The following is a 257,395-nucleotide window of genomic DNA, read 5'->3' as shown; positions in this document are numbered from 1 at the left end:
TTTCAGCCACGGTTCTTGAGAGCTCCCCAAGTAGCTCTGGCCGTGTTCTGCAGGGAGAGGGGGGAATGAGAGAGCGGGAGAGAGAGAGAGAGAGAAAGAGGCGGGCGGGGGTGACGGTGTCTCCCCAAGAAGCAGGGAGCGAGCGGCCGGGCGTGGCGCAACGGCTTCGGCCTGAAGGAGGAGGGGGAGTAGAGGGGGGGGGTTGGTGCCGTCTGGAAGCGTTTAGGAGCTGTATACGAGTGGCGCCGCACAACGAGAATTAATCGCCGCTACGGCAGCCAACGTTTCGAATAAAATGTAGCAAATAAAGAGGAAGAAAAAAAGGTTGAAGTAAATAAATACATATCTGAGTTTGTATCATTCGTCCTTGGGGAGTGGGTGGAGCGGTGACACCGCGGTTAGCACACTGCGCTATGAGCTTTGCGACCCGAATTTGATTCCTGGCCACGGCTAAACATCAGTCGCGATGAATAGCTGAACTGGTCCTGCCCCCTCCTCTCTTCCCCTTCCCTCCCCCGTGAACCCACACCGAGCAGCACAAAGTCCCCGCGGCCGCCGTGATGTGGGGAGGCACTTTTCGTCCAGCAGTGGACAGACAAACGCGGCTGTCCGTCCTCGGCGGACGTGTGCACATTTTTCGGCCGAACGCTCGCGAGTCGTTGGCTCCAAGGGTAGGAGAACATGCTCTGAGCGTATAAGCCATCACCTCGAGTTTCTGCGAGCCCTCTGTCTCTAAGACGTTGCTCCATGCTGAACGTTCCTGCCCAAAGCATTACCGCGTCACGTCGCGACTGCGCGTGTGTAACGCAATACGCGCAAGGCTGAGGTTTTATTTGGAGTAGTCTAAGTGTTTATTTGTAAAATTGCCGATGTCATTTTTTTTTTTAAACTTTACTTTTGACGTTAACCACGAAAACGTCCTTTTGAGAATACCGTGCGCGCAGCGCGGCGTTGCCTGTTTCATGCGATCAAGTCTTTAAAATTACACCCCGAGAGCGACGACGGCTCGCGTGAGTGCGTGAGTGAGGAGGGTTCTGTGCTGCAGCCCTGAGCCACGTGGCTCCTCGGGCCCAGCAGTCGTGGGACGAGACTGTGAAGGCCCAGGAAGAAAAACAACAATCAGAAGCTAATCGGCCACAGAGGCACGCACCCATTTACACGTACGCCTAAAGATGGGATGCCATATTCAACTATTTCAATATATTTTGTTCTACCAAGTAAGGCCCACAGAGCTATGTAGCTGTTTTTCAAAAGCGACCTGGGCTGCAACGTATGGTTGGGGTGCTTTTTATTTCCAAAATTTAATCGCTAATCACTCACCAGACTCTGACGACTCACCACATTCGCCACGCACCACTCACCAGCGTATGCTCTTATATTATTCAGTCAAAATATATTAAAATGTCATGGTGTTGTGTTTGAGCTAAAATAGTGGCAACGTAAATTGTTCACGAAAAATGTAATGCATGCAGATTTCTAATATTTTAAAATACCCGATGCCATCTGAGACAAACACACGTCTTGCGTTACGTGACTTTTTTTTAGTTTTAAGAAGTTTAAAGGACCCGCACGTGACGCAATCACCCTTGTGCGTAATTTTTATTTGACAGCTGAAATATACCAACAAATAAAAGTCTTTTTGTAAATTGCGCAAAGATTGATGGTGCGTGGGTGCTTGGGTAATCCGAGCCCATGAATGGCTCCGCTTGTACTCACAAGGACTCCGTTTGCATCAAGACGCCCACAACATTGGCACCTCAAATGCTGCCTGCCACTCTGAGACAAGCCTTTTTAACGCATTAGCTGTCACACATCACCACGTGAGTATGAACACTTCTTCCACGATGAAAGAAAAATAAGGAGGACGGGAGGAAAGAAACATAAAATAAAATAAAAACCGAACCTCGGATAATCGCGGTGATCTCAACAAATTCAACAGAGTGACCTGAAATCCACACCGCGTGCTTTGCTCAACATTTTAGCCCCCGACTTGCATCGGGGTCCGTTTTCAATGTGAAACGCGAGACGGACTTTCAGTCGATTGCTGTGGAGCAATTTCCCACCACGCGAAAAGCACAGACGGGGGGGGGGGGGGGATGGTGGTGGGGGCGGTTCTGTGGCCAAGAGCTGAGTTTCACACCTTGAGCGTTCGACTGACCTGCATCTACCCTCTCCTCCCCTCCCAGGCCATCCCCTGCGCTCCTGGCGTCAAAAACCACGCACACAATCAATGGTCAAAGCTTCGCCTGCCTGAGAATGCGGTCACCCCCAAGTTTGTTGTTGTCGTTGAAGAGTGGATGATGTCCCGAAACAGCAGAGGAACACCTGAATGTTGTGGATTTTATGGTGTTTCAAGAAATAAAGATGATATTTTTTTTATTATCGTGCTTTAACTTAGCTGTCAGTGTGAATTTGGTAAAAAAAAGGCTTAGTATATGAATTGAATAATTTTAGTTACGTGCAATATTTATATATTTTTTTCCCATATGATAGATGTGACACGTTATCAAAGATGGCTGTGCCTTTGTACAAAAGTCACCACAAAGATGACTTGACCATTGCACCCATTTATAAACGTTGCCAAGATGCATTTAATGTTGCTCCATGTCAGCTTCAACTTTCAATAACAGTCACTCCTCTTTACAACCCAAGAGGACAAACAAAACAATAAATAACAGCTCACTGCTTTGCTAATGTGCAGTTGTGCAAGAGCACTCCCATCTTTGATCACGTAATACGTGTGCCATATAAAAAGTAAGATACATTTTGGAGAGAGAAAACATTTCATATGTGTGCCAAGGGTCTATTCACTCATTTTTCTTTTACCAAAATCACACAAAATAATCCCAATACAGTACTGAAAAAAATACCTGAAAATAACTCAATTGGGGAATTACACATCGCAACCCCGACTGGAAAATCTTGTAAGGATCCTCCTGAAACAGACCTTCCCAGCTACACAAGCACGCTAGGATTGTGTGCCAAGACTGCCGAATTAAAATCTATTCCAGCGCGCTCCAAAGCCAGCGTCGACCCAGCTTGTTCTGGGAACATACTCTGGCCACGTGTGCCAAGCACGTGTTGTGGAGGCTCCGTTTTCGGAAGGCGGGTACCGGTCCCAAAATATTGAAGATGTAACACCCACTAGAAGAGAGGTCAATGTAAATACCAATGCTGTACCCAGATTGCGCAGAGGTGAAGTATTTCATCACTTAGTCTTGATTTGAAGCTTTCGTGACTGCATGAATCCATACTCTTTGGTTCTTTCGGTAAAGTCACGTAGGAATGAGTCGAACAACTAACGGTGGAGTTCCATACACATGTATGATATGTCCTATGCCTGTTCGCCATGTCAGGATTATTAACAATTACGGTATAGCCCTCAGTCCTTTGTTTTGTGTGATTGCATTTTTAACTTCTTTCTCGCCGTACGTAGCCAATAGTACTAATCAGAGGTGCGGCAAAATCCACGCAACGACGGGGAGAACACGCACACTCGAAATATACAGCAGCAGGCGCCACGGGCGGGTTCGAACCCACGACCTCCTGTATACCAGGCGAGGAAGTTAGCATCTCGCCACACAGCTATTGTTCATTAGTAAAAACACAGCAATTGTGCATTGCTGTGTTGTTCATTGCTGTGTTTTTAACCGTGAGTTTTAGAGGAAATAGGTGCAGGTATGGGGTGCGTAGGGCCAATGGGGTGGGGGGGGGGGTCGTAGGAAAATAAGCGAGTTTATGAACTGATGAGTCAAAAACGAATGTAATGGCTGTGTCTTAGATCTCATGCCAAACGAGAGGCAGTGGCCAAAAAAATGTTTTTCGTCTCGACAGATTAAGCATCTTTTTTTTTTCCTTCGTTATTAAATTACTAACAGTTATAGGCTACCACAGCTGCACTATGCATGCAATTTGGACTTCCATGCGAAGTGTATGGTGACTTATCCTCGTGTTTAATACTATTCATTCTCTGCGCTCCAAGTTGAATTTCCCCGGAATATGACACTTATGGATGTGCCAAATCCAGTGTGTTTTTTCGTACTCTGTTAAAGTATAACATTGCATTGCACTATACCACTATAATTACAATTAACGTTTCATTGGTAATTTTGGCAATGTGGCAAAAAATCTACGCGAGAGCGGTGGCACGATGGTTGTCACAAAGGGGTCCATAATTAACTTCAACATTTCGATTTAAAGCTTTCGTGACTGCAGGGATTCATCTTCTTGGTTCTTTCGGTAAAGTCACGTAGAAGGGAAGTAATAAAATAATAAAAATAAAACATAATAAAATTTCGATTTAAAGCTTTCGTGACTGCAGGGATTCATCTTCTTGGTTCTTTCGGTAAAGTCACGTAGAAGGGAAGTAATAAAATAATAAAAAATAAAACATAATAAAATTTTGATTTAAAGCTTTCGTGACTGCAGGGATTCATCTTCTTGGTTCTTTCGGTAAAGTCACGTAGAAGGGAGGTAATAAAATAATAAAAATAAAACATAATAAAATTTCGATTTAAAGCTTTCGTGACTGCAGGGATTCATCTTCTTGGTTCTTTCGGTAAAGTCGCGTAGAAGGGAAGTAATAAAATAATAAAAATAAAACATAATAAAATTTCGATTTAAAGCTTTCGTGACTGCAGGGATTCATCTTCTTGGTTCTTTCGGTAAAGTCACGTAGAAGGGAGGTAATAAAATAATAAAAATAAAACATAATAAAATTTCGATTTAAAGCTTTCGTGACTGCAGGGATTCATCTTCTTGGTTCTTTCGGTAAAGTCACGTAGAAGGGAAGTAATAAAATAATCAAAATAAAACATAATAAAATTTCGATTTAAAGCTTTCGTGACTGCAGGGATTCATCTTCTTGGTTCTTTCGGTAAAGTCACGTAGAAGGGAAATAATAAAATAATAAAAATTAAACAGACGCTGTCTTTCCGACAGACCTGTTCTTCACCTGAGGACGGATGCTTGCGTTGTGGCCTAAACGTCGTGAGAATTGTATTTATTATGTTTAATTTTTATTATTTTATTATTTCCCTTCTGCGTGACTTTACCGAAAGAACCAAGAAGATAAGTGCACATATTGTTCTCTTTTAGCCCCGCTCACCCCCCCCCCAACACGTTCCATTCATTGGCTACCACATTCAGATAAGCCCCTCCCCCCTCCCCTCCTTAACTTGTATTTAAGAGCTTGTCTCTTGGAATTTTGCCTCACTTGATACAGTAAATCTAGCTGTGACGGTTCCACCTGATGACGGAGACTTGTGTTGCCTCCGAAACGTTGTGATTTATCATTTTATATCTATTATTTTTATTTTTATTATTTATTCTTACCTACGTGATTTTACCTAAAAAACGTAAGAGTACTGTATAAGCAATTCACTATTAGTTGCAACGTGACCACATTCCTGTACAACGTGGGGAGGTTAAACATCGTCCTAGCATTTTGGGCATTGAAGCAATGCCTGTTAGCTATGAACCTCGGCAGAGAAAACACACAGCACGTTATTATCGTGCCCCAAAAAAACCCCAGATGTTTATTCAATGTTAAATCTTGAAGCGTTACTGCAAAAATTAACAACAAAGACACAGGCGACTAATTTGGGTGTTGTGTTCAATATCGATTGTCTTGCCAAACCACATTCGCTTGTGACAATGAGTATTGTCCAAACATGTTCTCATTTGAAAGGCAAAATGCCATGCTTGTGGATATGCGACCTCGTAAATACACTGCACTACGATCCCGGTAACCTGGGTTCGATTCCCGGCCAAGGGCAACAGTATTGGCAAGTGGCAACTGAACTTGGCCTTGACCTGGACACGTTAACTGCATTAATTGAGTAGTTAATCCCGTGTATAAGCATCTACATTTGAGAGACAGAGGCAGCTGGATATTATCCTGGCCATTCTCTTTCTTAATAGATGCTCGCTAACAGCACTTACCCCAACGGTCTATAGGACGATATGGGGAATCTTTGAGTGCGTATAGCACAGAAAATGTAAAAAAAAACACTTAACGATCTCAGAAGCTAAGCAGGTCTGAGGCTGGCTATTACTTTACAGCAGCCCATGCAAAATAGGTCATAGGGCTGCAGAAACACATGTTGGACAGCACATAAATATTAATTATTGTGCTATACTTCTATGCTCCCAATCTATACTCCCCCACCTTCACAAACCTTCTCTGACCAGTGCAGTGCAGCGTGACGGTCAAATAACCCCCACGATACGCACGGCACGGGGAGGCCCTCATCCAGCAGTGGATGTATCTCAAGGGGCCGTACATGCACCCGCGATTCTGTTTTGTTCAATGCGCTCGCGTCTCAGCGTAAAACGCCGAGACGCTCTTCGTCCAGACTTCTCGCACTTTCAAATCACAATGACCATTGCAAGACCTGAAGCTGTTTTATTATTAAGGCAAAGGGAAGCGACGACGCGTGGCTCTACTGGAATCCACACGACTCCCCATGGGGAGGCCGGGATCGCAGGTCGCATCTTGGCGAACGCGCCGCGCCAAACGGAGGGCGTCTTAGCGCAACGCCCCCAGCTGCTGTAACTCACCGCGAAGATTGAGTGGCACTTCCCCGTCCTCAGCTGTTGCCGCTGTTGCCAAGAGCTGCCAGCTCATCCGTATCGATGCTACGGCAGGGGGGATAGCGAGCCTCACGTTTGCCGGCTTGCCAAGGAGAGGCTTCATTTGACGCGGAGAGTGTGGGGGGGGGTCTGTTCTGGGTCAGCGATCCCGGGGAAATATTTCCACACATCTGGCACAGCGCATCCGGTATTCCTCTCTCACTATCACCGTCTTCATCATCATCACGATCCATGGGCAGATTACCCTTCGAGGTGTCCACTGCACATTTCATACTTTGTTTACACTTTGCCCCGCCTTGTGCCCATATAATCAAGTCTTGCCTGTCTCACCTATGCCTGTGGGTTTCTAGTCACGTGCCACCCACTCCAGTCTGACAGCGACCCAGAGAAAGTGTTCAGTGAGAAGGTGAGCCCCTCTGCCCGCGGGGCCTTCGGACACCCCCCCCGCCCCTCGCTTTGCGCGCTCGTAATTTTCCCGAGGAGCACGTCAACTTGAAGGATGGAACAATCTCGTCGGATCTTGATCGGATAGACAGCGCTTGAAACGGATACGCGGCTGATGTCCGGCACACTTACCATTGAATGTTAAGCGTTAAACTCGAAGAATTTGAACATTTTCTCATTAAATCCACACACCCCCCCACCCTCCCAAAATACGACCCATCAAGTAGGTTCAGCCCATACTTCTAAACTGCTTTAAGTCTCAGACTCAACACTGAGTAGAGATCAGTGGTTCTTCTTAACTTGGGGTGCACGCACCCCATGGGAGTTTTAGATGAACCTTTTTGGAGGTGCGAGACATTGCCAGATTCTAGATTTGAAGCTTTCGTGACTGCAAGGATTCATACTCTTAGGTTTTTTCGGTAAAGTCACGTAGGTAAAATTTTAAATAAAAAAATTACTAAGTAATAATATAAATAAAATAAAATAATAAATCACGACGTTTCGGGGGCAACACAAGTCTCCGTCATCAGGTGGGACCGTCACAGCTAAATTTGCTGTATCAAGTGAGGCAGAAATTCCAAGATACAAGTTCTTAAATACAAGTTAAGGGGGGAGGAGGGAGGGAGGGGCTTATCTGAATGTGGTTTATTATTATTTTTATTTCTATAATTACTTTTAGTAATTTTTTATTTTATTTTTTACCTATGTGACTTTACCGAAAAAACCTAAGAGTATTGCCAGATTGTTTTCGTCGAAGGTAAATAATCGAAAACACAAATTAAGCACGGACACGTAAGTACAACTAATTTGTTTCATAAATCCGATATATTAATTAACATTACACATTTTCTTGGTTCTTTCGGTAAAGAGATCTCATAGTGTAAATGCTTGCCCCGAGCTCTCAATACTCTGATATTGCACTGTGTTTGAGTTGTACGCCTTCTGGTGTCATCTGGTCTAACACCAATGGGGGCTAGGCTCTAAAGAAAGCCGTCTCGGGTGTGGACCAATCAACTTCAAGGACAGTACATATTATTATCATTATCAGAGTTGCTTCTTTTTGTTTGCTTTTTTTGACTACTTGTGTTGTGGTTATTGCAAACATGATGCCTTGAATAAAGGTGTCAGTTTTGTACCAGTTTAAAAGGGTAAAAACCTACTACTATATTTCGGTAAAGTCACGTAGAAGGGAAGCAATAAAATAATAAAAATATAAAACAATAAAATTATCACGACGTTTCGATTGTTTTATATTTTTATTATTTTATTGTTTCCCTTCTACGTGACTTTACCGAAAGAACCAAGAATATGAATCCCTGCAGTCACGAAATCTTTAAATCAAAATTACACATTTTGTTTTACGATTGAGAACCAAAGGGCTGCAGTTACGGTTAAGAACCACTGCGAGAGTTGGTCCCTATCTTTAGCGAACCGAGTCTTTAGCCTCCCAGAGAGTTTGACAATAAATGCAAAAACTACGTGAAGCCCCATGACAGTCACTGTGTAAAATGCGACCTTGTCTCAACCCCAGCTTGGCTAAAAAAAAAAGGTGCAGTTTTTTCTAAGGAAAACTGCTGAAATAGTAAAAAAAAGGAAAATAACATTAAAATATTCAAGTTATAAAACTGTTAATGTAAAAACTACTTGATGAACACCAGTCTGATCCAGCGTTCTCAGAAACACTGTTTCTGATTAGCACAGTGGGCTACGTAAGGTTCTAAAGCAGCTCAACATACAGACATACGTACTGTGATATATAGTTTCCAATCTCGCTGCGCTTATTTGGACCCAGATGCCCATTAGATAAACGTACTTCTGGTCTCAATGGGCTCTTGTACATTTATAGCCCTCGCTCATTCCACTGCTGGATGAGATTTTGGATGTTAGTTGTCCAAATAAATGTTTTTATTTCTCTGCATTAGCCTCTATATCCCAATTGCTGATAAGATCTGTTCTGCATGGTGGTTGCCCATCCAGGCACTATCCAGTCTCAAGCCCAGCTTAGCTTTAGATCTGACAAGATATATGCATTGTAGGTGATAAGGCAATGGACTCTAACCCAGTCATAAATCAAGGTAATCTGTCTCCCAAATATGTATATATATTAAATAACTTGTTGGAGGGATACAGCTGGAAAACACAGCATAGCACGTGTATATATATCGCTTGCAGTTATTGAAAGCAGACCAGCCTCAAAACGATTTAATAAAGAGGTGAATGAGAGCATGATGGAGTGCTTTGGGAGAAATTGAATTTGATAACGAAAAGCAGCTTCACCATTGTGCCCGAAGATATATATATATTTATTGGATGTTTTTTCTGTCCACAAGAAGATTGAAGTTGTATAATCAGCGCCCAATGCCGGCCACGATGCCAGGAGTCAGAAAGAAAACGACGTGGCTGTGAATTTTTTTTTACGTGTAATTCTTATTGTGGTCTCATATTATGTACGTGCTATGACGAAGAGCCTTTGTGCAAAAAACGTCACCTGTTACAGATTTATTTTTCCCATTGAAGACCACGGTGTCATCGACGAATGTGTTAAGCTTTTATTTTATTTGTGCTTGTACCACCACTTCCAACCCAGCAGCAGCAGCAGGATCACCAAACCATTTTGCTTAATTGTTAGAAGAAGAAAAAAATAATCGGGCGTTTGCAGAAATATGACTCACCTCCGCTGTTGGAGCGACAACTCTAATTGTGTCTAGGCTGGCGACCAGGGAAAATATGTCTGAACCCAGCACACCGCATCCAGTATACATTTCGCGATGGCTGCGGTTACTCGTCACGCTTTGGCTACTAATCCCGGTTATAACAGCGACCCAGACAAATACTCTTTGTGAGATATTAAGACCTAGGAATGCAACATACAAGACACACACACACACACGTACAGAAAGAAGGACACGTGGACGTTGTAAACAAACGCGAGGAAGAGACACCGTTCAAACGGTTGATAACAAGCACGTTGGCATCGGCAGGACAGATCATGTGGCTCGAGTAGACGATGATCCGAGAGAGATAGGACATTCGCCGAGGAGATGGAGCGACGAAAGAAAATCGTTGGCAGGTGCTTGGCGGATCGTTACATTTGTCATAATACAGGGTTTTTTTCTGGTTAGATCGCGTCAATATAAATGTGTCCTAGATTTTAAGCTTTCGTGACTGCAAGGAATCATATTCTTAGGTTTTTTCGGTAAAGTCACGTAGGTAAAACATCAAAATTAATGAAAATAAAATAAAATAAAAACAAAAATCATTAATTTTGATGTTTTACCTACGTGACTTTACCGGAAAAAACCTAAGAATATAAATGTGTCGTTAAACCCGCCACCACCCTACACACTACACAGCCAATTAGTAAGGGTTGTCACGTCAACAGAACATCCCAATTCATTACGAGTACAGCACTAACCGGTGTGTTGGAGAGCCAAGCCACAACATTTACAATCTGAATACGACGTTTCGCCAGTAATTACAACTAGCTTCATCAGGCGACAGCCATATTCGGCGGGTTTAACGACAAATGGGTGCATTTACGCGATTTAACCCAAAACAAAAAACCGGTATTATGGATGATATTGGTCGCGAAAGTCCTACGCGTTACATTTTTGATTGCAGTATTATGACGGCTTGCGTAGAGGGAGGCCTTCATCCATCTAGCAGTGGATTGAACCGTTCGCCGTGGTCGACGGCGATGGCGTGACAGCGAGCAGAGACCAAATCAACGCGCACTGCATTACCAGCTTTGCGCGTCCGGCAGTGCGACGAGACCTTAAACACACAACGTTTTTCCCAGCACAAAGACAAAGATCCCCCGTATAGCCTTAACAGACTCTAGGGGCAAGTGCAGTTAACGAGCACCTATAAAGGCCGGAACGGTACACGAGGGGGTTGGGTGGCCAGCACCACGCCCGACCACCTTTGTCTCTCCAGTGGCGATGTTTACACACCGCACCAGGTACTCGTTTGAGGCTGAGTCGCCCTAGGGGAGGCCCACGACCGGTTCAGATAATCGTCACTGGTGCTGGCCGTGAGCGGGAATCGAACCCAGGTCGCCGGGTTCATAGCGCAGCGCGCTAACCGCTAAACCACCGCTCCCCATGCCCACATACAAACACACGCACACAAAAAGCCACAGGGTATAACAACGCCGCCCGCAAGTGTGCTCGCAGCAGCAGCGGCAGCAGAAATAACGTCATGGGAAGAGAACGCGGAATGTGGGGAGAGCGCCGCATTGAATGCGCTGGGCACAATTAATGCTTAATGGATATAACTTTCCGAGCAGCGTCGCCCGGCTTGGCATTCGACACACGCAGGGTGCCATTGGCGCTTGCCAAGTGGTAATTACATTAATGCTCAGGTTTGGTAATGAGCCAGGTGCATACAACCCGAGAAGGCGTAGTGTGGTGTTGGTGGTGGTAGTGGTGGTACGCAATGTGCGTTCCGCGGTGTGTGCGCGCTCGCCCGCTGGCTGGCTGGGAAAAATGTCACTCGAGCTGACGAGGGTGCTCAGGGTCGAGGCGCTGATGTCACACGCGCGGGCTTATTGCGGCAAGACAGCTCATCGTAGTTTACCGCCGCTTAATTGGCCGAAAACCGTCAAAATGTAGAGGACCGCAGAGCTTGGGAAATTGTTGACGCCTGCTCATCGCGCGGCTGTCTCCCTGCCTGTGGGTGATCCTCACCCCTCTCAGGCAGTTCGAGAGCGAACGAGTGCTGTGCGGTCCGTTATAAGTTGAAATGATCAGCGGCATCAGCATCGTGAACTTTGTTAGCAGTTGTATAATCATCATCATCAGTAACAGCAGCGTTATCATCATAATCATCTGCTGCACTCTATATGATCATCATCAGCAGTCGCGATGTCATCAGTCAGCATGAGCAACTAGTTTGCCAGCGGCAGCAAAAACACCACCGGTTGGAGATGGTGACGATGATGCAGCTGCTGCTACTGACAACAGCGATGATGATGCCGCTGCTGATGATGATTCAAACTGCAGTGCACCGACGGTAGCAGCATTCTTGGCAAAGTGCCTACAGCGATCACCAGCAGCAGAAGCAACTGCTGACATCACCACCACCATCAGTAGCAAACCAATCTCCCTTAACAGACTTTTGGGGCAAGTGCTCTTCACCCAGAACGCGGCACACGAGGGGATGGGTGGCCAGCACCACGCTGAGCCGCCTTTGTCTCCCTCGTGGTGATGTTTACACCACACCAGATACTCATTTGAGACTGAGTTTACCTCGGGGAGGTGTAGGGGAGGCCCAGACCGATTGGTCGCGAGCGGGTATCGAACCCAGGTAGTCGGGTTCGTAGCGCAGCGCGCGAATCACGACACTATCGCTCCCAACATCAGTACCGCCATCACCACCGGTAACACCATTGCCACTTAATTCTAGATTTGAAGCTTTCGTGACTGCAATGATTCATACTCTTAGTTCTTTCGGTAAAGTCACGTAGGTAAAAAAATGAAATTAATAAAAATAAAATTAAAATAAAACAATAGATTTTTATTTTTATATATTTTTATTTTTATATATTTTTATATAACAATAGATTTTTATTTTTATATTTTATAGATTTTTATTGTTTTATTTTTATTAATTTCATTTTGTACCTACGTGACTTTACCGAAAGAACTAAGAGTATGAACCATTGCCACTACAGCAACCACATAATTCACCCAATTAACATGTAACATTGGGCCAAAGATGACGTGTAGCTGAGACCGCTGGAACAACAATGAACCCGACGTCGACCCAACATTCCATGCTTAGCTTTACTGGGTAGCTGAATCAGAATATGTAAAATTAGTGGGTTGCTGTGGGAGGAGGAGGAGGAGGGGGGGATCTGTGAACAACACGAAATAGTTAAAAGCACGGCGACTCACAACTTAAAAGAAAACAAAAAAACGCTTACGCATCGGAATGCGAAAAAAAAAACCACCCCCAACCCCCATCGAGGATTTCTCCCACCGCGAGCGATGGGGCACAAATCCCACGCGGAATCCTTCCGGGAACATCCGCACTTCTGTGCGAGCAATTCAATGGGGACCTGACCGCAGTAGTCCGGGCGACAGAGAGGAGGTTACACAGCACTGAGCGCCGGTGAGACGCTGGCGAGAAGCGCTTTGGTGGCCATGGCCGACGTGGCGTGGTTTACTCGGCAGGAACACATTTTTTTTGTTTGTATTGTATATATATAATTATGAAGTCACTCAAACACTTCTTCTCTTTTTATGGGCGCGTGGGGCGAATGTTTGAGCGCTCCAACGGATGGGAAATTTGGGGGGGGGGGGGGGGGCGGTGGAGCAAAGGGAGATTTGAAAATTTGCTTCGGTTTTTATTAAACAGCTTTATTTTATATTTAAAAAACCACAAAGAATACTGGGACCACATTTGTGACCGCGACACTGCCTTGTAAAGGAATATATTTAATAGTAGAACCCTTTGCTCACTCCGTCGGTAGGCTGCCGAGTTAAAAAAATATTATTGATCTCACACCGGTTTTAAAAGCAAATATTAGTTGTTGTGTTTCTAATCGGTCTGTTGAGATTGGCATATCCCCTCTGCGGTAGAGTTCGTTTACAAATTGTCAGCCCACCACTCCAAAACAGTAGGGTTAGCAATGATGTAGTACGCTGACGTTTTGGACCATGGCCCTTCTTCAGAGCAGAGCAGAGAGAGAGAGTGAGCTAAGACTTGTATCAAATTACACTTTATACTCTGGGCTCGGGGGAAACTGGGATGGTTCAAGGAGGTTGAACGGTTCACAGCTCACAAATGAGCACCCTCTATGAGTAGACATCAACTACTGCATCACGGACGCCACTAGAGTTCGCTTTTTTTCCCCGATGATGCAGTTGAACAATCGCATTGTACTTGATATGTTAATTGAACTTCATATGTTAATCTCGCTTTCGTAAGGGTTTCTTTGTCAATCAATGTAGGGCGATATAAACGTGCTCGTATGTCCTTTCATCATGTAAGCAGCTTCATTTGGCCCAGTTGTATTTTCTTAGGATATCCGCAATGTGAAGAAGTGCAAATCTAAAAAAAAGATCCCCCACAATCCTCTCTGCCCTCTCCGCTCATAAGTAGAGGCCATAGCCCGAAACGTTTACCATATACCATATGTGCTGTCCATTGTAAGGCAGCGTTCATGACAAATTAATGTTTATTTTGAGTTGTGAATGTGCACCACCTATGGTTCGATGTTACAGGTTGCCGTAGCGCAGAGCTTGCTTTGCATCCTTGCCAACTGGAATCGGGACGTTTTTTATTGTCATGTATTTTTTTAAACGTTTGTATTTGTTAATGGGCAAGAAAAACCCGTTCTGTGTTTTGTTTTGCCTTCTCCGCGTGAAAGCGCAATTGAAAGAAAGAAAATCCATACTGGGGATAGACACACGAAAAAACTACAGAGGGAAGAGAGAGAGAAAGAACATCACTTTAGAATCATGTGGCTTGAGTTTGCGATGTTAAAACGCGGAGGTGGTGTCCCCTCGGATTTAAACGCTTTTTTATCAGCAGCTGCGCGTCATCCCCTTCCCATCCATCCCTTCCATCCCTCCCATCCACACCTCCTCCCGGACATCTCATCCATCTCAGTGAAGACCCAACACCCCTCACACAACCTCCCCGCCTATCCTCCTTCTTCCCCCACCCCCGCCGCCCCACAACAACCAACATTAAACAAAAAAATCCTCCCCACCCCTCTGAAACACGGCCACTCCAGTTCTGCCCAGTGTAGGGATTAAGGGCTCCGAACGGAGCCGCGGTTTGAAATTCACCATGAAGCCAAGGGTAACAGAGCAGCACTCCAGACACACGAACGAGGAGGCTGCGCTCTCTGTGATGTGGGGGTGGTGGGGGTGGGAGGCTCAGGAACGTCCGTGGAGAGAAGAGGACGGATCGTCTGTGTTCTAGCCGAGACCTGGCTGGGGTTCTGCGTCCACAGCCGAAGCGAGACTGTCCGAGTAGTACTGCTGTGGTTTGTTTTTATCACGTACTACGGTACAGTGTAGAGCCTATTCTCATCCGGATTATAAGGCGCTCTGGGAAGTGGGACGCACTCCACATGCGTGCCCGGTGTCGAATAGGTTGTGCAGATCTTGTCACACACACACACACAGAGACACACACACACACAGAGACAAACACACACAGACACACACAGAAACACACACACAGACACACACGCACCTACCTATGGGATTATACAACGCATCAACAAACGTTGCTTTAAAAGACAGGGAAACGTGCGCTTTATGATGCAGAGAATACGGTAAATGACATGATACGTTCTATTGCGATTTTAATATCCGTTTGATCATGAACAAATATCATGCTATACATCATATATACTACACTGCGTTCTAATTGTACTTTCACTGCAAATGATGGTTCATGAATGGCATGCAATCCCAACTCTATCTCTTTGCCTTGGGCAAACGCGTGCTGCCTCTTAAGTTATGACCTATGTCTATTGCTTTGCCCCTCGCAGACGGCAGTGAGGCGGTGGTAGCTGAGATATTTTCTCCACGATAAATGTGTGACCGCTCTTCAGCTCAGGCCACGTGGCCGGGGGAGCGTGTAAAACTTTTTTTTATTTATCGTCTCAACTTAAACAATCCTGGAATTATAATGAAAACGACAACATGTGTTTTTTTACCACCTAATAATTCGTAAAATTGAGATTCCGTGCATCAAAAATGTTACAACGCATTTTTTAAAAGTTTATATCACCCTTAATTACAGAATGCAAAACTTTAAATTTTGTGTGACAATTAAATGTTTAATATTCACTCTACTTTGTAGACTCTCTCTCTCTAGTAATAGGGTTTAACCCTTTCAACTGGTACAAAAACTGACACCTTTATACAAGGCATCATGTTTGCAATAACCACAACACAAGCAGTCAAAATGCAAACAAAAAGAAACAACTCTGATAATGATATGCACTGCCTTTTGACGTAATCTGGTCCAACACCAATGGAGACTAGGCTCGAAGAAAAGCTGTCTCGGGTGTGGACCAATCAACTTCAAGGAAAATGCATATCATTATCAGAGTTGTTTCTTTTTGTTTGCATTTTGACTGCATGTGTTGTGGTTATTGCAAACATGATGCCTTGTATAAAGGTGTCAGTTTTTGTACCAGTTGAAAGGGTAAAAACCCATTACTATATTTTGCCACTGGTAAAGGAGATGTCTCATAGCCTCTCTCTCTATCTATTCCTCCACCACTCTAGGGCTACGTTGGCAGGCGTGGGCAGTGCAGCACAATTCCCCGTTTGTGCCCCCTCACCTTTTGACCAACCCGCACTGTGACCCGCGCGATGACTGTTGGGTCACGTAACCCACGTGGCGCAATGAGGCACTCATACATCCAGCAGTGGATTGCCCGCTAAGTGCCGGGCGCGTTGTCACCGGCCCGGGTGGAACGGACGTGGAGACTTAGCGCCCCCGTGTGGACTCAGGTGGGAACGATCGTGAGCCGGTGGGTGACCTCCATCTTTAATTTTGACTTAAAACTTTCGTGGCTGCAGGAATTCATGTTCTGTGGGGTTTTTTTTGGTAAAGTCACGTAGATAGAATAAAGAATAACTATTAAAAATGAAAATAAAAGTGAATAAAAAAATATCATGACGTTTCGATCGCAACACAAGCAATCGTCATCAGAAAAAAAAATTATCCTGATGACGATTGCTTGTGTTGCGATCGAAACGTGGTGATATTTAAAAATATTTTCTATCTACGCGGCTTTATCGAAAGACGCAAAGAATACAATACAGTGTTCTTCATACATTTTCAAAGGGGGGCCACTTTCACCGACAACACATCATCAGTGGGAGGGTCGCCACACCGTTTGAAACCATTGGGGGTTTAACAGCAGCACGATGGTGATGATGATGGGGGTGTTGTCACGTGTAGTCTATTGTCGGGGTCCCGCACGTCAAAGGCCCCACTAAAGGCCACCAGGGGCCCGCCATTGGGCCGCGGGCCTTGCAAGAAAGAACGCTGTGCTCATAATATAAACCCAGTCTCGATGGTGAGCTTCTCACAGCTGTAGTAAGACATCCTGAGTCTAAGGCAATCGCTAACATCAGTAGCGAGTGATTTCCGAAAAGGTTATGCCCCCTTTCCACCTTTCCCCAAACCGCACTCACCAGCGCAGTAAAGTATACGCAGGAAACCACCGTGGCCGACACGGAGTGGAGAGGCATTCGGCCAGCCATAAGCCTTACCAAGAGCGAACACAAATATGTTTTCAAAGAAGTTCAATGATGGAGGAAGTTTCTCTTCAAATGCGTGCGGTGTCTTAGTAACACTGGCATTTTTTTTCTCCGTGGGGGAGAGTGGGAATCTAAATTTAGTGGATTGTTGAAACAATATGCAATTATTTTAAATTGCCCGTCTGAGTGGAAAGTATTTATTGGATGAGAAAACAGCAAAACGTACAAATCAAGGAAGGGGATTGCATTGGAAGCGGTATTCGTGCACAGATGATTGCATGTACTTGTAGGGCCTGCTTAGCGTGCTGGCAACTGTCACCTATCGTCCTAATTTTTGGTGAAAAGCGATACCTCCATCATTGGGGAAAATCGCCAAAGCGATGCTGCGCTTTGGCCGTTTTCATGAACACGTCAACACGGTTCATTGAGTGAACGCGTCGTACATTATCGCGGCTGCCTACGCGATTGCTTGCAATATAACTCCTGTTATCCGATCTTAATTAATCCTGTTATCCGCTTTTATGTGGAGGGACGAACATTGCGGATCTTGTTATCAGATGACGCAATCGTCAAATTGACTCCGCCCACAGATAAAAAATATAGCTTTAAACGCAAATCATCGGATTCATTTGCTGGTGAACTATTATCTGTGAAGAAATGTGCACGTCAGAGGAGTTATGGTGTAAATTCCCAGGGTGCATGCCAGAACAAAGGGTCGGTCAAAACTCGAGGATAATTCACGAATAATAGGATTCATATGCCACGTGACTCCACTTATCCTTGAAGATGTTTTGTGTCGACCCTACAACTCCCGCTGATAATATGAGTCACCTAAAAGAGGAGTTGTACTAGAAATGCAGCCTTGGAACAAATCGCAACTCAAAACACTTTAGGTGTATGCTTAAAAAAAAAATCTGCTAATACACGGTCATTCAAATTGACATTTAAAAAGTAGGGCTCCAATGGAAACAGTTATGAAAATGTAGTGTCCATGTCCTTTTTGGATTGTCCCACCATGTGTTTGTTATCCGCCTCTGCGTATCATCGGGGAAGTTTAAAACTTGTTCTCCGAAGCAACAGCAATGCCGTTCTTCTGCCCATGTGGCTTTCAAATGTAAGCACTTTCTGATCTCCTCTAATGCACTTCAGATGCCAAGGGGCCTGGTCCTTCTGAACAAAACCACGGCGCAGTTTTATTTGCGTACATCTTAATTATAGCCTTCGAGTGCGGTATATTATCCCAATAAAAAACCCCATTACGGTTAATATGTTGTGATACCGGGATGATCTTGCTCTGTTTCTCCTTGCACGCGTACGCATATGTGCATGTATCATCACCCCTTGTCAAATCCGCTGTTGAATGAAGGGCCTCCCCGTGCTGTGTGGGGTCGTGGAGGTTATTCGCACATACTTTACCACGCTTGTCACTGTGGGTTGGTTGAGGCAGGAGGCGGAGACACATTAAAGTGGTGATTATGTTTTGGTTATAATGTCTGATACAGAAGCTGTGCATTTATTGAAGCGATGTCATTGTCATGTTCGTCATTTCCGCGGCTTTATTACAGTCGTGCTCTCGGCATCCTGTCCTGAGACCAGGTGTCCGATCGGAATTCTCAGTGAGCAGTGCATCACCCTGTGGTAGCTTTTTGTGTGTTAGTTTTCTATCCTTCCTCCGCACCTCCGATTAGCGCGGTTGGCTACGTACGGTGCGAAAGAAGTTCAACATACTTACAGTACATACATACACAAAGGGATGTTAATAATTATTATTATTTGTTATTACAATAAAATGTATAAGGTTGTGGTACACATTTCAAAAAGTGACACTGCACTCGATCGATTTTGGGTTGCTTTAGACATTCCACGTTTGTATAATCATCAGCAGCAGCCATGGTCAATCCACTGCTGAATGAAGAACTCCCAAAGCCACCTCCATCCCTCACAGTCATCCTGCATTGCAACAATCCACTCAGGGCCCACGCCTGAGCCAACATTTGGACATTTGTATCGAGTTAAAGAGATCGGTTAAAGAATGCATTAAGAAAGAAAAAGAACAGAGTGCACTGACGTTATTGAAGCAATATAAATATTTTAGAAACGGGCAGGAATCGTCTTGAGAACAACTGATGAAAGGCGGATACCATTCACTCCAGAATACCGAGAAGGCAAAAACAAACAACAACAAAAAAACACAGAGAAAGACAGCGGAAGAGATGGCGAGATGAAATCAAAGATTTCGGAGGCCACTACCTACTTGAACCAGGAGGAACTTAGGGCAAGAAAAGGTGGCCTTTGCTCGGTCGTGGGAAGTCACCGGCTGACGGGAGGAGGCCATACTAATAATAATAAAAGCAGGACTAAATTTCGATTTAAAGCTTTCGTGACTGCAGGGATTCATCTTCTTGGTATTTTCGGTAAAGTCACGTAGAAGGGAAATAGTAAAATAATAAAAATAAAACATAATAAAATAATTCTCACGACGTTTCGGCCACAACGCAAGCAGCCGTCCTCAGGTGAAGAACAGGTCTGTCGGAAAGACAGTGTCAGACAGTGTCAGACACTGTCTTTCCGACAGACCTGTTCTTCACCTGAGGACGGCTGCTTGCGTTGTGGCCGAAACGTCGTGAGAATTATTTGATAATGTTTTATTTTTATTATTTTATTATTTCCCTTCTACGTGACTTTACCGAAAGAACCAAGAAGAAAAAGGCAGGACTCACAATGCCAGCAGTGCACATAACAAGACGATAACTCTCCCCGCGCAAACACGACGTGGTCTCCACGGGGCCGGTGTGGAACGGGGTCTCGCTGCCCCTCGGGCGGCGGGGGGTGGGGGGGGGGAATCCCACTCGGCCCCTCACCCCTGCTCCCCCCCGCCGATACAGCGGGGAGATTGACTCCAGATTTCTTATCACATTGGCGTTGGCCTCTCGGGGCGAAGCCACATTGAAGTCAGATGTGCGAGCATGTTTTATGAACGTTTGTAAAAAAAAACGTCTACAAAATTAGCCCATAATTATGGCTTTCATATTTGGTGGGGTCAATACACACATTAAAAAAAGAATGTTGCTGTTAATCGCTTCATGGTAAACATTTAGAAAGCGTGGGCTTTTTCGCGGTCGAAGAATGAACAAAGAGCTCCAAGTTTTCACGGAGGATTGCTTAAACTTATTCACGAAGGGTTTTTTTTCCAGCTGAGATGATGAGTGAGTTTTTTCGTGTGTTTTTTCTATCATATAATTAAAAAAAGCAGCTCAGGAAACGAAAATCTGCAGCCTAAATAATAAGAATGGGGGTCAGGAGTGCAAATGACTAGAAGGAAGGAATGTCAGACCTTAGGAGCAGCAGAAGATAAGGAACGACCTCCCACAGATTGAAGGTTGTGTTTTTCACCCAGAGGACTTGGTTCGTTGAAGCGGAATATACGGCTAATGGGGTGTATTAAGTTGACACTGTTCTGGTCTCTGTCATAGGAATGTGGAATGCACATCATTCACTTATGGCCGCCAAACATGTGCGTTGGGAAATCAATAATGGCGAGAATTGTCGAGATTGAAAACTAATTTATTTCGAAGTGCTTGTTGTGCTTAGATGGTTGTCCTTCCCCCGCACCTCCGATTAGCTGTGGTCAGCTACGTACGGTGCGAAAGATGTTCAGCATACTTATGTAGAGAAGTTCCCTGGGACGCACTCGGAGACGGAGGTAAGTTAAGGGCTTCCGCCAGGGTTTATTAAAGCTGTTACAATACTACACACAGCAGGGTACACAACTCCCAGGGGCTAGGGGGGGTCCTACTCTGAGTCCGGGTCCCTGCCGGCTAGCTCCGGTCTCTCTCTCTCGCGTCGGATCGGGGACTCTGCCGACTCCACCGAGCGGAGAGAGAAGCACCTCTACGGCTACCACCGGCTTCTCCCCAGACTCCCTACTCGATCCCTCTCTCTACCCCTGGTTCCCTCTTCACCCTTCTTACTCTACCCGTTCCCACAGTCACCCCGCCTACGTCACGGGGTCTCCCATAAGTACCCTAGGAGACGTGACGTCATCGCACTGAACGGCACACCTGACGTCACGTCCCCATTTTACTCCTCTACACTTACATACGTAAGTCGTCTAGGATTGAAATGGGAGCCAGTGTTAGCATCTGATGATTGGAGACACGTCATCTAATCTTTAGGGGCACGTCTTAATCGCACCAAACGATTGCGTTCACCGTTTTGTCTTTATTCAATAATTTGTTGACTCACATAATGTTGAGGTTTTCGCTGTTTAGTGATTGCACGGTTGCGAAACTTTGTAAGTCGGCAACGGAGCCAAACTGCCACATGTTAGATGCAAGGACCATCTCTTTAAGATACGGATCCTAGTTTAACGCAATATTATACAACACAAAACTCAAAATTACCATCACGATATCAACCGCTGCAAGTATTTCTAGATTTGAAGCTTTCGTGACTGCAAGGATTCATACTCTTAGGTTTTTTCGGTAAAGTCACGTCAGTAAAAAAAATAATAAAAATAAAATAATAATAAATGAAAATAAATCAATTAAATCGCAACGTTTCGGAGGCAACACAAGCTTTCTTCATCAGGTGTAAAAAAGGCACAATAACTGTAGACCTGATGAAGGAATCTTGTGTTGCCTCCGAAACGTCGTGATTTAGTTGATTTATTTTGATTTATTATTATTTTATTTTTATTATTTTTTACCGACGTGACTTTACCGAAAAAACGTAAGAGTACGTTGCAAGTATCTTTGCCGCGCAGCATACATATTTTTTATGTATCGATTGTTGTCCTTCCCCCGCACCTTTGATGAGCACTGTTGGCTGCGTACGGTGCGAAAGAAGTTCAACATACATACCGGACTTGCGATGCATAGGTCGCCAGTTCAATCTCCCGTCTCGCCAGTTGAAGCAGTGGCTAAGTTTCTGAAATCCCTCTGTTGTTCATTCAGCAGGATAAATGGGTACGGCGGTTAGTCTACAGTGGTTAGTGCGGGAAATGCCACCGATTCCAAGCGTGTTGGACGACAGTAGTCAACCAATAGGCACTCGAGGCGTGCTCTAGAGCTGCCTCTACTTTCCACTAGAGGGAGGAATTCCGACAGAAGTGGAGTGAGCAAGTCCAGATAGTCCTCGACTTACGACGGAGATGCGTTACGACGACCCCATCGTAAGTCGGGGACTACCTGTCATTGCAAAGCTGCGCCTTGTGCCTACTACAGGGTTCCTTCGCTTTATGCGTTCCGTAAAACAGGGCGCACAAAGCGAATCCGCCTGAGACAGCTGCCTGCCGAGCATCACACACGGTGCACACAACTAACCAGGAGTATAAGTTGTTCATCGCGCGAAGCAATTTGATTTAAATATCCGATTCGATGCAAATGTCAGAATTTTAATTTGTTTGTTGCGATCTCACGTTTGATTTGTGTCTCGTGTGCGAAGTTTCGTTCGCTTCATCAACCTAACTTTGACATAAGCATATTGTGTTGCGTGCAATATAAAGGAATCGTGGATTATGTAATATTTTTCGCTCAAATCGGATTGCTTATGTTGTGGGACGAATACGAAAAATCAATTTAAATTAATTAATCGATACATCGTCACAAAACCTCGTCTCGTCCACACGCCACGCCTACGTGCAGCTGTCAATGATCGTCATTTTAATGTACATCATACTGGTAGGAACCTCCTGGTTACACCAGCCCACAGGGGATTATTGTGTCCGTCCGTCGTGCAGGGAGGGGCTGGGTGGGGAGGGAGGGGCTGGGTGGGGAGGGGAGGGTGGGGAGGGGCTGAGTGGGGAGGGTGGGGAGGGGCTGGGTGGGGAGGGTGGGGCTGGGTGGGAGGGGTGAGGCTGGGTGGGGAGGGGCTGGTCACCCCGTGGTGCCCTTATAAAACTCAACGTTTAACCTACTCACGCCGGCTTGTGCCCGCCCTCACAGTCGGCCATATTTGCGGAATACACCACGCCGCCGTTGACCCTGGCCATTGACCGAGCAACCCAACGTTCCTACCAGCTCCCTCCGCAGGAATGTGTTTCAGTTAGGGCCGCCAAGAATGTATTTGGGAAGTCAATAATGGCGATAATGATCTCGATTGATATCTCATTTCTTGTGTTTAGTTTGTTGTTCTTCCCCCGCACATCCGATTAGCGGCGGTCGGCTGCGTACGGTGCAAAAGAAGTTCAACATACTTAAATAGGATTGCAATGGGAGCCAGTGGCAGCCTCTGAGAATTGGGCGCACGTGATCTAATTTTCAGGGGCACGTGAGTGTTTTCGTCAATGTGTAATTTTCACCACCTAGGACCACCAACACAGAGTATTGGTCCCCTTTAAAGCTTCGGTGTGTGTTCACCCCAAAGACTCGAATTATCTTCAAAAAACCCCACGTTGTGTTGCTATCGTATTGAAATATTGCCTGTCCGCCAAATGAGTTGTGCATTCGACAAGAAGGTCGGGAAGTCCGTATACCTCTTTATCTGTATGAGCCATTCAGGGTGCTATGGAGACAGGGGTATATGGACTTCCCGCCCACCTCGTACATCCACCGCGAGAGGCCGATGGGCTTGAGAGGAGAAATGATGTTGGGTGATTGCAATTTTCCACACTGGACAGCAGGGGGCAGAAGTGGACCACGTGGATCCGATTTAAGCTGCCCGCGTGGAGAAGCAGGGTTTGTTGTTTTATCATTTTGCTCGATTAAGTTCCATTTAGAAATCGAGGAGCGCCTCGCTGAGGCTCAGTACTCGTATGCAGGAGGGTCCTGCTACATTGAGACCTTTGACCAATGACACTTATTAGTGTGTCATGTATTTGAATGAACGCAAAGTACCCGGAAAATATCCATGAAGCATATGACGTGGGTAATACTCAGCCACACGCCGACATACAACACATGGCAAGCCGTGACCGTCACCAATTCAAGTGCTGTATTGAGGATGATTTGGAACGCTTTCGTTGAATAACTATGATAGATGCTGTCCACTCTGAAGATGGGCTGTTGCCCCAAACGTTAGGCTGCTACACATTTTATATATATATAAAAAAAGCTAATGCTAATGATTAATGGTGTGAGCTGTTTATTGGAAACATTGATGTAAAACATAATCACGCGTCGGTGAAAACTGCCCCATGTGCTCATTGGCATTCGATACTTGTATTGATTTACTGTAACCCATAAACTATAACTCCTAACTCATGCCGTGCCCTCTGCCGTAGTTTAACCAAGGTCACATTCTCATGCAGTGGTACTTCGTAGTGATGAATGCCCATAAGAGGCAATAAAACTTTGGCATGCACTGCTTTTGAGTTGTGGCATAATGGAGGCAGGTACAATCCAGCAGGACTTCATCTTGGAGTCAACATGGGTCACCTTGTGGGTCTTCAACCCACGTGACTTTTGCACTTTACATCATCACACGAGCTGCTACAATCGATCATCATCACCTGCCATTGTCGACTGCTGTTTGAAGGCCTCAATATCTCCATGTGCCATTGCTTGGTGAAGGCCTCGGCGTACCCTCACGATCCTTCACGTAAACTGCGATGCCGCAATCTATCCCACTTTTCCTAACAGTAAATATGTTATCTTTGATTTGCGTCTGTTCCCCTGATTCGTGATGGGTTGCTCTTTCAGTCTCTCATTGCAATTTCCAGCCTGCATATCTCCACGCGTTTCGGCTTGTGTTCTTGTCAGCGTCCATATTCCTGACCCATATGTGATAGCTGGCATTATGCACCGATCGAAACTCTTATTCGGAGGTGCATTGATAATTTCACAAATCCGCGTGCGATCCGCCTACCCGATCGACCAAACCTCACCACCGACGTTCCCGATCACGGGGAAAAATCTGATTGGAAATAGATGATTCATTATTACTTATTTGTAGAAACCTCGTGGGAAAATTATTGGCTCGAACGGATCCAATAATTCACTCTGTGCCATGATCGCGTATCTCGGAAGCTGAGCAGGTTTGAGCCTGATAAGTAGTTGGATGGGTGATCATCAGTGCCTGCCAGGTGTTGTAGGCGTAGCGTTGTGAGGTCTGGCCAGGAGGTGACAGTGTGTAGTATCACCCTGTCATATAGAGCCCATGTAGTAGGGTCAAGTTCTCGCCTGATAAAATAAACCGCATCTTGGGCTTTCTCCATGAGCTCCGATGTCCTCCCCGCACGCACATAAATGGTGCTTCTACATGCAAATCCATTATTGTACACAGCAAAACACAGCACGAATCACAGCATAAGTTGCGTGTCAAGGGGACATCACGAACGTTGCCCACAGTCTTGTGACAGCGACGTCTTAAACCGTCGCCACAGTGGCACTTATCACACCGACCTGCGCGCATTCTCTCCTCTTGCCTCTCAAATTGCCTCCTGATCTGAAGAGTTCTCGAATTAGATTACTCACCAAATGGCGCTGGCCAAACCTCCCAATGCAGGAGGACACTCTCCTGTCAAGCGATTCAGCGAGCATCGAGACTCGGGGCGAGCCTCTCCAGGGCAAATAACTGGAGGCTGGCATCGCCAAATGTGACTCGCAGTGGCAGGCGTGAGACGGGCGGGGTAGCAGCACTGGAGGGATGGCGACCACGTGGCCGGCTTTAATCCAGCAGTGGATAGAGAATGGCTGTACTGCTGATGATGAGTGGAACTAAGTCAGTGGGAGATTTGAAGTTTTCGTGACTGCAAGGATTCATACTCTTTGTTTTTTTCGGTAAAGTCACGTAGGTAAAAAATTTAAATGAATTAAATCACGATGTTTCGGAAGCAACACAAGCCTCCGTTGTCACGTGTAACCGCTATAGTAAAAATGCTTTAGCGTATGAAGCAATTTTATTGGAGCGGTTACACCTGATGACGGAGGCTTGTGTTGCTTCCCAAACGTCGTGATTTAATTCATTGAATTGTTTTACCCAAGTGACTTTACCGAAGAAAAACCAAGGAGTAAGTCAGTGGGAATCAATTGCATTTTGAACGCATGTCACGCTCTGTAACCCCGTAGCGTGACCTCGATTAAAGGAGTTGAGGGGGTGGTGGTGGGTGCGTACAAAAACAAACTCAGGGCGGGCACGACAGTCAACGTGAACGAACTTTAAACAAATATTAAAGCAAAACAGAATTATTTTACCCGCCACGCAATCTTCTCTGGCTCTCGGCCCCTATGCATAAGGTGCAAGACTCCGATGCCCGTTGGTAAATGGTACACTCCTCATTTTTGCACCAACATTTGTTGACTTGCGCTGGGGGAGGAATTCAGTTCACGTGCAGGTCCCGAGGGTGGATTGTTACATCGGTCAACCCACGGCACCTGGGTGTGCTCCGTGACCTCCTGCCAGCGACACTTCACGTGGCCTCAAGGTGTTTCCCGGCTCGGAACAAGCGCCGTGGAGACGTTACCACCATCACCGCCGCCACTGTGGTGGCGAACGGCGGTTCTTGTTGTTTCTGTGCTTCACGTCACAGGATGTAGAGCCATGACGGCGGCTTGGGAAGATCTTCATCCAGCAGTGGATTGACCAAGTGCGCTGATGATGAACAATTTAGGAGGGCCGAGCCTTCGAACGAGGGTTTGGCGGTCGGGGGGGGGGGCGGGCAGCTACGGGACCGACGTTCTGCTAATAGTTGGAACGCATGAATGAAAGATCTCTATGAGTGTGTGGTCTCTCTATGGGTGGTTGGTCTCTCTGTGGGTGTCCGTTCTCTCTAAGAAGACCGAGGAGAGAGAGACACAGAGAGAGAGAGACAAAGCGAGAGAGACAGAGAGAGACAGAGAGACACACAGAGAGACACAGAGAGAGACAGAGACACACAGAGAGAGACAGAGAGAGACACAGAGAGACACAGAGAGACAGAGAGAGACACAGACAGACAGAGACACAGAGAGACACACAGAGAGAGAGACAGAGAGACACACAGAGAGAGACAGAGAGACACACAGAGAGATAGAGACACAAATAGAGACAGAGAGATACACACAGAGAGAGACAAAGCGAGAGAGACAGAGAGACACAGAGAGACACACAGAGAGAGAGACAGAGAGAGACAGAGCGAGAGGGCTTTTCTGAGCGACGTCTCCCTCACGTCTCAGCTCTCCCTCTCGACCCATCATCATCAGCAGCATCAGCGGCATCAGCAGCAGCAGCTCCCTCGCTGCTCCCGCTGCTGCTGCGACTGAACACGAAGCGAGCCACGTCACGTCCGGAGCCTCCTGGCGTGTCGCGCCTCCATCCCACCCCTCAACGTGCTACGTGATGAGAGTGGTGGACCCACGGGGGGGGGGAGCAGTGTCCAAGGGGGCCCCGCTCGTGTGGCGTTTGGGGTGTTTGCTTGGGGGCAGGGTTAGTGGCGGGGAGTTTCGGGGGTAGGCGCGCGCGGTGACTCCCTCCCCACGCCTCGACTTGGCTCGCAGCCCTCTTACTGCGTAGCGAACACGGCCACCTCGCTCGCTCGCTCTCTCTCTCGTTCGCCACTCACTCCTCCGCTCTCACAAACTCCGCTGTCTCCATTCCACCCTCGCCCAAGCATCCTAGCCACGGCTAAAACATCTGCGGCGGCGGCGGCGGAGAAGGAGGAGGAGGAGGCAGTAGCCATATGAGAGCTGAAAGAGTGAGTAAAGAGTTCTCCCCATACCACCCCTGTTCCTCTCCCCTCCCCACCTCCTGTTTCACCCCCCGCGTAAGCCGCAACTTAAAGACGAAACTTTTAATTCATCATCGATGTTGCAATCGCCTCCGTTGCGCTGAGTTTGGGGAGCGGTGGTGCAGCGGTTACGCGCGACGCCGCGCTCCTCCTAATACGGCGACCCGAGTTCGATTCCACGCGACGCGGGCCAAGGCTACGACGGCGCCGGTTATCGGAACCCCTCCCTGGGCCACCACCTCCCCTCGGTCGACTCGGCCTTAAATGAGTTCCAGGCGCGCGGTGGATAGCCAACATCGTCACTGGGAGAGACAAAGGCGGCCGGGCGGCGGTGCTGGCACCTCGTGTGCATCCATAGGCGCTGCTCGCGAACAGCGCTTGCCCCAACAATCTTAAAGTCTACACGGGGGATCTTTACCTTTGTGTTTTAATTCGTTGTTACACGACGGATGTTGTAATTGCTGCTGCTGCTGCTATTGTGTAGTCGTGGTTATGCGGATGCGATGGTGATGATGATGATATGTCGTCGTATGTTGCTTGAATTCGTTGTGGTTACTTTCTTTTCGGCTATTTTCCTCCCCAAGCGAACCCCGGGGCCTGCTGTTTAGCGGCAAACGTTGGTTGCAATGGGTTAGAGACACACGGATGCTTATATACACTTCGACCCGTTCACGCGCCTCTGTGCACAAACCGATGCATATACACAGTCTGTAGATGCGATGATTTAGTTGTGATCCAAGAGGTTTCCCAGGTACAAGTCGATCTCCCCGGCGCGGCAGTTGGAACAACGCCCCCCTTCCCCCCCCCCCCCCTTTCCCCCCCCCCTTCCCCCCCCCTTCCGCCCCCCCTTTCCCCCCCCCCCCTTCCGCCCCCCCCCTTTCCCCCCCCCCTTCCGCCCCCCCCTTCCCCCCCCCTTTCCCCCCCCTTTTTTCCCCCCTTCCCCCCCCCCTTTCCCCCCCCCCTTCCCCCCCCCTTCCGCCCCCCCTTTCCCCCCCCCCTTCCGCCCCCCCCTTTCCCCCCCCCCTTCCGCCCCCCCCTTCCCCCCCCCTTTCCCCCCCCTTTTTTCCCCCCTTCCCCCCCCCCCTTTTTTCCCCCCTTCCCCCCCCCCTTTTTTTCCCCCCCTTCCCCCCCCCTTTTTTTCCCCCTTCCCCCCCCTTTTTTCCCCCCTTCCCCCCCCTTTTTTCCCCCCTTCCCCCCCCCTTTTTTCCCCCCTTCCCCCCCACCTTTCCCCCCCCCTTTCCCCCCCCTTGTTGTATACCGTGGGTGCGTGCAGGCCCTTCTGCCAATCCACTGCTGGATGAATGGCCTGTCGTCTCGTTCCGTGCGGCGGTAGATGGCATTTCAGTGGAGGCGGCGATCATTTTTGACTTGCCTGTTAGCGGACCCTCCACAATGATGGCAACAGATTTACGTTGGTATTTTATTTGGCAATTGAGTGGTGTTAAGCCATTGCCTGCCAGTTATTCGAACGTCTGGACTTGCCATCCAGAGCTTGATTTTGTTTAGAAACTGCCTTTAGTTTTTAGTTTGTTGGCCTTCAACCCGGCACCTCCGATTAGCGCGTTAGGCTACGTACGGTGCGAAAGAAGTTCAACATACATTAACACAATGTGTATGCATTTGAGAGGTGGTGGTATGTGTCCTTCAAAGCACTAGAATAACCGATGAGTTTAATTTGTTAAGTTTTAGAGGTTTATTCCTGTCACTTAAAGGAAAGGAACCTGGCCTTTCTCAGGAAGGCCAGGCAGCCGAAACGCCGAGATCATATTTTCAGTTTTCGTATTAAAAATAACCACTTTTTTAAAATGAGCTTATTATAAATTTAATAATAATGTACACCTACTGTACTTCCGTTTTGTATCTGTACTGCAATCAACCAAACGAAGTATGCAGTACCTCAATTTTAGCCTCGGGGCCTCTTTCACAGTAGAAATCACAATAACCGTCGGCATTTGTTCCAGCAAAATTCTGGGCCGTGTTTTCAACCTTCAGGGCTTGTGACCTGCAGTTACGCTCGCTTAGCACACACTGCTGACTTGTACCGTATATGTCATTGGTGAGAAGACTCCCTCAAGACGTTGAGGGGAAAAATCTGTCGACGCAACAAACATTAACGCTACTGTATTGTGTAAAATAAAACAAACTCATGTTCTGCTATGTAGCATTGTGGCTAACCAAATAAACTAGCTGCCCTATTTAATTAATGACACAGACTGCTGCCCGACACTAAGCAATACGTTTTAAAATTGTATGCAGTTACAGGAAATGCAAGGTATGCCATTATACGCTGCAATAAACACACATTTTGTTGTTGTTACATTGAATTACATTGAAGCAACAGCTTCATATTTGTCACGTTGAGGCTTGGGTGTGAATGTGAACAACCGAGTTGTGTATAAGCCCTCTACCAACACAACATGCCGCTGGTACACGTCGCTGTTCTTGACAACAAGCGGTGGATTCACGTCGTATAAAGTGATCAGCAGACACTCAACAGACTGATGGTGGCATGCGGAGCCACAGTTTTAACACGTGGGCTTTCACAACCAATATCATCCGTAATATAGGTTGTTTTTGTTTAGTTAGATCGCGTAAATATAAATGTGTCGTTAAACCTGCCACCACCTGACACAGCCAATGAGTGAGGGTTGTCACGTAAACAGACCATGCCAATTCGTCACTAGTCCAGCACACCGGTGTGTTTTGTAGAGCAAATCCACAACATTTACAATCTGAGTACGACGTTTCGCCAGTAATTACAAACCTTCATCAGGCGACCGTCAGATTTGTGGAGGGTTTAACGACACATTTATATTTACGCAATCTCACCCCCCCAAAAAATCTTCATTACGTATCACATTTTGTTGTCGAGTTTTCACCACGGAGGGCTCAGTGATTTTTTACAAATGTATTACTACAAGTGTCTCGTGCTTGTTTTACGTGATTTTTTTGTTGTTGAAAGATTTCATGACCGTAGAATTTGTTCCGAGAATCGCATACCGATCTCTGGGCCAGTGAAACTTCCGTTCAGGAATAGAAAACCGTTTTGGGCACCCCTGAGTTCCCTGTTTATCGGCATTGATATCTCAAATCGTCGTGACCATTATCGTATTCAGAGTAATTTGGACATCTAATCTGGAATTGTTCTCGTGTTTTTGCGGCAGCGTTTTGTGATTGTGACAACTCGTCTGCCAAATAGTTCCTCGGCAAAGCTTCACTGAATCTCAACACCCTCTTCAGGAGGTTCCTGTGCGCGCTGGGGATGCACAGGCAACTCCGCCAATGAGTTTTTGTTATCGTTTGTGAAAGGACACCAGCGTACCTGGAGAGAAACTCGCCACGCATGAGAGCAGGTCACACTCAACCCCGCCATCTCCTGCCCCCACTTCTATGGCACAACGCCTGATGTTTGTGATCCACCCATCCAAGTACTAACCAGGCTCAAGTCTGCTTAGCTTGAAAGATCAGACGACAGAGTCGTTTATTGTATTCGGAGTAATTGGATCACAGACAAATCTGAGAGTTCTTATTCTTCGCTTTTACCATAGTTCTTTATTTTACTGTAATTTAGAGAGTAGTCATTGCTATTATCAGCTTTCTGTTTCGCTTAGATTGTATCTTTTGCTTGTGAATTTAGTTTTAGATTTACGTACGGCGCTCTGAGATACTTGAACATGAAATGCGTTTTGTAAAAATAGAGGCTATTACTTTCATGTAAATATGTTTTGTCTGGGAGCAGTTGTGAGGCGTCTCTGGGGGGTGTCTTCAGGTCTTAAGGGCTGGGTGCTCGCTATTGCTCAGCGGTTCCTTCAGCGCTGCCGTCTAACGGGAAGCAATTTGAGGCAGCGGACTTCCTTTGAGTAACTTCACCACCCCCCACCACCCATCCACCTCAGCCTGCCGCAGTCTCGTTTTTTTTTGGCCCTGGCCTACAACGAAATCCACGCGCTCGCTCGCTCTGTCGCGTCGAGGGGGCTGGAGTGACGCCAACCCCCCCCCTCCCCACCTGCTCAGCTCCCCTTTAAAATGCGTCAAGTCAAGTCTACGTGTTGGTATAATAATAGTCTGACAATGAAGCAATAGGCATCACAGCCCTTCCTCATACATGGGGTGAAAGCCAAAGCAGAATGCAGGATAGACAAAAACTCCTAATTCTGGGTTAGATCCCGACCCTGACACCTGCTGCTGTATATTTTGAGCTTCCGTGTCTCTCTTTCCTTGGTCAGGTGGATTATTTGTCCAGGTCCGCCGGGTTTTCCCTCCAAATAATCGATGAATGCGTTTCGCGCATTTGGCTGCTATAAATTTCCACATGATGATAAGTCACTTCGTTGAGCTATCATTAGCTGGTAAAAACAATCTAAAGTTTAGTTTAATAGATATTTTCTTTTCAGTTTAATTGGCTGCAATTGTCAAGTGGGGAGTTGACGAGGGTTAGGGCAAGCACGATCAGTTGGAGGAGCACAATTCTAATTCCAATCATCGGTTGAAGTCACCTCTGCATGGAGAATAATAATAGCATTGCCAATTTGGGGAAACTTTAAAGGGCACATAGGTATGACTGTAATACTGCATCGGCGGTGGGGGGAAATGCCAATAAAATAACTGTGGCTCTTTAGGCCCAATTACCCATTTCTCACAGCCATGAATAAGGTGTGGAGGTTCAACATAAATAAAGGCACCCGATTCTACCGAGCACGCAGCTCGTTAAAAGCCTTCGCTTCACAGCCTGGACCAAATTCCCAGTCGCTTAAACCCATTAATTGTGCTTTTGCTTACTTTAAATTAATTACATTTACCTTTCCCACGAGTGAGACGTAACAAGAAAGACACCCACACACAGACTCACGCGGCCATGTGCTGGGGCTGCAATCAAACTGTGGCAGTTTGTTCACCCCGTACTTTGTTCTGGATAAGAGGAGTTCTGCTGGAGTATAATTTCCATATTCTCTGGATAATAAGATGCACTTGTTCCCATTGTAACTTGATGCAGAAGTTGGAGTTATGTCTTACAATCTGGTGTATGTGTGTGACCAGATTGTATAACTTTATTGACACTGGAGTGAAACTAAATTTGGGATGTATTTTACTTTCTGGAATGTCCTATAGACTGGAAAACATAGTATATTCACTCCGCGCAGCTTCAGGTTACTGACTTAGTACTGAACCTATTGTTGGGCCACTCCTGTGTATTTACAGTTTCCATCATCAGTATAATCGACCATTCAAGTTCAGGTTGTCAAGTTTATTTTGTTTCACGAGGTGAGAACTTGGGAGACTAGAGAGACCTAGGTCACCATACTAATAAAAGCAAAACAAACAAAAGAAAGTTCGGCAATGAAGTAAACAACAGTTAGGAGCTGCGTCACGTAAGACTTTGTGTGTCACATTGTTGAAGGGAGAACAACGAAAACCCGAAAAAAAGCCCCATTTTGTCAAAAGTTTCGATTTAAAGCTTTCGTGACTGCAGGGATTCATCTTCTTGGTTCTTTCGGTAAAGTCACGTAGAATGGAAATAATACAAATAATTATATTATTATACTATTATATTATAAAAAAAAATTATATTAGTGTAATATTTAGTTATATTATTTTATTATGTTGTATTTTTTATTGTTTTATTATTTCCATTCTACGTGACTTTACCGAAAGAACCAAGAAGATTTGTCAAAAGTGTTGTGCGTGCCCTTGAGCGTGCAGAAGACCCACGGTCACCCACAGCGGCAGCGGGCCCCTGTCGTGCCGCACTCCGACGATGAGTTACGTCCGCACACAGCGCAAGAGAGCGCGAGAGCGCGAGCAAGGGTTGGCCACCTTTTTCTGTAGATTTTGGCCGGACAAAAGGAAGCCAGAGGGGGAATCGCTGGGAACAGCTCCACTCCCGACTGCCCCCTTTCATCCGGCGCTCACCCCACGTGCCACTGAGCCAATTCCCCGCGCGACAGATGGCCGCTCGGCCTGCACATGGGGCAGTTGGTGCGGAACCGGAATGAGCGGCTTTGGGATTCCCTCGCGCAAGTTTCGACGTCTGAACGTCATTAGCCTCCACGCCCCCCCCCCTTTCCGATGTGTTTTCGTGTTGTCCTGAGTGTTTATTTGGGCATGATGTCCGACGTTTCACTCCACGCACCGAGGGCTTTTTCAGGAACTGAAAAAGAAATCCACTTCGGTAAACCAAGCATGAATTAATTGTGGGATAGACAAAAGCTCCTAATACTGTTTTGCATGTAAACATGTGATTGATTGCTATGTACTTTTTAAAACATTGTGTCATGGCCCCCTGAGCGTGTGCGTGCATGTCACGTGATCTCTGGTGCAGTAGCATTTGTTTATCATTTGGCGCACATGCTAAGGTGGAGATATGTTAACTACCTCGCCTGGTATATAGGAGGTCGTAGGTTAGATCCCGACCCTGACGCCTGTATATTTTGGGGTTTGCATGTTCTCCCCGTGGTCGTGTGGATTTTCCTCCAGGTCCTCCGGTTTTTCCGGCCAAATGCTCTAAACATGTGGGCATGATGTCCGACGTTTTACTCCGCACGCCGAGGTCTTGCTCAGAAACTGAAAAAAAATACACTTCGGTAAACCAAGTTTTAGTTACTTGCGTCAATTCAATTCTTGGAGCGAAACGTCGGATATTGTGCTGAATAAAACGCAGGTACAACCTGAAGGGCCCATCGGCACAACCGCGAATATCTGCACAGTGGTCTTCATCCTAGCACTGTGTTGTTAACATCTATCCTGCAGGTGTCACGAGACGTGGCTCTCTGTATTTTTTTTTAAACAATCCTGCCTCGTCACAACGCAGAGCTGAATTTAGTTTTTCGCATTTCATTGCAGAGTTCAGAATATTTGCATATGCCGCCTTTGTTTTACGATTACGTGAGGGCCATTCGAGACAGAAGTGCCTTTTGCAAATGAGAACCGCTTGTGCACAACAAAGGACGTACAGGAGAGAAAACACATTCAGCGTAGGAAAATGAACAATGCAATGAGACAAACACTGCCGACGAAAATAAATGCGGCAGATTCTCAACGAAACATGTAAGAACAATCGTACACCAACAACCCATACCACTCGACATTGTACACACATCACATACCACAAACGGCCAAAGGCGATGATATAATTTACGAGGCGATGAAAGTTTGCTTTTGGTGGAGAGGGGGGGGAGTACTTTCGCACATGGTGCGAATAGCTAATTAGGAATAGTTGATTCGGAATATTTAATGAGGAATAGTTAAATTGGCCGCGACTCACATTGGCCAACTCTTGCTAGGGCGGCAGCGGCAGTCGTAGCGGGCACTTTGAGCGTTCACGCTCTGGGCTGTCGAGCTTGAGGGCTGTCTGTTTCGTCGGGAGGCGCGCGCGTGTGTGTGTGATGCCGTGCCAGCCACTTCTCTACCCACACCCGGATTGTGTATGGAAGCGGAGAGCATTGCGGTTAGCGGTAGTGTAGCGGTTAGCGCTACGCTGCGCTAGAAATTTGCCGACCCGAGTTCGATTTCCCGCTCACAGACAAAACCAGTGACGATTATCTGAACTGGTCCTGGGCCTCCCCTAGGTCGACTCAGCCTCAAATGAGTACCTGGTGCGGTGCGTAAACATCGCCGCTAGGGAGAGAAAGGTTGCCGTTGGTGGTTTCTGGCCACCCACCCCCTCGTGTGCCATTCTGGCCTTCATAGGTGCTCGCTAACAGCACTTGCCCCAACAACCTGTTAAGGCTACATGGGGGATCTTTGTCTTTGGGCTTATAATGGTGAGACTGCCGCTTCTGTCTCGCACCCGCATTGTGTATGGAATCAGAGAGCATCGCAGCTTGGGAGCAATGGGCAGTGATATCATCCCCGTACTGTTGGCAGTGTCTGTTATAGTTCCGTAACAATGATGATGACAAAAGGGTCAAGAATAGTGACGGAAAGAGGGCCAAGGAATGCAATGTGTCGAAGAGCACCTCTACCGGGGAGATGGATCGTGGTATGTTGCTGCCTCCTCGAACTGTGAAGGATATCAATGACTTGGGGAGGTGTTCATCCTTGCAGTGGGATGTATCATGGCTGAAGGTACTAATTAGTTGCCAGTAAACATTGTTTGCATGTGAATCAAATTGAGTTCTGCTTCGGTTACTGACGAAAGTGTAAATAAAGTTAGATCTACATCATTAAATTGTTCTCATTTCCCTACATCGCTAAGACTAAACGGCAAAATAGTAATTGTGGGCGGAACTTCAGGAGGTACACGTTTTGTTAACTGCAGACCAAATGCGAGTGGGCCCACCTACATTCATTTGCGAGACAATAATGAGAGGAGTTTTGTACGTTTGTCAGAATATGAGCTTCATAATTACAGTCGTAGGATTATGTACGCACGTGTGCCGAGAGCTGAAATGCTGAGCTTGTGTTTCGAGGTAAAAATTCAGGGTGGCAGCAGCAGCAGTAGTAGTGCTGACCGCCGATGCTGCTGCTGCCTGATCGTGACGTGTTCCTGTGCAGTGCTTTAAATGTGGCTGTCGGGAATGGCCTTGGTTTCCCGTTATCATATTCGCTTTTTGTTGGCCGTGTGGGAAAGCAAGCAATTGAAATACCAAAGAGGAGCGCTTCAAGCAATTGGCTCGGATGGCGTAGTTTTCTCCGTCGCTGGGGAATTAAAAATAAATAAATGATCGAGTGGAGGAATGTGAACAGCGAGTGCTGTATAAAGTGCTTCCTGAGAAAAAGAGATGTCCCTTGGTTTTTTTCCCCTCCCCACCCCAGCCCCAGCCCCCCCCCCGTCCCTCAACAAATTGAGTTAATACGAATAAAAAGCAAAACACATGTGGGTTTTAATCAACAAAGAAAGTCTCCACGTTAAAACTCAAACACGTGTTTCTGCCGTTGGGAATTCAGAGATTGATGTTTCCCAGTAGGCTCTGTTTCACCATCACGATGTGGCTCTCTTGAGCTTGTTAAAATGCTGATATTTTAATTTCTGGCATGTGAGCATTCATGTTTGTGACCAACTGCTCTGAGCTATGGATCAAAAAACAAAAACCACGGGGCATTCGTGAGGAAACTGGAGCAAAAGCCTGTGGAGTCCTCAAAGAAGCGTACAAATGTTTGCGCTGCGAGACAGCAAGGGATCATGGACTAGGCAGTGAAGGTCAGTTCGAGACGTCGTATCGATGTTGGGTAGCCGAGACCAGCGGTGTGAGTGGCAGTCGCAGGAGGGAACAGACCCGAGTGGCCGTCCGCTGCGGAGGTGGAGTGACGAAATCTGCTCGTGTGCAGCGGCTACGTGGATTTTTACATCGCATGAGAGATTGCGATGGATTTTGGTGGGGAGGTGTGGGGGGGTGGAGGCTTTCATCCAGGAGTGGATTGATGAAGGCTGCTGATGATGAGGACATGTAACTGGCCTGGGGTGGAAAGGCCAAAGTGGCAGAGATGGTAAAAGTAAAAAGATAATCGGGAAGTACAGTTATTTTTGAACAAATTCCTTAAAATAACGTTATCTTTGGTGATCGATGAGTGTGTTCGGGTACACGCAGTACACATATCTCTGTTTTTAACCCAGTGAGAGCCCATTGAGTCAAAAGTCTCTCTGACAAGTGGGGGTTGGGGGGGCGGTACAAAGTACGATGCAGATAAACAATTCACGCAGTAAATAAAGTTGGATTTTTTACATATTTCTATTCTTAACAACAAACGTAAAAAAAACCTCTGTATCAATGTGTGCGATGACGATCACGAGAAGAGACGAAAGAAAAGCACCTGAGTTATAAATTTGGCTCGAAGAAATTTGTTTTAGCAAAAAACGGTTCAGGGCCCTGGATGGTAACGCCAGGCGACGACCACGTGACAGCACTCGACGATCACGTGACAGCACTCGACGACCACGTGGCAGCACTCGACGGCCACGTGGATGTTATTATGTTCAGGGTAGGCGATAGGGTTACCCTCGTTATGAATTGCTCAAAAAACGTTTATGCTGCTGATTGCCAATAAAGCGATTCGCTCTGCGGGGTGAAACGTGATGAGAGACTTTTTTTTTACGCATCAGATGAGAAAGTGGGGGGGGGGCATGTGTTGGTTGCAAATTCCGAGCGCTGCGTGCTCGTGGCCACGACTTGCTTGTCTCCAGCAGGGCGAAGATGCGTGCGTTGTTTGCGGTGGGCGTGTACGGTGTCGTGCGTTTTCTCTCCTCATTGAGTTTGATAGTTTGGTATTTTTTTCTTCATGCATTTGGTCTGCTCCTTTGTTATTGTGGCCCGTCGTCGGAGCACACCCTAGAATGTGTACACAGCGGCTGAGAGTTAGAATCTATAGGTGAAACCGAGTCCAGCCGAGACTTCCAATTGCTCGAACTGCATCGGCGCTGATTGAGATTTGCCACGATCAAGAGCGCTCTTTAAATTGCCCGCGAAATTTAAACATCCTCCAGACACTGTCCCTACCTTCTCTTCAGAGAATAATTGCGTGATAACGATACCAATACAACACACGTGTGTGGGAGTGTGTGTGGGAGTGTGTGTGTGTGTGGGAGTGTGTGTGTGTGTGGGAGTGTGTGTGTGGGGAGCGGCGGTGTAGCGGTTAGCGCGCTGCGCCACGAACCTGGTGACGATTATCTGAACCAGTCTGAACCAGTCCTGGGCCTCCCCTAGGTCGACTCAGCCTCAAATGAGTACCTGGTGCGGTGTTTAAACATCGCCACTGGGAATACAAATGCGGCCGGGCGTGGTGCTGTCCATCCACCCCCTCGTGTGCCGTGCCGGTCTTCAAAGTCTGTTAAGGCTATACGGGGGATCTTTGTCTTTGTGTGTGTGTACTGAGAGTGGGAGGGGAAGTAGTTAGGGCGCTGCGAACCCGGTGACCCTAGTTTGCATTCCGCTCACGGCCAACACCAGTGACGATTATCTGAACCAGTCCTGGAGCTCCTCTAGGTCGACTCGGCCTCAAATGAGTACCCAGCTCGTCGGCTTCAAGGCACGGCGCAATCACCGTCAGGCGCCACCGGCTCTCAATCCGTTGACGATTTACACTCGGTACACCCACCGCATCATCATGATATTTGTTATTTCAATGACAAACACCGCATTTTGTTGACTTCCGACCACCCGGGATTACACAAGTCTTGCTTGAGCAGGTAGTCCTTGCAAACACTCCCGCCCCCCCCCCACTCCTAGCTCCCCCGCTTCCCCATGCTCCACCCCTGCACAACGACAAGCCAGTCCTTTCTTTAGCTCGAGGAAGGAATGTCCTTTGAGCATCAGGGATCAAAGGGCTGAGCGTGGGGGGGGAGCAGGCTGGGCACACCCCGCCCTGCTTTGTCACTGCGCTGGCAATTTGATCAGCAGCGCCTTTGTCACCGCAGCCACGCGGCAGGGGCAGGTAGTTCCCTTCAGGAAACCTCCATCCCCTCCCTCCCTCCCTCGCTCGTTCTCCGTACCAGTGATGACAACTCATTCCGCTCCCGCACGTGGTGTGGTCTGCGTTGCTTGCCGTAGTCCGCGCTGTGCGTGTGTGGGGAGCGGTGGTGCAACGGTTAGCGCGCAGCGCTACGAACCTGGCGACCCTGGGTTCGATTCCCGCTCGCGGCCATCACCAGTGACGATTATCTGAACCGGTACTGGGCCTCCCCTAGGTCGACTCAGCATCAAATGAGTACCTGGTGCGGTGTGTAAACATCGCCACTGGGGAGACAAAGGTGGCTGGGCGTGGTTGTTGGCCACCCACCCCCGCGTGTGCCGTGCCGGCTTTTATAGGTGCTCGCTAACAGCACTTGCCCCTACAGTCTGTTAAGGCTATACGGGCGATCTTTGTCTTTTTTTTGCATGCAGCGCTGCGCTACGAACCCGGCGACCCGAGTTCGATTCCCGCTCACGGCCAACACCGGTGACGATATACTGAACCGGTTCCTGGGTCTCCCTTAGGTTGACTTGGCCTCAAATGAGTACCTAGTGCGGTGTGTAAACATCGCCACTGGGGAGACAAAGACGGCCGGGCGTGGTGCTGGCCACCCACCCCGTCGTGTGCCGGACTGGTGCTTGCTAACAGCACTTGCCCCAACGGTTTGTTAAAGGCTATACGGGCGATCTTTGTCTTTGTTTTGCATGAAGCACACAGGTGGTCTGGGGAAACATTGGCATGGGTGGCCAGCAATAATAATAATAAGCACATGTGGTATTCACGCCGTTCTTATAGCAACAGGGGCTATCGACCGAAGGGGGATATGTTTATTATGCCGAGTGAGATGTACAAAACATTTCCAACTTGAGTCAACTGCAGAAGTGGCCGACAGTGACAAATACCGGAGATGGATGGACTGGCGCCACAAATCTGTCTTGGGGAGCAGCGTGAGAGGAGAAGGCCTCCTCCCTCCTGCGTTGTGCACATTGTCAACAGCCAAAAGGTTAAAATATCCTTCACTTTCAGCGGATAATTTCTCCCTTTGTGCGTTAACTATTATGTGCACGTCTTGGCTATCTGTGGGTTATACTTATTTTGTAAACTACACGTTTTAATGGGAGTCATCAGGTTTCAGTGGCAGGCGTGAGTGGCTGGAAGGCTGTTTGGAGGATTGTCGTCAACACCCACGCATTTGTACGTGCGCAGGAATTGAACATTTGTCAAGAGTGGCAATGAGTCAAACACTTTAAACGAGCGGCCGTGGCTGGGGTGACATAGCACAGACCCACGGCCTGGTTGGAGGTTAGAGTTCAAAGGTGGTAGGTCGGCCTGCGCCTAGATTATCTAAACACGACCTGCGATGATTCATCCACTGGCCTAGAATCCGTTCAGTTGCTACAGGAGCGAGGGTAGCATACGTGCCACGCGGCGCGTATGTGGAACCTTTGGGCCATGTGTGCACTCCAGACAATTCTGAAATTAAATTAAGGTCTGTAAATGTTGTCCTGGGAATGAGAGCCAATTGTGTGCTGCGTGGCCCCTCCAGCTCACAGCCGTCTCCGCACGGCCCTGGCTCTCGCTGCATGTCAGATCCCTTCCTGTTTCATTTTCACTCTTGTTTGTCGGCAGGTGTTCATTGAATTAAGAGCCTCCTTAATTAAGCAAGGGATTTGGATAATAAAGTTGTTCAGCTGAAATGTAACACCTTTTCGTATTGTTAGCAATATTTTCATTAAGACACATTTTTTTAAACTTATGGCTTGCACGGTGGTGTGTGCGCTTGCGATCCGGAACATTTGAGTCTTAAGGCTCAGCACGGTTATTTTCTGGATAACCAAAGAGCAACAGTTTTCTGCGGCGAGTACAATGTCTTTAAAACCATCGGCGCTACACCTCTCTAAATAAAATTAACTCTGAACCGCTCGCGCGTTCCGAGATTCAGCGGTGAACGGCGGCCACCCTGCAACTTGCAGACGTCTCGGAACGGGAGAGTGTGAAGTTGCGAAGATGTTATTCAGCGTCGTCATTTTTAGTCGAGCAGAAGTTACCCCAGAGCGCCATAGGCTTTCGCGGTTGCGCCGTACAGCTGTCCGATGTGTTTCCGCGTCGTACGGCGCGCTTATTTGGCTCGACGTCCCGTGGTTTAACTTCAGCGCGCGGAGCGAAACAGTCGGCACGTCGCCCCGAACATCGCGCGGCACAAACCCACAAGTGCATCGTAGAGCTGGGAGCGGCAGTTGCCCTCGAGGGTTGAGGCCCTCTACCCCCGGGCCTGTGTGTGTTCCTTCGTGGCAGCAGGAGCAGCAGGTGTTGATCGGCCTCGTTATGCCTGCACATTCACACCGTTCCTCGAAGTGACTTATTTACCCAAAGCGTTCACAGGTGTTGTCGTTACACAGTGACCTTTCGTCACCACTCAGCCACTGTGGTAAGATGTTAACTCCCTCGCTTGGTATACAGGAGGTCGTGGCGTTGATCCCGACCCTGATGCCTGCTGTATATTTGGAGTTTGCATGTCTCTCTCTCCGTGGCCCTATGGATTTTTCTCCGGGTCATTCGCTTTTCCCTCCGCATTGAGAATCAACGTGCGTTTAGAGTTTTTGCCTGCCATAAATGTCTACGTGATAAGCCACTTCGTTGAGCTATCATTTGTGGCCAGGTCGCTTCTGAAGAAGAGCTACACAGCATAGTGGGCCTTACCCGGTTTAATATATTTTTTTAATTGCTGAGCAGTTAATTTCTTTTTAGTTAAACCTCCGCGTTTTTATCAGGAATATTTCGCCAGGTGGGGGGAGCGAAGGCGCTGGTAGCGGCAACTGCATCGAGAGGAGCGAACGGCGACGTTTCCCACCCTTTCTTCCACGCCGCTTGGCTCGTTGCGAAATTACAAACGAGCAAGTGGAGACTCTTAAGATTGCGAATTCGCGCATTTTGATGGTCCCTGCTCATGGTTGCGGTGGAGTCCATGGGCTGCGCGGAGTCATGGAGTCCTTTGAGTGCGTGAGATTTGTGCGTTTTTTGGCGGAATTGCGAAATAAAAACGATCAGCTAGAGTCTGACATTGCGAGCACGTGCTCGGCGGGTCCGTTTGATTGTGTGACGCACGCGTACATTGTAGTCCCGTGGTGTGGAGCCGTGAGCGCGTGGGATCGGCACTGCTTGGTATGCATCGCTGTGATGCCCCGCTCGAGTGAGCTATGGCCGTGAATGTAGCGACGGCTTGCGGCCAAGTGTAGCCCTTGTCGTGAGACAGTGCCCTGTTCTCTCTGTAAACACTACTGCACTATTTCACAATTCCCCCTGCTGACGCGAGCTCTCATTTACAGTGTCTTGTCACATGTGCGTCGACGAAACTAAATTCTCACCGCATTTTTGTATTTCTTCCCGCCCTCCTCCTCCTCCTCCCATTTTCTCTTTCACTTGCCCACACTGCTGCCTGATTACAGAGCCCAGCACGCTCTTCCCTCCCTGGGGAACCACAGGGTTGTGCTGCTGCTGCTGCTCTTGATAACAATTCGCCCTGCTGCGTCGGCTCTCTTGATCGTGGCGTAGGGCTCTCCGACGTGTTTTTTGGGGTTGTTGCCGGGTGCCATTGGGCACGATGTTCTGACGTTTCACTCCGTGCCGGTACAACCTGATAACACATTATAGGAGGGCAATAATTAGCCCATCCGGTGCGATTGGGAGGAGGTGATTGAACTTTGACCCGAGGTATGGCCTAGGCATGGGGGGAGGGCAGGGAGAGGGTGGACACTTGACCCTTGCCCCTCCCCCCACCCCCTCATGCGTGCCCAGAACACACCTTCAGGAGGAATCGCTGGTGCTCACGGGGAGATAGCGCTTGAAACGTTCCACGCTCAGAGCTGCCTTCCCGACGTGCTCGCCTCCCGCCTTGATTCCATCCGCCGAAGCCGTGGGTCTCTCTGCGAGTCTGCGCGCTGTCGTGTCTCTGCGCGAGTCTCTAAAACGCGACGTGCAGTTGTTGTACAGCTTCTAAACACAAGCGCACGCGAAGACGTCATACGCAAAACTGTGACCTGAGCATCTTGTAGGCGGTGATATCTGCACATGGGATGTACATTCCCGAAGAGAGGCAGTCGGTTACAGGCTAAAGAGAAGGAAAAGGTCTTGAGTCTGGACTTGAACAGGGAGTTGACAGCACAGATGGCTGGGGCGAGATGGGGGGGGGGGGTAGTTTGTGTGTTGTGGGATCGGCAGAAAAGAGAAGGGCGACTTCCCACCAAGTGCAGGGTGCCTGGGGGTTCTGACAGAAGGCCTTGGGAGTAGAGTGAGATGAGGAGGGGGGGGAAGTGCGCAGAGGGGAGTAAGCGTGAGAAGAGAGGGGAGAGGTTTGCGAGTCCGCGGAGCGTCTTGAACAACGGAATCTGATGAATGCTGAGTTCGTTTGGCTGCGGCGCGTGGCAGATGTTGCGGTGGATGAGTGCCAGGAAGAGAGAAAGGGTGGTGGAATTGCAATATGTTAGTGAACAATTAGAAGAGTAGAAATAATGTCACCTCATTAACGGAGGAGAAGCGTCTCGGCAGAGCCTCCAGATTAATATTTCCACGAGGGGTTTGCCTGGGAACTTCTGAAAACAAGGGATGAAGATCGAGGGCCCAAAACATATTCGAGCATATGGGGAGCAAACCTCTCAAGCCGCCGTCTCGAGTTTCAGTCGGAAACCTAACCTTGTTGTACTTCGCACTGCAGGCACAACCTCACTGACCTGCTGGTGGGTCTACAGCAAAGGGAAGGCCCTCCGTATAGCAGAGGTCGCAATCGGGTACCCGATACCCATACTCTACCCGATACCCGGCTACCCGTACCCGGCCGGGTACGGGTACCCGTTTGCGACCTCTGCCGTATAGCCTCTACACAGGCTCGTGGGGAGCACGCGATTCGTAGGCACTTGTGAGGGCCAGCACTGCACGAGGGCGTGGTGGCACCACGCCCGGCCACCTTTGTCTCCCCCACTGGTGATATTTACACGCCACAAAGGTATATTTTTAAGGCCGAGTTGACCTCGGGGAGGCCCAACGCCTGTTCAGACAATCACCACTGATGTTAACCGTTGCGGGGAATCAAACTCGGGACGCGGGTTTCTAGCGCAAGGCGCTACTAAAGCCTCGCACGCACACACGGTGCCCCCATCTCTTTGTGGTCCACCAACTCCCCTCTTCACCGCCACTACATTAAGAGGCACGCACGGCCGCGCAGGAGGGGGGGGGGGCGTGTGGGAATGTGGGCTTGAGCGTCACGAGAGCGGTGTGCGGGGATGGTGGTGGTCTCCGGTGGTGTGGTTGCTTTGTGGCGGCGGTGGTGGCAGTGGTGGTGGGTGGCGTGTGGTGGTAGTTTGTGGCAGTGGTGGTGGTGATGGGTCGTTTCCGGTGGTGGTGGTGGTGATGGGTGGTGGTGGTGGTGATGGGTGGTGGTGGTGGTGATGGGTGGCGTGTGGCGGTGGTGGTGGCGATTGGTGGCTTGTGGCGGTGGTGGGGGTGGTTTGTGGCGGTGGTGACGGGGTGGCTTGTTATGGTGTGGCAGTTCGTGATGGGAACTTTCTCGAGCATCTCCGATGGGAGCCACGTGCTCTGGAGGGCCTGGCGAGGACTTGGCTTTCCCCCCCCCCTCTCTCCCAAACAAGTTGTTTTTGAACCCCCCCCTCCCCCCGTTTGTCACCCAGCACAGATGGGTTGAGGTGTTGGAATTTCCCGCTCGAGGGCTTGTTCACACACCGCATCGAAATGTTATGTCACCCCCCCCCTCTCCTCCGTGTTACCAACGGTGTCTGAATGAGGCTTGTGGACAGCAGCATCACAGCAGCCTCCTTAACAGGCCGATTTTGATAGAGGGGCTTGGAGTCTGTGAGCAACGGCGACATAAAAAAACAAGCCACTTTTTATATACGGCCAATGTTTCTTCTCATCGGCTGGCCGGCGCTGTTGTTTTTGCCTCTCTAGCGATTGTGTTTTTTTTCCGGTTTCTGTTGGAGTTGATTGAGAAAACAACAAACGAGTGAGATGAATGAGATGCCAGAGATGACAAAATGTGGAAAGCATGGACGTCATCTCATGAGTTATGAGGATGGCACAAGGGAGCGAGATAGATTACCCAATAATTGTACTATAACCAGGTGACAGACCATGCATGCAAAACAGTATTAAATATACCAGGGTAACACAGCAAAATTAAGTAAGCAACTTGGAACAATTGAATGCAACTGCGAGCATCCAATTCAAAGTTCTTGAGGAATATGAAGAGCGAGCTAAATGGAAAGCCACGGTCGCCGACGTGTTTGATACATCCATAATACAGATCTTTTTCTTCTTGGTTTTTTCGGTAAAGTCACGTAGAAGGGAAGTAATTAAATAATAAAAATAAAACATGATAAAATAATTCTCACGACGTTTCGGCCACAACGCAAGCAGCCGTCCTCAGGTGAGGACGGCTGCTTGCGTTGTGGCTTGCGTTGTGGCCGAAACGTCGTGATAATTATTTTATTATGTTTTATTTGTATTATTTTATTACTTCCCTTCTACGTGACTTTACCGAAAGAACCAAGAAGATGAATCCCTGCAGTCACGAAATCTTTAAATCGAAATGCAGATCTTGTTTTGGGGGGTTAGATCGTGATCGTGATCTAACCCCAAAATAAATCTGTATCATGGATAATATTGGTCATGGAAGCCCACGTGTTTGAGGAAGCACGCGGCTCACATAGAGAGGGGGAATGTCAGATGATGAAGCTCAATGCTTAGTCAAGTGGGATCCTTGTCGGTTGTGCGCCAGGTTTGTTGTTAATTTACTCCGGGGGGGAAATGGACCCGTTGAGTCTTCCAAAGTGTGTCGGGCAGACCACCACAACCGCTTGGCTGTCTGCCCGCCACATGTCTTCCGCAGCTCGTAAGGCAATTAGCCGTTCGGTTCTTCTTGGTGCTTTCGGTAAAGTCACGTAGAAGGGAAATTATAAAATAATAAAAATAAAATATTATAAAATACAATTCTCACGACGTTTCGGCCACAACGTAAGCAGCCGTCCTCATGTGAAGAACAGGTCTGTCGGAAAGACAGCATCTGAATGAACGATCATTATGTTTTATTTTTATTATTTCCCTTCTACGTGACTTTACCGAAAGAACAAAGAAGATGAATCCCTGCAGTCACGAAAGCTTTAAATCGAAATTTAGCCGTTCGGTTTTACACCTACGCGAGTCATCAGGTACCATCCTGAGAATGTCCACTTTGAAACGGTGAATCCTGTGATTGTACCTCTAAATGTTTCGTGATTAGATAACGGTGAAAAAAACACCCCACAGCTACTCACAGAGGATGTGTTCTCAGAGCATTAAGTGGCTGTCAAGGTCACGGCAGCCGCTCAGTAGAAATATTTTGGTTTAATAATTTATACGGGAGAGGTCTGTTTTCTGCTCGTGAAGTGTTTACCCAAAGCGCGAGGTTGAGCATCTGCAGGACTAGCCTTGCAACTGTCGTAACGTTTTTTTTTAAATGATCGAATCAGGCAATTTCCTATCCCCCGACTGATAGTATGGAAATTACAATGTTGCGTGTATGTTTTTACACTTGATGTTGCATTGGCAGCGGTGCACAAGCGCAAATAATGGCACTGCTCTAAAGAAGACAAAATATATTAAAAATGTGGCGTTCTACGTAGCAGAGCGATGGTTTTGTCACTTTTACTGTGGGCTCTCGCTTCCACTCGAACCAGAGTAAAAAAAATAAATCCATCTCTCCGTACTTTATCAGTAATTTTTTTGTATACAATTGACACGTTTCGTGACAACGGTTTTTTTAAAATCTCTACTCCACTCTGAGCATTTCAAAGGTCAACAAAGGCAGTTACAAAGTTACGTATTAACTGAAACAAAAACGCTGCACCGTTTAACCAGAAATGTGTTTACATAACACAGGAAAGTCTACACACTTCTTACACCCAACCAGCTCACCATCACTGCCCTCACCTGCACATCTGGAAAGGTAGATAAATCAGTTTGTTTTTACATCAGGAACGTGGATAGTGATGAAGTGACATGGAACAGAAACTCCAAATTGCTGACAGAAGCACGAAGAGATGTATGCTTGGCAGGCGGAAGGAGGAATACGTGAATTGATAGCATCAAGAAAAGTAAGCGGGTCTCAGGCAGGACATCGTCACGATGGATGATGGCCAGTGGAGCAAGAATAATAACTGGAGTGGGCAGCACAAAGAGGGAAGGCGCTGAATAGGCCGTCTACCGCAGAGATGGAGCGATGAGATCGGATCGGATTGTGCAGGTGGATTGCTGCGTTGCTGCGAGGGATGACGATGATGACCTGGGGATACCTTCATCCAGCAGTGGATTGATCGTTTGCTAATGATGGTTCTGGTCACGGACAACTGAGACACCCACTCCTGACCCACGGGAACAACCAGGGAATGCCCGCGCTGGTGAGCGCGCAGATGTCAATCAGTGCCCGTCCGCTCTGCACCGCCGCTTTTCACAAATCTCCACCGATGCCAACGAACCTTTGCCTTGAGCAGCAGACCTTGGAGAATTCCGTCCAGACACTTGTTTTTTTTTGTATGTTTTATTTTCATCTGGCCAATAACCTCTCTCTTGCCGCACCGCGCGCATCGCCACAGCATGAGCCCCCCCCTCCCCCATTCATGGCAGCCGGGCCCCCCCCGTGTCATCTTGTGCGGGCCTCGGCGGCACACGTTTTAAAAGGAGGAAGGACGTCTTTATTTATACAGGTGTGAAAGGAACTGACCTTTGGAGCCCAATGGATAATAAACGTGGAATGTGGTGGGTTAAGAGCGGCAAAGTGTGAATTCGCGCAGGTGTTTGCTGCGAGCGAGTTTGCCGGCCTCTTTAACGCGTTGCGCAAACGCGGGTTGACTTGCCGCTCGCCCCGTGGACTCGTTGAGTCGCGTTTTAACGGCGTGCCGTATACCGATGAGTCCGCGACGGCGATGGCCTTGTAAATGTTGCACGGTTGCCCAGGTGAAACCAAAGCGAGTGAGGCAGGAAGTGAAAACAGCCAGGCGCTATGGTGTCCTGGTTATAGCCAGTCGTCGTCGTCGTCATCATCAGAGCCATTGTCCACCCGCTAGCTGGTTGAAGACCATCCCACGCAGTTGCCAGCATTCGTGGCCCAGTGCTGCTACCATCCATCTCGCTCCCTGCACCTGAACTTATTCTCACTGCTCCACATCTGGATTGGCCGTCCTCTTGGAGACATTCCGTCCTTTCGGCTGCCACTCCGTCGCCAGTCTCGTTCTATTGGCTACCATGCGATGTGTCCCCGCCGAAGCCGTTTACTTGACTCGGCTGTCAACACGACGCCTCTTTCTGCTTGTGGTTCCCTTTTTCGCCGTCTCTTTCGGTTGCCACCTCTCCACGCGTCTCTGTGCAACTTTCACATCCTGTGTTCCATCATCTTGTTCAATGTCATGGGGGGGGGGGGAGCGCAAAAATCATTCACTCTATTTACCCAGGTAAGCCTCAATGAGTCTGAACTATTTTTTTGTTTCAGGAGAGTCCTGCAGCATTGAGATGTTTGACCAATGTCCACGCGCGAGTGTTTGGCTTGTGGGAGGAAGCAGGGGAGTTGGATCCTCGTCGATAACAACCAAAGTTCCGCACAGCTAGATTCAAGAATCCATTGCTGCAATGCCGCCATTTCGGACACCGCACAGACGAAGCTTACAAATACCTGGAACTCCCAGGCAGTGTCCCATGCGAGTACGAACCAAACCCGTTCTTTCCGAGCTTCGGGTATCCGACGAATTCGGGCACATTCAGGCCGGCCCTGTCCTAGAATCTCTGTCGCTGTGCTTGCGGAGATTGCTGTGTGTGTGTGAGATAGACAGACGGGGAGTAGAATCTAAAGAGCCTGGCTGTCCTGGTAATTGCCTGTTGTTTTATAAGAGGCTGTTGTTGTCGCTTGCCGATATAAAGCTGTCAAAGTGGGGGCGGGGTGGGGGCTAACGGCGTACTGGTGTCACTAAAACTCAAAACGGGTCCAAAATCCACCCTCAATGCCGATGCTTATCTTCCGTGCATACCGGGCTGCCAGGGCACTCGACACAAAAACAACAAAAGCCACATGTAGGGCCAATTATCGAAGTCCCCGGCGACGCAAACAGCCTTCTCGTCCGTGGGCACCTTCACCGCGGGGTCACGAACCACGGGAACTCATCATCATCATCACCATCACGGTGATCGCGACGGGAATTCAAACGCGCGCTGCCTCGAGGTGTTGCTGCCGCCGCAGTTGTACGAATGGCGGGCGGGGGGGGCAGGTGAGGTTTGAGGGGGGGGGGGCAGGTGAGGTTTTGAGGGGGAGGGATGCGGGAAGAATGAACGAATCGCGAGGGTCACGCCGGAGCACGTTGGCGGGATCGCTCTTGCAGCTCCACCTGTATCAGTGGCGCGAGCCTCCCGCCTCCTCCTCCTCCCACCGCCGCCGCCACCGCCGGAGGGCACCGCTGGTGCTGCCCCACTGGGGCTGCCCCGCATTCCCCCCCCCTCCCCCCCGTTCATTAATCACCCACGGGGTAGGAGCAGCAGCAGCGGTGGGGGCGGTGGCGGCGCCCCCGTACCTCTGCCTCCCCCCCGCTCGACGCCACGGTCGCTCTCAGCCGCTCTAGCCGGGACCCCCCTCTCCCCCCACCATCGCTGCGTTCATTTATATCGGTAAACACTTTTTTTTAATTCCTGGCCGAGGAGTATCCCCTTGCCCGGGCAAGTTTCGGGGGCTACTTTTTTTCTTTAAAACGGCGAAAAGCGAGAGCCGCCAGGGAAGAGAAAACGAGAGCAAAAAAACAAGAGGCAAAGCTTCGATTTAAAGTTTTCGTGACTGCAGGGATTCATCTTCTTTGTTCTTTCGGTAAAGTCACGTAGAAGGGAAATAATAAAATAATAAAAAGAAAACATAATAAAGTAATAAAATATTATTTCATTATGTTTTATTTTAATTATTAAATAATAAAATACTAAAAATATAACATTATAATATCATATAATAAAATATTATGTTACAATGTTTTATTTTTATTATTTAATTATTTCCCTTCTACGTGACTTTACCGAAAGAACCAATAAGCAGAGGCAAAGCGGTGAAATTCCAGAGCCCCCCCTCCCCACCACCACTCGCGTGTGGCTGCTCGTCTCGCGTGAAGCGATCCTCGTTGTTTATCGTGCGGACGACGCAGCGATGCCCCCCCCCCGCCTCCCCCCCACACACTTTTGCCTGCGCCCCGGGACAGCGTGCGTGGCTTCACCGGGAGGTGGGGGAGAGGCACGAGGTGAGCTCCAGTCTGGCGAGCGTGGCGCTCGGTCGGCAGGCGCTGTGACCGCCACGCGGATGATGAATTGCCGTGAGCGACGCTGCGTGAGTTTCGTTGAACGAGTCGTGGGATTTTTTTTGATGTCGTCGTTGTTGTTTTTCCGTTCCACTTCCACCATCCCCTCCTTCCCCCCGACCTGACTTTCCAATCATGGAGTCATGGTGCAGTGCATTTTGTAGATTTCCGTTTGTCACGAGATTTTTGAAGAATGTAAAAACAAATATTATCCGATTTTCGTACTGGTGATGTTTTTGTTTGTTTGTTTTTGAGGAGAGACATTCCACCTCTCTCTCTCAAGCCTCGCTCCCTTGTCAAAGTCACAAAATGATCCTCTCATCTCAGAACGTTTTAACAAGTTTTGTACCATAAATTTCGATTTAAAGCTTTCGTGACTGCAGGGATTCATCTTCTTGGTTCTTTCGGTAAAGTCACGTAGAAGGGAAATAATAAAATAATAAAAATAAACATAATAAAATTCTCACGACGTTTCGGCCACAACGCAATGAGGACGGCTGTTTGCGTTGTGGCCGAAACCTCGTGAGAATTATTTGATAATGTTTTATTTGTATTATTTTATTATTTCCCTTCTTCATGACTTTACCGAAAGAACCAAGAAGAAGTTTTGTACAATTTTTACCTCTTCCGTGCCTCGCTTGTTTGAGGCAGCAGCCTTCATTTTATGTCGATTCAAAGGACGTGGTAAAGTCGCGACTAGCGTGCGCAGGTTCGAGAGCGTATAAAATAATACGAGTGATCAATGTTCCGTAGCTCCGCATTAAAATCACATATTTTTTAGCTCGTTGTTTTATTGACCTTCTAGACTTGCGTATCACAGGCAGCATTTGTTTGACTCTGCGCGGGAAAAATAATTCTGGTCCAGTTTTGAAGAACCTTTTGTGTTTGTGGTTTCTGCAGTGAGGAGGAGCCCCCCACCTCCCATGGACAAACAAGGGAGGGCCCTTGATTTTAAGTGGCCAATCGGTTCAAATTTAATAGGGCCGGGTGAGAGTCGTGTATTGTGCCAGGCAGCTGGGTTACGTGGCTTCAACAAGCATCATGGGCTTTACTCGTGAAGGGCTCAGGGTAAGGACTTGTAGAGAGCAAGGGAGGGAAAAATAAGTCAGACCCAGGTGTAGATGAGTCTTTACCCCCCTCCCCTTCCTTCCTCTCCCACCTCCGTCGCATGCCATGGATTGTTCATCAGATCCTTTTCGCGAGTTTGAGAGAAACTCGACGTTGCTTCCGCCAACGGCGATTCCTCTGCGAGCTGCATCGCAAAGGGCGTCGGGCGTTTTGTCTGTTCAATACATTCTAGATTTGAAGCTTTCGTGACTGCAATGATTCATATTCTTAGGTTTTTTCGGTAAAGCCACGTAGGTAAAAAAATAAAATTTTAATTATCAAGTAAGATACAGCTATCGTGCTGTGACGGTTCCACCTGAAGACAGAAGCTTGTGTTGCCTCCGAAACGTCGTGATTTTTATTTTATTTTTATTTTATTAATTTTAATTTACATTTTTTACCTACGTGACTTTACCGAAAAAACCCTAAGAATATGTCCAATACATTGCCACGATTTTCAAACGTCTTACGTCTCCGCTGGCTTTGGAGGTGGGGAGGTGCGGGCGAAATCCGCCACGACAAAATCTTCCTGTTGATCTCCCACAACGCATCGAGGAGGAGGAGGAGGGAGGGGAGGAGGAGGGAGGGGAGGAGGAGGGAGGGGAGGAGGAGGGAGGGGAGGAGGAGGGAGGGGAGGAGGAGGGAGGGGAGGAGGAGGGAGGGGAGGAGGGAGGGGAGGAGGAGGGAGGGGAGGAGGAGGGAGGGAGGGGAGGAGGAGGGAGGGGAGGAGGAGGGAGGGGAGGAGGAGGGAGGGGAGGAGGAGGGAGGGGAGGAGGAGGGAGCACGCACGCGCGTAGCCCCCCTCCAAAAAAAACATTCCTGATCATTGGATGAAAGACACAGACGAGAGGAATGCAGGCAAACGAGTCCGGAAGGAAGGCCCGTGGCACTTAAACACACGGGGGGAAAAAAAAGCGATCACCTCAGAATAGACAAACTCGCTATTGTTTTTAGTCACGTGGTTTTTTTTTGGTGTGCTTTAGTTGGCTTTGTACGAATGTTTCCCCTCACCCCCCACCCCCCCGCTGTTAAGAAGTTTATATAAAAAAACTCGGAAGATGTCTTTTCCGGAGAACATTAAAATGTCATCCGTTTTGTTCAGCGGTTGCTCCTGATGCGCCGAAGCCGTAATTTGTCAGCGGTAATTGAATTAAATGTTTCGAGGGGAACCGCATTGAATCAATTTGCACCTTTGTATGTGTTTGCCCTCATTCCTCCTACGTGAGAGTTTGGAGCTTAGTACTTCAACGGGAGATATACTCTCTGCAAGCCGGCACTATGTGCGTGCAAGTGATGTAAAACCCAGGCGTCTTGACATGAGCCTATTAACAGATGGTTACTCTGCATTTGTCAACGTTAACCGCCAGATGGTTTTTGCACGTTGTAGAATTAGCTTTCCGCTGATGCCAGCGGTTTCACTTGTAACGCCGCGTGTTAAAAATGTCCTAAAAAACGGATTCGCTTGCAAGGTAATAACGCTAAACCTTTCGCTTGGCGCCATCACATTGAATTGATGGCGCCGTAAGGGGTAAGGGTGTTCGAACGTTGACCCAAAGTGAGCTCGTCGGCGTTTGGTTTCTTCACGAAACGAATTCCCCTTTCCCGAAGAAGAAGATTCCCCCAAACAAACAACACGCGCTCCAACACCGAGAGCACATCGGAGATCTGTACAGCGCACAACCGCGATGATGCTTAAAAATAGACGTGCTTGTGTGCGTGCGCGCGTGGAAGCGTTATCTGCAAACATAACATGTGCAGCCACAATTGTTGACATTGTGTGGGTCTTTGGCAGCTGAAGACAAAAGGTTGGATTGGCAGTAAATATTCTACCTGTGGCCGCACTTGGTCGTAAATAAATCTTGACTGCTCTTGGGGGAGATGAGATTCAATTTGTTTGAGCTATGAGAGGGGGTGTGGGGGGGGAGTTGACGGTTTTATTTATCGCAGTGCTTGACTTCTCCCGTTTATAAATCTGCGTTCACCCTGGCCACTTCTCAATTGCTGACCTTGTTTCAGCGCGAGGACTGGAAGCCACTCGAGTCGGCTTGCGGCGTATATTTTGACCTCGCCGTACATGCGGCCGAGACAAATCATATTCCGTTGCTCAGCTCAGATGTTTGAGTTTATTGCTTCGCGTGTGTGTTCTGTCCATCAAGTCCGTTGCTGTTCCATCGCAACCGTTGCCCATCGGTATGTCACCGTCTACCAGCGACATGTCCCTGCCAAAATTATTATTTAAGAAAAAAAAACTGTTCATGTTTAGTTTGGCATTCAGACGGCTTGCTTAGTCTCCGTTACATGCGCTCATTTTCACGTCCCTCTGAATGATGCACACTCGCAACTACGCGGACCTACATGAGCTGCTCCCTTGTTCGTCGTTGTTGTTGTTTCTGTCTGTCAGCTTCTGTGATTATTTCATTGCCAACGATGGCCGCCGCCAGGTGCTCATACTCTCATCCGGACCGTTTTGTTGCTTTGTTTTTGGCCGAAAAGATGTAACTCTAAATTATTTACAACTCGGAAATAGAACTCCTTAGCTTGCCGCCAGAATCCCTCATTTGGGGCACTGTGTATGCTGCCGGGGGCACTGCATCAACGTTCACTGGCGAGGCTGGATAATACAAGTGGGTCAGAAATGTAGCCAAGTGAAGGGGGGAGCCCGTTGGCAGATGCGCGTGGCCCCACTCACATAGGAACCCATGGGGGAGACTCTCACAACACTGTGATGGAAATGTTGTAGTACAGATAAATAGGTCGGCGCCAAGATCCACTACTGCTCTAGAAACAGAAACTTTTTTTTCTTTGAAAGAAAAATGAAAGCCTGGCAATTTTTTTTTAAACGGATGTGTTCTGCATGTGGGTGACCGTTTGCACTGGATTTATGCGCACGTTTGTGTTTTTCATTCACCATGGGAAAGGATCATGTCAGTAGGCATTACATTTCACCAACATGGAAATGTAGGTTTCAAATGGTCTATTGAACAGGGGATGGGAATGATCCTTCTAATCGTAAATATTCATACGGATTAAAAATTTACGGATATGAAAATACTCTGGTACTTATAGTTGATCTAGCCGGGTCATTCGATGAACTAACTGGCAGGAGGGTGGGAGGGCAGGGTCCATGTACCCAGCACGCCCGTCCGTACCATGCCACCACCAGCTAAAAAGTATTCTCTCACTCGCAACCGGACAAGGGGAGGCGCTAGCAAAATGTGTTCGTCCGGAATTTATTCCAGAGTGGCAAGAAAGCAGTCAGGTGCATGCGGAATAAGTCAGCACCTTTGAAACGCCAAACTCCGAGAGAGAGTTGACTGCCACTCGCACTTGGTGGAGAAGCCAATGGTTGTCCTGGGGAAATACTTGCTGCCATAGAAATGTGGAGTTTACGCAACTGGCTTTGGGCTGTAAACTGGAGATGAACACCCCGCTCCCATGCTCAATAGAGTGGGAAACCACTTTTGAATCGAATTGCCTGCAGCCGATTGCCACATTGGCGATCCTTCTCCATTTGTTTGAAGCCACATACGAAATGTATTCACGCAGATGCGTAACGCCAGTATAGTAACCCAGTGCACACCCTTCGGCCGCGTCTCGTACTCTTGTCATTTGCCACTACACAAAGCACCACTCCCAGCTCACCTCTTGCAAGCTTGAATGCGCCCTACCATTTGTTTGCAGCTCTAAACAATATAAGCACACGCAGGCTCGAGAAAACAGATCGCCATTGGCGGTGTCTGTGTGTGTGCATTGCGGGGACAGAGGTATTCGTTTATGTTGCGAGGCTCGGATTCACAACAGCACCACCGGGCGAGATGGCAGCAGCTGAGTGGCTTTCATCTTCTCCCATCCAGCCTCTTCATGAAGACACCCCGGGATTCATGAATGTCTAGGCAGCAGCAGTCCTCCTTCTCCACTGCTGGCGATCGCCATCATCATCATATCTCATCATCTTTCGCTGCTATTTTCAAGTCCATTGCTCTTCACTCTAGTAGCTCCTCCTCCACTCCGTCGGTCCATCTTGTTCACGTTCGTCGTCTGCCTCCGTCACCTTCCACGAACCGTCGCGTTTGCTTGGTGGCGTTCTTCCGACGTCACCAAATCATAGCGGGCCTGCGTCGCTGCTGTTGTTCGTGACACTCTTCAAAATCTTTCTAACGTCTCCGTTAGACAGAGCGCGCGCTGCACAGGTCTTCGTTTTTTTTTTGGAGGAGGCCGTTGCAGGCGACACTCTTGACCTGCTGGCCCCTGTCTGTTTGAAGTCCCCCCCCAACCGCCCTGTTTGTGCGGTGGCCGTGGCTGTTTGTGTTCTATCGCAGCAGCAGCAGCAGCAGATAAACCTGGATCCAGGGAAACTGTCCGTTGAGAGAGCGAGAGAGAGAGCAAAGGTTGTGTTGCGGCAGGCAGATGAGGGCTCGCTAACACGGCTAGAATTCGGATCAGTTTCCCCCGTTGAAATGTGTATTTAAAATGTCTGGTAAAGTCCAGGCTTATGCTGGGTTGCTGTTAAGAAATACGCACAGGGGAACTCTGATCGTTTACATGGAAATTTTGTTTGAAAAAGATTAACTTACCGGTTTCTGAAACTATTTGGTTTCTCTCCCGGCGGCCACAACCGATGCCGTGCACTTTGGCGAATGCGTTGCAGTAGCGTCCGAATCTTCGATAGAATTTGGCACGATTAGCTGATTTTAACGTAAAACCCATTTACAACTGCTGGTCCTAAATGCATGAATGTGACAAATTAAAAGGCTTTTACATCATTTAGGAGGATGTGTGTTTTTTGGAAGTGCGTATACATTTTTGTCTCTACCACTGATTTGTCCAATATTTTTTCTAATTCAATAAACTTCTGCAATACAAAAGAAAGTGAATGAATTACGGGAACGAGTGTTTGGCTTCACGTGGGAGGAAACCAGAGAAAACCCCTGAATGTGGGGATGGGGGTGTGGTGTTTGTTGGGACTTGTTGTTGTTGTTGTTTTGCTGCCTTGCCCGAGCTTGCGTTTAGTGTTGAAAACTCGGCAGGAATGTTTGTGCTTATGCAGTTTGTACTTATACACTTTTTTTATGTATAGTTATTTTTCGATTTAAAGCTTTCGTGACTGCAGGGATTCTTCTTCTTGGTTCTTTCGGTAAAGTCACGTAGAAGGGAAATAATAAAATAATAAAAATAAAACATAATACAATTTTATTATGTTTTATTATTTTTATTTTATAGTTATTTTCTTTTGTGACTTGCTTACCCTATCAATATTTTAAACTCCTATCGTTGTTTTTTTTCCGGATTGTTTGTTGTTGTGACTTGCTGACCTGCCCCGACTGGACAAATTCATTCTTCTTTGCCTTGTCTAAAAGTATGAGTTGCTGTGGCAGGCCGAACCAGTGAATCTCCTAGTGTCCGATCGGTGTCCTCATCGGCTTTCATGTGCATCAGCCACACACTCGGGTCGCGATGCTCGCGGCTCGTCAATGGTGATCACAGCCATTCTCAGTCCACTGCTGGCTGCAAAGTGCCCCCTGATTTCGCGGTTCCACCTCCTGATTGGTCGTCCCATCGTGGGTGTATTCCCCCTTTTTCCCATCACTCCATGCCTAGCAACGTGGAACGACGTTTAAACACAACGTGTGCACTTGGCCACACCAAATTCCCTATTTGCATAATTGACTGTGCAGGGATATGGTGGGAATGATTAATTAACATAATTGGCTTCATTATAATGGAATATAACGTCCATAATAAACTCTGTAATCCATTCTCTGGGCTCATTTATTGCGCAGTGCATTTCACTGTGGTAATGTGAATACATTACAAATGGCCCAGACGAGAAATTCTAAACGTTATAAAACTCCTCCACCGCGTGGACGCAGTCGATTGGGAAAGATGGCATTAACGACCGGGTTTGTTTTCGCCGTCGTGCTGTCTGGCTCGGTGATGCGCTTGCAGTTTGTGCCGCGCGTCACATCGGCACGACGTCCGACACTTCGCCGTGGGAGCAAAACGTCTCGAGTCCGTGCCGAAGCAACTCGCGGTGCCTCCGATTTGGCGTTGGTTGGCTCCGTGCGTTGCAAACCAAGTTCAACGTACTTACGGTACAAACCCCAAAAAAGTGCGAGAGAGAAAGATGGAATTTGTCGAGCATGTGGCCCACCGGTGATGGGGAATCGGTGGTGGTGGGGGGCGGGGGGGGGGGTTTCACGGTAAATAATTGACGAACCGCTCAAACGTGCACAGATTGTTCCCAATCGCTGCGTCAGCACTGGTAGGGCGGTGAACCCAAGTGCCTCTAGACGGGGCCCCCCATTTGAGGGCGATATTGTTGCGGGCTCGACCACATGCTCGTTATATGTATCTCCCTCTGTGATGTCCGTGCACTGGGTTCTTGAATAACAATAATACTACGACGGGTACAGATTGCGACCGGATACATTTCCCTCTTCTGGGAATTAGAGTAATAGTAAAAATAAGTAATAATGTTTGTTTGCGCGAGGGGTGGGTGCGGGGAGGGGATAAAATCAGACTTGCATTCCTGAAACGTGGCGATAGGGTGCATATTTTTGCGCCACGGTTTTGTTCAAATGAGGTTTTCTATTTCACACAAAAAAAAACAACAACGAGAAATGAGTCCGCCTGTTTTTGTCGAGAATAATGTGAGAAGAAGCTTGTTTAAAAAATAAAAATTCTCTCCCCTTCCACTACAACGAGGCGTCGCTGAGTGAAGCACGGCCACGCGGCGTGCCCTGGGCCCCCCCCCCGCTGTGAAGAGGCGCGCGGTGAGCGTGGCCATGAGGGGAGGCCACCACATTATCATTCGCAGAGTCCTTGAGTCTGTCTTCTCACCCCCCCCACCCCCCCCCCCCTGATGCCTTGCATCTCCGTCCAAGTAGCAAACTCCCACTCTCTCAAGGTCACCGTTTTCTCATGCGCAATCTTGTGAATGTGTGTCGCGTATTTTAGACGAGCATACGTGCTTGTGTTTTTCGCGTGCATGCGTGCGCCTCACCCCCAACGGACTGTGTGGCTGTGTGGCTATCTTTTTTTGTTACGTGTGATTGTGTGTATGTGTATGATTGTGTATGTGTGTGTGTGTGATTGTGTGTATGTGTATGATTGTGTATGTGTGTGTGTGTGATTGTGTCCGTGTGGGTAGCGGGAGCGGTAGCGCAGTGGTTCGTACGCTGCGTGACGAACCCGGTGAGCTGAGTTCGATTCCCTGACCCATGGCCAAACAGCAGTCAGCTGGTCCTGGGCTTCCTCTAGGTCGACTCAGCTTCAAATAAGTGCCTGATATGGTGCGTAAACATCAGAACGAGGGACAAGGGGAGCAGGGCTTGGGGCAGACCATGCCACGTGGGTCACGTGACTCATGCCGGCCTGAATAAGTATAGGTTAACAGTTCGCGCTCCAATAGCCTGAGTCGTGATTTTTGTCATTTGGTCTGCGTGCGTGATTGTCTTTGTTTGTGCGTGGTTCTCTGCCTATGGAACTTGCTAACACCACTTTCCGCCGCCGTCTATTTAGGCCGGGAAAGGTCGATGTTTGTGTGGTTGTTAGTTAAACAATTTCGATCACGTTTTTATTTCCACTCGCATCTCCGGAGTGTGTTTGGTTACTAAAGTGTCCACGAGTAACTCTGTACTCGGTATACAATGGCACATTCATAATGTCGCTGAAATGAGATTGGATTGATGGCCGCGGGAGGCAATAAATGGCATCGTCCTTGATAATTGTTTTTTTACCCTTTTATCTGGCAAAAAAACTGACACCTTTATTTACAAGGAGTCATGTTTGCATAGACCACAATACCTGCAGTCGTATTGCAAACAAAAAACATAACTCTGATAATGTACGCCTTTTGGCGTCATCTGGTCCAACACCATGTGAGACTAGGCTCTAAGGAAAGCTGTCTCGGGTGTGGACCAATCAACTTCAAGGACAGTGCAGACATTATCAGAGTTATGTTTTTTGTTTGCATTACGGCTGCAGGTATTGTGGTCTATGCAAACATGACTCCTTGTAAAAAAGGTGTCAGTTTAGTTGCCAGATAAAAGGGTAAAAACAATTATCATATTTTTCTACTGGTAAATGAGGTTCCAATGGGGCATCGTCCATGTTAATGACAGTCACCTTCATCACGGCCGGTGATGCAACGCAGCGAGAGAACCCTCTGGGTGGTGTCCCCTCTGCACTGGCACCGAGATAAGTGCAATACCCTTATCCCAGTGCCAGGGCTGGCAGAGGGTTTCAAACCCAAAGAGCCGTGGTGCACGTGTGTGTTCCCATAGAAACCCACCGCTGGTTTTCAAACTGCCGAGTTTCTTTGGTATCTCGAGAAGCGTTGAGAGAGAGAGATGTAAACCCAAGGAAATGCCGCTTGAACATAACGTCGCAAAGATTATTTTCGTTGTGAACTCACTGCAATAACACGGTGAAGAATTAGGCAAAAATAAAGAATGATCCAAGCCACGCTGCTAACGCTGGGACCTTTGTTTTGAAGAGAAGATTATGAGATAATACGTGGCAGGACACATTTTTGGGATTCCAGGCTCTGAGTTTACTTTGTGCAGCTTTTGCTTTACTTTAAACATTGTAAATTGTGACACAAACAGATTATAGCCACGTGAGATCGGTATCTTAGTTCGGAGAAAACATATTTGTGATATTCCTACCTCCGCCCCCCCCCCATCTTCTCTTTTGGATGAAAATTTTATATTCAGACTTTTTTTTTTACACACTCCCTGTCAAAAGAGATAAAGCAGCGACGTTATCAGTCCTGGCCCTGTTTAGGTCCAGGTGTTCTCGGCAGCCATGTTTTATTGGTTTGCTCGACGTTGCAAGCAAGCCCAGCCGACGACATCGCGCCAGCAAAGTAATGTTTGCGCAAATGTTATTTAAACAACGCGCGATTTTGTTCCGCGAGGTATGCAGTTATGCACGTCCACAGTGGGGTTTGGTCCAATTTTTTTCTTATTCATGACTCGTGAGAGATGCGTTATCTCCGGCGTACGCAGGACAGACCTGTGAAGCCATGCAGGGAAAGAGACCGTTATATATTTTTATTTATTAAGGTATGGTGTCGGTGCTTTGAGCCTTGGGCTGTGGTGATGACATGCATGCTGTTTATTGTGAGCTTTGCAGAAAATGGTGCATTGTGGGTAGCTAATGCTTCACCCGCCTTCGCCCAGTGTTCCGATGAATCGTCACAATTTATGGTCGCAACTTTATACGATAATTTATTGTTTTTTCTTGTTTTTAGCAAAGAATTTGGAAATGTTGCTTGTTTTTCCCCATCTAGTTGACATATTTTTGTTCACCCTTATCACCAAAATATTACTTCTGTTGTCTAACATACGTATAGTTTGTATTTTTATTGAAATAATAGTTCTCCACATGCACAAGATTCGATGCATGTATTGTGAGCAGAAGTATAGATCTTTATCACCGAATCGATGCATTCTTACCCCCTTAACTGTGAACAGTGTGGCAGAGCTATCGATTGTGCAGGCAGTGCAATTGCACCAAGGCCCCATGGTGCCTGAGGTGCCCATGGGGCATCGGGCTATGAAGAGGACAGGAATTGGACAGGGGCAGCCTCTTTCATTCAGTGCACCAGGGCCCATGCCAAATACGCGATGCCACCGGTTGTGATTGTAACTGCGGGCAAGCCAAAACATTTTATCCATTCAACACCGAATGAAACCACTGACACCCACTGTAGTCTGGTACAGATGAACGGCGATTCATTTACTGGTCGTACATTTACAAGCTTAAACTGAGAGATTTTGGTAACGTGATAATTCAATGACTCGTAGAAAATCTGACTCTCAGCGCCCTTTTTCAAGAGGGGCGTTCATTCGGACGTTTGGCCAAATTCCATTAATAACCATTTGGCTTCGTGTTGAGGAGAGCGGAGAACTCGCAGACGACCCATCATGCATTGGGGGGGGGGGGGGTGACACTTCAACACTGCCATCCCTTGACCGACTAGCTGCACCACGCCTATAACACCTGGGAGGAGACCTGGTGGTCACCCTTCCAAGTGCTAACCAGGTGCAAACCCTTCTTAGCTTCTGTGAGAACTGGCGTGTTCAGGGTTGCTTGATCAAGATTTCTCCTGTTGCTCGTCAGGTTTTAGGTGACTTAGGTAAATTACTTTCGGGTTTTTTGACAACTTGGTGCAATTGTCTTTGCTTGGACGGTTCCCTTTTGCAGCGTTGAATTCGTGCTCAGAGCTGCGAGCCGCAGAACTTGCAGCTTCTCGTGCACTTCCTGCCGAGCAGCGGTGGGGGGTGGGGGGGTGGGGTGGGGAAGTTGGGAGGGAAACATAAAAAAAATATCGACGTCAAAAGTTTGCGAGCGGTCAACATTTGCGAGCGAGCACGGTAACCGGAGGTGGCGTGATGCGTCGGCTGTCAAACGGCGACTTAGATTTCACAAAACGTTCGGCCATTGCGCTTAATGAGCCATTTGGAGGCAGTGACTCGCACATAAACCTGGGCTTAGTCCAACTTTTTTGGCCACGTTGCACGCGCAGCACATTTGACCCCTTTCTACATATCGCTCCACTTGCCCTGTGTTTTTGCCGATGAACCAACGGGGCGAGTTTTTTTTGATAATTCTGCCTGGGCGGGAGTTGCGGTTACTTTTCAGTTCCAGATGTGTGCTCGGTTTTTTTTAGGTGAAGGTGTCAATCAACTACTGGACGAAGGTCTTCCCCATGCCCTGTCTGTCACGGGGATTGTTTGACCATACTTCACCACGCTGGTCAGTTGTAGATTGGTGGAGCACCGGGAACCAGATGTTACTCGCTCATCACCGGTGTTATCCGTGGCTGAGCATCGAACTCGGTTCGTGTGGTTCAGAGTGCAGTGCGCTAACCGCTGCGCCACCGCTCCGACCCCCAGAGGTGGATATGGAAGACTTTCTCGGTATTGATTTGAAGCTTTCGTGACTGCAGGGATCCATACTCGTTGGTTCTTTCGGTAAAGTCACGTGGGTAGAAATAAAATCAAATAAATCACGACGTTTCGATCGCAACACATGCGGTCGTCATCAGGCACGACCGCGTGATTTGATTTGTTTTATTTTACTTCTAACTACGTGACTTTACCGAACGAACCAGCGAGTATACTTTCTCGGTACATTTGCCATTCAGAACTTTTCCATCCCTGTTTCTCTCCCCATCGTACCTGTTTTCCCCACATCTGACCACTGCCTCGTGAGGTGGAGTTCATGACGTAAGGATGGAAAGCACTAAATGGCACCATCCAAGTGATTGTGTTTGTAACTTGAACAGGCTACCTTGTTATTAATAATATAAATATTTTTTTTAATATGAACAAGCGTACGGTGTGTTTCTGCTTGTGCCGCGTGTTGTTTAGCACGGTGTCCGACGTTTCGCTCCATGTGCCGGGAGCTTCTTTCGTAGCGTCTGCTGGGAAAATAACGTCGGGCATCGTGCCGGGCGACACAAAACACATATCGGAAAGGCGTACCGCACAGCCGCGAAAACCTACGCAGTGGTGAAAAAATATATCTGCAGTCATCCTTGCGCGCACGTCCCTTACGTGTATTGTAATCATAAATTATAAGTTAGGTTGACGGCCGCCGAAATATTTGAGTCTAAATCTTTTGACGTGTCTAAACAGCGTGTTTAAAAAAAACAACTACGGCACAAAACCTGGATACTTAGCTCGAGCCTTGAGGTTTTTTGCTGTTTGCTCGCAGCCTAAACACCGGGCGCGCTGTCCAACACCAACATTCTTTCAAATGCCATAATCCGCTCAAAAACCACACGGGAGGCTTCATTTGGCCTTTCAGAGGTGTCTGCCGCTCATCCCGGCAAAGCCCAAGAAGACCGGGGCTGCATTCCGCTCATTCTCCGTGCGGACGCCCTCCCACGGACCAATCCGCGCGCGCGGTCGAGACTCGGTGGGACTCGCTGGAGCCTTAGTGAGGCTGCTCGGTGAGGCTCAGCGAGTCTCTCTGTGGCTCGGTCTGGCTCGGGGGAGAATCACCGAAGCTCAGTGAGTCTCATACGACTCTTCCGAGACGTCGGTAAGTCTTGGCGAGCGTTAGGGAGTCTTAGTCGGTCTCATTGAGGCTCCGGTGATGCTCGGTGAAGAGATGAGATAAGTATCCGCGGTTGAGCTATTTTTTCTAATTGTTGTAATTATTCCATAGAATCGAGGGTATTTGTTAACCTGCCTGCCCTCTCTTCATGCTCAGAGCAAACGTCAGTTATTTTTACATATTCTTAGGTTTTTTCGGTAAAGTCACGTAGGTAAAAAATTTAAATAAAAATTAATAAAAGTAAAATACAAATAAAATAAAAATCACGACGTTTCAGAGGCAACACAAGCTTCCGTCTTCAGGTGGAACCGTCACAGCACGACAGCTGTATCAAGTAAGAAAAATTCCAAGAAAACAGTCCTTGAATATATACCCACCCTCAACCAGTATATATACAAGGACTGTTTTCTTGGAATTTCTCTTACTTGATACAGCTGTCGTGCTGTGACGGTTCCACCTGAAGACGGAAGCTTGTGTTGCCTCTGAAACGTCGTGATTTTTATTTTATTTTTATTTTACTTTTATTAATTTTAATTTTTTACCTACGTGACTTTACCGAAAAAAACCTAAGAATATGAATCCTTGCAGTCACGATAGCTTCAAATCTAGAATTATTTTTACATGTTTAATTAGTCATCCAGCTCCGAGAGTGCGTACAAACATTATACCAAACAAGCTGCCTCGGGGTATTCGTTAGCACACTGGACTTGCAATTCAGAGGTCGCCGGATCGATTCTATATCCCGTACGGCAGTTGAAACAATTGAGCAAGTTTCTTAAATACCCCCCCCACCTCCCAGTGGTGTAAATGGGCACACCAAAGTTAGTCGATCGGCAAGTCGCATACGATGGTGTAAAGTGCGGAGTACTCTTACATCTTCCAAAACGTCTAGCCAGTGTGGAAGAGTAGGCCAAATGCCCTCTAGAGTGGCTCTCTAGAGCATCCTCTAGTGGAGACACCCTTCTTCCAGCAGTGACGAACGCGTTAACAAAGCACTTGACATGACATGCCGTCCTGTGATGCGGTTACAACGCTTTTATATTGCGCACTTATTACTTTTGGAATAAACACCGTTATCCGCCGGCGAATGTGAACGCGTTGATCTATTTTTTTGCCAGAGCGTTTATCGTCTCGGCACCACGGCGCCTCCTTTTCAATTTAGAAATGACGTCACTGCAATGCATCGGCCCGTTGCCAATATCCGACCTCACGATGAACTCCGGCGGCAAAGCCCTTGACAAATCACGTTTACGTAATGCTCGCTGTGCCACCGTGACCACAAATCCTGGAGCCCTCGGCTGCCAAAATTTTCCGGCTGCAAATCCGCCGCGGTGACAGGATTGCAGGCCCCAGGGCGTCACCTTCGTGGCCTGCCGGCACCACCAAGGGGACCTGACCCAAAGGAATCAATTTTAATCTAACCTCCTCCTGACCTCCCGCAGATTGGATCAAAAAATGTTGCACTATAGGTGGGCCATAACGATGGGGGGGTTTAGTTGAACCCCATCACCATGGGGATCATTATTAGCCAGGGATTAATTTCACCTGGGTTCGGTGATCCCACAAATAGTTTTCCCATCCAGCACACCACCTCCGGCACACCACGTGCTACGGTTGTGGCTGGAAGCGACCTGGAAAATAACGCGAGATGGCTTCAGAAGATTCTGCCGAAGCCACTGATCAATGTTTTCAATCGAACTCTTTTCGTGTCTCCACGCTTACCGTTTGTGGTGTGTGACGTTCGCAGCTGGTAGTCCTGAGCCAATGGGGGGGAATTCCACATTTCTCTGCCGTCCATGCCACTACCTCGGCGGAAATTCAAATAAATACAATGGCAGGACCTGGTCTCTGACAATCATTGTTGACACTCACCAGGTGGTGTTCATTTTACGGACTCCCGTTAAACAGCAATGATTGGCTGTTGTGACCTTCTGTCGACCCCAATCACCATCACTAGACTCTCTGCTCTCCCAACTGAGCCGTGAGCTGTCTCTTGTGTTTAGCGGTAGGTCTTGTTGCCGCGAACAGTTTTACCTTTTTCCAGGTAGTCTCAAATCAAGACAGTCGTGGGGTTTTTTTTTTGCAGAAGTAACGCATCCAACAATTCGGTAATCCCTGGTAAATGGGGGCACTCGCACAAGCATTGCTGCAGGAAGACCACGAGGAAATATAAACTGACTTGGAGGTGGCCAGGTGGTTCAGAGGTCGGAGAGCTGAGACGGTAACTGCCTGAAATCCCGGGTTCGAAATTTGGGTTTTCATCGGCTCCTCGTTACGAGTTCTCCGGAGTAGCGTGTCGACGGCCTACTCAGCCCAGTGACAAATGACCGTGCAAGAATACCATTCCGTAAAATTTAGTTTCCCCCCCCCCCCACTTGATTTTGGCTAAATTCTAGCTCTTGGGAGCTAAGAAAAAATATTTGAACAACCTATTTGAACACCCTTAGAAAAAAGAATCCGATTTGAAGGGGATCGTGGGGTGCGCTGTTGGGCTGTGTATAGCTCTTTTTCAAAAGTGACCTGGCCACAAATGATAGCTCAACGAAGTGGCTTTTATCATGTGGAAATTTATAGCAGCCAAATACTAGAAAAGCATGTTTCCAAATGTGAAGGGGAAAGCCGGAGGACCCGAAGAAAAATCCACGCGACTACAGATAGAACATGCAACCTCCAAATATACAGCAGGCGTCAGGGTCTGGATCGAAACCACGACCTTCTGTATGCCAGCCGAGGTAGTTAACATCTTGCCACCGTGGGGCATGGAACATCTAATTTGCAAAAGTGTTAAGGTTATTGTAGGCTGAAAAGCACATGTTAACAGAACTCAGTTGTGTGTCTCCAGTAAAAACTCTGGACCGGTTTAGACATTCAGGGTCTCATAAGCAGAGTCAGACTTGTTAAACAAATGCACTCTGGGTAAAAAATATCCTGTAAAAAGTAGAAACCATTGTCTTGCCAATAACATCTGCTAATCTAGCAGCATATGTTTAACAATCCTGACTCTACTGATGAGACCCAACAAGTTGGAAACTGTTTTAGAGTTTTCCTTCTCACACAAGTCCTGCTGACAATAATATTTGTCTGGAAAGCCAAACAGGCTCACTGACTACAATATGCGTAGAATGTGTAACGTATACGTGGAGACTCGCAACTGAACTGCGTGTCTCCCACATATTGCAGAGTGGAGGTGAGGGGGCGGCCGGGGTGGCGTGGTGGGGTCGAACGGTTGGGATGATGGAGGGGTTGAGACGGTGGATGGTTGAGATGGTGGAGGAGGCTTTGAGACGGTGAAGAGGTCAGAGCGAGCGGTTGGGTGGGGGGCAGGGGAGGGGCCACCTGCCCAGACTTGCACTGTACAAGTTCACCTGTCGTCGTCACGTGCGCGCAGGAATGCGCCGACACATTTCGCTCAGGTGCCGTGTTCTCTCGCCCTGCCGCTCCGCACGCAACCTCCCCTCCACACGAGGGGGGTGGGGGGCTCGGAGCTGGTAGTGTAAATTGTCGGTCCACTCCTGAGATGCAACCAATACAACCCAGCACCTCCCACCCTATTGCCACCACCCTCCAGGAAAGCATCACGCGCTTTTCTTTCCCCCCCTTTATTTTGAATACCGCTGAGCAGAGGCCCAAAGGCCCCCCCCCCCCAAAAAAAAATGCCAAGAGAGTTATTGTGCCCCCACCCCGCTTACGGATGGACAGAGCCGACGCACTAATGCTTTCAACGTGAGCTGGAAAGCGTTGTGAAATGTGCAGGAGGGCGATGCGGGTGAGCTGAGCGTAAAAGCAAAATGATGTTGATGCGGCGATCGTTGGTTTTTCATCGTAGAGCCAGGCCAAGGCCGACTCGTGCTGGAATAAATATTTAATCGAGTGATTTCACAAACCAATTTAATGGTGGTAATTTTGCCGACTGAAAAAGCGTCCGATGAATTGTCAGCTTTAATGAAATGCTTTTTTTTTTACTAACTGCCAGCGTCTTCTGATGCACGAGCGATGAATGCGTCATCCGTGAAATAAGTGAACCTACGAAGAATGAAATGCAAGCTTGTTGCAAAGCTGCTGCCAATTTCTGCTTCTATTGTACTCCTTTTTTATTTTACCAGGTAAGGCCCCACTGAGCTACGTAGCTCTTTTTTTAAAAGTGACCTGGCCACAAATGATAGCTCAACAAAGTGGCTTATCACGTGGGCATTTATGGCAGCCAAAAACTCTTGAACGCATGTTTCTAAATGTGGAGGGAGAATAATCCACTCGACCACGGGGAGAACATGCAAAATTCAAATATACAGCAGGTGTCGGGGGGCGGGTTCGAACCCACGACTTCCTGCATACCAGGCGAGGGAGTTAACATCTCCACCGCAGCATCGACGGCGGGGCTGTCGACTTTGCTTGTTTGCGTTGGCTCCGCATTATTTGTGTGTTGAAACGTTCTGAGTTGCACTTCTGTTTGCACTGCGGTCTTGGCACAGGGCATGCGTGTGGTCACACCATTCACATGCCACTGCGGCGGCGGGGGGAATAGGCAGTACATTAAGATGACACTTGGACTAAATTACAGGTTCTTGTTCCAAGCAGACGCCGTACATACAAACATCCCTTTCTGAAAGGGCATTGGCGGGTCTGGCAGTGGCGCGTTGTGTTTTTGCGGTTTGCTCGGGCCGTGTCGATCTTCGGCACAGCGACGTCGTCCCGGTGTTGTTGCACGAGCCACGGTTTCACCGGCAGATGAATGAGTTTCTGTTTTCTATCGTGAAGGTTTTTGTTGGGTTAGATCGCGTAAATATGAATGTCGTGAATCCCGCCACCAGCCGACGTGTAAACAACACGTGCCAATTAGTGACCAGTTCAGCACACCGGTGTGTTGGAGAGTAAACCCACAACATTTACAATTCGCGTGCGATCTTGTCACCGGAAATTACAACCGGCCTCATCAGACGACAACAGTTTCTATTTTAATGCTGGGGGGGGGGTGGAGGGACGTAGAGGTAAGGAGTTTACAGCAGGGATTTTAATTGCTCTGCAAACTTCTTTACCTCCCCCCCCCCCATTCAAACGAAAACTGATTGTAGAAACGGGTCACTTTTAACGTTGCCATGTCGGCTGGAATGATAATTCATCCGATACAATTTATTTTAAGTCTGTTTTGAAAATCTGGAATGCGTTAGTTGTTTTTTGTCTACTGTCCTCGAAGTTGTTTTTCTCTCTCGCCCCCCACCCCCCCACCCCTGATCTGGCAATGCTGCTGATCAGTCACCGAGCATCTAACAAAGGCTGTCTGGGCGACGGGGTTCGCTCCCATGCTCGCCCGTTCGTCCGCATGTTTAATTAGCAGCTGCTTTTCTCACGAACGTGCCCCGGAGACGCCGTGACAGCTCTTTCTCTCTCTCTCTCTCCCTCCCGTCTCTTTCCCCCCTTTGCCGCATCCTCGAAGATCATTGATGGCGCTGCGACATTCCGCTCGCGCTAAACGCTTCAGATTTAATAATCTCCGGCAGATGCCGCCAGGATGCACTCGTCCGGGGAATGGCTGAGAGAGGCTCGGGCCGAGGTTGGAGGTGGGGCGGGTGGAATTGGTGGGATGTTGAAGACAAAGCCTGATTCTTCCCAATGTTTGCGTTGCGCTAAATCAATCGCCTTCCAGTTAATGGTAAGTTTGTCCTCGCTGACAAAAAAAGTCAAACCCACCATTGTTTCCTGCTGTGGCCTAAAATCTCTCCCTTCTTTCTCCAACAATGACTTTCCCCATGGCTCTTTTTTTTCAATGGGGGGGGAGGGGAATGTGCACTTTTGAAATTTAGAATAACTGAATTACGGTCAGTCGCCACTGAATAAAAGTACTTTTTTGGGAATGTTGTGCAAAAAAAACCCGTACGGGGGAGTGAGTGAACACGACACCCGAGCCAAAAGAGAGACGTTATATCTGAGATTGTCTTCGTCAATGGCTATCATTCCCTCCCCGCTCATTGGGTCGTCCGCTCGCGTGGTGCAGAAGGGAACGGTGGTGGTGGTGGCTGTTTCACGCCCGGCGCACGGTCGTGTTAAACTCGGCGCTGTTTGCCGAGCTGCTCCTCGCGCTCGGCTGGCTGCAATCATAGCGAGGTGCCAACAAACTCCACGTCAGATCTCTCTCCGGGGGAGGAGTTTGGTTGGGGGGGTGGGGCGAGGCACCATTAACTTAATGAACTCCAGGTGATGACACCTGATGATGATGGTCAACTTTGACGCATTCAGCGCGAGCCATCCGTGCCGGAATGTGCGCTCTGGGGCGGTGTGTGAAAAGCAAACGGCAGTTACGGAGTGAGCGAGATTTGATGATTCGACACGTGCAAACGTCCATTGTATTACTGATGGTAATGATTATAGCGGGGATCGACGTCATGTCGCCTGCTTACGAGGAGCACATCAAGACGCTGTTCATGGGGGGCAAGCATATAAACATTAACGGTACATTCGGACAAATTATTTAATAAAATCAACGACGAATCGTAACATTTGCTGCGAAAGACAAAATAGCCCAAAACGTCTCTAGTTTATGCAACCAGGGTAAGAGCCGAAGAGGTGAGGCTATATGAGTAGAGGCAGAGGGACGATTGGATAGAAAACATTGTTGAGAGAATTTCTCCAAAGTAACTCACGAATGGCAGAGGAGAGAATGAAAATGGTTCGTCTTGACTTTTAACAGGGGGGGAGGGCGGGGGGAGGAAAATCGGCCGTGATGCCAACTAGATCACTCCGAGGACGCACGTTTTATATTCATGCACTCGTCAGAGGGCAGCGCAGTAAAAGCCTTCATTGTCATGTATCTGTACATTTCCGTTGCTTTGCTCCCCGCCTTTACCAAACTTGCACCGACCGGTATGGTGAAGTATGGTCATTTTTGCCACTCACGACTTGCATGAGGGGTGGGGGGGCCCTCATCCAGCAGTCGATGTTAGACCACTGTCGGTAGTGGAGTGATTAGCGCGCCGCGCTACGAACCCGGCCACCTGAGTTCGATTCCCGTTCACGGCCAACACCAGTGGCGAGTATCTGAACATGTCCTGGGCCTCCCCAAGGTAAACATCGCCACTGGGGGAGACAAAGGCGGCCGGTCGTGGTCCTGGTCACCCACAACCCCTCCTGTGCCGTGCTGGCCTTCATAGGTGCTACTCGCTAACAGCACTTGCCCCAACAGTCTGTTAAGGCTATACGGGGGGGTGGGTGGGGGTATCTTTGTCTTTGTGTGCCTGGTACGTGGCGTGGTGCATTTTGCATAATTTGTATTCGCGAGCATTGTTTCACCACTTTCAAATGTAAAACGTGCGTGGTTTTTTGGTGTGTGTTGCCCCCCCCCTCACTGTAAGTCACACGCGTCAGTGCTGATGGAGGGTTACACACGAAGGTGATGTAATGCTTTATGTAATTAGCGATGTTAGGCTCGGCAACCACCCCCCCCCCACAAAGAAAATCCTTCGCAAATGTACCAATGGGTCGGTGTGTCTCTCTCTGTCTGTGGGGGGGGGGGACATCTTCCGAGCGAGCCTCAGTGGCGGCAGAGTGGTGCCGTCCTGACGGGGATGACGCGCAGAATTGGGCGCGGCAGGCTCACGGAAACAGCAGCGTGAATGCGTCGCTCGCTCGTCTCGCTCGTCCCGTCTCTCTCGCTCGTCACTCTCTGTGCGGCTGCTGGCCTGGGTGCTGCCTTCATTAAGTGCGGGGTTTTTTTGTTGTTATTGAGGGCGTCCTTGTGCGCAGTTTTGCCTTCTTTTGTGTACAAAACAGGGGGATATCCCAGGGATTATTGGGTAGGACGGGCTCGGAAGAAGGACCCCCACTCACACCAACCGTCCCCTCACTGCACTTCTGCTTCCCCAGTGGCAGTGCTGGTCCACTGTTGGGGCCTGAAGCTAAATTATTCTGGGAGCTCCACCACCACCACCGCGACCCCTTTTCGATGTATAAGCGAGTGAAATGAGAGGGGTGTTTGCACAAGAGACAGAGCTGTGGTCAAACGAGAGTTGGGGAGCTGCTGACAAGTTAGGGACGAGAGAGATTCGTGAGAGTTTGACGTTATTTGGTGACATTTGGTTCACGCATATTTTTGCTCAGGTATTCGGTGCCTCTTAAGCCACGTGGGGGCCCTAAGCTTTTACTTAGTTTGCTTAGGTCTCGCAGTCACCATTACTCATTCTCAGCCATCCTCCTTCAAAGCGCCACTGCCAAGATACGCGTATGACAGGGCCTCTTTTTAATATGAACACGTATGTTTTTTTTTGCATGGTATGAGTTCATGTTTTGGTAAAAAATTTGACTCGCAGGAAGTTTACGCGGTCAAACCGAGCTCGCACAAAAAGAGGCGTAATAAAAAAAACTAAAAACATTCATAAGTTATAAAAAAAAACTACTTCCCAAAGCGGAACGGAGAAAATCGAGATTGCGTAACGAAAGTAAAAAAAATACGTGTTAGGAGGCAACACGCATTTGCGAACATTGGTGTGTTTTCCAAATTTTCCAATGATATACAATTGCAGAAAATAACTGATTACACAAGAAATATTCTTAAATAAATATTATTACATATTCTTGTCTTATAAATGTTCTTATATTTATTGTGCGTGATGGGCTGAATCGATCGTGGACCGGGATACGCCCTCGATATTTACTTCAGCAGGCGAGAGAGAAACCTCTTTTTGAGACCGCGGGCCTCATTTGCGTGGGTGACGTGGGCCTAAAAAGTGACGACACAAACCGCGGACATGACGAACGGCCGCACGTACCGGAGCCGAAAACAAAAAGTAACATAATAAAGAGAGGGGGGGGGGGAGAGTAGAGAGACGAGGGTGGAAGATTCCAGCTGATTATGAGCCGAGTGTTCAAACTTTACGGTCACATCTTCATCATCACCATGCTCTGTTCACTGCTTTGATGAAACCCCATCTCTTTAAAACGGCCTTCCCTCTTTCGTTTGGTCGGTTTGCCCCTGGTTCTGTTTTTGTTTCCCACTTTTCATGCGTTGCGAATTGGGATCCTAGCATGGAATGCGCATTGTACATTTCAATTATTATTATTGCTGCTGGATGCATGAAACCTCCGCAGTGCCTCGAACCGTCTCGCTCTTGCACCCGAGTGGATCTAGTCTCGCGGCGCTAATGAGATAAGCGCGGTGGACCTGGCGGCTATGTACAGGTCCCCGTAACGTTGCCTCTCGGTTCAACCACTGCGGGCGATATTAATTGACCCGTGGAGACGAGCAAGTCCGCTGCGATGAGAGAAGACTGCACAGATGGGTACTTGTCCACCCCCCCCCCTCGTGGCCCCCCATGCGTCCCCAGCGAGAGGGTAATCGGATTAGGTTTCGGCGCAGGTCTTTCTAGGAAATAGGCTAACGGGTCGCAATATTTTGAAATCGTTTCGCTGCAAGACGCGCACTTTGGCGTGGCTTTTGATGACAGGAGGAATGAGGGTCCGCTTCGCTCGTCAAGCTGCATTCTTTGACGTTTGACCTAACCCCATCACTCGGGATGCTTTCGTAATCGACGGTCATTTTTCTCAGTCGAGGCAAGAGGTGGCATGGAAAACTCACTTTTTTGGAGATCGTCCTTTGAGTTTGCAGGGCCCCGGGTGATTGCGTGTATTCTATTGCAATCGGAGAAAAAAAAAATTTCGTGACCAGGCCTAGGCATCCGTTTAATGCCTGGAGGTCCCTGAAGCACTTGAGATATTGTGAGATGCTGAGTGGATCGTCTGTTTTCTGCTATCTTTGTTTAAATGTGAGTGGTGGTATTTAAACTCACTCGGGGTTTCCCTACAGTCAATACAGTGGGAGCCGTCGCTGTAGCGGCAGCAGCCACTGGTGTCATCAGGCACGTGTGTGATGCCTGAAACCAAGTACAGCTCAGTGACTCCATTGCCTCTGGGTGATTGTAACGCGTGAAATGTTTCCTGAGCGCAATAAAGAGTCTGGATTTTAAATTCTCTGCTCTCGTGGGCAAAGTCACATGTCAGTGACGGTCGCTCGGGTCTGGCCGGCGTGGAAGAGTAGGCCAAAATCCCTTCTCGTTGGGAGGCTCTCGTGGAACTGCTGGTGGATAGAGAGACCTATCCACCGGCAGTGGCACGAGAATGAAATTTCAGGGCTGCACCTTTATTCTTTGACTTGTTCTTGTGAGTTGCAATGAGACGCTTCCCATGCAGAAGCGCCCCCTCACACGACCGTGACCAAACACATTTTAACGACCACACAAATCTACCGGACATTTGTGAAAAAAAGAGCTTAATAGCTCATCGGATTCCTCCAGTATTTACAAATATTCGGATTCTGAACGATCTGCAAATTTCTGCATATGTCGCCGCGGGTCTCGTTGACGAGGGAGAGAGAGACTCCCCGTCTCGCCGCACACTCGCCTGCTTTTATAAAGGGCTCATTCATTCCGTGGCTTCAGCACACGTCGTGGGCATTTTGCCACCGACTGACAGATTGATTGGCCACACCTGGGGCTATAAAAGTCTGTATCTGTTGAGCATCCGCCGCGGTGTGCGTGCTGCCTGCGTGCATCTCGTGCCACCACGGCCCGTTCCTCGCGTCGTTTGCCTCCGTAGTGTGCCCCCCCCCCATCGAACGCATCGCTCCCGTGGGGTCGCTGACCCCTCCGACTGAAACCAAGCACGCAGAGTAAACTTACCCCCAATCGCAGGAAGTCATGTACTTAGTTGGTATTTTTTTTTTAAACACCGGAGCTGTGTGTGCGGGAGGGGAGGATTTGTTTTTGGTGGAAGTTCTTCAAACACAGGGTGTAATTAAAAAATACTTTAGGAGGAGACTAAACGGAGAGACTTGGTTTTTTTTGTGCCCATCACAGAGATGAGCGTGTGTGTGTGTGCGTGTGTGAGACGTTCGCGAGCGGAGAGGATTAAAAGTAAAAAAAAAACCCAATTCTCAGAAAGAATGGCCGCACACACCGTTTTCACCATCGTCTTGAGGACCCATTGTCCCAGGCTCGGGTGGAGCCGTGGAGGAGACTCGGCCAAACGTCCCCAAGCTCCCCCCACCGCACCCCCACCAACCCTTATCACCCACCTTGCTCCCTTGTGGAGGGGGGGGGGCACTGAGCCACCCTCAACCTCCCTCTCCTCTTCCCCACGCGCGCGCCTCGCGTCTCGCGCGTGCCATTCACCCTCCGCGCTGGCGATCCTGCCCCGGGGACCGCCTACACTCGCGGACGGTCCCTCGACGGTCCCTCGACGGTGCCTCGCCCGCGCCCCCCTCGAGGCGCGCGTCCTCCTTCTTTGCCGCGCAGGCAGGCGGGCGGGCAGGCAGGCGGGCGGGCAGGCAGGCAGGTGGGCGGGCGGGCAGGCGGGCGGGCAGGCAGGCGGGCGGGCGGGCAGGCAGGCGGGCGGGCAGGCAGGCAGGCGGGCGGTCAGGCAGGCGGGCGCTCCGTCGCCCTTGCTCTGCAACGCGACGGGGAAGCTCTCCCAGGTTGCGTGCCGGCGAGAACGTAATCCTCGCCACAAGCGATGGACGGGTGAGGAAGCGTTACATTTAGTTGGCGCTTTTTCATTAAATTTTAACGGCTGAATGAAATCCGGCAGAAGTTTAACTTACGATTCCGCAGGTTTGATGTCGCGCAGACGAATGCTGAAAGGCTGACACGGATTGCCATTGGTTAGTGGCGGCAATGACTAAAAAAACCAAGCGTAGGAAGAGTGATTGGGAGTTTTGTTTGTTTGTGCCGATGGAATGGATTGAGGCGGTCTTCGCCGTAGGCTATGATAACCCCCCGGCGGCGGTGTCACATCTTGCGAGTGTTGATTACTCACCGGCGTGGTGCCAGAACTTAATTGTTGAGAGGCTACCGGTCGCCAAAGTTGCGCACTAAAAATATACGAAGAGAGCGGGCGGGCCTGTGTGAGCGCTCTTCTTCAGTGTGGTTCATTTCCAGCGTTGTGGTATTTTGTGAACGCTTCGTAGTTCATTGCTCACGGTGGATGGACACGCAGCACTTGGCTGTGTTCCTTCTCGAGACCTTCTGTGTGTTGGGGCACGCAGATGACGATGATGATTACTCAAGATAATATCTTAAGTCACTCGAACCGCGTGCCCCTTCGCCTGCCTCTAGTGCCAGCTTTTATAATGTTGACTTATTATCATATATTCTAGTAACTCTTAAACAGTTCATAGATCAAACAAACAATCTTGAATAACTCTTGCGTGTTTGCGCGCCAAGGTACATTTGCACTTCTCGGGACCAACAAACACAGTCCCGCCTATAAACCCCCGCGTATCCGTTTGCTGTGCCTCTACGCTGTGCAATAGTGGACTTACCCCGCTTCACAGCATGTAAGCATCTCCAAAGAATACTTTGGCGACAAACCGGATACTTTGCTTGCCAAGTTTGAGGGCAGTTTCCTCCGAACGATGTTTCTCCCTCATTGGAAAATGTGACTTGCGTATTCTGTTTTTACGAAAGCGTTGTTATGAGTAATGACATTCGTTGTCCTGATGTGCTTCAACTTGTATGGTTAACGTTTTTCGTGTAACGGCCCGTGCGGTGTGTAGGCACAGCCCTTTATCTATCCACAGGAGGTCGTGGGTTCAATCCTGACCCTGACGCATGCATATTTGGAGTTTGGATGTTCTCCCCGCGGTCGTGTGGATTTTTCTCCAGGTCCTCCAGTTTTTCCCTCCACATTTTAGAAATATGCGTTTCAGAGTATTTGGCTGCTATACATTTCCACGTGATAAGCCACGTTGTTGAGCTATCATTTGTGGCCAGGTCGCTTCTGAAAAAGAGCTATATAGCATAGTGGGCCTCACCTGGTAAAAGAAAAATAGTTCAGTATGGTGTGCCAATGTGTGTGTCTCTCTCTGTGTTATCTCTCTCTGCTTATGTGTCTGTCTATGTGTCTCCGTGTCTGTGTTTTGTCTCTCTCTCAAATTTAGCAATCTTTGGAAGAACGTAATCAACCAGGTAGGGTGTTGACTGTTATGTTAGCCGACTCTCTGTGTTGTATTGCATTATATTTCTAAGTTTACGAGGTTTGTTTTCTCTTTCATTTGTACCTGACGATGATTGCTTGTGTTGCAATCTAAACGTCGTATGCTATTATTTAATTTATTTTTCTTTCTACGTGACTTTACCGAAAGAACCAAAGAGTAGTTCAGTATAATTTTAGTATTAGCTGTCACTTGTTGACCCAGGACATTGAACAAGAGAGAGGTGAATTCTCAATGGATTCTCACCTCGTTTAAACAAAGTCCCTCGACCCAGTCATTCACTATGCAGTGTACACATAGTTGTGCTCGTGCCCAGCATGGATATAACTGGAGCAGTGCGTGATTAACAGCATTGGCACACGCACACACACGCGTGTAAATGTATTTCTGGTCATCGCGCTAACTGCATCGTCCACAAAGGTCCTCCCTCGCACCTCCGCGTCTTAAAAAGGCGTGCGGAGGGAACGGCGCCCGGTAATCGAGCATCTTCCGAGCGTTCTCGGGTGTCGCCGGGGCCGACCGACCGCCTACGCGATGGCGCCGTAAACAAGTCTATGTTGGGACCGCTCTCTGCCATCAGTCGAGATGAAATATCTTATCGGGCAAAGCGGCTAAAATAACTTCCAGCCTTGGGGCAACGGCCAGAGCCAATTTTTTTTTTGTTATCCGGCAAGCAGGATCACATCTCTTGCTTATGACAACAACAAAACTAAGCATGTTCGTCATTAACGACCACCCTGAAAGGAAAACATCAAATATTTGATATTTCTGTCAATGGCCATTCTTCACAGCAAAGGAGTCGTATCAGTGCTCTGAGAATGTGCCGTTGCAAACTGATACAAATAAGGCCCTTTCCGCAATAAAGTCACCCACAATACAATTCTGTTTTATTTTTAGGGGGCAGCGTTATTGACCAACGTGTTCCGTTTTTGTCCGCGCTTCTGCACCACCGCCAATGCACGATCACCTTTTTATTTTAGTCTTCATCATCTAAGTGGACACCCCCCCCCTGTCCTTGTGATGCCCCTCCTCCCCCTGTCTTCTCAAGAGGCGATTGAACTCTGTGAAAGCGATAGCGCCACGTCGCACAGGGCAGAGTGCTGAACGATTGACGTCGTGTTTGCTGTACAATTTCCGTACATTACATGAGTGGTTGTCTATTAATGGATCATCCTATATATACATAGAGGGGCTGTTTAGGAATGGTTTATTTCCAAGCGTGGTAACTGTACTTAATCTTTCTTATCGCCTATTATTAGATTTCTTGGAGGCCTTTTGGTCGGAATGAAAGAGCGGTGTTTGTCGCCAAGTAAGACCTGCGCGTTAAATAGACCTTGCTGAAGCAGCGTTTGACGTCATTTTCTGTTTGCTGATTAAGTTCAAATGCGGCCCCGGTGATTCGGCAGCAGGGTTCCTGGCTCGCAGCTGGGGTCAGTGAAGATGAGTACCACTTCGTGGGAAGGTGTTGTCCTATGGAAGGAGACCCACCCCTGCCATAGGAATGTGGAATTTCCACCACTGGCTTAGTGGCCGTAAACAGGAGATGGGCACAGCACTGCATTAAATTGAGCAGGAATGCACTTGTGATAAGTGAAAAGTATTTTGGCTGTCGCCTGATGAATCTCGCTGTCGCCTGATGAAGCTGTAATTACTGGCGAAACATCATACTCGGATTATAAATGTTGTGGCTTTGCCCTCCTACACACCGGTGTGCTGTACTGGTAACGAATTGCCATGTTCTGTTTACGTGACAAACCTTACTAGTTGGCTGTGTCAGGTGGTGGCAGGTTCTCACGACACATATTTACGCGATCTAACCCAAGAAAACCTGTATTATGGAAAAGTATTTTGTTTCTGTCTGCAACTGTCGATCGCTTGGTGTTGATGTTGAAGGCGTTCTCACAAGCAGGGTGACGGTATGCATGCACCCCTCTTTGTCAGTCCACGTCAGGACGGAGGCCTTCCTCACGCTGTGCACATCCCGTGGGGTATTTGACCATACTTCCCCATGCCATAGGTGTCTTCCAGTTGCGCTCAATAGCTCTCCGCTCTCCGCCGTGAGTGTGCGGGTTGTACAACTCAAAGGCATCTCCACACTGGTCATGCGCTGGTTGGTCAAGGTGGGCAGTGTGCAAAATGACAAACGTTTGTTTAAAAAAAGAAAATTTGGTACGGTCAATTTTCTGCATCGCGTATCACTGCAAGTCATCATCGTCGTCGGATGACTTTTCCGGGCAATTATTGTGTCATAGCCTGCTGCTGATTAGTCCAGCTAAAAAAAAGGTATCAAGTGGCATTTGAGTGGTTATGGATAAATCATGTTTGGAAAACCCCCCTCCTGCCCCCTCCGCACAGCGCAGTTCTGGTATGTGAGGAATTTAATTAGCTGCCGGCTTTAATTGAAGATTTTCTGGCCGGGCAGGCACAGAGGGCCCTCTGGCCTGGCTTTCTCGGTGACCTCTCAATGCCCCCTGATCCCCCCCCCTCTTTCTCTTCTCTCCACCGGGTCACTTCTCATTCCATCCATAGGCCTCCCACCCAGCTAAAAAAAACATGTAAAATAACAACATGATCATCGCTTTCTTCCAAAATAACAACCATTACTGTGGCTTGCCATCAACATTTCCCATTCTGCCACCTCCACCCTACAACACCCCAAATATGCCCCCCCCCAACCCTCCCGCCCCCACCTGCTGATTGGCAGGCAGGCCTGATTGACAGGCACCGCCTTATTAGCGTGTTAAGTATGCACGGGGTCGCGACCTGACCTTGTGATTTACCCAGGGGTCGATACTTCCCGTTCCACGTTGCCGCAGCCTCATTGTTGAGCAGAGCGATCGCTCGAGACGCACGGGGTCACAAACCCGGCCCCCATCGCCTGTAGGGCCACATCGGCACGCCAACAACACACGGCAACCTCCATTACTTACAAATGAATCAACAGAGGCCGCTTCATCGTCAAAACATCATCTAAAATAAATAAAACTCAGGCCCCGTAGACCCTGCCCGTCGGCATTCTGGACTTGAAAACATTCAACGGCGACGCGATGTTGTCTTCTCCGTACGCGTCCACTGTACGTTGTTATTACCCACATTCCAGTTTTGGATACGTCATCGTTAATTACGAAATGGAACAAAAACAACTGAGAACGTCGCAAAGACTCGCGCGCGTGGTAAGAGGGTTCACGCTTGGAAGAATTGTGACCGAGGGACCAAAAGGGGAGCGCTCGGGTTGGAGAACAAAACGTCAGCGAGCAGGCACGAGCCGCGAGAAGGGGATGGTGGCGATGGCTGAGTCTACGGATGGAGTTTGCAAAGTTTGTGTGGGTTTTTTTTGTTGCGAGGGTGTGGACTGACCTCCGGAGAGTTGAAATATAAACGTTTATAGGCGACGACCGCGGTGACCACCGCCTACTTGGCCACCTGTGAGTCACAAAGCAATTGACTTTTGAGCAAACGCCAGAAAGAAGTGAGCAACGGTGCGTGTTTTGAAACAAGGCGAAGATAGCGGGGATTTTAATGCTATTCATCATCATCATCATTGTCGTCATTCCTTTCGGTGAATCGGACAAGAGTCGCGGTAACAGGACCGTGCTGCCAAGGCTGTAGTAGCAGGGCCCCTCCGGTGTGTGTGTGTGTTTTCAGGTTGTTTGGCACGATGTCCCCTATATTTGACTCTGCGCACTTGGGAACAAAATCACGGGACGTCATCCTGAACAGCGTGCGGTACGACCGCCCGCAAACACATCGATGAGCCGGAGAGCGCAGCGTTAAAAAAAATCACCGTGGCGTCAAAAACACAACTGTCGATTGACTGAAGCCGTTATATCTTTAGGACCTTTTTGCCAGTATACAAAATGATGTTTGTTTGCATATTTTTCCACAAGTAGGTGTGGTTAATTCAGACTTTTGATGCCTTGCAAAAGGTCTCTCTTTGGTGTTTGAACATCTTAACACCTCGTGATATATTGACAGAAAGGGTAAAACCTGTTATTATTATTTTGTTCATCATGACCGAAGCAGTTGACTCCTCGTGTTCAAACCTTGCAATAGGCTGCCCTTGACCCCCATATTCGATTTAAACTATTAAACAGTTTTTTATTTTATTTTAACAGGTAAGGCCCACTGGGCTATGTAGCTCTTTTTCAGAAATGACCTGGCCACAAATGATAGCCCAACGAAGTGGCTTTTCATCATCACGTGGAAATTCATAGCAGGGGCCAAATATTCTAAATGCACGTTGATTTTAAATGCGTAGGGAAAAATCGGAGAGCCTGGAGAAAAAAGCCACGCGACCACGGGGAGAGAGAGAGAGACACGCAAACTCCAAATATACAGCAGCAGGCGTCACAGTAGTGTGTGGGGGGGGGCTTGGCATTACCCCCCCCCCTACGGCAGGTGGGGCTGCACAAGAGCCGGGGTCAAGAGGTCACCCCCCCTCGGGGAGCCGGGGCGATCGGCCTTTGAAGCTCGGCCCTCCCCCGAGGATTGCATCGTCGTCGTCGTCGTCGGTTCTCCCGGCAAAAAGGCTGTGCCGGGGAGAAAAGAAACCCTCTCCCCGGCACCGAATGGGGCACTAACAGTGGCGGATTGGAGTGGGGGTACGATGGGGGTACGATGGGGGTGATTGCATACCACTTGAGACCCCCAAATATTCTAGATTTGAAGTTTTCGTGACTGCAGGGATTTTCTACCTACGTGACTTTACCGAAAGAACCAAAGAGTATGGACCCCCAAATATTGTTTTTTTTATCGATTTTTTTTTCACCAGCGGAAATACATTGAATGTTTTTGTTTGTAGTGTTGAACATAGGGCCCTGTTTAAAAAAAGTTTGAACGTTCAGGACTGCTGCGCATCCCCAACCCCCGCCACCCTCCCTTCTGGGAAGTTTCTCGATCTGCCTCTGAGCAACTATTTAGTTGGGCAAAGGTGCTGCCGCCCCGTGTACCCTGCCCGCCGCTCGTTTGTGAACCCCGCGAATACGACCTGGCGCGACGTTTAATTTCGCGACGAGGGCTAGGTTCTGAACGACGGATGAACGTACGTTCGTTGAGCTTCTTTCACACCGTACGTAGCCAGCGATGCGACAGAGGCGTGGGGGCGGGGGGGGGGGAAGAGTGACGGGAGCCTGTGGAGAGAGAGGGCAGTGGGGTGCATCTCCGTGGAGTCGTGGTTTTATAATCCAATCAAGCGTGAAGTGGCAATGAACTCTCCTTTTGAGGTTTTATTTTCTCTAGTGCAGAGGGCCTCGGTGGCTTTGGACAAAACCACGCGGCGCTGACGATCGCCCGTGCGCCCACAGCGCGTTTGCTTATACAGTTGCGCAATAAATGCAACGAACGGCTCTCTCCGCGTGTGTCCGGGTTGCGCCGCGTGTTGTTCGGCACGGTGTCCGACGTTTCGCACGACGCGCCGTGCCGCAATCCGCAAAAGCACATCGGAGAAGCCTGCCGCGGCACAACCGCGACGACCTCGGCGGAGATTGTATCCAACGGCGGTCGGCTGGGGAACTTTCCTGGTGAGCGAGTCCTGCGGCGGAACTCCCCTCGTGCGTCACACAACTTGGATTGTCGGCCGGCTGATAGAAGTTGTGGTCTCTTTCACGCACAGCAGCGTCAGATAGTAATTTAAATTTAAAAGCATAATATAGAAAAATGAAATTTTATCTCCATCATGAGTTACGGTTTCATCATCATCATCAACCACCTATTTGCTGCTTTCTTGCTCCAGCGTTTTAATTTGTGTGTTTTTTTTTTATCAATTTCATTTATTTTACAGAGTTTTTCGATCCGTAGTTCAGCATCTCTTGTTGTACCTCTCTTCCTCCTCAGAATGTCGAATACAATCCGAGGTGTTGCACCACACAACAATATCAACATCATCAGTGCATGGTGAATATAAAAGTAGCAAAATAAAAACAAATAAAAAAACTCAAAGTCACGGAAGGCAGATTGAGCAGTGGAGCGGCACACTGTGCAAAAGCCATTTCGAACCAAGCTAATGCTGAATATTCTGTCGTGCTCAATATGATTATTGTATTAACTAGGTGAAGATATTAGGGACCAGGATAGTGCTCATTTGCAAGAGTGACCGGGGGCATGAGGCTGCCAGTAGCGGCCAATGATTGCCGCTTTGTATAATCCTCGCTGAGTAATGTTGAGTGTGTATGAAGATATTGAAGGAGCAAGCAGCAGGCAAGGGAGGAGAGGGAAGGGCCTGGTGATTATTTGGATGGAGGTGGAAGGGTGGTGCGGTAGGGTAACTGGGGAGAGAGTTCATAGGTCGATCTCGCAGAGAATGAGCCCCGGGTGTCCGGCAGGGCAGCCTCAACCCGGTTTGGACCCAGTGATGTGGCCTGGCCCCTGTGCCCAGGGTTGAAACGAAGTCACCAAGCAACTGCCCATTTCTCCTCCACCCCCTTGCCCCCCCCCCCCTGCGTTGAGCCATTTAACTCGGCTCGGCTTAAATATAAACTCCAATGGGCCAGTAGGTTTTGTATAAACACAGTTCTCTATTTAATCAGAGGTTCCAGGTCTCAATTGGCTCATATTGGACAAAAATAATGATCATATATATCTCTCATTGGGTCTCTATGCAAGTATATGAGTCTGTAAATCTATATAAGTCTCTGGGTCTCTATGTAATCCTAAGGGTATCTTTGTTAAGGCAGTGACTGTCTATACAAATGTATATAATTGCATCGGTCTCTGTTAGTCTATGGGTCTTTTATGTCTATTTAATGTCAGCCTATGTAAGCCATTTCTGGACTCTTATTGCAGTAAGGGGGCAATGCTACTATGTATAATCCCAGTTGAGTTCCTTGCAATTGATTTATCAGCGTTTGGGATGTTTTGGCCAATGCCAGTTACATCTTCTTACGTTTTGCTTCATAGCTGTCGGAGGAAACCGAAGAACCCGGAGGAATTCCGCGCGGAATGGGGGGACGAACATACAAGCTGCACACAGAAAGGTGGCCCGAGTCGGGAATCGAACCCAGGCGTTCTTGCTGTGAAGTGCGAGTGACACCGCCGCGTCCCGCCCCAATTAAGCTCTGGTTCCAGAACGCGTACGCACGCGGTGGCTTGGAGGCTCGTTAATCACGTTCCACCCCAAGGCAGCGGCGAGGTTTGCGCGCGCGGCTGTGGTGTGCGCACCCCACCGCCACCCGCGTGTAATTACGCACCGCTAATCGCCGTTCGAATGAGAATCTTCGTGGTGGAATGAAGCCATAGCCCCGTACATTTTTATTTAGTCTTCCGGCTGGTGGGGGGTGGGGGGAAATATTCGCTGGGGGAATTTTATTTTTTTGCATGACTTCTCTGATTGAGTCCGTACTACACAATCATTTATATTATAAAAGCCTGGCGTTCCGTTTTTTTCCGTTTGTCCAGCAAATAAATTATGAGAGCATTTCAGAAGGCTTGAATGAAAAAGTTGATCCAACAGGTTTTTTAAATTGTCAAACCTCCTCCCCAAAAAAAGAAATGTATTTTGTAGGCATATATACCTACATGCCCTACATACAATTGAGTCGGTAGTATCTGCACACATTGGGGGGGGGGGGGGGGGTGGCAACGGCCAAAATTCTAGTCGGGACAAAACTGCCACCTTTCTTTCTCTTGTATTGTTTTAGTGGACGGGGTGTATTGATGCGTACATGAATTGTCTAACATCAATTCTCATGCTCGCGATACACGGATCGAATTATGCATGTAATAAGCAATGTTTATTGATTTTAATATTTCGTGTGTAATGGGGTGAGGTAACCCCTGCGGCTACCACAGGCTAATAAAATCACCGCAAGTAATGTTTTTTAATTTTAAATTGTGACCCGGAATTGCGATGTCTGCTGTGTAGACATACTTTACTTCTAATTGGGCAAGTGCCCTCGTGATTTAAAAGTCTTCCTCGTGTCAATGTGGATCAGGGGTACTGATCTCTGCTGCCGTACGACGTGGCACGACCGAGCTCCGTTTAATTATGCCTACGGACAGGAAAACCCCCGAGATTGTGCCCAGTCTCAACATATCTTGAAAGCTGAGCGGGGTTGAGCCTGGTTAGAGATCGGATGGGGTGACCACCACGATGACGTGCCGGCTGTTGCGAGCGTGGGGTTGCGTTGTGGCCAGCGTATGGCACTATCGAGCGTCACCCCCTGCTGCGAGTGGCCTGTTGCCTGGCTTCTCCAGGTTCCTGCCATTTGCCAAAAACCCACGAGTGGAATTGGCCAGACATCCCAATGCCCCCCCCCCCCCCTCGTGCCCTTCTGAGAAAGTCGCGAGAGTCCACGGTGCTTTAACGGTGAAACGAAATGGCACGATCGTTCTAATTAGTGGAACATAAAATGAAATCTGAAGAGTAACGTGATGCATCGAACACAGATCCCGATTTGAATGCGGCGAGGGAGCCAAAATGTCAGGTTCAATTGAGCCCGCTCGAATGCCGCTTTGGCCTGCCTTGTAGGCTGGGGCCAGGTGGAGCTGAGACCCATTTGTACCACGTTATTGTGGTCTGGCATGCAGCAAATTGGTTTACTGCCGTACGTTAAGCTCCCCTGCACAAACCTCCTCTCTCTCTTTGTGCTCTGAAGCAACTCTTTCTTCTTTCTTTCATTGCTCAGATGTACTGTAACTCGACACATTTATCAATAACACTGCCCCTAAGACTTAAGATAATGAATATAATAACACTGCCCCTAAGACTAGGATAATGAATATATAGTTCGGTGACATTTCGGGCAACAGCCCTTCTTCATAGCAGGGCCGATGAGGAATTGTCCCCTCTTTTTTCTTCTTTTCCCAATTTTACTCAAAAATCGAGTTAAAGTAGATCTTTTTGACGTTTTAACAATTGGCCTGTTGCTGCTAACTATCTACGAATGGGTGACTATCCACATATATGTATCTATTCATTTAGAAATATAATTTTTTTTTATCAGAGCCCCATGGTGATGCATATTGCAGTCTATTATTATAATTCACTCAAAGTTCTGGTGTGTCCATCTAGTTGGAATTAAGAAGGGCTTCGGCCCATAACGTGCGACAATGTATGTTCGCATCGTACGTAGCTAACCATGCTAATCGGAGGTGCTGGGCGAAGATCAACAAACTAAACATGAAAAGCAGTTGTCAAGAAATGAGTTTGTCAATCGGAAGGAAGAGTGTTCCAGACGGCCGCCGGAGCGCATCTGCAAGTGCGCGGCGATGCAATGACCACATTCGTTGTTCGATGGTCAGCCAAAAGCCTCTGCTGCAAGCGTGGACCGTGTTATCGGCGAACGCGTTGCGCTTTGGTGACTTCGGTGCCCTGTTGCTTGCGCTTTGGCGGCTCGACACCCGCGAGCCCCCCCCCCGCCCCCACCCCCCAATATGCGAGCTGCCCTCGCCAGCGCCGCTGTTTGTGGACCGGCCTCCCGCTGGCACGGGGGGGAGCATTCCTGCCGACTTGTCGCTGCACGCCGTCGGCATTTGTGGGCTTGACACAGTTCAGGGTTTGTCTCAGCACTGACAGCGGCGGCGAGAATTTATGATTCGTAAAAATGCAAACAAAATATGAACGCCCGATTGTTTGGCAGTAATGATGGCAATTATTTTCGTGGGAAAGCCTCGCCGAGTCTTAAGACGCTGGGGGGTGGGGGGGGGGTTACCTGGAGGGTACCCGGAGGATACCCACTATGCACGTGAGGAGGTGAGATCTCCTGGGTACATCATAGCCCTTTAGCTCCGTCGCCCTATTGGCGTCAAGCTGTGAGATCAAGTGCCCGTCGGAAAACGCTCTCGAGGCGGCGCATCTTCCCGTCCTGTAAGATGAGCTGCGGACGCAGATGTCGCGCAACTGATTTGGGGTGGCAGGCAGGGTGGTGGCGCAGTGGTTGTGCTCGTGCCTGTACTCCCCCTGTTTTATGCGTTGGTTATTGGACTCCCTCCCATAGCATACAATGTTGGCCAGACTTCCCAAAGTCTAAAATCTCCACGGCCCATTGCCTCAATTGGGATTACGCGCAGCAATATCGCTCCCCTGCTGCCGAAACTTGGGGGGGACCTTCTTGAAAAAGTCTAGAGTGAGGCTCTCTTGGGTTGTAAAAAAATAAGCGACGTAATAATATAAGATTGCTTTAAGTGACCTTTTACAATCCATGCACCAATCGGAGCCGACGCACTTTCCCACGCGCCCTGCTGCGTAGAAATGTCCGCCGCGTTATGCCGCCCTCGCGTTTTCGAGTTTGTCCGCGCGGTGTTTGGCCGTGCGCCGGTGACGACGCGTGGACAACGGAGAAAGTGAAGGGGCGTCGTGTCGGGCTGCTCAACGGAGCGTCGCTGTTTGTTACCTGCGCTACAGTTGCGTTTACTCTGAAGCTTCACCACAAAAGTGAAGTGTGTTGTGTTAGGGCTGCGTGCAGGGCTTGCGCCGCCCCCCCCCCTCCCTCTCTCGCTCGCGGATGCGAATAATAATAATCCCTGCCAATCTGTACGGGCCGCGTGATGCATGCCACGCTGGGGGGTCGTGTCGCTCAACCCCCGGGGCAGTTTTAGTTCGCCGGCCGTCCCATGGCACCTGCGTGTTTTCCAGGTGTGTCTCCACCACAGGTAAACGCGTGCTTTGCGGGGCGGCGCACCTCGGCAAAATTTGTATTTTTTTTGTTTAACTCGCATTTGATGCCGACGATGTTTTCAACGAAGGTGGACAGTGGCTCTCGTGTTGTCTACGGCTAGGATCGAAGCTGACTGCCACTCGTGACATCTCCACGATATTATTCACACGAACCTAACTGAACAAACGTCTGCTGATCTATTAACGAATGTGGTAAACATCTCCGCTGTTGGTGTGCATGTGTATATAGTAGTGTGTATATGTGTGTGTGTGTGCACGAGGTGTTTAACCACCCATAGAAATGGCAGTTGTCTTCTTGGACACCTGTGACTGCCATTCCATCTACAGACTCGTCCGTCGGGCATTATCCGTCCTCGTGATGTGTTGTGTCCCCATGCTCTCCCATGCGCAACCCTGCTTAGCTGCTGAGATCTGATGAGATCAAGTGCAGTGATATTGGTCGCGAAAGCCTACATGTCAAACATTTAATGCTGTATATATTTCAAGTAGAGGGTGGACAACGTTCCGTTCTGGCTATATGTCTATGTTGAACTTCTTTCGCACCATACGTAGCCAACCGTGCTAATTGGAGCTGTGCGTGGGAAGGACAACAAACTTAAGACCGGCTTCGCATAATTCACCGTGTCTCACGTCCCCGCCCCCAGGTCTCCCGTTTGGCTGTGAGCGAGCGACGAGGTGACTGACGCTCCTCCGCCGTGGACGAACGCGAGGCTCCGGCCCAGGGCGACCGCGACTCCCCCTCACCCCCCCCTACCCCCCCCTATCCCCCCACCCCCCCGTCCCTGCGCCGCCCGCGATGGCTCAGGCACCGCCGATGAACCACGACCTCCCGGGTGAGCACAGGAGCGGCGTTGCCGCGTGACGCAACGTAAGAGGGCCCTACCTGGCATTGGGCAGGGAGGTGTGAAACTGCGGTGCTGCACAGCACGTCGCCGCCGTTGCGACGACGGTCAGGATGTTTGTTGATGTCGTATGGTGGAACGGCCACGTTTTACAGTCCGATGTTAAGTCCTGATATTCGTTCGAGAGCTTCGGGGAGATTTTTTTTCTGGGGAAACGAATAAACGTGGACACTTGCTCACTAGTTGCTCCGTTGATCGTATTCTGAGTAAAAGTACACGTTGTACGTGTGTGTGTGTAAAAGCCGCACGATGGTGGGGTTGGAGAAAGCGTACAGCCCTTGCATTAATCCATTGCTGCTGGAATGGCGGGCCTCACGCAGTGCTAGGTGGTGGGGATTGTTTGACCTTACTTCACTACTACGCTGGTACGTGTGGGTTCGCAAAGACGTGGGAGCAAGAGTGCATTACGGCAGATGTCGCTCCAGGCCTTGCTGAGGCTCCGAGATCCGATGAACTTGGGCGCATTCCGTGCGATTTGGTCACAGGTGATGATAATAATGATCATTATACCGGTCGTGATGCCGGCTGTTGTATTCGGACCCTGATTCAAGAGGGTCCGCCACTGTGTGTCGAGAGTTCAATGTTCATGTGCCATTCTATTGAGGGACTGCTGCCGCGTGGAGTTGTTGTGGTGTGGTCTGGGAATGTTGTTGTTGTTGTTGCTGCTGCCTCGCCCAAACTTGATAAATCAGTCTTATACAATGAGGGCATGCATTAATTATTTATGTTTAGTGACTTTACAACCATTTTCTCTGATTTTTGTATTGTTTGCTGCTGTAATTCGCCGACCCGCTCCTACTTGGACATCAGTGAAAACAAGAGCTTCGTAGATCATCAGATTCCTCGTCCGGTCGAAACAAAGATTCCTATTCTGATCTGTTATGATGGCGACGGTGATGATGACGACGATGAAAGTGATTGAGATGGCAATGATGATAATGGTTGTGATGATGATGGTGACAGTGACGATGTTGACGACGACGACGACGACGATGATAATGATGTTGGTGGTGGTGATGTTTTAGAGGGTGGGGCGACCCTTCCCACCAACGAGCACGAGGAGGAGGAGGCGGAGGAGCAGAGCGGCGGTTACTTCGTGGAGACCCCCTACGGGTTCCAGCTGGACCTCGACTTCCTCAAGTACGTCGACGACATCGAGAAGGGCAACACCATCAGGAAGATCTCCATCCAGAAAAAGGGCTCCAAGGCGCTGAGGAACGCCAGCAGCGCGTCGCTCAGGAGCTGGGGCACGCCGGGCGAGGCGTGGACCTCCTCCGAGTCTCTCTCCTCGTCGACGAGCGAGGAGAGCCGCCTGTCGCTGCGAGTGGGGAGCTTGCCCAAACGGGGCGCGGCGGACGCGGAGGCGGGCGACCGCGCTCCCGAGAGCTCCCCGGGATGCCCGCGGCTCGCCTCTCCCGTTCCGGCTCGGGCCGCCGAGACGACGGTGACGACGATGGCGACGACGATGGCGACGACGATGGCGACGACCGGGCTTCCGGACCCCCCCGCGCTGTCCCCGCGGTCGCTGTCCGGGCGGGACCTGCGTGTGGAGAAGACGCTCATAGAGACGAAGCTGAGGCTGGAGCGCGAACAGAGGATCATTCGCAGCCAGGAGGAGCAGACGGTCACGTTTTGCAGCCACATGATGACGACCGTTGCTCCGCCTGCTCAGCAGCGGCAGGATGAGGACCATCGACAAGCCGCGAAGGTTTCGGGAGAATCGGACTCTCGGCCTGAGCCCTCTGACTTCACCAAACACGAGCTGGAGGAGCCTCAGCCGGAGCAGCTGTACATGGACCGCTCCACGGGCTCGGTGAGCTCCGAGTCGTCGGCGACCGAGGTGAGGTCGCGGAGCCAGGCGTCCTCGCTGGCGAACGGCCTCTCGGCTCACGGCGACGGCAGCGCGTCGCTCAGCCCCTCCGGCACGTCCACGCCGTCGCTGAGCGGCCTCAACCAGGCGCACCTGCAGACGATCCGCGAGCAGATGGTGCTGGCGCTGCGCAGGATGCGGGTGCTCGAGGACCAGGTGAAGGTCATCCCGAGCCTGCGCGACGAGATCGAGCGGCTCCGCGCGGAGAGGGGGCGGCTGATCCGGGGAGCCGGCGAGCGGGCGGGCGACCGCGGGGAGCCCGGCGGGACGTCGCGCGGCCGCTACGAGACGCTCGAGAATTTGGCGGAGAGGAGACAAGATTGCACCGTGAACTTCGTGACCTCGACGCAGTACGACGCGACGCAGTTCGCCGCGGACGCTCGGGGAGTGGCGGAGCCGACGCGGGAACTGCAGGCAGATTTTTCGAGCGAGGGCGAATTCCCCGATCCTCGCTGCGACGGCGGCGAGGTGTGCGGCGAGGCGTCTGCCAGGTCGTCGCGAGTCAACGGGAGTCCGCAACTGACGTCGCCGCATTCTCCGTGGAGCGCTCGCTCGAAGGTGTTGGTGCGAAGCGTAGGGGTCGGGGTCACCGAGGGGCAGCTGCCCGGAGGGGCCGCCCCGTCCGCTTGGGAGCTCGAGTCCCAACAGGAGGCGGTCCGCGGGCTTCGGGAGAAGGTCCTCGTTCTGGAGAAGCAGCTGCGGGAGACGACGCACGAGCTGGACATGACGCGAATCAAGCTCGAGCTGTCGGGCGGTCCCGGGAAGAGCGCGGCCGAGCGAAACGTCCGAGTCCTCGCGGCCCAGACCGCGGGCGCGGCCGCCGGACCACGGACAGAGCCGGTGAGGGCGGAGGCTGCTGCGTCGCGCCAATCTGTGTCGTGCCAAACGGAAGACGTTGAAGGTGGCGGCGATGGAGCTGAGTTCAGCGCGGCAGCAGCAGTGGCTGCAGCGGCGGCTGCAGCGGCGGCAGCAGAGGCCGCGGCGGAGAGCGAGCGAGCGTTGAGGGTGGAACGGAGGAGCGTTGCCTGCGGAGAGTGCTCGGTGGACGTGCTTGTTGTGCCGCTGGGAGAGCGCGCGTCGCGCGGGACGATGACGGACGCCGTCGGCAAGGCGGACGCCGTGACGATGGCCTCCCCGAGCACGGAGAGCCGGGGAGCGGGCAACGAGCACCCGGAGAGGAGCGACCGATGCGTGGGCACCACCGCGCCGTGCCTGGCGGAGGCGTCCACCTCCACCGCCGTCTCCTGCCGCGACGCCCAGAGTGGCACGGTGGCCGTGGAGGTCAGGACGGTGTCTGTGGGGAATTGCGAGCGCTACGAGGACACCCGCCGCTCGGTGGGCGTGAACACGGCCGGCGTCGGTGCCGCGATCCGGCTGAGCCGCAGGGAGGCCGCCGTCGGCTCCGTTGATTTCTCCGAGAACTTTTTGGTCGGCGCGGAGGTGAGGAGCGTTTCCTGCGACACGGAGGAGCTGGAGAACGAGGCGGAGGGAAACGAAGGTAGGTTCACGCAGACTGCGACTCAAAATGAGATTCGGCGCTCCCGAGAGCTTTCCTTTTTTTAAATCCTTTATATTAAGTTCGCTTGCTTGCTTACGACCGTGCAAATTTTTCGGTCGTTTTTTAACCCACTTCCCGTGATCCAATCGAGCTGACATTTTCCACACAGCCTCGTTGTGCGTGACAATTAATGTTCGTGAAATTTTGTAAAAAATTTTTTTACACTTTTTAGGACAAAAATATTATATTTAATTACCAATTGCTTAATGCTGCCATGCAATCATTTGACCCATAGGTGGCAGCCATCTCAAGCCAGAGGACGAGAGGACTCTAGCCGCCACGCATATAAAGGATTTATAGTGAAAAACTTTGTTTTTACGGGTTATACTTGTCTCAAGCTGGGTCTCGAATCGGGGACGGAGACGATTTCTGTCGCGGCTGAAGGCGCGGCGTGTGATTCCACGGGGGCGCGCGCAGGGTCGGAGGTCGCGAGGGGCGCGGAGCTGTCGCGCTACATCGAGCGCGTGCAGCGCCTCCTGCACGAGCAGCAGGCGCTGCTCACCGACAACTACGCCGAGCTGGCGGACGCCTTCGCCGAGCCGGCCACAGAGCTGGGCTCGCTCAGCTCGCGCCTGCTCACGACCGTCACCGCACTCTCCTCGCTGCAGCGGCCCGCCCCGACGCCGCCTGCAACGCAGGCCGCAACGCAGGCCGCGACGCGGCCCGTCGCCCCGGGTATGGGCCGCCCACTCGCATCCATCGCTGACCTCTGCGTAGCCCACGTGGGCCCTCTGTGCCCCCTGTGCCCCCTGTGCCCATGTGTGGTTACTTTCTTGGTTTGTCTCTACTACTACTAATGTTGCCACATCACTGTTGTGTATTGTGAACTGCCGTGGAGCAGTGGTGCATTGGTTGGTGGACTAACCTCCCTCTCTGAGTTTGATTCCTTGCGACTGCTAACATCATTGCCGAGTAAACTATGAACCTTAAAATATTTTCATTTTACCACTGAGCTGTATAGCTCTGTTTCAGAAGCGACCTGGCCACAATTGATGGCTCAACGTAGTGGCCTATCATGTGGAAATGTACAGCAGCCAAATGCTGTAAACGCGTGTTAATTCTAAATGTCAAGGGAAAAACCGGTGGACCCAGAGAAACATCCACGTGACCACTGGGAGAACATACACACTCCAAATATACAGGCAACGTCAGGGTCAGGATCGAACCCACGACCTGTGTACAAGGTGAGTTAGTTATCATCTCGCCACCGTGGCTAGATGATCATCTAGATCTTCCCTGAAGGTGGCACGGTCAGCCTCGATGAGCTCCCTCCTACCGCCTGGTGTATGAATGGAAAAAAAGTAACCGTTAAATGAATTACTATATTTCGATTTAAAGCTTTCGTGATTGCAGGGATTCATCTTCTTGGTTCTTTCGGTAAAGTCACGTAGAAGGGAAATAATAAAATAATACAAATAAAATATAATAAAATAATTCTCACGACGTTTCGGCCACAACGCAAGCAGCCGTCCTCAGACGCTGTCTCCCCGACAGACCTGGTCTTCACCTGAGGACAGCTGCTTGCATTGTGGCCAAAACGTCGTGAGAATTATTTTATGTTTTATTTTTATTATTGTATTATTTCCCTTCTACGTGACTTTACCGAAAGAACCAAGAAGATGAATTACTATATTTTAAATGTGTGACCCCGCGCGTCCGTCTCATTGTGCACCCGCTTATAGACGCAGCTGAAGGTAAGAAAGCGGACCCGGCCGACACGATCCTCCGGGGCCCCTCCGAGTCGGCCAGCGACGACGTGTTCGAGACGGAAGGGCAGGCCGCCCAACTGGCAGCGGAGGAGGAAGCGGAGCAGCGGGGCACGGGTCACGTGAATGCACACTTTCTGTCGCCGGTGCAGGTTGCTTCCGTGTCGGGTACGTCACAATGCTCCACCGTTCACACACCACCCATCGTGTGCCGTGCTGCCCTTAACCGTTTCCCGTTCCAAATGACGTACGTGGACGTCATCAATTTATCTTCCGATGATGTATGTGTATGACATCAGAAGGACGTCTGGCACAGTTTGGCGCCAGCTACCGTAGAGTGTGGTCGTGTCGCTACGGTTCTCTGCAGTGATTACAATGTCTTTAAAAACAAAGGCGCTATGGCTCTTTTTATAAAATTAATGCTAACCGCCTGCGCGTTCCGAGATTTAGCGGGGAATTGGACACCCACCCTGCAACTTGCAGACGTCTTGGAACGGGAAAGGGTTAATACGGGCTCGCTTGCTGCACTATATGTCCCTCCCTCCAGCCATCCATATGCTTCTGACTGCCCGGGCCAATTCCGCTGTAGACTTCTGCCAATGACCGACCCCTTGAATATAAAAATGGGTGCATCTCTCTTTGTTTTTTTCGGTAAAGTCACGTAGGTAAAAAATAAAATAAATAAAAAATTAAAACAACTCATTTAAATCACGACGTTTCGGGCGCAACACAAGCGTCCGTCTTCAGGTGGGGACAACGTAGCAAAAGCACAACCGCTTATTAGCGGTTTCCTGCAACAACGCATGCCCTACTATTAGTGCAGCATCTTGAGATGCTCGTGATCATTAATCTTCATCAGCCATGATCTATCCACTGCTGGACGAAGGCCTGCCCAAGCCGACGCCACCTCTCACAGTCCTGCCATGCAAAAATCCGTGTAGCTCCTGCACACGAGCTCATCTCGTCGCTCCATCTCCACGGTGGACATCCTCCCTCCTCTGGCTTCCGCTCCGCCGTTTGCCTCGACTAACGGCCACCCGTCCCTTCTGGCCACGTGCCCCTGCGATGGTTTTCGTAACTTGCTGAATAAAATGTCGATTTCAATACAAATCATGCCGCACGCCAAAGGGGGTGGGGAGAAGTGCGCCCGAATGCGCTGTGAGCGATCGTGCGTGCGATCGTGCGTGCGTGCGTGTGTGCGAGTGGTGCCGCGTGCCGTGCGCTCACCATGCGCTCGCGTCCCCTGCAGACGCGGGATCTTCGTCCGTGTCACCCACGCTCAAGTCCATCATGAAGAAGAAGGACGGCGCCGGCTCCGCTGGCGGCGATCCCAGCAGCGGCACCAAGAAGAGCCTCCAGTTCGTGGGTGTCAACGGCGGGTGAGGGACACTGCCCAGCATCGTTACTAACGTCTCGCCGTCATTGTCATCTCTCCGTCATTGTCATCTCTCCGTCATTGTCATCTCTACGTCTTTGTCATCTCTCCGTCATTGTCATCTCTCCGTCATTGTCATCTCTTCGTCATTGTCATCTCTCCGTCATTGTCATCTCTCCGTTATTGTCATCTCTTCGTCATTGTCATCTCTCCGTCATTGTCATCTCTCCGTCATTGTCATCTCTCCGTCATTGTCATCTGTCCGTCATTGTCATCTCTCCGTCATTGTCATCTCTCCGTCATTGTCATCTCTTCGTCATTGTCATCTCTCCGTCATTGTCATCTCTCCGTCATTGTCATCTCTTCGTCATTGTCATCTCTCCGTCATTGTCATCTCTCCGTCATTGTCATCTCTCCGTCATTGTCATCTCTCCGTCATTGTCATCTCTCCGTCATTGTCATCTCTCCGTCATTGTCATCTGTCCGTCATTGTCATCTCTCCGTCATTGTCATCTCTCCGTCATTGTCATCTCTTCGTCATTGTCATCTCTCCGTCATTGTCATCTCTCCGTCATTGTCATCTCTTCGTCATTGTCATCTCTCCGTTATTGTCATCTCTTCGTCATTGTCATCTCTCCGTCATTGTCATCTCTCCGTCATTGTCATCTCTCCGTCATTGTCATCTCTCCGTCATTGTCATCTGTCCGTCATTGTCATCTCTCCGTCATTGTCATCTCTCCGTCATTGTCATCTCTCCGTCATTGTCATCTCTCCGTCATTGTCATCTCTCCGTCATTGTCATCTCTCTGTCATTGTCATCTCTCTGTCATTGTCATCTCTCCGTCATGGTCATCTCTCCGTCATTGTCATCTCTCCGTCATTGTCATCTCTCCGTCATTGTCATCTCTCCGGCATTGTCATCTCTCCGTCATTGTCATCTCTCCGTCATTGTCATCTCTCCGTCTTCATTATTATCATCAACTTCAGCCATGGATCTATCCATCCATGGCTGAAGGCCTTTCAAAGCCGTCACCATCTTCCCATGGTCTCGCAAATAACCATTTAGCGCCCCGCACGCGAGCCGATGTCATATCTGTCAACTCATACGGTATTCTTGTACAGGGAAATTGAGTTTTCCGGTCCATACGGCGCACAGCCGTTTCAGTACGGGCTTTGTAGGATGAACGTTGAGATTTATAAGGGCACGGAGTGAACAATAAGGTCTGAATTTGTCTGTAACAAGGTAGGCACTGATAAGGAGTTGACAGGTATGTGATGTCAGCCGTTCCTCGTCTGCGGTGGATTTCCCCGTGGGCGTCTCTTCTCCTTTGGCTGCCACTCCGTCGTCAGCCTCTACCACTGCACATGCCCGACAGCGACGTGATCCACGTGTTCCTCTTCCCCTCCACGCTCGGTGTAATTCCAGGCGGTGCACCTCTTCAGGGTTGATAATAAAAAAAAAACTTGAAGTGGGCCGGGTGGCGCAGGGGTCAGCGATGGCCTCCCGCGTGGAGTTCGGATCTGGGATTCAGCCGCTTGTGGTGAAACTGGAGTTCCAATTGCAGCAAGTTGATGGGAGATATTTTTTGTTGTTTATTTGATTGATTTGCAACCCTCCTCGCAAGGGGTATTAATAAGCGGGCTCCCCTAGCACGTGGGACGAGGTCTACCGACGTGGCCTCGGAAATTGGTTCCACGACGTGATCCTTTAGGACCGTTCTTTGGCACGGTAAAAAAAAACGATTTGAAAACAAAAATGGGCGAACCGCTTTGTCCGCGCTGACACCAAGCGGCGGCCGCCGATGTGACCGCTCGTCGGCTCAGGTACGAGACGACGTCAAGCGAAGAGTCGAGCTCCGAGAGCTCATCCTCTGGATCGGAGGACGAGGACGATGACGATGACGAGGACGAGGAGGAAGAAGAGGAGGAGGACGACGAGGGGCTCGGGGAAGTCATCCACATGCAGCCCAATGGCGGAGCGGCGGGGAGGAGCGAGGTGGAGCGGCAAGACGGAGACGCGCAGGAGGTCGGAAGGGAAGAGCCGGTGGCTGAAGCCAAGCAGGAGGAGCAAGAGGCTCCGACGGAGAGGTGAGTCGAAAAGTCGGCCAAGCCCTGCGCTGCGCTAGAGACAGAGCCAATGACGTGAGAGAGGGACGGTTCCTGTGGGCTGTCGGGAATTCATTACTGGGACAATAAAAATGTACCTCACTTTAGATTGCCACGGTAGAAACCTGACTATCCTGAACTATTTTTATTTTACCAGGTAAGACTCATTGAGCTATATATCGCAAATGATGGCTCAACCAAGTGGCTTGTCGCGTGGGAATTCATAGCAGCCAAGTAGTTATTTCTGAGCAGTACGTAATTGTGACCGCCACTCGAGTTCACATTGCACCCCCTGGTGGCCAGGCTAGGAAAGGCACTGAGAGCGTGGGTCCTGAACCTTGCAGATTTCTGACTTTTTATTTTTGATGCTCCGGTGTCCTTTTTTAAATCCTTTATATTAAGTTCACTTGCGCGCTTGCTTGCGCGCTTACGACCGTGCAAATCTTTCGGTCGTTTTTAAAACCACTTCCCGTGATCCAATCGAGCTGACATTTTGCACACAGACTCGTTGTGCGTGACAATGTATTTTCGTGATTTTTTTTTCCAAAATTTTACACTTTTTAGGAAAAAATAAATTATATTTAATTACCAATTGCTTAATGGTGGCAGCCATTCATCTGACCCATAGGTGGCAGCCATCTCAAACCAGAGGACGAGAGAACTCTAGCCGCCACGCATATAAAGGATTTATAGTGAAAAACTTTGTTTTTACGGGTTAATTTTTCTTTCATTGTATTTCTTTTTAAGAACCAACGGGGGGGGGGGGGGGGGGGTGCAGTAAAGGTGAAGAACCACTGCCTTAAGTGAACCACTTGAAAGTCTGGGAATTCTGTCATTTTCCACGCAGAGCAGATGGCCCACGTAGGTCCATGTCCATCTTGGCTTTTGTGCTCGAGCAACAGCTGGTATCTCCACTGCTCTTTGATAATATCCCTTCTGTTGGTACGGAATTGACTTTCACCTGCTTTTTAATCATCCCATCTCTGTATATATCCACATATCCGGCTCCATGCCTGCAGTAGATTACTGCATGGCAGGACAAACGAGTGATGGCGACGACTTGGGAGGAGGGAGGCTTTCATCCAGCAGTGGATTGATGATGATGTCCGTAGTGTGTCGGAGAGAAGCTTGTGTCTTCCCAGTAAGCCTCGTAGTAGTCGGGGTGGCCCAGCCCCAGGGCTCACCACGAACTCACCTGTGTCATTGCAGGTACGAGATGAGCGAGAGCATGCACACGGCCTGCTCCACGCTGAAGGCTCACCTGGAGGATCACAAGTCCCTCAACACCAAGGAAGTGGTGGGTAGAAGTTTGCCTTCTTTCGTGAAAGTGCAATATGTGTGATGTTGTATAACGACGTAGTGAGGTTTGCCACGTGAACAAAACATGCACATTATTTTGAACAAAACATGGCAATTATTTTTGCCATGTTTTGTTTACGTGACAAACCTTTTACTAATTGGCTGTGTCGGGTGGTGGCGGCATTTATATTTACATGATCTAACCCAAAAACCTCCATTATGATGTGATGTTGTTATTAATGTAAGATAATGATTTCTGTTCGTGTATTACTTGGTTATGTTCACATTGACACTGATGTGTCGGTTTTCACGTGCGCGACACAGTGCGTGTACCCTGTGCCGTCATAAGTTGGTCATCTGCTCAAGCGATGCTCGCATGAATTTTGACACCGCGACGCTTGCTGTATAGCCGCTATATGCGTAACGGCGAGCTTACGCATCCCGCATTGAACGTGCGCGCGTGTCTGCGCGAGAGGGGAGCGGTCGTGTCGTGGTCAGTGCATCGAAGCCGAGTTCGATTCCCGCTCACGGCCAACACCGGTGACGATCATCTGAACCGGTTCTGGGCCTCCCCTAGGTCGACTCAGCCTTAAACGAGTACCTGGTGCGCTTTTGTAAAATTCGCAACTGGGGGGGGATAGCTGGTGCCGGCCGGCCTTCGTAGGTGTTACTTCCTAACAACCACTCGTGCTGCAGCTCCGACAAGCCAAAAAGCTTAATTATGAATAACAGCACTTGCCACAAAAATGTCCCTCGAGGTTATACGGTCGATCTTTGTCTCCGCGTGCGTGCGTGCGTGCAGCGCGCCAGCATGTCGGAGCTGCAGCACGAGTGGTTCCGCGTGTCGAGCCAGAAGGGGAGCGCGGCGACGCTCGTGGGCGGCCTCCTGGCCGAGCTGCGCCGCCTCTCCCCGCCCGTGCTGCGCCTCGTCGCCAACATGGCCGACGGCAACGGCAACACGGCGCTGCACTACAGCGTGTCGCACTCCAACTTCGCCATCGTGCAGATGCTGCTAGACACAGGTGGGCGGGGGGCGGGGGGCGACGGGGGTGGCTTGTGGGAGTGGCTGCCAACTGTTGGCCCGGTTGCCGTTATCTTCTGCTTATTTCGAGGCGAACCCTATTTTCAAACGCGAATTGGCTGAAGAGTGGTTGGAGAATTCACGGCGGTGACTCGCTGTAGGTTGCAGGGTCTCGCTTCAGTTGGTTCTTGTTTCGATGCCGATGCAATGAGCCCACCGTTGCTCGCCACCACAGTCGCGCGGCGTTTCAAAAGGAATTCGTTTAATGTTTAATAGCAGTCAGCTGTGGTTTTTACATCGGTCCTATTTAATTTGAATGTTAACGTTAAACACGGTTTGCAAAGCCTGAAATGTTCGAGAAAGATTGTCCACAGAGTAGGTCACATGACTTACTTGAGTGTGTTTTGTCGTACGCAGTAGAGCCACGGCTCATTCCGACTGGAAGGAACCCGAGAGACCGATGGTATTAGACGATGAGCCAACCTTAACTTGTGACCTTCGAGTTGGGTCAAAACACGTGGCATCAAAATGTTTGCAAGTGCTCATCGCGACGAGCAGTGGCGCCACCTGGCAGACAGAGTGTGCTATTGCACTTCATCTAAACCGTGAATGGGTGGTGGACGTGTGTTTGTTGAACTTCTTTCGCGCACCGTATGTAATCAACCGTGCTAATTGGAGGTGCAAGGAAGAAGCCTATCGAGGCTTCAGGTCAAGTCGCAGAGCTGTCAACCCCCTATCAGTGCCCTACCTTATTACAGACAAATTCAAACCTGATCAGTCACCCGTGCCCTTATAAATCTCAACGTTCACTATAAAGTCCCATCACAAGGAAGAAACACAAATAGACAAAAAAAATGTTGCCTGCATTGAAACGGCTGTACACTGTATGGACCTGAAAACGCAATTTCCCTGGACAAGAATACGGGTAAACCGTATGGGTTGACAGCTTTGCAATCGCACGAATACAGCGTGGTTAAGAAGTTAGCTGTGGCCGAGATTCATCCTCAGGTGTTGTAGCTACACTGTGGAAATGGAGCCGGCGTGTCATGCGGCTCGCCCCTCTCGGTTTGCAGTGTCGGCGAGTTTTATTTATCTTTCTCACTGTTGCTGGGTACAGGCCCAGCCGGTCACAAAAGCCAATCGGGCCGCCACCAAACGCCACTAGCGAGGGCATAACCGACGAGAGCGCATAACGCTTCTTGTACGTATGTCGAATTTCTTTCGCACACCGCACGTAACCGACCGCGCTAGTCGGGGGCGCGGGGCAAGGATGACGAGCTGAACACAAAAAAGCAGCTCGAAAAAGAAACGAGTTCTCAATCCAGGTTTAAAAATAGCACAGCTTCCTAATACTTTGACTGGCGCCTCCCCACGCCCAGGAGAGTGCAACGTGGACGCGCAGAACAAGGCCGGCTACACGGCCATCATGCTGGCGTCGCTCGCCGCCATCAACTCGGAGCGCGAGATGGCCGTCGTGCAGAAGCTGTTGAGCCTGGGCGACGTCAATGCTCGCGCCAGCCAGGTGAGAGTGCGTGCGCCCCCCTCCCCGATCCCGCCAGCGTGTTCGTTCACAGGCCGCGTGGCCGCGTTGTCGTTCGGCAGGTACGTTCGCGACCACGTCGCTCCTTGTGCCTTGGCAGGTAGTTTGTGGGGGCGCCGCGGTGGCGAGATGTTAACTACCTCGCCCTGGTATGCAGGAGTACTTGGGTTTGAGCCCGACCCAGACGCCTGCTGTATAAATGGAGTGTGCGTGTTTTCTCCACGTTGTCACGTGCATTTTTTTCTGGGTCCTCTGGATTTTCTCTCCAGTTAGAAACATGCGTTTAGACTATTTGGCTGCTATACATTTCCGTATAAGCCACTTTGTTGAGCTATCATTTGTGGCCAGGTCGCTTGTGAAAAAAATAGCTATATTGCTCAGCGGGCCTTACCTGGTAAAATAAAAAGTAGCAATAGTAAATAGTAAAATGTGAAGCGTCAAATTGGCTCGCGCGTAAGAACTGCATAGATCGTTGCGTTGTAGGCTCCGCAATTGCATTGACTGCTGGCGGAGGCCCTCCTGTACTCATGAATTGCTCATGGCTGTCTGACGATGATGACGACGTTCGTCGTGACGGCGATTGTGCCGCAGGCGGGCCAGACGGCGCTGATGCTGGCCGTGAGTCACGGTCGCAAGGACATGGTGCGCGCGCTGCTCGCGTGCGGTGCCGACGTCAACGTCCAGGACGACGACGGCTCGACAGCGCTCATGTGCGCCAGCGAGCACGGCCATGTGGACATCGTCCGCCTGCTGCTCGGCCAGGCGGGCTGCAACGCGGCCATCGCCGACAATGTGAGGCTCTCGCGAGGCCGCGGCCGTTTGGGCGGCTCTCTCTCTCTCTCTCCTCCCTCCTCCTCCACTCACTTGGGGGCGAACGTTAATACTCATCGTGAAATACGTGCCGTCTGCTTCACAGTGGATGTCAAAGATCCTATGGCATGTTGTTACAAAGAGTAGTGCCGGCGTCACATCCTCATCGTACGGTGTGTTTATGAAGCATGTTTATTACTCAACTTCTTCCTCCATCTCTGGACTCACCTGGGATGCGTTTGTGCTCAGGATGGAAGCACAGCGCTGTCGATAGCGCTCGAGGCCGGACACAACGACATAGCTGTGCTGCTCTACGCACATGTGAACTACGCGAAGCCACCCTCGCCCGTGAGTACACAAGCGGCTGACGCGCCGGTGCCCTCGCGGGGCACGCGGGTCGATTAGCAGATTTTGTGCAGGCTGTCGAGTGTGCGGGCGGTGCCATTGCACTGGCCGATCACAGGCGAGGCAGGCGGGGCAAAATTGGACTAGGGGGTTCAATTTAATTACTTGCAACCGGGCCCAGTGCCAATTACGTAATGCCACTGGCAGTGAGAGTGAGATGCTCTCCGGCGAAGTCATCGTGTTATGCCTAAACAAGTGCACTAATTTTCAGAGTGGGGGGGGGGGGACACTTTCGCTTATAAGACATCAGTGTGAGGGCCATCAAAGGTTTGAAAGCGGTGGGGGTTTGACAGAATGATGGGGGTGTTATCACTTTTTGTGTATTGTCGGGGGCCACAAGTCAGGAGCCGCACGAAAGGCCACCAGGTGTCGCCAGCGGCCCGCGGACCTTGCAATGAAGAACACTGCCCCAAGCTGATGTCAGAATTGTTTTTTTGTTTTACAGGGAACTCCTGTGCTGGGTCGTAAGATGCCCCAAAGCCCGACTCACAGGATAAAAGCGGAGTAGGCCTCTCCCGAGACGTGCCCTTAAGTTTCCTCCATAAAAATAGGCAGGGAGGCGTCGAGACCAAGATTACGCAAGTCCGCCTTCTCACGCGTCCACTCGTTCAGCAGTGTCCTCACGGCGACAAAACTTTTCGTAAAAGCTCCACGTGCCGGGAAAATCAAGAGGTGTCTCAAATGTGTATTTGAGGGAAGAGTGCCGATGTCTTTAAGCTATAACCCACCTTTTGCCGAGTAACAGGGCAACTAAATCAACAATCAGGTAGTGTTCACATGGATTTACAGCGATATGTTTTAAAAGTGCCTCTTCCCAATTTACTTGTCTTTTTATATCCTCACTTGGCGAATAATTGAACAACGCTGCAGTGCCTTACTCGGCTGCAATGTAAGTAGGTATGGACTTCTTTCGCACTATACGTAGCCAACCGTGCTAATCGGAGGTGTGGGGCATGTGCACAGTATTCCATAAAGGATTCAAGTTTCCAAGTACGAATTGAATTCCTCTTGATTAGTTTTAAAAAATTGATCACCGTAGGTTAGTCATGGTATGGCCGGAAACAGATAAGTTATATATTTTTGCATATCTTAGCAGGGCCCGGTGTCTTGCATTAAATGAGGCATTCTTCCTGACTCAATGCATTAGCATCACGCAAAGCCACAATGTACAAATGAATGAGCTGTGATTCTTCTTTGGGCTCAGGGATTCACGATTAACGTTTAGGAAAACTGGCAGTCGGGCGCTGTACACATACTAACATTCTATACGCTTTTATTCACAACACTAAAAGTATAAGAAATTTTAAACCGAGTCTGTCCAATGCCTCTAAATCCCTTAGTTGTCATTTGTTGTTTTGGTAAATGTTCAGGCTTGAAATTGGTAACTGCTAAAGCTGGATATTTCATGCACATCTGGTACTCAACGCATATGTCAAACACGCAAGCAACGCTTCTCGACAAATTACATTTCCATTACGTTATTGAACCAAAATGTCATTTTTTATTTTAGTGTATATTCACGGTTATAAATCTTTGTTGTACAGTTAAAAGTGTGGAAGGTCGGCGCATAAAAGCAATGTTGGTACCGTCTTTGAAAATGTATTCAAGCATTTGAACATGTACAGAAACCTACCCAAGCATGTTTTTTCCAATGTTAATGGGCTATTTTTACTGGCCCTTGCCCATGGTTACTTGTATTTTAAACCTTGAAGCAACCTTCTATATACGGTATGTAATCATTTATTTACGAGCATGTGATTGTACTGTCCTGCCAGCTTTTAGTGACTTAATATTTAACAAACCTTCAGCAACATTTCCACATTCGAGATGGTAATTACTAGGTATGATCATTAAACTACGGCCAACGGCCTTGTCTTGAAGTTGTAGATATGCCACTGTGAGGTGTTGCCATGTTAATAACTAAAGTGCCTTAGGCTACCAATTAATCCCGTAGCCATTCCTGTACATAAACGTTATTGCCATGGATAGTGGCGACTGTTTTCTGGAAGTGGCCCTCTGTGTAATTGTTCCCTTTTGAGAAGTATTTTATATACAAGTGTTTAAAATGTTTATGCAGATTAGGTGTTTAAATGCTACACTTGGCCATTATTACCACCATACGAAACCCCAGACTGTTGATGTGAAACCCAGCGTCAGTTGAAAACCTCATTCTTGCCAGTTGTATTCAAATAAATAAATTTTAACTTGTATATTGCCAGTTTTAGTAATGACTGTTACGAGTGAAATATCTAATCCATTGTTTTTCATGTACATTTAACTCTCGATTATCCGGGTCGTGGATTAACCGGGTCGAGGATTAACCGTGCTTTCAGACAAAATATATATTTTTACGTGCGCGCTGATTATCTGCTCCTCACACGTGACTCTGTGCCCAAGTGACCGCAAAAGATTACTTTAACAAACAATAAAAACGTATGACAAATTCTATGTCTTCACACCCCCCCCCCCTATTCTGTGGGTAAGTAAACGAAAAATGCAATTATCCTAACTTATGTGTTTTGTATTATCTGTGTGAAAGTTGACGATTAGTTTCAGAAAAACATGTTTGACTGTTTGAAATATCTTGCCACCCGAGGATATTGCAAATTGGTAAACAGCAACTTTAAGTGTGCCGGAGAATTTATTATTCTTATGAAAAAAAATGAAATTGTTCACACCCACACAATGAAGCCTACAAATAACTATAAATGTATTACAAAGACGAATATGTTCATGATAGATTTATTACATGTGCATGTTATACAGCAAGCACGTTTTATAACACATTGTCCAATGTAGGCACCGGAAACTTTAACTGCATTCTAGTACGATGCTTGGACACTTTTTAAAACGAAAACATTGAAACGAATGATTCTGGGTGGCATTGTACGTCACGTGCATTGTCTACAAGTATGGCTGGTCAGTTGATATTTTCCACACCGGTAGCTCTCCGGGTCTCACGGGTTTCTTCTCGACTTTTTCCACTGCCGACTCACCGCTGTAAACAGAGGACAACTCTGATATATAACACGTATGCAAGAGTTAGACGTCCGTGCACAAATGAAGGGCAGCAGGTGGGTATGGACACACTGCACATTTGAATGCCTCTAACAGAATAACACAGTCAAAATCAGCAGTGGTTTTCTACTCAATTGACTAAGGGGATATGCTCACCTCGTTTTCACAGCTCAGAGTGGTGGTGGAACTTCAACACTTCTATTTTCCATAGGACAGCAAATGTCGACTTCCTAATGTTTTCATGGCTGCACATAATAGCACGTTGAGCACTGACGGTACCTCTTAATAATCTGCCCTATTTAGGTATTCTGCAAATCTGAATTTGAAGCCGAATAATAATGTTTATATGTATCTTTTAATAAACTAGCAAATATGTCGCTTGCTGTCGTTGTTTTCCTCCATCTTTTGTCCATCTCCCAGTCTCTTAGGCAATGTGTTTGTCTCACTGTCAAGTCCAACTGGTTGGTCTCCCTCTATATTGTCTCTCCCTGGCCATGTGCTTATGAGGGTGGCTGTTGCCATTGCAGTGGGGGGAGCGGTAGTGTAGCGGTTCGCGTGCTGCCCTACGAAACCGGCGACCTGAGTTCGATGCCTGCTCACGGACAACACCAGTGACAATTATCTGGTGGTGTGTGGAGACAAAGGCAGTCGGGTGTGGTGATGGCCACCCACCCCCTCGAGTACCGTTCCGGCCTTCATAGGCCGGAACAGTACACAACCTAACAGCACTTGCCCCAACAGTCTTTTCAAGGCGAAAGAGGGATATTTGTATTTGTCTTGGTATTGCAGCTCTTGGGCTCCCTCTCTTTTTGTCACACCCCAACCACACATTGTGCTGATCATGTGATTACGCTGGCCTGCAGAGCTCAAAGATAATATCCAACTTGATTGTTGTTGCTCTATTGATGATGTGTAGGTCAAAGATAAAACGTTCCTGGCTACTTTCAACCTTTATCAATATTGCCACCTTGCGGATAACTCAGCAAAAGTGTGATTCGTCACGGACTATCACAAGCTGCTACCGATCTATACACCAAAAATGAAGTGACGAAGGAGTTACAAGCTGGGAATTCGTAGCTACTCTGAAACCCGTAATGTAGGCACGTATAAATTCAACGCTCCAGAAATATAAATGATCACAGTTTTACATCCTCATTCAATCCGACAATAGTTTATTTTTAAATCTTGCTTCTTCCATTTAATGTGTATTCTCAACTGGCCATCTGTTCACTCCATTTTCCTACATATAGAATGTCCAAATAATTTGCAAGAAAAATAAATAATCACTTACTGCACAATTGTGCATATATATGTAGTGAGTAAGCAAATATTTAAATGCGTAAATGCATGCATCGTTACATTCGTAAGTTATTCAACTGAAAATTATGCCTACCCTTTTTTCATCCAGTTCCCTCTTGCCTAAGGAATATCAGATCTCAGCGAGTACTCATCTGAATTATCAATAAGCCAATTGGATATGCCTGATTTGGCAGCCCTATCCTGTCATAGGTCTTCCAAGGGCTGCTTTACCTCTGTAGAGCGGTGCCAGCTTGCAGGGCTTTCTGCGATGACATGAGGACCGTTGGAGGGACGGTCAGTCTCCGGCCATCCCTAAGGCAGTAACTATTGTTGGCGAATTTGTGGCTGGGCCCCACTGGAAGTTTCGGGGGTGGCTGCGTCCTGAAACACAGCAACTTCTTGTAAAATAAACACAGTACCAGGATTCCGTGTAAAAAAATGTTTCCAGCAAAGTACAACATTGTAATGGGCCACTTCAAGGAAAGTTATGTCAAAGGTGCACAGATGAGATGATTTGTAAATTTGGTACAAGAGTAAGGCATGAGAGAGAACATCTACTTGAGTTTGCAAAAGCAGGGACATGAAGATAACGAAAATATAAAAAAAATGGTCTTGAAAATGGATATGGAGTCCAAAAGCAAATAAGAAATGACATTCACTTAATTCGTTAAAAAAAACCCTGATTCACATATTTGTCTTTAGAAAATGCAACATTACCAAAGGGAGAACAAAGCAAATTAAGACCGTTAACAGAAGCAACAAATAGATTACTAAGATTGTAATAATGCACTGAAAGTGGGGGGCAAAACACAATTTAAACAGAATGTTGAATACTGTGCTAGACGGCAATCACTCTGGACCAGTTAACTGATGCTCTGTTGAAATTAACAATCAAACTAAAGGTCTGGATTTTGCACAATTCTGAAAAAAGACTTTAGCCAGTATGTCCTTGTTGGGATTAAATGCGGAATTCACTGGCCCATTAATATTTTGACCAAACAGGCAAAATGGTGATGTGCCAAATTGTTGGTTATGACACATTTACATAAACAAATTCAGACAAAAGCATTCGCCAAAACAAGACAAGTCTCACCTTTTGGCTATTTCTGTATAACGCAGTTGTAACTTGCTTTGAAGGTCTTGCTGCAATGACACGAGCATAAAAACTCAGTTATGCATTTACCTTCATCGCCAAACAAGCCAACCGCGATGTGAATTTTGTGTTGCTAAATGCAATTAAAACGTTAACATGCCTACAACAACCATGTTCGGCTCTGTACCCAAAGTATGATGCAACTAAATACAAACAACTAGGGGGGGGGGGGAGTAGGGGGGTAAAACCCTATTTTGATGGATACATATAGAATTCACTGTGTAACAAAAACAGTTTTGTTCCTGGGTAGTAAGTGTTATTTCCTAATTGCTTATGCCTCAAAAGTACATAAAATGGCTATTATTTCCCACAAACTTTGCTTTTCGTGACCAGGACAGTTATATTTAGAAATGTACCTGTTTTCAATGAGGAAACGTGTGCATTTGTGTCTTTTTTCACATAAAGTCCTGATCACAAAAGCAAAGTTTGAGGGAGTCATTTTCTATACTTTTTAGGCATAAGCAATGGAAAAATAACACTTGGTACCCAGGAACAAAAATTATGTTGCATCGTGTATAATTAAATGCACGAGTTCATTTGGCATTTACGACATCCCTGCACAAAAATATAAAAGGTGAGGTTCACAGTATGGGGAAATGTTGCTATGTGTAACCTATATCGAGTACATTATTTGCCAAGGTAAAATAACAAATTTGGAACACGACCCCAAATGTCTACCTTTTGAAAATGACGTCACTGGATCTTTAATATCTCCAGTAAAGCAGATGTGTATTTTGCTGTTAAATAGACAGCATTAACCAGGCGGCCTGCCATATTCGAATCGCTAGAGAGGAACCACGCTACCCCTGGGCCATGTCATCACTGTGAACATCAAACACCGGCCACCTTCCAAAAACGTAAAAGATCGCAGGTTTCAAAGAGGGGGAAAAGTTCGACGATTGAGCACACTCGCAAAGAGAATGGAGCCTTACCTTGACATTGAGCCAACCAACCACACTCGTGCCAGGCCTCACACTGATCTGAACCAACTAGCTAACCAGCTACGAGTACCAGCAACTACCAATGACCTCAAGCCTTGCGTCTAACAAAACAAAAATCGACCATGGACACTTTGCACGAACCCTTTAAATTTGTTTACTTTTCAGGTATTGTGTTTGCAAGAGTCTCAATGCCGGCTTCATTCGCACTAACAACAATGCGTTCAAGAGTTGTATATTCGTGTGCGTGTCAAAGCGACTCCCTGATCGAACCGACGTGAAGCGGTGTTCATTTCCATTTACGATCCTGAGCCGGTGGTGGAAATCCCACGTTCCTAAGGCAGACGGCCGTAATCAGGCCACCAATGAAGGCCTATCATCCAAACCCTCATCACCTCTCACGATGTAGACATCTGTCGAGTGCTTTCACCGCAAGCTCTTTTCGTCGTTCCATCTACTCGGTGGACGTACTCTCGCACGAGTTTTCTGTTTTGACCGCCACTCTGACGTCTCAACCACCAGATATTGCCCCTTCCGGAGAAGTGCCCTAGCCAAGGCTCCGTATTTTGTTGGTTATCATCAATTATCCTGCGGGCGATTATCCGGCTGCTTCTAACATTATCCGGCGGTCCCAGGAGGATCCGGCGAAACAGGCAAACCGCTCTAAACGGTTGTAACCAGTCCGGCAATCGTCAAAGACATTAAGTTGTTGAAACAAGAGCGTAGTCGATACTACGTACGTACATCACCCATGCAGCCTTTGAGATTGGAGTGGTAAGTACGGTGCAGTAAATATAGTAACTTTTTACAGGATATTTATTTCCATTTGTATGTTTATTTATACCGTTTTCATATAGTAAACAAATGTTAAACACTAAACATGAACATGCACAACACCTTAAAATAATGTTGTGCAAAGAACGTGCCAAAATAAGCTATTTAAAAAAAAATCCCGGCGTTTTTTAAAGTCCAGCGGCCCTTTCTCCCGAAGCTGCCGAATAATCGACTATCTACTGATGATTGTTTAAGTTTCCAAGCGGTATTAAACGCGGTATACTGACACCTTGATGATAAACATGATGCGATAATCAGACGTGGCATTGACAAATCCAATAACGCCAATGTTATAGAACTACCTTGTTCTAACCGCTACCGTTATTACCTGCCATGTAAATTGCCACACGTCCTCGACACCACGTTCAAACACGCGACAGCAAACGTTAACCAACGCAGCTTTAAACAACAACAAAAACCTTCAACAGTAAACCAATAAACAGCGCCTACTCGCAGCAACTAGGTTACGCAGGCTTCGGCCTGGCGTCACCTTGACACCGCGATGGGGCATTGCGAGTTTAGAGCGCTGCGACAGCCCCGCACCGCGGCGTTTTATTGCCGATTTCCCCGTGCTGTGTGCCTGGTGTCTCGGCGAGGGGTTTATTAATTGTCGCTAATTTTGCTTAAATTGTAAATACCCCGCTTAGGAAGTTCCTCAGCCGCTGGATGATTCTGCTGGCGGTCGCCATGACGGTTGTGCGCGTCACGGGAGCGCGTGACGTCACGAGACACAACGATATATCGCGGTGACGTCAGGCGATATAACGATATATCGCGGTGACGTCAGACGATATCACGATATATCGCGGTGACGTCAGACGATATCACGATATATCGCAGTGACGTCAGGTGACATCACGATATATCGCAGATACGTCAGGTGACATCACGATATATCGCAGTGACGTCAGGCGATATCACGATATATCGTAGAATATGAGATTCACTATAATCGTATCGTCCGTTTTGCACAACGCTGTATCGTTATACTGTATCGTGAATGCTGTTGTTCGTTCATACCAAGAATGTTACATTCCTCGCCAAATGTTTATGGGGAACAAACGACGGTACTGTATATAGTAATCAGAGTTCACAATGCCACTTGGGGCGGTGGTGGCCCATACGCACGTGTGCGCTGTGAGTGTTCGTATTGTTGTTGGAAAGTTCTGACCCGGCCCCTCCTGACTGGACGCCTGTGGAAAAAAAAGAGATTTCAAAGCTCGTCGGATTCCTCTCCGTGTGATTACACATTCTGTATAATCCAGCACTGCTCATGTGGAGGCAGCGAGAGATTTGGTGGATCACGGGAATGTTGTGGACCTCCTTCCCCCCTGTTCCCTCGCCCTGGCTTGCCGGCAGAATGCAGCAGAGTCCATGTGGACTCCATCTGTTCCTTCTGTCGTCAATAGAGCAGTTGTAACGTCACTCAGGGGGGTGGGGGGGGGTTGAGGGGCACTTTCGCCGATAAATCATCATCAGTGTGAGGTCCGCCACACATTTGAAACCATTGTTGGGATTTACAGCAGCAGCAGCAGCATGATGATGATGAGGGTTGTTGTCACGTGTTGTCTATTGTCGGGGGGCCGCACGTCACGGGCCGCACTCAAGGCCACCAGGGGGCCTACAGTGGCCCGCTGGGCCTTGCAATGAAGAACGCTGGGATCGAGTGTTGCCCCCTCGCACACGCGGGAGTTTCTCTGGGATGCTCCGGTTTGACTCCTCCGACACGTAAAACAAAAAACCCCGCTCATTTAAATGTCAGAACTAATGGTCTGGTTTATCTATTTCGTTCCTACATTAATCGGTACGGTATTGGGCTGTTCCGGGGCTGGCAGGGCATGCTGCCAAGTGGTCGTGGAAACGAAGTAGCGAATCGTTAACACGGGGACGCGGTGGGGGGGAGGACGCGGTCCAGGTACGCGCTCACGTGAGGCCAGACCCACGTGCTGAGAGGCGAAGTTCGCTCGCGGCCGCGATAAAGCTGTGCGGGGGCTCAGGACGTCTGCTCCTCTGTCTCGTGATGCCGGGGTGCGGTTTGGGGGTCAAGAGGAAGAAAGGGGGGAGTGAGAGACGGGTTTGATAGGGCGGATGAACCAGGTATGGGGGGCACGCCTGTGCTCCAGTGCTTTGGAGGCAAGGGTTGGTGGATCACGTAGGGATTTGTGACAACTCCCGAACCCGCCAGGCAAGGGCATGAGCATCGATATTGATCAATATAATCGTTACATACGATTGAGCGGTGGCGTATTGGTGATCACACCGCGTTATAAAAACGTGGTCACCTTGGTTCTATTCCTGGCCATGACTTATCATGAGTGGCGAGCAGAATCTCAACGCGACTTGGCTCTCACGCCCTTCAGCAACTCTCACCGACCAGCGTCGCAACAATCTATGGTCAAACAAACCGCCGTGACCTACACGGCGTTGGTGGGGGGGGGGGGGGAGTCCGTCATTCAGCAGTGGATTTCCTAAGGTCTGTGGTTACTACATAGTCGTTACGTGCCTACCACAATCCCTCCTGCGCCACTGTAGCAATGGTTCACATTCATAGCCACGCGGCGGGAGGGGCTATTTTGGCCATTAAGGGAGGCTCTCCAAGCTGGAATATTCAGCATCTGTTTGTGTCGTGTTGTCAGGGAGAGATTAAATATCGTCGGTGTGCTGTTGAAAGGAATATAATCACCCCGTTCTCTAGGACCAGATTCACGCCTTGACCAAAGCAGGTGAAACGCATCGCCTTGTTTTTTTTGTTGAGGACAAAAAATCAAAGGGTTCGTTAACAAAACACGCATTCGAAATTTCCATCCTTTGACCGAGTGAGGCTTTCTTTGGTAAATAATTACCATCGTAATATATTTTCGCACACACACGCGCATACGTGCCGGGCTGTGTGCCTGTGTGTTTATTGGGCGTCATTCCCCTCCGGTCGCGTGGCATACGTACGCCGGCGAGACATCAAAGTCTCGTTTCCTTCGCCGTTCCGTCTCATTCTTCCCCATCCTTCTTCCAACCCCTCCTCTTCAATCACCTCCTCCTCCAGCTGCTGCTCCCTCCGTATTTTTTGTTGTTGAGACCCTGTCTCTCGCGCCAGCAAGGAGCGGCTCTCGCTTCGCTCTGCTTCTTCCGTTGAATCTTCCTCGGTTTCGTGGGTCGCCGCAGGAGGTGCTGCCGCTGTTGTTGTTGTTGGAGGCCAGTGACGGGAGAACGGAGGAGGAGGAGGTCACAGCCATGGCCGAGGAGACGCCCGAGATCAAGGACTCCTCTCGAAAGTCTAAAAAGAGAGGTGAAGGTGGTGGGGGGGGGGGCATCTTAGGGACGCTTGGAGCGCGCAGGGCACTGGGCTGAGTAAATTAGTCGTGGGTTCGATCCCGACCCTGACGCCTGTATTTTTGGAGTTTGCGTGTCTCTCTCTCCCTGTGGTCGAGTGGGGTTTTCTCCGGGTCCTCCGGTTTTTTCCCCTCCTCATTTAGAAACAACGTGCGTTTAGGGTATTTGGCTGCGATACATTTCCACATGAAAAGTCACTTCGTCGAGCCATCCATTGTGGCCAGGTCGTTTCTGAAAAAGAGCTATACAGCTCAGTGGGCCTTACCTGGCAAAATAAAAACAAGAGTTTAATTTTTAGTTTATGTTTGCTATGTATCTGAATTTTGCGTGTGTCTGTGTCGATGAACAATCATAATTGCCCTCATTGTAAAGTCTCAGATTCTTGAGCAGACTCATCGTGTGCATGTGCATTCGTGTACACGCGTTTGTTGTATGTATGTTTTTGAAATGTGCGTGGATGGGAGCGGTGGCGTCTGCGATTCGCGTTACGAATTTGTGCAGTTCGATGCCCGGCCGCGGGCAACATCAGTGGCCGATGCCTGAACCGGGTCGTGTCTCTCCGCAGGTAAAGACCGCAGCGAAGATGAGCTCACGCGTCTCTTCTCGGGAGACGGCGTGAGCTACCGAGCCAAGATCATCGGCTCTGACCCAGTGCCTGGTCCCTCCGGACACAAGATCTGCCAGGATGCCATGATGAAGCTCAAGGTACACGACCTCACCTCCCACACGAGCCAGCCAGCTCTTTCTCTCTCCCTCCTCCCTCTGCCCTGTCGACTCTGCCCTCGACCACCATCCATCTCCCCCGTGCATACCCCATTCCCCCTTGAGTGAGGACTCAGTGCGTGTGCAGTCAACGCCAGCACTGCCGTAACGTGGTTGTGGCCTGCACTACTCGTGGTTGTGGCCTGAACTACCCGTGGGTATGGCCTGCACTACCCATGGTTGTGGCCTGCACTACCCATGGTTGTGGCCTGCACTACCCATGGTTGTGGCCTGAACTGCCCGTGGTTGTTGCCCACACTACCCATGGTTGTGGCCTGCACTACCCATGGTTGTGGCCTGCACTACCCGTGGTTGTGGCCCACACTCCCTGCCGCCCCTCGAATGCCGTGTCGACCTTAATAGGTGTTCGCTAACTTGCCTCTACTGTCTGTGAGAAAAGACAGAAGGATGAGAACAGCGATGATATAAAAACTGTTGGTACTAACCCGATCATGAAATGTTGAAGATGATGAGAATTATTCGAATGCCTGTATTGATAACGATGACACTACTTCCGTGACTGAGAACATGTATATGTAAGCTGATGATACATCTTAAGATAACGATGGTAATGATTATGATGGTGTAAGCAATAATAATAATGGTATTGAACCTCCCACTGATGCTGGCGATGATGTACATTCCGATTCTGATATTTATACATATAATGCATATCACGATAATAATTATGTTACTGTTGATTCTGATACGTCTTCGATTTGTCATAAATCTGATAATGGCAATGATGCAATCTTTTACTGATTACGCTTATGACTTCCCAGTACAAAATCATCACGAACACCGTTGTGGAAAAATAAAAGTAAAACACTCAAATAGGCAGACAATAGGCCTTCTGGTCCCGATATCGAACAGTGAGGGGGTCCTTGCCTGTACCGTATATATCTGCCAGTTCACCACCACTGGTTCGAGTAAGCCTGACTGCTGATGAGACACTGAGTGTCGAAACCTGTCCAGTGTTTTCGTGTATTGAAAACCAATGCCTCTGAAATTATTACTATTATTACTATTATTATGATGCGCTCCAAGGAGTCTGTGCGGCCGATGGGAGGCGGATGGATAGGTATGGGAAGGGGGCGCATTGCCGGCTGATTTACTCTTGACGACGGCGGTGGTGATGATGATGATGGCGATACGGCGGTGGTGATGATGATGATGGCGATGACGACGACGCCCCTTGCAGGCAGTGGCGTCGGCCTCGCGTTCCCGGGGCCAGCACAAGCAGCGCGTGCTTCTCAGCGTCTCCTTCAAGGGCATCCGCATCTCTGATGAGAAGAGCGGAGTGCGTGCCTCACCCCCCCCCACACACACCACACAATTCGTCTGCTGCCGAAGCCCTATCCTGTATTCGTAATGCGTCCTGCACGGTATCCATGCCGCATCCTCAACGACCTACGGGGGCAGCTGACAGCCGGCAGTTTAGGGAATGATTAATTTTAAATGTTGTGATGAATGCAGTGGCTTGTATTATCAGCAGGGGTTACATGAACTCATTACATACATGGTACACATATACATTCCACCGTGCTCTCCTCGTCCCCCCACCAACAGCCGTCACGGCTAACATCAGTGCCAAGTTGTAGCATAACTCTTGTTCTGGAACTCCCCCGAGATCGACTCAGCTTTAACAATGAACACGGACACCAGACATAGATGGAGATCGTGTGCGTGTGTGTGTGTACATGCGTGTCGCATGTAACGTGCAGGGGCGGTGCAGCGAGTGTTGGGGCATCGCGCTCCATGCTCGGCCGTCGGAGTTTGATTCTTGGTCACAGCTAACATTAGTGGGCATCTCTGAAGGAGAGCTTTATAGCTCATCGGATTTCTCCATTCTAGATTTGAAGCTTTCGTGACTCTAAGGATTCATATTCTTAGGTTTTTTCGGTAAAGTCACGTAGGTAAAAAATTAAAATTAATAAAAGTAAAATAAAATAAAAATCACGACGTTTCGGAGGCAACACAAGCTTCCGTCTTCAGGTGGAACCGTCACAGCCACGACAGCTGTATCACGTAAATGAGAGATTACAAGAGCTACCACTCCGTATATATAATGGTTGAAGAGGGGAAGGGCCAAGTGCGGCACACTTTTTTTATTAATATGGTAAGGTGAGGCTTAAGACTAAGAATAGACTGTATAACAAAAGAATACGGATTTCTCCAGTATACATAAATATTTCGATTCTGATAGTGGCGAGTAATAGCTGAACCGTTTCGGAGCCCCCTCCCCCTCGATCGATTCAGCCTTAAAATATCGCCTGATGGGCGGTGTGTAAAACATCATTACTGGGGAGACAAAGGCGGACGGTATCGGTGCTGGTCACGCCACATCACCGCGTGGGCCGCGCCGGCTTCAGTGGGCGCTTACCAACAGCGCTCACAACCAGTGCCGGATTCAGCTCGTGCGGGGCCTGTAGCGTATGTTATAAAGGGGCCCTAAATAAAAAAACGTGAAAATTAAAACACGTAAATGTTTAACTTTCATCGTCAAGTTAATGCATTTTTTCATTTGCTATACAGCCAGATAGTACGACAAATCGCTAACCTTCGTTTATAAAAGTTGAAGGCAGTATAGTACTATAGTAATAGAGCAAGTGCAGAATCACTGAACTACATACATGGTACACATATACATTCCAGCTTGAAAGCATTTAGCGCGGGGCCCTTGAAAGTACGGGGCCCGCAGCATATGTAGCTACTTTAGCTACTCGGATAATCCGGCACCGCTCATAACAAACAAACAGTCTGTATGGCTCAACCGGGGACAATTGTCTCCGTGTGCTTGGGTGACCGCCGGCCCCTGGGCTCAGCAAGGAGCTCCCCGTTCCCGACTCCTGGTGGCGGGGTGGGGGGGTGACCACAAATGACCCCTTGACCCCCACAGACCACCGAGTACGAGCACCCAATTGGCTTCATCTCTTACATCGCCCGCGACGTCTCGGATCCGCGCGCCTTCGGCTACGTGTGCGGAGCGTCCGGAGCCCACTGCTTCTACGCCGTCAAAACTGTGCAGCAGGTGAGTGCTGGGGTGTGGGGGGGACCCCCCTACACCCCCCACCGCACCCCTAACCCTACAAAGTTTCCATCAGCTAATTAATGTAATTAATCTATCGTCTTGGTGTCTCGATCAATTTTCATTGATCCTCTGCCATTCACAAGTCAAGCGTCATATATACTCACCCAGTAGCATATCTTGAAAACTAGAGCCAATCAACAATTATAAGCATCATTTTCATTCTCAGTGACCCAGAATTAGTCAAGTTTGGATTACATTTATTTCGGAAGCATTTTGGCTGTAGACCGGTGTTATCGAGAGAGAGAGAGATTGTCAAAGTTGTGAAATTGAAAATCCCATGCGGGCTCGTAGCACAAAAGAGTGTGTGGACCACGTGTCATTATAGCAATTGCTATCGCCGGTAATCGCTAATCATCACCATCGTCATCATCCATTGTGTACCTTCATCAATCGGTGTAATGGGCGATCAGAAGCGATCCTTAATTATCAACATGTTAATAATTAGTTACATATCTTATTTATACATCAACATTGTACAATAGTGACTCATCATCGCTATGACCATCATCTTCAATCGATATTATAATCAGTCATCAAACGTTAATGATTACCACCATCAATTGTTATTCATTACCATCGTACTATTACTATCATTGTTTCTAGATTTGAAGCTTTCGTGACTGCAAGGATTCATACTCTTAGGTTTTTTCGGTAAAGTCACGTAAGTAAAACATAAAATTAAAAGTTAATAAAAGTAATAATGGAGATTTATTATTTTATTATATTATTTTATTTCCATTATTACTTTTATTAACTTTTAATTTTATTTTTTACCTACGTGACTTTACCGAAAAAACGTATCATTGTTACACATCGTGATATATTATAAACATCAGCATCAGCCCCTTCGCTTGCAGTATCACATCCCACGCCATTGCTGGCTCTTGATGGACGGGGCTGACTTGTTCCTTCCCCCTCGCTGCCCCTTGGCTGCCCCCCCCCCTCCCCATGCAGGCCGAGCCCCTGATCATGGACATTCACGACGTCTTCCAGCTGTTGGGCAGCAAGAAAGGGCAGCAGCCCCAGGTAGCCGGGGGAGACACGACCTCGCAACTCGACGAACAGGTGAATGCCCGGGAACATTCTTGGGATGGTGATGGCTCCGTGGGTTTGGGGCAGGGGGTCCCAGCCAAGGTGATGCTTGAACCCCACAATTACCCTCTTAAACCCCCCCCCCCCTATCTACCCACAACTCGCAATATCCTTCAATGCCACCGCTGTAGGCGTATCCGGGTTTACATTTGTAGGGTGCGTACATGCCTCACTGATTCAAAGCGCCGTTTATATCACGTCACAACTCGGCCAGTCTAACCAAGTGGTTAGCTGTCCCTGTGTGGCACAACATGGTATACGCAGCACTCGCCTACAAATGGGCATAATTATATCTGCCAGTTGGGAGGGAAGGGGGGGTTACTCCAAGGAGGTGCTGTGATCGGAATGGTGGCTCTCAAAATTCATTGTACGAGTCATAATTCTCATCGGGAGTCAACTTAGCCAGATAAAGTGGTCGCGCCACGGATAGACTCGATCCTCGGCTCTAATAATATGGAATTGTTACGACTGACTCACGGCTTGTATTGACTCTTGATATAATATCCTCACAGCGCATAGTTGCCTTAAAATACCATACACGTGAAAAGTACGTGTTTATAAATTAGCTTAAGCTTACAGATAACCCCAACCAGCTCCCTTCCCTGCTCATTTGCCATCGCCAAAACAGGAGGCAAACTTAGAACGAACGACAATCACAATGCCAGGGACCGCGCACTTGCTCTGCACATCAAAGTCCGGGGCGATGATCAAACGCGGCCGCGCGAGCACGTGACCTCGGCGTTAATCACTGACGCGTTCACGTGGGACGAGCACTCATATACGGGGGGGGAGGGGGCATACCAACAACGGTGAGCAAAGGAATGAATGCGTTTCTTGCGTTGTGGATACGCACTTCAGCAGTGTTCTTCACGAATTTTCAGAGGGTGGGGGGTGGGGGGGCGGTACTTTCGCCGATAAGACATCATCAGTGTGAGTGCCGGCACACATTTGAAACCGTTGTTGGGTTTGACAGCAGCGCGATGATGATGATGATGATGGGGGTGTTGTCACGTGTTGTCTATTGTCGGGGGCAGCACGCCACGGGCCGCTAGTGGCCCACGGGCCTTGCAATGAAGAACGCTCCACTACAGTCGAGATATGTACAGGCATGAACTTCTCACTGAGTATTTGGTGCGTGACCAGTACCCACACCCGTAGCAAGAGGCATGCTACTGGATGTGCTGAGCCGGGCTCGCAAATGCGTTGCGGGTTGCTGACCGGGTACTTACTCAGCTAAGATTAATCCCTGAGTGCATCTCTCTCTACCTCGTGGCCAAATTACTCGGAACGCGCACGATTTCGTCACGATGCAGAAGCGTAGCAGAGGTGAGCTTGGTTCGTGCTTGGTTGGATGAACAACCACCATGCATGAGAGCTGGTGGGCAACGCACGTGCTATACCACCATCTACAGACATAGCTGGCAGGTGGGGTTATCCATCCCTGCATGATCCACCAAACCCCAAATCGTGTTGTTCGATCACCGGCCACCACTTGAGCTTCTTTTGCGCCGTGCGTAGCCAACCGTGCTAATCGGAGGTGCGGGAACGGACAACGAAAAATTACGACGAGAGGCATTGACATCGGGGCGTCTGGAGAAACCGCCTAGCGTGCAGGGGGAGCCAATTCAAACACAGCTGTACAGAAGTGATAGCCATCAGACCCCATGGGCTGGCGTGTTGAGGCTGCGCTGTGTAATCGCCGTGGCATCTACAGCTGGATCAAAGTTTCAGTGCCATGCCTCGCTGGGCGCCTGTGTCAAAGTGCGTGCGTTGTGTTTTCTTGCAGAATAACTTTGAGCAAGTGGCTTTGTTTGGGGAGATCAGCACCTCCGTTGAGCCCCATTCTCCCATGGTACCACATCACCCTCCCTCCCCCCTCCCAGCCACTGGTTACACCAATTACATTGACAGGAGCCAACACCAGGACCAGGCACAACGCTAAGGGTGTAACGATGCATTGATTCGACAATATCGATTGTTAAGGTCACGGTACAGTCATCACATTGTGTGTAAGAACTGACGCTCTTCAATTTGTACATTTTACTTGTAATGAATTCGTATAACAGTAAAAAAAACGGGGACCGTAATTGAATAACCGTGGGAATCAATTTAACATTGCCTACTTTAATAGGCGCTCACTAAGGACGATCTAAGTTGTCTTGTGGTTGTTGTTGTTTGACTTGCATCCCACTGGGATATTTGCACAGGGTTGGTGTACTGTGATTTTTTCTGCAATATTTTGCTGTATTTTCTTGGATTTTCTGTTTGCACATAGTCATATTCTTAGGTTTTTTCTGTAAAGTCACGTAGGTAAAACATTAAAATTAATGAAAGTAAAATAAAACATATAGTCACTTTATTGATGTTTTCTTGTTCATGTTTTTGTTTTTTGTTTGTTGCGGTTGCACCCGATTCAAGAGCCGAATGGCTCACAGGGCTATACCTAATAAATTAACTTTGAACTTTGATCTCGATATGTCGTTGTGCACTCAGACCCCCGCTGAAGAAGGGTGGTCGAACCCAACCTGGGGGTCGCCGTGCAACATCCCAGTGCTCATCGGAGACCCCGCGAGACTCCGGAGTGAATGCGCCCCCGGGGGCCCTGGCTCAGTGGCTCACGCGGGAGGCAGCACGGCCGGGAATGTCACACTGTTTCTGGACGGGACGTGCGGAGGCGAGACCGACACAGACGACCCCGATCCTGCGTCAGTCCAGGTACAGGATCTCCTGGCTCCATGCGCCTTGAGGGTTCCAAGCAGTGGTAAGCCCGCCGTGGATTCAGGTCGAGGAAGGCTGAAAACTCCGTCTTGTGTGTGTTTCCCAGCCTCGGCTGTTGCGTGCAGAGAAATTAGTTGAGACAGTTGAATATGTGATGGCAGTGGCTATTTCATCAATGCATTCTCCAACAAGATGCAGCTCACGTGGTTTCCCAGGAGAACTGGTCTGGTGGGAGCCCAACACTGCTGAGCTATCATCGTCATCATTATTATCAATTGTAATGGAACATCATCATCATCAACACTATTGCCTGCAGTCTCACATTCAATGTCACTTCTGGCTCCCAGAAGAATGGATCTGGTTGGAGGCCAGCACTGGTGTAGCATCATCATCGCGGGCTGCCTCAGTCTTCCAATCAATTAATCCACCTGAACAAGGGACTTAAGACTGATGCAACCAGAGGCAGAGTTTGTTGTTTCTTCAAACTGAAACGAGGAGTGAACAATGGGTTCGTGTGAGGGTTCCTAGGGTCCCCAGCACCTTGGCCAGATGTCAGGCAAAACCATTGCTTAAATGTGCACATCATGTTTTTTTGCACGCGGTTTCTGGATATAATTATTCTGCATCGTCCACTTGAGATTTCATCTCCATGTAAATATATTCTCTGAGAAACATGCCTCTGTTGTGCGTCGTTGATCCGGATTAAGTGTGCATGGTCAGTGGGCCAGATACACGCCGTGACCAAATGGCCAAAACGCATCACCTTGCACATTTGTAATTGTCGGTGATGTACGGATTGGCGTATTTTTCGCAAACGAATCGGACATAAAGGAACATCAACCATCACCGAGCATTGGAATTATTTAAAAATGCTGCACCATCACAATTTGTTGGATCAATTGGTCTTCTTATGCACGCACCACCTCTGCTTTACAAGGCTGAAGATGACAAGGTAGCAGCTGTCTGCAGCATGCTATTACCTTCCTCTTACGTTCTTCTCAAGCAAATCCTTTACATCACCTTCTGCTGCATCTGATCATCAGATGCGTTCAGCTCAGGCGTATTGCACGTGTACTCGCATGTCCGGATGTTGAACTTCTTTCGCACCGTACACAGATAATCGTGCTAATCGAAGGTAATGTACTGTGTGCATGCGTGCTAGCAGGCCCTGGACAACATGGATATCTACGCAACCATCTCCAAGCCCTCCCAACCACAGGTGCAGCAGGGTGGCGATCCCTTCGCTCTTCCGCCGCTTTCCTTCGACGACAATTTCGCAGCCTCCGTGGGGCATGCATTGCCGGCGGCTTCGACGGGGCCACCCGGCGGTCCCGAGTCGGGCAGGGTCCCACTGAGCATCACGATTCCCGCACCTCGGGGAGCCGGGCTTCCTGTGTCGGCCACGGTGAGCAGCCCAGCTTCTCTGGCTGGAACTCCTCAAGCTGTGCCACCTTCAGGTGTACTAGGATTGCAGCAGCAGCAGCGACAACAGCAGCGGCAGCAGAAGCAGCAGACAGCGCCCTGGATGCCGCAGATGACCCAAGCAGCTGCTGTTCTGGCGAGCATGGCCAGTCAAGCGACCGCGCAGCAACACTCGGCGTCGTCGCAGGCCGCACGAGCCGACGTCTACAGGGAGGCGTTTGCAGGCCTCGAGCAGCCGGCGGCGCCTGTCTCTCAAGCGGCGTGGCCGTCGCCGGGTCAGGCCCCCCAGCCAGCGTGGCCCTCACCGGGTCAAACTGGCCAGCAAGCGTGGCCGTCGCCGGGTCAAACTGGGCAGCAAGCGTGGCCGTCGCCGGGTCAAACTGGGCAGCAAGCGTGGCCGTCGCCGGGTCAAACTGGGCAGCAAGCGTGGCCGTCGCCGGGTCAAACTGGCCAGCAAGCGTGGCCTTCACCGGCTCAAACTGGGCAGCAAGCGTGGCCGTCGCCGGGTCAGGCTGCCCAGCAAGCGTGGCCCTCTCCACACCAAGCATTTCAGCCAGAGTGGCCTCAAGACCAAGCCTTTCGGCCCGTGTGGCCATCCCAAGAGCAGGCCTTTCAGCAGCCCAGCTGGCCGGCCCACCACGTGGGGCCCGGCAGTTGCGGCGGCGGCGGCACCCAGCCATTCGGCGTGGGCACGACGCCGGAGCAGGAGCTGGAGCTGGCCCTGGGCGGGGAGCCCGTGGTAAGCGTCTTCCCTGTGGCCGCCCCCCAGCCGCAAGCCGCCCCCCAAGCCGGGCCCGCGCGGCCCCCCGCAAGTGCGGGGCCGGACCCGTTCAGCGGCCTCATGGGAGGTGTGCAGGCCGCCGCCAAGGTGCTCATCTTCTGAGGCTGTTCTCGTCTACACGTGTGACTCGACTGCCTCTTACTATTAGTTCTTTCGGTAAAGTCACGTAGGTAAAAAATGAAATTAAATTAATAAAAAATAATTCCATTTTTTTACCTACGTGACTTTACCGAAAGAACTAAGAGTACGAATCCTAGCAGTCACGAAAGCTTCAAATCTAGAATCGACTGCCTCTCCCTGTCAAGTGTCTATTGCGTCTTAGCTTCGTCTTTGGGCCTCGACACGCTACGCCCTCTAGCCCTGTTTAAAACAGAATAATTGTTCATATCAGAAACCTCGCCGCTTCATGCTCTGTGGATATGCACGCTTACTTGAATTCGGACAGCACCGTGAAATGTGGTGGTGTGATATGGTGGGCAGTAGAGGATGGTGCTAAATCCATTATTTTACTGTACTTCTATGCTCCCACATGTATGCTCCTTGTCTTCAATAACCCACAGTGACCAGCCCGATGAAGTATGGCCAAATAACCCCCCCCTACCCCACTCACAACCGCCACGACGGGGGAAGGGCCATGATCCAATAGTCGATTGGCAAACGGTGCAATGGGGATCGCGTGGCACCTCCAGCCACTAGAGGTCGCTACGTTAATCACAATTGTAAAAGAAAAAAATCGAATCGGACCACAACTGTCAATGGTGACAATTCACTCACTGGGAGTGGGGGGAGGGGTGAATTGTCACACCCATACGTATTAGATGGGGTGGTTATTACATCTCTGCTTATTAGTTGTGTGTCTATATATGCGAATGCAAATGCGGTAGTGTAGCGGTTAGCGCACTGCGCTACAAACACGGCCACCCGGGTTCGATTCCCGCTCACGGTCAATACCAATGACGATTATCTAAACGATTCCTGGGCTTACTCCCCTAGGTCGACTCAGCCTCAAATGAGTATCTGCTCCGGTGTGTAAGCATCGCCACTAGGGAGACAAAGGCGGCCGGGCGTGGTACTGGTCACCCTTCCCTTCGTGTGCTGTGCCGGCCTTGATAGGGGCTCGCTAACAGCACTTGCCCCAACAGTCTGTTCGAGGCTCTTCGGAGAGATCTTTGTTTTTGTCTTTTGCGTACGCCGTGCCGGCCTGAGTCAGGGTGCTCACGAACGCCCCTTGCGATGCAGTCTCCAAGGTTAACCGGAGGATCTTTGTCTTTGTGCGTGCGTGTGTTGCAGTGAGTGGCCACCCTTTGGATATGGAGTGAGCATCGCGGCGTGACCACGCGCGTACAACTTCTCTCCGTTCTCGCGAACACCTTCCCCACACACCTGTACTGCTCGGCCCTGGATTGAGACCAACCATCGCTCCCTCGGCGTGTTTCCAACATGATGCGTTCATCTTCGCCGGCCAAATACACAAACATGTCTGACGATTGCTGAACACGGCACGTGAACTCTCTAAATGTCCACCGGTGCCCTCTCCAAGTCGCGCGGTACAAGATCTTTGGTAATTGGATTCAGGCTCTGGAGGCAAAGCCCCTTCCACACAATAAAGCCGCCACAAACTTTCGAGGCAAGTGCTGTTCACACGGGGGGGCGGGATGCCAGCAACCGCTCCCGGCCGCCTTTGTCTCCCCCGTGGAAAACCAAGACCACCACCGTCACCAGCAGCATCACTCCCACGTAACTATGGAAACACACGTTCACACCTACACGCACGCAAACCAACATCTCCCCGTTTAAATCAGCTCTCTCTCTCTCTGTTTCACGTGGGAAGTGTTTGTTTAGCATCTGACGCGCGAAGCGTGGAAAGACTTCCGTTTATGTTTGGATGGAAAATATTGGTCAATGTTGAGAAGGTGGGCCGTTGTTAGCGGCGAGTGAAGGAGTCAGAAAATCTTGCTTTCGATTTCCACAGATGTTCAGACCCTTGACTTTGTACGCTATGTTACCTGTACCAGTGATACAGTGCCAATCCACGATGACAAATGCACTTACACAAATCCAGATTTGCACGTGAAAATTGTACTTAGATTAGTCAATAGATTGAAAACTCATTTCTTTCGAACTGCTTTTTGTGTTTAGTTTGTTGTCCTTCCCCCCGCACCTCCGATTCAGCACGGTTGGCTACGTACGGTGCGAAAGAAGTTCAACAACACGCATTCGGCACATGCAGCGTACATCAACTTTGTCTCGTTTTGCGCAACTGTCAGTACATTTTAACACGTGTGGGTTCAGAATAAACTTCTTGGTAAATGATAAGTTCCTGTATTTTACGTAAAAAAAGCTAACAACAATAATAAAATACTTTAATAATATGAAATCATCATAGCGTTCGACTGTTGCCATGTCACTGTCGTGTATCACCTGCATTGTAAACTTCCGCGGAGCGGTGGTGCATTGGTTGGTGCACTAACCACTGAACCAGCCTTTCTGAGTGCGACTCCTGGCGACGGCTGACGTCATTGCCGAGATGTGAACGGTGGGTCCGCGGATCTGCTGTTCCCCTCTTTGTACCGGGCACGTGTTGAATGGAAGGGTGGAAAACGAGATGTAAAAAAAATAATATGCATTGTTGTGTCAGCGATTCGGAGACAGGGGTTTCCAGGAGGCACCTTCTTCTTTCTGAACACATCCACACTTCACAGGTTCGCCCTCGCACTCTCCCGAGTGGTCTAGCCTCACCTAAACACAACCCTCACCGTGTAACACCGACGGGGCTAACCGAGACAGCCAACAACTGTCCAGCGGCGCAACATCTCGCGAAGACGGCAGCGACGAAGGTGACAACAGCGACGACGAGACGAGTCCGCTCCCAGATACGGCAGCCCCGAGCTCCCGCTCTCAGCTGCTTTTATGCTACCCAGCGCGGCCTGGCTCCGCCCTGACCACGCCTCCCTTCTCGAACCCACTAGCAGGTTCCTTGGGCTTCCAGACGGGTTCTTACACAACCCTTGCCCCAGTTCCTCTGCCCTGCCGACACACAGCCGTGTATATGTTCACCGGCGTGTTTACCATTTGTCCACTGCAGTTGCCGCTGCTGGACAGCAGACGGCGCGATTACACTACAGTATAAAAAAATGACATGTATATAAAAAAAACATGTATTAAGAAAAACGATACGTTTAAAAAACGATGTGTATAAAAATACACATCATTGGCGAGTGATCTCTGAACCGGTCCTGCCCCAGATCCTCTCATCAATTCGCACTGACCCGAGCAGTGAAGTATGGTCGAACAGCCGTGATGGACTGACAGTGCGTGTGGGGAGGAGATCTTCATCCAGTGGTGTATTGGACAAAGGGCTGTCAATAAATGCCGATGTTGGACTTGTTTCCCGCTGCTCTGTTACGTCAGACTGTGTATTATACTCGTATATTATCGTAATACCATCATTATCATCTCTTTTCATATCTGTGATCAACGGTATACATTGTTGAAACATCGTCAGCTGCAACAGCGTCTGAAACCTCAACCATCGCTGTGTTTTTACGCGTGGGAGATTCCTCTTGGCAACGTGTCCCTGTTGCGACGCCAGATGCACACTGGACGGGTCTGCAAGGGTCGGTGGATCACGTAAAGATCTGTGAAATTCCCGTGGCAGTACAGCAACTGAGTTTGTGAATCGGTCTTGCGTGATATCCCCTCGTATGCTTGGTGTTTTTTCTCAAGGGAATCCCGTTTCCCGGCCCATGCAATGCACCCCTTATTACAAGAGTAATTGGCCAAACATTCCCAGGATTTTTCCGACAAGGTATTTGGGGGTCAATGAGATTTTCCTGTTTAAGGACAACAACAAGAACAACAAACAACACAGCAACAGAACAACAGCAGCAGCAGCAGGCTTATGAGTCGTGTTAGCAATATTCGCATCAGCAATAGTCGCATCAGCAATAGTCGCATCAGCAATAGTCGCATCAGCAATAGTCGCATCAGCAATAGTCGCATCAGCAATAGTCGCATCAGCAATAGTCGCATCAGCAATAGTCGCATCAGCAATTGCAGCGTCGACAACAGCAGCCGCAACCAACGTAGCATCGGGATTGCTCAGGGGTCGTCAACCCGCACGACTCCGTGATGTTATTTACGAAGGACCACCACCGCCTCGTATTCACCAGCACGGTCCATTGCGGCTCTTAAAAACGTTGACAGATTTATTTTTTATATATACCGAATTCGAACAAACATTTTACTTCTCTTTGTTATTTTGATTGCCGACCCCTGGGCTAGGCTGCAGCAGAAGCGGATACAGAAACAGCAGCAACGTTGTAGCCGTAAAAGTATCATAATCATTCAACCTGACCAGTCATCATCAGCATCAGCAGCAGCAATAGCATAGGCAGCATCAGCAGCAATATCATAAGCTACATCGGCAGCAGCAGCAGCAATAGCATAAGCTACATCAGCAGCAATAGCATAAGCTACATCAGCAGCAATAGCATAAGCTACATCAGCAGCAGAAATAGCATAAGCTACATCGGCAGCAGCAGCAGCAATAGCACAAGCTACATCAGCAATAGCATGAGCTACATCAGCAATAGCAATAGCATAAGCTACATCAGCAGCAGCAATAGCACAAGCTACATCAGCAATAGCATGAGCTACATCAGCAATAGCAATAGCATAAGCTATATCCACAGCAGCAATAGCATAAGCTACATCCACAGCAGCAATAGCATAAGCTACATCATCAGCAGCAATAGCAGAGGCCACAGCATCAGCAGCAGCAGCACAAGGAAGAGACGTTTTGCTGCGCTGGCGTGGGCGGCGCCACGCACCCCCAACCTCCTGGCTCAGTCCCTTCACATCCTCCACTCAGGCTGTAAGCGACTCGGTGAGAGAGCGAGAGAGCGAGCGAGAGAGATCGCCTACATTTTTGGTTGGACGAGGGAGCGCGCAAGCTCTAAGAGCTACAACTTCAACAGAGAGGAGTCGAGGGAGCGAGGGAGAACGAGAAGAGAAAGCCTTTGAGCGCTTCGGAAGCGAAGACTCAAGGACACCCCGGGATCGGCCATGGCGGTAAGTAAGGGACGAAGAATGGCAATGTTTGGAGCAGTGGTTCTTCCAGTGGTTCTTCCTTAACCTTTACTGTAGCTTTTCACCCCTTTGGTTCTTGATGAAACAAAGTACTTGTGCTTAACTTGTCCGTGCTTAACTTTACCTTCGACAAAAAAATCAGGCCGTGTCTCGCAACCCCCCCCACCCCCCAGATGGAGCATCTCGCACCCCCAGGTTCAGAAGGACCGCTGGTCTAGAGCCAAAGAGATGTTGCGGAAGTTGATTCAGCGCGTGCGTGTTTCTTTGATCGGATCTTACGAGTTACATCAGCGGTGGGCGATTTGTAACTCAGATGCCCTCCGAGAATCCGTTAATAATGATACACGAAAGCCTTACTGAGTCTCAATGCCCCTTTGAAGGAGGGTCGTGCTACATTGGAATGTTTGGACAATTTTATTTTTTGCCGCACGAGAGTTTTGGAGGAAATCGGAAGACGCGGAAAACAATAAAGTAATAAAAAGTTAAAAGGATGTAGCAGACACAAACGCGCTACACAGGTTAATTTAAGAATCCATCGCTGGAACTGCTGCTAGCTTTTAGCCCAAACCTCTAACGCCACCTGGTACAGTACTCCCAGTCACGCTCCTGTGGAGGTGCGAGGCAGACTCGCGGCTTGTTGGGCTTCCGAGATCCAACGAGACGAGGCCATTCCGGGTGAACCGGCGTAAGCCGTGCGCGACAAAAGGTTGGGAAACAAGGCGGTCGGCGCTTAATTATAAATGGATCAATAAATACGTAAAAATTGTTTTTATGTAATTTTTAGTGGCAGAGGCCGTATTACTATGTTCGTGATGAAATCCGAATTGTTGGTTACAGAAGCAGTGGGATTTTAGTTTTCTATTTTTTTATAATATTAATTCACATTGTCTGGTTCGGGCGCGTCCATATTTACAGAGGTCGTCCGGAATGTTTGTTTCAACTTTTTTTTATCCAAAATAAACACGCGAGGGATGGGGGAAAAAAGATGAGGGGTGAGGGTTGCTAATCCCTAATGAATGAACTTCAAATGTTGTGCCATGGCCCAGATATTAATATACAATACCATACCTCGCAACGTAGAAGCACAGGACAGCACACCAAGCAATGTTGCTATCCTCTGCTGGCCGGCAACCGTCGCCTCCCCCCGCACATATTGGATTGAATCATTGCTGCTTATCAAATAATGATGAATTATTTCTGCTCACAGACAAAGATCCCCCATTTAGCCTTAACAGACTGTTGGGGTAAGTGCTGTTAGCGCGCACCTATGAAGGCCCGGCATTGGGGTACACGATGGGGTGGGTGGCCAACACCACGCCTTTGTCTCCCCGGTGGTGATGTTTACACATCACACCAGGTACTCATTTGACTTACGAGGGGCAAACGGTAGTACTAGAGAGATGTCTCTGGCACCCATGACACTAGCCACGACACATTGCTAAGACTGTATGCGATTTTACTTCCAAATACAAATTTTAAACACGGTAAACGCCACACCTCTACTCGCAGCTGCCGGGGTATATGGACACAACGAATCATTGATTCTCACACGCACAATGTGACGGATGCCTCTTCAGTGTCACAATCGATCTACGGTGGCGAGATGTTGGGCGCCACGGTGGCGAGATGTTAACTACCTCGCCTGGTATACAGGAGGTCGTGGGTTTGATCCCGACCCTGACGCCTGCTGTATATTTGGAGTTTGCGTGTCTCTCTCCCTCCCTGTGGTCACGTGGATTTTTCTCCGGGTCCTCCGGTTTTTCCCTCCACATTTGTAAACATGTGTTTAGAGTATTTAGCCGATATAAATGTCCACGTGATGAGCCGCTCAGTTTGGCTATCATTTGTGGCCAGGTCGCTTCTGAAAAACAGCTACACAACTCAGTGGGCCTTGCCTGCCGAAATAAAACTAGTTGGCTAGATAGTTCGTTAGTTCGATCCTCATCACTTGGTTGCTGCAGCACCGAATTCCGGCTAATGACATCCACGATGTCCTTTGTTTGTGCTTTTTTTTGGTGGGCACGTGCGGAAACCGAATTCAAGGACTTCCGCAACATTCGCAACATCTTCAACGCCCCGCCTTCCGTGCCCCCCAAAGCCTCCCCCAAGGTAAACCCAGGTCCGGGGGGGGCCAACTCTGCCACCCTCCGGAGCCCGCGCCCCGCGAACCCCTCCATCCCCTCCCAGGCGAAGGGACTCGGTGAGAACGGCGGCTGCTCCAAGGCGTTGGACCGGACCAAGAAGCCGGAGGAGCTCATCGGCACCTATGACCACGGCGTGATGCACCACGATGTCGGCGCGGGCAAGGTGAGGAAGAACACCTACGTTTTTCAAGGCGCTGTCGCCGACGCCGCATCTCCCAGCTCGGCAATACCCAAGCCCCCTCAGCTGCCAAAACGCCCGTCGGTGCGCCACCACTCCCCGTGCCCGCTTCCGCCGGAGCCGACCTCGCAGCGCGCCTGGCGACCCGGTGCGGGACAGGCGCCGCTCGTCAATCGTCCCTCCCCCAGCTCCCCGTGTCCTCCCGAGGTCGCCAGAACATCGAGCGAGTCTCCCACCGCCGGGAGCAGAGGGGAAGGGACGCCCCAGAGGAGGAAGCTGCCCTCGAAGGCCCAGCTGGGACCGCCGCCCGCCAAGCCCCCGCGACCGCCCGGCGGACTCAACTATACAGGTTCGACTCCAGCGGATGTTGGTGCGCACGGTATTCGCGACATTCTTATATCGCGGGGATACCGTGGAGGTGATGTTGCACCCGTGGGTTTTTTCCCCAATGAGGTTATTTTCAAGTGAGTTTCAAGCCTGGCGAATTTGGACCATGATGCCGGCACGCACGGCTTACTCTCTTTCGATTAACTCGCGGGATCTCTCGCGTCCTCTGTGAAGCAGACGGCTTTTATATATTTGGTCAATACAGCGGCAGTAATCACAATCAGGGCGGTAGCTGGCTCAAACCGTGCACCCCCGCTGCAAGCATCTTACAATCTTCATAATCTGTTAAAAGGCAACCCAACGTCTCACTCTGTGCTTGAATAAGTCTTCGGTAGTTGTTGCGATTCTGGCAAGTGGGCTCCATCTCTATGTGCGTGGCGCTGGCCACCCACCCCCTCGTGCGCCGTCCTGGCCATCATAGGTGCTGCTCGCTAACAGCACTTGCCCCAACAGTCTGTTAAGGCTATACGGGGGGGGATCTTTGTCTTTGTGTGACCATGCAGTGTCCCCCGTGGTACATGTTCCCGTGTCGGCGCGGCCACCACGTCAGGAGGCCGCGGTGGAGCATCCGGAGCTGTACGTAGATGTGGTGTGAGTATGAGTGCAGCCATCAATGATGATCCCCCGTGTAGCCTTAACAGAGTGTAGGGGCAAGTGCTGTTAGCGAGCACCTATGAAGGCCGGCACGGCACACGAGGGCGTGGCTGGCCAACACCACGCCCGGCCGCCTTTGTCTCTCCAGTGGCGATGTTTACATACCGCACCGGGTACTCATTTGAGGCCGAGTCGACCTAGGGGAGGCCCAGGACCGGTTAAGATAATCGTCACTGGTGTTGGCCGTGAGCGTGAATCGAACTCGTGGCGGCAGGTTCGTAGTGCAGCGCGCTAACCGCTACACCACGGCTCCCCACTACCAGCCATTAATGAACACATACACAGACGCAATGTTTATTTGCTACCAAGTGAGAAACCCCAAGGGCATTTTACCAAATCAACTTTATAGCGCCCGATTCCATGAGCGCTCAGAAGCTAATGGTGCATTGTGGCAAATAAATATGCCTGCGATTCTTTCTTTTAACTCGAGAGCTAAGAGGAGCAGTACAGGAATGATCACCAGTACGAACGATCACCTTCTATAGTTCACGAAACGACACCAAAGGTGCCCCCCAAAGCTGGTATTGTACTTGGAGTGATCGTCGTGCGTGTACTGTTGTATGTTTTTGAATTCCGAACGGTGCAGTGCGGTGGAATGGCCTTTTACTGAAGTGACCCTCAATGATGTTGGCGATTAAAGTTGTGAAACCTGTGGCTGCATGGAGGGGTTTTTTTTTTTCTCACGTAAATTGGGGAAAAACTAATGTTGCTTCCTTGTTTTTATTGAAGCACTCCGTACTTTCCGCATTCTTATTTCAAGACACCGCCAAACTCGTTTTATAATCTATATAATCTGTAACACGTAGGCTTTTGCGACCAATATCATCCATAATACAAGTTTTCTTTTTGCGTTAGATTGCGTAAATATGATTACTGGAGAAACGTTGTACTCGGATTGTAAATATTGCGAATTGCCATGTTCAGTTTATGTGACAAACCTTACTAATTGGCTGTGTCGGGTGGTGGTGGGTTTAACGACACATTTATATTGGCTTATGTGTGATATAATCGTCCACGCCATCTGCCCGAGTTTCATATTCTCACGTGTACATGAACAAACGTGCCGCGGTTAGACAGACGGAACAGAAGACGGTATTTATATTTATTAAGCGAGAGATTAAATGTGACAGACCAAGGCAGCTGCGTGGGAATTATTATTTGTTTTTTTTGCCTCTAATTGTCTTCCGATTGTACGCTCATTGCCATGTAATGAGACAAGGAGATAGTGTTATTTTGTAAACCGTGAAACGATATTGAAGTTAGTAGGGGAGTTTGAGTGGCATGGTCGGCTACGTACGGTGTGAAATAAGTTCTACATACATACATATGTAGTGTTGTAAAGGACGGACTCTAAACTTCTTTATGGCACACACTGTTTATTATCTTAATACACAGTCCCTATCACACTAAGGGGTATATGGTCCCCTCACCCGTTACCCTCAGAAGGTACAAGCCTCCGGACCTTGCAGGCTATCTACTCTCGCTGCTATCCCAGCGTCCTCTGGCTGGACCTAGGGGATCTCTCCCCGACCACTGGTTACTCTGAGCCCGAGCCCTGATAAGGGCTGGAGGGCTTGGTCCAGGGTCCTAGCTGTCTTCGGCCGTCTTGGGTCTTCGTGTAGCAGAACTCCTCCAGAGCTCTCAGCGCTCTGGCTTTTATACGTGTTCGTGGCCGGGTTGGCCAATCCCCGGCCACCTTGTGGGACCCTCTGATTGGTCCTTCCCAATCTGGCGTTTAGATCCTGCCTCACCCCATTTGACCCTGACCGTTTGCTTGAGCGGGAAACCCTTGTTTACGATCCGCTCTCTCACACTTTGCGAACAGCGAGTAGTTAACACCACTACACATACATGGGGTGCGTGGATGGGGGAAGATGATCGAGATGAGTTGAGTGGGACCAGCGCATGAGCTGACTCTCTTGAGAGCAACAGTTGCCCCCCACCTGCCAACCCCTATGATAATAAGGAATAATAGTCATACTCGTAATAAATCTTGACTTAAAGCTTTCGTGACTGCAGGGATTCATCTTCTTGGTTCTTTCGGTAAAGTCACGTAGAATGGAAATAATAAAATAATAAAAATAAAACATCATAAAATAATTCTCACGACGTTTCGGCCACAACGCAAGCAGCCGTCCTCAGGTGAAGAACAGGTCTGTCGGAAAGACAGCGTCTGAATGAACACCACCAAGCTTGGCAGCGTATATTTTATATATATGAATGAACACCACCAAGCTTGGCAGCGTATATTTTATGTCTTTCCGACAGACCTGTTCTTCACCTGAGGACGGCTGCTTGCGTTGTGGCCGAAACGTCTTTTTATTCTTTTATTATTTCCATTCTACGTGACTTTACCGAAAGAACCAAGAAGATGACCCAACAATACTTATTCCTAATGGAAATTATTCACCAAGGAGTGCCTTCCCTCAAACATCTCAAGACTCGCTTGCTCAGGAGGCTCCTGCATTCAAATGTGGCGACGAGACCAGTTCGGCTCATGAGAGTTTGGCATGGGAGATTTAAACAAGTATAACCCGTAAAAACAAAATTTTCACTATACATCCTTTATATGCGTGGCGGCTAGAGTCCTCTCGTCCTCTGGCTTGAGATGGCTGCCACCTATGGGTCAGATGATTGCATGGCAGCATTAAGCAATTGGTAATTAAATAAAATATTTTTGTCCTAAAAAGTGTAAAATTTTGGGAAAAAAATTTCACGAACATTAATTGTCACGCACAACAAGTCTGTGTGGAAAATGTCAGCTCGATTGGATCACGGGAAGTGGGTTAAAAAATGACCGAAAGATTTGCACGGTCCTAAGCAAGCAAGCAAGTGAACTTAATATAAAGGATTTTAAAAAAACTGCAGCGCCCCGAGAAAACCCACGGGAGCATACGAGGACATGAGGCGATGCCCGGAACTGAAATCTCCTGGTCACATTTTGCAGCCTCGGCACCTGAGAAATCTCTTGTGGTCGCCCGTTCGAGTATGAACCAGGCTTCACAATTCCCCCCACCCCCCGAAATCTTGACGAGATCGGGCCTGCATTTTGAGTGATTCCCTAAAAACGTTCTTGAAATCCACGCTCGCAGGCGTGTACATACAGTATGCGCCAATTGCACTGGAAAAATCCCGCAGCACAAACACCACCCCCGTTGAGGTGTTTTGCGATGTAATACTGGCCATTCCGCGCGTTACATTATTTCTGTGCGGTCAAGCGGTTCGGCTACAGCCTTACCGCGTTGAAGAGAAGCCGCCGGTGGCATTGGCCAGCCTTCGCAGAGTTGAGCGGAGTTTTTTTCTGCTGCAGAATTAACGCTGCGGCTTTTAACACCCCAAAAGGGTGTCGAGTCAATGAGCGTTAAGGTGATTTTCCGCTCAAATGAGCATTGAGGCAGTGCTCATGTCCTTCTTTACAGCCGAGGTGGGTTGGTAGAAACTCTACATTCAAACTGCTGACTTCCCCACAAAATCATACTCGTTTTATTGACCCCTCCGAGGGGCTGAGTCAAAGCACCCCCCTCCACCCCACCAGGATTTGAACTCGCAACTTTCTCATTTGCGAGCGGCTCTGCTCCGCCGTTGAGCCAGTGTCACCATGATGTTTATCGGTTGCTGTTCTACTACTCGACTCATCGGGGTAACATGAAAATAGTTTGAGAAGGGACAAAAAAAAAGTAGCCTCACCTCCGTTTCCCCCGTGCGCCGCTGGACGGGAGGTGATGGGTGGGGGAGGGGCTTGGTGACATCGACATCGCCAGCCGCGTCACTCTGGGCGTGGCTTGTCGAGGGGTTTCCTGCCTTCAGGAGGCAGGGTGTGGTGGGGGGCAGGGTGTGGTGGGGGGTAGCCTCCTTTTTTTTTAAACGCCCTGACTAATCGGCCACGACTCCACCGTGTGTGTGCTATGAAGAAGGGCAATAGCCCGAAACGTTGCCTATTGTGCACTTGTTATTTTTAAGGCAGCGCGAATGACAAATTCGTTGAGGTTTTTCACGAAAGAAATTCGTTAAGAGTTTTTTGTCAATCAATCGGCTTAATGGAGTAATCGTCCCAGCTATAGTTGTGAGTACCTCGCCCCCCTCCCCCCAAGCTAAGTGCGTCACTGAAGTCGTGACCGCTATTTGAGCTGCATATTTTAATCATTCACAGCCTGGATATTACAATAACAGGGCATAACCGTAACATTTTTTTTGGATGAGCGTAGGCGTGTGTAGGTGTGTTGAGTAGTGGTGGAGCGATGGTTAGCGCACTGTGCTTGGTATATAACAACCTTGGTTTGATTTCCTGCTCAAGATAACATCGGGGGTGAGTAATACCTGAAAACTCTGGATCTCTCTCCAAGGTCGATGACCTTGTGTGGTGTGTAAATATTAGCACTGGAGAGACAAAGGCAGTCGCGCATGGGTGCTGGCCACCACCACTGCCTTGTGAGCCGTGTCAGTCTTAATAGGTGCTCGCTAACAGCACTAGCTCTGACAGTATATTAAAGACCGCGTGGGGGATCTTGACCTTGTAGATGTGCATGTAATTCGGCAGTTTGTGTATGGAGGTGAGTGTATATTATATGGGTTGAACTTCTCACTCAATACTTTCTCTGGTGGGCTGGTCAACTGGAGGAGGCACGTAACTCGTAGTCACAGCCATAGAGAAAGGTATTTCTGGACGTGGGGCACCTGGCGAGGAAATATTTTCCGAGTCATAGGACCGGATAGATCTGGCTGAAATTAGCCCCCTGGGTGTAAATGTAGGTGGGCGTCTGTGTATATTCGCATGCACGCACACAAACGTTTCAACATTGATGTCTGCGCCAATTTCCTCCGTAGGCCGCCGAATGACGAGGACATCTACGACGACGTGGTACCGACAGGGCATGAAGAGGAAAATGAGGACAACGAGGTGGTGAGCATTTGCACGTTATCATCATCAGCTACGGTCAATTCACTGCTGGATGAACGCCTCCCCAAGTCCGTGCTGCCTCCAACAGAGTTCTGGGAAATGACGTTCCACCCAGCACCTGCGCGTGGGCTGATTTTGATCTCTCCGTCTTCGCTGTTGATGTCCTCTTGGGCACTTTCCCTCCCTTTGGTTTGCCATTCTGTTGTCAGTCTTGTCCACGAGCCATCATAGATTCTCACGACTTGTACTGTCCCAAGTCCACTTGACTGTTTTGTGGTCGAGACTGACGAGTGGCAGTTGCAGGACACTTTGGTGAAGTTTAGTAAAAAAAGAACGTGAATCACCCGGCATGAGATGGCATCCATCCATCAGTGGGTAACAGAGAGGCCTGTACGGTTTTTTTTTAGTTTATAATTTAGAGACCATCTTCGGAGGACACCTGGGTTTAAATTAAAATGAAACGATAAACCCTGAAACTGTGTGTAATGAAGCATAAGTCTTGTGTGGGCGGAAAGAATGTGGCCGGACTGGAATACCGATATGAAATTGTCGTACACCGTTTTGCATATCGTGCGCTCGTGCGTGGAGATTAGAAGAAAAGTGCAGAATACTGCACAGCTTTTTTCATGGATCTCCACGTGTACATGAAATGCATTTAAAAGCGTGAGTGCCTCGCTATAGCTCGCGTGAGGGGGTTTTTAAACACAGCTGCCGCTTTGCTCTCTGAAAGGGAAAGAATCGTCTGACTTTCAGTCGAGAACCTGTAAAAAAGAATAATCAATGTTTTCCACGTGCAAATCAGTAACGCAGTTGGACGGGTTTATCTCTTGGTGGCCTCTCCAGTGCGTAAATGTGAAACGTCTAACCTGAGTTGCACGCAGAATTTGTGGATATATCGGTCGTGTTTCACCGTCTTCACACTCCTATGAATTGCCATGATTAAAGAATAGTTTCGATTTAAAGCTTTCGTGACTGCAGGGATTCATCTTCTTGGTTCTTTCGGTAAAGTCGCCTCGACAGACCTGGTTTTCACCTGAGGACGGCTACTTGCGTTGTGGCCGAAACGTCGTGAGAATAATTTTATTATGTTTTATTTTTATTATTTTATTACTTCCCTTCTACGTGACTTTACCGAAAGAACCAAGAAGATAAAGAATAGTTTGTTTTTAATGGTGAATGTAATGCCTCTGGTGGCTGCAGATTTCACTTGAACCACTAATGGGAATTGGAAGTAACGTACAGTATTATCACATGCACAGTTACAAGGCGTGTATCGGGAGCAATATCTACATGAGTGTGTGTGCGTGAGGTGAGCTGATGCGGTGTGTAAACATCAGCATCATGAGAGACAAAGGCGGCTGGAGGTAGTGTTAGCCACTCCACCCCCGAGAGCGCTATTCCAGCCTTAATAGATGCTCGCGTCCCGCACTTGCCCCCGCAGTCGATGCCGGCTACATGGAGGATTCTTGTATTTGTTTGTCGCAGGTGCCAAGTGATAAATATTTCCGGAGGCGTGAGGGGAGCGGGGATTACGATGACATCGTGAGTCCTAGCAGAGGGTAAGGGCAAGGCATTGGGTCCGGACCCCTGTGCATATAATACACGTATGCACTCACCCAATTGACAGCAGTGAAGTGACGTAAAATGACATGGAATAACTAGCGGTTACTATTGTTGTGATTATTTTGGGGAAGGCACGACCGTACACACCGTTAAGAGTTAGCAAACCTCTCGACTCGAAACACAGTTGAAAAATTATGATGGGTTGCTGCACACGTGCGTTTATCGGTAAAATACGAAAACATTACCCTTTGGTTCTTTCTGTAAAGTCACGTAGGTAGGAAAATAATAGATCACGACGTTTCGATCGCAACACAAGCAATCGTCATCAGGTGGGACAACCACAGCAAGAAAAAACTGCTGCCTAATTCAGCAGTTTTTTCTGAGAAAAAAAACTGCTGCCTAATTCAAGTTTTTTTATGCTACTTCAGCAGATTTTTCTTGCTGTGGTTGTCCCACCTGATGACGATTGCTTGTGTTGCGGTCGAAACGTCGTGATCCATTATTGTTTTACCCACGTGATTTTACCGAAAGAACCAAAGAGTATGGATTCCTGCAGTCACGAAAGCTTAAAATCAAGAACAGAAACATTAGTTTTGCGGTGCCAATTCTCGGACCTTTAACAGGCGGCATCAAGGGGGATATCACTTAGACTACTATTAAGACTAAACTAGTTTTTATTCTACCAGGTAAGGCCCACTGAGCTATATAGCTCTTTTTTTTAGATGCAACCTGGCCATAAATGACCGCTGAACGAAGTGGCTTATCACGTGGACATGTATAGCAATAGCCAAATACTCTAAACGTGTGTTGATTCTAAATGTGGAGGGAAAAACCAGAGGACCTGGAGAAAAATACACGCGACCACGGGGAGAACATTCAAACTCCAAATATACAGCAGCAGGCGTCAGGGTCAGGATCAAACCAACGACCTCCTGTATACCAGGCGAGGTAGTTAACATCTCGCCAACGCGGCGACCAACATCTCTCCACCGTGGATCGATTGTGACACTGAAGGGGCATCCGTCATATTGTGCGTGTGGGAGTCAATTATTCGTTTTTACTCATACCCTTTGAAAAGATGTCTCTGATTGGGGGGGGGGGCACTGATGTTCATTATGGGGGGCACTGTCACCCGTAGATTGTCCTATAGAATCCCTAACGGTGTATAGTTAGGATAGGTAGAAGAACCTCCAATGTGCAAATGAGCAACTTGGCACCTGGGTGTTTTAATAAAAATGTATTTTATTGATCCAGTAAAGCCCAAACTCTTATTTAGGACAGCCGTGTTACATCGGGATGTTTGGGAAATTACACTTTGGAGTGTTTGGCACGAGGGAAGAAACCAGGGAATGTGGAGACAAACATGAACACACCGGAGGGGAACCACTCGAATGGATTCACGATACCCTCACTGCACTGCCATCTCCTGGCCAACTCGCAGCCCAGACCGACATTCCAGTGCAGCCTCTCATCCCTATAGTTACTAGGCCCAAACCCCCTGCTTGGCTTTCGATGGCCAAACCGATCCATGATCGTTGTCTCTGCCCACAGGCCTGCAATGTGCGGTGACATCAAGGACTCTGCGCGTGGTGGGTGATACCAATCGTCTTCTTACCGCACCATCTTTGTCAGATAGCAGCCAATGTGTAATAATGATGATGATGACACGTGGTGATCAGTGTTACAAGTTAAACAACATATTCAGAGCTGGTAATCAAATACAATTTATGCTGAGGTTTGTTTTTTCTCTCCACACACATAGTTGTTTACAGTGGTAATTATATAGATGTATTGAAGACCTTATCCAGTAAAATTTACTGGTTTGTGTTTTGTTTATTGTTATTAGTCATCAATGGCAAAGAGTTCCCGTCACTGTTCCAATGAGGTGACCCTGTATCAGTGGTAGAAATTCCACGTTACTCTGGCGGGAGCTAGGCAATCGGATATTAAAACGACCCAGGTAACTGAATATGGTAGGGACCACCTAAATGGATATCACACCAAGAATACGGAAGTGGGAATTTCACCCATTGAATTATTGATCTTTGATGAGTCGCTTACAGCGAGTTTAGCATAATTGGGCTTTAGGACAGAGCTGTTGGGATGCACCGATTTTTTTAAACAGCTTTCTTGCTCTGCTGGTGACCTTAAATATGCACTTGTTTTTCCTAACGAAAATTAAAGGCCACCCTGCTCACCGGGAGAGTGGGGAATACGATGATGTCATGCTGCCGGAAAGCACTGGGTATGATGAATCAACATCACTCGCATCCTGTGTGTGCATACGGCTTACTATCGGTTATTTATAAGATTCGAGGGTTGCCGAGGAATCGCAATACGACAACATATCGTACGATATAGGGTCCACGATAACGCTATTAACTGTTTTTGCTAAATATTGTGACAGTTGCTCTCTTTTTATCGTCTTATTTTTATGGGTAATTATTTGGGAAATAATCACAATTCAAAAGAAATATGTTACCACTGCTATACACTTACTAGCTTTAGGCTGAGGTGTGAAAACCACAGCAATACATTTAAAAAAAAAATTATTGCTGTGGTTTTCACACCTGATGATGATTGCTTGTGTTGCAGTCGAAACGTCGTGAGAATTTTATTGTTTTATATTTTTATTATTTTATTGTTTCCCTTCTACCTGACTTTACCGAAAGAACCAAGAATATGAATCCCTGCAGTCAAGAAAGCTTTAAACCATGGTATCTACTTAAGGACATGATTCAGGAAGCGCTTTCACTCGAGATCTGAGCTGAATGCAATTGCCAGCAAAAGGTTGTGAGATCACTCTCCAACAACAACAGCACCGGCGGTGGTGATGCTGCTGTTGAAGCAGTAATACATCACGGTCGTTCAATCCACGTGACACTTTTATTAATTGGCTGTGTCCTGTGGAGGAGGGTTTTACAACACATTTTTACTCATTGGTTTTTTCGGTAAAGTCACGTATGTAGAAATAAAATAGAATTTAAAGAAATAAAAGTAAAATATAATTTCTGCAGTCACGAAAGCTTCAATCCTAGATAATAACATACAGTATTTTTTATTTACGCAACCTAACCCCCCCACAGCTTCATGGATAACAATGACGGTTACTTCACCGTGGGAGGTGAGTGGGAATCTTAACATCTCATTCCTCACCTGAACCTATTCCCGTTCTGAGACGTCTGCAGGTTGCAGGGAGGAGGGTGCCGTTCACCACTGAACCTCAGAATGCACAAGCGGTTAGCATGAATACTCTTTGTTTTTTTCGGTAAAGTCGCGTAGGTAAAACATTTAAATAAATTAAATCACGACGTTTCGGGCACGACACAAGCGTCCTTCTTCAGGTGGGGACAACTTAGCGAAAGCACACCGCTTAAGTGGTGAAAGCACACCGCTTAAGTGTGTGTGGACACACTTAAGTGTGTGTTTTCGCTAAGTTGTCCCCACCTGAAGATGGATGCTTGTGTTGTGCCCGAAACGTCGTGATTTAATTTATTTTAATTTTTTACCTACGCGACTTTACCGAAAAAAACAAAGAGTATGAATCCTTGCAGTCACGAAAACTTCAAATCTAGAATTAGTTAGCATTTACTTAATTCAGAGGCATAGCGCTGCTGTTTTTAAAAGTGATTTTGCTCACCACAGAGAAACGGAGCGAAACACGACCGCACTCTATGATAGCTGGTGCCAAACTGTGCCACACAGCCTCCCCCATTGCCTTGTGGGTGCTTCGGTACCGATCAAGTTATTTGATTTTAGTTTTCCTTCCGATTCCGTTCCAATCGGAAGAAAAACTCGTGACGTACGTGATCGTACACGTACGTCATCGGAATGGGAAAGGGTTAAAACGACATGCAGGGTCCATCAGATATCAGTGAGCCAGTAAGGTTTGTCACGTAAACAAAACGTGCCACTTACTTACCAAATGCACAATTGCAAAAATAAAGATATGCAAGTACGTTTATATTGTGCACAGTATGCGACACATGCAGACGTGAGCTCGCTTCTTTTATATGCACGGTCCTTCCTTGTGTTAGCAGAGTGCAATGAGGAAATCTACGATGACATTGACAACTACTGTTCCACGGAAGAGAGGTGAGGCTCACGAACCACAAGTTTGCGCACGTATGATTTGTCTGCGTAGGTCTCGATGCCCTGTCGGTGACAACCAAGTTATGAAAGGTTAGCTCCATGTTTTTCTTCGAGCCGATGTCGCATTCCTCGTTAGGTGGCAGGACTTTGCAGTGGAAAACACTGAACAGGCATCGCGATTGGCATTCCAGTCACTCCATAGAATGTGTGCATGCCATTTTGCCAATCCATTGCCGGATGAGGGCCTCCCAATACCATGTGGGTCGTGGAGATGATTTTACTATATTCCACCATGATGCCCAGCGTGGGTTGCTAAAGGTGGGGAGCATAGACGCGGGAGCATAGGTAGTACAGTACAATTGATTTGCTGTACTGCCTTGTTGGTGCCCTGCAGTAACCTACGTGTACCTTAATGCAGGTAGGAACAACAGGTTCCACACTGCCCACCAGGGATTATTTGTCTGTCTGTCGTGAATATTTGCCTGTCGTGCACGAATGCGCTGTCCAACCAAGTTCCTACCTGCCCACTCCGAAGGAACGTGTTCGCCCGTCCAAGTCTGAAACCTGCTTAGCTCGATGTTATCGGGCACATTAGGTAACTTGGTCATAGGCCAACACCGATTACTCATTAATATCGCTTTGAATGACTGTTTATTTTGTGTTGTTTCTTCCTCCTTGTGTCTTTTCACTCCACGATTCCCCCAACAGTGACTCTCATCCAGACTGTGGTATGATGTACTGGCCTGATGGAGCAGGTAATTAAATACATTTTAATATTTGAATGCCTCACAAAGAGTCTCAATACAATTTTCTAAACGAGTGTAATGCATTAGGATATCCGGCCCAATTAATTTCCAAGGTGTGTGTAGAAGGAAAAAGAGAGAAACCTGTGGACAGCCTGTATACACAGTGGTGAGATGTTCTCACCTGGGATACAGGAGGTCGTGGGTTCAATCCCGACTGTATATTTGGAGTTTGCGTGTTCTCCCTGTGGTCGCGTGGACCTTTTCTCCGGTGTCCTCCGGTATATCCCCACCACATTTAGTATCGACACGCGTTGAGAGTATTTGGCTGCTATACATTTCCACGCGATAAGCCACTTCGTAGAGGCATCATTTGTGGCCAGGTCGCTGCTGAAAAAGAAATCTATATAGCTCGGTGGGCCTTAACCTGGTAAAAAAAAACAATTTAAGTTCGTAGTTCGACCATGAGGGGACAACACTCAAAAATAGGTTCATGGACCCGCTTGCTTTAACAATCATTTTCTAATTCGAGCACGCAGTTGGTTGGGGGAGGCCTTTAAGAAATTGGTATCTTTGCGGTTAAGCGCTGGATATGACAGGGTTGCTGGCTCCAATATATCGGGCATGGAGGGAAATGAGAATATTTCTATCGAGAGCACTCCTGCAGCAGTGAGACCGTGCCTATATCAACCAATACACGATTGCACACTTGGTCTTTTCGTTTATATCCATGCTGTAATTTGAGGTTTCTCTTGTACTGTTTACACATTTGCGGTTGTTTTGATTAACTTATTCAAACGCTGGTCTTTGTCTACAACCCGGCACTTTTCAAAAGGTTCATCACTTTTGTTTGTCTCGACAGGCGCCGATGCTCATGCGCCCACAAACTCGGCTCACTCCCAGGGGTACGTACGTACCCACACTAGAATCACCTGTGTAACGCAGCGAGCACCGAGGCATAAACAATTACTGCCGTGGACATACTGCTTGCTGTAGGCGTTTCAGGTTGTGCTGTATATCTGGTTTTGGGATGTTAGTCTTTTGGTGCCGAGAGCTTCAAGGAACATGGAGTGAAACGTCAGATATCCTGATCATAATCGGTGTCTTTTAGACTGGAGGAATCCGATGAGCTATGAAGCTTTTTGACAGATGTCCAGTACATCAATGGTACAACTTGAAAATACAACAGTTGTACGATGCATTTGTACAGACTTTTGTCGATGCACTGCTTCATTGACGAGGGTCTTCTCCCGCCCTGTGGGACGGACACATTTTAAATAGCCATTCTGGAACATGGGTGGACGTGACTGCACAGGGCACGTGACAAACCCATGGCTGACTGGAGGAAGGCCAAGGAACGACAACCGGATAAGAGGAGCAAGACTGGGAACAAGGAGTTGCTGCAGCTACAGAAAAAGTTCAACGTAAGCTCACCAATGCTATCAGTGCTTGAATTGTTTTATTCTGGTTCCGTTCCCATGACGTAGGAAAAACTAATGACGTACAATTTAATTTCTCACGGACAGGTGCATCTGAGCGAGGACAGTCCCGTGATGTGTTGCGCGGAGGTGATCCAGCCCAAGTCACGCGCCCTCAAGAAACTCGAGCTCGCCGTGGCCATAACAGACGCAATAGAGATCCTGCACTTGACAGACGAGTACGCGATCTGCCGGAACCAGCACGGAAAGTGTACGTGTATGCGCTTTCATGGCCAGTGACAATTAGGTACCATCTCGGTGCATTGTTCACCCATCCCTTAATAGGCATTCTGGGTTTACTATACGTGATATTGCTTATTTTTACAGGACTCAACATCTCAAAATTAAGGGCATGTGAATATTGATGGAAGCAGCGAACCAACAGCAGCATGAGATACTGCTGTGTGGAAATGGCTTCCCCTACAATTCATGTTGCAAACTCTTTACCAGCATGACTTTGCTCATCCTTTTCCAGTGCCTCTTATATACAAGTTTCTGTACAGGGTATTGTGATGCAGCTAAGATGCCATATAATTCCAAATTGCTTGTTCATTTATCCTTGCCCAACTTGAAAATGGTCACCGTACAATCACAAATGTGGTAAATTAAAATCTTTACTCACCCCGGAATGTTTTTGCATTCTGACCACCGGCATTATGGAGAAGTGTTAATGATACCTTTCCTTTTCAGATGGCTATGTGCGCACTTGTCAACTGCACACGAGCAACGTGCAAGAATTGCAGTAAGTATCCTGTACTGGTGACGAATTGGCATGTTGTTTACGTGACAACCCTTACTAGTTGGCTGTCGGGTGGTGGCGGGTTTTAACGACACATTTATGCGATCTAACCCAAAAAAACCCGAGTAAGTATCCTCATTGGACAGTATATTGATTGAATAGCAAGTCGTCAATGGGTGTAGCCTAGCAGTGCTTTTAACGTACTTTGTTTTACAGGTCCAGTGAATTGTATGCGGACGTTGGCACATCATGTACGTATTATTCCCATCACATTAAAAACCAATACAGTATTAGACATGCAGAGCATATACTGGGAGATGTTCACCACAATCAACATTTCAAGTAAACATGGAACAATGTAACCGACGAGTAAAATACACCTTGTGATAAAGAAATATGGGAGACATTTAATTCTCCAGTGATCAAGTAGTATGTCATCTTTATCATACACATGTCATTCATTCTGATGTCTATGCTATTTGATTTCAGTCTATGACGTATGAACTTGGACTGAAGAACCAACTGGATGGATGCGCACTTTGTTACAATGCCGCTTTCCTCTAAAAGTATTTTCACAGCTTTAAACGGTTCTAATAAGTGTATACGTTTTAAAACACCATCCGAATATTTGTAAAGTTTTATAAGTGTTATATTTATGCAATTTTTTTAAACTTGCCCCTTAGAACTTAAATGAGGAATGTTTTTAAATAGAATTTCCCAACTCATGAAATTCACTATAAACTGCAATTTGGAACCATGTTCTCTTGTACTGTGGGGCGTAATAGAAAATTTCCACGCATGTTAAACTTTAAATATGCTTTATGTCCCTGAGAACATTCACAACTCCCACTTAGAATATTGGATTTACTCCAACACTTGTTAAGACTTAAGGTTGTGGTGAGAATTTTTGGGAGAGTTTTGCTACCATCACACATTAAGCTTGAAATTGAATGTTTTTGGTGATGGCAAGTTACTTGTAATTATATATTATACCAACTTGGGTAACAATTACTTAAGTATTGTAAACATATGTATATGCATTTACAGATATGAAAATGTAAACCACAGTAATGTAAAATAAAAGCAATACCACTCAACTTGCAGTTGTATGCAAAGGATCAGACGTGAGTCAGGATTGTTTGTGTACATCACAATGCTTTATTTCCCACTATCACAGCAGCAGGCGTTACCAACAGGCCACGTTTACGAAGATGTGGTCTGAGCAGCAACGGACCTGCGCGGCTTCGGGGTGGTGCCCTCGCGGAATCCATTCCTGAAACAGACAACATTAAGTTAGAAACTGGGCGTGTAATGATACATTAATTGGCTAAAAGCGATTATTCACAGTGGTTCTCAGGACGTATGATTATTTGCGTACCATGTACGCAAATAATATAAATTACATGTATTGCATTCAATCTAATGAGAATGAAAACTTCTAAGTAAATAAGCAGTACAAATTAAAATGCAAAATAATAAAAAAACACGATTTCATCATGACAAAATTGTAGATATTTCTGATTCGAAAAATATAGCTCAAATTAACGGATTTTTTAACTACCCAGGAAAATTGTTCTACTTTTGTACCAAGGATCCTAAAGATGAAACTCCCAAAAGATTCCTCTTTGAATATACATCCCTATGTATATTAAAAAACTGATTACAAATGACAAAGGAATTTTTTTTGCCACATCTCCAATTAGTCACACATGAAGTTCAGCAAAGATACTAGGTTGTGTTGACAGGATGAGTGTCAATGATTAAGCGCACCGTTGCTACCACATTAGTGAAATCACGTATATTTAGATACCTCACTTCTGTAACACAAGTACAGCACCCCTAACATTCAATATAAATGGTTTTCTTAATTACAAAGTGTCAGGTTCATGTGAGGCAACGCAAGACACGGGCTAGGGACATGTGTACAAGGATTGAGAGTTTTCTTTGTTTTAAAGTGGTGCATGATATATACTGCGAGCTGTACCTGAACCTGCGGAAGACCACCTTCAGGTGCCTCATGCGGCCAGTTCCAGTGGTGTTGCGCCTCTTGGCCTTCACACTCCAGTTGTCTGTGAATTCACACACAGGTCAACCAATGCTGCAGACGGAATAAAATAACTACACTTGTGAAAGCATGGGTACAGGAAATCGTGGTATTTTTTATCAAGCTGCTAAATTACACGCATATGAACATGTCTTCGATCCTCGCATCAATAAGGTCAGTCTCCAGCATATCTCAATCAATTCCTTGACCTACCACAGTACATTTGAGTTTACAATTGATCTGCCACCAAGCACACAAACGAGAGTATGAGTACACACATGAAAGCTTTAACACGTATGCACCTACAAAACATGGCCTGCATGATATATGCATCAGATAATGAATTATAACTACGATCTAATACATGTACATAAATATCTTAAGTCTTTGATCAACATTTTATCACCCGAGACACGAAATCTCAATATCTCTGACAAGTCACATAAGATGTGTAAACACTTAGGCTCTCGTGACTTATATCCACAATGATGCTAATCACCAGCAAAAAATCATACTCAAATTGCAAATGTAATTTTACTCTCCAACACACTTGTGTGCGATATTAGTAATTAATTAGCAGTGTTTTATTACGTGACAAACCTGACTAATTGGCTGTCGGGTGGTGGCGGGTTAACGACATTTATATTTATGTATATGTATGCATTCAACCCAAAAAACGTTATGAATCACATGCTTGGCTATTAAGAGGCACAGCATTTAATGACTCAATTTGTATTTGAAAATTATAAACTCAAAGTACTGTTCGTACAGCATAATTAAACAACACAATGGTCAATTTCAGAAAAAATAGCATTTAATAACAATATTTTGAGGGCCTCGATCTCCCTAAGCCTTTTCAAGCACGCCTTGATAAAAAAAACTCCAATGATAAACACTTTCATAACGGCCGAATTATTCGCATGCGTTCATAGGGAATGCATTTGAGAAGACAAACAACACTTTTAATTTTACCAGCTATGTAACTCTTTCAGAAGCGACCTGGCCACAAATGATAGCGCAACAAAGTGGCTCGTGTGGAAATGTATAGCAGCCAAACACTCTCAAGAGACTCGTGTTTCTAAATGGAGATGAAAAAACACTAGAGGGTTCGGAGAAAACCCCACGCGACCACGGTGAGAAAGGACACGTGCAAACTCCAAATATATAGGCGTCAGGGTCGTGATGCTGCCGATGTTGGGGGCAAACGTGTGGAATGGGGGCCCGTGAACTCACAGCTTCTCTTCCTCTTGTACGGGTATCCGCACTTGGCGCAGAGCGACTTCTGGATGTGGTAGGCCTTGGCACCGCAGCGGCGACACAGCGTGTGTGTCTTGTTGCGGCGCTTGCCGAACGACGACGTCCCCTTCGTCTACACAGAAAAAGATCGCCACAAGGCGGGCGGCCCCACACATGCAAACGCGGTGCGCTTTAACGTACAGTAACACAGCAAAGCAGGGCAAAGGCATCAATCGCAAACACACGGAACACGCGCCGACTGATTGGGGCACGGTTCAGCATGGACTGAGCGTACACATTAGGGCGAGCAAATGTAACCAGCTCTTTCCTCAAATCACTTGCCCAAGGATGTCCCCGTATAGATTGGTGAATGTTGACTGTACTGCTTTCAGCGTTGGGTGGTCAAATCGGGTTGGTCAGGCCCAGTGTAAATATCACTCGCCATCCATGCCGTGGCTGGGAAGCTTCAACAACGAGGGCCGAAACACACACACGTGGCCATTCACACGCAATCCATGTGCTGCTGCGAGGATCTACATCAATAACGTAAGACTAGTGGGGACAAGGCCGCAACATCAATAACCAATTAGAGAGCGAGCGTCCTCGTGTTTTATCAGCCCACGCTCCAGAGGTTACGGCTCAAGTCTTCATAACCCATCCTCCTCAAGCCTTTCCCCCCCTGAGAACCAAACGCGATCATCCCAACCCCGACGTTACTACGACTTACCCACCACACGCCTCTCCCATCAGCAGTAATATCGCTTGAGGTGCCAACAAGTCATTGGCGAAGCAAGCACGCCCCGGTGTACACGACAATTATCAAACACCGATCAAGCTACATTGCCCCGGAGGGACAGACTCGATCGCCAGCGATGACCCGAGGTGCATGGCTCAAGCCGAGACGCAATTCCTCGCTTTCCTCATCCGCCTCGCTTACCACGGAGGGCCCACCCGCGACCATACATCCCAAATGGCGGCCTCATTCAATGGCTTCGCTAATCGTGGTTCACCCAAAACTGATAACCGTCAACGCAATACGGCGTTGACAAAATCGGCGATAAAATTGGCAAGCGCGGACGCTTAGTCGGTTAAAATGTTGCTGTTACAACAAGTACAGGAGCTATATAATCGCGGCGAACGGGGCCGCCATCGCCTAAAAAGTTGACTTAAGCAGTCGCACAAACATCGGGACTTATGCCGCACGTTCCCGAATTCACAGACGCCCGAAATTCTCGGCAGATGAAAGCGACGTCGCTTGGGCACAGCCCTGTGACGGATGCGTTAAGCGGAGGCGAAGATCCGAGGCGGATGACGAGGGATGGTGGTAGGGTGCGGAGGCCACACTTACCATCTTGCCTGGGATCCCGAGCGGAAAAGACGGAGCGCTCGACCTCCGACCCGGAAGAGCCTCCCCCTCCCCCTGTACCGCCTCTGCGCATGCGTGCTACGGAATCTGATACCCCCTCCCCCACACCCGTGACGTCGGGGGCAATACGCTTATGTGAGCTGCGAATTATAGTCTACCTTTTAATAAAACTATTATTTTAAAACGTGTAGACTGGAGGAATCCGTTGAGCTATAAAGCTCTTTTTCACAGATGTCCAGTTGGGCAGGTCAGAATGTTACAACAATTAGGAAAGGTAAACAAATCACTTATAAATATACACAAATAAAACAACTACAGGGAACTTCAAAAATGTTTAAACACTTTTTGGGACTATCGTTTTTATTGGAAAAAATAACGGCCAAATACACTGTAACATGATAACAAATGTGATGTTAATAGCTTCAAAGAGTCTACACTTGTTCGCCATCATTGTCAACGCGTGCCTGGAATCTTCTCCAGGTGGTCTTCAGAGCTCGGAGGCGCATTTCTCGTGGTGTTGTTGCAAATTCTCAGAAGTGTTCACATTTTTTTGAAGCACCCTGCATTTCTATCTTCCCAGGTAAAGCCCACTGAGCTATTGGCTTCATTTCCAGAAGCGACCTGGCCACAAATAATAGCAAAACAAAGTGAATGATTAACTTTATAATTGCCCGTGTGTTATTTTGAACACGGATGGTATGAAGTGGTTGTGGAGCAACCACACGCAACAAAATATACGAATAAAATTGGTTAAATAATAACAGGATATTTCTCTTGTACTTTTGAGTCACTTTTTTGTAAATCCACTGGCGTATGAGGCCATTACCACGCCGTAAAGAGTCGTGGGGATTATTTGACCATACTTCACCACGCTGGTCAATGCGGGTTATGAGGGAGCATTGAGGTTAGTAGCCTGGCAAAGAGCCTATAACACCTGTTTTGCATGCTGGTTGCCAATCCAAGAACTATCCACACCCAATGAATCTTCTTGGGCTTCAGATATCCAAAATTGTCAACCCTTTATCAGTGCCCTCTCTTATTACAGACCAATTCAGACCTTATTGGTCACCCCGTACAAATATCAACGTTCATCACAAGGGAGAAACACAAATAGACAAAAAAACATGACGTTGCCCGTATTGAAACGCCTTTTGGACCTGAAAACTCAATTTCCCTGTACAAGAATATGGGTATACCGTATGGGTTGACAGATATGAAGATCCGTTGCATGCCGGATGATTTGGTCACACGATAATTTGTATGCTTTGTATTGTAACCGTCAAGGAATGTGAACGATTTACAAATGCAGGTGCATGCGCAAAAACATAACACTGCAGATAAACTTATCCCACTTCTACGCGTTGGTGTCTGGAGCGCTATTGTGCACGTATCACACCAGTGTATGCGTAACAACACAAACGAAACTTGTCAGATCATAAAATAATATCTTTATTTCAATTCGATTTCAGTCAAAGTAAAGTTGGAGTACAAAAAAGTACTGTCGATGAATCACATTACAGTATTACAGACACGGGAGATGTATTTTAGATGATTATGGTATTCGGGGTCAAACAATTAACCTCCCTCAAGATTCAATTAATTTTGCTTCAGGATGGTAATTACGTTCAAGAATACAGGGACTCCTCTACTTACGGACATTTGATTGACGAACTTTCAGATATACGAACACACCTGTCCATATGTTCAGGTGCCTGTTCCGACTGGGAGTCGTAAGTTCAACTGCCGCGCAATAGATGGTGGTGGTTGTTCGGTGTCATTACCCAGCATTTCTGCCTGGGCCGCCGCCATTGTCTGTTGTTGTTTTGTCGCTGTACGGTTCACTACCACGTTCTCGGTGCTTTTCACGAACATTGTCAACCCCCATCAGAACATTATCAACCCATATCTGCAGAACATGAAGAACCAGTGGCATATTCATCTACAGGAGATTATACAACTTATAAAGTCATTCCCCGTGTTTAGTGTACATGCCGTACAACATGTTTGGAATTGACAGGAGTAAAGTTGGACTTATGAATAAATCGTCATACGAACAGACCTCTGGAACATAACTCGTTCGTATGTAGAGTCGCCACTGTATTTGTTTCTCTCTCTCTCAACATTGTGGCAAATGTTATAACGGCCTTTAATGGATGGAACGATCACATTAACCAATACCTGTACAGACATCCCTCACACAACGCTCCACTTGCGTTCCTGAAAAACTGCACATAAAACGAATCACACTGTACGAAGCCTATTTTCCCATAGACATGCATGTTATAAGGGCGGGTTGCGTTACCGAAGAAAAATAAAGTATCATTTCATTATTTCAGCCCTGGATCTGAGATGGCTAAGTCCAGCCCGTGGCACTGGGAATTGCCAATGATGCCATCAGAAATATATATTTTGTTATTAGAATTTTTACCATTGAAAATCGTGTTTTATCTAGAAATGTTTTTCTTGAGCGCGTAACTGTGGAAAACATAGCGTAGGTGTGAAGTATGTCCCGAAAATATGACTACACAATCCGCAAAGCCATCACCCCAACCGTGAGGAAGGAGCCATCTGAAGATCCGATCAAAACCATCACCTTACCTAACATAGCAGGGATAACCAAAAAGATTTCCAAAATCTTGAACAATACAAGATCCAGGTTCGATTTAACACAGTGCACACAATTCGTGACCTGATCCTATCTGTGAAGGACAAGATTCCTGACATGCAATATGCCGGCGTCTACAAACTAAGCTGTATCTGCGGCAGCAGTTACATTGGGGAAACCAAATGACATGTCTCGGACCGTGTTCGTGAACATAAGGCAGATCTTAAACACGGCAGGACCAATACTTCTGCCGTGGCTGATCATTACTTTAATGCGGCTGGCTCACATGAAATGTATTTCTCTAAGACGATGGTACTTTGCAAGCCGACTGCCTATCAACAAAGATTCGTTCACAAAGCCATCCATATATACAGACACGGACACAATTTCAACCGAGACGATGGTTTTAAACTCAGCAATGATTGGAAAGATGTCATCAACCACTTTGGGTCATGGCTTCATTTGTGTTTTCTTGTCAACCTCTTCCGTCAGCAGTGTGGATGGGTGTAGCGAGGTGCAATGCCCCCCCCCCCCATCTCTAGCCCCCCATCTCTGCCCCACCCCCTCTCTCTGCCCCCTCCCCATTGTCTGCTCCTACATTAACGCTGGCTGACTGGCTGCCCCGCCCATGCTGTTTGCGCTGCACAAGCTCACCTCTGCCCAACTCCCCCTTTGTTTTGCTCCTGCATTCGCGTGCTTCTTACGCAGCTCGTGTTGCTTGCACAGCTCTTTCCCCCGCCCACTCACTTGGAACCCTTAGAAGCGGCTACATTTGGAGGCTTGCCCCCTCCTTTCTCTCCTCCGCCTGATGAAGACCGCTTGTGTTGCGATCGAAACGTCGTGGATTTTTTTGCTTTTATATTATTTTCAATTTATATGTATTTTTAACTTGAAATTTTAATTAAATTTTACTATTTGCATTTTTTATTGTGGGTTTTTTGCTTTTAGTATTTTAAATGTATTATTTTATTTTTGTTATGAATTTTTTTAAATTGCATTTTTTTAATATTTTACTTTTGTCTTCTAATTAAGTGACTTTACCGAAAGAACCAAGAATATTAATTGCGTAACTACAAATTCACACGATGGTGGGGCGGGGAGGGCAAAAAAACATGACATCTTATACAAGCAATTAATTGCGTGTATTGTTTAGCTTGGGAAAAGTAATCGATTAATTGATGCATTGTTACCCTCTTAGCAATTATGCAATGCATGAAAATAACATTAGAGTCAGGTCTGTACAGGACAGCGACACGGGAAATATATCTGCACTGTGCACACCATATCCAGTGTACATATCGCTATGGCTCTGGCTGCTAATCACAAGCCGAGTCTACCAGTGACCCAGCAAATGTTCAGTGTGAAATTAGGGCCTGTGCAGATTCAAGCACAGGTGGTACAGAAGTTTGGGATTTTCACGTGGTCTTGGATGCCACCCATTGTGAATGGATGACACCTCAGTGGCTTGCTCGCACTTCTTTAAGCCATCCCAGTCCAGCCACCGTGCTCTCTGCACAAGTGAGAATTCACAAAGTCAGATATACAATACGACAACATCTGAATAAGGGATGCTGCCATCGTGTCATGGTTAGCACATCGGACTTTCAATTAAGAGTACATGTGCCCTCCTCAACATTTGATCATTTATAATTGGGCAGGGTACTAATAGGGGTTTTCCCCTTTTTTCTGGCAACAAAACTGACACCGTTTGCAAGGAATCATGCTTACATTAACCACAATACTTGCAGTCAAATGCAAACAAAAAACAATACTCTGATAATTTATGCATTGTCTTTGAAACTGATTGGTCCACACCAGAGACAGCTTTCTTTGGAGCCTAGTCTCATATGGTGTTCGACCAGATGGGCAGGGTAATTAAAGTAGCCATCATAGATGGCTATTGTGGAGGGAGGGAACTCTTTATGGCCTGATTCCCCATCAGTAAGTCGGTCCGATCTCCCCCCCCCTGTTTTGTAGTCACGCCGTGTTTATAGCAGTATTATTTTGAAATGCCCTAAGCACGCACAAAGTCTGGGCAGCGAGTACTCACCTCGTGGCGTGTACTCGCAGCCCACGTATCCCTGGTAGCCGAGTCCCTGGAGGAGGTTGAAGATGTAGGAGTAGTTGATCTCTCCTTGGCTGCTTGGCTCATGTCGGTTAGGAACCTGAGCCACCTGAATATGACCTGGATGATGAATGAATGGGGAACTTAAAACACATTTTCATGCCTGTAAAGCTCAAGGAGAGACAGCGTGGCGAGCCTTTATCTAGCAGTCGATAGACAATGGCTAATTGCAATGACATTCAAAGTCAAGGACACAAATCCAGAGGGAAAAAAATGCTTGAAAGCAAAATGTTCTTAGAAAATAAGTGGAGTAAAACGGGTGATATATCAGGCAAATGCCGAAGAGAAAGTCACCCGTAACGCACCAAATCTCATCAGATCACGGAATCAAAGTAGAGTTGAGCCTGGATTGTGCTTGGGTGGGTGACCAACATGCATACAACAGGTGCTGTAGGCTGCTGTGGCGACTCTTTGTCAACAAAAGGCAGTGCAAAACAATCCGGAGTTTTTCTGCATTTTCCACGCTGCCACATATATGCTCCGTCCCTCCACCAACCTGCACAGTCCAGCATGGTCAAGTATGGTCGACCAGCACATGCATTTGAGACCCTTCTCATCTAGCAGTGGATTGTGCATGTATATCATGCAACTACATTCGTGCTTTCATTAGCCTACAAACCGATGTGCAGGGATTCTTCGAACTTCATTGCCTATACAGACATTCCCTGTGCACGTGCACATTCACGGAATACATAGGAGCTAAGTTATATTAAATGTAGCCGTGTCTGAACAAATCAACGAGGATTTGAAAAGTGCAAGGCGTGCGAAAGAGCATGACCTATTGTATAATGTTGCTAGTTAGGTGCCGGGGTCAAAATATGAAAGGCTGATGTCTTCAACCCGAGTGCCATAATGCATTCACATCGCCATTGCGAATAATTCGGGCACACAAGACATGTATAATGAAAAGGTGAGTTAGGATGTCACGAACGTTCCATTTTTGCACACCTTAGATATACAGGACACTGTTTCTTTTTAGTTCGCAGACATTTTCATGGGCGCGCGCATGTCTAATGATTACTCAACATGAAGGAGACCAAAGGTTATTGGAATATCTCCTACACAGTTGTAGGAGAAAGTGATAATTGCTTGTGTGCACAGCCGCACATTTGAGTATGACTCAAATGAGCTCAGTTACATCTTGGCAACTTTATATTCCTCCCACTAATTACTGCAATTCATACCAATCGTTTTGCACTCACGTTTCATCTAAAAATAGCAGAGGACGTATTTTTTTGTGTTAGGGGTTGAATGTAAGGTCTTTCTTCAAAAGAGGCGGCGTGTTTTTTTTAAATGCAAAGCAGCCAATCTGCACAGGCAAACATTTGACACCATAATAATAGCGAAAGTATAGGCCAATATATACATTAACATAGTGCGCACTCAGGTCAGCCAATTAACACAACGCGCAGTGGGGAAGCGCGCATCATTACCTCATGTGGAATAGGTTACATATTGAAATTATGGCTTTCATTTTTGTATAAACCGCATGCCCACACAGGCCGCGTGATTGCAGCACCGCATTATGAATGTAGGAGTGCAGGGGAGCGGAGAGCAGCTGATTTATACCGATGAGCGGGAAGAGTGCACGGATGTTGCCCGTGAGATTTCCGTCCATGACTTGGCAGTGGAAGATGTCCTGCAGAGGAAGAGGCCAACAGTTCAGACAAGTTAAGCCTTCATGTTTGTCACTGTGGTTGACAGATGCACAAGTTACCAGCTTGTGCATTTTGTACAATGTTGTCAGCAGCGACACCTCAACAATGCCCGCCCCCAAGGTCCGTATTATCCAATAGGCACAGCAGGCACTGTGCCAAGGGCCTACAAAAAAATAAAAAGGGCTTACGAAAAAAATTATTCTGAGCCTGTTTTTTGTTTGGATGATAAAAAATGTAACCAAGATATCTTCTGGAATAAACATATGTATATGGCAAGAATAGGCACGGTGTATTTACAATGAGAAAGAGTCATGTCAATGCCAATAGTTTTTTTTTCTCATACGGTGAGAGAAATTAACAGCGGAGATGAACTTGTAGAGATTTTTTTTCATTGCAAAATTAGCAAATAACATCCTCAAATGGTGCCTTTCGTACAATCTCATTCACAACACAGAGTATTAGCGCAAGGGGAGACAAGGCGGCATTCTTGTCCTACGCGAAGTGACAGCGGCGATAGTAACATGGGCCAGCATCAGTACCCATTGTAGAAAATGATCACTGAAGGCCTATGAAACAGAAGTGCCGAGGGCCTACAAGAATGTTAATCCGGCCCTGCCCGCCCCATCATGTTTTAAGGCATTACAAGTTTCTTTCGGCAGTGAACACATAAGAGGCACAGAAGTATAATGTTATGAAATGTTTCATATATTTTCTTTTTAGAAAAATCAATGCAAACAGATTCCCAACAAACAAGGGCTTATACCACACACTGAATACAAGAACAGTATTATGTGTATGAGATGGACATGATTATTCTGGCTGTGACGATGCATCAATTCATATTTAATATTAATGTTAAAATATTAAGTTATAAAGACATTCGTTGAATTGCATGTGGAGGAATCGATTATTTTGGTTTCATATAGAGTACCTCGTAATAGGTTCACATCACCCTTGCTGCTACTCGTGGCCACGACATTCATTCTATGAATAAAAATAATACATTCTTTGTACTCCGTGAATCATGACAATCCATTGCATTGAGAGGGGCATGAATCGTCACAGCCCTATAATGAGGGTATTTTGTTGGCAATGGTGTGCATATGCGGTGTGTCGTAAAGCCACACACACAAACCGTACACGCACCAGCTGAAGCTTGATGTTGGGTTTATCGACTTTTTCCAGGATGCGCGCGGCTAGGAAAATACCACAATGTGGAGAAAGATTTAGAGTGTATGAGCCCCCCGGCCACATGATTTGTATTTGACACTTGAAATGAATACCACCCTATCTTATTATTGTAGTATTGATGATTTAGCGTCGGGTATTGGATACCATATCCCCCACACTTCCCTTTCTTTCATCTCCTCCTTCACCCCCCCCCCACTTTGGCTCTGCAGACCGAATTGAGGAACAACATTTATTTGATCATGCATTAAGCAACTGTATACCGTATAATATAGCTTCACAGAGTCTTCCAATTGCGTTATTATTGTGTACTACACATTCAATATCTGTGACCAAATTGCAGAGAATTTGTCGGATCTCAGCAAATCTTCGATGCTTAGCAGGGTTGAGCCTGGATTGTGCTTTGATGCGGGCCCACCATGCATAAGTCAGGTGTTATAGGCTGCTCATGGGCTATGTGCAGTAGAGAGCAGTGTCCGTTCAGAAAAACCCATTTTGCTTCTGAACTACGCTCCCCGCATTCACCACCCGCATGGATCAATATGGTCAAATAACCCCCACAACCCACAAGGCCCTCATCCAGCAGTGGATTGATAAAATGGGCTGTTCCACGTACGGCTAAATATGTAATCTCCATACAAGGCATATGCATGCCCACTCTACAACACAGCCACTCTGCTGTGAGCACAGTCGGCCCTCACCCTGACGAGGCGTGTCCAGGAAGTAGCGAGGGTCGGTGAGCCTGCTGTTGATTGGCTCAATGAGTCCAGTCATCCCTTCCTGGCCATTCAGTACAGGCGGGAACGACGCACACCAAAACACACACACACCAACCAATGTACCGGGATAAAAAAGTGTAGTAACGTTCTAGATTTGACGCTTTCGTGACTGCAAGGATTCATACTCTTAGTTCTTTCGGTAAAGTCATGTAGGTAATTAATTTTAATTAAATGTTTTACCTACGTGACTTTACCGAAAGAACTAAGAGTATGTAGTAACGTTATTGTGATGGAGATTTATGCAATGCCATGCAAAACACATGCAAGATACGAGTGTCGCAAGATGAGTAGCTACAACATCAGATATTTCACACATTCAAAAGTTGAATTCCTGAGTAAATGCCCATTGAGCGATATAACTATTTTCCAAGTGCAGCTAGGCATATAGTAAGTGAGCCTGGATAGTGCTTGTATGGTTGACCGCCATGCTCAAACAGGCTGGCATAGGGCTGCGGGGGCCAAGGTGAGGATGGGAGAGGACAGTGCTGCAAAATCTATTGTTGTACTTCATTTTCTCCCACATCTATGCTCCCTGCCTTGACAAACCCTCACCGATCAATTGGGTGAAGGGTAGTCAAAATTCCCCACAACTCGCACGGTATGTGAAGACCCTCATCTAGTAGTGGACTGACAAAACGGCTGTCACAAGTGTGCAGACGCACTGCTTCAAATGTGTAGCCCGAGAGGGAATATACACGGGGATAGAGCTGCGATTGGTCGCGCGGATTGCCCACAGTCGCGCAGCGCTTTCGTAAACGTGGTTTGTAAATGATCGTTCGGGAAGGGGCACACACCACTGCGAGCAGGTCAGAGGCTGTGAGAAGGTTGCGCACGAGCGTCGCCTCCATGGCAGGGCCCTGGGCCTCGCGAGTCGCTCCGGGCGGCAGCCGGCCCGACAACAGGTGGACCCTGCGGAGGATGCACGCCGCACGCAAGGCGCGTGTCGTGTGGAGTTAAAGGCATCGGACGTTTCGTTTCCGCGTGCCGGGAGAGCGCCTTCGCGATCGTCCGTTCCGTGTTCTCGAAGAGGCTCCCGGGCAAAGCAGAGGAACTCGGGTCACCGGGTTCACAGTGTGAGAACCACATACATGCACACGGAAATTGGGCTCATTGATTTGCGTGCAACCCATTGGGATGCTTGTGTCAGCTCAAGTGTGTGAATTGTTGCCAGGCTGACAGGCGGAAACCAATCTACACGGGGCTCAGAACACTTGCAGAACCTGTGACTAGTGCAAGGGCTCCTGGGTGTTTCCTAGCGACGGATACTAAGAAATAATAATTTATTTGGCAGTGATGACGTACAGCATTGTGGCTCTAAGGCTTTCCGGAGTGAATGGAGCGACGATGCGGTAGAGCTGTCGGGGTCATTGGGCCCAGCACCTGTCGCACTTCAGAGCTTTGGCGTGAGCGATCGCGGTCTGAAGGGAGTCCAAGAAGTCTGCCTCACGGCCCGGGAGGGCTCCCAGACCCATCTCGCCCGCCGCCACGTCCCCTGCACACACCCAGGGAGTTAAGTTCAGGTGTCAGAGGTAAGAGTGGCGTTCCACCTGTCGAGGCGTCAAACACCATTCACTTTCTCCAAAATGTTCAATCTAGACCTGGGATTATGAATGAGTGAATCGAGTCAATTAATCGACTGCCAGAGTAGACTTCGTTTTTTTTCTGGCCGTTTACTCTGGCCCCTTCAAAAATGGCGGTCGCCCGACATCCTATCTCCTGAAGGCGGGAAACCCCCTACAAGCCACGCCCAGCATAGCATGCCTGATGCCGATGACATTACCGTCACTTTCCATCCAATAGCACACACGTAGGTGGAGACGTGTTCCCCCTAATTTATTACATTCGTGTTATCTGATTCATCAAGTAATCGAACTGATAATCAGCACTGTAATTACTTAACAAATCAGACATCCCTGCTGTAGAGTACTGTAATTCACTTTCTATGCACCCCCCCCCCACGAATTGGCCAATCTTAACTCTCAAATCCCAGCAGGGGGCGATGCGTTCAAGCAACTTGCTAACTCCCGTACGCCTCTCTGCGCGTCAAAGCGCCCTGGGGGCATTACCATTAAACACCACGCCTCCTCTAAAAGCGCCCTGGGGGCATTAACCATCACCCACCACGCCTCCTCTAAAAGCGCCCTGGAGGCATTAACCATCACTCACCACGCCTCCTCTAAAAGCGCCCTGGGGGCATTAACCATCACCCACCACGCCTCCTCTAAAAGCGCCCTGGAGGCATTAACCATCACCCACCACACCTCCTCTAAAAGCGCCCTGGAGGCATTAACCATCACTCACCACGCCTCCTCTAAAAGCGCCCTGGGGGCATTAACCATCACCCACAACGCGTCCTCAAAAAACGCCCTGGGGGCATTAACAATCACCCACGAGGCCTCTAAAAGCGCCCTGGGGGGCATTAACCATCACCCACAACGCTTCCTCATGAAGTACCCTGGGGGCATTAACAATCACCCACGAGGCCTCCTCTAAAAGCGCCCTGGGGGCATTAACCATCACCCATCACGACTCCTCTAAAAGCGCCCTGGGGGCATTAACCATCACCCCCCATCTAAAAGCGCCCTGGGGGCATTAACCAGCACCCCTCATCTAAAAGCGCCCTGGGGGCATTAATCATCACCCACCACGTCTCCTCTAAAAGCGCCCTGGGGGCATTAACCATCTCCCACCACGCTTCCTCTAAAAGTGCCCTGGGGGTATTAACCATCACCCACCACGCCTCCTCTAAAAGCGCCCTGGAGGCATTAACCATCACTCACCACGCCTCCTCTAAAAGCGCCCTGGGGGCATTAACCATCACCCACCACGCCTCCTCTAAAAGCGCCCTGGAGGCATTAACCATCACTCACCACGCCTCCTCTAAAAGCGCCCTGGGGGCATTAACCATAACCCACCACGCCTCCTCTAAAAGCGCCCTGGAGGCATTAACCATCACCCACCACGCCTCCTCTAAAAGCGCCCTGGAGGCATTAACCATCACTCACCACGCCTCCTCTAAAAGCGCCCTGGGGGCATTAACCATCACCCACAACGCTTCCTCAAAAAACGCCCTGGGGGCATTAACAATCACCCACGAGGCCTCTAAAAGCGCCCTGGGGGGCATTAACCATCACCCACAACGCTTCCTCATGAAGTGCCCTGGGGGCATTAACCATCACCCATCACGACTCCTCTAAAAGCGCCCTGGGGGCATTAACCAGCAACCCTCATCTAAAAGCGCCCTGGGGGCATTAATCATCACCCACCACGTCTCCTCTAAAAGCGCTCTGGGGGTATTAACCATCACCCACCACGACTCCTCTAAAAGCGCCCTGGGGGCATTAACCAGCACCCACCACGTCTCCTCTAAAAGCGCCCTGGGGGCATAAACCATCACACATCACGCCTCATCTAGAAGCGCCCTGGGGTCATTAACCATCACCCACAACGCTTCCTCAAAAAGCTTTCCGCAATGTGGCAAACCGTGGCTGGAAACAACAGCCTCGACATCAACTTTCCAACCTTCCACCACCATCCGAACCACGGCTCAGATAAAAAAAACACAGGCGCGTGGATGCGGGATTTGGTATTTGCATCGGTCGACCATCATCATCAACTTCCCGTCGTCCCGAGCCACAAATTCCGCACCTCGCGGGCTGTTGATGAGCGCTACGGGCAGGGCAGGCAGCGGCGGTCGGGGTGTCTCCTCTGGGCCGCCTGCTCGCCCCCAGTAGCCGTAAGGGTCGGGAATCTCCACGGCATCGAAGCCAGCCGCCTTGGCCGCCTCGCACCGAGCCGAGATGTCTGCCTCCCCCTCCGTGAAGAGCCAGCCCACGTTGGCGGCGAAGCGCAGAGGTGGAGGCATGACGGGCGGGCGGCCGGGAGACGGATGGATCGGAGTGGCCGTTAGGGGGCGCAGGGTGGAGTGTGGCGTTTCTGTTGGGAGGAGCAAGATAAAGTGACAGCTGGCAAGCGAGTCTAGAAAGTGAGCCACAAACAATGACGGATTAAGCTAGTTCAGGACCTGTAGCATCTGTTATAGAGTCCCTAAATACAAAAAAAGATTGAAACACAAATGTTTAACTCGCATAGTAAAGTAATTGTATTTTTTCATTTGCTATACAGCCATATAATACGACAAATCGCTAACCTTAAACACCCAGCCATTCATAAAAGTTGAAGGCAGTATTGTACTATAGTAAAAGAGCAAGTGCAGAATCACCGAACCGGAATTGATAGCTTGAAAGCATTTAACGGGGGGCATTTGAAAGTGTGGGGCCCGTTGCAAATGTAGCTAATGTACTTTTGCTGCTACTCGGATAATCTGGCACTGGCCACAAGCGAAAATAATTAAACGGCGGGCCGGTATACTGGAGTTCATAGTTGATGGCCTCGCATGTGCCACTAACGAATATATTTCACCGTGCCGCACTGGTCACATTGAATCGCACGGCATGCGTTCGATCTCGTGAGATTTTGGAAGCTAAAGTAGGGTTGAGCCTGGATAGTGCTTAGTTGAGTCGACCACCATACATGTTGCGAAGCTACATGGCGAGCAGCAGAGGGCAGTGCGAAAGATAAAGTGTACTCTTCTTCTGTGCTTCTTCCAACGTCTATGTTCCCTTCACAAGCCCGCAGTGAGTGAGGCGGTGAAGTATGGTCAAAGTAAGATCATAATCACTGGGTAAATGAAATTAATATTTTTGACAGTACCCGTTTCACAATAATTCACAGTCATTTGTCCAATCACTGCTGAATGAAGAACTTCCCACGCCATGTCGGTTATGGGGGTTGTTGCGTAGCGGTCAACACCAGTGATGAACTCTAAAGCTCTCTTTCACAGATGTCCAGGAGGGGCGGTTAAGAACATTACAACCACAAACAATACAATAATATGATAGTAGTGCCAAGTACAATAAATGTAAACAAATCACCCAAACGCATACAAATAAAACTAAACCATCCCCATACTACCAGGTATTAACTTATTTTTCAACTTATTTTTCAACTTATTTTTCAGAAGCAACCTGGCCACGCATGATAGCTCAACAAAGTGGCCCATCATTTGGACATTTAGAGCAGCAGCATTATCATCATTTTCAACAAACGTTTCACGAGACGTTTATCCTCTCTGCAGGAATTGTATTTTTTTAAAATCTTACATTCTCCTACGCGATTAAACATGTGCCTGAGAAGTGGTATGGCTATCAATTGTGTAAGGCGATACAATTGTACTTAGGCACTTCCGATCAGAGGGGTTCAGATGCTGGGGATACGAAGATGGGGGGGGGGGAGATTGGACCCATGTCATGCACGCTACACTGCTGTCTGTGAGGCAGTGTTTGTTAATAACATAATATATCATGTATATTGATAGCCTGATTTTAAGCTGCATTCCCCAGAATCTTACGTAAAGTGCTGCCCTGGTTTTATGTTGCGTCGCTGAATGAATCGCATCTGAATCGCATCACATTGTGCTCAGGGTTGACTCAAGGTACCCTTGAAACCACAGTTACCGAAGGGGTTCTTGTGAGCAAATGCGTCATCCTTTCCCCTCCCAAAGCCACCCTCCCTCCGCTCCTACAAGCTCCACTCATCATAAACCCTGGGGCCCATTAGGGTCCTCTTTTTTCTTTCACCCCCGGCGGGTGGTGGTGGGGGGCTGAAATTGCTTCTGCTTACCCTACGTGGGGGTCTTCCAGACAATTTTTGAGAGAAGGAATTGGTTAATAGTGGAATACAAAGAGAACAGAGGTCACTTCGTCGTGGAATCGATTCGATTTTCTTTATTTAACTAAGAGGGGGGGGGGGAATTGAAATTCATTTCCCCATTTTTAAAGGGAGACCTCTTCACACGCATCCTTTTGTGTGCTCATTTAATAACGTAAGAATGATTTGTACAAAAAAACGCTTTTTGCAAGGACCTACTCACATGCATTGCTCACGATCCTATTTGAAAGAAAATTGAACGAGACCTTATAAGTATAACAAATGACGCATTCTGGAGGAACGCCTGCGACACTGGTGACAGTTGTCTACACCGAAGGCGACCTCGCATGAGACCAGCTGGCCTAGAAATCTGCGCAACCAGACATTCATCCGACCCAAATTATAGTAATTTGCACCCAAAACTGAATTAATATGCTTTATTTAATCTGGGATTTAAAGGGTTTTTTTCTTTTCGTATCGTTCACAGTTAATTACAAAACAATTATTCACAGTATGTGTATGTGCTTTAACATAAATTCACTCGAAGCTGCGCATATTTCTGATGTTTTCTTTTCCAGGATGAATCATCATTTGCCACCACGACATGTATGATTTGCCACAAACCCAAAGCACATTCTCGAGAGCGTTCTGTAAGAACTGATTTCATACAAATTTCCTTGGTTCAATTAGCCCATTCGGCTACTGACCTCCCATGCATGCGGGAGTGAGTTGAAATGTTACCTTTTACTCGGGAGTGAGTTGAAATTTTATCTTTTACTCGTAGCTTATTTCCAGCCCGAGGTGTCGGGGGCTCAGTCCCGAAATATATTTCCCTCCCCGCCCACCCCGAACACCGGGTAAGCATCGGGTGAGATTCTATTTTCATGGAGAACTGCCTGCAAATTCAAGCAGTAGATCTGATGTTATTGTGTTTTCAGCACGCGTGAGTTAATTGAAGGCAGCGCTAACACCTACAGGCAGGTGCGTGCAAGATAACTCATAGGATGTCCTACAGGGGTTTTGCAATGCGCGCCAAGTGTGAATTTCCAACTCAAAGGAGTGAAACCGGATTGCTGTATTTTACAGATTATAACATGCTCTGGAAAATAAGACGCAAACGTAAAACATTTGCATGGTGTCGCACAAACACACACCTTGCAAGTCACTCACAACTACGTCTTAGAATACATGAGCAAATGGGTGTTTTAATCAGGAGAATACGGTAATACCTGTGAGAATAAAGAGATGAATATGTATGTTCAGTGCAGCGTGGGTCACGTATGCGACGCTTTATGAAATCTATTTGCGCGCATATAAAAATCCACGACTGTGTATTTGCGGTTGTATATGCCTTCCTCGCCTGGTCTGCTTTTACGTATTTACAGGATATAAATGGGAATTTGTGTTATTTAGATGTTGGTTTAAAAGCGAGATCTGCATAAGCAATGGTAGTCCGTGCATAGAGACAAGATTTGTAAAAAAAAAAAAGCAGTAATATAATTTTAACATCATACTTTGTTAGATTCTGAAATTAATTCACACGTATTTGCCATTAAGACCAATAGGGTGATACGGAGGTTGCGCATAATCTTCATCATCCATTGTCTATCCACTGCTAAATGAAGTCATCATTATCAATTGTCTATTCACTCCCGGATAAAGCCCCCCCCCCCCACGCGCCATCACCATCCATGCTGAACGCCGCTATCCACCTCGCCCCTGCACAGGAGCTGGTGTCGTGGTTCCATCTCTCTGCTGGTGTTCGTCCATTCTGGCCGCGTTCTTCTCCCCTCGCTGCCACTGCCGTCGCCAGCCTCACCCAGCGCCGGCCACCATCCCCTCCTCCCCTTCTCTCCTTCTTAGCCACGAATGCATTCCTGGCCCGGGCACCCCCTTGCTACTTTGGACGGGGCAAGCGACGGCGCAGCCGAGCGTAACTCGGTAGCGAGTCAAAGCAAAGTGCAGCTCGCTCGCTCGTTCGCTCGTTCGCTCGTGGGCCTCCGACACGCTGGCATCCTGCACGCAGAGAGCCCCAAGCGAGAGGCACGTCCCGCATCGCGATGCGACTCGGGGACATGGAGCGCTCTGCGAGCCACGCGACCACTTTCCATGACGGTAGTGCAGCCCCATGCAAGGCCAAGCGGGTTGGGTCGGTATGTTGTAGTACAGAGTTAGACTGATGGCCTTAATCTAAGTTGTCTTGTGGTTGTTGTTGGTTATTTGACTTGCATCCCACTGGGATTTTTGCACACAGCGTTGGTGTACGGTGTTTTTTTCTGCAATATTTTGCTGTCTTTTCTTGGATTTTCTGTTTGCACTCAGTCACATATTCACTTTAAGATGTTTTTTTGTTCATGTTTTTGTTTTTTGTTTGCTGCGGTTGCACCCGATTCAAGAGCCGAATGGCTCACAGGGCTATACCTAATAAATGAACTTGAAACTTGAAACCAACGAGGGTGCAAATTAAACTTGTATCCAAAGCGGCCGTCCATAAATGACATCACGCGATTTTGGATGATTTTTGACCCCCCCCCCCCATCGACACACGGCGTCACAAAAAGTCAGACCCCCCCCCTCAAATATGACGTCACAAAGCTCTGCCCCCCCCCACCAAAAAATAAAACATGCTTCAAATCGCATTAAACTATTGTCATTGTAGTGCGTAATTAATGTGCCGCTTGCACTCTGATGTTGTAGGAGAAAACATTTATTAAAACGTCTATTTAAGTAGAACGTGTTGTCTATATATATTTAAAGTTGCGCATTTTGATGTGACGTCACATTTCTCAAACCCCCCCCCACCCTCGTCACACATCGTCATAAATGTCTGACCCCCCCCCTATGTGCGTGACGTCATTTATGGACGGCCCCAAAGTGTCTACCATGGGCAGGAAGCATAGCGTTTAATAGCCACAATTGCCATCTATTTTCATATATGACGTACATGTTTCATATGACATTCGTTTTTTCTTCATCTTCCGAGACCGATGTTTTATATCCAATATATACACCGTGCTCTTCCATAACGTTATTTTCTTCACGGAAAGCAACCACTACGGCCTTGCAATGATACATAGTCGAGGTGCAGATGATAACACTCGTCCTGAGATGTATTTGTAGCATTTGCTACACTGGGGTGTACCAATCGGCCCAACGCTTCATATCTTTGGCCGATGGGAGCGAGAGGAGGCACCGTGAATACAAACAAACGAAATCCGACTAATGCATCTCGAGACACGTTCAACCTAACGCCAGTCTGCCAGCGACCCAGACGTCTTCAGTGAGAAATTAAGCCCCGAGTGTAATGAGGCATTGATTCATTAAGTCGCATCGATTCTTAGGGGACGTCCATAAATGACGTCACACGATTTTGGACGATTTTTGACCCCCCCCCCTCCTCGTCACACGGCGTCACAAAAAGTCAGACCCCCCCCCCCTAAAATATGACGTCACAAAGCTCTGTCCCCCCCACCAAAAAATAAAACATGCTTCAAATCGCATTAAACTATTGTCATTGTAGTGCGTAATTAATGTGCCGCTTGCACTCTGATGTTGTAGGAGAAAACATTTAAAGCTTCCGTGACTGCAGGGATTCATCGTCTTGGTTCTTTCGGTAAAGTCACGTAGAAGGGAAATAATAAAAAAATAAAACATAATAAAATACAATTCTCACGACGTTTCGGCCATAACGAAAGCAGCCGTCCTCAGGTGAAGAACAGGTCTGTCGGAAAGACAGCGTCCGACAGACCTGGAAAGACAATGATTGAGTGTTTATAAGTGGTGGTGGAGGGGGGAACAGGAGCACCCATTAAAAAAAACCTTGCGCTCAACGGAGTAACACGAAATCTCCGTACGGATGGAAACAGACGGCGATTAGTCCACTTGCTGTATTTCGATCTCCTGGCGAGCCAGGATCGTGGCATCTCGATGCCCACGGGAACGGAGTTTCGCAACATTTGTTCGATCCATCAACGCTCGCCTCCGTACCTCCGATTATCACGGTTGACGATGCAAGAAGTTAGCTGGGCTAGTCATTGAGTGGGCGTGGTGACATTAAAGGAGGCGGGGTTTGTCGAGGGAGGGCCTTGCCATTTCAGCACGTGTCCCAGTTGAGCCTGCCAAAAGAGTGGATTATATGCCCTATTTTCCGATTTACATTCCAACTTGCCACGAGTACTAACTCTACCCCTGTGGCAGGGTAGAGTAGCTCTTCCCCTGTCTAGATTTGAAGCTTTCGTGACTGCAAGGATTCATATTCTTAGGTTTTTTCGGTAAAGTCTACCCCTATCAACATTCAAACCAGCCACTCATGCTAATGCTCTCATCAGGATCCAAGTCCACGCGTCGTCAGGTGCTGTTCGTTGTGTGTGTATAATGTAATTGCAATTAATCACGCGAGTTTGTGGATGAATACATAAATAAGCAAACTATTATTATTAATCAGAGTTCGCCGAAAAGTGAAATTCATCAACCGCAGGCTGACTTTGGAGCCGCACCTGGGGCTCGGAGAGATAAAAATTAAAGCGTAACATTACGGATCATAATTAAACGAATGAATTCGAATGCTATGAATATGAATGCGTGAATGATAATTACATAACGCCATAGCAACACTTTGGTATTTCATTACTTTGATGCGTTTCAGCCAGAGCAATCTTGGAGCAGTCGACGCCGCGCGTGGGATAATATGATAGAGGGCACGGTCATTCCATCGCCGTCATTTGTTGCTGCACGACCCACTTCTGGACGAAGGCTGCCCCAGGCTACCCGCCATCTCTCGAGATCTGACGGTGTAATTAATCCGCACATCATCGTTTCTCCGAAACGTTCTAACTACAAATGTGTTCGCGAGATGTTGCGAAAGAAACTTGAATTGGGATGGGTCACGATCCCCCCTCCTGCACAATCTCGCGATTCACCGAGTTATCCGCGATGCAGTCAGGGTCATGATTCGATCCCAATTATTGATTTATAAGACATTATTTGGTGATGCTGCGTTGGCAGCCTTGCACAGATAACACATTTGTTAATATAACACTGCCACACATGAAAAAAAATAGCACAATAAGTTACGTTTTGGGAAATAACCTTTTCTCATAGCACACGACAGCATGGTGATGGGCTATTACCCGAAACGCCGCCTATTGTTTTATTCTCTTATTGGGTTTTCCAAAATAAATTCTATTTTGTTTGCCATTGTGGTTGAATGTAGCGGCCTCTAGTGGCTGGGGTTGTCACGCGAACCAAAAAGATTGATTCTTACACACGATAATGGTCCCTTCCATGGATTTATCTCTGACGAATCGATATCAGTAGCAGAATTGAATCGAGTATCTTACTGGGTTTGGGCTCTATAACCTTGAAGCAATTAAATCAACCGGCGCGTCCGTAGGCAGTAGATAATAGACGGATTATTGCATCGCATGGTCGTGTGAGATTTCTGCGGATTCGGGAGGCCTTCATCCAGCCGTGGATTGACCACGGTTGATGATGTCGATGCTTGTATCGTGTATTGTATATTGTGTGTTGTTCCGGTCCGATAGGCCAAACTGCTCGTTGTTCCGTGTCCACCCAAGATGAGATTCCCGGGCGCAGCGCTAATGTTGGAAATTCATCTCGCTTTTTGCGCGACTGCTCGCCTCTCCCAGCCACTAACACTCCCCATTACCGCCTCTGCATCACCATCATTGCTATTGTTGTCGTCACACGTGTTCCTATTATCATCATCATCACTACTACAGTACGATTACACTGGTCAACACACTTTTTCTGGCATAAGGTATTCCAACGGTTTTAAGGTAATTTTGGGGTGCTGATTCCAAATCTGGCATCACATCAGGGTTTTGAGATATCAAATATTGCATTTTCAATAAAAACTGCAGAAGAAAAATATTAAATAAATGTGGATATCTACATAAAATGATATTATAAACACACTATCCTAAAAATACAGCACAATATTTTAACACTAAAGCAGTCACAGACTCGCAACAACTTGCAATCATAAGTAACAGAGTTAATTTCAGGTAAAATCATTGAAAATGGGGTATGCCGATAGCATAAAAATGAGATGTGATAGAGCAAATCTGAGATCAGATTTGGAATCAACACCCTGAAATCACTCTAAATAGCTGCAAAAGTCCAGGCCAGAAAAAAATGTTTTTTTTGTTGACCAGTGTTATTGGAAAGGGGGGGGGGGAGAGCGGTGGTGCAGTGGCTAGCGCACTGCGCTCAGAATCCGCCCACCCGAGTTCCATTACGGGCCACGAATAACATCAGTGGCAAGTGTTATCAGAACCGGCCCTACCTATCCCCCTTCACCAACTCGCTCAGATTTAGCGTGAAGTATGGTAAAAAAAAACAACAACCCATGACCGACACGTGCAGAGAAAAGCTTTCATTCATTCATTCGTGGGCTGAGGATGGCTGGAATTAAATTTGTATTGCACTGCTACCCGCCCTCCCGGCAGCAGCGGCATCAGCAAGCAATCGCAAGACTGCGATTTCAGATGAAATAAAATACGCCTATGGCTACATTCTCACGAGCGCTCGTGGCACCACGCTCACCTCCTCCTCCTCGCCATTCAAACAACATCGACGCCGGCTCGGTTCATCTGGGTCTGTAGAGGTCGTGCGAGAAGCGCGGGACGAGAAGGGGAGGAGACGTGTGGGACGTCGGAGAAGGGATGGAGAGAGGAGGGGGGGGAGGAGGAGTGGTGATGAATATAAGTGTGCGATAAATAGGCCGGGGAGCGAGAGCGGGGGAGAGAGAAAGGGGAGAAGGGAGAGAGAGAGGGGAGAGAGAGGGGAGGGGCAGGGGGGAGCGCCATGTGCGCACGCTTCAAACACCTCGGGAGAGACAACGCGCGACGCGTCTCATCCGCTGTACCGATATCGACGGCGTCTCGTCGGGTTTCCTCTCCGCACCTCCTCAGACGAGCGCTTCACTCCTTCCTTATAGAGGGTCTCCGGACCACGACCTCAAACTCTGCAAGCCGACTTCTCTGAATTCCTGGTGGAACTTCTGGAGAGGGCGCGGTGAGGCCTCTTCCGAATTTCAAGGTTCTCATGACACCCCCCCCCAACCAAATCCGCACCCCACCCCAAACCCGGCCCACCATCAAAGCCTCACTGGGACCTCCCTGCCGGGATTCAACTCTTTAGAGCGACGTTCCTGGTTAGGTGTTCTCGGGAGGAGGACGGAGGAGAGAGAGGCGGGGGGAGAGCGCTGTTCGTGAGGATCACGCCAAAAGCCTTCTGGGGGACCCCGTTCAGCACCTGCATACATTCTCCAGGTGAGCTGTAGGTGAATTGAAGGGCGGCAGAGGAGGGAGGTGGTCAACACGCAGCGGTTTGATTAATTATTCGCCTATGCAGCTGTATAGCATGTTTTTTAAAGTGTGGGGGTGAGGTGGGGAACCACGACACAGACAACGTTGAGCAATTTTGGGGAGCGGTGGTGCAGCGGTTAGCGCGCTGCGCTGCCGTCCCGGCGACCTGGTATCGATTCCCGCTCACGGCCAACACTCAGTGACGATCATCTCAACCGGCCCTGGGCCTCCCCTAGGTCAACTCGGCCTCAAGTGAGTACTAAGTGCGGTGTGTAAATATCGCCACTCGGGAGACAAAGGCGGCCGGGCGAGGTGCTGGCCACCCACCCCCTCGTGTGCCGTACAGGCCTTCAGATTACCGTACTTCGCTCACAGCACTTGCCCCAACAGTTTGGTCAGGCTATATGGGGGATCTTTGTCATTTTTTTGGGGGGGGGGAGGGGGGGGATCACGGCACCGACGATGTTGAAGACACTTTAAACGAATGTCAAACGATAAACAGAACGAGCAGTCGTGTGATCGGATTTTGTCTAGCGAGCATTCTGCGCTGGGTCTCAAAGCGCTCCCCATGTGAGTCAACGCCGCTACGGCCGTTGATTGCATTTTGCCCAGACACCCTTCAACAACTGCGGGCAGTTTGTGTGTGTGTATATATATAATCACACGAAGCTTGCAATTTATTAAAAGGATACCACCACAGCAGGACCAGCCTGCGCGTGTGTGAGAGCAGGCATCGTTACCACGTGCGGAGTCATCACCCCCTCCACGCCCGTCACGGGGAATGCCACCCATCCCCCCCCGTGGTACGCACAGCACCCACTGCTGCTCTCTTACCCAAGGGCGAGAAATCAATATATTACATTAAAATTAATAAAACGAATTAGCAGCTTCGGGGAGGGGGGGGGAACTCACCGCGTCCGTTCGTCAACGCGGCGTTGCGTAATCTTCATGTTTTATTCATGACAGGTGAGAGAGAGAGAGAAATAGCATTTGCAGCGACACAAGAACGTGCCATTGGCCAGCGTTTCGGGAAATGATTGATGCTCGTGATATCGTACAACGTATACATACATACACAAGGCGTCTCCAGACTCCACATGTTTGTTCTGGAGGGTGTTGCCACATTGGGATGTTTGGCCAGATCAATCGCCCTGCCAGTCGCCAGAAACGTTGACTCATATCCATCATGAGCCATGATCCATCCACTGCTATGTCATGAACTCCTCCCCACATCGTCACCATCTCTTACTGTTGTGCGATATCACAGTCCATCGAGAGCATCTGCACACGAGTTCGCTCCATTTCCCTCGGTGTGCAATACAGTACGTACTTTCTGTACTCGCAGTATATGACTTTTTGTATAGAACGTTTTTAAAAATAAAGCTAATATTTCTAATTTGACGTTACTTTTTTTTAAAGGTATCATTAACGGCCTATTCGGCTGCATGCTAATTCATGAATGAACACTCCCGGTTGAGGCTGCGGTTGCCATCAGTAGCTTTGAGCGAGGGCCCGGCTATGCTTATACCATGGACCCCTAATTGATGACTGCTTAATTAACCGAAACGTGAAACCTGGCGAAAATCAATTAATTGTATCCCCTCCCCCCACCACCCCCCCCCCCTCTAAAGCTTCGCGTGCATGGTAACATGGTAACAATATTTCGCTCCCTCGGCCTGCGACAGCTGTGGTGAAGGCACGGCTGTGTTAATGGATATGAACGCACGTGGCCAGAGTGAATTATCTGAGCTCCCACGTTGGATCTGTGATGCAAGGGGGGTGGAGGGCAGGTGGCGAGTGCCTATTATGCACTGCCCCTGGTTCAGTTCAGCCGGAGCTGTCCAGGGTTCAGATACAGAACATGTTTTTTTCACGCACATCACCCAGCTCCCTGCCACTAGAGGCGCTTCCATTCATCGCAGTAATGAACGAATGGTAACAAAATAACAAATACTCCATAAAAGAGGTTTTTGGGTGAGATGGCATTAATATAAACGTGTCGTTAACACCGCCATCACTCTATTATGAATAACATTGGTGGCGAAAGCCTAGGTGTTAAAGTAAATAAATACTCAACATATTTGTCAATAACACCACACGCATATAACAGGTGACGTTTCGCCAAATGTTTTGTACCCCCAATGGCACCGAGAACGATGCGAATAGTTGCACTATTAGTAGGGACGATATGCTATGGATTCGTTATGTAAACCATTGCAATGTAGTGCATAGACTTATCGTATGTGCACGTGGTGATCTCTAGGGCACCGTAAGCCAGAGCACCGCGGCGCAGAATTGTGATTTAAACGGTGAGCGTTCTAGTCGATTGTCTCAGCCTGGTCACATATGACCCCACCACCACCACAACATCATAACATTGGATTTAACATCTCCAGCGCCGAGAATTTAGTCACATTTCAGTTTTGACTGCCGTCAAAAAGAGCGCTCTGTAATAGGGCAAGTGGGAAACTGCAGCGTATCTCATCAGCAGCTCTGCGTTATCGCTTTACTGTTCTCTCCAATGTCGGGGTGACGCACAACTCAGGGAAGAGTTCTGAATGAACATTCCAGCTCGTGACATGACCCGGATAACGCAAATTGGAATAAAAGCGGGGGGGGGGGGAGGGGGGAAACAGACAACACGTAGATGAAAGCCTTTAAGCGAGGCAGGGAAACGCCGGGTGTCGGGGATACCCATATCCGCAGCCTTCGTGTGGTGATACTTCACACGTGCATGGGAATAAGACCTTGGAGATCAGGTTGTGTAACTGCTGTGGGATCTGGCCGAATGAAGCGATGGCGAGGTGCGGTCGAATCACTGGCCACGGTGACTTTGGTGACCCCTTGAACTTGAGCAAGTGTGTAGATCGGTTAGCGCGGTGCACTACGAACGCGGCGACCCGAGTTCAATTCCCGCTCGCGGTCAACACCAGTGACGATTATCTGAACCGGTCTTGGGCCTCCTCTAGGTCGACTCAGCCTCAATTGAGTACCTGGTGCGTGGTGTAAATATCACCGCTCGGGAGACAAAGGAGGCTGGGCGTGGTGCAGTCTATACGGCTTTGTCTTTGTGAGATGAGATGTGAAGTTCTCCGAGACGCCCTGGCATATTTCGCGCAGTATCAAACAACAAATGGTTGCAATGATAATCGCGAGCATGTATTCCAGCTACGACGTCACGCCCAATGGCAGGAAAATTACTCGGTTTCAGTGACGATGTGGATTCGTCTATTTTAAGTATTTTAACATGAGAACTGAAACAATGTGGAGCTGTGTGCTGATCCTGTCCTGTGAAGGCAAAACAATAATCCGTCTGGCCAAAAATGCGGGTTTCTTCTGGGGATGTATTATTTTTCTAGACGTTGACTTGACCACGTGACGCATCCGAGCTGTCTCGTCCTTCGAAGAATACGAGATTAGAATTGTCATCGGTCGCTCGAGTCGACATTGTCCTTGCGGATTACACTTGCATTATTATCCGTGAGCGCGTGTTGCATTGTGTGTTGCGTTATTGCCCTCGTGGAACTTTTACACAAAAGCACAAAAGATTTGCCTGTCTCGGCGTATAACGCTCTCGAGCTCGGTACTTTGAATACAGAGCAGCCCAGGGGCATGTCCCAGTGTTGACTCGCTAACTTGTATACACACCACGAGCTTACTTACCAGCTTTCGCCTAATGTTGTTGCCTGCCGGGAGGCATTAACCTTTAGCTCCGCTGTGATGGAAAAACAACAATAATATGTTTTGCAGTCATTATAAATCAGATATTTGCTTTTCTTACTTGCAGGCACGGGCCCTTTAAAGTTTTAACTCGCTCAGCTGTAAAGTTTTGTCGGTCCTTAAAAGTGTGCTGCAGAAACGCGAAGTGGATAAGGGACCTGCATTTTTTATTCGCACAGAGGTTTGACATTAATTCGTCATCCTTTTTACGAGTGTGAGTAAATAGTAAAGGTGCAGCCCTGCAATTGCTCGCTCACCACTGCTGCTGGAAGGGCCTCCGCGAGACGGTACTTGGCCTCCTCTTACATGTTGGCCAGACATCCCGGAAAGAGGCAAGAGCACCCACATTTTCTGTCCCACAGAACTCCACCGACTGATCGACTGACCGTTGTGCACCCATTTATATATAGCCGGGTGGTAGATAGATCGAGGAGGGGATATTTGAGACATTTTAAAAACCTACCCCTATAGTTGATATTGCCACGCCGAGAGATAAAACCAGCAACAACATCTGGGTTGCAGTAGAGGGGGGGGGGGAGTCAAACGGTAAATACTTTTCTTTCCACGAAGCAGTTATATAACAGCATTCAATATATGTTTTTCTCCATTGAAAACCGAAATCGAAGTTGAGAGAAAAGCCCACTTTCAAAACTTGGATTGCTTGAAAATTGACTGAGCGTTTTTTTTTTCTCAACCTAACTTCTAAAAGGTTTTAATTGCATTGCCCAGATACAACATTAACCATCAAGGTAATATGATGACGGTGGTGATAATCAAGCTTGGCAGACATTGCAGTTTTGAATGCGGTCCATGACTAAGTGAAATAATTACTTTGCTTTAATTGTGAAAAGCTGTTGGCTTTAGTCTTAGCCTCATTCATTTTTAGAGTGTGGGGGGTCAACACCCCCCCTTTTTTTAAACTGCTTTTCGTGTTGAAAAAAACCCCTTATCTCTTCCGCTGTACGTTTTTTTCTGTTTCTCTCAAAACGTTCGCATTAACCGCAACGAGATGTAGTGTGTGTGTGTGTGCTATGTGAGCTCATTTAGCAACGAGCAGGCATTTTAATTTGGTGTGCCTGGCAGGTATCCAGCGAGAGATAAACCCACAAGGCTGGGCTCATTGCTGGAGAAGGCGGCGTATATTTGGGCCCTTTCGAAACATTGTCACTTTGACTGGACAGCACTCATGTGTGTTCTATACTCGAGCAGTAAATTAAATGTTTTTAATGTGTGGTGGGGAACCCAGACATTCTTTAGCCGCCTTGGGGGGTCCAGAAAAATGACAGTCAATTTAAGAACGTAGGCTTTCGCGACCAATGTTTTTCACGATGAGTTTTTTTTATGTTTGCCAGCGCTGAGTCTCTACATAGATAATTTATTTGAAGGATTTAATTGACCGCGCGGTGAAATTTCACGGTAATTGGACAACATTTAAGTGTTTTTGCATCAGCTGATGAGCATTGCGCTTCGCCAAAACAGGCGAAGTTTCATCGAATGCAAAACTGTTACCCAATGATTACGCCTAAAATGAGTTATCTGCCGATCTTGTCCACGACAATGGTATAACGCTAAATTTTAATTTAAAGCTGTTGTGACTGCAGGGATTTCTATTCTTGGTTCTTTCGGTAAAGCCACGTCGAAGGGAAATAATAAATAATAAAAATATAAAACAATACAATTATCACGACGTTTCGACTGCAACACAAGCAATCATCATCAGGTGGTCATCACGTGAAGATGATTGCTTGTGTTGCAGTCGAAACGTCGTGAGAATTTTATTGTTTAATATTTGTATTACTTTATTATTTTCCTTCTACGTAACTTTACCGAAAGAACCAAGGGTATAACGCTAGTGATAAAAAAATAAAAATCGACACTTGACATAAACACATTAATGGGTTGAAATCAAATACGCTGCAACTGCATTACACGTTCACGGTGTATATATATATTAAAACAATACAAATTGGTGGTTCACTCCGCGTTGCATGGGGAACAGCATTTTGCCACCGTCCATTGATTGGGCGGCGCGTGTTCTGGGCTGTGTCCTGCGGTCGTCTGCAAGGGTCAACGGGAACGCCCCCTACAACTTGGTCGCAGCGCCCACAACAAGACACAATTCGCAGGTCTGCGCACTACGTCATATGTTTCCTTTGCGAACGATCTAACGTGAGTAATGGTCTGCCTAAGTAAAGAGGAGAGTGGGTGGGGGGTGTCTAATTTGCTATTTCATTGTGCAAGTGTTTTGGGCAGCTGATATGCGTGGGTATGATTGGACCGTGAGCTCATCTCCGCTATCCCTCGCCAGCAAAATAATTTCTTTTTAAATTACCCCCTTCTGACGTCATCCGTGTTTACGTCCCCGTGTGCCATGGGCATATTTCATTTTGCATTGCCTGTGGACGAACAAAAGGCGGACATGAATGCACATGTTAATTGATGCGTGGACTTGGCAAATGGCTTGGTTGCAACAGTAATAATTACATATTATAGAATGATCATTTACAGCATCTCGCCAGCCCACCGCTGGATAAAGGTTTACTCTTCACCACTATACCGAAGAGTAAACCTCACGGATGGTAGCCGTGGTCAGGTATAACGCGCAGATCGTTGGGTTCACACTGCGCCACTGTTCTCCCCCCAAATAACAATAATTATCGGAGCAATACCAATACTCGCAAGAGTTTTAACCTCCACATCACCAAAACGATTTAGTGTGGCAATTGAGGCATGCCCAAACAAGTAGCAACTCTTGCTTATCTCCGTACTTCGTACAAAGCACGTTAAGGCTTGCTGTCAGCTGGCCATTGTGTCGTTCATGCCAGGGGAAGGAGGCACATTATAACCGGGCTGCAAACTCAAAATGAGGCTCTTCCATTAAGCTGACCAGAAGTCAATACGTGGTGATGCTGCCCCAGAAACAATCTACGGAAAAATGGTATGGGAAAACTCCGTTCCAATACCAGTCGGGGCCCAACGCTCATGAATGCAGTGCGCCCAGATGCAGTAGCGTGCTTCTATTCAGAAGAGAAATTCACCCCAGGCAAATGAAGAATAAATAAAGGAAATCCATTTGCTGGTTCTCCGCACGTAGAACGTTTTCACAGTGTAAAATAGTGCGCGTAGATGTTTACTGCACGAAAATAAATAAGGAAGAAAAATCCGCCGGTGGCTTTTGATGGATGATTTAATTAACACTTTGTGTACGTTTATTTGTATCATTAATTCAGCCGGGGGGAACGTACGCTCGTCATACGGGACGGCTTTTTTAACACAACAGTCGTATCCGGTCTCTTAAGTCACGAAATACAATGAATTTGACTTCTGTGGCAATTTTTCCGTCGCAATCTGCAGTTATGTTAGTTCTACAAATTCCGCAAATGCGTGGCCTGTTGTAAGATGCGTAGCGCATGCCAGGAACGTATGCAAAGTCCTGCATTTAACGCAAACGCCACTCTGCTTCTAATCATATTGAATGGTACATTCCATTCCATGACCCTGTTTGTTTTGAATGTGGCCAATATGTCTAATGCCAAATGTTGATTCCAAATTCAGGCCTTTACAATGACATCTGAAACTGTCTATGCCACTCGGTAGGAACCCCCCCCCCTTCTGAAACGTGTAAAAATAATAACACCAAGCCCCCTGTTAATCCAGTACGGGATGAAGTATTTTTCCGACAGACCTGTTCTTCACCTGAGGACGGCTGCTTGCGTTGTGGCCGAAACGTCGTGAGAATTATTTTATTATGTTTTATTTTTATTATTTTATTATTTCCCTTCTATGTGACCTTACCGAAAGAACCAAGAAGAAGTATTATATATATATGTCTTGTGTTGGTCGTGCATGGTTGCGTGGTCAGCATGGGTTGGTGAAAGGTTTCTGAGTCACAAATTCCTCCAAAGTCAAACAGAATTTGTTTTAGATTTCAGGTTTTTTCCACCCCGCTCGGAGCACATGGATGAAATGACGTTACATCTCATATTAGCTATACATTGGGCATTTTCTTCATTTGTAATAGGGGTGTAATGACATATCGATTCATCTGATAATTCTAGATTTGAAGCTTTCGTGACTGCAAGGATTCATATTCTTAGGTTTTTTCGGTAAAGTCACGTAGGTAAAACATTAAAATTAATGAAAGTAAAATAAAATAAAAATCACGACGTTTCGGAGGCAACACAAGTCTCAGTCATCAGGTGGGACCGTCACAGCCAGATTTGCAGCAAATCCGAAACGTCGTGATTTTTATTTTATTTTACTTTCATTAATTTTAATGTTTTACCTACGTGACTTTACCGAAAAAACCTAAGAATATCATCTGATAATGTTGTTTGTCCAAAGAAAATCATACATACATCGAATTGCATTTTTTTTTCAATCTACGTAAATTATATGCTCAAGTGGTGCAGTGATGCAGTGATTCGTTCATTGTGCTATTAACCTGCATACTCGAGTTTAATTCCTGGTCATGGCTAGAGTCAGTGACGAGTGATATCTGAAGTCCTGGGCTCCCCTGCACCAACCTGCACTGACCAGGGTGGTGAAGTATGGTCTAACGTCCCCCATGACAGGACACGCTTTGGGGAGGCATTCATCCAGCAGTGGACTTACACGAGCTGTACAAAACACAAGCTAACATATTTAAGATGCATGGAGCGAACAAAACTGCACAAATGAGACGGGAGTAAGAATTTTTTAAATCCATTCTCGAATCAAACCTGGCCAAGAATCGAGACGATTAATCAAATTGGTGATGGGGAGTGCATCCTTACATCCATAATAATATCACAGTGGCATTGTGTGCATTGAAGGGAAGTGTAAACATTTAAGTAGGCAGATTGTTTGTGGCGGGTATTTACGCATGAATGGCTTGGATCGACAGGTAAATGGGTGGGTATTTTTTTGGGAAGGAACACACACATTTGCATTTGCCATGGTCCATTTAGAGTCCCAGTGAGCGTTAACGCTCTCAGTATTGTTTTGGCTGAGTTCAAATGTTAATTGTGTGTAGGCGGGTGAGACCCTAATTTCACGGAACCTAGCTTCCAACTACGCTGGCACTGCGGCAGATAAGTCCCTTGGAGCAAAGGAGTAGGATCTTTAAATATAGCTTCTGCAAATTATCTCACAAGCTAAACAAGGATTTTTTTTTCTGACTGTGCAAATGTTCCAAGACTACTGTCTACACACGAGTGCCACGCCACTTCCGGTTCTTATGCTGAGATTGTCGCGGATTTCCATTTGCCGGTTTTAAAATAAATGTTATTTAATTAGGGGTCTAACTCACCTCCCCACCGATTCCCCATTCCAGCGTTTTGATGAATAGTCACAGTTGGGGTTTGCGATTCCATTGAATGATTAACAATGCGGTGAAAGTAGTGACCTCTAGTGGTTGCAAGGGTCACGTTGGTCCCACTCTGTACAAAGCATGCACGCATAGGAAAAAAAACACACGTCGAATGTTACCACTCACATTTCGATTAAGTTAAATGATCAATATTAATTGATGAATCAATTCATCGTTAGACCCTCGCCGAGAACGTGGAAATGCCACCATAGGCAATTAAACACGGGGGGGGGGTGGGGAAGTTTTTGGTCGCCAGTGCAAGCAGTGCACAGAAGTGTAATTGAACTCGCTCGCTGGAACATTGGTCAAATAATCATCCGAGGCAGGGATGTGGAAACAATTTTGAAGTTTGCGGGTGGGGGCGAGGAGGAAGGGGGGGGTATAGACCCATACGGGGTGCATACCGAGTGGCTCAAGGAGGCCCCTGTGAAGGTTGTTGATTGGGGGGGGGGGGCTCACAGGATTGAACTTGGCACCCAGTGTCTTGGTGGTGGCGCTTATGCGTTAGTGGGGAGCGGTGGTGCAATGGTTCACGCGCCGTGCTGCGAACGCGGCGGTCCGAGTTCGAGTACCGTTCACGGCCAGCGACAGTGATGATGATCTGAATCGGTCCTGGGCCTCCCCTAGGTCGACTCGGCCTTAAATGCGTACCTGGTGGCGGTGTGTTAAACATCGCCACTCGGGAGACAAAGGCGGTCGGGCGTGGTGCTGGCCACCCCCCCCCCCCCCCTCGTGTGCTGTGCCGGCCTTCGTTGGGTGTTACTCGCTACCGGCACTTGCCTCAACAGTCTATTAAGGCTATGTGGGGGAACTTTGTCTTTGTTTAGGTTGTTGTGTTTAGTTTGTTATCCTTCCCCCGAACCTCCGATACCACGGTTGGTTACGTACGGTGCGAAAGAAGTTCAACATACCGTGTTTGTGTTTGTGCTATTGGTGGTGTTTGTGGTGCTGTTGGTCATGCTGTTAGTGCTATTTGTGGTGATGGTGGTGATGGTGGTGGTGGTGGTGATGGTGGTGATGGTGGTGGTGGTAGTTGTGACGATACACTCCGCTACTCGTGACGCGCTTGTCTGGGCTGGAGCACCGAAATGTAAAATTGTAGTTGTTGCTCGTGCATCTGCATAAATCCAGCGAAACGAAATGATGAAGATTGCTTCGATTTGTCCTTTGTGTAACCGGCATTCCGCCAATAGGTGGCGCTAGTAGTTTGATGGGTGGAGGAGGGTGTGGCCCCGTTGGCTATGCTACATTTGAATATTCATTGCGTCTTTGGAAAGAACGGTGTGTGATGATGGGGCGCGTACGATGGAAAAGTCAACAGGAAAACATTTGTGAACATGAAACTTAAGACCAACTCACTAAACTTGCCAACCAAATATCTCGCTGGCTTCACCATTCCACGCATAATCGAACGAGATTGATTTACATTACATGGAGGTGGGGGGGGGGGAAATTTAGTAAAACGAAATTCTGCAAAACTACATAGCCCTGTCTTTGGCATGTATTATGAACATCCAGGGCTTTCAAATGTTTCTAATCGAGATGTAGGCCGGGTTAACCCCCCCCCCCCTCTACGTCACTTCTCTTCATTCTTATTCCTTTTGATGTGTACGTGTCTACGCCATTCCCTCCGAGGTGGATTAGCGAGGCTCAGGCTCCTGCGTTACCACGTGCTCGCGTGCACACTCCACACTAGAAACGATTTTGCAAAAAAAAACAAAATTGTCACGAGGCCCTGTTGTGTGCTCCGCGCAGTGCCTTTCATTTCGGCGCAATGCTAATAAGGAGGAGGAGGGGGGGGAGGTAATGTCAATTCCTGCCAATGCGTGTGTGGTTGCATTTTGTTGGTTGTTGTTGTTGTTGGTTGTTGTTGTTGTTGTTGTATCACATCCCGTGATGCATTAATAAACAGCTTTTGTCACCTTCGCTTTGTGTCGCCATATTTTTGCTCGTGTTCTGGCGTACAGTCTACGCGATTGTCATGATTATACTCGCTCTAATTTTTTACGAATGAACATTTTTTTTTGGTTAAACGATACAAATGTTACGCGAATTTAATTTAAATGCTCGAGTATTTTTTTCATTATGAATTCAGCCCTCTGGTTAAGAGCAACGCCTCCTTCCGCTGGTGAAAGCAAACTCGTGTGACATCGTAAGAGACGAGCTCAAGCACACAGACAAAGGTCCCCCGCACAGCCTCAACAGACTGGTTGTGGCAAGTGCTGTTAGCGAGCACCTATGAAGGCCGGCACGGCACACGAAGTTGGTGGGTAGCCAGCACCACGCCCGTCCGCCTTAGTCTTTCGAAGTGGCGATGCCAACACACCGGGTTTTCATTCGAGGCCGAGTCGACCGAGGGGAGGACCCAGAACCGGTCGCTGGTGTTGTCCGCGAGCAGAAATCGAACCCGGGCGGCTCGCATCCACGCACATCCAAACAACCGCAGATAAAAGCCTCTGCGTGTAAGTACGCCGTTGAGCCCACAGGTGAAAACGGCTTGAGCTGAACGCGCGCGTGCACCCCGCAATGACACTCGCGGGCTGGGGTTAATGGTAGCTAATGCACCTTGGGGTTCTCCCTTCGACGCATTTGTGAACATATGGGTGGAGGCCTCCTAAAGTGTGCCGTCTCATTCAGGACCATGTTGGTTCCCCCACACACCGCCCCCCCCCCCCCCCCTTTTCAAGTATACGATTTGTCAAAGCTAATTTGTTTTGGGTCACTGAGCACGGTTCGCCCCATGGGGCGCATTTCAGCCCCACCACCCCCCTCCCCCCCATGGTGCTCTTTGTAATAACCCCCAGCGATAGAAATGCTCAGAAGCCCCGTTTCTTCGATGTGTGTTTTCTTTTCTTCACATTGTTACGTTTCGGCTCTAAGAGGGGGCCCCGCGTTTTGGCGAAAACGAAAAAAATTGGGGCCCGGGTATTCGCGCTCTCTCTCTCTCTCGCATTTCTTTGCGTGAAACTCTGAGCGAAATGCGTCATTTGTTGGAGGCAGAGCGGGTGCCGTGAATTTCCAAAGCGACTGGTAATAGCCCACACTTAGCCGTACACCCCCGCATTAACATAACGACAACATCCGTAGGCTTGCGGAGGAACCGAGGATTAATTGCTTAAATGGGAAAAATGTACAACTGCAATTACGAGCATTAACCTCTGTGTCCGCCAACGAGTGTTATTACGTGGAATGATTTAATATAATGGCACAGTTTATTTGCGCCCAAATTGTAAACTCAAAAAAAACCGCCGCGCTCCTTGGTAAGCGAATGAATGTGAAAAGTGCCAGAGCCCCTCTGCTCTTTGGCATGATGCAGTGATTCAGTCCGCACTGATTCTATAGTGCGAGGGGGTGGGGGGGGGGGTGAAAATACTTTTGACAAATGGCTCAATGAACCTTTGATCCCTGTAATGTGAATTATGATTTATAGTTCAAAGTTGTATCCAGTCTGAGGCCGACAGCCAGCGCTGGTGTTTGTAGCCAAGCGGGGAGTAGGATTAATGTCGTGTGGACTCAAGCCAGTCCGTAACGTATAGCTCTATCGAGGTGGGAATGGTGTTATGGCTGCACTTGCCTGATAAAGCTCTGTGTCCCTCGCCAGCGCTCGCGATGTGACGAGAGGATTAGGTGCAGATCTCGTGACGTCACGCTGCTGGCCTTGGCGTCTTGGATGTGAGGTCTGGATTTGTTACCAATCCGATGGCCGCGACATCTCATCGTTGCACGCCTCACTCCTCTCGGGCCTCTGCCATCCCTCAACTCAATTTTTTAAAACTCCTCTGTACCTATCCACGGGGGGGGGGGGGGGGGATCTCATTTTCCAAACTCCTCAAGAAAATAGAAGTTTGAAAACGTGTGCATGTTGTGTTTTTCTTTTTTAAAGGGTGAGTGTGAAAACTTCTGTTTGGAGAGATCTCGATAAAATACGGTGTTATAAATGTGTTTCCAAGACATTCTACTTCTGGGGACGTGAAATATGGTGTCTGGTCAAATTCATCATCATCATCAGCAGCAGCAGCAATGATATATGCACCGCAAGATAAAGGACTGTCCAAGCTGTTACCATATTTCATGTTCTCACGATGCAAATATTTGTCGAGCTGTTGCACACCGGCTGACATTTCAGCGCTCCGTCTCCACGGCATCTCGTCCTTGGGCCCGTCCCCTTTCTTTGGCGCAAAGCGGGCTGTACAAAACAAATATCAAGGCGTCAGGAGATATCTAATGGGGTAACATTGATGCCGAAATAAGATTCAAAGCCGAGCCTGAGTCTACATGATTCGTCAACCCTTTTTGGGGTGAAAGACCGCTACCGCTTCACGATGGGGGGTCAACAGTTGTCCTCGAGGGAGACCGGGCCCTGCCCTTAATTCTAGATTTGAAACTTTCGTGACTGCAAGGATTCATATTCTTAGGTTTTTGATACAGCTATCGTGATGTGACGGTTCCACCTGAAGTCGGAAGCTTGTGTTGCCTCCGAAACGTCGTGATTTTTATTTGATTTTACTTTTATGAATTTAAATTTTTTACCAACGTGACTTTACCGAAAAAACCTAAGAACCTGCCCTTAATAACAGGTAAAGGTGAGTGCGCACGGGCGTGGGTGTGTGGTGCTCATACCCTGTGTGCACAGCCACCGATTGGAAACTCCACATTCCTATGGTGCTTGTCGTGCATCATTTCCCTGCACGACCACCGGTGGCCAATGATGGGCCGAATTGACCTCACTCCGGGCATTTGAAATCGCAAATCTTTCGATGCTGTTATGTTTTAATCACAATTAGTGGGTACACCCCCCCATCTTCCCCGCCAAAAAAATATGCGGGTGTCCGGCAACGAACAGCACCGTTGAAGGTGTTATTAGACGAGAGTTTAACACCGGCTTTGAATTGATAAAAGAAACGTGGCAAAATATACTCTTTGCAAGAATTCCACAGCTGAGCAGTGCCATTTGAAGAAGCAAAACAAGAGAGAGAGATGCTGTTTTCCTTGCAGTGTCGTGGCAGGAGACAGCGTGGATAGAGACGAAACGGTCCATGCCTAGTAGACCCCGAGTCATCCACAAAGGTGGAGGAATGAATGAATGAGTGATCGTAAAACATGCCTCGTCTGGTTTGGCCTTGCAGTAGGAATGGGAAATTTCGTCTTCTTTAGTTCTAGGTTGCCAATACAGACCCTTTCCCAAGATATGATATATGCAAATGACACCGACCTTTGCATATGTGTTCTATACAGTGCAGAATGTTAGCATATTTATAATGCATGCATGTGTGCATTGTGCATGTTTAAGCGCACGCGCCGTTGAGGAGTTGAGTCACATAAGTTCACCGCACGGGTTCGTACGTGCTGTTACAGCGACATTTGGAGGGTGTACAGATGCCAATGGGGGCAGCTGCTCACTTTGGCTCAACTCTGGCAAGCTGGGGAGGCTAAAGCACTGAGGAGTGAAAGGGCCGCACGGATGAGCACGTTTGGGGTTGTGGCAAGGGGCGTGCAGTGTGGCTGCAAAGCATGTATTACGATCAACGCTGTGTGGCCGCTAGGCATGTATAAAGGCTCAGTCCTTTGTTATGTAGACTAGCCGTAGTCTCAAGCCGCACCTTACCATAATAATAAAAAGGGGGCCTGCCCTGGCCCATCCCCCCCCCCCCCCCTCTCAACCAGTATATATACGGGGTAGTAGCTCTTGGAATCTCTCATTTACTTGATACAGCAAGCGTGCTGTGACGGTTCCACCTGAAGACGGAAGCTTGTGTTGCCTCCGAAACGTCGTGATTTTTACTTTACTTTTATTAATTTTATTTTTTTACCTACGTGACTTTACCGAAAAAACCTAAGAATATGCATGTATAACGATCAACGCTGTGTGGCCGCGAGGCATGTATAAAGGTTAACCCAGTGTGGCCGATAGGCATGTGTAACGATGAACTCTCTCGACGATTTGACGATTGATCATGATTCGGGGTCATGGTGTGTAATGGTTAGCACACATGGATTTGCAATTGTAAAGTTCACCAGATCTATCTGCTGGTGCGGAAGTTCAAAGAATGAGCAAGTTCCCGAGATAACCGAGTCTGCGTCCACCCAGCAGTATGAATGGATACACCACCATCAGTTGACCGGCTTTTTGCGTGTGGTGGGGGTCAAGTTTGGGTACATCCACGTCAGCAGAGAAGAGCCAAACACCCTCGATATGGGCTCCGTAGAGCTCCCTCTAGTGGAGTCAAAACCGCCAGCAGTAGTCATGAGCAGGTAACGACAGGGTGGCACATTTTCCTTTGCCATGATTCGGGGTCATGATTCCATTCAAGAATGTATGACTTTATTTCCTCTCTTTTTTCTTGACATTGTCTGTCTCAATAATACAGTTTGTCTTCCCACATTTAGCCTAATTGTAATATTGGAATATCATTCGCGTGTAAATATCACACATCGTCTATTCTTGCACAAAATTCCATGCATGTATCGTGAGCTTAAAAATTGATATTAATTAATGGATTGGAGCACCGTTACATGCGGAGTGGCTACGACAACCATGTAGCGCTAACTCATCAAGATTTTAACTTTTAATACTCCTTGCTCTGTGCATGCTGACTGTTGCGTTTATACCGATAGTGAAATTAACGGCTAAAATTTTGCATTTGATTTTGAATATTCATTTAAATATGGAATCCGTTGCAAAGGTGTAAATTTTAAATGCCTTCTTTGGATTCGCCTAATTTGGGAAACATGTAAATCAATTAAAGGAATTCTTGATGAGACCCCTGCTGTTTTTTTCAATGACAATCAGAAATTTGACCCATGGTGTGCTGGGCCTTTCCTGGAGCAGCCCAGTCAGGATCGTTTCTTGCACCAATGCTCAGCTCTTTGGATTGGACCCTTAACCCTTTCCCATTCCTTTTGTGTAGGTCATCAGTTTATCTTCCGATTCTGTACCGATGACGTACATGTACGTACGTCATCGGTACATTCGAATCAGGAGAAAAACTTAAATAAAATAGTATTGATTTGAAGCGTTCGTGACTGCAGGAATCCATACTCTTTGGTTCTTTCGGTAAAGTCACGTAGGTATAACGTGACTTCACACGTAGGTTACCTACGCGACTTTACCAAAAGAACCAAAGAGTATAAAATAAATTAACTTAATCGGTACGTCTTCAGGTCGAAAGACATACCGAGGCTGCCACAAGGCCATCCGGGAGGGCGTCTGGCACAATTTGGCACTAGCTATCATACAGTGCGGTCGTGTCGCTGCAGTTCTATGCGTTGAGCACAATACAGTGTCTTTAAAAATAACGGTGCTATGCCTCTAAATAAAATTATCGCTAACCGTTTGCACGTTCTGTGATTCAGCAGTGAACGGGACCCACACTGCAACTTGCAGAGATCTCGGACCGGGAAAGGGTTCATCTCCGGGCCCCCTACTCTTTCCCGTCTACTGCCAGAGGGAAGTGATTGCAATAACATAACAAATCAAGGTGTTTAAATCATAAATACTGCCCCCGAAGGTGCTATGCGGAACTTTTCCACATCCGGCCTGTGAAGTCGTGAAGGTCGTGAGGGTATTTGTACACTTGGGCTGAAAGGAAGGAAGAACAGGCCGTGCGTCTGTGTGGGTCCGCCCTGTAAGGAAACTGTGGAAACAATACGGGCCAATCCAACTTGCTATGCATACCGGGCCAGCTCGCTTTCCTGTGTTTCTGGAACGTGGGCCATAGTCTGACATTCATCAATGTTCGCTGGAAGAAGGGTGTAGATTGCCTTTGTTGGTAAGACTTTAGAACTGCCCATGACAATCTATTTCTATCATCGAGGAAATATAGAGAAGAAGAAGAGAGTTCTTGAAAAATAAAAAGTTTTTTAATGTATGTGTAATGAGTGACTTCCAAGACACGTCGTGTAGAGGGCTTCTTATTTATTCTCACACTGGGCACAACACAGGCCGATACATATCTACACATCTCCTCTCACTGGGCACAACACTGGGTAATATATATACACGCGTCCACTTTAGCTACGTACAGCCGACCTATCTACATAGTCCCATCACCTACATCCAACCACACAGCTGACTGACTAGTGTGACGATGACGGCGATGGGAGCCGTGCGGAGGATCTTCCATGCGGCCAGACGATGCAGCCAGGACCTGGGACCCCACAACAACCATGAACCCTCAGGTTGATCCCTCTTGTGTACCTCTCGGCGTGGGCAGGCCCCACCTCTGGCCACGCCCCCTTCCAGAACCTTCGAGCAGGTTCCCAGAGCTTCCCGACTAACCCCACCTTTGACCTTTAACTCAGATACGCCCCCTTCTGATTAGTTGTTACATAACCTTGCCCATACCTGTGATTATCCTTCCAGGCCGACAGGTCATTACATCTGTATATACAATTCATTATTTTTTTTGAAAGTGGCACTTTGAAGGCTTTTAGAAAGTGCGTTTTGACATTTACCATTCATCAGAAGTTCGACCCAATTTATTTCCAATGATTTTGTTACATTAGATAAGTGTTGCGCATTAAAATTACCGTTTTGGGAATTGTATCAAATGCATTCTCTAAAATGACAGGTTCCACACAATAAAATGTATAATTAATTTGCAGTGTCTGCAAATTAATTATACATTGCCTAAAAATGATTTCGATGAAATTGTTTTCGTACTATTGAGGGTATAGTTAGTACATTTCAGTATTTTAATTAGAGAGACCACATTAAGCAAACCCCTTTTACTTTTGTCTGTACCAGTGTTCGGCAATTTGTATGGTAATATGTTACATGCAGTTGGCAAATTGTTTTTGATAATAATAATCTATGTTCGAGGCTGTTTTCCAGTAATGTGCAATGCTTGGAAAGGAGGAATGGGGATTGAATTACGCAAACGGCACTAAAAAAGTTCAGTTAATATTCAAAATCCTGCAACAATGGGGTGATGAAGATGATTTTTTATTTGTGTGACTGTTTCTATCAAATGCTACAACCAATATTATTGTGACTAATTAAAGCAATTATCCATAACATTGAAACAACTTTGTCATAATTTGAAATTGTAATTTCTGGCGATGAACTTTTACTGAACGTGTGAATGCTGTATAGATTAACACATGCGCTACTGGCGATGGATCAGCACTGTTCACAAAACAACGGAACGCTTTTGTCCAGATGTCGTGCATCTCAGCCTACCTGGGATATTTTGCATCTCAACAAAATGTGTATTGGGTCAAGGAGAAAGGATCACTTTTGGCAGTATTAAATTTTGCAAAAAGAACATTTCTGATACCACAGTATAATCCAGGCACAGACAATTTTTACTTTATCTGTGACTGTTGTTTTGTGAATAAAAGCAGTAGATTGCTAATGTCTCAACTGTATGTGTGTTTCTGTTTGGTATATATATAAAATGAAATGTATAAAAAGTTGTCTAATATTGCAAACAGTGGCTCATAAAAACCTACTTTTTCTTCAGCAAGTGCACTATCCTCTTATCTTATATTTGCCAGTCATGGCCACATTGCAAGCATCAGTATTGCCTACCATGGTAAATCCACTGCTGGATGAAGGTTACCCTAATCCACCACCATCTCTCATGTTCCCGTGATGCAGCAATGTAGCACCTGTACTCCATGAGACAAGTTTTTTTGGGTTAACCTATATTATGGATAATGGTTACGAAAGCCTACGTGTTAAACTAGCACCTGTGCATCTTTGTAATGGAGACCCTCTTGGGCATGTTGGCTTCTTTGGTTGCGAGATGTTAACTACCTCGCCCCATATACAGGAGGTCGCGGGTTATATCCCGACCCTGACGCCAGAATATTTGGAGTTTGTGTGTTCTCCCCGTGGGCACTTGGATTTGTATCCAGGTCCTCCGAATTTTCCCTCCACATTTAGAAACATTCGTTTCGAGTATATCGCTGCTATCAATTTCTACACAATAAGCCACTTCAGGCAGATATTGTTTGTGGCCAGGTCGCTTCTGAAAAAGAGCTATATAGCTCAATAGAAAAAAAAAGTTTATAGTTTCGTTTTTATAGTTTATAGTTAGTTTTCAACATCAGCCATGATCCCACCATGACTTGTCCTGCCCAAGACCGCTTGATTTTCTTCACGGTGGAAATCAATCCACGTTGACCCAAAATTAGTCAGTAGAATTAAAGTGCAATCCCTGTAATAACCTGATAAGAGCTTTAAAACTAGTGATGAATTTAGAATCCCTATTTCAATAACTTCAGTGATGACATCGCATGCTATGAAAAGAAATCCCAAAGCGTAGTCCAAAATTTTACACCTTGCTTTGTGGTATGTTTGTTTTGTTATGAGGGGCAGCCAATGTTAGCTGTATGCTCATGTTATATTAAACTAGACAATAGAAAGAATATTCTTTGGTTTTTTCGGTAAAGTCACGTAGGTATAAAATAAAATGAATCACATTTTGCAAACAGTGGCTCATGAAAACCTACTTTTCTTCAGCAAGTGCACTATCCTCTTATTTTCCATTTGCCAGTCATGGCCACATTGCATTTATGTGTGATTTATTAGAGTATGGATTCCTGCAGTCACGAAAGCTTCAAATAAAAATACAAAGAATTAAAGTGCTCTGCAGAATGCTCGCCACTGGTTGTGGTAGTGTTATATAATAATTTAGTCACTGCCAAAAAACAATCAGTCGTTTCCCTTTCACTTGAGCAGAATGTGGGGGCTCATCTTCTGATTAAAGCCCTGAAAAAGTGGTAGAAATTCCACATTCCTATGGCAGGGGAAAGTCTATCCAGAGGACAACCATTCTTGACTTTCCCCATAAAACAGTACTTGACTTTTACCCCCCTTGAGATATGAAGGGCGACGATGTCAACACCAGACCTGAAATTTAACTCATGCCCTTCCAGTTGCAAGCCTCGTGCCATCCGGATGGATATACTAATCCAGTAATGTCACTTAAATATCCAGTGGGACCCCAAGGCATGTACCTTTTATAATGTTCTCATGAAAAGTGATATATAAATAATTTATATACTGTATATAAATGATGAAGCATTTCACAAAGCTCTTTGCCCTGTGGTCTCATAATGTGAACCTGGCCTGCGTTTGGGGTGCGAGGGCTCAAACCTGTGATCTGCCGAGATTACCAAGTATGGGTCAGCAGATCATTATGTTTAACCTACTCGGCTTTGGGGTATACAATAGGCGGCTGTATCCTGCCATACCACACTGGACATGCAATCCAGAAGTGGGCAGTTCGATCTCCCAGCGGAAGCAATTTTTCTTAAATCTCCCCCACGCCTCTGGCCCCTCCCAGCAAAATCAATAGGCACACGGCAGCCAGTCGAATGGGAGATTACGCGTGGTGGGGTTAAGTGTGGGAGCTCTCGCCTCGAGCCAGCATGGAAGTGTAATGTAGTAACTCCACGGGAGACGACTTCACGGGTAACACACTCTTTATTTTATCAAACTTGGTTACAGGTGACTAACACCTACTTTGTATCTCGGGTGACAAACACCCACTTCGCTACTTGGCGACTAACGCCCACTGAGTTACTCGGATGACCAACATCCACTTAGTACTCGGGTGACAAACACCCACTTAGCTACTTGGCGACTAACGCCCACTGAGCTACTCGGATGACCAACATCCTCTTAGCTACTTGGCGACTAACGCCACTGAGCTACTCGGATGACCAACATCCACTTAGTACTCGGGTGACAAACACCCACTTAGCTACTTGGCGACTAACGCCCACTGAGCTACTCGGATGACCAACATCCACTTAGCTACTCGGCGACTAACGCCACTGAGCTACTCGGATGACCAACATCCACTTAGCTACTCGGCGACTAACGCCACTGAGCTACTCGGCTTCACTAGGTCTTCAGCTCCGTCTTCGGGTCTTCAACTGGGTAACTCTCCCCGAGTGCTCTCGCGCGTCCCCCTTTATACCCCACCTGCGGACGTCGCTGCGAGCACCCACTTATTCGACCAATCGCCGGGTGCTGGCTACGATCCTCTTTTCCCACATCTCATCGTGCCTCACCACTCACTCCGCGCCGCCTCGTCATCTGTCACTCCCGGCGCGCGCGTCCACACCACGCCCACAACGCGTGCCCAACCCCGCACCCCGCGCCGCCCCGTGATCCATCACTGTCACAGTCGGCGCACGTCAATACCACCACTACAGAAGAGTGGTGCAGAATACCAGCATATGTAGTACTAATCACATTCCTGCATTTCCCATAAATATGCTAAATTCTTTTTGATATGCAAATTATTTTGTCGAAGCGCCCTTTCCCCCCCTTCCAACCCCGCTTAAATATACGCTCCAAGCTCGTGTGCTGTTTCATTCAGACGCTGTCTCCCCGACAGACCTGGTTTTCACCTGAGGACGGCTGCTTGCGTTCTGGCCGAAACGTCGTGAGAATTATTTTATTATGTTGTATTTCTATTATTTTATTACTTCCCTTCTACGTGACTTTACCGAAAGAACCAAGAAGATGAATACCAGCAGTGGCACGAGCAAGAAAATCCAGGGTTGTCCCATTGCCCCCTTTAGTTTTTACTACTGCACCTATTTTTATTACTACGCAAGCCTTTTCACCAATATGAGCGCGGCACTTAAACACACAAGACTAATGGCTGGAAATTTAGAAAGAGACATTTTTTTTACGTGCCATAAATCAACACTGATATTTTATTTTACCAGATAAGGCCCATGCGAACAATGCATCTCTTTTTCAGGAGCGATCTGGCCACAAATGTTAGCCCAATGAAGTGGCTTGTCATGTGGCAATTTTATAGCAGCCAAATACTCGAAGCATATGTTTCTAAATGTGGACCGGGAGACAAATGCACGCGACCACGGGGAGAACATGCACACTCAAAATATACAGGCGTGAGGGTCGGCATCGAACCCACCTCCTGTATAGCCGGCGAGGTAGTTAACATCTCGGCACCGCGAGATGTTAACCGTTAAGAACAGCATCACTATAACCCCACAACGCCTATGAAGAAATCGCCTAGACTTGGAATGCACACGATGTGGTGGGAAGTCAAAAGCCAAGCAGATCTGAGCTTGGACAGTGCCTGGATGGGTGCACACCATGCACAAACAGGTTGTCACATTGTGTTTATATCCACTTGTACTGTACGTCTATGCTTCCCGCCTTTACCAATCCGCACTGACCAGACGGGGTGAAGTATGGTCAAACGGCCTCCACAACCAGCACGGCGTGGGAAAGCCCTAATCCAGCAGTGGATTGACAAAATTCTAGATTTGAAGCTTTCGTGACTGCAAGGAATCATTTTCTTAGGTTTTTTCGGTAAAGTCACGTAGGTAAAACATCAAAATTAATGAAAATAAAATAAAATTAAAACATGCAGCTAATTCGGCTGTGACGGTCCCACCTGATGACGGAGACTTGTGTTGCCTCCGAAACGTCGTGATTTTTGTTTATATTTTATTTTATTTTCATTAATTTTGATGTTTTACCTACGTGACTTTACCGAAAAAACCTAAGAATATGATTGACAAAATGTCTCTATGCTCCGAGGGGCATTTTGCTGCACTCATCTCAACCAGTGGAAATTCCACATTCACATGGCAGGGACCATGTTTAACAACCACTGACGACTTCGCACAAAGTGGTACCTATTTTTTGACCCTGTAGAGATGACAATGATGGCTTGCCAATGTCAACCCTTGACCCGACAATAAACGAAAAGCATGCGCATTGCTGTACAACAGTCTACGTAATGAAAGGTTGATAGCACTCGGCACGGCTATTACAATTAGAATAACAATCACCCTGATTGCAAAATAGTGAAATGACATTTAAAACAACACGATACATTTAACGCGTTTCATTGTATTTGTGAGTATTAAGTACTGTACTGTGTGAAAGACGTTAAGGCACATAGAGACTGCAATGTTATAACAATGCGCGCATATGCACAACAGTGCATATTGCAAGACCATATTCAACGTGCACAGATTTAGTACTTTAATTTAGAGTATTTATACCAACAATCATCATTCGAACATTTTGCCAATCAAACTAGGGATAAGATTCCGGCATTTAATTCTAAAACGTGATTGTTCTCGCCTGCTCGCTCAACTGGAGCATAAACATGTTGCGCTCAGCGCATCGGAGCGTGCGTGACAATGCAAACGATAATACAATTTTATGACGATTCTAACTGTGTAATTATTGCTACTATAATAAGCCAAGAACGTCTGTTTGTGTATAACGCGCGTGACGTCACTCCACATGCCGCACCCCCAAGTCATGAATAATCATGAGCGGGTGGATTTTTACACTCACGCAGAAGGTCGAGCGGAATTTTTTTCGCAAATTCGCTTTAAGTTTGAAATTTATTGAAAGTGAATCTAATAAATAATTGTACGCAGCAACAAAGTGGATTTGGTGTCTTTATTTCTTCAGCATTTATGCTTCTACATTATGGTAAAATAGACATTTCTCGGTGATTTTCCAAATATTGTATCGAATTCCCATTTATTTCAACCCCAGCGACCGTAAGCAGAAGAGAATAAAGCATCAGAGCGGTGAATTTGAACAAATGGAAGGTCAGTTATATACAGTGCTACAGTGACTTGAAGTGAGGTGTTTTACAGAGGTGGGACAAAGTCATTGTTATGCAAGTCCAAGTCGAGTCGCAAGTCATCAAATTCATGACTCGAGTCTGACTCGAGTCCAAGTCACATGACTCGAGTCCACATCTCATAGGTGGGACAAAGTCATTGTTATGCAAGTCCAAGTCGAGTCGCAAGTCATCAAATTCATGACTCGAGTCTGACTCGAGTCCAAGTCACATGACTCGAGTCCACATCTCATAGGTGGGACAAAGTCATTGTTATGCAAGTCCAAGTCGAGTCGCAAGTCATCAAATTCATGACTCGAGTCTGACTCGAGTCCAAGTCACATGACTCGAGTCCACACCTCTGGTGTTTTATGACGTAGTTTGGTACAATAATCACTGCCATTAAATTTACACAAGATACAAATATAGTCTGCTCAATTTTTTCGTAAATAGTACAGCTTCTGTCCAAGGACGGGCAAAGAAGCTAGTTTTAACAATAGTGGCAATAACAATTATTGTTTAACACGATAATGAAGAATGATTGTAATTGTTGGTCTCACGCTAAGGAAGTAGGGGACCACAGCGGGCAGCTCCGGCGCCATAAACGCGGCATCTCATTGGTCAGAGGCTCTTCGAGGCAGCCGCTGTGATTGGACGAGACGTTCCTCCGCCCCCCCCCCCGCGTACCTGGGTGCGACCATTCTAGATTTGAAATGTGGAGGGGGGGGGGGGCAGATTTTGAGTGTATGATTATTATGATTATGATTTATTAAAATTAAGTCATAAACCCGAATAGGGTTAGGATAGGTGGGAACCTGGACCGGTTATTTTTTAAATTAAATCTTGAATTGTCACGCGAGACGACGAGTCAGTGTAGAAAATTTCAGCTCGTTCGGCTTCGTGGATCCGAAGATGTTACACGTCAAATATTTGAAAGAATATATACAGACACGAAAAGTTCAATAAAAGTGTGTAATATTAATTAAAGTAAACGGTGTCACCAAAGTTTAAAATGTTAAATTTTCTCCCTAAGCCCCTTTTTAAACAATGCCTATTCATCATCGTCATTTATTTGGTTGATATATATTTAAAAAAAATACAATGTTTACAATCCCCAATCAGTGGCTCATGAAAATGTTCTTTGGCTACCATGACCGCCATTATAAGTGTGACAAGAACATCATCATCATCATCAGCCACGGTGAATCCACTGCTAGACGAGGCCTCCCCAAGCGGCCGCGATCTCTTGACCATCCTGGGATGTTAATAATCCACCCAAGCGCAGCGAACGCACGTTTTTATAAAACTACGTCATGTGTTCCAGGATGTTCTGGGTTGTTGGTAACCGATATGTTGTGTTTGAAGTCCACGTGGACTTGCACCCGTGGCACCCGCTAAAGCCAAATACGTGAGCGGCGCGATTAACCCCAGTCAGGATTGATGATGAGTCGTGTGAAACCAAGAACGGGTGTGCAGAATTAACGGCGATAAACGCACATCAGTGGCCTGAGCGATAATTCCGCGGCATCACGCAATGTTTTAATCAAACATTTACCAAGTCGTGATTTGATCTTGCACTGGACTCCAAGGAAATTAATATAGCGTATCTTGCAATGCATATACTCGGCCCACATATATGAAGTGATGTGGGACAGTGGTTATCGCAATGCACGATGAGTTTAATATTTGGACGTTCTAATACGCCCCTCCCCCCTGGCACGCATCGACGAGCGTGGTGAAGTATGGTCAAACAACTCCGACGACCGACACGGCGAAGCCGGCAAAGGGCTGTTCATTAATAATATTCAATTACACTGGTCAACAAAAAACAATTTTCTGGCCTGGATTTTTGCAGCTGTTTTAGACTAATTTCAGGGTGCTGATTCCAAATCTGATCTCAGATTTGCTCTATGACATCTCATTTTTATGCTATCGGCATACCCCATTTTCATTGATTTTACCCGAAATTAACTCTGTCACTTATGATTGCAAGTTGTTGCGAGTAAGTGACTGCTTTAGTGTTAAAATATGGTGCTGTATTTTTAGGATAGTGTGTTTTAAAATATCATTTTATGTAGATATCCACATTTATTTAATATTTTTCTTCTGCAGTTTTTATTGAAAATGCAATATTTGATATCTCAAAAACCTGATGTGATAGACAAAAACTGATGCCAGATTTGGAATCAGCACCCCAAAATTACATTGCAACCGTTGGAATACCTTATGCCAGAAAAAGTGTGTTGACCAGTGTTATTATCTTTAAAAGGAATTGGTTGTGTTCGATATCTGCAACTGAGCGTCAAACCGCACTTTTCTAGCCTACTTCACCTAATGCCTAATGGGGGCGGGGGGGGGCTACTTGGACATCTGTGAAAAAAAGCTTCATAGCTCATCGGATTTTTCCAGGAGTAATAAAGATTCTAATTCTGAGTGGGCACAGAGTCAAACGCATCGGCCGCGTGTGTTTTCTTCTCGTTTCCACCCCCCTCCCCACGTTTTCAATAAAAGAGCAGCAGCGCCCCCTTTGACGCGCACACTCGCCCTGTAAGAAGACGGAATGAATCCGCGACAGAATGAATTATACATTGTTAAATTTGCATTCCCATATATGGAGTAATTGGGCGTAGCTTTATCGACAATTTGAGCGGTCATCCCTCCACATTGACGGGCCATTGACTGCCCTGAACATTACGAAACATAAAACTACAACAATAACTATTGTTTGATTTTACCAGGTAAGGCGCCGCTGAGTCAAATAGCTCTTGTTTTCAGATGCGACCTGGCCACAAAAAATAATGGTCCAACGACAAGTGGCTTATCGTCAAATGGAAATGTTCAGCGGCCAAATACTCTGAACATTCATTGCGTTACATTCTGACCACAATTTTCCGTCGCTTACGTGGCGGATGCATTTCTGCCCCGCTACAGCGCCACACCGCAGCAGCAGGCAGCCCAAGCTGGGCCCTCTGCGACGTTCCAAAACCTGCCAATGTTCCCGGAGCGCAGCCTCGCTGACAACCACTTTAGGCAGATCAAACGCACGCCCGCACATTAGCCGCTTGCAACGAGGCTCCTTTCATCTTGACGCACGCGACTGCGATGTAATTGTCGTGTAAGGTCACTGTGTAAGGTCATTGCGATTTATCCCATGATGATATGTTTGTTTTGCGGCCATCCCCCCCCGCCGCCCCAACCCTCCCCAGGTATCCAGTAATTATGTTTAAATGTTGAGTGTTTATGATAGCTTTGTTGTAGTGGCCAATAAAGTGGTCTTGATCGTGAATGGTGATCTATATCTGTAATGTTTTTGCATCATCATACATTTTCTACCAATCGCTGGGCGAAGGTCATTCTACCCCTTCCAGCGCCGTCCATTACCGTCCATCAATGTCCTGCGATGCCACAACCCATCTCGCTCCTGGCACACGAACCGATATCATTGTTCCATCCACGCGGTCTGCGTGTTCCATCTATATTGAGCATGATCTCTCCACCCCCTTTTGGTTTCCGTTCCATTACCAGTCTCCTTCATCGGCCATAACGAACACATCATTCGGTCGCACACATTACACATAAAGTGCTTGCCGCAAATGAACCACGATACCTTTGGTGATCTCGCCAAGGAGCATGAACCATCACGTCAACTCCGGTCATCCTCACAGCAGCGGCTTTTGAATGGCCATCGAACAAAGACGCTCACCGCATCGCGCGCTTTTAGATGCGCTTCTGCGGCCATCTAGAACGCTCCTCCTTCCGATATTAGGAAGCTGCAGGAGCTATGCACTTTTAAGTCATCTATATTGACAAACTCGTTTGTTTAGAACAGCTTTTTGTGTTTAGTTGTCCTTCCCCCGCACCTCAGATTCACACAGTTGGCTACGTACGGTGCGAAAGAAGTGTAACATACGGCACATACGTTCGTTCCCTGATCCCCGGCTTCCTCTTTGTGTGTGTCTCAGTGTAATTCCAAGCGTGCATCTCTTAATGCTTCTCCGTGAACTTTTCAACCTTTGTTTAAGTTTCTTTACCGGATGGATGTCCGTATTGCTGATCCATATACTGTCGCGGTAGTGCGCACTGATTGAAAACATTGCAAAGAGCCCAAATGTCCACATACTGGTGGAATGAATTAAAAGTAATTAACACCCACCGCGAATGGTAAGCATCTGGAGTTTATGGTCGTTATGTTTCATTAATTGATTAAAACGTTGCAAATGGATGCACCCCGTTGAGGTGGAACATCCCATTTGCGAGGGGGGTGTCCATGGTGTCAATCGACTCGTAAGTAAAGTATATCTACAGGGACTCCTCTACTTACGGACGAGATAGGTTCCAGAGGTCTGTTCGTAAGTCGAGTTGTTCGTAAGTCCAACTTTACTCCTGTCGATTCCCAACATGTTGTAGGACATGTACACTAAACACGGGGAATGGCTTTAAAAAATGTATAATCTCCTGCAGATGTAGATGCCACTGGTTCTTCACGTTCCGCAGATGTAGATGCCACCACCGCCATCTATTGCGTGTCTGTTGAACTTACGACTCTCGGTCCAAACAGGCAACTGGACGTACGGACAGGTTTATTCGTAAGTCGAATGTGCCTAAGTGGGGGTAGTCCCTGGACACAGCCGACACGCACCACACAGACGATTACACAATCAGGTCCATTTAAGTGTGACCCCCTCCCCCGCAACCCGAGGATCCGGTGCCCAAAACTTTTGTTCACGTCGATGCGACTACAACAGCGAGCCCTCGCCCACGCGTCGTTTCTGCTTTTGACCAAAACGGGGCCAAAAAAAAAATGAAGTCCACACGCAATGGGGTCACGATAATTTACATACGTAATGACAGAATCGGGCAAATCGATGTATATGTAGTGGTGGTATTGACGTGCGCCGACTGTGACAGTGATGGATCACGGGGCGGCGCGGGGTGCGGGGTTGGGCACGCGTTGTGGGCGTGGTGTGGACGCGCGCGCCGGGAGTGACAGATGACGGGGCGGCGCGGCGTGGGTGGTGAGGCACGATGAGATGTGGGAAAACAGGATCGTAGCCAGCGCCCAGCGATTGGTCGAATAAGTGGGTGCTCGCAGCGACGTCCGCAGGTGGGGTATAAAGGGGGACGCGCGAGAGCACTCGGGGAGAGTTACCCAGTTGAAGACCCGAAGACGGAGCTGAAGACCTAGTGCCCCGAGACCCCTAGTCCCGCCGTCCTTGTGGGGACCGGGGCCCTGTGTGGCTCGGAGGCGAGGCTGTGGGACCCGGGGTCCGACGCCCCCGTGGGTCGGGCTGGGGACCCACAGTCGAGACGGATACCCCGGGCAGGGAGTGTCCCGAGTAGCTCAGTGGCGTTAGTCGCCGAGTAGCTAAGTGGATGTTGGTCATCCGAGTAGCTCAGTGGCGTTAGTCGCCGAGTAGCTAAGTGGGTGTTTGTCACCCGAGATACTAAGTGGATGTTGGTCATCCGAGTAGCTCAGTGGGCGTTAGTCGCCAAGTAGCTAAGTGGGTGTTTGTCACCCGAGATACTAAGTGGGTGTTTGTCACCCGAGATACTAAGTGGGTGTTTGTCACCCGAGATACAAAGTAGGTGTTAGTCACCTGTGAACGAGTTTGATAAAATAAAGAGTGTGTTACCCGTGAAGTCGTCTCCCGCCGAGTTACTACATTACATATATAAGCCGGTAGCGCCGCTGCGGCGCGCAGTAACGATAGGACGGCGTCAATGAATCGATGAATGTTCATTCTGAAGCTCGCGAGGCATTCACTTAAGTGCATTTCAAAGAAGGAATCGATGTTTTTTGCAATTTACTGTACGGTATTGTAATAGATTCACGTGACCCCTTCAGCCACTGGAGGCACTATCATTATCCGTACAGTACTGTATTGAATTTCGATTTAAAGCTTTCGTGACTGCAGGGATTCATCTTCTTGGTTCTTTCGGTAAAGTCACGTAGAATGGAAATAATAAAATAAAAAAACGTCGTGAGAATTATTTTATTATTTTTACTTTTATTATTTTATTATTTCCATTCTACGTGACTTTACCGAAAGAACCAAGAAGATGAAGTACTGTATTGTATTGTCAAAATAATATTGATAATTGATTCTTGAAACACAGTTCTTTTGAAACGTCGGGGAAGTTGAATCATCCGAGCTGTAATGCGCGCACGTGTTTCAGTATTTCAGTCACTGTGTGGCAGTGGCGAGGAGGTGACGACGCCACTCCGATGTGAAAGCCCAGTTGTCGCATCTCATCACACGATGTGCTCATATCATTTATAAAATTGAGGTGAATATGTAATCGAGGCCCCGCCACTCCTCAACCCACAGCGCGCGCTCTCTCGTTCTCTCCGTGCCTATAAATGGATTGCTGCTCTCTGCGCGCGAGGCTCTCAACTCGCATGGGGATGACAAATTGGAGCTTGGAGCTCTGAGACGTTGCGGTTGACCACTCCCCTGCTCCCTTGTTACATAAATCAGCAACTTTACGGCGTCTTGAGATGCGTTCACCTTTGGATGCGATTTAAATCCTATCGTGAGCCGTCCACCCCATGCATTTGCACACGTGTGCAAATGCATGGTGGGTTGGGGGCTTGGAATTCTTATCGGTCCCATCCATTGAGTTTCCAGAGAGTTGTAGATCCCAATAAAATATTGGGATGGACTCCTAAAGCCACAGCCGCAAACCCACCCCCTTCCTATGATCACTGTGTTCCTATGATCACTGTTTCATTGCTTTTATGGCTTTATTTTGGTGATTTTTGAAAAGTTTTTCGGTTTGGCCATGTTTGTTGTTGTACAGAGTTAGACTGATTGCCTTAATCTAAGTTGTCTTGTGGTTGTTGTTGTTTGACTTGCATCCCACTGGGATTTTTGCACACAGCGTTGGTGTACGGTGCTTTTTCTGCAATATTTTGCTGTCTTTTCTTGGATTTTCTGTTTGCACATAGTCACCTTAAGATGTTTTCTTGTTCACGTTTTTGTTTTTTTGTTTTTTTGTTTGTTTGTTGCGGTTGCACCCTATTCAAGAGCCGAATGGCTCACAGGGCCATAGCTAATAAATTAAACTTGAAAAAAACTTGAAACCTCCGATTTATACGTGCACATCTTGGCCGCCTGTGAGAGACAATGTGCCGCTGGCCACATGCAGGTGCGCCAGGAAACTTCACCTGTAAAGTGTGTCCATGCCTATGCACCGGGCATATATGCAGGGACGCGTGCGGCTTACCCGCACCTGATGGGAACGCTTTTACTGCATTTCGTCTGCACGACGCATCTCCTGCGATGGCTAAAATGAAAAGATGCCGTTTGCAGCAAGTTTGCAAGCCGAGGAGAGAGAGAGAGAGAGACGTTTGTCCCCGGTACATTGTATGCATGTACACGTATGTTGAACTTCTTTCGCACCGTACGTAGTCAACCGTGCTCATTGGAGGCGAAGGGCGACCAACATTGAACACGGGAAGCGCTTCGAAGGTTTGTGCGATGGAAGTTAAACCTCAAAATATTGGCAAAGAGAGAGCAAAATAATTACTGGCAAAACCAAGGATGTTGACATGAAATAGCTACTTGAGGAGGTGGGCTGCTTGCGAGCAGCAGATTCTAATCCCTTTTGAAGCAAAATGATGAAATGGACGTCAGCACTATATATAATGAAATAACTGGCATTGTAATGGATAGGATTGTAATGGGGAAATCGCTAAATATATTTATTTAACCAGACGCACGAAGCAGGTGTGAAAACATGATTTATACGACATTACAAGCTGGATTTGTGAACTCCATAGCAAGAGAAATAATGATCTCGATAATAATACAGTAATAATGACAAGTCTATAATCCCCTCTATTTGATAACGTAGTGTATACGTAATGTTTTATGAAAACCCTAGTGTATAAAACAAGGACTGTGTCAGGTCACTTAAGGACAAGTGTGACATACGATGCACCGTAAGCTAGCATTAGTCTCAATCATAACCCACAAAGCACCCATTCGTTGACGAGGCATAACGACTGCAAAATGTATTGCTGCTGTGTGCAAGGGGCTTTCTAGACGTGACTATGGGACGCTAAATGCGAGTGGGCAGACCAAGATTTATTTTCTCACCGCAAAGGAGAGAGCTTCACTTGCACTAGATTACGCTTAGGTATGCTCGATCCTGGGGTTAACTAAATCTCTGCGCATGAATAACAACAATGATAATGATGCCATTTATTTATCCAGGAAAGCGTCGCTGAGTTTCAGGATCCTTTTCTTTCTGGAGGGTTCTGCATTGGGATTTTTGGCCGATGCCACGATATGTGGCTTCATGTGAGAGGAAGTCGGGGGTTCATGCCTTGCGAAGGGATGACACTGAAAGTTCAGCTTGAATAGATTTCAGAATATTTTTCTGTACTGCCATTTCATGGTTATGTCACAGCCTAAGCGGGTTAGATTCCGACCCTGACGCCGATATATTTGGAATTTGCACGTTCTCTCTGTGGTCGCGTGCATTTTTTCTCTGATTGCTCTGGTTTTTTTCCTCTACAATTAGAATCAACGTGCTTTTCGAAGTATGTGGCTGCTCTACATTTCCACGTGATAAGCCACCTGGTTGAACAATTATTTGTGGCCAGGTCACTTCTGAAAGAATAGCGATATAGCTTCGTGTGTCTTACCTGGTAAAATAAAAAATAATTTTATATTTTATAGTTCTCCCAAGAGGTCTCCCATCGAAACACTAATTAGGCTCAACTCTGCTTTGCTTTTGAGGCGCGACAATAAATAATGCATTCATGGCAATTTGGCCGTAAATCTAGTAAAACTTAACTTTTAGGAACAACCCTCTGCCTTCTTACATTTATTGTTGGTCTACTTCGAGTTGCGTTTTAACGCACGCGGCGCGTGGGGGTCACATCTATTCCCATTCGTTTGGTGAGACTTGAAGCGTAACGGGGGGGGCGTAAGAGGGTCGGTTCTGATTGTGGACGGTTGAGAAAGTCGTATATTGAAAGGTTAATTGCAGAGTCATCCGCTCCGCGAGCGGGGTGAGACACCGTGGAGGGAACTGGTGTCAGAGCGAGACAAAGTCAAAGACGGTGGTTTAGCACGTGTCCCAGATTTGTCGCGCTAATCCCTGACAGGTTACATCCAGGAATTTATCTTTGGCCGGGTTTGTCCGGGTCGCCAACCCCGTCAAATATTTCTGCAACCCGGCACAAGACATCCACTATACTTCTCTCGCTGTGGCTGTTGGGTACGGGTCGCGTGCCCCCTACCCTAGTCGTGAGAAGTGAAGCCTTGGTGAGGAGGTCCGGCCATGGCTCAAGGTCAAAGCGGTCAGAGTGCTGAGGCTGGCACCGCTAAGATCCTGGGTTAGAATCCAAGCAGCGAACAGTGGTTAAACCAGGTTCTCAAGTGCCTTAAGTTGCTGGTGCCTACGGCACGACAAAACTAAAATCATGTAGAATTTAGTTCTGTACTTAATTTGACCAAATTCCAGCTCTGAAAATAAAAATATCAGTCTGACTGTCATGCGACAAATAATTACTCACATACGCAGAGAACGGTGGGAAAGTGCTGTCCTCTTTTAAGGTGGACCAGAGGTCACTTGAAGAGCTCTCAAGGGGCAGCTCTGTCATATCAATTTCGGTGGGGACGTTCCCCAAATACGATGGGGGAAAAAAATAAGCCCTGGTTGTCTTTTTGTTGTTGTTGTCTTAAATTAGGCTGGCGCTGATGGGTTGCCCCCCCACGACCACCAGCCTGATGGGGCGGGCCCCCCTCTCGCCCTTGGGAAAAGCGGTGCTGCAATCGGCGAGATTGATGGAGCCCCCCACCCCCCCCCCCCCAGTGGTGATTCGCACAGAATTTCCATTTGTCAGTTTAGCACCATTTCCCAATGGCGCTTAATCACTTTACTTTTCATTATGATCATTAAGCGTCTGAATTGTGTGGAGTCGTGAATCTCTCATGCTCGGAAAAGAATTGTCAGACCCTGTGTGGTTTGTAATGATCACATTTTTTTAAAATGGTGAGCTGATTTTCTAGAAAAAATAACCTCTACAGACGCAAATGTATACTATTTTAAGATTTAACAGAGAGCTATGAAATACAACCGCAAAACACATCCGCAGTTATTTTAGGATATCACGTACGTTATTTTTTACTTTCGAGTAAAAAGTCGCATTTTTATTAAAAATGTTGACGGCAAATCTAAGCAAAATTACAGATGCCAGGCATTGGTGCGGTTTAACATCTATTCTCGTGCATGAACTACATGTCATGATGCATTTTGGCCGAGGACGCACATTTTAAAGGGAGTTTGATTAAATACATTCAATGCCATCTGTCACTGCCTGGGCAACAGAATTCTGTGCCAATTTGTGTGTCCATAGGCGCGCAGCCACACACACACACATTCCGCGGTGTATCTCGGTGGCACTGCAAACCCCCTCTAAGCCCACTTTGGGAAATGCCTTCCCGCCAGGATTACGACCTGGAGTGAAACACGAGGGTGCCTTTTTACCTGCCACGTTCTCCGAAAAGCCAATATATCTGTATAAATATGTTCAGCCGTCCGCTTGCTTGCATGCCCGAGATCACTGCCAGCCACTCCCTTTGAAACATTACGCGACGCCGTACCTTCCGACTCGACGAAGTTTAAAACTAAAAAGTTATTTCACGTTTCACGACTCGGCTGCGCGACGCCGCGTGCGGTCGGATCGACGCGGCTTCCTTCTGGACCGGTGACATCGCCATCGCGGTGGTCACCCGCATCACGAGAGCAGCGGGTTCCAGGTGCAGATGATGAAGAGATGGTGCATGTCGTAGCCCTATTATATCAGCCCGTGCTGCACCGATGGTGCTGATGAAGGGGCCCGGATTCGGGTGGACTCCAATCAGCGGCTCTGCTGCCCTGAGCAGCAAGTCGAGGTGGCGTTGTCCAAGCTCCACGCTGTCAGCAAGCACTTCCCCGTACGTAGCGGATGCAAACACTCGTTGAGCGCGTACACGGGCGTACAGAACCACGCAGGCGGGGCGTACAATGGAGCAGCCAGAAGAACACGAGGTCCAGTGGATTATCTGACCACGCGCTGTGCTCCAACTCGCAGGTGGGGGGCAGACACGTGACCGCATTTCAGCGATTACTCGCTCCTCGAAAGGCAGAGAGGCGCAGCTCCTGCAATCGCTTTGCTCGCACCGCTGCCGGCAGGAGAGTCTCCACTCGAGGGAGCTCCTAGAAAAGCTCCTCCAGAGAGTCTAGTTGACATACTCCTCCACGCTGGTCAGGCATCTTGGTAGACGTGTGAGTACCCACATTTTATCCCACCACCGCTTGACGTGCTGATTGACTGCGGCGTTCCCATCGATACCGTTGAGGGGGTGGAGATTTAAGATGCTCCATTCAGACGCTGTCTCCCCGACAGACCTGGTCTTCACCTGAGGACGGCTGCTTGCGTTGTGGCCGAAACGTCGTGAGAATTATTTTATTATGTTTTATTTTTATTCTTTTATTATTTCCCTTCTACGTGACTTTACCGAAAGAACCAAGAAGATGAATCCCTGCAGTCACGAAAGCTTTCAATCGAAATTTATGCTCCAGCGCCTCTCGGATGGGGAGGGGGCACTACAGCTGATGAGTGGAGGGTGATGTGTCGCGAGTGATGAGTGAACTTGTGTGGGCCAAAGTTGAACATCCCACCCCCAGCCCCCTGCTGACGCTGGTTGCGAGCCGTTACACCGCGGTAGCAACTTCCCCGAGCTCTGCTTGCGAGGGGTTAAATTATCCGGAGCCAGTAGGGAGTGCGCTTGACATACATAGCCACGGGGCATAGTCACCGAGGCGGCTGTCATGCACGCACACACAGGCAGACAGGCCGGCTGACTCACCAGGGGGGATTTAAGTCGGTGGCTACATAACATTGCCAACCAACTGTGTCTCTTTCTTAGCCTGCAGCGCACATGTGCTCTCTCTCTCTCTCTGAGTCGCTGTGCACTCCGCCACAAACGATCACGCCTTGCTGTGCTGCTATGGAGAACGTGGCTCAGCTGTGCGAGCAATGTTTTCCCCCCCGTGTTGCATTGGTGCGCGGTTCGAGCCTGGAGGCCACCGTGATTAATACTGGCGGGAGTGTTGAACAAAGGCACGCGCCGGCTGCTTTGACGGGAGATGTTAAAGGGCGCCGTGATGGTCGTCCAGAAATCGTCGGCGTCATGGTTCAAATTTGTCACCATTTAAAACACTCGCCAAAGTGATGACGTGAGTTTCTGAGAAACACCGTATTATCTTATTATGATTATTCAACTGGTTTACTCAGGAAAGGGCTTGCTGAGTCTCAGGAGGGTCGCGTTTTTACAGTTGGCGACAATGATTGCTATATTTATTCCAAGTGAGTAATTTGGTGGTATTTTTTTAAAGTTGGAAAACTTGGCTCATGATGCCAACACGCAATGGGCTAAACTTGTGAATGATGTCACGGGACATTTTAACGTTTAGCGTTGCATTTTATGGTTAATACGCCCGCAGTATTAACCAGGGCGGCCGCTCGAATTGAACCGTGATATCGTGTCACAAGCGGTGAACGAGCTTCTGCAATGCCTTGTCACCACACGAATATCCTTTGATAGCCTTTTGTGCTATAAGAATGGCATGATTCCTAAATGTATCAAATGTATTTATCTATGCAATCTGTATTTTGCCTGGTGGTGGTTGAAAAGTTTAGGTGTTTTTTTCTTCTTACGGTGGGATTTTTATTGAATTAGGCAGTTGAAAACTGCAATACTTGAAAAGAAAATTGCGAGCGTGGCATCTAGAAGTATATTTTTTTCAATAATAAAAATAACGTAAGCAAAAAACTGCTGAACCATGGTTTTGGTCATTGAATTATTATTTTACTTATTTTAAAAGCATATTTATGTCTGGTGTTTCATATTGATTTGCTAGGTTGATCTACACTGGCTGCCGTTCAGATTCTCAATCTCGTTACATTTATCTCCCGCGTGAATGGGTGGCAGATAAGAGTTTCTTTAAAGCACTTACACGGGGCCTGAAAAGAGACAAAAGTGTGTTTGGTACATTTACAGTTCCAGTATTAAAGCAAATACACTTTGTATTCCCTACGGCCCTGAGCAGCAATCGATTCATGAATTACTGTAATATTAGACAATTACCCGCAAATCACAGTACTTGTGTATATAGCGATCACCGTCTCCTACCTGGTAGACGAATGCCTGTTTGCAGGTTAGGCGCTGAGTCACGTGGCGCCCACAGGAACAGCTGCCACTGGGGGTGCCCTTTCAAATGTGTTGAGATCTGAGTTTGATTGAAAAGTAGCGTGAATCCCCCCGACGTATAAGGGCACAATATATATTTAAAAAAAATCAGTGATATCATGGGACCTCCCTTGCCAGTGGAGTGAGCGACTTCTGAGACATGGCTTGTAGAGGGCTTCATCTTATTGGTTCTTTCGGTAAAGTCGCGTGACTTTACCGAAAGAACCAAGAAGATGAATCCCTGCAGTCACGAAAGCTTTAAATCGAAATTGTAGAGGACTCCTTGTTTATTTCTCACACTTTACAGGCAGAGTCACTGAGCTACATCTACACTGGGCTACGTATAGCTGACCCACTCATACAACCACATCGCCGGCGTCTAACTATATCGCTGGCTGGCTAATACAGCGACGCCGATGACGATGGGGACTGTACAGCGGATCGACCATACGGCCGGACGAAGGATGAACAGATGACGGTGAAGACAGCGTCGGCAGCCAGGACCTGAACCCACACGACAGCCCCGAACCTCCGGCTACCTCCCTCTTTTATCCTCCTCAGCGTGGCCAAGCCCCGCCTCTGGCCACGCCCCTTTCTAGAACTCTCGTGCAGGTTCCAGGAGCTTCCCGACTGATCCCCGCCTCTGACCCTTGGCCCAGTTATGCCCCCCTTGTGGTTGGCTGTTATATAGCGCACCCATACCCATAGTTACCCCATCATTGTCAACAGATGGCACCCTGTCACTACACCAGTATATCAAAATATGAGAATAGGTTTTACCCTTTCTGGCAACAAAACAGGTGTTAATATGTGAAAACACCAAACAGAAACCTTTTGCAAGGAATCATGTCTGCATTAACCACATATACTTGTGGTGAACATGCAAAGAAAAACATGCTTGTCAATGTCGGTCATTACACGTGTGATGGTTACACGTGTGATGGTTACACGTGTGATGGTTACACGTGGTCACTTCAGCCAACTAAACTTCTACATTCACCACCAAGGGGGCACCGCAATGGCAAGATATTAACTACATCTCCTGGTATACGGGAGGTCGTGGGTTCGATCCCCTGACGCCTGTGCATTTGGAGTTTGCGTGTCTCTCTTCCCCCAGTGGTCGCGTGGAGACCTCAACGCGCACATAGCTTGGCACAAGCGTCATGGTCACGTCACCGCCACTTAGTGGCGAATGGCGGTTGTCGTCGTTGTTGGTCGCGTGGATTTCCCTCCCTCCGGGTCCTCTGATATTTCCTTTCCAACTTATAAACACAAAGTGTTTGGCTGCTATAAGTTTCCATGTGATAACCCGTTTCTTTGCGCTATCATTTGTGGCCAGGTCGCTTCTGAAAACTAAACAAAAGCTATATGGCTCGGTGGGCCTTATCTGGTGGAAATAAAACATAGATTAGTCGTTTCGTAGCTTAGTTAAAAATGCGTATTCTTCAATCGAATCGTGAGGCTAAATTGCGACATATTCTTAGGTTTTTTCGGTAAAGTCACGTAGGTAAAAAAAATAAAAATTAATAAAAGTAAAATAATAAAAAAAACCCCTAAGAATATGAATCCTTGCAGTCACAAAAGCTTCAAATCTAGAATAAATTGTGACAGTTTCATTGACTCGTGAGAATCGTTGCACCCCCGGCGTCTGTGCTGCGCGTGGTCCGGTGGATTTTTTTTTGGGCGAGTCGAGTCGAGCACAGGCGTTCAACTTTTTGCCGAATCAGCGGGGGGTGAAGGAGGAAAGTGTTGTGGGCTCTCATCTCGCCAGAGACTGTGCCAACTCACTTGAAGGCATCTCCTCCGTCCTGGGATTTCGTGTTCTTCCACGGGGGGTGATGCTCTCTTCTCGCTGCGGGAGTTCGGGATGAACGTGTCCACATCTCGGTACAAATGGTATCGATGGCACACCGGCAAAGACAATTATGGATAAATGACAACGACAACACAAAAGATCGCGCGCCACCTGTCGCAGTTGAAGGTTACTCCATTTACCCTCCGCTTTGAACTGTTTACAATAGCTTAATTAGCATGCGAGCTTTTTTTTTCTTTTCCCATCGCGCGCACAGCTGTGATAGCAGCATCGTAGCAGCATCGTCGCGAAACCGACAAGAGGCGCCAGTCCCCGAGACCAGCGCAGCCGCGTGGCTCTGCAATTCAGAGCCGCACTTTACCTTGGCTGACATTAATTAGACGCGGGCATGCAGATTGAAGGTGGCTGTTGGGCGTCACGCCCCTGCACTGGTTGCAAGATTAAACTAATGCTTCCGCGGTGAAAATTTTGGTTCGTCTCCATGGGAACAGTAGGCCTGCGTATCCTCCCGTGTGTGTGTGTCAGCATGAAAGGCGGTGTAATAATAGCCGTGCACGTTTTTTTTTTAAAGGTCGCGCGGGGTGCCATTTCCCTACCCCGAACATTGCGTCGTCGATATATTGACTTGATTAAAGACTCCATCTGTGCCTGTCAAATTTCATCGCCGCTGCAAGTTTTTTTTTTTAAACTTGCCTGCTTCTCCGAAAATATATCCTGTCGACAATTGTGTGTGTATGTGTGTTTATTTTTTCAAATATATTTTACGCTCGCAAAGCGTTTGGAAATGCGAAGAGACAGAGAGAGAGAGAGGTTTATTATGAGTGAAAAAGTGAAGCAGAATTATATGCAGAACGGCACACGCGTGCCTAACCACGTTTCACTCAATCTTGCGTTCTGCTCCCTATGATATCTGAAAGTTACAATGTCTTTATCGGCAACCCGCCGAAGTGGGAGGCGTCTTCTTCTTCCTCCTCTTTTGCATCGTCTCTTCTCGTTGTTGTCTTGACAAGTAAATGGTGTTTCCGAGATGCTGGAGAAGCCACGCGAAAGCCCCCCCTTTCCCTCCTCCTCCCGGTGTGAACTATCGTTGGCACGATAGCGCTCCGCTGGGAAGTGGCCGCATTCATTGTCGTTGATTTACCAACGAAATAACCGCCCCGTGCCACCATTGTCTCCCTGCATGGGGTGAGTCGGTGCTGACGTCTCTGGGCGGATGAGCACGATTTATCTCAAAGAGCTTCCCCACCAAACCCAATCCCTCCCTCCCTCCTGGAATGCATGGAAGAGCCGATAACAAAAAAAAATGGGATAAAACTCTCATCGCATTGAAATTGTGTAAGAATATTATTTATTAAGGCAAAACAATGCATTGGGGGGATGGGGGGTGGGCCAGGAAAAAAAAATCTCATTCCTGTCATCGGAAATTGAATCGAATGCAAGTGGCGTAGAAAAAGGAAGCACAACCATCCGTCCAGGGTGGCCAAGACGTCCTGTCCACGCCGAGGATCCACTCCGTGACAGATTGCCTGTTTATTATGCAGGTCCGCGTGCGACTGCATTATTCAAAAGCCACTGGGCTTCATTCCTATTAAGGCTGATTCTGTTTTCTATTATTAATCAGCCCCCGTGCATTCCAAAAATGCCACGAAAGGGCAATTTTTTGTCCCCATGTTTAGCGTTGCCCCGTTGACTGATCTGCGCTGCCACTTGAAAGTGACCCTCAAATTTCGATTTAAAGCTTTCGTGACTGCAGGGAAGACAGAGTCTGGGTTCTTCACCTGAGGACGGCTGCTTGCGTTGTGGCCGAAACGTCGTGAGAATTATTTATTATGTTTTATTTTTATTATTTTATTATTTCCATTCTACGTGACTTTACCGAAAGAACTAAGAAGATGACCCTCAAATTGTTTTTTTTTCTTTCCCATCGCAGCGATCTGTCCAGCTCGATGGCTTACAACTTGCCCAGGTACGAAAGCACGAAGATGCTGAGAGTGAAGCTCATCTTATGGCCCCGTGGTGTTGTCCTTGTTCGCGGGGGGGGGGGGGGACAACAGGTTTTTAAATCCTTTATATTAAGTTCACTTGCTAGCTTGCTTGCGCGTTTACGACCGTGCAAATCTTTCGGTCGTTTTTTAACCCACTTCCCGTGATCCAATCGAGCTGACATTTTGCACACAGACTCGTTGTGCGTGACAATTTATTTTCACTTTTTAGGAAAATAAAAATTTCATATTTAATTTAAAATACCAATGTGATAAAAATGAAACTCTTACTAAAAAAAAACAGAAATGAATAATAAAATAAAACCGATGCCACGCATATAAAGGATTTATAGTGAAAAACTTTGTTTTTACGGGTTAATTTTTTTTGAAGTCCAGGACCCCACTGAAAATCATTTTTTTCATTTGTGTCTGCAGAAGAGTGAAGGTGTGCTGCCGAATGTGTCACCCTCCCGTGTTGGATTCTAAGAACAATTTTTTGGCTACCTGGGCAATTATGGGGCTCCTTTTACATCAATTATTCCTTCATTCTAAGGGATTCTGATTCGGGAAATGAAATGGCGGGTTTTAAAAAAATGCATCCGCTGTGCATACAAAACAACAATGAAACCATTTGTGTTTATTGTATACAGCAACCGCAGTCACACGAAGTGGTACGCTGTGGGATGCGCATAATGGGGATAAAATGAGGTAGATATGCATATACATTTGTGTAAATTATTTTGAGAAGACAGTCATAGGCAGATATGAAGAGACATTTCTTGAGGTTAGACTTTTCATTTTGCAAGACACAATAGGAGCAATTACAGATTCACGTGTAAGTGATTTAGCCAACCGATCGCTGTCAGAGAGCTCGGGAATTGCAAATACAGTGCCTTCAAATGTATATCTGGGACAATGAAAAATTGTTGTCCACCGTTTGGAGTTCGTAGCCACAATGACACAAGAGGGGGCCTTTGATTTCCACTTTCGTGGTAGGTATCCGCTCTTCCGTGGTTTGTGTGCATCCAGCCTATCGGAATTGCTGCTCTGTTTCTGAAGTCCCCTTGCCCACTCATCGACAGCTTCGTTCCCTCCCGTCGCTCACTCGCTTTATGGCCACATTTAACCAAAACACAGCTTCCTCGCACCTGCACATAACTTGTTCTTGCGCCTGTTGCACTCGCATTATGCTACGCTGTTCTTTTCCCGACTTGCGTGTATTGATGTCTCTATTAGACTCGGCTATAGAGCTTGTTTGCAATCTGGACCTCGCCTTTTTTCCCGGCTCTTTCTCTCACGTTATGCTTGCATTCATTTGAGTCGCGTGTGTTTTTGTTCGTGACCATTAAATCCCTCGTCAGATGTGCGGTGTTGCTGAAGGACCCCTGCACTACTCGCTCGTTCTCTGCGATGTCGATGTTTTTTTAAATCCTTTAAATTAAGTTCACTTGCTTGCTTGCTTGCGCGCTTACGACCATTCAAATCTTTTGGTCGTGTTTTAACCCATGATCCAATCGAGCTGACATTTTGCACACAGACTCGTTGTGCGTGACAATGTATTTTCGTGAAAAATGTTTAAAAATTTTTCCACTTATCAGGGAAAAAAAAATTTCACTAACACAATCATATATTTTTCCTAAACACAGAAAATTATTCAAGAAAACAACAAAAATGTACAATATAAACAATCATACAAAAACTGAAAACCTTATCATCCTTATATACGACTTTCCTTATATTTAATTTAAAATACCAATGTGATAAAAATGAAACTCTTACTCAAGAAAAACAGAAATGAATAATAAAATAAAACCGATGCCACGCATATAAAGCATTTATAGTGAAAAACTTTGTTTTTACGGGTTAATTTTTTGTGTCTTTTTTGTTACTGCTGCTGTGCACACGTGCACGGGCTCTCCCTCGGAGAGTGGCTGAACGGGATCATCCGCGAAGGAAGCCGGGCGCTGTGATGGGGTAGGGTTGCTGATGAGGCGTCTACTCGGCAAATTGCTTGAAGCCCCACCAGTTTCACGTGTAGAGAGGCAACGAGTTGCCTGTGTGTGCGAACGTTTGTTGAACTTATTTCGCGCGGCGCTAATCGGACGTGGCTGATGGCTGGTTGCAGTCTCTGGCCATGGGTGGCAGCGGAGTTGTCTTCGTACGGTGCGAAAGAAGTTCAAGGCTCGACGCAGTTCAAGGAAGAGAAGCGAGCTCCCAATGGAACTAAAAAGTTCCACTGGGGAGAGGGAGGGGGGGGGGGGCAGAGAGCACATGAAGGGCAGTAGAGCGAGATGCGAGGGGAGGAGACTGGGCAAGGGCGAGTCGATGAAGGATCTTGAAGATGGCGAGAGATGCGGCGGTTGATCTGGGTCTGGATTGGGAGCCAGTGGAGGCATTGTAGCTATCACAAGGATAATGAGGTGGTGATTAACAGTGTCTGGAAATATCATTTGATGCAGAGGTTGACCTCATTTTCACAAAACTTTTCCGGAGTCACGTTGCTAATTGAGATTAAGTTACGTTTGTAACGCAATGATCACGGTTGGTCTCTCGATGTCCTCGCTCTTAATCAAGGGTAGTAGAGTTCTGTGGTAACAGCGAATTTATACAATCTACAAAGTAGTAGATGGTAAATTCCACAGTAGTGTTGTTGATTATAACTTGAACAGTATTTTTGGCTTTCGTATCCATGTATGTGGATGTTCTCACAGTAAGTTGCTGTGCTACGAAGCACATGCCTGCATTTTTGCTGCAATAATTTCATAGCCATGGAATCACCCATGCACATAGCATAAGTAGGAACATTTGTTTCTGCCACTCTTATGAGTCCAGTCCATCACGAATGCGCATCGATCACACATTGAAGTGGGCTCTCTGAAACAACAACAAAACACCGTTCTAAGTCTGCTACAGAACTGGCACAAACTCAAGGATGGATGCGGAAAATGAGCTGATAGCGTGTTCCAGGTCTTTGTGCCGGAGACCTCGAAACTGTTCCGGCCGTATTGCACGAAGCGTCGAGCAGTGGTGCAGTGGTTAGCGCACTGGTGCCATGAAGCCGGTGACGTGAATGATGTTCATCGCCGTGGTTACCGTCGGCGGTGAGTGACACCTCAAGCGCCCTCTCCCTCCCTCGTTAACGTTCTGCACCGAGCCAGCGATGGCGGCGTGCCGACGTGGGAGTAAAACAAGTCGGAGCAATCGTGCGAACGGCATGGATTGACGTCCGACGTGCACATGCTCCTTCGCAAGTATTTAACGAGCGGCACGGAAGCCAATGGAACAGAATGAGAACATCTTCTTGGTTCTTTCGGTAAAGTCACGTAGAAGGGAAATAATAAAATGATGAAAATAAAACATTATAAAATAATTCTCACGACGTTTCGGGCACAACGCAAGCAGCCGTCATCAGGTGAAGAATGAAACACCAGCAAGCTTGGAACGTACATTTAAGCTGGGTTGGAGGGGGAAAAATATACGCTCCAAGCTTGGTGGTGTTTCATTCTTCATCTGACGACGGCTGCTTGCGTTGTGGCCGAAACGTCGTGAGAATTATTTTATAATGTTTTATTTGTATTATTTTATTTTTTCCCTTCTACGTGACTTTACCGAAAGAACCAAGAAGATGAATCCCTGCAGTCACGAAAGCTTTAAATCGAAATAGAATCAGAACATGTATTCACACTGGAGGAATCCGATGAGCTATTATGCTCTTTGATTTGGAGTTCTCATGACTGCAGGAATCCATAATCTTTGGTTCTTTCGGTAAAGTCACGTAGTTAGAAATAGCAATCATCATCAGGCTGATGACGACCGCTTGTGTTGCGATCGAAACGTCGTGATTTGTTTTATTTTATTTAATTTCTAACTATGTGACTTTACCGAAAGAACCAAAGCGTATTAAGCGCTTTTTCACAGATCTCCAGTAGGGGCGGGTCAGAGGGGATAGCGGTTGAGGACAAACGCGTTTGCATATTTGCAAATGTTCCCTTTTGGCAACGCTTCAATTAATTTGCCCGGCTTTCTCCAGGACGGCTCCTTGTTCGCAACGCAACTTGATATCGGCATTATATCCACATTCCAATGATCTTCACGAGAGTTATCACGAAGCCCACCTCAAAGACAGACATACAGACAGACGGACGGACAGACAGAGCTAAGACTTGAACCTTAGTTGGGAAGCATTACAAATATTTTTTTGGGGGGGGTGGGGGGGTGGGAGACAATTTGTATGCGTAAATATGTGATGTATCAGCCAAGACACGACTGTGGCAGGCCAGCCCATCCCAGCATTTGTCACGCCGCCACGGGGCTTCCACGCCACCGCATTCGCCTGCAGTTCTTGCAGCGGCGCGGTCACACTTTGTTAACTCGTGTCATTTTGTTCTCATTTCCACTAATTCCCCCCTCTCATTTTTCTCCGTTTGCCAGGTCGTTGACGCTCGCGTGCGACGGCGCACCCTTCGTCACCCTCCATTTGAAATATTTTCCACATTTGTGCGAGCACATTAGCCGGTAAGATGCATCAAAGTCAATCTCTCCCCCCCCCAACCCGCCCAGTTATTTGCAATCGCACGGAAATGATTTTGTCCCCTTCCCCGTATATTAATCCTGGCAGATATTAGCTATTTAGATAGCCTATCTGTGAATTGTCTCGATTAGGGTAATACACCAACCATTCATTCTGCCAAGCCGAGATATGCTAGAGGTCATAAGAGAAGTATTCCCTGTTGCAAAGGGGCACACTGCATTAGAACTGATAACAGATGTATCGCATTGGTGAATTGCTGAAGCGTACAGCATTGCTGCTCGGAAGTTCACATAGCTGACAAAAAGCTACTGAAACTAAGATATTTCAAATCAGTGGAACGCTTTCCAGTGTTTACACAATTTCTATAAACTATTAGCACTTCACAGCATTTAGTAGTGCTGAAGATGCAGGCTGATTTTATGCCGCGTGGAGCGGTGGTACAGTGGTTAGCGCACTGCGCTATTAAACCTGGAAAGCTGAGTTCGATTCCTGGCTCAAGTCGGTTTTGCGAGTGACAGAACCAGGCGGGCACCGGCACTGCTTGGTGAGGTCATCAGAAGTGGCTTTACAAATGCCTGTACATTAAAAAAAAAGTGTTTTTTCAATCATTTCTGTGCTAAAGTTCAAATGCTGTATTCTTACAAAAGCCTTAACGCACAACAAATAAAACAAATCAGTGTAATTTTCCAGTGTGTGCAATTTTCATAAGCTATTAACACTTGACAATGTTTAATAGCACATTTAAATACAGACTGATACCGTGCAGTGCGTGCAATAGGGGTATAAAATAGCCAATCTCTTGGTCTCATTTCAGATACAACTCGCTGTGTGCGCGCGCGTGCGTGCGCGCGCGGGAGAGAGAGAGAGAGAAAAATAAAATGGAACAAGTAGCGGCACTTACTTGGTGTGACACAAAGCCATTTGGGTTTGCATTTAAACATTACCATCATAATGGCTTGCGTGCCACATTTTCACAAATCTTTACCGGGAACCAGGCACTTCGCTCGGAGCTTGTGTTTTTTTTCGTTGCACGCATTACCACAAATATAACAACAGTAAATAGTTGTGTGTAAGTAAAACAGCCATGAAAATCTCCCTTTCCATCATTCGCTGCGTTAAACATCTCTCCCCCCCCCCACCCACCACCACACACAAGCCTCCCTGCACCACCGGGTGTTAAAGACGTATCGAATCAGCCCTTAACTCACAAGGGGCGTTTGTGTGCCATAGACGCCCGCGTTGTTATTTACGTACGGCACTTATTTCCTGTTTATTTACATTTGCCACAAGCGAGCGCCGGGCACGAGTGTAAACTTCACGTCGACGCCGTCGCAATTTGCAGACGCACACGCAGACACATCATCCGCTTCTCAATTTTCTCGCACGAAATCACTTTTTGGGCAAAAAAAAAAGACGTCACGGCGAGCGATGGTTCAATTGGCCGCAATCCGTCGGCGCAAAAGCGTGCGTTTCATTTACTATTATTCTTAGGTTTTTTCGGTAAAGTCACGTAGGTAAAACATTAAAAAAGTAGAATAAAATATAAAATAAAAATCACGACGTTTCGGAGGCAACACAAGCTTCCGTCTTCAGGTGGAACCGTCACTGAGTAATCATTGGAAAGATGTGATTAATCATTGGAAAGATGTGATTAACCATGCAAAAAAGATTTAACTACACTTATTTGCCAATCTTATTTGACGGACAACTATTACAGTTTTACCATGTTTAGTGGTTGTCTCCCTGTCACAGGTTGATTCACAAACCGTACCTCTCCATAACAAAGGCTCACCCTCTTAAGCCTCACCTTACCATATGAATAAAAAGTATGCGGCCCTTGCCCCACCACCTTCTCCAAACATTATATAAACGGAGTGGTAGCTCCTGCAATCTCTCATTTACTTGATACAGCTGTCGTGGCTGTGACGGTTCCACCTGAAGACGGAAGCTTGTGTTGCCTCCGAAACATCGTGATTTTTATTTTATTTCATTTTACTTTCTTAATGTTTTACCTACGTGACTTTACCGAAAAAACCTAAGAATATGAATCCTGTAGTCACGAAAGCTTCAAATCTAGAATTTTATTTACTACTTAAGGTCGCAGATTCGACATCCGGCTGCGGCTGTCTGAACGACGTTCAAGGTTATTCAATAGCCACGTTAGTCGATCGGTCGGGTAACACGTGGTGGCGTAAAGCGTACCTGCTGCCACCCCGTTCCAAAACGTCTTCCTTGCGTGGGATATTCGGTCAAACATCGACTGAAGAGCTCCCTCTAGCGGAGGCCCTTCTGCCAACAGCGCCTGGAGCAAAGTAGTTGCAGGGTTGCGCCTCTGTATCTTTTTTTTTACCATTCGCTTCAAGGTCCAACACTCCTCGAGCCTGGCCTGTTTTACTTTGCGTACGTCTAATTATCAGGGGACCAAGATAGCGGGCCTGAACCGACAGGTAAGCCATAGAGCAGCCTTGATCGGGCGGTCACAGATGACAGGCAAGGAACCCTCTTTTTTGCCTACTGGCATTTTCCACAACCGAACAATAAATGACATTTTGTGATTTTGGTGCTTGGCTTGAAAGGGGGAATAAAAAAATCCCACCTACAAATGGTACTGTTGAGAGAATAGCGAGGGATCGGAACGATGCATGTTTTGCATGTACCATATGTTGAACTTCTTTTGCACCGTACGCAGTCAACGGCGCTAATCGGAGGTGCTAATATTTAGACGCCAAGTCGTTTAATCGCCGGGTGGATCCGCACTTTTGTCTGCTGGGTGGCACGCTTTGCCCTATGGCTATTCTTGCCTGAGATGGTGGCACGGGGGGGCAGGGGGTGGCATTTCGGGTGTGTGGCGAGTCTCTCTTGAGACACGCAGTGGAAGGAACATTACGGGGGAGTGTTCAGAAAGCTGCCTTTTCTCTTTTGCATCGAGTAACTGTTTCCCCAGAGTTGGTTTTCCGTGGATTCATCGGTTGGATAATTTGCGAGTAAATGCTTTTGAACATTGTTTTCGATCGCATCTACTCAATATATTGTCTTTGAGCTTTTTCCTAGTTTTTGTTGTATAACTGTTAATTGTTTAAATTGATCTCTCGTATAACCAGCTCGTGTTCAAATCGGCTCACGTGCAGGTTTTGGGTGGTTCATTACATCGCAAGGATCATGAGAGATGGTGATGGCTTGGGGAAGCCTTCATCCAGCAGTGGATTGATCGTGGATGATGATGATTAGGATGTAAGTTAAGAAAAAAATAAAATGAAATTTTATAAAAGTAAAATAAAAAATCTAAACAATTCGGAGGCAACACAAGCTTCCGTCTTCAGGTGGAACCGTGACAGCACGATTACTTGATACAGCAAGCGTGCTGTGACGGTTCCACCTGAAGACGGAAGCTTGTGTTGCCTCCGAAACGTCGTGATTTTTTAAATTTTATTTTTATAAATTTAAATGTAAATTTTTACCTACGTGACTTTACCGAAAAAACCTAAGAGTATGAATCCTTGCAGTCACAAAAGCTTCAAATCTAGAATATACGTTAAGGTTTGGTTTATGGCATTTAACATTCTTAATTTGTATTGTTGTTCATTCATGTGCCTGGAAGTCTGCCACTGCGAGCCGATTAGTCACAGCCATCATCAACCCTTTTTTATTCCGATGACACACGTGTACGTCATCAGTGACTTTATCAGTACGTCTTCAGGTCAGAAGACGTACCGAGGCTCCCACAAGGCCATGTGGGAGGGCGTGTGGTACAGTTTGGCGCCAGCTTAAATAGGGCGCTGTCGTGTCGCTACAGTTATCTGCGGTGAGTACAGTGTCTTTAAAAACAAGAGCAAAATGCCTCTCTAAATAAACTTAGCGGCAACTGTTTGCGCGTTCCGAGGTTCATCTGTGAACGAGACCCACCCTGCAACTTGCAGATTCTCGAAAGGGTTTCGAACTCGCGCACGACTTCTCACTCTGTCGAGATCTCGTTCTCATTGCAGTGTGCGGACGACTCGGGTTGAAAGTTTGTGTCGCCTGTTCAATGCCTTTCGTGTAACGGCTTTGCCATGTTACTGTGCGATGTAAATTGTCGATGCCATTGTTATTTGCAAGTCTTGTATTTGTTAACTCGGCTGTTGAAAAGAATAAAAACGTCTAGTTTAAATGGAATTGTTGTTGTCGCCCTGTAACTTTCCACTGTTGGGCATGTGCCTCCTCCGTTATATTCCATTCCTTTCTTTCCTTCGATATTCTTGTCCAGCAGCGGCCTCCAGATGATTACATCCGTCTCGCTGCCACCGTCTGGCTCCGTTATTTTGCTCTGCCTTTTTTTTGTCGCTCATCCTTCATCAGTTTTTCTCTTGACGTGGCATGTTTCATCACATGTAAAGGTAGCGATTCGCATTTTGATAGCTTTGCATATTAATAGGGGTTCCCCCTTTTTTCTGGCAACAAAACTGACACCTTTTGCAAGGAATCATGCTTACATTAACCACAATACCTGCAGTCAAATGCAAACAAAAAACAATACTCTGATAATTTATGCATTGTCTTTGAAACTGATTGGTCCACACCAGAGACAGCTTTCTTTGGAGCCTAGTCTCATATGGTGTTCGACCAGATAACGCCAAAAGACAATGCATAAATTATCAGAGTATTGTTTTTTGTTTGCATTTGACTGCAGGTATTGTGGTTAATGTAAGCATGATTCCTTGCAAAAGGTGTCAGTTTTGTTGCCAGAAAAAAGGGGAAAAACCCTATTAGTATATTTTGGTACTGGCAAAGGAGATCCCATGATGTAGCTTTGCATATTTACAAACATCTGCGGAAAGTAAGAGGTGATGCAGCTCTCAAATGTAACCCGCAGTAACGGTGTAATTTGTGAACATATTTGTGTTCCTCATTAATCCCTCCTGAATTAAATGCCTTGTAATTGTCAAAGTGCAGGCATTCCACCATTGCCAGTTAAATCTTAATAATTAAAGGAAAGAAAATGAAATCGGTGTGGGTGGAATCATTAGCAATGCCGCGGAGATGGATTTGGCGCACACGAACAATGAAGCCATGCGAGAGCACGTATGTGTTTGGAAAATTAATGTGATTGCGGTGTTCCTTTTTGTTTTGCAAGCGAGCGGATTACGAACACATGCAGAGGTCTGGTGAATTTCACGAGCTTTCGGGGATCGACGAACTCCCTGACCCTGTCGAAAGTAACGCGCAATTAACATAATCTCTTGGCCACGGGGGTGCTGCTGTATGTTTTGCGCGGGGGGTAAAGAAAAGGGTACTCACCCACAGCTGCGTCGTTTTAATTATCTGACAACATCCGTATAAGGGAAATTTACTGGGAGTCAAGCCTTTGTTGGATGGGATGTAACGCCACCCCCCCTGATGTGTTGGTCACGTGGGCTGTTTGCATACGTAGAGAAGTTCCGACGGACGTACTCGGAGACGGAGGTATGTTAAGGGCTTCCGCCAGGGTTTATTAAAGCTGTTACTATATTACACACAGCAGGGTACACAACTCCCAGGGGCTAGGGGTCCTACTCTGAGTCCGGGTCCCTGCCGGCTAGCTCCGGTCTTTCTCTCTCGTGTCGGATCGGGGACTCTGCCGACTCCACCGAGCGGAGAGAGAAGCACCTCTACGGCTACCACCGGCTTCTCCCCAGACTCACCACTCGATCCCTCTCTCTACCCCTGGTTCCCTCTTCACCCTGCTTACTCTACCCGTTCCCACAGTGACCCCGCTTACGTCACGGGGTCTCCCTTATATACCCTACGAGACGTGACGTCATCGCACTGAACGGCACACCTGACGTCACGTCCCCATTTTACTCCTCTACACATGTATGTGGCCACGCCGGTGAGTGCACGTTGGTGAAGGGTGGGGTGGCCAGAACCCCTTCGGATATATTCAAACGCCACCTGATGTTAGCCTGGGATGTGAATCGAACTCTGTTATCGCCGAGTTTTGCGCGAATCATTGCACCAACGGCTTTGCGCAACAACAACAAAAATTATTTCAAGTCTAAGCAGACCTCGCCCTGGACGCGGTGGGGGGGGGAAGGGGGTTACGTTCCTGGGAATTGCCTTGTTGAGCAAAACCGCGTTCGACAAATAATAGACCTCGTGGTAAAAAAAAAACTGGTTTGCGTTCCTGGGTCCGAAATGATCACCCCTTCCCTAATTTGTTGAACTAATTCTTACAACGATTCCCCACCCTTGTTATTGTACTGAAGGATTTCGAGTCGCTCTCGTTCTCTCCTGTGTGTGTGTGCGCGTGTACACTTTACATTTTTCAATTTGACCTCGCACACAAACGCCCCCCCCTCCGTTCTTCCCCGCGACACTCGCTCCCAGTGCTCGCCCCGAACATCGAATTCCCAGCCCAACGCTCGTTCCAAACAACCGTTGCAAGGAACGTGAACGGTTCGACATCTTGGCGTCCGTACGACTTGCGTCCTCGGAGATGCACGCGGCAATTTGTGAAAGTTTGCGTTGTGCCGCTGTCTGCGAGCGTGTTGACGATTCAGTAGGGGGGGGGCACAGCTGATGCATCTGACAGTGATCTCGGTCGGTCAACCCCAGCAGCACCTGGGTCTGTCCCGTAACCTCCTCCTGTCAGCGAGCCTTCGACACTTCACGTGGACTCAATGTGCACCTGGTCTGGCACAGGCGCCGTGGTGACATCGCCGTCACTTAGTGGCGAATGGCGGGACTTGGTTGATGATTCGTCACCGAGGCATCTGTCTGACTGACGACCTTAATGAGTGGACGTCTCGATGCATGCAAGCAATGTGTGAACATTTGCATTGCGCGTTTTGAGTGAGTGTGTTACATTATCACGTGAACAAAAAACATACACATAAAAATAGCATACAGGTCAATAAATCCTTCTTATAGTCGATTCATTCACACCTTCCAATGATTGCAGCACACTCACGGCGCTACTTGTCGACGCAGAGATGAGAATCGTAGCAACATGAATCCGCGTCGTGGCCGCAACATCACACCCCGTGCTCCCGAAAACAGGCCTCCTTCGGTACAACCATGCAGAGCTAAAACATCGTTCAAGAAAGCCGCGTTGGGCAAGGGGTTTTCCTGTGTTTGTTATCTGTTGCACGTTCGTGTGCAAAAAGTTACATTATTGAAATGTAATGAATGGACTTGCGATCCTGAATTGTGAGAAATAAAATTGAATGGAGTTACAGTGCCCTGCAAGTCAGGACAAGGAATAATACCGATTGCAATTCTCTATTGTCTATGGAGCTATATAGTTTTTTTAATTATTTACAATTTAATTAAAATGTTAATACTTTTATATTTCAAACAATTTACCGTTTGATGCCCAATGCATTTCATAAGGCTTTATCTGTCTCGGAGCACGTTACAATCGATTAATGCCATTTTTTTGGTTTTAAAGATCGTACACAATCCATTGCAATGATTTTTGACGATACGATTTTCATTGGAGTCGATTCCAATTGTCGGGATGTTAACTCATTCAACTCGGCCAGCTCGGCTCATGCAGTTTTTGTTCATGGCCCAATCTGATGGTATACCCACCCCCTGTCGTTTAGGTACAATTGTAAACGTGTTTGGGGAGGTGTTTTTTTTCTCATGAAAATTTCTTTCTTTCTTTTGGAGACGTTGTCTAATGTGCCCGACAACATCGCCAGCAACGCACCCGATCTTGTTGGTTCTCAGTAGCTAAGCAGAGCTAAGCAGGTCTAAGCCTGGTTCGTGCCTCGGTGGGGAGTGGCTGGGGGTGACGACCAGGTGCTGTAGGCGTGAGGCTTGTGGGTTGCCAAGGCAGCCTGGAGACGCCAGTACATCAATAGATATGGAAGTACAGAATTGGACTCGGTCCAACTCGAAGATTGCCTTTATTGGTTCTGTCTGTGGATTTAATCGATCCGTGTGAATATTTGAGTGTTACACTTCTCGTCTCGTGTGGCCTTCCTCCAGCTCCTCCGCTTTCCCTACCAAATGTTAAACACACCAATGGAATTGGTCAAATGTCCCATTGCAGGCAGGGCCCTACCGAACAAGGGATTTTCTGGCGAAGCAATTGCCATTAGTATAATTGGCAATTACAACGGTGACTTTACGAAACGAATAATACAACATTTGTTTGGTAAAACCACTGCCAAACAGTGCTCTGTTTAAAAAAGCAATTGATCGTGAGAATAGTAGACGAGTGAACATTATGATGGACACTTTCTGTGATTGTCTTTATAAGAGTGGCTTGCTTGGCTTCTCCTGTAACAAATATAACCACAGTCATCTGACAGAAGAATGACTGTGATGGAAAAACCGTGCCTGCCTTTTGTGAACACGGCTCCACAGCCATTCAAAGCATACAAATCGTCATGAATTGGCCTCGCTATGTGCGCAGGTGCTGTATTTTGAATTGTGGTGGAAGGCCATTTTCACGTAGTTCCATTACTCATGGACACACTGTTCCCCATTTACAATCAGCTCTTTAATGGTAATACAAAAACAACATTTGGGGAAGAAAAGTGGCGATATCACCATCATCAGCTCATGATCTACCCACTGCTGGATGACGCCCTCAAAAAGCCATTCACCGTCTCTCACGATTCTGCGATACAATAATCCACCCAGCACCTACACACGAGCTGATTCCATTGCTCCATCTCTTCGGTAGAATTCCTTGGCTGCCGTTCCTTCACTCTTGACCATCGGCCATCATCATCCTTTTTGGCCACGATGTCTCCTGCCCAAGCCCGCTCGCTTTTCGTAACAATTTGAACGATATTCTTGGTTCTTTCGGTAAAGTCACGTAGAAGGAAAACAATTAAATATTAAAAATATAAAACAATAACATTCTAACGACGTTTCGACTGCAACACAAGCAATCATCATCAAGTGTGAAATCCACAGCAAGATTTTTTTTATTTTTCTTGCTGTGGATTATTGCTGTGGATCTTGCTGTGGATTTCACACCTGATGATGATTGCTCGTGTTGCAGTCGAAACGTCGTGAGAATTGTATTGTTTTATATATTTTTTTATTATTTTATTGTTTCCCTTCTACGTGACTTTACCGAAAGAGCCAAGAATATGAATCCCTGCAGTCACGAAAGCTTTAAATCCAAATTTGAACGATGTGATTAACTTGCATATGTTCACCAATCTGTGTGTTCTTCTTTTTGTCTATCGGTCTCGACCAAGGCACACAACTCCTCTGTGCGTTTTTTTGCACACTTTGAAGCTTTCGTTTGATTTCTCTTGTCGTTTTCATGACCGTGTTCCTGAACCATGCCACAGCAGGTCGTACACAACTGATAAAAGACGGGTTTCTTTAAGGCACGTTGGTATGGCAATGATGCGAAAAAAATGATGGAGTTATATATGAGCATACGACATTCCATTCGTGCTGCCATTTTTGCACGCGAACACCGGCCACGTGTCTGAGTCATGTTTACCTTGCTGTCTGTTGTGTGCATTAACAGATCAGAAAGATGAAAAGAGGCAAAAAAAGCCACAGCAGGGGTAGGTAGCAGACAAACATTGGCCTCCCTCCCACCAGCTATTGAGCTCTCCCCTAATAGGTGCTTGCACCCACATCGGAAAATGTTTTTGGAAACGCGGACACAATCTTGTTTGACCCTTACGTGCACGGAATGGCTTTGCAAGTGAGTGGCCCTGGGGTGAGCGCATGCATTTTGTGTTGCTCCTCATTTTTTTCGTGGTCTTATTCCAGGAGCCAGCCGTCAAAGATAATTATTATTTAAATGAACATAAAAATAGCAAAACATTGCGGGAACAGATGCATGCAACACTCTTCCCCTTCGTGCAAGATTTTCCCAAGGAGCCGCATTGGCGTAGTGGTCGGCACACTTGAACAGCACTTGCAATCGAGAGGTTACCGGTTTTATTCCTTCCTTCCTCCGGTGCGGCAATTGAACCTCATGGCGGGAACCCCGGGGACCCATAAGCCCCCGGCTCTCGCATAAACATTACGTTATAATACTCTTTGGTTCTTTCGGTAAAGTCACGTGGGTAGAAAAATAATAGACCACGACGTTTCGATCGCAACACAAGCAATCGTCATCAGATGGGACAACCACAGCAAGAAAAAACTGCTGCGTACTTCAGCAGTTTTTTCAGCAGTTTTTCCTTGCTGTGGTTGTCCCATCTGATGACGATTGCTTGTGTTGCGATCGAAACGTCGTGATCTATTATTTTTCTACCTACGTGACTTTACCGAAAGAAGCAAAGAGTATGGATTTCTGCAGTCACGAAAGCTTCAACATAAACATTATATATTATAATGTAAACAAAAACTTTGCTCTTTTTCACCAATGGGTTTGAAGGATGGTGGCAAGTGTTGTCTTGTTAATCGATGCCTTTAAAACTGAAAACTACTTACCTGCAGTACCTATATTTAAATACACTATCGAAAAAATAATTTACACTCCTTTGTCAATCATCGTGTTTCTCAGTGTAGATTTGTGAACACACTTTGTAAACAGTACATAAAATAGTACGTGTTTTCAATGCGCTGATCATATTGTAACAAGCGTTTTACCAATGTTACTCTATACAGAGTAGTATGTGGGGACTATGGCTTAACCGCAAATCAAAAACTATCTGCACAGATGAATACGGACAAGAGAAGTATTATCAAATAGGAGGAATTAACGGTGCAACGCATCTCATCTGCTAAATATCTGCCGGTAATAGACATTGGTAGGTCCCAAATAATAATGTAGATAAGAGAGCAGTTTCACTGTGCTATGCATACCGTTATGAAGAATAAAGGACTTAAGTCGTGTAGGCAGTTTGAGCAGCTTTGTATAAGACGTATGATTCTGCCCAAACCCGAGCATGGAGTGCAGCATTCGCTTGTTCAGCTCTTCTGCGCATTCGTCCTCGCTGCTGCGCTTGGACACGACACGACACAACAGAATGATCTGCGCCAGGCGGGTCGCGGCGTTTATGTTGTGCGGTGGGACGGAATCGCCAAAAATTAAATAATTAAATTAATTAATTACGATTTTGACTTTCGTTTATTCGGGACCCCGGGGTCCCGCCTTAAGGTTCAATTGTAACGGCGGCATAAAAATGGGTGCACCACAGTCAGTTGATCGGTACGTCACGTGTGGTGGGGTAACGTTTGGGGGGTATATCTCACCTCTTCCAAGACGTTTTTTCCCCCGCGTGAAAGAGTTTGCCAACATCCCTCGAGAGCGGCGTTCTTCATTGCAAGGCCCGTGGGGCCCTGGCGACCCCCGGTGACCTTTAGTGCATCCCGTGACGTGCGGCCCCCGACAATAGACGACAACACGTGACAACACCCCCATCATCATCATCATCGCGCTGCTGTCAAACCCAACAACGGTTTCAAATGTGTGCCGGCACTCACACTGATGATGTCTTATCGGCGAAATTGCCACTCCCCCCTCCCCCCTTCTGAATATGAGTGACGAACACTGCTCTAGAGGGACTTGTTTGAGCTCCCTCGAGTGGGAGGCCCTCCAGCCAGTGGTGGTGTGAGCAGACGATTGCAGTGCTGCACCTTTACAATGAGCGTTGCGGTTACGGTTAGGTCTGTTTCCTTTGTATGTAGGGCTTCTAGAAACATCGAAGCTGCGTGTGCAGCATTTTGAGATAAGAGTTGAGGCTGGGCTTATCATTATAGCCAGAGATCGGATGACTCAACTAGAAATGAGAACCTTGTGTTACCTTGTCAGCAGCGAAAATAAGACTTGCAGCGGTGGCTGACACTTGAAGAAGCAAGTGGCAGCTGTCACCTGTGTGAACTGCGAACCCGCGACCCCTTTCGTCGCTTGAGATTTCGCGATGTGTAATTGCAATCGTTTGCACGAATGCCAAAAAAACACTGACACCCCCCCCCCACCCCCCTAATGCATTCCGAGCGCGGTTTTCCGTGTTCAGCTGCGTGCTGAGCGGTTGCTCTCGCGAGCTTCCCACCATGCGCGACTTGAAGGCGTCTTCTACTCCCATGCGCAGGGCTGCAAACCGCGGGTCAACTCGCGAAGGCGCCCGCGGCGGTGCGTCGAGGAAGTTTGAGAAGTCAACACGGAAAAGCCGCGCTCGGGCAACGGAGCGTCTGCGAGGATCTTGGCGCCGCTTGGAATAGCCAAATGCATTTCTCCCCACCTCTCACCGGTACGTCGGTCGCGTTTCGCAAAGTTTTCAACGCACGTTCGCGCCGTTGAGTCGGTGCGCGGCATGCTGCTCGAAGGTAATCACGCACAACATAATTGAATATCACCTTCCCTGTTGAAGGGGATTGTCAATTAAAGGGTTAATGCAGGTAATTAGCTGTGGCAAATGCAAAGCATTGGCGCTGTCCACGAGAGGGTACAACACTGATTGCGGTGCACACTTAGCCGTTGACTGACTCTGGATGCAAATTGGCAGATTTGTATTCCGGGCAGAGAGAGAGAGAGAGGGCTCACCGTTAAATATTTCCTGTCCGACTCGAGAGAATTTGGCGCATGTAATTGATCCACACAGAGCGACTCAAAAAAAAAGGCAGGTGCGCTGAAAGTGTAGAAGTCTTTTGAGTGAAAATCGTGCCCTTCATTTCACACTTGACATCGGCTTCAGAGGAATCTGATAGGCTGCCAGTCACCATTTACAGTGTCTCATTAACCTATTTTGATATCTTGCTCAAATTTGCATGACGCTGCGTAAAAGCGGCTTCCGGTGGCAAAAAAAAAAGACGTGGGGACCCCATTCCTTAAATTGTCGAGCGGTTGTTTGAGCAAAAAACAAATCTGTCGTGCAAAAGGTCAGGGTTAAAAGAAAAAATTATCTGCAGATATTTCAGTGGAATTCAAGATCAAGGCAGCCCAGGAGTGTGTGCTCCTTGTGGGTCTCTTGAGGTGTCGTTTGTGTGGCGGGCTATGAGTGCGCAATCCAAAGACAGGCATCTGCCTAGAGCTGAACTCATAATTAGCACAAAATCAATTAAGAGGGCTATTATGTGAACCTCTGGCAAGGACCTCGCTGCTTCCCAGAACAGTACACGCTGTCGCGTACCAAGAAGTATATTGCCCATTCAGTGAAGATTGCCCTTAACTGTTTAACCTTCGGAACAGTTTTGTTGAAATGTGGGGTGGAATTCTGTACGAATGAGCTTTTGTGAAGGTCGTCTCACCGTGTTTGGGTTTCTTTTAATGTTCTGGTCGGTGGCTCCTTTAATGTAATTCCTTTTTTGAGTCATGCGGAACCAGAATGTCTCTTTATTAACTCGGAAATCGTTGCGGTTGAAGGTGAACAGCGATGCGGTCGCGTCAACTTCATTTCTTGTTGTTCGCTACGTACGGGTGACACGGCATGCAAAGAACTCTTTGACCCCCAGCGGAATGGAAAAAAAAAACCGGTGATTTATGCAAACATTTTTTTTTCTCCTTCCAATTGCTTTTGCTAAATTCGCCCAAAAATATGACGGGTACAGATGGCACAGGTGGTGGATAGGAAAGTAATGACATCGGTAATGCAGAGAAACGTATTGCCACTGTGATATCGCCCCGCCATTTGTATGCTACACGCGTACGTGCCGGGCCACGTTGCAATTATCCGCGTGCAATGGGAACAACAAAAAAGATCATCGTCAAACCCACCGCGCTTGGATGAAGGTTGATTAGAGAGTGCGCCACTCCACGTGGACATTGCTTCAGCAAGCTTTTCGATGCAACCCCCCCCCCCCCCAATCCTCTAACATCTGCAACATCTGCAACCGGCAAAGCCCGCACCACCCAGTCACCACCCCCACCCCCCCCTTCAACCCTTTTCCTTCATTGCCCCCATGAGTTTTGTGCATCCTCTGATGGGTAACATTGCCATGACCTCAGAACAGGAGGATATTCGGAGGCTATTCATTTAACTTCCGAAAAATGGTCTGAATCTACCCCAAACCCGAAGCTCAAATAAGCCAGTATAGCCAATGCTAGGGAGGCAGGGAAGTATTCTATTTTTGTGTTATGATTTCTGCATTTCCATTACCTTTTCTATTCCCTCTGCCCGACTGGTGTCAATCTTTAAAAGTGTGCGCGTGCCTCACTTGGCAATTCAGCGCTGCTGTATGAATGCACGATCTAATATGATCCGTGCTGGAAACTTGAGCAATTGATTCCAAAGCTATCTATATTTCCTGCATGTAAATTTATTTTGAGCCGAAGCTGGAATTGGGATTTCAATTGGATTCGTGTTGAAGAGGCTCGAAAGCATCGATTGCGGAGCCCCAATTGTGGGGCCCCCATGCCTTCATCGGAGCAGAGTTTATGTCGGAGTTCAGAGTCACTAGCATACACATGAACAGACTCATGAACAAAACAAATATAAACAAAGATCTCCCGTATAGCCTTAACAGACTGTCGAGGCAAGTGCTGTTAGCGAGGGATTGGGCGGCAAGCACCACGCCCTGCTACCAAGTCGACCTAGGGCAGGCCCAGGAGCGGTTCAGATAATCGTCACCGGTGTTGGCCGTGAGCGGGAATGGAACCCCAGGTCGGCGGGTTCGTGCGCGGCGCGCTAACTGCTACGCTACCGCTCCCCACACACAAACAGCGACACACCGCACGCACAGAGGGGCGGCCGTGGCAAGTTGTCATGCCCTTTGCCTGTCTCTAAGCTCGTGGCCGCGTAGGCGCTGGACGTACATAATGATCAGGTTCAAAAAGCCGATTCTCCACACGAGTCACGGTAACCTGCCCACCGCCGTTTAGCTCGATAATCTGCTGCACGTGACCAACTGCCGCCACGTGGCTTTCGCTCTCTTGCAGCTGCATCGGCTTCAAAGGAATCGATGTCTGGTGTATGTAAAGATAGCGCAATGGGTATTCGTTGTGCGGTTATTTACTGGCGATTCCATCAACTGCGATGAACCCATTCACACTGCCGGCTGATACAGAACCGGGGGGGGGGGACGGATTTAAGAAACTCGCTCCATTGTTTTAACTGCCGTGCCAGGAGATCGAATGGAAGCGGTGACCTCTGAATTGCGATTCTAGTGTGCTGACCATTTCAACACAGTGGCAGCATCCCCTGATATAACTATTATTTATATTTGTTATATTTCTTATATTTCCTGCTTTCATTTATAATATTGCGATTTCTCAGATGAGTGTCCCGCTTTGTGCTCTGCTGACCATATTTTATTTGGGCGTTTCTGCCTTGCAGCAAATCACGGGTGGGCAAAAAAAAAAACCGAAATTGATTGGAATTTTCCACGGCGGAGCGGCACGTTCCGTGTGAAAATGCGACTAATTTACGTCGCGCGCGCGGTGGATTTTAAATATTTTACGACCTTGCAAATAGAACGCTCCATCAATGGCAACTCCGGGTTCACTTGTGGGTATCGTCGAGTTGGTTAAAACGCGGGGCTCGCCGTAAATATTGCGCCGGAGCCTCAACCACGGCCTGAAAAATTACCCATGACCCAAGGTGGTGACATCCGTGAGCTTGGGATTATGGCTTCGGGTGACGGTCAGGATTATGGATGGCTTCGGTGACTTACGTGGCGGCGATCGCTTTTCCATTTTTGTTCCGAGTGGAATAATTTGAAATGCTGTTGCTGCGGGGGCCCAAGTTAGGAGAATTCGGGTGTTCTATGTAAAGTGGTAATCATGACCTTTACAGCAATTCAGAGTTGAAAAGGAAGCTAATTGTGTGTAATCAGATTTCCACGGAGGGGAATGGCTCTTTCGCTCTGTGATTGCAGATAACGGCGAGTGAGGATAAAAGGTTCTGCTGCGCTGATATGGCCAATCTAAGGGGTATTATGCAGCGGCAGGGGTTGACTCTGCTTAAATTGACAACTCAGCCCAACCCCACCATCACCCTCGCACCACGTGCCCCCTTAATTGTGTCCATGCATGTATAATAGATAAGGGAGTGCTTATCAGTGCAGGCAAGTCGACTTTTAGCATTTACGAAGCTTATGTAATTATTAAAATAAAATGAAACCTTGCTTATCGGTGTACCAACCAGCTTCTCTTTTGTGCGTAAGGGATTTGTTCTGTATCTTTTTTTCTTTGATGCTAAATTCTAAATATAGAAGAACAAAAAAACAGCAAATATATTTTCCATTTCACATGGGCAGTTTGCATTGGAAATCAATGAAGTCCCGTATTGAACTAAAATAACGTATTTTTCGTTAAGTGGAAATAATTTTGGGGACTTTGGAGTTGTTCCCGTGCGTTATTCTGACACACGAGGACATCGTGCGAAGTGTCCCACCCCAAGGTTCTCTCTTGTTATTCGAAGCATGTTAGTTTACACCCGTTAACACGAGCGTGAATTCTTCCCATTACGCCCGTTGTCCATCGACTTCCTAAAGATACCTTGGAGAGCTTTGGAAATCACAATAACCTGCTCTCTCTCTCTCTTCCTCCGTGCCGTTCAGCGCGCCGCTTGGTGCTCTCGATCTGCGCTCAGTTCCGGGTGCAGCGAAGAAGCGAAGTCGGGGGTACATTTATGTTTAGTTCCTCCCTCCAGGGAGACACTGCCATAGTTCTTCAAATAGATAAACAAAAATTGTCCAGTAGTAGGTTTTTACCTTTTAAACTGGTACAAAACTGACACCTTTATACAAGGCATCATGTTTGCAATAACCGCAACACAAGCAGTCAAAATGCAAACAAAAAGAAACAACTCTGATAATGGAAATGATATGCACTGTCCTTGAAGTTGATTGGTCCACACCCGAGACAGCTTTCCTTAGAGCCTAGTCTCCATTGGTGTTGGACCAGATGACGCCAAAAGGCGTACAACTCAAAAACAGTGCACTATCAGAGTATTGAGAGCTCGGGGTAAGCATTTACACTTTGAGACCTCCTTTACCAGTGGCAAAATATAGTAGTAGGTTTTTACCCTTTAAACTGGTACAAAACTGACACCTTTATACAAGGCATCATGTTTGCAATAACCGCAAAAATTGTCCAACTCGCTATGCGGATCCGGAGTGAGCGCTCGCGTTTTGGTGAGCGGCCATGTCCTCTCCCGTCCTCGGAGCTCGTCTGTACGAAATTTAAATTTTCGACACGAGGTCAGCTTTGTCCGGGATGACTGAGACTACTTCGCTGCCACAATAGAATTCCGCCTACCTGGAGATGAACTTAAGAGCGGGTTTAAATCATTAATAAGTAAACAATCGTCATGTTTTTTTCAATTTCATTCCGATTGTACTCTCGGTATGTTCACGTCGTGAGCCATAGACTCCACTCGGATCTCTCGCACAGCATTGCGACCCCTTTGTGCTAGAGGACCGGCCCACGGAAGTGGATATCACAGAGCTACGCCTGAGATCCCTTCAAGTAACCTCTGTCCACGCAGAACCTCTCTACCCACTCTGCGTATCATATACCGTACTATATCACAACATTTCCATTTTCTTTGCTGGAATTTAGCCAAAGCAAGTTCAAATTTGAATGTGGTGATTTTATCGTGCTGTCATTGGTGACTAGGCTCAGACGATCAACTAACTCCGCTGAAGAAGCCAGATTTTAATCACAGGCTGGGCTGGATTGCAACCCAGGAATCCAGCGATGCCAGGCTCGCTGCTCTGACCCCGGAATAACCCGGCCTCCTTAAACGCTTTTTTTTCTTTTCCCACGACGGTCTCAGAGGCAAACGCTTCACGAAAAGAGACACCACACGGCGATGGCGTGAGCGATAGCAAAAGGAATTGCCGTTTGCATCCAAGGAAAATAGAGCTAACCGCGCCTGGGCATGGCAATCAGCAGTGGACGAGAGCGGCGAATCTGCTGAGCGTTACTCCCAGCCAAGTATTAGCGGTTTTCTTTTTTTAGTTTTTACCAACGGCATAAGTGCACGCTTTGGAAGAGCAAATGTCTCATTGGGGGAATGTTGCAAAGTGACGTGCGTTATTTATCCCCTCCCCCCCGCTCACCATACCAGGCCTCAATACTCTCGCCCTGCACTGAAGGCGAATGGTATAGAGTCCTATAGGCGAAGCGTCAATCAAAATCTGCTTCGGACACCGAAGAGCTCGAACTGGTCCAGCCTCACGTCGGTTCTCTGCTGTCGCCCCCCATCGGTGTGGAACTCTTTCCCTTTGCACACCCGCGACATCAAGTGCACTTTGACTTTCAAGAAGCATCCAAAGGCCTCTTCTCTCTTTGGTCAGGCTTTCGAGCAGCGCTGAGCTTGGCTTCGCAACCTCCGAGTTGTTGACTTGTCTGCAAAGTCTGGCACGTCATCAATGTTATTATTATAATTACAATCACTCCCCCCTTGAATCTTTGCACCTGATGAGTTAATGATGACGTCACCCTGCTGCTGCTCTATATAAGAACGGGAGACACAGCAGAGCCTCACCATTCTGGCGAATTGCCCGATGATGCTGGATGCAATTACCAGCGAAACGTCGTACTCAAATTGTAAATGTTGTGGCTTCAACACACCGGTGGGCTAAAGCAGTGAACTATTTGTCTTTTGTCAACGTGACACATTTTTTACTGATTGGCCGTGTCGGGTGGTGGAGGGTTACGACACATTTATAAATAACGCGATCTAAACCCAAAAACGTTGATTATGAACATTCAGAGTCGATTTTTTTGGTGAGGTCACGTAAAATGATCCGGCCAAAGTTTGTGTCGTTGAGACCCTCCGCCACCCGACACAGCCAAACAAATACAATTGTCGCACGTGGAGCAACAAGCAATTCACGCGACAACGATCGTCGTTTCAGCATTTCAACGGAAAAGTGCAAGGGCACATTTCTCACGACCAAATTCAGCGATCGGAGACTTCGTCAAGCATCGTCGGGCCAAGATCGAAGCGGAGTCAGAATAAAAGTCCGACGTTTTGAGTTAACAACGATACAAATGTTTACCGAGATGTACTTTCGCACAAGCAAGGGGCGCTCTCCCGAGTCGCGACTGAACATCCTTCTCACGAGCTCAAGCTACGCCTCGGCCGCGTACGCACAACAATACAGGTTAGCAACCCTGTTGTGACAGATCACCTTGAGGGAGACCCGCAGCTTATTTATGTATGAGCGGAGAGCTCCACTGTCAAAAGATAAGCACATCCCAGGGGCTGTCGCCTAACTTTGTAAGCGTCCGTGATGAAGTCAGTTTGTGCGTTTATGTTTCTCTCAGCGTGGCTGGATGCCAGGCAACTTGGAAAGCGCGAGCCGTGTGCATTGTGCTGTGTGCGCTTCGTACTCACCGCGGGGTTTGAAACAAAATATCGTGGTTTCATATGAAAACTTAAAAGTACTTCCCGTGGACATCAGCGCAAAGTCCTTTTCGCAAGCGCATTCATGTTATTATTGTGATTATTTGGCTGTAATTTTGTCACGATTGCCGAATCGGTTCATTTTTCTTGTTGAACTGGAGTCACTTTTGCACAGTCACATATGCACATTATTTTGTCAAGGCGCTCTTCTTCCCACCTCCCCCCCTCCAACCCAGCTTAAATATACGCTCCAAGCTTGGTGGTGTTTCATTCTTCACCTGAGGACGGCTGCTTGCGTTGTGGCCGAAAGAATTATTTTATTATGTTATATTTTTATTATTTTATTATTTTCCTTCTACGTGACTTTACCGAAAGAACCAAGAAGATGAATCCCTGCAGTCACGAAAGCTTTACATCGAAATGCAGTCACTTTTTTTTGTTCCATTTTTTTTGATCGGAAAGTGTGGATATTCACGATCTATTAAATTTACAATGTAAAAATGTCACGGGTGAGCGCCTGCATTAAGCAGGTGATGCAGCAAACATGGGACAGTTTTATATTTTTTTACACTTGAGAACAAGGGCTCGTAAAAGCAAAAAAAAAACTCAACGAATTGTTAACCAGCATCATCTCGTGTGCCTGTGGGTAGATGGTGACATTGCATCAGCGTGAGAGATGGCGTGTGACCTGGGGGTGCCCTTCATCTAGCAGTGGATTGACCACGGCTGATGATAGCCAGATGTTGTGAAGGCTAAAATAGCTTTCTCTTGTTGTGCTGGGATTGATGTTAAACTAGTCGCATTTACTCATAGGGGTTTTCCCCCTTTTTTCTGGCAACAAAACTGACACCTTTTGCAAGGAATCATGTTTACATTAACCACAATACTTGCAGTCAAATGTAAACAAATAACAATACTCTGATAATGTATGCACTGTCCTTGAAACTGATTGGTCCACACCAGAGACAGCTTTTCGTAGTGCCTAGTCTTATATGGTGTTAGATCAGATGACGCCTAAAGGCGCACAGTTCAAAGACTGTTAACATGATTCCTTGCAAAAAGGTGTCAGTTTTGTTGCCAGAAAAAAGGGAAAAACCCCTGTTAGTATATTTTGGTACTGGCAAAGGAGGCCTCATGATGTAGTCGCATTTAATAAATACTTCACAATGAGCCACGAGGGGTGATGGTATATTTAGTCCGATCTGCCCAGCGAACGTGCGTTCGACGTTGTCGAAGCCTTTTTTGCCTTTAATTGGGAGATATCAATTTGTGGAGTGGATATAACGAATACCCTCTAGAGCAGGGATGGGGAACCTTTTTCCTGCCAAGGACCATTTGCATATTTATAACATAATTCGCGGGCCATACCAAATAATCAACTAAAAAAATTAGCCTAGTATATTTGGTCAAACATTTAATTAACTCACCCCTAATGTGATAGCTATAACTGCTTCTCTTTGGTGAGGCGTGTGATGTTAGCTGGTATTGATGATGTTGCTAATCGCAACTGCTCTTCCAGGTTTGCTCCTAGATTTATTGAATTTCGAGTTCCGCCTGCGTTTGCCTTGGCAGGGCCACACCAAATGATTTCGCGGGCCTTATACGGCCCGCGGGCCGGACGTTCCCCGCCCCTGCTTTAGAGGGTTCAAGTTCAAGTTCATTTATTAGGTATAGCCCTGTGAGCCATTCGGCTCTTGAATCGGGTACAACCGAAAAAAAAAACATGAACAAAAAACATCTTAAAGTGAATATGTGACTAAGTGCAAACAGAAAATCCAAGAAAAGACACCAAAATATTGCAGAAAAAACACCGTACACCAACGCTGTGTGCAAAAATCCCAGTGGGATGCAAGTCAAACAACAACAACAACAACCACAAGACAACTTAGATTAAGGCCATCAGTCTAACTCTGTACTACAATAAACAAACATGGCTAAACCAATACACTTTTAGAAATCACCAAAATAAAGCCATGAAAGCAATGAAAAAGCAATCATAGCAACTGTGACGGAATTTTCACAATAAATGGCATAAACAACATGTACTACCAAAACGCTGCAGCCATAGCTGGCTGCATGAGTCACTCCACAACAGCAGGAGCATAAATCGGAGTATTATAATTTTTCAATGCACCTTTAATAGGGACAGCATTGTTGAAAGCGAGCAATTGCAGCCCTGCCCCTTCACCTTTTTTGCAGTAGCAATGTATAAAGTTGTTTACCGCAAGACACGTAGCATGATGTATATTTTGTCCTATCTGCCACGTGCATTAGGGGAGCTTTCAAAGCCTTTCACTTTAATGAGAGATTTTGCTGGAGTGAACATAACAAATATGTTTGCATCGTTCATAACAGGATATTGAGAATGCATGATATTGATTGTGCGGTTCTAAATCCCCCACCACCACCACCACAGAAATAAATACAGATGTCTACAGCCTCAACATAATTGCAATGCACATTTTGGTCAAAGAACGTTCTTTTTTTGGGATAATATATTGGTCCAAATTAATCGAGTTAAACCATTTGAAACCTGTGTCTGGGTAAATAAGAGCATTTATATTGTGCTTGATGGAATAAATGATTCTGAAATGCGTAGCGAGTCATAGTCACATGAGTGGTTCATAAAAGCAGCATATATCGGCGGCGTTCATGGTATGTAATTAAACCAAAGTTTAAGTCAAATATTTGTATAAATCGGAACCCAAGGCTTTCAATCTACTTCCACTTTCAATTAACTTTCGTTTCAATGTTGCACGTTGTCAGCAGATACTCCACAAAGCCAACTGAAATGCCAGCTTCTGTTCCTGTTCATAAACAAGAAATTGAGCACGTGAGGCGAAAGGTCAGACATTGTGCCAAACAACACGTTGTACAACTCAAAAACATGTCGGAGAGCTGTAAAACTCAACTTCAAAAACCTACAAAGTAGTAAAACGTGTCCCCGGTTCCTTTTGTGTGGCCTAAGGGGCCGGAAGAATGTTGGTGAGCACACACACACACACTCACTCAGCTTCCTTAGCGAGATTACCACTCAAAGGTTTTTAAAAAGTAATTGCACTTGTGCACAGGAAGCTTAGACCATCACCCAGGAGATAAATTAATTGAGATTTCTTATTCCACTCCCAATTCTTTTATCCGTGGGCTCAAGTCATGGCAGAGAGAATTATGACATTTCACGAGAAATTAAATCAAAGTAAGGCAGCCCAGGGGCAATTTGGGATAATCCATAACCTATTCCCAATAATATCAACCATGCCATCATTTAGTCCAACATACTATATATCAAGTTAGAAAAAATGCAGAAAGTTTCATAATTGGCTATACATGGTGTGTAGAAGACGTCTTTTGTACAAAAGGAAGTTCATACAGTTTTTAATGAGAAACCAGTATATAAGTGTCGACAGATCACGTTGCATAAATTTTTAAGCTTCATCTTCTTGTTTTAACGATATCACTTAGCATATTCATATGTGAGCAATATTTCCATGTCGTTTTTACTTTCCCATTGTTTCAGCTTATCAAGGCGGGAGATGGAATTGAACCGACAACCTCTGGATTTGGAGTTCCACGGGCAGCTCCTCTCCACTTATCTGTGTTTTTATTTCATCACTTTGAGTAAATATAAAAAGACACACACACCTTCTTGGTTCTTTTGGTAAAGTCACGTAGAATGGAAGTAATACAATTATATTTCCACGAAAGCTTTAAATCGAAAAGACACACACACATTCACACACTGTAATATAGATTGTGTAAAGTGCATAAACCGTGTTGATTTTTGCTGAATGTTTGTTTGCAATGGAGTGATAAGAAAAATCAACAATTCATAATAATTGCTTGAGTAATAATGTTACTTAAGGCGTTAGTTTTCAAACTGGATTTGATACCTCGCCACGGCTAACAGCAGACGTGACTTATAACTGAACTAGTCCTGGACACCTCTTTCATCAGCCAGCGTGGTGAAGTATGGTCAAACAACTCCTGTTACCCACACAGCATTGAGAAGGGTTTCATTCAGCTGTGGAATGACAATGGGCTATACATTTCTAATATTTCAAGCAACTTCCTAATGTGCTCCAACTCGATACTGGACCAATATGTATTTAATATTATGAGTGGATTTAGCGGCACTGCCCTCTATTGCCCACAATGCCTACTGCACCTGTTGTTCGAAAGGGTGGGTCACCCACCCAAGCGCTCCCAAGGTCTGATGGGATTGGGCACATCCTGGTTGACTTAGTCACAAGGGGAATGATGGCAAAGGGGATGACCATCACAGGCTTCCCACGTGGTGGGCTAACCGCGTGTTAAAGCCCCCTGTGTGAGCAATGATTTACACATCATTTGTTTGTTTCCGGACTCTTGCAGTACAGATTTATGAGGCAGAGGTTACTTTTGCACCTGGTATTCACGACAAATAGACCCAACTATAAATGAACGCACAGCTTTGTTTTGGCACTGCCAATGAAATGTTTGAGTTATGCTTCTTTCTTATCACTGGGGTGTTTATATTGCTTTTTTCCCTTTGTAGAGTTTTTACAGTGGTTCTTGGATCTTCCAAATATAAAACTTTGTTTGTATTGAACCGTTATAAGGGGGGTAAGCCATAATTGCTCCAGATTTCAATTTTTTTTATATGCGGGCTGTATAGTTTTTCTTGCGTGAAGGACACCGCTTGCTGTGGTTATGCACGTCTACCATAAACAGCGATAATTATGGTAAATAACAAAATGGCAAATCATTCACAAAGGTCACATTGTCGACAGGTTAACTACTGGCAAATTTACAAGCAGCTTTGCTTTTTTGCAACAGGGTCAGCGCCGTTCTGAGCGATGACAATGTTGCGGATAATGGAAACGGGGAGTGGATCCGATCATAAAAAATAACTGTAGATTTGAAGCTTTCGTGACTGCAAGGAATCATATTCTTAGGTTTTTTCGGTGAAGTCACGTAGGTAAAACATCAAAATTAATGAAAATAAAATAAAACAAAAAATCACGACGTTTCGGAGGCAACACAAGTCTCCGTCATCAGGTGGGACCGTCACAGCCGAATTAGCTGCATCAAGTGAGGCAATGATTCAAGATGTAATCCCTTATAAGCAAGTTGAAGGGGGGAGGAGAGGGGGGGGAGCTCATCAGAATGTTAGTACAACTCATCGGGAGGGGGAGGGGGGGGCGGAGCCAAAAAATTGAACGACGGCTTGGACGCGGTTGCTGCTGCACACGCCAACACAATGGACAGAGAGGGGGAGGGGAGGTCTGATACACATGATAGACAAAAGAACGAAAATGCCCATGTTTATACCAATGCTGGCTGAACAATGAAGAGGGTACTGTTAAAAAACAACTGGGGATGTTAACACTCGGTAAAGTAAAGTAAAATAGTGCCTGTCAGATAAGATGGTCCAAAAAAGTGTAATTACGTCTTTTTTGCGTGGTTGATAACATCTTTCCAATGATTACTAAGTTTGTACCCATCATCACGGTTGAAATTATGTCTGTGTTTGTATATTTGTATGGCTTCGTGTACAAACCTTTGATGGAAGCCGGGAGGTTTGCAGAGAACCTTGGTTTCGGAAAAGACAATTTCATGAGAGCCCACCGAGTTGTAGCAATGATCGGCAACGGCAGAAGAATCAGTTCTGCCGTGTTTCAGATCTGACTTGTGCTCGCGGACACGATCAGAAACATGACGTTTCGTTTCTCCAATGTAGCAATCACCACAAATGCAACTCAATTTGTAGACTCCAGGATACTGTAAGTCAGGAACGACATCCTTCTGATTCTATCTGTGTATCAGACCTCCCCTCCCCCTCTCTGTCCATTGTGTTGGCGTGTGCAGCAGCAACCGCGTCCAAACCGTCGTTCAATTTTTTGGCCCCGCCCCCCCCACCCACCCGCCCCCCCCACCCACCCGCCCGATGAGTTGTACTAACATTCTGATGAGCCCCCCCCCTCTCCTCCCCCCTTCAACTTGCTTATAAGGGATTACATCTTGAATCATTGCCTCACTTGATGCAGCTAATTCGGCTGTGACGGTCCCACCTGATGACGGAGACTTGTGTTGCCTCCGAAACGTCGTGATTTTTTGTTTTATTTTATTTTATTTTCATTAATTTTGATGTTTTACCTACGTGACTTTACCGAAAAAACCTAAGAATATAAAAATAACTGTGCCTGCTTGTGCGGATGGACGGCACTTTAGGGGATTGTGCTAATTAATTTAACATTCATTCTCAGCTGTTCCAGAATTATTCAATTTTTCTTTAGCTCCCTGAAACACAACAAAAAAACCGCTTACAGTCTTTTGGAATGATGCAAACATATGTCATAATTAAATGTAATCCCTGTAATTCGGGGAACTGCAGGTGAGAAGGTTAATAGGAGTGTGCGGCTCTGGGGCTAATTTTTGTCAGAACGTCATTTCAAAGGTAGCCCATTGGCTGCAGGGCTCGGGGGTGTGTAATGAGCACAGGGCCCAGACATTACATAGCAAGTGACAAGGACGATGCTGGGTGTTTTTGCATTCATTTACATATGGTGGGAGAGATTCTTACATTGCGTGTATTTTATATATATCTTATGTGTATGCATTTTCATTAAGTAACCATCTGTGTGTGTGGGACGGTGTGTGTGTTGCACAGTCGATTGTTGGCATGATAGCGACTGTGCTATTTATTTTCTTAACTCAACGCAATGCAGTGTGGCCCTGAATTTTCTCTGAAACCCTCCTTCAGCCTTGTGTGGTCTTCAAAATCATTTTCACTGCAGGACAACGGCAATGACATTGCATTTACACAGATTTTTTACGGGAATAAATAAAAAATAATCCGCCTTGGGTTGAGTGCTACAGGAACTTTTGTTCGGCAGGTTTCTTTTCCTTCCTGTCCCTTCCACGGCGATGGGAGAGTCGCGAAGTCCGTCCACTCGTGGCTCTTCCGTGCACACCCTGGGAAAAGTAGGTCATCATTTTTTGGAACATTGGACCGATTCGATAGAAACGAGTCATCACTTTTTGGCACTTCTCCACCACCACCCACCCACCTACCCACCGCCCCTCCTGCGAAAGGTTCCTTCCTGACTTGGTTGGGAAGTTTTGGAGTGTGGACTCAATTCGTTGTTGCGATGATGTTTTGTGCTTTTGGTTTTGGTGCCATTTCTGATTTTGTTTATTATTTTTTTTATTTTATTGCTTGGTGTGTACGCGCGTGTGTTGGGATATACGCCAATATATATATGGGATTTGGTCCATATATAATGTACAGCGTTACGGGATGCTATAAGCATGAATGACGCAATATTAAATGAAAGTATATGGTGCTTCAAAAAAATGTTAACACTTCGGAGAATTTGCAACAACACAGGCTTTCACGACCAATATCATCCATAATAGACGTTTTTTGAGTTAGATCGCGTAAATATATAAATGTGTCGTTAAAACCCGCCACCACCCGACCCAGCCAACTAGTCAGGGTTGTTTCACGTAAACAGAACGTGGCCAATTCGTCAATAATACAGCACTAGTGTATAGTGTAGTGTATAGTAGTGTAGGGGTATAGTAGTTTATAGTGTAGTGTACTAGTACAGCACACCGGTGTGCTGGAGAGCCAAGCCACAACATTTACAATATGAGTACTCACATTGTAAATGTTTTTGCTCACGTGCTTAATTCATATTAATAATGTAAACACAATTTATTTACCATGGGAAGCTTCGCTGGGTGTTACGACTCTTTTTCAGGAGGTGTCCTCTGCATTGTGACGTTTGGTCCATTTCCAGTATTGCTTGTGGACGGGAACCGGAGCGTCCGGAAAAAGCAACGAAAAAACAGACACGCAAACTAAAGCAAAACAATAATGGTTCGCACAGAGTGAACCGATTGGTGTCCTGCTGCTTCATGTCTACCTTGCGTCGAGGCCACGAGATTTGTGCTAATTTTTTTCCATACAATATTTGTTATTAAATGTTTTCTGTACACAAGAACAAACGCACACTGCAGAACGTTGGGTGACAAAAAAAAACACACACACACACAACGGGGCGCCAATATCCACGAGACCAATGCATCCTGGTTGATGGGGAGGGCTCGGAGAGACATCCCGGGGGAGTGGGTAAGGGGAGGTAAAAAACTGTTGTCCCATTCTCTTTGGTTCTTTCGGTAAAGTCACGTAGGTGAAAAAAAATATGAAAATAACTAAATTAAATCACGACGTTTCGGGCGCAACACAAGCGTCCGTCATCATGTTGTCCTATTGACGTGAGAGAGTCGCGCCGGTAGAAGATTCATACATTTCCCCGATTATTTTTGCTGCCTTCCCATCCAGATATTTTCCAGGCTCAACGCCTCCCTCACTTTGCTTGCAATATCGAATTTGAATGGGCTGCTGTGTCAGGGCGATTTTGGTCATGAACGCGCAAGAGTGCAGAAGCGTGGTCACCACATCTACGCCTCGAGATAAGGAACGAAACGGTTAGACACAAATCTGGCTGTCGCCTAATGAAGCCAGTTGTAATTACTGGCGAAACGTCGTACTCAGATTGTAAATGTTGTGGCTTGGCTCTCCAACACACCGGTGTGCTGTATTGGTGGCGAATTGTCCACGTTCTTTTTACGTGACAACCCTTACTAGTTGGCTGTGTCGGGTGGTGGCGGGTTTAACGACATATTTATATATTTACGCGATCTAACCTCAAAAAAACATCTTATGGAGCAAAATTATAATTAAACGAAAATTGCTTTTGAAGACGGAGGCTTATGCCAGTGGACTATTTGGTCTGGCTTTCCAATGAATGTATTTCTTTTAAGTGCTAATTGTAAATACAAGGTTCAGGCTGCATTCATTTTAGTTCCTTGGTTGTATTTGAAACCTTGAAATTAAACAATTTACACAACAGAGGAGGTTAATTTAAGCCACTTAGTCAACCATAAAGAGTGATCCCTTTGTAATAAGAAAACACAACGGCAATTCACGTACTAATATAGCTTCTAGAAACATTCCACATTAGTATTGTTATTGCTTTTGTTTAGGAAACGTCAGTTTCGCCAAATGGCTGTTGGCTTTGTAATGCGAAAAGCGCTGCAATAATTTTATATTACCTCTGTTTTTTTAAAATAACACATCTCCTTTGCGCTGACGTTACGCGACACAGTTACGTGTTAATTAGCTTAGCGGTGTTTAAGTGGTTTCTGCAAAAAAATAAATGCAGGTGAATGTGTTTGCATGTTGCAGGGACATTAATTAGCCTTTGTGCAAAGCTCCTGGAATACACGAGCAACATGGGCACGTGTGTTCTTGCCAATATAACCAGAGCCTTATTTCAGCCGTGTCTGACACCTTCGCCGGGGGAAAAAAAAATTACCGTACCCGGCACACCACGTCGAGCATACATCTCACCATGGCTTTGGCGACAGGCGAACTACCACCTACTCAAGCACTGCATAATCGATCGGAGACCTCTGAATGTTTTTTTTTTAACGCTCATTATAATATCACTCTTGGTAACCCGTTGGCGTGTTGTTGGGTGACGCATCAATGTTTGTTTGGCACGTTAGCGACTCATGCATCTGCGGGCACGCGGTGCGAATGGTGAAAATCCGCGCAGCCGTCCTAGTGTTTGTTGCTCTCGGTAGGCAATGTGGCCCTATTGCAAATGTTTTGCTGATTGAAAAATGTGCCCCCAACTAAGCGTTCAACCTTTGAAAAGAGAAGGCAAACGCATCAACACACAAACACATAATTTATTTGTATTATGCCTCCCGCGTCGCCGGTGGCATCCGAAGATGAAAAAAATGTATTTCATTTCGCTCGTCCACCGGCTATTTAATTCCCGCAAAAAGTGTGACACTGTGGTTAATGTGGTGTGTTTGTGCAGAGATTAGAGTGGACTGCGTCTGGGCCTCTGGTGAGTGTTGATGGATCGGTTGAGGTGTGGCAACGCTGACCTCCTATACGGATGCTCCCTGCACTTGGCACCGTAATTCCATCTCCGATTTATCAGCTAGACCATTGGCCCATCCCATAATGGCTTTATTTGGACTTCGATGATAATGTCGTCCGTATCGATTCACAATGGATGAGACAAATAAGCGCAAGAACGCAGATAAAGAATAACGCAGACGGAAAGAAAACATGCAAAGTCATATGGCTGTTCATGCTGCTATGAGGCGCGACCATGTGCTAATGGACCTAATGGACTTTAAAATATTGAGTGATGTCAGCGAGCAGTGCGTCTCCTTCGCGAGGCGTGTGCATCGAGGAAACCTCGTCCCGACAAGCAACGCAGGGTCCCCCACACCACTCGCCGTGCAGACACATCGCTCTGCCTCGATAGAGTCCGACCTGAACGCGTTTGGGGGAGACCAAGCTGTCAGTATTTGCACCATAAACTGTGCAGCGGTTGAGGCGGCGAGCCGGAGGATTGTCCGTCCGAGGTTTGTTGGGCAAATGGTTTCCAATTATTCGCTCGTGCTGTGGTATTTTGTTGGATAACCTCGACTCGTTCTTGTTCACGCACAAGCGCGTGCTGAGGCCCTTCCCCAACCCCACAAACTCGCAACACTGTAACAAACAGTGGGGTGGTGAAGTTGGGGAAGGCGACAGTCACTGCGTGGGAAGGCCTCCATCTAATCGTGGATTTGAACCGAGACTGAACGCGCCCTTCATCACCGACGACGATCAGCATGGCGAAGCACGGTCAAACAGCCTTCATGACGACACCGCTTGGATAGGTCTTCATCCAGCCGCAGTGGATTGGCAAAGAGTTGCAATTTATGATTATTACCAATGATAATTATATGAGTGTACCGGGCAGCAGGTGGAACATTACTGATGATCTGCCACCATGTACGTTGTGTATGTTGAACTTATTTCGCACAGTGCGTAGCCTACCGTGCTGATCGGCCCTGCGACTCTGCTGTGGCCTAGTTGCAAGGACAATAACCTGCGACCAACTTCCCCTCTTTTTTATGTTCTTTGTTGCCGGAAGTACGAAGGCCCATTTTCATTTCGCTAACCCAACCCGCGCTGCCTGCCTGCCTGTATCACGCCTGCGCGCCGGCTGGCGAGAAAACGGAGTCGGTGTGGGGGGGGGCCCACACGCGTACACGATTGCGCATTTCGCGTGAGACACCCGTGTGACATTTAGAGCGATTTTTAATGTGCGTCACTGTTAGGACAACTGATCAAGGCGCGGTTTTAATCAAAATCCCATTAGTGCGTAATTTTTTGTTTTTTTCTGTAGGCCTGCCGCACGGATGCCGATCCACTTGCGGCTCCGTGATGGGCCCCAGCGCCCGCGACGTTTTTCGTGCCCGTCTCGGCCAAGTTGCGCACTGAACCCCCCATCTGCTCGTTAACCGTTTGCCGACAATGTCTACCAATAATTTAGATTTGTAACGGATGAGCTCTGATCTGAAATTTTACTCGGGGGGGAGGGGGTGGTGAGAGCTGAGAGCAGTAATAAAGCATCGCCTAGGTAGGGGAGAACGGGTGACTTTAATGTGTCAAAAGGCAGGGGACCGAATGAATTCTACAGCTTGCGCTGTATATTGTATAACCTTCAAGGCTGATTATCCCAGCATCATATTGTTTGCTGAGAGCCGTCAGTAGCCTCCACCAGATGAGATTCTAAATATTATCCACGCAGCCTCCACGGTAATGCCTGTCAAATTATCGCTGACATTTCCTGGTTTGTCGATCCATTTCCTCTCTCTCTCGCATTTGCCAAATAAGTGGAAGAAGAGAAGAGCGGTAAAAAAAAAAACGGAGAGAAAAAAACGGCGTGGATCTCCCCCCCCCCCCCCCCCAAAAAAAAAAGAACAAGTGGGAGTCATGCTCGCAGCACGTAATAGAATTAAACATTCGTAACGATTTATTCGTAATAATGTGGCAGCAGTTCGCTAAGTCTGTGAAAAAAGCGTCGTGAAGCAGAGCAGGCTGCCTCGACAATCTGGTGGTGGGCTCAAATTGTCTGCTTCTGTGTGTGACGGATTTTAGCGCATGGGGGGGGAGGGGGTGTGTTACTCTGTGAATGCCAGCTCGTATTAGTGCGATAAAAAACGCGGCGTTATTAATCACTAACCCCCAACTACACAACAGTCATTGTTTGCAGCCACTCATTGACCTTAGCGGCATTGTCCTCTTAAAGGTGTCTCCGAATGATATTTTGAATGCATCCTTCATCGTTTGGCCTGTGGCCTCACGAGCCACCGAGCGCGAGCACAATGTTCTTGTTCATGACGACCTTTGTGTCAATGTTCTTTCTGTTTCTCAGCTGCCTATTTGTTTCGGTTGTATAAAAAAAAAAACTTCAATAAACTCGCACGCATTAAAATTAAAGAAAAGAACAAAAACGTAGATACGGAATGTGTACGCTTTCTGCTCCGGACAGGCGGACCGCAGAGATAACATTGATGGCGTCTGTTCGTCTGAACGATGTGAGCAACTACTCTTCGGGTCTTTCGATAAAGTCACGTAGATAGAAAAATAAGAAAAAATCAAAAAAATCACGATGTTTCGATCGCCACGCAAGCAATCGTCGAACTGCTGCGGCAGTTCTTCTGCTGTATTTTTTCACCTGAAGACGATTGCTTGGGTTGCGATCGAAACGTCGTGATATTTTTTTACATATATTTTTTTCTTCGATCTACGTGACTATACCGAAAGACCCAAAGAGTATGAATTCCTGCAGTCACGACAGCTTTAAGTCAAGATTTGATGTTGAGCAACTTCCAAACTCCCGACGCGGCCCACACTTGGGCTGCGTCTGGGTCTCCTTTCCATTATTTCCGTGTCCCGTTCTGGAAATCGCTTCCCATGAGGCGCTCGCACAGATGGAGCTTCACATTCAATTCTTCCTCCTCTTGTTTTCATTGGTGGGGAGAGTGGGTGGGGGGGGAGAAGCCAAATGACGCGCAAAGCCAAACGATTGCATTTGCATGCGTTTCTGCGCACGCACGCCCATGTATCACGGCGCACATTTGCAAACACGTACATGCTCTACTTCCCTCTTCTCAATCGGTAATTTATGCGTTTACATATGTACAATCTTCCTCTCTGTATATAAATCGAGTTATTTATAGTGCATGATTAATGTCTTCATTACATGCCTTATGCACTTAGCCATCTGTATATCTCATCAACAACCGAGTCTGAGACAAATGTACAGTTTCCATAATCTTTGTATGTTTTAATTGCAATGCATCTTATTGGTTACTTACTCCTATCTGTCCCAAAGTTTGCTCAATTATGTATCTCCCGCATGCCGCCTGACCTTTCCTCTGCACTCGAGATCAAATCAATTTAATTTTTGTTAGCGGCAGTTGCATATCTCCGGACATTGTAGCGACGAGCAGTCTACAAATTTTCACGAGCAAATAAACGGCGCTTCCATTCATCCTGTGCCACTTATGCAGTGTCGCCGCATCGCCGCCGTCGCGTGCGGCTAACCTGCCATGGCAACAGATATTTGATGCACCGCGTCTCTTGGGGGCGCACACTAAAGGACCGAGGGATCAGAACGACAAAGCCTCAAGAGTTGCAGCCGGTTCTGTATGCCGCGCAAGCTGCCACGTTTGCATACAGAATCGCCAATTAGCCCGCGTTCGCCGCTGTTGTGCCAATGCCGGCGCGCGTCGCAACGCCTTGGATTCACAAATTAAATTCTGATGGGCCAACAAAATATATTTATTGGCGCCGTCCTCATGATGGTTCCCCCGCACCCTTCCCTCCACCAGAATTGTATTGTAGTTTATTCTGGCTGGCTTGTTTCGTTTTGTCCACGAAGCTGGGGTGAGAGACATAAAAAAGGGAAGGGAACATTTCCTGCTCGTGCCACTGCTGGCGAAAGGGCCTCCACTAGTGGGAGCTGGAAACAGCCCCCACCAGAGGGCAATTGGCCTACACTACCCACACTTTACCCCACCACACGCGGTTTTGTCGATTGCCGAACTGTTACGCATTTGTGTATACTCTTGAGTGGACGGAGGTCATACTCGAAGATGAAATTGAATCGGTAACCTTTGGATTATAAGTCCGGTGTGCTATCCATTCCACGATGGCAGCATCCCACTGTGAACGCTGTTAGGCGAGGCCTTACGTTTTGATGGCAGGCCAGAAGCATCGAGCTGAAGCATTTCCCTGCTGTGCGCCTATTGTGATGTGAAGCGAAACACTCTGCCAGCAGATTTCTATCCCAGCGATCGGAATGTATCTATCTTGCGTATGAAACAATTGGTAAAAAAGTGATGAAATCACACAGCGTGGAGGAAGGGAGGTAATGCGTAATGCTCGGGATTGATTCTGATTTTTCAGACGAACCCAGGTGTAGCTTCTGCATGTAGCAGTGACTCGCGGATTCCATTTGAGGTTTGGGCTGAAGAGTGGCAATTTGACGCTGATGGTTTGAATCTAGTTTGGCATTCAGGCTCATTTGTTCTGCGTTAATGAAACCAAATGTGAAAAATGATACGGAGCCAACGGTTAAGCATTCTGTATTTTATTATCTCACGCAAGGACACCCCCGCGGTTGCTGAAGGCACACGTTCACTCCTCCTCAACACATTCATCAATAACACCGCCCTCAAGAGGAAAACTTATATAATAGGCGACATTTGCAGCGATGACCTTTCTTCATACCTGAGAGAACAAGAGCCATTGCCCACAACGCAGGGAGAATTTGCTCGCCACGAAGAAGAAGAAGGACCATTGCCGAAATGCCTCCAATGATGTCCCCCTCTTCAGGGCAGCGTTATTGACAATTGCATTGAGCTGTTTGTTATTTGTGCTCGTGCACCACTGCCAAACGCATTCCCTGGCTTATTTGCTACTCAACATTTCCGTGCGTGCACGCGCGTGCGAGCTCCCCCACGCGCACCGACGCGCCCTCACCCAACGCGCGCGCAGGCGCCACGCGCGCCACCTCGCACGCGTGCCCGCTAGCGTGCGCGCGCGCGTGCACGCGTGCACGCGCGCGCGTGCGTTCGCGACGCGCTTGCTGCGTTTTTGCGCTCGCGGGCCACCAAGCGCGTTGGGCGAGAATGGCGGTAATCTGTGGTTAAGCCCGCGACGCGATGATGGATGGCTCCCTCTCCTTTCGTGGCGGATAATAAAACCCGTCGTTACCGCAGAGTCTCAGGAACTGCTGCCTGATAGAGATGGATGGAGGGGGGGGGAGGAGGAGGAGGCGAACATCCCCTCGTTTCCACGGTTACCGGCGCGCCGCGGTTTGCCGTGAGCGCCGCAGCAGTGGTCGGGCGCTTCGCCGGGAATTTTTTTTCGAGCGTCTTTCCTGCGAATGTTCTTATTTTTACGCCCCCCTTCCTGGAAAATGACTCGCTGCTCCTCGCCATGCATGCCATTATAAAAAGAAAGGTTCTCATGCGGAGCCTAGGGACGAGTATTGCTTTTAATGGGGGGGGGGGGGGACATACAATGCGATTCTATAATTTTCAGCTGTCAATGCATTGTTTTATCCAGTCAATAAATACGTACAAAACGTTGGATAGGTTTTTGTTTGTATGCCCGGCTAATGGAAATGATCGAACTCAAAGAGGCGCTCTTGGCATGTTTACTACAAGTATACCATTCTTCACTAAAACTCTGCCCTTCAGTGTGACTTAAACTATCTTTAGAGTGGAAAGTTTGTTCGCCACACACCTTTTTTCTGTTGCGGGAACCGCAAAGCCATCGGCGTTCAGAATCTGACCCCATGTCCACTTTTATCCTGGCCTCACAGCATGTCCCGCTGTGCTGATGCCACCTCCCCATGAACACTTAGAACTGGGACCCGCCCGGTGTTTTAGGAACCGTCTGGTTTGCGACGATCCCGCACGGCCTGGGTCTGGTTTGCAATGACCATGGAAACACAGCAGCATCAGCAGGAGACCACAAAGGAGGACGTGGTTGGGGATACGGCCACATTGTAGTGACTGTGCACATATCCTCGACACTGCGATCAGCGCCATGAACGTTGCATTGAAGAACTGGCGATACAGATAGCGTTTAAAAATTCTCCGAGTGTGTGTTGGCGTTACTGAAACACTCGCTTACGCATCGCTCCACGCGCGCCGCCCCCCCCCCCCACCGTGGAGAAAGGCTTCCGTTATAATAGGAGTCGTCACTTAAAGCATAAAGCCTGGGTGTGATTGAATGGGGGAGGATATCGCCACCTTTTTTTTGTGCGCGAAGATGAACGTGACGGCGGTGGAGGCGGTGGTGGTGGGCAGAGTGGAGTCTGCTGCTGTGTTTGCGTCCCAGATTTGTTCGTGGATCATTGTTCGCACGTGCAAGCCCCGAGGAAGCAGCAGTGCCGGATTATCCTCGTTGCAAAAGTAACTACATATGTAGTAGCTACTACATATGTAGCTACTACATATGTACTAGCTACATATGTAGTAGCTACGGGACCCGCACTTTCAAGAGACCCGCGCTAAATGCTTTCAAGTTATCAATTCCGGTTCAGTGATTCTGCACTTGCTCTATTACTATAGTACTATACTGCCTTCAACTTTTATGAACGACTGTGTGTTTAAGGTTAGCGATTTGTTGTATTATTTGGCTGTATAGCATATGAAAAAATACAATTACTTTACTATGCAAGTTAAAAATGTGTGTTTTAATATTTATGTTTTTTATTAATTTAAGGCCCCTTCATAACATATGCTACAGGCCGGCACTGCGCCGAACCAGTATTGCCAGTATCACGAGATTCAGGGAAAACATTTCCTTGAAAGAGTGTGGACCTGCACCGAGGCTTGAAGTTGCTCCCTAGCAGCGGTGCCAAGATTCCGCAGCACATGCATCTGCATGCTTCCTCTTCTTTTAAGACCCTGCAAAAGTTCTAGATTTGAAGCTTTCGTGACTGCAAGGATTCATATTTCTAGGTTTTTCGGTAAAGTCACTTAGGTAAAAAATAAAATACAATAAATTTCGATTTAAAGCTTTCGTGACTGCAGAGATTCATCTTATTGGTTCTTTCGGTAAAGTCACGTAGAAGGGAAGTAATAAAATTATAAAAATAAAACATAATAAAATAATTCTCACGACGTTTCGGCCACAACGCTGATTGTGATGTTTGCTTTGTGGCCGAAACGTCGTGAGAATTATTTTATCATTTTTATTTTTATTATTTTATTACTTCCCTTCTACGTGACTTTACCGAAAGAACCAAGAAGACAAATAAAATAATAATACATGAAAATAAATCAATTAAATCACGACGTTTCGGAGGCAACACAAGCTTCCGTCATCAGGTGTAAAAATGCACAGCAAAATAACTGTAGCGAGAGTTACTTGTGATGGGACATTATTATATAGGGTAAGAGGAGGGGGGAGGAGCCCCCCCCCCCCCTTGGCTCCTCCCCCTCCTCTTACCCTATGCAAAAGTGTCCGGCCTGCTTGTCCTGCTACTGGCCCCGCACAAGCTTGTCGGCAAGCGTGGGCTCTGCTTATTGTGTGTAGCGCCCGTTCTGTCACCACCCCCCGACTGGTGAGACAAGCAGCCTGTATATTGGCGCACGAGCGACAGAAATGTATATAACGTTTTATTGGGGACTTTAAAAGAGATTTTTACAGTCCCGCAACACTTGATTTCATCAGTCACCCACGTTGTAACATTACCGGTGTAACCATTGCCGCTGCTTTATGGGCGCGAGCGGAATATTTACTGTCACTGAATTAGTTCCAGGGGATATAGTAAATGGTGTGAATCATGGGCACACTCCTGCTTAATGTTGTAGGAACAAACATTCCTTATCGGAACTTCTCTCGAGTGGGCCCCGCCGTGCGATTTCACAAATCTCCTCCATCGCTGGTGCCTGCAATGCACGCCTCAATTTGCTTGTGACTCATTTAATTCAGGCAGTTTTGGTCTGGTCGACAATAACCTGGGGAAACATCGTCACGGCTTGCACGCGTGTTAAACACACACACACACCTGCAGGGCTGTGAGGAAGCCAATATGATGGCAGTACAGCAAATAGGTTGCGTTCTACCTGCTTGTACAGTTTGGTCGGTGATATTGCCTTGCATGTGTTTTATTTCCTCCCTAATAGATGCATGCGAATTGAACAATTGGTGCCATTAGACGAAACATCGACGCGGGTCTCTTGCAGAGCAGTGCCAACACTTGTGCGTCAGAGAACAGCCCACTGAAGTAGACAAAACAGATCCACCTTTGAGATCCCTTACAGTGACTTCCGGGACCACAAACTCGGGGGCGGTATTTCGATTTAAAGCTTTCGTGACTGCAGGGATTCATCTTCTTGGTTCTTTCGGTAAAGTCACGTAGAAGGAAAATAATAAAATAATAAAAATAAAACATAATAAAATAATTCTCACGACGTTTCGGCCACAACGCAAGCAGCCGTCTTCAGGTGGAGAGCAGGTCTGTCGAGAAGGCAGAGTCTCGACAGACCTGTTCTCCACCTGAAGACGAATTATTTTATTATGTTTTATTTTTATTATTTTATTATTTTCCTTCTACGTGACTTTACCGAAAGAACCAATAAGATAGGGGGCGGTACTATCCCACCTTCTTTTGCCAGAGAGGGCTTTTGTTTGTTATCATCACACGATAGTAAAACCAATATATATTTTAATCCTTAAAGCTTTAATTTATCCAAATGAAGTGCAGAAGAAATGTGATGCAATGTTTTTTGTGTGCGTGCGGTCATTGTTTACTGTACTTAGACCATCAACGCCATATACTTGAGAACCTGGGTTTTTTTTTTGAAATCACAGGCAGGTGTCTGGATTCTGACCCAGAATGTTCGTGGTGCAGGCTCAACACTCTGACCTCTTTGCCACCATGGGCACCTTTAGCCCCACTTCGAGTTGGGCTTAATCTGTGTTCCTGTGGATTTCGTGTGGTTTGCTTCTGTTTGTAAAAAACACAATACTCATTAGGCATTCTAGATTTGAAGCTTTCGTGACTGCAGGGATTCATATTCTTAGTTTTTTTCGGTAAAGTAGGTAAAAAATTAAACTAAAATTAATAAAAGTAAAATAAAAATAAAATAAAAACCACGACGTTTCGAAGACGGAAGCTTGTGTTGCCTCCGAAACGTCGTGATTTTTATTTTATTTTTTATTTTACTTTTATTAATTTTAGTTTTAATTTTTTACCTACGTGACTTTACCGAACAAACCTAAGAATATAAATACTCATTAGGCAATTGCTCAAACGTGCAAAGGGCAGTGTGTCGATGCTATGGTGAGGGTTTCCCGAGTAAGCAAGGAATTAAATTACCAGACCGGGTTTATAACACTTCCAAAAAAATCAATGAATGTAAAATTGTATTTATACGCTTGATATGTCAGAATATTATTATAATTTTAAATTGTAAGTAGGGCCTCGGGGTGCCATGGAAGCACCCGTCAGCGTGTGAATTATGCGTATTTTGGAAACGAGGAGAGAAAATCAATACTACTTTCGTGAATTAACTCAAAATGGAAAATGATGTAATGCCACTTAAATACCTGTAGACTGGGGGGAGGGGTAGGATGACTGTATGCCGTGTGTGTTCAATACATTTTAATCTATTGATTGGCATGCTTTTCTACCAGGGCACAGGACACAGTTGGACAGCTAGAGGTTCGGTCCCAGAATACAGATGCGCACGTGAGACATGGGATGCTTCGTCATGGGTTTTCCTCACGATGGTTTTCTTGGGGTTTGAGGTAAAAGTAGCAGTTGCTCATCTAAAATCACTGCAATGATCCTAGAATTAACTTGCGCTGAAGAATGCGCGTGATCTCTTCAGATCTTGAAAGAAAAGTGGGGTTGAGTTTGCTGAATACTTGGATAGGGGAATTCCAGGTAATACCAGACATTGCTTACTTGGGCTGCCGATGTCCAGAAGATGGACGTGTTAGAGCACTGCATTCTTGAATCTATATGTGCAGGGCTTTTAAGTGTTACACACTGAATTAAAAAAAAACCTTTCAAATTGGCCAAACATTTCAATGAAGGACTTCTTTTAAAGGGGTTTGGGACTTTCTCTTGGCTAATAATGAGTTTGTTTATTCAGTACGTGGCGATGGAGAAATTTTTCAGTTTGCAATGCCATTTGTGTTCGCAATCAAATGTTTTAATGGCTATTGATGTCAGACGCTGCCGTGGTGTGTAATGGCCAGAGCATACTGGACTTGCAGTCCAGAGGTAGCCGGATTCGATCTCCCGCCTCTGTCCACCCAGCAGGTATGAATGGGCACACCACATTCAGTCTCTTGGCATGTGGCATTTGGTGGGGTGAAGTGGGTGTACACCCACGTCTTCCAAAGGCATCCGGCCTGCGTGGATAAGTATAGCGGAAGCCTTTCCGCTAGCAGTGGGTTGAGCAAAATAATTGCAGGGCTGCGCCCTTGTCTTCACCGCTTACTGATGCCAGAATGCCGAAGTACGAACGTGAGGTTGTGCAATTGTCTCGGCAATTTTATTCTGAAAATCACCCCGTTGTTTATTAGCAGGCACCACGGTTTACAATCGCAGTAATTGGCTGTCTGTCACGTGCTGCTGTTGCTGCTGTGGCTACAGTGTCAAGAAATCCCTGAGTTCCATTTGACCTTCAGGTGGGCAAGTCAATTCAAGACAATGCTGCGGGTGAAAAGGCTATTGTATATTTCTGAATAACTGAAGCGACACTGGCCAGTGTGACGGAAGAGGCACAGCCAGAGATTATTAAACATAAGGGCACGTTCTGCTATCCCACATCATTATGTAAACACCAGTGGTGCACCCATGGTTTATTAAACATGAACAAGCAACAGTTCCTTTTTGTGGTTTTGCAGTGACACATAATGACATTATTATGAATGTAATGTTAATATTTGCACACTTCTCTCTCGTGAAACAGATATGTATATTTATTATTTCCCCGGGGAGGCCTGCCTACGTATAATCAAGGATATCAGCCAATCACATCGGTAGGAAGGTCTTTCTCTGAAATTCTAATTATTTAAAAAATGACTTGGCATTGTATATTTTTAGTCTCAGTTTTGGCACAATGGGTTATTAAAAAAAAAAGTAACCGCAAAGAGACTAACTCTTCTTCATACTTCGCTCAAGAATAAAGTGAGCCTCGAGAATCTAGTTTAATTAATGCACAGTTAAATTGCTCGGCCACCAAAACTCTCTTGGGACGGGGCTGTCGCTGTGCTTTTGAGCCACGGGCTTGCAAAGAAAGTGGGGTTGATTTCCCAGCTAAAACATGATGTGTTTAGCACAGCTTGCCGTTAAGCGACCATAAACGTGCCCCAGTGTGTTCAACGGTTCCTTAATTGGCCTGCTTGCTGCGTGATAATTATCAACGCCGAAAATCCAATACTCTCGGTTATTGAGCGTACAACAGGAGGCATGCCGCTTGTAAACCATAGAAGGTGTGGCTCGCTGCATGGATGTTGAACGAGCCTGTTCCTAAATGGCGTGTATTGAATACGCGGTTTGCTTGCTTGAGGCCCCCGTGTTTGTGAGTCTGCGCACGGACCGAGATGGCAGGACTTGGCCCGGACTCAGATGGCACGGCCTTGGCGCTCGTGCCAGTCTCTCTGCATTGGCCTCCGTAAACTTTGCGCGAGCAACAAAAGGGGTCGAAGGCAATTTAATGTCTGCCCGCTGTGGTTGGGCAACTCGTTTGGCTGTATTTTGTGTTTAATACGCCTTGGCACCTCTAAAAGTGCAGCAAATTATTGTTTGAATGGGATTTTCCACCTCCCACTCACCCACCCACCCACCCATATTTTTATCTTTTTAAGTAATGAAAGCAAGTCTCGAGAATGTAGTTTTACTGATATACTGTTCAATTGCATGGATACTAAACCCTCTTGAGATGGGCTTTTGAGATACAAGGCACTTACACAATCCACGTGGCACGTACAAAAGCGTTTGGCTGACGCAGGGCCTAGCTGTTGCGTTTTTTACATGTGCCATCAGCCGTCTTGCTCTTCTATCACTTCATTCTCCCAGCTCAAGAATTTAGATTTTTTTGCCGTGTTCATTTGTCCAATACCGTGTTAATGAAGGCGCAACATGGTCGTGGGCTGGCTCGATTCGCGAAAGCGGACGGGATGCACCCGACCTCAATTCCCGCAGCAAGTTCGCGTCGGCTGGGGACATCGTGGTTCGTGTAGCTCCACTCTCACACTGGGAGCTGCCCAATTTTAGTTTTGCCGTGCCACCCTTGGAAAGGGTCATCATGTAACAGGCTCAGCATGCTACAGGCGAGTGGTCAATGGACGGCTTCTTATAGGCTTATACATTGAACAATGAAAAAAAAAGAAATATTTTATCAGGTAATTGCCCACTGAGCTATATAGCTCTTTTAAAATAAAAAGGTCTACTCACCTAGGTCAACTTCAGGACTTGGTTATTATATTCTTGGTTCTTTCGGTAAAAATATGAATCCCTGCAGTAACGAAAGCTTTAAATCAAGACTTGGTTATTGTTTAAAAATCAATGTCGCAACATTGCCTACGTAATTTATTTTGCCTTGGGATTATGTA

General features: G+C 47.4%; 6 protein-coding genes across 10 annotated transcripts; 3 read left to right on the top strand and 3 right to left on the bottom strand.

Moving 5' to 3' along the window:
* Positions 1-27,641: 27,641 nt before the first annotated feature.
* On the top strand, positions 27,642-105,429 carry LOC144726731 (KN motif and ankyrin repeat domains 1-like). Its single transcript, XM_078605576.1, has 13 exons — positions 27,642-27,891; positions 88,081-88,269; positions 89,364-91,706; positions 92,184-92,441; positions 93,449-93,640; positions 94,722-94,851; positions 96,672-96,935; positions 98,163-98,250; positions 99,055-99,274; positions 100,653-100,795; positions 101,405-101,605; positions 101,873-101,971; positions 102,474-105,429. Exons 2-13 carry the CDS (start codon positions 88,233-88,235, stop codon positions 102,534-102,536), a joined length of 4,038 nt encoding a protein of 1,345 aa, XP_078461702.1. The 5' UTR covers positions 27,642-27,891; positions 88,081-88,232; the 3' UTR covers positions 102,537-105,429.
* On the bottom strand, positions 104,755-110,035 carry NDUFA7 (NADH:ubiquinone oxidoreductase subunit A7). Its single transcript, XM_078605577.1, has 4 exons — positions 109,909-110,035; positions 107,439-107,488; positions 106,577-106,726; positions 104,755-105,026 (listed from the first exon to the last, which is right to left on the bottom strand). Exons 1-4 carry the CDS (start codon positions 109,957-109,959, stop codon positions 104,933-104,935), a joined length of 345 nt encoding a protein of 114 aa, XP_078461703.1. The 5' UTR covers positions 109,960-110,035; the 3' UTR covers positions 104,755-104,932.
* A 2,107-nt stretch (positions 110,036-112,142) lies between these two features.
* Positions 112,143-125,868, top strand: LOC144726727 (uncharacterized). Of its 2 annotated transcripts, none has more exons than XM_078605570.1 (9): positions 112,143-112,553; positions 113,163-113,302; positions 114,561-114,659; positions 116,259-116,390; positions 117,405-117,515; positions 119,329-119,394; positions 120,036-120,257; positions 121,423-122,421; positions 123,754-125,868. In XM_078605570.1, the coding sequence occupies exons 1-9, from the start codon at positions 112,499-112,501 to the stop codon at positions 123,754-123,756; spliced, it is 1,827 nt and encodes a 608-aa protein (XP_078461696.1). In that variant the 5' UTR covers positions 112,143-112,498; the 3' UTR covers positions 123,757-125,868. The 2 variants fall into 2 exon arrangements, with proteins under 2 accessions (XP_078461696.1, XP_078461697.1); XM_078605571.1 differs by having other exon boundaries at positions 112,149-112,553; positions 121,426-122,421.
* Positions 125,869-127,272: 1,404 nt separating this feature from the next.
* LOC144726728 (uncharacterized) lies at positions 127,273-145,526 on the top strand. Of its 3 annotated transcripts, none has more exons than XM_078605574.1 (16): positions 127,273-127,536; positions 129,598-130,225; positions 130,767-130,839; positions 135,742-135,817; positions 137,300-137,373; positions 138,929-138,966; positions 139,562-139,622; positions 140,464-140,501; positions 141,415-141,472; positions 142,178-142,224; positions 143,075-143,117; positions 143,528-143,636; positions 143,739-143,901; positions 144,381-144,432; positions 144,646-144,680; positions 144,919-145,526. In XM_078605574.1, exons 1-16 carry the CDS (start codon positions 127,531-127,533, stop codon positions 144,930-144,932), a joined length of 1,515 nt encoding a protein of 504 aa, XP_078461700.1. In that variant the 5' UTR covers positions 127,273-127,530; the 3' UTR covers positions 144,933-145,526. The 3 variants fall into 3 exon arrangements, with proteins under 3 accessions (XP_078461700.1, XP_078461698.1, XP_078461699.1); XM_078605572.1 differs by having other exon boundaries at positions 130,767-130,854; XM_078605573.1 differs by having other exon boundaries at positions 127,274-127,536; positions 130,767-130,854; positions 141,418-141,472.
* A 38-nt stretch (positions 145,527-145,564) lies between these two features.
* On the bottom strand, positions 145,565-149,180 carry RPL37 (ribosomal protein L37). Its single transcript, XM_078605575.1, has 4 exons — positions 149,058-149,180; positions 147,707-147,842; positions 146,414-146,498; positions 145,565-145,702 (listed from the first exon to the last, which is right to left on the bottom strand). The coding sequence occupies exons 1-4, from the start codon at positions 149,058-149,060 to the stop codon at positions 145,633-145,635; spliced, it is 294 nt and encodes a 97-aa protein (XP_078461701.1). The 5' UTR covers positions 149,061-149,180; the 3' UTR covers positions 145,565-145,632.
* A 3,434-nt stretch (positions 149,181-152,614) lies between these two features.
* On the bottom strand, positions 152,615-161,347 carry HYI (hydroxypyruvate isomerase (putative)). 2 transcript variants are annotated; one of them, XM_078605568.1, is made up of 8 exons: positions 161,079-161,347; positions 158,811-158,922; positions 158,225-158,339; positions 157,353-157,431; positions 156,610-156,659; positions 155,375-155,444; positions 153,731-153,865; positions 152,615-153,190 (listed from the first exon to the last, which is right to left on the bottom strand). In XM_078605568.1, the coding sequence occupies exons 1-8, from the start codon at positions 161,293-161,295 to the stop codon at positions 153,138-153,140; spliced, it is 831 nt and encodes a 276-aa protein (XP_078461694.1). In that variant the 5' UTR covers positions 161,296-161,347; the 3' UTR covers positions 152,615-153,137. The 2 variants fall into 2 exon arrangements, with proteins under 2 accessions (XP_078461694.1, XP_078461695.1); XM_078605569.1 differs by having other exon boundaries at positions 152,678-153,190; positions 158,820-158,922.
* Positions 161,348-257,395: the final 96,048 nt, after the last annotated feature.

The sequence above is a fragment of the Lampetra planeri genome, chromosome 24 (assembly GCF_965212315.1).
Source record: "Lampetra planeri chromosome 24, kcLamPlan1.2.h2, whole genome shotgun sequence".
NCBI lineage: Eukaryota > Metazoa > Chordata > Hyperoartia > Petromyzontiformes > Petromyzontidae > Lampetra > Lampetra planeri.
The sequence above is the reverse complement of the archived record's forward strand: the minus strand, read 5'-3'. Positions and strand labels throughout refer to the sequence as shown.

Excerpts from the sequence above, each read along its gene's own strand:
- HYI (XM_078605568.1), bottom strand. The coding sequence starts at position 161,295 with ATGCCTCCACCTCTGCGCTTCGCCGCCAACGTGGGCTGGCTCTTCACG. Across the intron at positions 158,340-158,810 it reads AAAGCTCTGAAGTGCGACAG|GGTCCACCTGTTGTCGGGCC; the intron begins GTGCTGGGCCCA and ends CATCCTCCGCAG. Across the intron at positions 155,445-156,609 it reads CCAACATCAAGCTTCAGCTG|GACATCTTCCACTGCCAAGT; the intron begins GTGCGTGTACGG and ends CTTCCTCTGCAG.
- RPL37 (XM_078605575.1), bottom strand. Across the intron at positions 146,499-147,706 it reads GTACAAGAGGAAGAGAAGCT|ACAACTGGAGTGTGAAGGCC; the intron begins GTGAGTTCACGG and ends GTGAATTCACAG. Across the intron at positions 145,703-146,413 it reads GTGGTCTTCCGCAGGTTCAG|GAATGGATTCCGCGAGGGCA; the intron begins GTACAGCTCGCA and ends TGTCTGTTTCAG.
- LOC144726727 (XM_078605570.1), top strand. The coding sequence starts at position 112,499 with ATGGCCGAGGAGACGCCCGAGATCAAGGACTCCTCTCGAAAGTCTAAA. Across the intron at positions 116,391-117,404 it reads CCGTCAAAACTGTGCAGCAG|GCCGAGCCCCTGATCATGGA; the intron begins GTGAGTGCTGGG and ends CTCCCCATGCAG. Across the intron at positions 117,516-119,328 it reads CCTCGCAACTCGACGAACAG|AATAACTTTGAGCAAGTGGC; the intron begins GTGAATGCCCGG and ends GTTTTCTTGCAG.
- LOC144726731 (XM_078605576.1), top strand. The coding sequence starts at position 88,233 with ATGGCTCAGGCACCGCCGATGAACCACGACCTCCCGG. Across the intron at positions 92,442-93,448 it reads GACGCGGCCCGTCGCCCCGG|ACGCAGCTGAAGGTAAGAAA; the intron begins GTATGGGCCGCC and ends ACCCGCTTATAG. Across the intron at positions 101,972-102,473 it reads ACGCGAAGCCACCCTCGCCC|GGAACTCCTGTGCTGGGTCG; the intron begins GTGAGTACACAA and ends TTTGTTTTACAG.
- LOC144726728 (XM_078605572.1), top strand. Across the intron at positions 130,226-130,766 it reads CGGCGGACTCAACTATACAG|TGTCCCCCGTGGTACATGTT; the intron begins GTTCGACTCCAG and ends GTGACCATGCAG. Across the intron at positions 140,502-141,414 it reads CGGTTACTTCACCGTGGGAG|CAGAGTGCAATGAGGAAATC; the intron begins GTGAGTGGGAAT and ends TCCTTGTGTTAG.
- NDUFA7 (XM_078605577.1), bottom strand. The coding sequence starts at position 109,959 with ATGGCGACCGCCAGCAGAATCATCCAGCGGCTGAGGAACTTCCTAAGC. Across the intron at positions 106,727-107,438 it reads TATACAGAAATAGCCAAAAG|GACGCAGCCACCCCCGAAAC; the intron begins GTGAGACTTGTC and ends GCTGTGTTTCAG. Across the intron at positions 105,027-106,576 it reads GCTGGCACCGCTCTACAGAG|CGGTGAGTCGGCAGTGGAAA; the intron begins GTAAAGCAGCCC and ends CTCTGTTTACAG.